This window comes from Triturus cristatus, unplaced genomic scaffold (genome assembly GCF_964204655.1).
Source record: "Triturus cristatus unplaced genomic scaffold, aTriCri1.1 SCAFFOLD_137, whole genome shotgun sequence".
NCBI lineage: Eukaryota > Metazoa > Chordata > Amphibia > Caudata > Salamandridae > Triturus > Triturus cristatus.
Genome location: NW_028187373.1, coordinates 2,119,152 through 2,407,509, shown reverse-complemented (window position 1 = coordinate 2,407,509; position 288,358 = coordinate 2,119,152).

Sequence of the window (288,358 nt, the reverse complement as noted above, 5' to 3'; positions counted from 1 at the left end):
GAAAGTGTTCTTGCTCCCGCGATTCCTGGGAGGATCTGAGTTGCATGTTCTAGGATGTCTAATCATTGGTTGCTTCGCAGTAGTATGGAGAACGAATGAGACACTATAGCTAGTTGGATTGGGGTTTTGGGCACTAAGGTGGGTTTTTGGTACACCACTTCAGACTGAGGTCCTAGTTTCCTGCGCATAGTTCTGTATATGTACAGAATCCCTGCAACAGGACAAAACCTCACTCCTTTTCCACAGAGTATAAACCCATTGTTCCTGGAACCGGGCCTCTACCCGGGGTCTAGTAACAATGTTATGCTGATCCCGTAGCTCTCGTGTATTTCATGGTGATATATGGGGTGGACTTCCGTCATCGGTAATTGGCACACTGTCTTCGGGCTCTTCTCAAGCAGCCTGCCTCGATAAGCAACCAGCGTTGTGACATTATTAAAAACCTCACTAGGTGCCATATCGGCAGCATATACATGGTCCATCATATCATAAATAATCTGGGGTGCTACTTCATTGAAACACTGTTCCCACAGTCCAATCAAAGTAGCTGACCTGTGCTTAAGGGCAGGCTGCTGCACAAATGGCTCATCATTTCTCATCACACTCCACACATCTTCCACACTGTAAATGGGGTGACGAGCCCACTGAGCAGCCTGATTGGCTACCGCTCTTTCCTCTTCATCTCACACATCAGATCGTATCAATATCCATGCCAGTCGCTCCATAGCAGTCACCCAGTCTTGCTCCCCTATTCCGTGTATGGGCATTCCGCTACTCAGTAATGTCGGGGAATGGGGGAACAGGGAAGGAGTAGTAACAGACGAAGCAGGCACCAATGTCGCTAGTGACTGTCATAGGTGTGAGGGCTGGCGAGAGAGATGCGAAACAATGGGCGTAGCAGGGAGACTGGCACTTATAGTAGCCGCAGAAGGTTAAGCCAAAGAAATGGCAGGAGGCGCCGTAGCCAGAACATGTTGATCAATAGTAGAAGAAACAGAGGTAGCAGAGACAGAAGAAACAGATGACTGAGGCTGTGGGATAGCAGGATACATTTTCTGTGGGGCGTATAGGGGTGGAGGTTGAGCATCTAACAATTCCGCCACAAATGTATCAGTTTCTTCTCTGGCAACATAAGACTTTTCACACCGTAATCGAAATTTTCTATCAGCACACTCTGTTCCTTTTTCTATTTTCTCTCTATCCTGTGCTACAGCTTTCTGTGTCACTGTAGGAGAGTAGGATCTGCTTCACATGTATACCCCCACCTTTTGCTGGTGTTTCACTGTTTTTCGACTTTAGTCTGGCTGGGACCCTGCTATTCAGGGCCCCAGCCTAGCTGCATCCTCTCTAAAATGAGTCCATGTATTTTAGGTACATTACAGATTGGATCTGAGGTGCCCTTATAAGTCTCTAGTATATGGTATACTATGTACCCAGGGTATAGGTACCCCAGAGGCGTACTAGGGGCTGAAGCATGTATTATGCCACCCCTGGAAAGCCACCCAAAATGACACCACAGGTCTGCTACTGCAGCCTGGGTAAGGTGGTGCATGCACCCCTTACTGAGATAGGTTCACTATATCTCACCATATACTGCACATACAAACCTGTCAGTCACCCCCATGGCAGGCCTTATCAATCCTGAAGGCAGGCTGCTTGGTTATATGTGAGGGGGTGCCCAGGTATGAGCTGAGCCCCTCTGCAGCCTTCGGAATCTCTTCTCCGGGGTTGTCAGTAGTGCAGCCTGGCCATATACTCTTAAGTGCATTATAAGCAAACGGTAAATGCTAACTTTGGACTGGCTGCACGGAAACATGTGTTTGGTGTCAAACACCTTGGAATCATACCCCCACACCAGCAACTGGTGTGGGAGTATGATCCCACCCTTCTAAAGGAAGAGACCTGACAGTACTGGGTTACCCGGTAGAACCTTAGTAGAGCCCTGGCATCACAAAATGGATGCTGCAGCCACAGACACAAATCTGACCTCCTACTGCTGACCGAAACTCCGACAGGGGAGGCCTGGACAGTAGGTTTCCTGTCACAAGGAGGTGTAACCACCTCCCAGACAGGATTGTGTGTATTGGGGCTGGGTGGGAGCACTCTCGGAGTGCTTTGAAGTCCTGCACTGGGGGCACATTTCGTGTCCCTGTGTATAGTCCAGCCCAAACCGGTTCAGGGGCTACCAGCCCCTGCTCTGGCATGAAACTGGACAAAGGAAATGGGTGTAGCCACCCCTCTTTCCAAACCCTCCCATAGGTGGGTCCCCAGAGCTACTCCAACCCCTTCCTTAGGTATAAGTAAGGAACCTCTGTTTCCAGAACTTTAGATTACCCTGGATGAAACTCTGAAGACAAATCCTGGACCTTCGACGCTCTGCTAAAGATCAGAGGACTGAAGAAATCTCTCTTGGGGTCAAGGAGTGACTCCCCTGCTTGGCAGGCACCAATGAAGCAATTTGCCGGTCTGCATTTCTGAAGCTCCTGCCGGACTCCAAAGTATTTGCAGCCCCGGAAGAGGATTTCCAGACATCTCAGAGGCTGACCCGAGCCCTCGTGAGTAACGTGGAACCGGAACTCCTGCAGGTGCATTGACTTCTCAACGTCTCCTGAAGTTGTGCTTGGGACCACAAGGAACCAAAGCAAACTCACCTGGCGCACACAGCTCAAATGAAGGTATCCTCCACTGCCGACTCTTTGGACCAAATGGTCAGATCTAAGGGTTTCACCGTTCAGGACCCCAGTCGGGATGACCACTGGACGAGGGACCATCCGGTCAGACAGACGGGGCAGCTGCGGATACAAGACTCTCTTGTGTAGGGATCCCTGGTCCGCCCGTCCGACCCGACTTGGCCCGACCTCCTCACCCAGGATGGGCCACCCGATGGAGTCCCTGTTCGTCTGCCAACTGAAGGACGTGACCCGATTAGGGCCATCCGGGTCACTCGTGACAACCTCTCAACCTTCCTAACAAATGAAGTCAGTCAGAGCATACAAACCAAAGTATTTTATTAGTAATACACTCGATTGGAGTCCGGCCTGACCAGCCTCCTTGGATTGCTGCACAGGGACTGACTTCTACCTCCAGGACAACGTATATTGTACATTTTCAGACTCACTAAAGACATGCCCAGACTGGAATTTTGCAGTTGGTAGCTGGTGAACAAAGAAGACACGCAAAGATGAGTTGCAATCCCAGGACCAGGTATGCTATCTCAGCGTCAAGGTTACTCTGCTCGTACCTGCCTCTCTAAGGGTGGAAGCAGGCCTATCTAGTGTGAAAGATATGCGATAGCAAAAACAGTATTCATTAGTACAGCGAAACCCAACCTTATAGAAATACAAACAAGCATTTGCAATGCAATAGGTCTCGCATTAGTTAAATGGTAAGCTATTGGCTTTGCCAATGGGAAAGAAGTGTGGAGTCCGCCTGGCTTTATTTTGTTATTTATTGACTTTTGTTGCAATGGTGGCATGCCTCGCTTTAGACTTAGAGCAGGGTTACTCATAGAACGGCCCGCGGGCCGCCAGCGGCCCGGCAAGCCTTTCTTGGCGGCCCGCGGACCTTGCAGATATCCTACATGTGTTTTAAAAACAACAAAAAATAGTGTTAGCAGCCCGGACTCTGAGACTCTGCTCTGTGGGGGCCGGGGGATTCCAGTGATTGTCAAAGTGGAGATAAAGGGGCCTAAGAGGTGAAATACAACAAAGCTTTATTAACATGTAAATGGTCTTTTAAAGACCTGTGAAGTACTCGGGTGCGGGCTGTGTGTGAGTGCTGGGAAGCTGTCTCAGTGCGGCTGTGTGCGCTCTGGGAAGCTGTCTCAGTTCGGGCTGAGGGCTGACACACACACGGGGTGAGATGACAGAGGGTGACGGAGGGAGGGAGAGGGAGACAGAGGGAGAGGGAGGGAGACAGAGGTTGACAGAGGGTGACAGAGAGGCGCAATCTGGGGGAGACAGAGGGAGGGAGACGGAGGGAGAGGAAGGGAGACCAAGAGAGGCAGAGAGGGAGGCAGAGAGGGAGATGGAGGGAGGGAGACAGAGGGAGGGAGACGGAGGGTGACAGAGGGAGGGAGGGAGAGGGAGACAGAGGGAGAGGGAGGGAGACAGAGGGAGATAGACGGAGGGAGAGAGACAGGGAGAGATAGAGGGAAGGAGACAGAGAGAGGGAGGAAGGGAGATGGAGGGAGGGAGACGGAGGGAGGGAGAGGGAGACGGAGGGAGACAGAGGGAGGGAGACGGAGAGAGGGAGACGGAGAGAGATGGAGGGAGACAGAGGGAGAGAGACAGAGTGAGAGGGAGGGAGACAGGGAGGGAGAAAGAGGGTGAAAGAGGGAGGGAGACAGAGGGAGGGAGAGGGAGACAGAGGGAGAGAGACAGAGGGAGAGAGACAGATGGAGAGAGAGATGGAGGGAGACAGAGGGAGAGAGACAGAGTGAGAGGGAGGGAGACAGGGAGGGAGAAAGAGGGAGAGAGATGGAGGGAGACAGAGGGAGGGAGGGAGAGGGAGGGAGACAGAGGGAGGGAGGGAGGGAGACGGAGGCGTCATCACTGTTGGTGAAGCGGCCTCAGTCAATTCTTTATAATATGCAGTCGGATTCTTCCTAATGTCCGGTAGCTGAGTCTTAAGGAACTGTAGTGAGGATATGGGATTCACTGCGGACATTGCTAAGTTAGCATATGTTAGTACACGCTTGGCTGCTATGTTGCCGCTTTTGCACACGTTTCTACATGACTTTGTCTTTGCAAAACCAGTGCTTGTGCTCGTCAACATGAGAACCGTCTACCTTTCACATTTCTGGCTGTACTCTGTGGGTCTCGTCTGCACATCATGTTCAAGGTCAAAAAACAATGTCTCTCGTTAATCTGCTTTGGTCAGTCCCACCCATGTTAGACATAATACACACACACAGCTGCACTACTGAAAATTGAGTGCTTTTAATAAGGCATTGCATGCGTGTTAGGCACTTCAAGAATACCTTCCCAGAGAGGAGCTGTGCTTGAACAGAGATGTCAACTTTTGCATCTAAACCTAGAGGTATGGGGTGCCCCCTCACAAAAGCCCCTGAGATCTTCTATTTCTATAATAAACTAGTTCCTAGCACGGGGAGGGTGACAAGGCACGGTAGTCCTTTTTCCATTATCTTTGCAGAATGATATCCCTGTTTATATTCTATGGAATTGTAACAATGCTCACTATATTGTGTTTATGCATTTTGCTGCTAGTATTGGCTTGTGTACTGCATTATACAGCACGTTAGTTAAAATAAACATTTTAAACTATACAGTGTCTCTGATTATTCACATTGTGGACAAGTATGAGTGAGTAAGCGAAAGTGTTCTTGCTCCCGCGATTCCTGGGAGGATCTGAGTTGCATGTTCTAGGATGTCTAATCATTGGTTGCTTCGCAGTAGTATGGAGAACGAATGAGACACTATAGCTAGTTGGATTGGGGTTTTGGGCACTAAGGTGGGTTTTTGGTACACCACTTCAGACTGAGGTCCTAGTTTCCTGCGCATAGTTCTGTATATGTACAGAATCCCTGCAACAGGACAAAACCTCACTCCTTTTCCACAGAGTATAAACCCATTGTTCCTGGAACCGGGCCTCTACCCGGGGTCTAGTAACAATGTTATGCTGATCCCGTAGCTCTCGTGTATTTCATGGTGATATATGGGGTGGACTTCCCTCATCGGTAATTGGCACACTGTCTTCGGGCTCTTCTCAAGCAGCCTGCCTCGATAAGCAACCAGCGTTGTGACATTATTAAAAACCTCACTAGGTGCCATATCGGCAGCATATACATGGTCCATCATATCATAAATAATCTGGGGTGCTACTTCATTGAAACACTGTTCCCACAGTCCAATCAAAGTAGCTGACCTGTGCTTAAGGGCAGGCTGCTGCACAAATGGCTCATCATTTCTCATCACACTCCACACATCTTCCACACTGTAAATGGGGTGACGAGCCCACTGAGCAGCCTGATTGGCTACCGCTCTTTCCTCTTCATCTCACACATCAGATCGTATCAATATCCATGCCAGTCGCTCCATAGCAGTCACCCAGTCTTGCTCCCCTATTCCGTGTATGGGCATTCCGCTACTCAGTAATGTCGGGGAATGGGGGAACAGGGAAGGAGTAGTAACAGACGAAGCAGGCACCAATGTCGCTAGTGACTGTCATAGGTGTGAGGGCTGGCGAGAGAGATGCGAAACAATGGGCGTAGCAGGGAGACTGGCACTTATAGTAGCCGCAGAAGGTTAAGCCAAAGAAATGGCAGGAGGCGCCGTAGCCAGAACATGTTGATCAATAGTAGAAGAAACAGAGGTAGCAGAGACAGAAGAAACAGATGACTGAGGCTGTGGGATAGCAGGATACATTTTCTGTGGGGCGTATAGGGGTGGAGGTTGAGCATCTAACAATTCCGCCACAAATGTATCAGTTTCTTCTCTGGCAACATAAGACTTTTCACACCGTAATCGAAATTTTCTATCAGCACACTCTGTTCCTTTTTCTATTTTCTCTCTATCATGTGCTACAGCTTTCTGTGTCACTGTAGGAGAGTAGGATCTGCTTCACATGTATACCCCCACCTTTTGCTGGTGTTTCACTGTTTTTCGACTTTAGTCTGGCTGGGACCCTGCTATTCAGGGCCCCAGCCTAGCTGCATCCTCTCTAAAATGAGTCCATGTATTTTAGGTACATTACAGATTGGATCTGAGGTGCCCTTATAAGTCTCTAGTATATGGTATACTATGTACCCAGGGTATAGGTACCCCAGAGGCGTACTAGGGGCTGAAGCATGTATTATGCCACCCCTGGAAAGCCACCCAAAATGACACCACAGGTCTGCTACTGCAGCCTGGGTAAGGTGGTGCATGCACCCCTTACTGAGATAGGTTCACTATATCTCACCATATACTGCACATACAAACCTGTCAGTCACCCCCATGGCAGGCCTTATCAATCCTGAAGGCAGGCTGCTTGGTTATATGTGAGGGGGTGCCCAGGTATGAGCTGAGCCCCTCTGCAGCCTTCGGAATCTCTTCTCCGGGGTTGTCAGTAGTGCAGCCTGGCCATATACTCTTAAGTGCATTATAAGCAAACGGTAAATGCTAACTTTGGACTGGCTGCACGGAAACATGTGTTTGGTGTCAAACACCTTGGAATCATACCCCCACACCAGCAACTGGTGTGGGAGTATGATCCCACCCTTCTAGAGGAAGAGACCTGACAGTACTGGGTTACCCGGTAGAACCTTAGTAGAGCCCTGGCATCACAAAATGGATGCTGCAGCCACAGACACAAATCTGACCTCCTACTGCTGACCGAAACTCCGACAGGGGAGGCCTGGACAGTAGGTTTCCTGTCACAAGGAGGTGTAACCACCTCCCAGACAGGATTGTGTGTATTGGGGCTGGGTGGGAGCACTCTCGGAGTGCTTTGAAGTCCTGCACTGGGGGCACATTTCGTGTCCCTGTGTATAGTCCAGCCCAAACCGGTTCAGGGGCTACCAGCCCCTGCTCTGGCATGAAACTGGACAAAGGAAATGGGTGTAGCCACCCCTCTTTCCAAACCCTCCCATAGGTGGGTCCCCAGAGCTACTCCAACCCCTTCCTTAGGTATAAGTAAGGAACCTCTGTTTCCAGAACTTTAGATTACCCTGGATGAAACTCTGAAGACAAATCCTGGACCTTCGACGCTCTGCTAAAGATCAGAGGACTGAAGAAATCTCTCTTGGGGTCAAGGAGTGACTCCCCTGCTTGGCAGGCACCAATGAAGCAATTTGCCGGTCTGCATTTCTGAAGCTCCCGCCGGACTCCAAAGTATTTGCAGCCCCGGAAGAGGATTTCCAGACATCTCAGAGGCTGACCCGAGCCCTCGTGAGTAACGTGGAACCGGAACTCCTGCAGGTGCATTGACTTCTCAACGTCTCCTGAAGTTGTGCTTGGGACCACAAGGAACCAAAGCAAACTCACCTGGCGCACACAGCTCAAATGAAGGTATCCTCCACTGCCGACTCTTTGGACCAAATGGTCAGATCTAAGGGTTTCACCGTTCAGGACCCCAGTCGGGATGACCACTGGACGAGGGACCATCCGGTCAGACAGACGGGGCAGCTGCGGATACAAGACTCTCTTGTGTAGGGATCCCTGGTCCGCCCGTCCGACCCGACTTGGCCCGACCTCCTCACCCAGGATGGGCCACCCGATGGAGTCCCTGTTCGTCTGCCAACTGAAGGACGTGACCCGATTAGGGCCATCCGGGTCACTCGTGACAACCTCTCAACCTTCCTAACAAATGAAGTCAGTCAGAGCATACAAACCAAAGTATTTTATTAGTAATACACTCGATTGGAGTCCGGCCTGACCAGCCTCCTTGGATTGCTGCACAGGGACTGACTTCTACCTCCAGGACAACGTATATTGTACATTTTCAGACTCACTAAAGACATGCCCAGACTGGAATTTTGCAGTTGGTAGCTGGTGAACAAAGAAGACACGCAAAGATGAGTTGCAATCCCAGGACCAGGTATGCTATCTCAGCGTCAAGGTTACTCTGCTCGTACCTGCCTCTCTAAGGGTGGAAGCAGGCCTATCTAGTGTGAAAGATATGCGATAGCAAAAACAGTATTCATTAGTACAGCGAAACCCAACCTTAGAGAAATACAAACAAGCATTTGCAATGCAATAGGTCTCGCATTAGTTAAATGGTAAGCTATTGGCTTTGCCAATGGGAAAGAAGTGTGGAGTCCGCCTGGCTTTATTTTGTTATTTATTGACTTTTGTTGCAATGGTGGCATGCCTCGCTTTAGACTTAGAGCAGGGTTACTCATAGAACGGCCCGCGGGCCGCCAGCGGCCCGGCAAGCCTTTCTTGGCGGCCCGCGGACCTTGCAGATATCCTACATGTGTTTTAAAAACAACAAAAAATAGTGTTAGCAGCCCGGACTCTGAGACTCTGCTCTGTGGGGGCCGGGGGATTCCAGTGATTGTCAAAGTGGAGATAAAGGGGCCTAAGAGGTGAAATACAACAAAGCTTTATTAACATGTAAATGGTCTTTTAAAGACCTGTGAAGTACTCGGGTGCGGGCTGTGTGTGAGTGCTGGGAAGCTGTCTCAGTGCGGCTGTGTGCGCTCTGGGAAGCTGTCTCAGTTCGGGCTGAGGGCTGACACACACACGGGGTGAGATGACAGAGGGTGACGGAGGGAGGGAGAGGGAGACAGAGGGAGAGGGAGGGAGACAGAGGTTGACAGAGGGTGACAGAGAGGCGCAATCTGGGGGAGACAGAGGGAGGGAGACGGAGGGAGAGGAAGGGAGACCAAGAGAGGCAGAGAGGGAGGCAGAGAGGGAGATGGAGGGAGGGAGACAGAGGGAGGGAGACGGAGGGTGACAGAGGGAGGGAGGGAGAGGGAGACAGAGGGAGAGGGAGGGAGACAGAGGGAGATAGACGGAGGGAGAGAGACAGGGAGAGATAGAGGGAAGGAGACAGAGAGAGGGAGGAAGGGAGATGGAGGGAGGGAGACGGAGGGAGGGAGAGGGAGACGGAGGGAGACAGAGGGAGGGAGATGGAGAGAGGGAGACGGAGAGAGATGGAGGGAGACAGAGGGAGAGAGACAGAGTGAGAGGGAGGGAGACAGGGAGGGAGAAAGAGGGTGAAAGAGGGAGGGAGACAGAGGGAGGGAGAGGGAGACAGAGGGAGAGAGACAGAGGGAGAGAGACAGATGGAAAGAGAGATGGAGGGAGACAGAGGGAGAGAGACAGAGTGAGAGGGAGGGAGACAGGGAGGGAGAAAGAGGGAGAGAGATGGAGGGAGACAGAGGGAGGGAGGGAGAGGGTGGGAGACAGAGGGAGGGAGGGAGACGGAGGCGTCATCACTGTTGGTGAAGCGGCCTCAGTCAATTCTTTATAATATGCAGTAGGATTCTTCCTAATGTCCGGTAGCTGAGTCTTAAGGAACTGTAGTGAGGATATGGGATTCACTGCGGACATTGCTAAGTTAGCATATGTTAGTACACGCTTGGCTGCTATGTTGCCGCTTTTGCACACGTTTCTACATGACTTTGTCTTTGCAAAACCAGTGCTTGTGCTCGTCAACATGAGAACCGTCTACCTTTCACATTTCTGGCTGTACTCTGTGGGTCTCGTCTGCACATCATGTTCAAGGTCAAAAAACAATGTCTCTCGTTAATCTGCTTTGGTCAGTCCCACCCATGTTAGACATAATACACACACACAGCTGCACTACTGAAAATTGAGTGCTTTTAATAAGGCATTGCATGCGTGTTAGGCACTTCAAGAATACCTTCCCAGAGAGGAGCTGTGATTGAACATGCCAACTTTTGCATCTAAACCTAGAGGTATGGGGTCCCCCCTCACAAAGCCCCTGAGATCTTCTATTTCTATAATAAACTAGTTCCTAGCACGAGGAGGGTGACAAGGCACGGTAGTCCTTTTTCCATTATCTTTGCAGAATGATATCCCTGTTTATATTCTATGGAATTGTAAAAATGCTCACTATATTGTGTTTATGCATTTTGCTGCTAGTATTGGCTCGTGTACTGCATTATACAGCACGTTAGTTAAAATAAACATTTTAAACTATACAGTGTCTCTGATTATTCACGTTGTGGACAAGTATGAGTGAGTAAGCGAAAGTGTTCTTGCTCCCGCGATTCCCGGGAGGATCTGAGTTGCATGTTCTAGGATGTCTAATCATTGGTTGCTTCGCAGTAGTATGGAGAACGAATGAGACACTATAGCTAGTTGGATTGGGGTTTTGGGCACTAAGGTGGGTTTTTGGTACACCACTTCACACTGAGGTCCTAGTTTCCTGCGCATAGTTCTGTATATGTACAGAATTCCTGCAACAGGACAAAACCTCACTCCTTTTCCACAGAGTATAAACCCATTGTTCCTGGAACCGGGCCTCTACCCGGGGTCTAGTAACAATGTTATGCTGATCCCGTAGCTCTCGTGTATTTCATGGTGATATATGGGGTGGACTTCCCTCATCGGTAATTGGCACACTGTCTTCGGGCTCTTCTCAAGCAGCCTGCCTCGATAAGCAACCAGCGTTGTGACATTATTAAAAACCTCACTAGGTGCCATATCGGCAGCATATACATGGTCCATCATATCATAAATAATCTGGGGTGCTACTTCATTGAAACACTGTTCCCACAGTCCAATCAAAGTAGCTGACCTGTGCTTAAGGGCAGGCTGCTGCACAAATGGCTCATCATTTCTCATCACACTCCACACATCTTCCACACTGTAAATGGGGTGACGAGCCCACTGAGCAGCCTGATTGGCTACCGCTCTTTCCTCTTCATCTCACACATCAGATCGTATCAATATCCATGCCAGTCGCTCCATAGCAGTCACCCAGTCTTGCTCCCCTATTCCGTGTATGGGCATTCCGCTACTCAGTAATGTCGGGGAATGGGGGAACAGGGAAGGAGTAGTAACAGACGAAGCAGGCACCAATGTCGCTAGTGACTGTCATAGGTGTGAGGGCTGGCGAGAGAGATGCGAAACAATGGGCGTAGCAGGGAGACTGGCACTTATAGTAGCCGCAGAAGGTTAAGCCAAAGAAATGGCAGGAGGCGCCGTAGCCAGAACATGTTGATCAATAGTAGAAGAAACAGAGGTAGCAGAGACAGAAGAAACAGATGACTGAGGCTGTGGGATAGCAGGATACATTTTCTGTGGGGCGTATAGGGGTGGAGGTTGAGCATCTAACAATTCCGCCACAAATGTATCAGTTTCTTCTCTGGCAACATAAGACTTTTCACACCGTAATCGAAATTTTCTATCAGCACACTCTGTTCCTTTTTCTATTTTCTCTCTATCATGTGCTACAGCTTTCTGTGTCACTGTAGGAGAGTAGGATCTGCTTCACATGTATACCCCCACCTTTTGCTGGTGTTTCACTGTTTTTCGACTTTAGTCTGGCTGGGACCCTGCTATTCAGGGCCCCAGCCTAGCTGCATCCTCTCTAAAATGAGTCCATGTATTTTAGGTACATTACAGATTGGATCTGAGGTGCCCTTATAAGTCTCTAGTATATGGTATACTATGTACCCAGGGTATAGGTACCCCAGAGGCGTACTAGGGGCTGAAGCATGTATTATGCCACCCCTGGAAAGCCACCCAAAATGACACCACAGGTCTGCTACTGCAGCCTGGGTAAGGTGGTGCATGCACCCCTTACTGAGATAGGTTCACTATATCTCACCATATACTGCACATACAAACCTGTCAGTCACCCCCATGGCAGGCCTTATCAATCCTGAAGGCAGGCTGCTTGGTTATATGTGAGGGGGTGCCCAGGTATGAGCTGAGCCCCTCTGCAGCCTTCGGAATCTCTTCTCCGGGGTTGTCAGTAGTGCAGCCTGGCCATATACTCTTAAGTGCATTATAAGCAAACGGTAAATGCTAACTTTGGACTGGCTGCACGGAAACATGTGTTTGGTGTCAAACACCTTGGAATCATACCCCCACACCAGCAACTGGTGTGGGAGTATGATCCCACCCTTCTAGAGGAAGAGACCTGACAGTACTGGGTTACCCGGTAGAACCTTAGTAGAGCCCTGGCATCACAAAATGGATGCTGCAGCCACAGACACAAATCTGACCTCCTACTGCTGACCGAAACTCCGACAGGGGAGGGCTGGACAGTAGGTTTCCTGTCACAAGGAGGTGTAACCACCTCCCAGACAGGATTGTGTGTATTGGGGCTGGGTGGGAGCACTCTCGGAGTGCTTTGAAGTCCTGCACTGGGGGCACATTTCGTGTCCCTGTGTATAGTCCAGCCCAAACCGGTTCAGGGGCTACCAGCCCCTGCTCTGGCATGAAACTGGACAAAAGAAATGGGTGTAGCCACCCCTCTTTCCAAACCCTCCCATAGGTGGGTCCCCAGAGCTACTCCAACCCCTTCCTTAGGTATAAGTAAGGAACCTCTGTTTCCAGAACTTTAGATTACCCTGGATGAAACTCTGAAGACAAATCCTGGACCTTCGGCGCTCTGCTAAAGATCAGAGGACTGAAGAAATCTCTCTTGGGGTCAAGGAGTGACTCCCCTGCTTGGCAGGCACCAATGAAGCAATTTGCCGGTCTGCATTTCTGAAGCTCCTGCCGGACTCCAAAGTATTTGCAGCCCCGGAAGAGGATTTCCAGACATCTCAGAGGCTGACCCGAGCCCTCGTGAGTAACGTGGAACCGGAACTCCTGCAGGTGCATTGACTTCTCAACGTCTCCTGAAGTTGTGCTTGGGCTGATTTGTAGCCCCCACCTCGAGCACTGAATCCACTGAAGATTGTTGGCCTGGTCATTCTGAGTGACCCATGGGCCGCCATTTTGTGTTTCGTCTCGAGGTCCCTTTGCGATCCCTGGTCCGCTGACTGATGGGTCCCTGAGGGGGTAACTTTGAATTTCCTTGAGCTTGACTGGTTGCTCCAGACGTGCCGCGACTCCCTACCAAGTGGTGAGTCCCTCAGACCTTGCTGGTCTGCACCGAAGCATCTTTCTCGTTTCTGCGTGGGTTGTTGTTGCCAAGGCTTGTTGTGTCCAATCCAGGCACCGATGCTGCAGCACTCTACATCCTTCGTGGGACAGCTCGAATCCAGCTCCTGGTTGTCCTCAACGCCTCCTGGTCCTCGTGGCTTAAGAGTTAAGCTTCACCTTTCACCTGAAATCACCCAACATCGGTGGGCATGTGTTCATCACCTTCCTGGTCACTGGCTAGTGACCCAGACTCTGTCCCCTCTGCTTTCAGGTTCTTCTCATCTTCGATCCAGGCTTGGATCCCTTCGGGCACTTCGTTTCTTCACGGCAGATGCACTTCTTCGCCAGCTCCCATTGAAATCGACAATGCGACCCGACACCAAAAGACACCTATGCACCCGGCTTCCCTGGGCGAGGTAACACGAGTACTCTGGTACTCCCGTGGGTGCTAGCCCTAGAACTTCCTAAGTCCAAAAGGGTTTGGTCCTGACTCATTTCTAAGTGTCCCTAATCTTTAAAAACCTAACCGCGACTTTCCCCATAGAAGCTAACAGGAGCTTGCGGTTGTGCTCACACACTGCACACGGCCCCCGTGGGTCCCCTGTGTCACTACCTTGGATGGTTCCTTGGGGTCCCAGCAATTCTACAGGCTCTAGGCCTTGTGTCTAGTTAAGTTGTGGTCCTTATACCACTATTTTAGTATATGGTGTGGCTCGCCCCTAGGGCCTGACGTGTATGTGTGTTATTTTACTGTGATTATTGAAGTGTAACTTATGTGTTTTGACCTCTAGTCTCATAAAGAGACTAGGAGGGTGTGTTTAGTAATAAATACATATATTTTATATATATATATATATATATATATATATATATATATATATATACAACATCTCTTCTGGACGCTATGCAGGAGCTGTGGGATACTGACGGAACAGGTAATCAAATTAACCCCAATTGTCAAGATGGTGTCAATCCATTAGTGCCTACAACTCCTTTCAGACCTAATTCTACGTACAATACTATTATGCCCCGTGATGCCCTCGATATCTTCAATGAGAACGTGACAGCTGAGGTGAAAACTCTACACAAGGAGACTCAGAGGAAACAACGTTGGTACCACCGACAAATCAGCAATACGAACAGCTTATGTCGAAACTCAAGCAGAATAAAAATATCATTATTCGCCAAAGTGACAAGGGAGGTAACATTGTCCTATTGACAAAAGAACAATATGATCAAGAAGCGTATTCTCAATTAAATGATAGAGACTGCTATGCCCGCACTACTACAGCAGCTATTCAAACATCTAACAATGAATTCTATTGCAAATTGGCTGGTTGGAAGAGACAAAAATTAATCTCTGAGGCCGAATATGGTTTTTTGAAGATGGGTAACCCGGTCATTCCCACCTTATATTTTATCCCTAAGGTCCATAAGGATTACAACAGGCCTCCAGGCAGACCAATTATTTCTGCCCGTAATGGGATGTACGAGAAAACATCACAGTACATTGACTTCTTTTTACAGGACTTTGTCAAATCTCTAGACTCTTATGTACAGGATACAGAGGATTTTTTGCGTAAAATTACCAAAACCAAATGGGAAACTGGCTACTGGATGTTGGCACTGGATGTGACGTCATTGTACACTAGTATTAGGCATAGTGACGGCATTCAGGCCACGAAGTATTATCTTTCACTTAAACCAGTACAGTTCAAAGACCACAACGAGATGCTAATTGAGATGTTGGAATATTGTCTTCTCAACAACAATTTTATGTATAATAATCTACTGTATCGCCAGTTGAGAGGCGTAGCTATGGGGGCTAGTTTTTCTCCTAGCTACGCCTGTCTCCATATGGGTTTTTGGGAAGAGAGGGTACTTAAGAATGAGCATGCTAAGTACCTGAAAGAGAATATAGTTCTCTGGTTGCGTTTTATTGACGACTTATTTGTGATATGGAATTGCACATTGGAAGAGGCAACTAATTTTATTGATGTTTTAAATGTAAATAATCTTAACCTTCATTTTACAGCATCATGTAGCCAAACTAATGTCACTTTTTTAGATACAGAAGTCTATATACATGCAGGAAACATTGAGACTAGACTGTATCGCAAACCGACTGCAGGTAACTCTACACTGCATGCAACCAGCGCTCATCCTTCCCACCTCATTAGAAGTATACCCTATGGTGAAATGCTGCGTTTAAGAAGAGTGTGTAGCAATGATATTGACTTAAAAATGGCACAGACCTCGAGTAAACAAAGGTTCAGAGAAAGAGGTTACTCTACTAACATTATCGATAGTGCCATTACAAGAACTAATAATCTCAATCGAGAACAACTACTACAGCCTACCACTAATATATCTAGGACAGCAGCAACACGGGATAACGCAGTTAAAAATGTAAAAAATCCCCCCAACACCTTTAGGATTATCATGGGCTATAGTCGACAACAGGCTGATTTACGCAAAATTATCAATAGGAATTGGCCTATTGTACGCAGCGACCCCATCATTGGTCCAATGCTCCCCCAGCGGGCCTTGATAACTTACAGTAGGGCCCCCACTATGAGGGATGCCTTGGTCAATACGAATCCAGAGATACTTGAAAAAACTTTGTGGTTGCAACTTAATAGTGGCTTCTACAAATGTAAGACCTGCAAAGCCTGTGCCCATGGGATCAACACCAAAACATATACTGATCCTTTTAGCAGTAGACAGCATAAAATCACTAAATTGTTGACGTGTAAAACCGAATATGCTGTCTATGTCCTCACCTGCCCTTGCAATCTCAGTTATGTAGGCAGTACGAAATTAGCTGCACACAAGCGTATACTGCAGCATTTACGTGCAATTTCCAATCAAGACAATACCTACCCTTTTGCCAGGCACTTCAGAGAAACCCACAAAAGTGACATCAGGGGTCTCAGATATTTTGTTATTGATACCATTGTGCCCAGCAGGAGGGGTGGGGACAGAGAATCTAGCTTACGTAGACTGGAAACACGTTACATTTTGCAACTTGATACAAAGTCTCCATCAGGCCTTAACATAACAGAAGACTTATACACGTGTTTAGGCTAATTATATGTCCAAAATACTGTAACAGTTACATTATGTGAAGAACAGTCATATGAGACCCATAATTATATCCTATACATGATTTTATCTATTGTTTTGTAACTAGGTAACAGGGTCAGATGTGTATACAGCAATTTATATTTTTAGACATTGGTCTTAATCTATTTATTCCTCTCTTTTATGGTTATTTATTTGTTATGTAGTTTACTATTTATTACAGATAAATTGTACTGTATGTAGGAAGTTTGCACTTTTGCACATTGGCATCCGCCCTTATACCCTGGATCAGATCTTGATGTATATTGTGATGAATCCGACACCAGCAGCCTAGGAGCTTTCCGAATTTGCCTTCTTTATGATGATTAGTGACTCCCGATTTAACTCTGACTCTATAGACAATATTGTATTTACGAACATGAATGAAATGTTATTGTTTTTAGCAAAATAGATATTTAAGTGATGCACCGGAATACATGATTTTCTTGATGATGCACATTTCTGATACTGTTGTTCTCTCAACCACCAGTACAAGCACTATTACACTTTAAATTGCACGGCAACTCTTTTTATTTCATCAGATAGGGGGAGGACTACTATCACCACTAGTTATTGATTTCATGCTGTGTTCATTTCCATATAGATGGCAGCATCATTAGTCAATGGAAATTAGTTACTGTTCAACAGCAATTAACAAATAAAGTAACTACTGAGGAAGACTTGGACTCTGATATATATGAAACTGGGTTATCTACATCAAGCGAATCTAGTGTTATTACAGATACAAACGAACTGAGCTCCGGAAAAATTGACGATGATTTAGGCTCCTTTGATTCTCGAAAATCTGGTAAAATTGATACAGGCGCAACTCCCAGAAAAAGATTGGGAAAAAAAAGATCAAAACATCAAAAACATAACAAAGCTGTATACGATGAAACTACTGACCCTGGCATCAATACTGACAGTGTCAAAGGAAAAATAGGCTCTATACGGAAAAATCCTTTTCCAAAGAGTATGGACGAAATGGAACAGCAACCCCCAGGCCTGGAAGAGATAAAAGGGGGAAATCTCAACCTGAAAAACTCTGGTCCAACTGCAGAACCATCGCTTAGTGAAATTCTGAGCTCAATTAATAATTTTCATAAGGATGTTAAAAAAGATAGTCAAAGAAATCATGCTGCTATTGCAAAGTTACAAGGTGCAATCAAGAAAGTTGGAAATACATGCACCGAGATTTCAGATAGAATGGCCTCTGTAGAAGCGCGCACAGAAAACTTGGAAATCGATGTTATCGATCTGCGCAAAAGGGAAAAGAAACACGACGGGATCATAAAAGACCTCATGCTTAAAATCGAGGATCATGAAAATAGATCAAGAAGAAACAATTTGCGGTTTCTTGGAATTCCCGAAGGATCAGAAGGAAACGACGCAAGAGGTTTCATGATCAATCTCCTTAAATCTACCTTTCCGGAACTTGAAGGTTGGGATATGGATAAGGAAATACAGAGGGCTCATCGATTCCCCTTGATGTTACCTAAATATTCGCAGAAACCACAGCAATACCCTAGAGCTATGTTAATTAACTTTGGGAACTTCCTCCTCCGTGAATCCATATACAATTTAGCCAGACCAACATCTCAAAGAGAACACAAAAGGTTTAAGTTCTTTGTTCGACCAGATTTCGCACATTCTACCATAGAAAGAAGGTGGAAGATGCGACAATTATTTACACCCTTTGAAAAAATTGGCGCGACTGTCTATCTTCAAAATCCGGCGTGACTGAATATAATATATAATGGCACTACGAGAAGCTTTACAAGTGAGATTCAAGCACAAGAATATTTAAATGAAATATCTGAGTCTGGGCCAAGAAATTCTGGAAACCCAGCTAAAAATACAGATAGGAAATGAACTTTGTGTAATAAAGAACTACAATTTTGAATGCTTAACACAGGGGAGACAATATGAAGGGAAAAAAAAAAATGAAGGGGGAACTGCTATATGCAACAATCTATGAATTTATATTGCAATAGAGCATATCTAGCATATTGATAGAGATGATTAATCATACCTCTTTTAACTCGCATTTCTAGGGATACAGGGGTAGGCCACTAGGGGGCTGAAACGGGTGGAACACTTGGACGCCCACACCTGGGTACTTTGGCACCTAGGATGCCTCACTTGTTGGTTTGGGGGGAGGGGGGAGAAGGTGGAAGAGAGAGGGGGGAGTGGGAACTCACGCAAGGGGGAGGAGAACAGGACTCAATACTACCATAAAGAATTTAGTCAACATATAGAGACCATTAAAAAAGAAAAACTTAGTAAATCTGATTGTGTCGGGAGAATGAAAAATTGTGATGGCTAGACTTAATATATTATCAATAAATATTTGCGGCCTTAACGATACAAAGAAAAGACAGAAAGTTTCGGAGGGTCTTAAAGCTACCGGGGCAGCCATTGTTTGCCTTCAAGAGACACATATCGAGGGGGCTCAGCAATACTTACTCAAAACATTAGGATATCGAATTATCGCCGCCACAACACAGGGGACACGTACCAAGGGGGTCGCTGTTTTATCAAAGGGCGGGGGGGGGTACAATTTCCGCGAGCTATAGCAGACACACTTGGACGATTTGCAATAGTTGAATGTCATTTTAACAACGGGGAAGGAAAACTAACTATATGTATAGTATATGGTAACACTAGTGACGATCCGGAGGTGTTGATTCAGATTTCTAATGAATTAACCCATTGGCCTCTACCTATGATTATTTGTGGAGATTTAAATATCCATTTACCTAACGGATGGCTTACAGATCAAAGGTTTATCTTTCAGGGTAGGAAACGTAAAGTTTTTAATGCTTTAAAAGAAATGTGCATGCTTCATGGCTTAATTGATGGGTGGTCAACAAAATACCCTACAGACCCTGGCTATACTTTTTTTTCATACCCTCATTCAAAACAGGCAAGACTTGATTATATGCTTATGTCCAACTCTATGAGATCAGCTTATCAAATTGATAGATTACCCAGAGTTCTTTCAGATCACAATCCTTTAATGCTTAGCCTTACGAATATTCCAAAGAGATCTAATATCAATATATGGACATTTGAAAGGGCGTTACTCTATAATGATGCATATTGCCAACAAATGAGCACATGGATCCCGGTCTTTTTAGAAGATAATATTGGATCTACTACAATTGACATAGTATGGGATACATTGAAGGCTTGTGTCAGGGGCGAAACTATGAAATTCTCTTTTAAATATAACAAAATTGAAAAACAAAATATGGCATTGTTAGAACAAGATTTACGAAGAGCTGAAGAGGAGCTAACTAAAGCAATACAGGAAGGCAGGGCGACAGATAATGAGATGGGCAAAGTGACAGTAGCTAAAAATTATATCTCCGAAATACTAGTTTGAAAAGCTGTCGCTAGCGCCAATATTGAAAAAATATACGAGTTTAGTGAAACAGTGGGGCACCAACTAGCTGTTAGAACTCGAGAAGAAATCTCATCTGCATTAATTAAAGAAATTAGAGATCCAGATCTGGGTCTAAGATCTGAACCCGCTGAAATAAGAATGGCTTTACAGAAGTTTTATAGGAAACTATACCACGAAGATGACAATGATAGCGGTGACCCTAAAACATATCTGGATCTGTCAACCCCCGAATGCTTGAGATCAGATGACCGGGAATTTTTAGATAGTCCAATTTCTTGGGAGGAAATATTAATGGCAATAAAGGGCTTAACCAAGGGAAAAGCATCGGGTATGGATGGAATTCCTACTGAATTCTATACTACATTTGCTCCACAATTAAGGATTATCTTAACATTACTTTTTCAACATATCTTCCAGGGAGGGAATCCACCAAAGTCTTGGTCATCCGCTAAAATAATTGTGTTCCCGAAGAAAAACAAAGATGTCAAAGAAACGGGCTCTTATCGCCCGATCACTTTGATCAATGGGGACTCAAAAATCTATTCTAAAATCCTAGCAGCTCGACTGGCACCAATTATCCATAAAATTGTTTCGGAACAACAACACGGTTTCATTCCCGGGAGATCTACAACTAATCACATACAAAGAGTTATCTCCCTTTTTGATTACACAGGAGTGACAGGAGACCCTATGTCGCTTATACTGTTGGACGCAGAAAAAGCTTTTGACAGGGTCTCCTGGAAATACCTGTGGGCAGCCATGGCAAATTGTGGGATCAGAGAAAAATATATACAGGCAATAAAACAACTCTACATAAACCCCACCGCCCGTGTTTTGATCAATGGGATCTTGTCTGACAGCTTCACCATCAATAGGGGTACAAGACAGGGATGTCCTTGCTCGCCCCTTCTGTTTGCCATCTATATTGATGTATTTATACAAAGACTAAAAACTAATACCTTAATCCCTCCTATTAAAATACGAGATCTAGAAACAAAATGTCTGGGTTATGCAGATGACATTGCTATTGTTACAGGTGATCCCATTGAAGCGATGAAACATATAGAGAAAGAAGCACGGGATTTTGGTAGAATTTCCGGCTACAAATTGAACTCTAGTAAAACCCAGATAGTTGTAAATTAACATGAACGATATGAGGATTGTTGATAAAGCAATATATTTAGGGGTAAGCATTAGTGCTAAAATCGAAAACATTGTTGATGATAATATTCAGCCCCTATTAATCCAGACCAAGAAAGAACGATTTCGGCTGCACAATTTACATCTAACTATCGGCGGAAGAACCAATGTGGTTAAAATGCTATTCTTTCCTAAATTTTTTTTTTTTTTCGAACTATTTGCCTTGAATTTTCCCCATTAATTTTTAAAAACATTGACACTATGTTTTCACATTTTGTTTGGGGATACAATAAATCACGTAGAGCACTTAGATGGATCACTCTAGAGAACGCGGGGGATGGTCATTACCGAATTTTAAATTATATTACTGGGCTACAGTACTAAAGTATAGCAATAGTCTCTTAATGGAGAATTCAATGGGTCACAATACACCCAGCCCGCAAGAACTTATTCTGGGTGACGGCAGCATTGGATGCCTGTGGCGCCATATGAATGATGATTATTTCAAAAAAGTAAAATTTAAGACTATCTCTAGCATTTTTAAAGTATGGAGCAGCACAAAAAAATTAGTTGGTTTAGGACGATATTCATACTACACCCCCGTATTACAGAATGCGGATCTCCCAGAAATATTCCATGATATATATATACAGAGATGGGTTGAATTAGGGGTTAAACGACTTGGGTGTTTTTTTTCTAGTAGCGGAATAAAATCATTTGATGAACTAAAAATAGAGTTTCACTTGACGAATCGGGATTTCTTTAAATTTCTTCAGGTGAGGGACTTCTTATCAAGGAAAATGGGCGGCCGCATTAAAGTTCAGCCTTGCGATATTATAGACAAATTGAGATTAGTTAAAACTCCGAGAATTGGGGAGATATTTGCAGGGCTAAACGCTTTATTACCCGACGATATGGATAAACATTTGGTGGCATGGCAGACCAGGTTGAGAGTAACCTCTCAAATCTCCTGTGACGCCTATGAAATGTCACTCACTCATCTAATGTCTATGAAACTTCAGGCACAATTCTTTAAAACGTTTTTTTCACTTTATTACACTCCTGAAAAAATGGCAAAATGGGGGACGGGGAATGGAACTTCGTGTCCGCGGTGTGCTCTTCCAGCAGCAGATATAACGCATATGTTTGCCTCGTGCCCCATTTTAGCCAAAGTCCTATCTGAAATCTCCGACTTTCTCTCGAGTATTCTACACAGTAAGGTTAATATTGCGAATGTAGAAGTGCTGTTGGGCATTTCCAATAACACTCGATCTAGTGAAATACAGGGGCTGATCTTTGTTGGTATGGCCATCTTCAGGATGTGCGTCGCCTCAGCATGGATAGATCCAATACCCCCTTCATTTTCTGAATGGAGAGCTCGGCTATTGGCGACTTGCAGTCTAGAGGTTGCCATTTATAAGAGCAAAGGGAGGGATAAGAGGAACAGGGGTATGAAGATGTGGGCGCCTTTGATTGCTTGGACACAAGAAGTTTGATTGTGGAAATTTAATATTTATGTGTCATATACTGTAAATATGATACGTTTTTCATGTCTTCTATGTATAAATAAGTTTTCTGTTAATAAACATGTCAGATACCTGTTCTCCGGGGGAGGGAGAGGGGGGGTGGGGGGCTGATGTGATGTAATGTAAATATTTGGAAAACAAATTAAAAAAATTGTTTAAAAAAAAAAAAGGAAATTAGTTACTGTACATATTGTTATTTTATACTTACTCCATGATGAGTGAATTGGCATTTACGCCACTATTGGATTCCAGTATTGTATATATTGAATATGATTTAACAGTGTGTATTATACTATGTGGGGCCTTTTACGTATTTGTATGGTCCAAATATGTCTACTGTGGTAGTATTTCTTCAGTGGCTACAATGTCTCCCCCATGTGATGCAATTGTTAATCTGCACTGGCACTTTAAATAACAGGCACTTTGTAAATGACGCTGTCATGTGAGCAAGGCTCTGAGGAGGATTAAATTGACTTTGCACTTTAATTGGTTCGTGTACCTGCATTTTGTGAGTGTCCGGAGGATTACCGAGGCTGGCGAATGCGGTAATCAGGATATATATATATATATATTCCTGGTGTGGATATCTTTCATTTAGGCACTCAAGAGATTATAGACTGGTCAAACAAGCTGCTTTACATTCCTTCAAGACTTAGCCTGAAGGCTGCTCTCCATAGCTACCACTAGGATAACTTTCAATAAAGGTTGTCTTTAACCTATAACCAATAAGGGGTTGTTTGGACTGATACAGGGTGCCCACTATAACTAGTGGACAGCATATATCAGGCCAACTTCTCAGTCACTGTCTGCATTCTTCCCTTCAGGGCCTCTTTCTCTCCCTTCATTCGGCTCTGTTTAGCTTCCTTTTGCCATGTTCTGAGGGAATCAAACATCGACTGCCTACTTTTCGCAAACAATTTATACTGTAGAAAATACATTTTCTGTTCATCAAAAGTGCCCGTCAACGGCCACTGCAACTCAGCGTTGTCCCTCATACATTTGTGCCATAACGTACTAAACATAATAGGGCCAAGGCCATGTTTTACATACATGTCAACATTTGGAGTGCCTTCTGGAGACGCTGGCTGACTTTCTTCCTATTGAGCATCAGCAGAACAACGACGGCCCAAACAAAACACCTTAGTAAGACACAACATTTTCTAAGAAAACAAGTTCACTATTTATGCCGAGCAGATATTTGCAAATATCTTTACCAAAATTGGTCCGCCGACCTCATCATGGTACCATGTTCAAAAAACTCAAACAAATGCAAGCGCTTGTCCAAAGATGGTTCTCAGACCATGCCAAATACAAATCAAAATGGCGCCATATCCACAAGGAACCAAAGCAAACTCACCTGGCGCACACAGCTCAAATGAAGGTATTCTCTACTGCCGACTCTTTGGACCAAATGGTCAGATCTAAGGGTTTCACCGTTCAGGACCCCAGTCGGGATGACCACTGGACGAGGGACCATCCGGTCAGACAGACGGGGCAGCTGCGGATACAGGACTCTCTTGTGTAGGGATCCCTGGTCCGCCCGTCCGACCCGACTTGGCCCGACCTCCTCACCCAGGATGGGCCACCCGATGGAGTCCCTGTTCGTCCGCCAATTGAAGGACGTGACCCGATTAGGGCCATCCGGGTCACTCGTGACAACCTCTCAACCTTCCTAACAAATGAAGTAAGTCAGAGCATACAAATAAAAGTATTTTATTAGTAATACACTCGATTGGAGTCCGGCCTGACCAGCCTCCTTGGATTGCTGCAGAGGGACTGACTTCTACCTCCAGGACAACGTATATTGTACATTTTCAGACTCACTAAAGACATGCCCAGACTGGAATTTTGCAGTTGGTAGCTGGTGAACAAAGAAGACACGCAAAGATGAGTTGCAATCCCAGGACCAGGTACATGCTATCTCAGCGTCAAGGTTACTCTGCTCGTACCTGCCGCTCTAAGGGTGGAAGCAGGCCTATCTAGTGTGAAAGATATGCGATGGCAAAAACAGTATTCATTAGTACAGCGAAACCCAACCTTAGAGAAATACAAACAAGCATTTGCAATGCAATAGGTCTCGCATTAGTTAAATGGTAAGCTATTGGCTTTGCCAATGGGAAAGAAGTGTGGAGTCCGCATGGCTTTATTTTGTTATTTATTGACTTTTGTTGCAATGGTGGCATGCCTCGCTTTAGACTTAGAGCAGGGTTACTCATAGTACGGCCCACGGGCCGCCAGCGGCCCGGCAAGCCTTTCTTGGCGGCCCGCGGACCTTGCAGATATCCTACATGTGTTTTAAAAACAACAAAAAAATAGTGTTAGCAGCCCGGACTCTGAGACTCTGCTCTGTGGGGGCCGGGGGATTCCAGTGATTGTCAAAGTGGAGATAAAGGGGCCTAAGAGGTGAAATACAACAAAGCTTTATTAACATGTAAATGGTCTTTTAAAGACCTGTGAAGTACTCGGGTGCGGGCTGTGTGTGAGTGCTGGGAAGCTGTCTCAGTGCGGCTGTGTGCGCTCTGGGAAGCTGTCTCAGTCCGGGCTGAGGGCTGACACACACACGGGGTGAGATGACAGAGGGTGACAGAGGGAGGGAGAGGGAGACAGAGGGAGAGGGAGGGAGATGGAGGTTGACAGAGGGTGACAGAGAGGCGCAGTCTGGGGGAGACAGAGGGAGGGAGACGGAGGGAGAGGAAGGGAGACCAAGGGAGGCAGAGAGGGAGGCAGAGAGGGAGGCAGAGAGGGAGACGGAGGGAGGGAGACAGAGGGAGGGAGACGGAGGGTGACAGAGGGAGGGAGGGAGAGGGAGACAGAGGGAGAGGGAGGGAGACAGAGGGAGATAGACGGAGGGAGAGAGACAGGGAGAGATAGAGGGAAGGAGACAGAGAGAGGGAGGAAGGGAGATGGAGGGAGGGAGACGGAGGGAGGGAGAAGGAGGCGGAGGGAGACAGAGGGAGAGAGACGGAGGGAGAGAAAGGGAGACCAAGGGAGGCAGAGAGGGAGGCAGAGAGGGAGACGGAGGGAGGGAGACAGAGGGAGGGAGACGGAGGGTGACAGAGGGAGGGAGGGAGAGGGAGACAGATGGAGAGGGAGGGAGACAGAGGGAGATAGACGGAGGGAGAGAGACAGGGAGAGATAGAGGGAAGGAGACAGAGAGAGGGAGGAAGGGAGATGGAGGGAGGGAGACGGAGGGAGGGAGAGGGAGGCGGAGGGAGACAGAGGGAGAGAGACGGAGGGAGACAGAGGGAGAGAGACAGAGTGAGAGGGAGGGAGACAGGGAGGGAGACGGAGGGTGACAGAGGGAGGGAGACAGAGGGAGGGAGAGGGAGACAGAGGGAGGGAGACAGAGGGAGAGAGACAGAGGGAGAGAGGCAGAGGGAGAGAGACGGAGGGAGACAGAGGGAGGGAGGGAGAGGGAGGGAGACAGAGGGAGGGAGTGAGACGGAGGGAGGGAGGGAGACAGAGGGAGGGAGGGAGACAGAGGGAGGGAGGGAGACGGAGAGAGACGGAGGGAGGGAGACAGAGGGAGACAGAGGGAGACGGAGGGAGAGAGACAGAGAGGGAGGGTGACAGAGAGAGGGAGGGGGACAGAGGGAGAGGGAGAGAGACAGAAGGAGAGAGACAGAGGGAGAGAGAGAGGGAGAGAGACAGAAGGAGAGAGACAGAGGGAGAGGGAGGGAGACGGAGGGAGGGAGACGGAGGGAGGGCGACAGAGGGAGGGCAACAGAGGGAGGGCGACAGAGGGAGGGCGACAGAGGGAGGGCGACAGAGGGAGGGAGACAGAGGGAGAGAGACAGAGGGAGGGAGACGGAGGGGGACAGAGGGAGAGAGACAGAGGGATACAGAGGGAGGGAGACAGAGGGAGAGGGAGGGAGAGAGACGGAGGGAGAGGGAGGATGAGAGACAGAGGGAGAGGGAGGGAGACAGAGGGAGAGAGAGGTAGGGAGAGAGAGAGACAGGGAGGGAGACGGAGGGAGGGAGACGGAGGGAGGGAGATGGAGGGAGGGAGACGGAGGGAGGGAGGGAGACGGAGGGAGAGGGAAGGAGGGAGAGGAAGGGAGGGAGGGAGATGGAGGGAGGGAGACGGAGGGAGACAGGGATGGAGGGAGGTGGAGGGAGACAGGCAGGGAGGGAGATGGAGGGAGACAGAGAGAGGGAGGGAGATGGAGGGAGACAGAGGGAGGGAGGGAGGGAGACAGAGGGACGGAGGGAGACAGGGAGACGGAGGGAGCGAGGGAGACAGAGGGGGAGGGAGACAGAGGGAGGGAGACAGAGGGGAGACAGAGAGGGAGACATAGAGGGAGACATAGGGAGGAGGGCGACAGAGGGAGGGCGACAGAGGGGGAGGAGGGAGACAGGGAGGAGGGAGACAGAAGGAGAGGAGGGAGACGGAGGGAGGGTGATGGAGGGAGGGCGACGGAGGGAGGGCAACGGGGAGAGAGACAGGGGGAGAGAGACAGGGGGAGAGAGACAGGGGGAGAGAGACAGGGAGAGAGAGAGAGGGAGGGAGGGAGAGGGAGGGGGAGAGAGGGAGAGGGAGGGAGGGGGAGAGAGACAGGGGGAGAGAGACAGGGAGAGAGAGAGAGGGAGGGAGGGGGAGGGGGAGAGAGGGAGAGGGAGGGAGGGGGAGAGAGGGAGAGAGGGAGGGAGAGGGGAAGGAAGGGGGGGAGGGAGGGGGAGGGAGGGGGAGAGGGAGAGAGAGAGAGAGAGAGAGAGAGAGAGAGATCTGTGTATGCTGGGTCTGGTGGCTCAGTGGAAGAAGGAGTCTGTTGCAGGGACCTGTGTTCAACTTCATGGTCACAATTTTTTTTTGCTTTAGCCCCTCCCCTCCCCCTCTGACCCCGCCCCCACCGGTGCGGCCCTCGGCCACAAACCACACTGTAAATTTGGCCCCCGAGAGAAAGTTTGTGAGTACCCATGACTTAGAAGTTTAAAGCTAAAGCGCGGCGTCATTGCTACAAAAGTCAATAAATATAAAGGAAAGTTTGTAGCCGCCATATTTTTTTCGATTTACTATTGTAGCAATCGCGGCACGCCGATCTTTAGCTTAATATGTGCAAAACTAAAGTGCAGTGTGCAGCGATTGCTAGAAAAGCTAACTAATGGAAAAGAAATGCGGTGTCTGCCCGTCTTTGTTTTTTTATTAATTGACTTTTGTAGCTTTAGATGTTGAAAGCTAAAGCGTTAGGTGCGCCATTGCCATAAAAGTCAATAAGTAGAAAACAATAAGCAGTGCAGCGAAAACCAGGAAGGATGGCAGCAATACTGGGAGGGAGGGGGTACGTCTGCAAGTGAGGAGGCAACATATGGCCAGAGATGGCCAACCAAAAGAAACAATCTGTGATGTCCCTGTGGGAGGAAACCAAGCACCCAATATGGGACAGATGGACACTATTGACCAACCACAGTAAAGGAATTTTCAAAAGGCAGACCAACCAACCAACTAGAAGCGCTGATCGGAGCATAAAGCCCATATTCTGAATACAACATGTCTCGAAGAGACAGCGCAAGCGCAGCCTAAGCAAGACCTAAAAAAACGTGGCCATGACAAGAATCAGAGTATGACAAAAACTACTGCTGCGTGAAATCTATTCTACTTTTATAACCCCCCTGGAATTTTCCCTTTAGGACTACCTAGGTTTACAGACTTCTTCTGTGAGTGTCCAACTACCTGAGTGTAGTGTCTGACCACTACCTAAGAATGACTCTCCATTCTAGAGTTATGAATACAGGTTTGTATTTATTGTAGGATTTAAGCAAAGAAGGTGATCCTACCAGCTAGCATTCATGCAGTTCAGCACAAACAGCTAACTGCCTAATCTCCACCAAATTCTAGAACTCGAACGCTGTATGCAAGATGTAAGAATGCCAACACAAGAACATTCTACATTACAAGTCATAACAGGTAAAGCAATGTACACAAGGAGGGCGATCGCATGCGGATACAACACTGACTCTAACCCGGTGTAAGTTCTGTTATAACGGAATGGGAGTGCTTACAGTCAGTGTCCATTTTTAATATAAGGGCGACGATGCGCACCTAGGATAAGCAGCGCTGGGCTTGTTGCATGTGAACGCATGTGCACACTTGTGCGGCCTGAGCATGTGAAACTACAGTATAATTCATCCTGCTGTCTGCACACAAGTAGCTTATCGCAGAAAGGACCCTTCATGGATTGATGCTGACCTGTACAAGCCTTATAATATGAGTGGGCATTAATAGTGCAAGTATGTACATCTCAGTGGTGTTTCACTGAAGTATGTAGAGTGCTTACTGTATATGCACTATGGGCTAATCTGCACAAAGCTACAGTTAAGTCTAAAGACCCTGTTGACATACCAATATTATAATAAATCGGAAACCGAAATGCATTCAGTTCAACATAGCTGCACTCCATGTAGCAGTTCAAAATGTATTATTTCTCGATGACCCAGCTCCGCATGAAATTCAGGTCCTTGAATCACCATGTTCGGCTCAGTTAATTAATCTGCTGTCCCACTGGTGGATGAAAAGCCTACCCATAAAATGGATACATTAGTCAGTAATTAGGTCTGCTCCTGAGAGAGTAAAGTGTGGGGAGAGAATAGCTTTTCACAGTGCACCTGGCCTGGGAAGGCTCAACCCCACAGAAACAAGGCAGGATAGCCAGATCTCTGGATCAAGGCACAGAGGGGCTGTCCTTTGAGGATTTGGAGGGGAGGGACCAGGCTGCTGAGGCACTTAAGGGCAGGACTCAGCCTGTCAGAGAAGGCATTTCGATAGACCACTTGTTGGAGTTGAAGAACCGGGCCTTATGGGCCTGGCGGCGCAGGGCACGCCTTAATCTCCTGAGTTCACCTGCTTTGTTGAACAGAGACACAGGGCATCCTGTTGAGCGTAGAAGATCAGGTTTATTAGCTGCAGCTAAGTACAGTTGTCCCAGAAGTACACTCAGTATGTTCTTAGGAGACTGCCACTTTACTCTGTGGCGCACAATCTTTTATAGCGCATAGATTCACCAAGAACACTCCCAATGCATACATGGTTATCCAATGAGAAGAGTTTGAAAACAAGATATAACCAATGAAAAAAGTTTGAAAACAAGATATCAAGTAACCCAAATAAACCTCCCTTCCAACTGTTTTTGTCACCCCTCCCCACAAGTTAATCAGTGGTAGTGTCTACAACTCAACTTGCAGGTGGCAGGACATATTTGTATGCTTTGGAGGACAGTTGTGAAATGAGAGAATACAAGTAGAGAATAGGGAAGGCCAGAAGATAAGATAAAGTCAGGAAAGAATGGTGTGAACCGACAGACAGTTGAGACAGGGTTTAGTCAAACCAGACGAGGATTAGTGGACTCAGCCAGTCCCTGACATCAGTCTCGTAAACAGAGGCAGACGGTTATTTGACATATTGCAGTAAGATCAGCAGAAAAACTTCGTTCATTGTGCTGCCTGAGTGAGGGCAACACAAAATGGCGGTGGAACACAAAATGGTGGCTGAATACAAGCAAGATCGAAAATCGAATTTCCTCAGACCCTCCTTTTGCCATAACTCAGGCAAAACACAAAGATTCACGTTAATCTGAATCAATGTCAATAGCCATGAGGTCGTCAAACTGTTTCTGCAACATCATTTTAATGTTCTCTGTTTTCTGTGACTCAGGTCTTGGGACACACAGAGTGGCACAAAGACCGCAGATGGCGGGGCCACACTGCATACAGAGACAGCAGGAAAAAATGATGGCCAAAACCACTCCAAGGAAGGTTAGTACCTTCCATCCCCATTTAGATAGTAATCCCCAAAACCATCCTAATAAAGACCAATCTCCTTCGTCTTGATGAATCGATTCGGAGATCATGTGTAATTTGGAGATGGCTTGGTATACCGTAGGGGCGTCGTCAGGTATATAAATACAACAGCTAGATCCGATCAATTTACAGACTCCACCACGATCTGCAAGAATAACATCAAGTGCAATCTGGTTCTGCAAAGTCATGAGACGATCCGCCTGAAGTTCAGCTGTGAGATTACTCAAGGCTCCCACAGTGACATCTATGGTAGTCTCAACAAAACGAACCAGCTGTCTCATGTTTCTGCTGTTGGCCATTGGGCCCCAAAAAGGAAGAAATCCTTTGAGGAAATCACTTCCCTCTTGTCCTGCCGTGTCTTTAGAATCAATAATCCCTCTGCCATAACTGTTTCTATGATGGCCTGAAGCAGGGGCGGCCTTAGGCATGTGCAAGCTGTGCACCTGCACAGGGCCGCCAAACCCCAGGGGCCGCCACGCGGAATCGGATTCTCTAGAATAGATTTGGAGAGAGAAAGGCATAAGTGCATGCATCAGCCTCCACATGTTCACCTTTCTACATTGCGCGAGGTAATCTGCACAATGAGAAGCTAGCTGTCCTGTCAATCAAGTGCGGCGCTTCCTTTGACGACACTCTTGACTCTGCGCACGTCACATCAGTATATCTGCGGTTATCGGGACGCCGCTTACAAATCAGGATGCATCATTCAGGAAATGCAATTGTTTTATGCGCCAGTCCATTGGAAACCCCTAAAATATCCGAGCAAAAACTTCCTGTAGGTCAAAACTAAATGATTCTAACAATGTTTTACATCCGCTTCCACCACTGTAGCCTAAAAATCAGCACATTTCAGGACAGCTTGTGTATGTGTTGTTTCTTGTATTTAATATTAATTTCTGGTCTAAATAAACCAGTCTTACAAGAATAAAAACATTCATCTAAAAAATGTAAGACAGTGTAATGATATTTTACTGAATGATCCAACGTGAAATGTTGGTCTCTTAGGGTTGGAGCAGAGTCTGTTATTAAGCGCAGAGGAGTGTGATGGAACGAGCACTGTGATGGGCAGAGGAGTGTGATGGACAGAGGAGTGTGATAGGCAGAAGAGTGTGATAGGCAGAGGAGCGAGAGGGACAGAGGAGTGTGATGGACAGAGGAGTGTGATGGACGGAGGAGTGTGATGGACGGAGGAGTGTGAAGGACGGAGGAGTGTGATGCACGCAGGAGTGTGATGCACGGAGGAGTGTGATGGACGGAGGAGCGTGATGCACAGAGGAGTGTGATGCACGGAGGAGTGTGATGGACAGAGGAGTGTGATGGACAGAGGAGTGTGATGGACAGAGGAGTCTGATGCACGGAGGAGTGTGATGCATGGAAGAGTGTGATGGACGGAGGAGTGTGATGGACGGAGGAGTGTGATGGATGGAGGAGTGTGATGCACAGAGGAGTGTGATGCACGGAGTAGTGTGATGGACGGAGGAGTGTGATGGACGGAGGAGTGTGATGGACGGAGGAGTGTGATGGGCGGCGGAGTGTGATGGGCGGAGGAGTGTGATGCGCGGAGGAGTGTGATGCGCGGAGGAGTGTGATGTGCGGAGGAGTGTGATGCGCGGAGTGTGATGCGCGGAGGAGTGTGATGCAGAGAAGAGTGTGATGCAGAGAAGAGTGTGATGCAGAGAAGAGTGTGATGCAGAGAAGAGTGTGATGCGCAGAGGAGTGTGGTGCGCGGAGGAGTGTGGTGCGTGGAGGAGTGTGGTGCGCGGAGGAGTGTGGTGCGCGGAGGAGTGTGGTTCACGGAGGAGTGTGGTGTGCGGAGGAGTGTGGTGTGCGGAGGAGTGTGGTGCGCGGAGGAGTGTGGTGCGCGGAGGAGTGTGGTGCGTGGAGGAGTGTGATGGACAGAGGAGCGTGATGGACAGAGGAGCGTGATGGACAGAGGAGCGTGATGGACAGAGGAGCGTGATGGACGGAGGAGCGTGATGGACTGAGGAGCGTGATGGACGGAGGAGCGTGATGGACTGAGGAGCGTGATGGACGGAGGAGCGTGATGCACAGAGGAGCGTTGATGCACAGAGGAGCGTGATGCACAGAAGAGTGTGATGCACACAGGAGTCTGATGGACGGAGGAGCGTGATGCACAGAAGAGTGTGATGCACAGAAGAGTGTGATGCATACAGGAGTCTGATGGACGGAGGAGCGTGATGCACAAAAGAGTGTGATGCACAGAAGAGTGTGATGCACACAATAGTCTGATGGACAGAGGAGTCTGATGGACAGATGGGTCTGATGGACAGAGGAGCGTGATGGACGGAGGAGCGTGATGGATGGAGGAGCGTGATGGACGGAGGAGTGTGATGGACAGAGGAGCGTGATGGACGGAGGAGCGTGATGGACGGAGGAGCGTGATGGAAGGAGGAGCGTGATGGACGGAGGAGCGTGATGCACAGAGGAGCGTGATGCACAGAGGAGCGTGATGCACAGAAGAGTGTGATGCACAGAAGAGTGTGATGCACACAGGAGTCTGATTGACAGAGGAGTCTGATGGACAGAGGAGTCTGATGGACAGAGGAGTCTGATGGACAGAGGAGTCTGATGCACAGAGGAGCGTGATGCACAGAAGAGCGTGATGCACAGAAGAGCGTGATGCACAGAAGAGTCTGATGGACAGAGGAGTCTGATGGACAGAGGAGTCTGATGGACAGAAGAGTCTGATGGACAGAGGAGTGTGATGCACAGAAGAGTGTGATGCACAGAAGAGTGTGATGCACAGAAGAGTGTGATGCACAGAGGAGCGTGATGGACAGAGGAGCGTGAGGGACAGAGGAGCGTGATGGACAGAGGAGCGTGATGGACAGAGGAGCGTGATGGACAGAGGAGCGTGATGGACAGAGGAGCGTGATGGACGGAGGAGTGTGATGCACAGAGGCAAAAGGCAGCGGCAAATTTTGGCAAAAGTTAAACGCTTGTGTCATGAGGCGGCTATGCAGTGTCTGCAACGGACATGGCCATGCGTAAGACACCATATTCGATATGGTATCGATATTACTGTTTCTGGTCAAAGAGCCACATATTCTTTCTCTGTGGGGGGGCTGTGGATCCGGGGCCCCCCTGTCATGGCCCTGCAGCCGTCTGTGCCAGTCCCTCACATCGTGTGTCACAATGCCCTCCTCCTCCTAAATGTTATCGTTCTGAGACGAATTTGGAAGGGTAGGAGCAGCCGCAGGTACTGGTCATCTAACGCCTTTTCTGGATGTTTTATTAAAACACCTTCCTGAGCTCCGCCCCGCCTGGACCCCTCTTCCGGGGCCCCCTACCTACGCTCCCTGCACAGGGCCACCATGAGCCTAGAGCCGCCCCTGCCTGAAGGAGCAGTATATGTAGGAGGGAGAAGAAAAGCTATATAGCATGTTCCTGAAAAATCCGTTGGTAGCCACGTGTAAGCTCTATCGTGGCAGACTAAATATGTGCCCTGGGATGGCACTAACGGCGGTGAATTCTGAGACGTGTAGATGAATGCATGGGAACAAAAGCTTTTTCTTTGTCCAGTGTCAGTAGTCTGGCCATTCATTTGTAAACAGAAATTACCTTGATGAAGGACAGTTCAAATTAGTGGAGATTTTCCCTGTTTAGTTTTATCTGTAAGGCTAGTAATGTAACGAGTCATGTTCCAATTAGTATATGTTTGTCTCTCATCAACAGGAACCTTATTATTCTCCACAATTTTAGTCATAGCCACCATTCCCTTTATCAGAGAATTATGACTAAAATCTGGCTTACTACCATAGGAACCAACTGGACATCTAAATTGGCTCTGATATGCATTTGAAAATATTACAAAATAGGCCCAAGCGGAACCTTCATAAGAAAATGGAAGGACTAAATATGGCATCCCTTTATCTGTGGTATGAGGCATAAGTCCGCACACCCAACAGTCGGTTGTGTTGACTACCAATTGGTGTTGGTGCAACAATTATATAAATGAATTATTAAAATATTCTGTTCTCCTGATTAGTTCATGTTGGGGAAGTGTATATAATTGATGTGGGGAGATAGTAGAATGAAGAGGCAAGGAGATAGAATTAGGGACAACTTTTTGCTGCATAGCATGAATAACCCAACCTACACAAGCCAATAAGATACACAAAAATATAGAAACACACAATGTTACGCCACATCGACTGAACAATATTTTACAATATTTCTTTCTCATCTCTTCCTTATTATCCTTCTTTCCTAATTTAACATCCATCCTCTAAAATTGTTGCTCACGGCAATCTTCCTTACTCACTTGGCTGTGATTATTAGCCGTCCTATGACACTGCAAGTCCTGGGGGCCTAGCCACTATACAGGTCACAAACCAAGACTCCTACCGTGACCCTGCAACCTGGACAGATGATAAATGTAGCAGAAGAGATGGAAATTTCAGGTGTCCTTGACCAATGTAGGTCTTAAATTGTATCTAGTCCTTGTTGGTACAGTTTGGTCTTGAAATAGGGTCTGTGGCTCTGTAGTGTTTAATCGGAGATGGGAAGGTACGGCTTCTTGTAGAATGTCGTCATCTTCTTTATCCGATCGAGTTCCATCCAGCTGTGCACTACTGAAAGGTATGAATCGGGGGACTTTTTATCCTTCAGAATCAACTATACCCTCACAAACCCACTGATCAAAAGGCAAGGGCAAGGGCACTTTCTTGCAGTGCACGCCGTGGATCCAGTTCTTTTTCCCTTCGACTTTTACTGCTGTGCGAGTTGTCAGGAGAACTTGTCGAGGCGCCTTCCAGCGAGGTTTCAAATTCTTTGTCCTCTGAAAATTTTTCACACAGACCCTGTCTCCAGGTTGGATAGAATGACCTGGGTCTGTGGAGGCTTCTGGTAAAGCGTTTTGAACCTGTTGGTGAAGAACACGTAATTTAGTGGTGAGGTCATGTAAATAGTCAATCAGCATTGGATACTGTATATCAGAATACTTTCTAGGGCGAGGGACTCCCCATACATTAGCTGGGTGCCCGAAAACAATCTCGTATGGGCTGAGTCCCAAACGAGAATGTACAGCTGTTCTAGTGGACAGGAGAGCCAAAGGTAAAGCATCGGGCCAATTAAGACCTGTGCTGGCTTGTATTTTTGCAAGCTTAAGTTTGAGAGATTTGTTATAGCACTCTACCAAACCCGCGGACTGAGGATGATTTGCCGCATGAAACTTCTGCCTTATACCAAGACCGGTACACACCTTTTGCAGAATTTGGCCTACAAATTCACTTCCATTGTCACTCCAGACAATGCGCGGCAAACCAAACCTAGGGAAGAACTCTTTTAGAAGAACCTTGGCAGTGGACAAAGCAGTGTTGTCTTTCAGGGGGTAAGCCTCTATCCATCTGGAAAAGGCACATACCACTACCAGAACATATTTAAGATTGTTACATTGATCCATGTGAATGTAGTCGATTTGCAACACCTCAAAAGGATATTTTGGGGGAGCGCAATGACCTGCCGGAGTTGGGGTTCCCTTTCCCGGATTGTACATCAAGCAAATGATACAATGCTTCACCACATTATCTGCACATTTTGGAATCCCTTCGTTCAGCCACACTGGAGCCAGAAGTTTACATATTCCTTTTGCACTGATGTGGGCTGGACCATGCGCCATAGTAACTACAGGCAGTACGTAGGCGTCTGGTAACAGCCAACGCTGGTGTTCTGACAATTCTATCCAACATCCTGTTGCGTCTAACATTCCTGTACTCTCTTTCCACTTTCTCAACTCTTTCTCTGTAGCATCTCCCTGAATCGATCTCACACTTTCTATTGTGTCCTCACACATCCCTCTTTCCCTGACCCAATTCGCAGGGCCCGCAACATACATGCGACTTGTAGCATCTCTGGCTGTCCTTTTTGCTACCTCATCCGCAAAAGCATTTCCGCGACCAACATCATCAGTAATCTTCTTATGCGCACTACATTTCACAATTGCTATCTGGGTAGGCAAAACAAGTGACTCAAGAAGATCAGTTACCAATTGACCATGCTGTATTTTAGTACCGTGGGAGGTAAGGAATCCTCTTTCCTTCCACAAACGACCGAAGCTATGCGCCACACCGAACGCATACTGGCTGTCGGTATACACATTCACTCTCTTTCCTTTAGATAACACACACGCTCTGGTCAAAGCTATCAGTTCAGCTGCCTGAGCTGAATTATGTCTGATGCGTGCTGTCTCCACGATAGTATACAAGGTGGTAACAGCATAAGCTGAAGTTGTCTCACCATTTGGGAGTTTGAAACAAGACACATCCACCCATAGGATCCCATCTGGATCCACTAACGGCGTATCTTTCAAATCAATTCTGCCTTTTGTCTCCTCCTTAGTATGGAGAAAACAATCATGTTGCTTCCGAATATCTTTCTCTTCTGGAAGAGGTAACAGTGTGGCTGGATTTAAAATATTACATCGTTTGATGTGCACATGACTAGCCAAGAGCGTCAGCTCATATCCAGACAATCGAGCACTTGTAAGATGTTGTGTTTTCGTCCTATTTAGCAAGGTATCCACTGCATGTGGTACCATAACAATGAGAGTATTATCTAGCACCACTCCAGCAGACTGACGAATAGAAATCGCTGCTGCTGCTGTAGCTTTAAGACAACTAGGCAATGCCTTGGCTACTGGGTCTAACGTAGCTGAAAAATAGGCACATGGCTGCTGTTTGTCTCAAAATCGTTGTGTTAAGACTGACAACGCACAACCCTCTCTTTCATGGACAAAGAGCGTGAAGGAATTACTGTAATCTGGAGTACCTAACACAGGAGCAGAACACAGAGTAGTACGTAAATCAGAAAAACTCTTCTGACATTCGTCAGTCCAAGGAAGGGGTTGGGGTGTGTCTTTCAAAGTAAGTGCTAACAAAGGTTTGGCCAACAAAGAAAAATTCGGAATCCATTGTCTACAATAAGAAGTGATGCCCAGAAAGGCGCGCACCTCTCTTTGTGTAGATGGCACAGACATTTGCGCAATTGCTTGAATTCGTTCTGGGGTTAATCGCCTTCCCTCCTTTGATAAGAGATGACCCAAATAGGTAACCTCTCGACGGACATATTGTAGTTTAGAAGGCGAAACCTAATGATTAAGATCAGACAAGTGACGTAACAGTGCAACAGTCACATTCTTGCAGACATCCTCTGAATCAGCAGCAATCAACAAATCATCCATATATTGAATAAGAGTAGCACCTGGGGGCAAAGGAAAAACATCGAGCTGACATTTCAGAGCTTCACTTTAAATGGAGGGGCTTTCACAATAGCCTTGGGATGCGCGCTTGAACCGGAAACTTCGGCCTCCTAGAGAGAAACCAAAAATATCCCTACTCTCTTTGGCAATGGGAATGCTGAAGAAAGCATTTTTCAGATCAATAACAGAAAACCAAGCCGCTGAGGCAGGTATCATTGTTAACAGGGCAGTGATATCTGGAACAACAGGAAACTGTGGCACAACAATTTTATTGACCTCCCGAAGATCAATCACAAAACGATAAACAGGAGGCTTAGAAGGATCAGTGCGTTTAAGAACAGGAAGAATAGGACTATTACATACATTTCCTCTCGTTTCCTCAATCACACCCTTCTGAACCAAATCATAAATGACATCCAAAGGCGCTCTTTCACCTTCATTGGAAATTCTGTATTGAGGAATGCGTGGCAATTTAGCATTGGGCTTGAGAGTAACAACATAAGGCGGGATCTCAAGACAACCAACATCATTTGGACCCGTAGCCCAGAGCGTTGCAGGAAGAGAGAGCAATTCAGGTGGGAATTGATCTTTAGACAAATACATTGAAGAAGTCAATATCTGCCCTAAAGTAAGATGCACACCAGAAGGAGAACAATATATCGTTGCATGCATTCTTTTCAATAGATCCAAACCCAACAGATTCTCGCCGCAACCAGTCGTTAAAAGAAGAGGAGCTTCCATATCATAAGGGCCAATTGAAATAGGCAAAGGACAGGAGACCGGGTTACGAACTGGGGCGCCAGAAAATCCTACCGATACATTTGTTAAGCCAGACAAAGGTGCCCCAGGGAGTTTAGAATGAATGATAGAACTTCTCATCGCACCAGTATCTAAAAGAAATGGCTCTGAAACACCCATTGTAGTGACATTGACATAAGGCCCATCCTGATTTACTGGAATCGATACTACTCCCTCACTTTGTCAATGGCTGTCCTAGTTAGCGTGAAGGCTTTCATTTTCACCTTCAACATGATAATCATCATTGTAATACTGTGTAGACTGAGTATTCTGCTGATCGAAGTAGTTCGTAGAATTTGGAGGGGGTAAGGAATGCTGTTCTTGAGGCATCACACCTCGACCCCTACCCCTGTATATTATCTGGAAACCACCACGGCCTCGTGGAGCAGATAGTTCTCCCTTACGTTGCAATAAAACCGGGCAGCTATTCTTAAAATGACCTTCCTCTCTACAATAGGCACATTGGTTCGGACATAAAAAAGGTCGCGGAATAAAGGGCTCAGGCTTTTGATACACCCTCTGAAACTGTGGAGGCTGTTGAAACTGGCGCTGAGTATAACGAGGAGGATAAGCTTGTTGCAGAAGAACCTTCGTTTTTAATTCTTTTGTCTTCTTCTCTTGCTTATCTTTCTCCTCTTTATCCCTGTTCTAATAATATTGAGCAGTAGCCAATATCTGGGCAGAAGAAGAAACAGCCCATGAACTCTCGGAGTCTTTCAACTTATGTGACAGTTCGGGAAGCAAATTAAATACAAATTTATCTACCAATAATCGCTGTCCACACTCCGTAGTCATATCCTGACCACTGTGATCAATAAACGTCTCCTCAAAACGAGTGAAGAAATCAGAGACCCTCTCATCTTTCTTCTGCTTACACGCAGCTAATTTATCCCAATTAACTCGCAAGGGGAGCATCATCGTTTTCATTAAAGTAATAATCCTACCAGGGAGTTCTGAAATCAGAACATCAGGCTTAGCACCACCCACTTGGGCTGCATCCGCGGCAGTTATAGCAGCCCAATCGCCACCCAATGCTTGGGCGTGATCCTCTCTACGAATCCGAGCCCATAATGCTTGTGGGACTACATTTCCCATCAACATATCAATATCGGCTAAATTCATAATACAGGCATCAACAGTCTGGGACAACTCCTTATAATAGCCAGCAGGGTTTTTACGGGGATCCGGTAGAGACTGTTTAAGAGCCAAAACTTCAGATCTCTTCCAGGGGACATGTACCCATATACACTGGAAGTGCGCGGGAACAGCTGGATTAGCACCTGCTTGTGCAACCTCTTCTCTCCACACTGGAGGAACCTCTCTCATGGGATAATGTTTGGATGTCAGCCTAACAGCAGGATCGGAATCAAAAAAAGTCTGTGAGGAAAATAAGGACCTAAAAGTGACAAGTGTCCTTACGGCATCCTCAACCTTAGAACCCACAATGAGTCCCTTATCGAAATTAGCCTGAACATCTAACAAACCCTGAGGAAGTAAACCCAAATCCATATCCTCCCATTCTTTAGGGAGAGTGTCACACATAACATTAAATACATATCTCTGCGTGGGCGCCTCCCGCTGATGAAAGGTGGTCATGATGTCTTTCACACTATACTGAGGACCCTTCTCAATCCATTTGCGAGCGAGAGAGTCCAATACCACCCGTTCGTCGGAACCTGGGAGTTGACTACGAGACTGTCTTCGAGAAAAAGCCGGAGACATATTCAAAGTCTCAAAGAAAGGAGACAGAAACCCAGAGACAGTATCTGTGATTCGTTCGCGCACAGTAGGAGAATTAGACATAAGAACAGGGGACAAGGTATTAGGGGAACTAACAGAAGAATTAACAGTTATAAGGGGAGCCGAAGGCAAAGGAGATTGATGTTCAGGAAACAGAGGCAAAGAAATCGGTGGCGGAAGAGGTAGGGGTGGCACTACCGGAAGGGGCAAATGCGGAAGAGCCGGAGCAGGCGGAGGCGCAACTAATGGCTGAACTGGTTGTAACAATGGGGGTGCATTAGCACCTTGTACATAGGGAGGAGGCAATCTCAATAAGTGAGACATCAAAGGGTCTTCCTCCGGATCCTTACTTTTATCAGAAGGGGAAATAGGCAACACCGGATAGCATTTATCTATCGCCATACGATGCTGTCTCTCTGAAATTTCCATTTCATGATTAATCTCATTATCTTTAAACTGCTGGGCAGCCTGTATAATCGTCATACTTTGTGTTTTCTTATCTCGTTTAGCCTGTTTAATTTCTCTCTGTTTGGCTTCCTTACGCCAGAGGCGGAAAGAGTCAAACATTGCCGGCCGGGCTTTTCTTTTTAACAAAATTGCTTCCAAATTATCTAATATGTCAGGCTCAAAGCTACCATTCTGTGGCCACTGTAGAACACCATCGTTCTTCGTGTATCGGATCCATGCCTCATTAAAGGCAATGGGGCCAACACCATGTTTAGAATTAAGCTCATAAGTGGGAGTTCCAACCGGAGGAATTGGACAAGAGTCCTCCAGCCAGGAATCCCTATCACAACCAAAACAACAAAACTTTCTAAACTTACTCAGACCAGGCATCGTTATTTCACTGGACTGTTCACAAACATCAAGGGGTTAAATCAAATAATATAGCACAAACGTACTCACCCCTCGGCTTCGGCTTTTGCAATAGCCGAATCAAAGACCCAAATCAAAACAAAAATAGTGGGAGCTACCCAACAATACTTAACTAAGTGTCTTCTTACGCCAACAGAGGCCCGTCTAACGTCTCGCGATACCATACATCACCAAAAAGGGGCCAAAGCAAGGCGGCAGTCAGGGCAGCAGTCGTCATCAGCCGTCAGGAAGGAGAAACCGCTCTGAAAAAGACCTTCGGACCACTTCGACTTACAGGGGTCGCTTGACGTGGTTCGCGATTCCTCCAGAATTTTCTTGCGGGGTTCCTCACGACCCTCAGGCAAAATCGCTACCTCTGAAGCCGCCTCACAGAGGGCACCAATTGAAGAACCAGGGCCTTATGGGCCTGGCGGCGCAGGGCACGCCTTAATCTCCTGAGTTCACCTGCTTTGTTGAACAGAGACACAGGACATTCTGTTGAGCGTAGAAGATCAGGTTTATTAGCTGCAGCTAAGTACAGTTGTCCCAGAAGTACACTCAATATGTTCTTAGGAGACTGCCACTTTACTCCGTGGCGCACAATCTTTTATAGCGCATAGATTCACCAAGAACACTCCCAATGCATACATGGTTATCCAATGAGAAGAGTTTGAAAACAAGATATAACCAGTGAGAAAAGTTTGAAAACAAGATATCAAGTAACCCAAATAAACCTCTCTTCCAACTGTTTTTGTCACCTCTCCCCACAAGTTAATCAGTGGTAGTGTCTACAACTCAACTTGCAAGTGGCAGGACATATTTGTATGCTTTGGAGGACAGTTGTGAAATGAGAGAATACAAGTAGAGAATAGCGAAGGCCAGAAGATAAGATAAAGTCAGGAAAGAATGGTGTGAACCGACAGACAGTTGAGACAGGCTTTAGTCAAACCAGACGAGGATTAGTGGACTCAGCCAGTCCCTGACATCAGTCTCGTAAACAGAGGCAGAAGGTTATTTGACACGTAGCAGTAAGATCAGCAGAAAAACTTTGTTCATTGTGCTGCCTGAGTGAGGGCAACACAAAATGGCGGTGGAACACAAAATGGTGGCTGAATACAAGCGAGATCGAAAATCGAATTTCCTCAGAGTCTCCTTGTAAATTCCCAAAAAGATGTGGAGAATTGGGAGAGGGCTGGAGTGATGAGGTGTCATCCTAAGATTAGGCAGAGGAGATTAACTTCTGGAATTTTCCACCCCAACTTAAAAACCCCTGCAAAGGGGAGAGACTTTTTAAGAACAGTCTGGATATGGTGAAAGCGACACCAGAAGAATGTCCTGTGTGTGTAGTGGAGAGAAGACCCCTGACTCCTACAGATTCCAAGACATCTGGACTTCAGCTGGCACCCAGGGGCTAGGATTTGTTTCTCCAGGGCCACTGACATAGACCCCACTAGACCCTGGAGTACAGTAGAGGGATGAAACTGCTAATGGGGAACCTGAAGGGTTCCCCTGGATCTTCAGTCAACTGGCCCTGCACAAGTGTGATCTCCAGAAGGAGGGGACCCCTGACTTCCGCCAACTCGACTGCTCTGCAAGTGGCAATAGGAGGCCATGGGACCTAGAAGATGCAGGCAGGGAGGGCCCTGCTGAAGAAACCACTCCTGATGGCTGGATTTCACCACTAAACCGCAACAAAACCAACTTTCCTCATTCAGTGAATAGTTACAGGGATTAATGAATATCATTGTGAAAGAACCATCATTAGTGAATTTAATACTGTTGCATTGATTTATTATGAAATATTCTGCTTAGTAATGCAGTGACATCCAGACAAAGGCAGTTGGACTGCCTTTTGAAAACTACTACCATTCTATAATGTCTAGTATATGTTTAAGTGTGTAGGGGATATTGTGGTTATAGGGTTCAAGGCTCACTAGGCATGTAAAAAATCAGGAGGATGTCTCCATAGAATCGATATTTCCATCTGCCATCATGTACGTATTTGCAAATTAATGCACAGTATTGAGGAGACTAGTAATAATAAAAAAGTAGAAGTACTGAGCGGACAATGGATTATTGTGTGTGTATGCATGCCTGCAGACTGAGGTACAAGTCCACACCACCTCATCATAGTAGATCTTAGACTGCTCTGCCTCGCTATGCTGAGATAGTAAAGTGCAAGAAAAGTGTACTTGATTCTCAGTAGGCAGAGCATTTCAGAATTATTAACTGAGAAGGACTCACATCCCTCTCCAAATAGCAACCTACTTTCTTACAACTACATTAAATCAAATTGTCCCATTAGAAAGCTTACGAGCACTGGAGTTACAGGTGATTAAACAGAATAGAAGACAGGAGCACAAGAACACACAATTTGTCAGAGGGATAACGGCATGACAAGATTATGCAGTTCAGAAACCATATCATCCAACACAGCTGTAGATTTTCAGCAGTAGTTTACTACAGTGACCGTTAATGGAGTGTCTGCAGCAAGATCACTTTACCTTACTGCCATGTTCTGGAAAAATGGCCCATGTCCGCAATACCTGGGAAGACTGTACCACAGGAGGAGTTGAGAAAGCTAGCGAGTGAGAAACAATGAGCGAGAGACACATACAAACCTACGTCTTGAGTTTGTAGCCTCTGGCGCTACAGCTCTGACAGACACACCCATGCCTCCATTTTGGTGCTCATGCTGCAAGTAACAATTAACAAGAAGTGCCACGGACCGGACGCAGAAGGGGAGGGAACGGGACGCGCATAGTGCACTTAAAATGAGCGTGCACATCGGCTGTCTGAAAGATGCCGTGAGCGTGCACATGGGCTGTCCGGGCGCCGTGAGCGTGCACATCCCTGTCCCCCTTCGGCTACCAAACCGACTATAGGTCTAGCCAAGGCGAGCAGCGCATGCGCTGCGTCGCTAGGCGAGACTTAAAAAAATTTTGCAGCTGCTTTCTGCTGAGGCGGACAGAGTGAGACAAATTAGCTTTAATCATGTCTCAAAATGGCGGCTGAATACAAAATGGGGCAGCGAATGCTATCTTTACATACACTGGCAGAGTGAATGCATAACATTTACATTTCAACAAATGAACGGGTTCAAAACAAAGGGTTCTCACCAGTGGTGGCGTCTGCCACCCCCGGCTTCAGCAGTGACCTGAACTTGTCTCTGTCCCTGTGAAGCACCTCCATCACACAATGAAGACATTCTTGATTGGTCTCTCACCCTTGCGACCCCCCATGTGGATGTGATGGGACTGGTACTTGGTTTCTACAGGGGGCAGATTGTCTGCAAGGAGAGCTGCAAACCTGGCCGCGGCTGTGTCCTTAGCACAGTCACCTAAGGAGTCTACATACAGTTTAAGCTCCCCAGGATCCGTAAAGTCCCTCATCGCTACGTCGACCGTCAACATCATGCTCGCTTGTTCCATAAGGCCATATTTTTCTGCCATGGAGCTGCAAGCGGGGATGGAGATCAAGGAAACACCGGCGTTTGGAGTTGGTGACAGCAGAGGAGTATGCGGTTAATAAAATATGGTTGGCATCAATAGGGAAGGCCATCATGCAGCCCCGGGCAGCAGAGAGAAAGACCCTTGTGTGTTGATGGTGGAGGGCACAGGCAATGATGGGGCTCAGGGAGTTGTGCTCCATGGTCCGGCTGGAGCATACCCAGTGCACCCTCTGCAGTTCCAGTGGGCCCTGCAACTGGAGATGTAGCAGGTCAGGCAACAGCAACGTAAGGTAGCCAAGCATATCATCCTTCTCTGACCCATCAGGCACACCATTATTCCGAACGTTGTCCCTCAGGGACTGATGCTCCAGGTTCGTCATCATGTGGAACAAGAATTGATTGTCCCTGCCCCAACCCGGCAAACTACCTTACCGGCCCTCCACATCATACAGTCGATGGTCTACAGTTTCCACGCAGGCATGAAGGGCAGACACCTCCTGGCGGACTGAATGGACCTTTTCCATAAAGGCAGACATCTTGGTATCAAGGGCAGTGAGGGTAGAGCCGATGGCCGAGATCTCCTTGAGGAGGGCCTCCATGCCAGCATTGGGAGTAGCCCCTGGAGAGGGTGCAGTGTCACAATTCGCTCCCTGTGCTCTTGTGACCACCACCAGGGGGCCGACTTGTGGGACTTTCCAGTGCTCTAATAGGCTACCAGACCCTCCCCTTCATGCATATACTGACTTCCAGTTATTTGGACACTACTTGGAAAATGCCATCCATTCCCAATCCATGCTGGGTTTTGTGGAAGCTGGCCTGCTCATGCCTGAAACTCCATTACCTATAATGCACTCCTCACTGCTTCGTCTCCACCCCTGCAGGCCAAGGATGGGTGGAGGAATTCAGCTCACCTGTGGATGGCTGCTGCAAGCCTGCTCACACCTGATGCATGTGTTTATTGTGAGCTCTTTCAAGCCCCAGCTTCTTTCAGTCTAGTGTTGGTCATTGTAGCTGTGTTCCGGTGAGACCGATCCTTGTTTCCTGAACTTTTGATATTCCTTCATTGCTGGGCTATAGTTATTTCTTGTTCCTGAGTTGCAGCTATTCCTTGTTCCTGATTAGCACTGCGTGCAGGGCTCTCGATTCCTGAGCTATAGCTATCTTTGTTCTTGAACTAGCACTGCTAGCAGGGCTCTTGATCCCTGAGCTATAGCTATCCTTGTTCCTGAACTAGCAATACCTTCAGTGTGTCCAATTCCTTTTCCTGAGCTATAGCATTTCTTGTTCCTGAATTAGCACTGTCTTCAGTGCTACCTTGACTCCTGATCTTAGCTATTCCTTGTTTCCTAGATGCCTGAACTAATACTATTTAATGCACCATTGAATCCGCTCTCCTGTATTTCCTTAGTCTCAGACAGTTCCTGCTTTTCTTTCCATTACCTCTGTTTCAGCCCCTAGTTTGCTGTCTTGCTGTTCTGTCTAGCTTCTGGTTTCCTTGTATGCTTTATTACTTGCTTTCTGCCAAGTGTGTCCTTGTTTTCCTTCTTTCCTGTTAAGCACTCCTCCTTGCTAGCTCCTTGTCTATTGTGGCTGTGTTTAGTTCTAACCCCTTGCTGTTACTGCCTTGCGTGTTCCTGTTTGAGCGCCAGGATCCGTGGGCACAGCTGACAACCTAGGTGGTGTTTCTGGTCTACTGTGACTATTGTCTTTGAGTTACATGTATAACATCACCATAGGTATCAGCTCCACAGACCCTACCCTGCATGTATATCCTATATGTGGGTATTAGCAGTCAGTATCTTTAATAGCAATTGTGGGTGAGGAACTTACAGAGCTACAGTCGTATTGTGTGGAGCTCCTGAGTGCTTTACCCTACATTCCCTTTATTGTTAATATATATATTCACTGAAAAAACCACAAGTTTCAGGGACGTTATAGATAGTTGGACATTTCACTCGTACAGAACCAGAGTTAGTTCAGCTAACTATCTTGCGCCCCCGCAATGCACTGCTAATGACGTCACATATTACATCATTCATGACATGGTCAGTGACATCACTGATGACATCTCAAATGACATCACTGATGACATCATCCAGTGACTGTGTTTCTGTAAAGTTTAAATATGTTTTATATATAGGCCAGGGAGTATTGAAGAATGAGTGGGTGTATAAGTGTCTAAATGGATGAATTAGTAGGTGCGTGACTGACTGTATGATTAAATGTGTCTTACTGAATGCATGGGTTAGTGACTGATATAGACATTCACACAGTTTAGTTTGTCAGTTGGTGTGTAAGCGGTTGCATGTGTTGGTGAGTAGCTAAATGAGGGTCTATATGGGTTATTGATTGGTTGTCTGAGTATCTGTATGGGTGCCTGAGTGTCTGTGTGGGTGGGTGTGACTCTGTGCATAGATGCGAGTGGGTGATTCACTGGGTGTATGGGTTCAAGAGTGCATCTGTGAAGGGCTGTATGGGTAGGTGAGTGTGTGTATGGGAGTGTTGGTGAGTGAATGCATGCCTCAGTGGTACATGGGTGAGTAACTGCATATGTGAAAGGCAGTATATGTAAGTGTTGGAGTATATAAATGACTATATGTGAGTGAGTGATTGTGAGAGTGGCTGTATGGATGAGTGTGTGTGTGTATTAGTTATTGTATAAGAAGGAAGCATGCGTTAGTATATGTTTGAATAAATGAGGTGGAGTGTTTATAACTGTATAGGTGAATAAATGGGAGTGTGATTGATTCTTTGCATGACTGACTAGGTATATGAGTAAATCTATGGATGGGTGGCAGTGTGAGAGTGTCTGTATAGATATGTGAGTGCATATGATAGCGCCGTATTGATGGTTAACTGCATGTATGAGTGACTGCATGGGTGAATGAGTGGGTATGTGTAGACCTAGGAATAAGTGAGTGGGTATGCACTAACTGGTATTGGTGTGTCTATGGTTTCGAAAATGGTAGTCTGTATTTTAGAGTGGGTGTATCAAAGGTTATATTAGGGTATGAGGAGGTGCATCAGATTATCACATGGATGATGTCATTTGAGATGTCATCAGTGATGTCACTGACCATGTCATGAATGATGTAATATGTGATGTCATCAACAGGCCATTACGGGTGCGCGAGTTATAGTTAGCTGGACTAACTATAACGGCCAAATTTCTCTGGTTTTGTACGAGTGAAATGCCCAACTAACATTCCTGAAACCTGTGTTTTTCTCAGTGAATTTCTAAGATTTTTTTAAATGCTAATTTCTAACTATAACGTCCCTGAAACCTATGGTTTTTTCAGTGAATTTCAAATGATTTTTAAATGCTATTTTTTAACTATGCCTACAAAGGTAGGACATGTGCAGAAAGAGGAAGAAAGGCGCAGAAAGAAGCAAGAGAAATGCAGAAAGGGGCAACGGAAGTCCAGAAAGACAAAGAAAGGTGCAGAAAAAACCAAGAGATGTGCACAAAGAACCAACAGAGGAGCAGAAAGAGGCCTTGTTGCAAAGTAATCCTGTGCTCAAAAAAAATTTCTGACGGGTACTGGTGGTAACAAACTCTGACTAACCAGGCCTGGAGCCAGTGTTATGTGAAAGACACTTCGAATACAGTGAAACACCTACAAACACTAGGGTACAGTATCGGTTGGGGTACCCCTGTGATTGGCATGACCTCCCCTGTATGGCCCTAGAAAGTAATAGGGCAGGGGGATTAAAACTACCTCTAACTAAGAGGTGCAGAATGAGGCAAGAGAAGTGCAGAAAGAAGCAACACAGGTTCTGAAAGAGGCAAGAGAGGTGCAGAAAAAAGCAAGAGAAGTGCAGAAAGAACAAACAAAGGTGTAAAAAGAGGCAAAAGGGGTGCAGAAAGGGGTAGGAGAGGTGCACAAAGAGGCAAGAGAGCTACAGAAAGAGGCAGGAAAAGTGCAGAAAGATGCAAGGGAATTGCTGAAAGAAGCAACAGAGGTTTAGAAAGAAGCAAGAGAAGTGCAGAAAGAAGCAAGTAAGGACCAGATAGAAGCAAGAGCAGTGCATAAAGAACCAACAGAGGTGCAGAAAGAGGGAAGACGAGTGCAGAAAGAGAACAGGGGTGCAGAAAGAAGCAAATGAGGTACAGAAAGAGGCAACAGACGAGCGGAAACGGGGAAGAGAGGTGCAGACAAAGGCAAGAAAAGTGCAGAAAGAGGCAAAAGAGGTACATAAGAGACAACAGGGGTGCAGAAAGAAGCAAGACAGGTGCAGAAAGAAGCATGGAAAGTACAGAATAAAGCAACAGGGGTGCAGAAAGAGGCAAGAGAAGTACAGAAACAGGCAAGAGATGTGCAGGAAAAAGGCAAGAAAAGTGCAGAAAGAGGCAAAAGAGGTACATAAAGAGACAAAAGGGGTGCAGAAAGAGGCAAGAAGTGTAGAAAGGAGCAAGTGAGGTACAGAAAGAGGCAAGAGAGGTGTAAAAAGAGGCAAAAGGTGAAGAAACAGGCAAGAGGTGCACAAAGAGGCAAGAGATTTGCTGAAAGAAGCAACAGAGGTGTAGTAAGAAGCAAGAAAAGTGCAGAAAGAGGCAAGTGCGATGCAAAAACAGGCAGGAAAGGTACAGATAGAAGGGAGATGAGTGCAGAAAGAGAAAACAGGGGTGCAGAAAGAGGGAAGAGGTGCAGAAAGAGGGAAGAGGTGCAGAAAGAGGGAAGAGATGTACAGAAAGAGGGAAGAGAGGTGCAGAAAGAGGGAAGAGAGGTACAGAAAGAGGGAAGAGGTACAGGAAGAGGGACGAGAGGTGCAGAAAGAGGGAAGAGGTGCAGAAAGAGGGAAGAGGTGCAGAAAGAGGGAAGAAAAATGCAGAAAGAAGTAAGAGGTAAAAAAGACAACAGGGATGCAGAAAGAAGCAAGACAGGTGCAGAAAGTAGCATGAAAAGTGCAGAATGAAGCAACAGGGGTGCAGAAAGAGGCAAGAGAAGTGTAGAAAGGAGCAAGTGAGGTGCATAAAGAGCCAACAGACGGGCAGAAAGAGGGAAGAGGTGCAGAAAAAGGCAAGAAAAGTGCAGAAAGAGACAAAAGAGGTACATAGAGAACACTGGTTCAGAAAGAAGCAAGACAGGTGCAGAAAGAAGCATGGAAAGTGCAGAAAGAGGCAACAGGGGTGCAGAAAGAGGTAGGAAAAGTGTAGAAAGGAGCAAGTGAGGTGCAGAGAGAGCCAACAGATGTGTAAAAAGAGGCAATAGAGATGCAGAAATAGGCAAGGGAAGTGCACAAAGAGGCAAGAGAATTACTGAAAGAAGCAACCGAGGTGTAGAAAGAAGCAAGAAAAGTGCAGAAAGAGGCAAGTAAGGTGCAGAAAGAAGCAAGAGTAGTGCAGAAAGAACCAACAGAGGTGCGGAGAGAGAGGCAAGGGGGGTACAGCAAAAGGTAGCATGGGTGCACAAAGAGGCAAGAGAGGCACAGAAAGAGGCAGGAGGGGTGCAGAAAGAATCAAGACAGGTGCAGAAAGAAGCATGGAAAGTGCAGAATAAAGCAACAGGGGTGCAGAAAGAGGCAAGAGAAGTGCAGAAAGAGGCAAGTGAGATGCAGAAACAGGCAGGAAAGGGGCAGAAAGAGGGAAGACGAGTGCAGAAAGACAACAGGGGTGCAGAAAGAAGCGAATGAGGTACAGAAAGAGGCAACAGACGTGCAGAAAGAGGGAAGAGAGGTACAGAAAAAGGCAAGAAAGGTACATAAAGAGGCAAAAGAGGTACATAAAGAGACAACAGGGGTGCAGAAAGAAGCAAGACAGGTGCAGAAAGAAGCATGGATAGTGCAGAATGAAGCAACAGGGGTGCAGAAAGAGGCAAGAGAAGTGTAGAAAGGAGCAAGTGAGGTGCAGAAAGAGCCAACAGAGGTGCAGAAACAGGCAAGAGAAGTACAGAGGCAAGAGTTTTGCTGAAAGAAGCAACAGAGGTGTGGAAAGAAGCAAGACAAGTGCAGAAAGAGGCAAGTGAGATACAAAAAAAAGACGGGTGCAGAAAGAAGCATGGAAAGTGCAGAATGAAGCAAGAGGGGTGCAGAATGAAGCAAGATGGCTGCAGAAAGAGGCACGAGAAGTGTAGAAAGAGGCAAAAGAGGTATATAAAGAGACAACAGGGGTTCAGAAAAAAGCAAGACAGGTGCAAAAAGAAGCATAGAAAGTGCAGAATGAAGCAACGGGGTGCAGAAAGAGGCAAGAGAAGTGCAGGAAGAAGCAACAGAGATGCAAAAAGAGGCAAAAGAGGTACAGAAAAAGGCAAGAGAAGTGCACAAAGAGGCAAGAGAATTGCTGAAAGAAGCAACAGGTGTAGAAAGAAGCAAGACAAGTGCAGAAAGAGGCAAGTGAGATGCAAAAACAGGCAGGAAAGGTACAGAAAGAGGGAAGACGAGTGCAGAAAGACAACAGAGGTGCTTAAAGAAGCAAATGAGGTGCAGAAAGAGGCAACAGAGGTGCAGAAAGAGGGAAGAGGTGCAGAGGGAAGCAAGAGTGGCTTGCACACGTTAGTACCAATTTAACACCCACATTTAGCAATAAGTAACAGGTGACCACTCTAGGTTTGCAAAGGGCCTTCCACCACGCTGTAACACTTGTCGCTGCATTTTTGGTAACGTTTGACCAGTTTCAGCTAGAAACAAGGTTTTTTTTGTTCAAATCTGCAGATTAGGGTGCAGATGATGAATTATGTGGCTAATGCAGAAAATGTATAATTGTGCGAAAGTCGGTGCAGCCAAACAGTCACATAATTCCAGTGGCCCTGCTGATATCTCTGACTAGGTCCACAAGTGCTCCTCAGTGATTCCATCTTTTTTTCTCACTGAGTTCATAGTTGAGCTTCTATGGAAACGAAGACTAAACCTGAGGTTACCACTCCACAACACAGACTACCATACCACATATTTGCTCTCCATAACACATAATCCCACTCTACATAATTCCTATACGCACACTAAATACCACATACTTTCTATTCACATAATTTCACTGCACAACATATCACATAATTCCACTACACACAACGTACATCCACTCCAAAAAACATTAGTAAAACTTTTGCATTTACAACGCCAATAGCTCTAATTCTCACAAATGCAAAACCTATTACATTGCAAACACTTTTTTAACTAGTGTTCACGTTTAGAGCGGTAGAGAAAGGGTGCTGGGCCTCCAACAGCGCTCAGGAATTCTGGCTTACAGGAGGTACCAGTAGGGCTTCTTGGCCCCAAAGTCCCTCAGGAGTAAATTGGACTTCATCCCCCATCCCGTAGTCTGCCAGGAGGCGCGTTTGCAGAATGGTGGAGAAAGGGGGGCACTGTGTGGGACTAACTGGAGGTAATAAGAGGGGTAGTTGGCCCCCAAGGACTATTACCTCCAGTAAGTCCCACACAGCAGCATTGCTAAGTTTGAAGAGCAGGCCACACCCCCTCTTCCCACCACTCTACAAACGCGCTCCCTGGTACGCTCTTGGATGGGGATTGAATTCCCCTTGCTGCTGGGGATCCTTTAAGGGCCAACTAGCCTACCTCTTACCTCCAGTGAGCCCCACACAGTGGGATTGCTGTGAGGTGGACAAAGGCCATGTCCTCTTTCTTCACCACTCTGCAAATGCTCCCCTGGCGCATTCTAAGTTAGGGGATTAAGTCCCCTTGAATACTGAGGGTCCCTGGGGGCCAACTAGCCCACCAGGTACCTCCAGTAAGCACCACACAGCTGAATTGCAGAGAGGTGGTCCAAGGCCACGCTCCCTTTTTACACCACGCTGCAAACTCTGCTTCTGGCACACTGCTGCTCGGAGGATGAAGTCCACTTGTGTCCTTACGTCTTCAGGACACAAGAGGACCTCATCGCCCCACCAGCAGTGCACCAGAAGCCACGTTTGCAGAGTGATGGAAAAAGGGGCGTGGCCTCGGACCACCTCTCTGCAATGCAGCTCTGTGGCGCTTACTGGAGGTACCTGGTGAGCTAGTTGTTATATTTGGCCCTGCCCCCCTCCTTGCACCACTGTGCAAACGCACCCCCTGGCACGTTGTAACTTGGGGGATTAAGTCCCCTTGAATCTTAAGGGTCCCTGAGGGCCAACTAGCCCACCAGGTACCTCCAGTAAGCCCCACAGAGCAGCTCTGTGGCGCTTACTGGAGGTACCTGGTGGGCTAGTTGGGCCCCAGGAACCCTCAGGATTAAAGGTGACTTAATCCCCCAATCTACAACGTGCCAGGGGGCGTGTTTGCATACTTATGTCAGGCCCCGCCCCCTCCCTGCCCCACTGTGGAAACGCCCCCCTGGCACATGTAATTTGGGGGATTAAGTCCCCTTGAATCCTGAGGGTCCCTGGGGGCCAACTAGCCCACCACGTACCTCCAGTAAGTGCCACAGAGCTGCGTTGCAGGGAGGTGGTCCGAGGCCACGCCCCGTTTTACACCTCTCTGCAACACAACTCTGTTGCTGCGGTCAATAGGGTTGGGGCAGACGCTATTGCTGTTAGTCTTTTTCTCGATTCTGTCCTTACTACAAACAGCGCTTTGCGCTTTTAAAACTGTTAACTGCTTTTAAACTGATCTTAAAAGCGTGTTTTAACTTACCCCTGCTGCTAAAATATTTGTATTTTCTTGTGTGCCTTTGTTGCGGCATCGCTGCGTGTTGCAGAATGCTATAAACTCCTTTTCTTTTCTTTTCATCGGCCTACTTAGTGCCATCTTCCTCCAGGGTTTGGGCTTTTCACGGGTGCCATTTTGGTTGGCACTCTAGTCACGCAACTGATCTGGTTTTCTCCCCTATTTATAGCCACTGCTACGCGGACGCGCGCTGCTGGCGCGCCTAAGGCAAGCCCGTCTGCGTCCGGACTGCGGCCAGCGCCAGCCATGCTGCCCCACCCGGTCCCTGTTTAAGAACTACTTGGACTAGTAAGCAGCTAATGGATCTGAATGCAATGCGCTGTACCAATCCCATTTGCCCTGACTTCCGCTTGGTAAACTGGGATCAGGCTTACCAATGCAAGCCCTGTCCCTATGAGTTTGGAGGGTTGGAGGTGACACAGGGTGCAGAGGCAGTTGGTGCCAAGTCATCATTTCCTGGTATTGGCGATAAGCCTCTTATCAGAGCCTGCTTGGTAAATTGCAGATCGCTCCCCAAACATTCGGAAGACATCTGGCTCTCTTTTGAGTCCAATCTCTGGGACCTTGTTTCTAACAGAGACCTGGCTAACAGACATCTTACCCTTAAATTTTGCTTGCGCTACCTGCAGGTTTTAAGATCTCCATGGTCAACCATGCGGATAATAGGCGGGGAGGAGGCCTAGCAATTATCTTGAAAGACAAGTGGGAGATTTCAAGTAAAACAAGCATTTGCAATGCAATAGGTCTCGCATTTACACCAGTTTAAGCTATTGACATTGTAAATGACAATGCCTTTTAATTTATTTTTCGTTTTTAAAACATAAATCAAAGGCATTGTCATTTACAATGTCAATAGCTTAAACTGTCATATACCAAACACGTAGGTATTCTATATATCTGCAGTGATGGTGATCTCACACCTATATCTGCAGTAATGATGATCTTACACCTAAATCTGCAGTGATAGTTATCTCACACCTATATCTGCAGGGATAGTGATCTCACACCAATATCTGCAGTTACAGGGAAAACCAACACCCCTGCCTCAAAAAAAAAATCGCAAAAGATGCACAGGCGCTCACCTACTATTTAGCTGTTCTCTCTTGTGTACGCAGAGATGTTCCATAGCATATTTTGCACACAAATACATACTGTTCTACATTGCACCAATTGGTGGACAAGCTGTATGGTTTTTTTTGTTGTAATCCAATTCACAGACGGTGTTACCGAGTTTAAAAATGGCGAACTAATGAAGTAATACTATTACAAAATATGCTGCAGAACTTGCATTTTTTTGCTGCATAATTTACTCAACCTTGCCACATAATTTGTCCCTCTCCTGCCGCATAATTCCAGTGGACATGATCATAGGGTAGATTAATCTCGTCATCTTATCCACTGTACCAAAGCTAAGCAACAAAGAGCATCTGCTTCGGGTTTGTTGGAATAAAAGTCAGAGCCTTCCAGAAAATAAGTGAACATTAGCCGCAAACACATAACAGAAAAATACGAGACTGTAGTAGAACAAGACGCCAAATACCAAGTGATATGCAACACAAGTCAACAAAGTCCAGGGAAACGCAGAAATACTGAAAAAAACTATATTTCACAACATCTGGACACTTAACCATGCCCATAAAGCATTACTGTCTTTTAATATAATGGGTGGGTGGGCCACTGATAAGGGGAACAGGAGGGTTGTACCTTCGAACGGAGTCCGGTTTTCACCTTCCCCAAGGAGAGATGTACCCGTTACACCGTTTCCTGCAAGGCTGCAACACATGATTCTTTACAATGCAAGGCGCACTCTCCATTTGTTCAGGTGTACCCTCTCTCAACAATGTTGTGTGTATATTGGTACAAGAAGCAGATGCTCCTAACGCTATGCTTCCGTACATGCAATGTGCATGAGCGAATGATGAGCACCTCTGATAACTGTGCCAGTCATAAACAGAGGACAGCGGGCTCCTCCTGCCACTGGGCTCGGTGACAGACCAGTATGTGTCCGAGGCCAGTACAGGATTCCCGAGGTCCATAACCCAGCAACGGGCTGCCACGCAATGCTCACTGGGCAAACAGAGGCCTGGCTCTCCCGGGAGGAAGGAGGGGCATTTCCATGTGCCTAGGAGCTGCCATCCCATAATGGCTTTACGTTAATGCACCAGCATGGCAAAGGTTCACGAACGCAGGCTCGGATTCTAATGAGCCATGTTTGGGGAGATTACCGATCCCTTTAATCTGTTTGCCTTCTGATGACTAATCCATATTTACTCCGCACAAACCAAAGGAAATGATGGACCGAGTGTTGGCAGGGTATGCTCAGACGTGAGTCCCTTGCTCACTTTGCCACTGGATTCAAGCAAGCCTGGCTGAAGACGGCTGAAATGTCAGAAACCGGTCATAGGAAGCTTGTTTCCCGTCCAGGGAAGGCAGGGCTTGGCAGTTCGGGCTGGACTGTTCCCATGAGGCACAGGGTCAGACTGATTTCCATATGGCCATGTCTGAACTGGGGTGGCAGAGTGGGCTAAAGAATGGTGATGGATCAAACCCAGATCTGTTGACTGGGTGTGGGTGTTTGATTGGTTTTTATGCTCCGTCCATCACCACCCCCTTTTGTACTGCTTTGTTCGCCATAAGTTGGCAGGGTATGCTCAGACGTGAGTCCCTTGCTCACTTTGCCACTGGATTCAAGCAAGCCTGGCTGAAGACGGCTGAAATGCCAGAAACCGGTCCTAGGAAGCTTGTTTCCGGTCCAGGGAAGGCATGGCTTGGCAGTTCGCGCTGGACTGTTCCCATGAGGCACAGGGTCAGACTGATTTGCATATGGCCATGTCTGAACTGGGGTGGCAGAGTGGGCTAAAGAACGGTGATGGATTAAACCCAGATCAGTTGACTGGGGGTGAGTGCTTGCAATGTTCAACACTCCGTCCATCATTTCCTTTGGTTTTTGCCTAATCCATATTTACTATCATAGATAGGGTAGAACAAGCCATCACTAATAAACAGCGTTTGTGTGAATGTGCACTGATCTAGGGGGAGAGGGGGGGCAGAAAACAGGGGACGCTCCTCATAATCCAAATCCACTAGGCAGAACAAATATCCACCAATCGTCTCCTTAAAATGCGTGCAGCGAACAGGAAGGGGTGGGCAGTACCCGTCGGCTTATCTTTCTCCACAGAAGGGTGGATTGCCTCATGTCAGTGGTGCGCTCGCAATTTAGCATTTTATGCACCACAAGCTGAATATACTGCGTACTGTCCTGTGCGAGAGGCTGTGTCTATGCCTCCCACAGCCAGGGGCGGCCTTAGGCATGTGCAAGCTGTGCACCTGCACAGGGCCGCCAAACCCCAGGGGCCGCCACGCGGAATCGGATTCTCTAGAATAGATTTGAAGAGAGAAAGGCATAAGTGCATGCATCAGCCTCCACATGTTCACCTTTCTACATTGCGCGAGGTAATCTGCACAATGAGAAGCTAGCTGTCCTGTCAATCAAGTGCGGCGCTTCCTTTGACGACACTCTTGACTCTGCGCACGTCACATCAGTATATCTGCGGTTATCGGGACGCCGCTTACAAATCAGGATGCATCATTCAGGAAATGCAATTGATTTATGCGCCAGTCCATTGGAAACCCCTAAAATATCCGAGCAAAAACTTCCTGTAGGCCAAAACTAAATGATTCTAACAATGTTTTACATCCGCTTCCACCACTGTAGCCTAAAAATCAGCACATTTTAGGACAGCTTGTGTATGTGTTGTTTCTTGTATTTAATATTAATTTCTGGTCTAAATAAACCAGTCTTACAAGAATAAAAACATTCATCTAAAAAATGTAAGACAGTGTAATGATATTTTACTGAATGATCCAACGTGAAATGTTGGTCTCTTAGGGTTGGAGCAGAGTCTGTTATTAAGTGCAGAGGAGTGTGATGGACAGAGCACTGTGATGGGCAGAGGAGTGTGATGGACAGAGGAGTGTGATAGGCAGAAGAGTGTGATAGGCAGAGGAGCGAGAGGGACAGAGGAGTGTGATGGACAGAGGAGTGTGATGGACGGAGGAGTGTGATGGACGGAGGAGTGTGAAGGACGGAGGAGTGTGATGCACGCAGGAGTGTGATGCACGGAGGAGCGTGATGGACGGAGGAGCGTGATGCACAGAGGAGTGTGATGCACGGAGGAGTGTGATGGACAGAGGAGTGTGATGGACAGAGGAGTGTGATGGACAGAGGAGTCTGATGCACGGAGGAGTGTGATGCATGGAAGAGTGTGATGGACGGAGGAGTGTGATGGACGGAGGAGTGTGATGGATGGAGGAGTGTGATGCACAGAGGAGTGTGATGCACGGAGGAGTGTGATGGACGGAGGAGTGTGATGGACGGAGGAGTGTGATGGACGGAGGAGTGTGATGGGCGGCGGAGTGTGATGGGCGGAGGAGTGTGATGCGCGGAGGAGTGTGATGCGCGGAGGAGTGTGATGTGCGGAGGAGTGTGATGCGCGGAGGAGTGTGATGCGCGGAGGAGTGTGATGCAGAGAAGAGTGTGATGCAGAGAAGAGTGTGATGCAGAGAAGAGTGTGATGCAGAGAAGAGTGTGATGCACAGAGGAGTGTGGTGCGCGGAGGAGTGTGGTGCGTGGAGGAGTGTGGTGCGCGGAGGAGTGTGGTGCACGGAGGAGTGTGGTGCACGGAGGAGTGTGGTGTGCGGAGGAGTGTGGTGTGCAGAGGAGTGTGGTGCGTGGAGGAGTGTGGTGCGCGGAGGAGTGTGGTGCGCGGAGGAGTGTGATGGACAGAGGAGCGTGATGGACAGAGGAGCGTGATGGACAGAGGAGCGTGATGGACGGAGGAGCGTGATGGACTGAGGAGCGTGATGGACGGAGGAGCGTGATGGACTGAGGAGCGTGATGGACGGAGGAGCGTGATGCACAGAGGAGCGTGATGCACAGAGGAGTGTGATGCACAGAAGAGTGTGATGCACACAGGAGTCTGATGGACGGAGGAGCGTGATGCACAGAAGAGTGTGATGCACAGAAGAGTGTGATGCACACAGGAGTCTGATGTACGGAGGAGCGTGATGCACAGAAGAGTGTGATGCACAGAAGAGTGTGATGCACACAAGAGTCTGATGGACAGAGGAGTCTGATGGACAGATGAGTCTGATGGACAGAGGAGCGTGATGGACGGAGGAGCGTGATGGATGGAGGAGCGTGATGGACGGAGGAGCGTGATGGACGGAGGAGCGTGATGGACCGAGGAGCGTGATGGACGGAGGAGCGTGATGGACGGAGGAGCGTGATGGACGGAGGAGCGTGATGCACAGAGGAGCGTGATGCACAGAGGAGCGTGATGCACAGAAGAGTGTGATGCACAGAAGAGTGTGATGCACACAGGAGTCTGATTGACAGAGGAGTCTGATGGACAGAGGAGTCTGATGGACAGAGGAGTCTGATGGACAGAGGAGTCTGATGCACAGAGGAGCGTGATGCACAGAAGAGCGTGATGCACAGAAGAGCGTGATGCACAGAAGAGTCTGATGGACAGAGGAGTCTGATGGACAGAGGAGTCTGATGGACAGAAGAGTCTGATGGACAGAGGAGTGTGATGCACAGAAGAGTGTGATGCACAGAAGAGTGTGATGCACAGAAGAGTGTGATGCACAGAGGAGCGTGATGGACAGAGGAGCGTGAGGGACAGAGGAGCGTGATGGACAGAGGAGCGTGATGGACAGAGGAGCGTGATGGACAGAGGAGCGTGATGGACGGAGGAGTGTGATGCACAGAGGCAAAAGGCAGCGGCAAATTTTGGCAAAAGTTAAACGCTTGTGTCATGAGGCGGCTATGCAGTGTCTGCAACGGACATGGCCATGCGTAAGACACCATATTCGATATGGTATCGATATTACTGTTTCCGGTCAAAGAGCCACATATTCTTTCTCTGTGGGGGGGCTGTGGATCCGGGGCCCCCCTGTCATGGCCCTGCAGCCGTCTGTGCCAGTCCCTCACGTCGTGTGTCACAATGCCCTCCTCCTCCTAAATGTTATCGTTCTGAGACGAATTCGGAAGGGTAGGAGCAGCCGCAGGTACTGGTCATCTAACGCCTTTTCTGGATGTTTTATTAAAACACCTTCCTGAGCTCCGCCCCGCCTGGACCCCTCTTCCGGGGCCCCCTACCTACGCTCCCTGCACAGGGCCACCATGAGCCTAGAGCCGCCCCTGCCCACACTCAAGCAGCCAAGAAGAATTCACTGCTTCCAAGTAGACATAACGTACCAAGTCTGTCTTTCTCTTCGCTCGTTAAACAAAGAATGCAAAGAATGTTGTTTTCATGAGGCACTTTTCGTGCCCGTTTCCTTGCTGCTGCCCTACGCCTCCTCCTCTTCCTCCTCCTCCTCCTCTTTAGAGTGCAGAGCCTGTGACTGTCAGCAGCGGCTCTTCTACAATCTCCCAGCTGCATGTACAGTATGCACAGAGCCTGCCAGCCCTCTTCCTTCTTCTGGGGGGGCCCTGACTCCACCTCAAGGGCACCTCCCCCTGCTCCATTTTGCGAGATGTCTCTGCTGGGCGCCTACTGAACAGTAAGTATTTGGTGGGGGATGCTGGAGGGGAGGGTCAGGCTGGGAGGGGGGTCAGCAAAGTATCTGCTGTCAATATGATGCTCTAAGGGAGTCTGGCGTGGGTTCTCTTTTTTAAGTACATATGAAGAGTGTGTGTTTTTCAAAACTGAATATTAGGCAGTGTGTATTGAGATGGGTGTGTGCAGGCGGTCTACAAGGCATGCACTGCCACCATAATTTTTCTGAAATGCGGGACAGCTGCAGTGCTGCTTTTCCTAAGGAAATGTAAAGGAAGGGAGGGTTTGTTTATCAACACGAAATAATAAAAGGCAGGGGATAGAAGTCGTGCTCTTTTATGTGTCAAAGTAAATTTGAAAACCTGGACGCCCTCACATTTGAGACCAGTTTATGGAAGCGGTGTTTGTTTTTTTCTCTATAGCCTGTGCGCCGTGGCTGTCTGGTTCACAGCCCTCGTGAAGACTTTTCTTATCTGCTTGTTAAATAAACAAGCAGATAAGAAAAGTCTTCACAACAGCTGTGAAGCACAAAGAGAAAAAAAAATGCTCACCATCTGTTTTCATTCAGCCGCTTGAATTTGCGTCTGGGCTGAGTGAAAACAGATGCGCTTGTCACGATGGGCGGCATCACAAAACTGCAAGGGTGTTAACACAAATGATGTCCAGCAAATCGAAAGTGAGAAAATAACATAAATCATGTCCCCTTCATACTGTTTACTATAGCTCTTGCAGGCAAGGAGCGCATGCGCAATACGCCAGGCGAGACCTAAAAATTGAGAACATGGGGTTAATTGAGGCCATGTCTTTTTCCATTAAAATATCTCCAGGGTATACCCTTGCGGGTATCTTGGTCTATCGACCCCCAGACTTTGCACACTTGTCACATCTGGCCCGCCCCCTCCCTTCACAACTGTGGAATCGCGCACCGTGGCGCGTTTTAAGTTGGGGGATTAAGTCCCCATGAATCCGGAGGGTCCCAGGGGTCCAACTAGCCCACCAGGTACCTCCAGTAAGCATTGCAGAGAGGTGTAAAAAGGGACGTGGCCTCGGACCACCTCTCTGCAACGCAGCCCTGTGGCCTTACTGGAGGTACCTGGTGGGCTAATTGGCCCCCAGGGACCCTCAGGAGTGAAGGGGAATTAATTCCCCAACTTAAAACGTGCCACGTGGCACGGTTCCATAGTGGTGAAGGGAGGGGGCGGGGCCTCCGGCGAGTTGTCGGTTTTTTTTTTTTTGGGAGGAGGGGGATGTGTGCCCCCCCTTCCCTGGGCCACTATTGGCCCTGGGAACCCCATCTCCCGGGGCCTGGCAGCCTTTTTTTCTTTTAATTATGCAGAGGGGACCCAGGGCCATCAAGGGCTCCAGGACGGGGGCCGCGCAGCCTCCCTCCCAACGAGTGCAAAGCCCAGGGGAGGTGGGGATCCCCGGTTCGTGTGGGGGGCTCGAGCCCCCCACACAAGTTTTTTTAAACACATGAGAGCCCCGGGGAGGTGGTGGTCCCCGGGGCTCCGGGGGGGGCTGCGTGCCCCCGCAAATAATTTAAAAAGCCCCAGGGAGGCGGCGGTCACCAGGGCTGTGAGGGCCCCCGCAGGGCCCCGCTATACAATTTAGCATTGCCCCCGGGACCTGGCCCACCCAAGGGCTTAAAAATAACGACGCGCGGAAGCCCGCGCTTCGTTTTTTTAAATTTTCTCAGCCAGATTTGCAACCCCAGCGCGAATTCGCCCGATTGTCCTTGAGCAGGCCTAGGGGGTCAGGGTGTTTCTACCCTGCCCCCTTGTCCTGTTTTTCAACCTCTTTTCACTGTTTTCTTGTGACTTGGTTCTACCGAGTCACAAGATAGCTGCCAACACTTCCTGGAATGGAGTGTTGGCAGCCAATCAGAGTGAAGCTCGTGCCCAGGAGGGTTCGCGAACCCTCCTCGGTGCTCAGATATATACATTTTTTCTTTCTTTAATTTCTCAGCACTACTGAACGGATTTACACCATTTAACAAAAAGGGCTCTTTCTGAACCAAGGGCTACCTTTTTGCAAAATTTGGTGTAATTCCGTTCAGCAGTTCGGACTGTAGCTTTGGCTAAAGTTTCCTAAGGAAATTAACATGGGGAAAACGCGTTTTGGGACCCCCTTTTTTTCTGCCCCCGCTTGATGAATCACACAGACAGGAGCTGACCGGAGAAGGCCACTAGTTTTGAAAATGTTACGAAGATTCATCGAACGACGCCAAAATTATTGGGAAAACAAAAAACACTTTTTTAATAGAAACAAGGTCCTAACTATAACTACCTACTGGCGACCTTCAGTAGGTAATGTACATATGTATATATGTTCCAAAAGGGGAGGTTGCCCTCAAAATGAAGTTGCACTCCACAGCAGTTGATTTCTTCTGAATCATTTATTTACTTAAAAGCAAAAACCCGCAACTGCAGTTCGATATTTTCTCTTTCCTGACGTGTTTCGAAGCTCCCCATTCTCCTTGTTCACAGGTTTAAATGAAACTTTGCAGGTCGCTCAAAACACCTTCTGCATGCTTAATTAGTTATGCTGCCCTCCAGTGGGCCTCTCAGGTGAGTGAAACAGTGCATTGCATGCTGGAACTTGCGGTGCTCATAAGTAAAATTCTTACCCTCCGGTGGGTGCTGCTACGTATCATTTCATTTGGTTATTGTTCATGACCCTTCAGTGGGCTTCAGAAAACAATTGCACAGTTAATTTTCGATTTTCACTGCTTTAACTGCTGTTTCCACATGGCAGGCTCTGAGCAGTACCAAGCCCAGTGGCCCCACATGTCGTTTTCGTAGTGGCGCAATCTTCTCGGCAGGTCTGCCGAAAACATGGTCCAAAAGGGGAGGTTGCCCTCGAAATGAAGTTGCACTCCACAGCAGCTGTGTATATATATATATGTATATATATATGTGTATATGTATATATATATACATATGTATTACCTACTGGCAGTCGCCAGTAGGTAGTTATAGTCAGGACCTATTTTCCATAGGAAATCCGCAACATTCTATTTGGAATAACGTTGGCGCCGATTGACAATTCTTCGCAAAATTTTCCAAACTTATGGCCAGCTCCGGTCCGCTTCTCTCCTGAAAATTTCACGGTGAATCGTCAAGCGGGGGCCGAGAAAAAAGGGGGGTCCCAAAACGCATTTTCCCCATGCATTTTCCCAAAGGACCTGTTGATGCAGCTACAGTCCGAACTGCTGAATGGAATTACACCAAATTTTGCAAAGAGGTAGTCCTCAGTTCAGACTCGTGCCTTTTGCTTAAATGGTGTAAATCTGTTCAGTAGTTCCTGAGAAAATTTGAGTTAAAAAGATAGATATATCTGGGCGGAGCCTAACCACACATCTCATCGTGAGATCTGATTGGCTGTCAGTACTTCACCCAAGAAGTGTTGGCAGCCATCTTGGGACCAATATTCATGATAGCACCTCATTAAAAAGCATTGCAGTTAATAGAAGGTTTTAAGACTTTAGTTACATTATAAATCATTTGTTGATGGTACCATACTCATTTTAGGAATTGTGGTGTGTTCTAAGGTTATTTTACCATGTGAAAAAGCCTTCTGCTGTGATATCATGAATCATGTTTGAGAGAAAACTATTTTCTCATGCTTTTCCCACAGAGGTTTGGAAGGTGATCTATAAGCTAAACTGAGAGCATATTTTCTGTAAATTCACATTATCTTTCTCAGTCATGTGAGAATGAAGTCGGAAATTCTCAGTAAAACATGTACATCCAACAAGGGCAGAGACTGTCAGTTGATTCCTTTGTGTTCTACTGCAGCTTCCCAGAGTGTTCTAAAGAACAACTAGAGCGCTAACAGTCCTACTTATGACAAACGTATTGCACACCTGAAGCCATCTTGATTGGAAAAAAGTGGTAACTCTTAAAACATTTACAACAAAATGAGGGGGTTCATATTGCCATAGAAAGTATGATTAGTGCTGCAGAAAGAAAAATTAGGGCACATTTTGAGTGACTTGTCAAATCCTCTTCTATTTCATTAAAAAATTCTGACATGCAGACTGAAACATGCACTTTCAATACCAGCAGCAGACTTCCCTGGTGAGCAGTAAATTTACTACAGTGATCTAATAAGTAACTAGAGTGCTAACATTCTGAATTTATGGCAAATGTGTGACACATCTGAATGCCTTCTTGATGGAATTAAAGTGAAAAACTGAAAGTATTTCCTACTGATGAGACTGTAGTAAATGAGGAAATTAGGAAACTTCATAACAAATAAGTCTCCCAAAATGGCCACCAGAGACAAAAGAGCCCAAATGTAGCACAAAGATCACCCAGCTGTAGCTCATGTATAGCCCAATGACAGAATGTCCCAGAGTGTTCTAATGAACAACTAGAGCGCTAACAGTCTTACTTATGACAAACGTATGGCACACCTGAAGCCATCCTGATTGGAATAAACTGGTAACACTTAAAACATTTAATTTAAAAAGGAACACAATGAGGGGGTTCATTTTGCCATAGAAATTATGACTAGTGATGAAGAAAGAAAAATTAGTGCACATTTTGAGTGACTTCTCAAATCCTCTTCTATTTCATTAAAAAATTCTGATATGCAGACTGAAACATGCACTTTTAATACCAGCAGCAGACTTCCGTGGTGAGCAGTAGCTTTACTACAGTGATCTAATGAGCAAATAGAGTGCTAACATTCAGAATTTATGGCAAATGTGTGCCATATCTGAATACCTTCTTGATGGAATCACAGTAAAAAACTGAAAGCATTTCCTTCTGAGGAGACTGCAGTAAATGAGGAAATTAGGAAACTTCATAACAAATAAATCTCCCAAGATGGCCACCAGAGACAAAAGAGCCCAAATGCAGCACAAATATCACCCTGATGTAGCCCAAGTATAGCCCAATGACAGAATGTCCCATAGTGTTCTTAAGAACAACTAGAGCGCTGACAGTCTTACTTATGACAGAAGTATGGCACACTTGAAGCCATCTTGATTGGAATAAAGTGGTAACACTTAAAACATTTAATTTACAAAGGAACAAAATGAGGGGGTTCATTTTGCCATAGAAATTATGATTAGTGCTGCAGAAAGAAAAATTAGGGCACATTTTGACTTCTCAAATCCTCTTCTATTTCATAAAAAAATTCTGACATGCAGACTGAAACATGCACTTTGAATACCAGCAGCAGACTTCCCTGGTGAGCAGTAGCTTTACTACAGTGATCTAATGAGCAACTAGAGTGCTAACATTCAGAATTTATGGCAAATGTGTGACACATCTGAATGCCTTCTTGATGTCACCAAAGTAAAAAACTGAAAGTATTTCCTACTGAGGAGACTGCAGTAAATGAGGAAATTAGGAAACTTCATATCAAATAAATCTCCCAAGATGGCCACCAGAGACAAAAGAGCCCAAATGTAGCCCAAATATCACCCAGATGCAGCCCAAGTATAGCCCAATGACAAAATGTCCCAGAGTGTTCTTAAGAACAACTAGAGCGCTTACTGTCTTACTTATGACAAAAGTATGGCACACCTGAAGCCATCTTGATTGGAATAAACTGGTAACACTTAAAACATTTAATTTAAAAAGGAACACAATGAGGGGGTTCATTTTGCCATAGAAATTATGATTAGTGCTGAAGAAAGAAAAATTAGGGCACATTTTGAGTGACTTCTCAAATCCTCTTCTATTTCATTAAAATATTCTGATATGCAGACTGAAACATGCACTTTTAATACCAGCAGCAGACTTCCGTGGTGAGCAGTAGCTTTACTACAGTGATCTAATGAGCAACTAGAGTGCTAACATTCAGAATTTATGGCAAATGTGTGACATATCTGAATACCTTCTTGATGGAATCAAAGTAAAAACTGAAAGCATTTCCTTCTGAGGAGACTGCAGTAAATGAGGAAATTAGGAAACTTCATAACAAATAAATCTCCCAAGATGGCCACCAGAGACAAAAGAGCCCAAATGCAGCACAAATATCACCCAGATGTAGCCCATGTATAGCCCAATGACAGAAAGTCCCAGAGTGTTCTAACGAACAACTAGAGCGCTAACAGTCTTACTTATGACAAAAGTATGGCACACCTGAAGCCATCTTGATTGGAATAAAGTGGTAACACTTAAAACATTTAATTTACAAAGGAACAAAATGAGGGGGTTCATTTTGCCATAGAAATTATGATTAGTGCTGCAGAAAGAAAAATTAGGGCACAATTTGACTTCTCAAATCCTCTTCTATTTCATAAAAACATTCTGACATGCAGACTGAAACATGCACTTTGAATACCAGTAGCAGACTTCCCTGGTGAGCAGTAGCTTTACTACAGTGATCTAATGAGCAACTAGAGTGCTAACATTCAGAATTTATGGCAAATGTGTGACATATCTAAATACCTTCTTGATAGAATCAAAGTAAAAAACTGAAAGCATTTTCTTCTGAGGAGACTGCAGTAAATGAGGAAATTAGGAAACTTCATAACAAATAAATCTCCCAAGTTGGCCACCAGAAACAAAAGAGCCCAAATGCAGCACAAATATCACCCAGATGTAGCCCAATGACAGAAGTGTGCAAAACACTTATTTTTCATGTATTTGCAGTTTTATATAGTGCAGACTTGTCAGGTATTGGAGTGCTTTACATGAGCATTGGTTACATCACACAAGATCAAATTCATTTTGGTTGTAGACATGGGGAGATTAAGTGATTTTACCAGAACCACAGAATGTTCAGCTGAAGCAGAAACTCCAACCTGGTTCCCCAGTTGCAAAGTCTGCAGCTCTGGAAGTAACACCACATCCTCTCCCCTACGTGCAACATTTAATCAAGTGGTCAACTGGATAAAAAAACATAAAGATTACAAATAATTTAAAAGTTCTTTGTCGCTATTTGAAAACTCAGAAAATATGTCCTCATTTTAGTTTTTTTGAGCACTAACCATAATTTTGATGCAAATAAGACCCTCTAATATATGTAATTTCTAAAGGAAATGCTCTAGGTATTACAGTTTTGATTACATCAAGATGACGTCAGGCGTTCCACACTTTTGTAATAAATATAGAATGTTAGCAATCTAGTTGCTCATTGGGATACTGTTGAGAGGCAGAGGCCTGGGGCACTGACTCTGAAAATTGAAGGCAGGTAGGAGAGTGCAGAGGCAACAATTTGACCACACTGGGCAGGCAGGAAGGGCAGTGGCAGCACAACAGACTATGGAGGGCAGTGGAAAGGGGGGCAGGGGCAACAAACCAACAATACAGGACTGGCAAGAGAGGCTGTGGCAATATAATAGACCATTGTGGGCAGAAGGAAGAGGCAGTGGTAGTACAACCATACATGCCAACAGAACGTTTTCAGCCAGGAAACATCCAATGTTTTTAAGCTCAAATGGGTTTTATTTGATTTGTCTCCTGTCTACAATCTCCTCTTTTTCAAAGTAACTCAAAGGGGAAAATCAATGCCCCAGTTTTTTTCAAAATCTCCCTCTTACCAAGTTCAAAATGTTCGCAAGTATGGCATATTGGATCATGGTAGGCAGGAGGAATTGGGGTAGGGACATGGACTCAGATAACAGAGGACAGGAGGGACATGGAGAAGTGCACCAAACTGACCCTACAGGGCAGGCATCAGGGTTTGCAGCAACACAACACACCATACAGGGCATGCAGGATGGGAGTGCAGCACAACAACCCATAGAAAGCAATAGGGAGGGGACAGGACCATGCACATGGACAACAGAGAACAGAGGGGAAAGAGGCAATGGTAGCTAGCTGACCATAATGGACAGACAGGAGAGAAAGCTGCAGCATCATAACAGACCATAAAGGGCAGGAGGGACGGATCAGGGGCATTACAATGGAACAGACAAGCCAAGAGGGAGGGAATAGGGGTCTGCACATGGAAACAGAAAGCTGGGGGAAAGGGGGCAGGGCAGGAGCAGCAAGATGACCATGGAGGTCAGGCAGGATGGGCACTAGAAACAAGACACACCATGGAGAGTGTAGGAGAGTAGGATCTGCACTTGTGTTGCCCCCACTTTTTTTCTGATGTATACACTGGTTTCTGGCTATAGTCTGGCTGGGTCCCTGCTAATCAGGGTCCCAGTCTAACTGATCTCTCTAAACAACGTGGTGTGCATATTAGATGCACTAGTTATTGGATACTGTGGTACCTTATGAGCCCCTAGTATATGGTACCTTAGGTACCTAGGGCATTGGTACTTCACAGGCCTACCAGGGGCTGCAGCATGTATTATGCCACCCCTGGGAAGCACTCACAATCTGACACCACAGGCCTGCTACTGCAGCCTGTGTGAGGTAGTGTTAGCACTCCTCACTGTGGTATAGGTTCCTATATCTCACCATACACACACATATAAACCTATCAGTCACCCCTATGGTAGGCCCTATCAATCCCAAGAGCAGGGTGCATGGTTTACTATGTGAGGGGGTGCTTCTGCCTGAGCAGGACCCCTCTGCAGCTGGCAGAGTCTATTCTCTGTTGCTGTTTGTGGATGCGGTTAAACCATATATTCTTAAGTGCATTATAACCTCGCGGTAAATGCTAACTTTGGAATGACTGCATCAAAACATGTCGTGTTTGGTGTCAAACGACTTGGAATCCTACCCCCACACCAGTAACTGGTGTGGGAGTAGGATCCCACCCTTCTAGAGGGGACGACATGTACCCACTGTACTACACGGTAGAAATCTTTCAGAGCCCTGGCATCACAAAATGGATGCCACCAGCACAGACACCGGGCTGCACTCCTGCTGCTGACCGAAACTCGCAGTGGAGGGAGCCCAACAAAGGCTTTCCTGTCACAGGGAGGTGTCACCACCTCCCAGACAGGATTTAGTGTATTGGAGCTGGGTGGGTGCACTCTTAGAGTGCTTTGAAGTCCTGCACTGGGGGAGCAGTAGGCTCCTCTGTGCATATGCCAGCTCAAACCGGTTCAGGGGCTACCTGCCCCTGCTCTGCCGCGAAACTGGACAAAGGGAAGTGGGTGTAACCACCCACTACCCTGACCCTCCTAGAGGAGTGGTCATAGAGCTAGTCCCTCCCATCTTTTCACTATAAGATACCACACATTGCCAATGCAATTTAGATTACACCTGGACGACGCTCTACGAAGAAGAATCCTGGCCCTTCAACTTTCTACTATCTCTAGAAGACCGACGGATCTCCCTTGGAGTCAAGGAGTGACTCCCCTGCTTGGCAGGCACCAAAACTATTGAACTACGGTTGCAAACTTTACCGCTCCCGCCGGAGCCCGAAGTCCCTGCGTCCCCTGAAGTGGATTTCCTGACTTCTCGATGGCCATTTTGAGTCCCCACTGAAGCTGTGGCATCTGGACCCCACGAGTGACGAGGAACAGCAATACAAGGGAACCGTGCACTGATTTCGAGTGCAAGCCCTAAACTACGGCCAACGAAGTTGTGCTTTGGACCACTTGTTGTCCAAGTCTCGAGCAGCTCTAGTACCGAAGATCAGCGGCCTACCTCGTCCCGAGTGACCATGGGCTGTTGGTGAACTTTTCTTGCAAAGGCGTCTTCGCGGTTCCTTGCCCGTTGGCTAGTGACTCTCCAGAAGACTTCCACATCACCTTCAAGGGCTCGCCTGGTTGCTCTGGGCCTGCCCTCACTTACCCTTGCTGGGTAAGTCCATCAGACCTTGCTGGTCTGCTCCATCGACAATCTTTTATCCACACGAGACTTGCAGTTGCCAAGGCTTGTTGGCTCCAAACCGAGTGCCGACACCGTCAACAGCTGCAGACGTCATGGGACCCTCTGAATCCAGCTGCTGGTCTTCATCGATCTCTCCTGGTCCTCGTGAGCGAAGAGACAAAACGATATCAGCGACCTGAAGAGACGCGACAGCTGTGGTCATCCATCTTGCTGGCCACCGGTCACTGGCAAGTGACTTTGAACTCTGTCCCCTCAATTTCTAGGTCTTCTGCAACTCCAATCCATCTTCGGATTCCAGCGGACACTTCTTTCGACGACACAAGCAGCAAGTCTTCTGCGATCTCCATTGAAAACAGCATCGCGACCCGACACCAAAGGACACGTATGCACCCGGCTTCCCTGGGTGAGGTAACTCTTGCATTACGGTGCCCAAGTGTGCATTGGCTCTCGAAGTACTTACCCTGTAAGTTGTTTGCTTGTTGTCCACTCCGAAGTGCCCTAGAACTGTAAAATACAAATCGCGACATTTGCCATTGAAACGCATTGAAAACCCGCGTGTGTGTTTAGACACTGCACGCGTCTCCTGTGGGCTGATTACTTACCTGCTAACACTGCAGAAGTGAAGCCCCAGCGATTCCCAAGGCCCTAGGCCTCTTCATATTGCAAGTCGAGTTTGTTAAACCACTATTTTAGTATATGGTCTGGTATGCCCCTAGGGCTACAGCCATATTTGTGCCTAATTTATTGAGAACTGTTGATCTTTTGAATGTTTACCTGGCTTTAATCTCATAAAGAGATTAGTAGAGTATATTTAGAAATAAATACATATATATTTGATATATATACCTGTGTGGTGTCTTTTCATTTGGTAATTCAAGAGATTATAAGGTAAAACAAGCTGCTTTACATTCCTCAGAGACTTAGCCTGAAGGCTGCTCTCCACAGCTACCACTAGGATAGCTTTCTTTAAAAGGTTGTCTTTAAACCTATCTACCAAGAGTCGAATTGGACTGGTGCAAGGTGGCCACTATAACTAGTGACCAGCATATGCCAGGCCAACTTCTCACATTGGTGGGCAGCGTGTGGGATTCCAGCTTGCCATTGTTTTACCAGAAAATCTCTATTTGAATTACTAACTGAAAACCACTTAAGGTACTCAAGGTACATATAAAGTCAAGCTAGTATCAATAAGTTCTACTGAACTTAGAGCTGTTTGTGAAGGGACAAGCACACCCTTGCTACAGCTCAAGCTAGGTCCAGTAGGCCTCAACTAGTGTAGGTAGTACAACACTGCACAACACTAGTATGTCTCACCATGGTGGAGCCAGTGGGTCCACCCCATCTCAGTACAAAGATATAGCCTACACTGAACTGAAGGCCTTATGCTTTGAAAGAAATCTGAGGGTGGGCAGGAGTCCCTCATCACAACACCTGATAGATCTGTTAGTAGCAGATGACCTGAGACAAGCTCTAGGAGCTAGTGGGTCTGCATCAGGGGGTGGGTCACACATAGTCTCTGGGTCTGATGATGACAATCAAGATGACCTGGACTCTGTGGGTGAAGGGCCAGACCCAGAAGGGTCTGAAGAGAATAGAGGAAATCTCCCTAAGAGAGCTGACAGAGTGGGAGACAGGCCTAGGTCCCTCTCAAGGGACTCTGACAGGTCATATCACTCTGGAAGAGAATCTATTCCACAGAGGAACTCCAACTTTCCCAGGGAGACCTCCTCTGAAAGAAGGTTCAAGATGCTCCAGTATGAGGAAGCTAGGCTTGCCCTCAGAACCAAGCAATTGGCCTTAGATAGGGAAGCCTTCGAGCTCCAAAGAGCTTCAAAGAAGGAGGGGTTAGATGTCCCTGGTGGCAGCAACAGTGTCCCTAGAGGCAGAGATTACATGCCAGATCATAGGAACCTGTCCAAGGTTGTTCCTCCCTACCAGAGTGGGGATGATATCCACAAATGGATAACTGCTATGGAGAGGGCCTGTAAAGTTCAACAGGTCCCCCAGAAACAGTGGGCAGCAATCTTCTGGCTCTCCTTTTCAGACAAAGGGAGAGACAAGCTCCTCACTGTTAGAGAAGAGGATGCTAATGATTATGAAGCCCCGAAGAGTGCTTTGATAGATGGGTTTGGCTTAACCACTGAACAGTACAGGTTGAAGTTCAGAGACACCCAGAAAGCACAGACTCAGGATTGGACTGACTTTGTTGATTGTGCAACCAAGGCTCTAGAAGGTTGGCTGGTGGGTAGTAGAGTAACTGATTTTAAGGGATTGTATAATCTTATAATGAGAGAACAGATCCTTAATAATTGCCAGAACCAGTTGTTGCATCAGTACCTGGTGGACTCTGATCTGACCTCTCCCCAAGAATTGGGAAAGAAGGCAGACAAATGGGTCAGAACCAGGGTGAGGCAGAAAAACCAGAACCAAGGTGGTGACACTAAGAAGCAAGATCCTAAAGGCTCAGATAAGGGTGGGGATAAATCTAAAGATCAGAAGTCTTCACAAGGGCCCCAAAAATCTGCATCTGGTGGGGAGTCACAATCTGCAAAGGGAAAAGGCCAAAAGATGCCCTGGTGCAAATTCTGTAAACAGAAAGGGTACTGGACTTCTGACTGTACAAAGTCCAAAGACCAAACCACCACCACTCCCGCCCCTAAGGCAACTGTTCCCCCTAGTACAGCAAGTGGTGGAGGTAATACTCAGAATAAGGGTGTAGTAGGGTTGACCCTGGGTTCTGATGTGGACTCTGGCCTAGTCAGAGTACCAACACAGGCAATGCTAGTTTGTGAGGGAGACCTTGATATGTCCTTCCTAGTGAGCCCCAGTAATCTGGGCAAATACAAACAGCAGCCTATCATAAATGGCAAACAGGCTTTGGCTTTTAGGGACACAGGTGCTAGTGTCACCATGGTGGCAGAGGACCTAGTAGACCCTACACAGATCATCCTGTGTGAAATGTACCAGGTAACCAATGCAAGCAACACCAGGACCAACCATAGTCTGGCTGTTGTGAATTTCTCCTGGGGAGGGGTAACTGCCCTCAAAAAGGTAGTAGTCAGTGCAAACCTCCCTGTCGAATGTTTGTTGGGCAATGATCTAGAGACTTCAGCCTGGTCTGAAGTAGAATTATGGACTCATGCTGAGATGTTGGGCATACCTGCAGAGGTATTTGCTGTGACCAGGTCACAAGCCAAAATGCATAAAGCTGAACCAGCTCTGGATCCTGAAACTATGGACCAGGTGCTACCCAAGAGGAAGAGCAGTAGGGTTAAGGCTGGGCCTTCCCCTCTGTCTCAGATCTCAGATTCCCCTCCTGAGGGAGGAGAAGCAGAGCCTGTAGAAGGAACTGCCCCAGAGGAACTTGAGCCTGGTCAGGTTGAGTTCTTAGGGGCAGGGGGGCCCTTCCAAGGAAGATCTGAGCAAAGAGCAACAGTGCTGCTCCACTCTTGAACCCCTCAGACAGCTGGCTGCTGCTGAGGCTGCTGGGATTGCTAGTGGGTCCCATAAGGTTTATTGGGATGAGGGGCTCCTATATTCTGAGGCTAGAGATCCTACCCCTGGAGCCACCAGGAGGCTGGTAATTCCTCAGAAGTTTAGGGGGTTCCTCTTGACCCTAGCACATGATATCCCATTGGCAGGTCACTTGGGCCAAAACAAGACCTGGGACAGGCTTGTACCACATTTTCATTGGCCACACATGTCTGAAGACACAAAGGAGTTTTGTCGCTCCTGTGTCACTTGTCAAGCCAGTGGCAAGACAGGTGGCACCACAAAGGCCCCCCTGATACCACTACCTGTGGTGGGGGTTCCCTTTGAAAGGGTAGGGATTGACATTGTTGGTCCCCTTGACCCACCAACAGCATCTGGGCACAGATTTATACTAGTGGTAGTGGATCATGCCACCAGGTATCCAGAAGCTATACCCCTATGGACTACCACAGCTCCTGTGGTAGCAAGAGCCCTCATTGGAGTCTTCTCCAGGGTGGGTTTTCCAAAGGAGGTCATCTCTGACAGAGGTTCTAACTTTATGTCAGGATATCTAACTGCAATGTGGAAGGAATGTGGTGTAAACTACAAATTCACTACTCCCTATCACCCACAATGCAATGGGTTAGTTGAGAGATTCAACAAAACCCTAAAGGGAATGATTAAAGGACTCACAGAGAAGCTTAGGCGAAAATGGGACCTTTTACTTGCCTGCCTTCTGTTTGCATACAGGGAGGTTCCTCAGAAGGGGGTTGGCTACAGCCCTTTTGAACTTCTGTTTTGGCACCATGTTAGAGGCCCATTATGTCTGGTGAAAGAGGGATGGGAGTTACCTCTCAAACCTCCCAAACAAGATGTAGTGGACTATGTACTTGGTCTCCGCTCCAGGATGGCTGAGTACATGAAGAAGGCCAGTAAAAGCCTTGAGGCAAGCCAAGAACTCCAAAAAGCTTGGCATGACCAAAAGGCTGTCTTGACTGTTTACCAGCCAGGCCAGAAAGTGTGGGTGTTGGAGCCTGTGGCCCCAGCAGCTCTCCAGGACAAATGGAGTGGCCCCCATACAATTGTTGAAAAGAAGGGAGAGGTCACCTACTTGGTAGATCTTGGCACTCCCAGGAGCCCCCTTAGGGTGCTCCATGTCAACAGACTCAAAGCATATGTGGACAGGGCTGACATGAGCTTGCTCATGGCAACTAATGAGGACCAGGAGGAGGAGAGTGACCCTCTCCCTGACCTGCTCTCACAGAACCCTGAAGATGGGTCAGTTGATGGTGTTGCTTTGGCAAGCAGCCTCACTGAACATCAACAAACTGAATGTAGACAAGTGCTACAGCAGTTTAGACATATGTTTAGCCTGACCCCAAGTCAGACTTCCTGGTGCACCCATGAGGTGGACACTGGAGACAGTCTGCCTGTAAAGAGTAAAATCTACAGGCAACCTGACCATGTCAGGAACTGTATCAGGACTGAAGTCCAGAAAATGTTGGAGCTAGGTGTTATTGAGCCCTCGGATAGCCCTTGGGCTAGCCCAGTAGTACGTGTCCCAAAACCTCACACCCAGGGCGGTAAGAAAGAGATGAGGTTTTGTGTTGACTACAGGGGCCTCAATGCAGTCACCAGGACTGATGCCTACCCAATCCCAAGGGCAGATGAACTAATAGACACTTTGGCCTCAGCCAAGTATCTCAGTACATTTGACCTTACAGCAGGCTATTGGCAAATCAAGTTAGCTGATGATGCCAAGGCAAAAACAGCATTTTCGACCCCTGGTGGGCACTATCACTTTGTGGTAATGCCCTTTGGTTTGAACAATGCACCTGCCACATTTCAGAGGTGGTGAATAAAGTTCTGACTGGTATGGAAACCTATTGCTCAGCATATCTTGATGATATTGCTGTCTATAGTTCCACCTGGCAGGATCACCTGGTCCACCTCAGGAATGTACTGGAGGCCCTGCAGAAAGCAGGCCTCACTATCAAGGCCACTAAGTGCCAGATAGGGCAGAGTCAGGTTGTGTACCTGGGCCACCTTGTAGGTGGGGGCCAGGTTCAACCATTGCAGAGCAAGATCCAGACCATAATGGACTGGGTAGCTCCAACCACCCAGACACAGGTGAGAGCCTTCTTGGGCCTGACTGGGTATTACAGGAGGTTAGTTAAGGGATATGGATCTATAGTGACCCCCTTAAATGATCTTACCTCCAAGAAAATGCCAAAAAAGGTTCAGTGGACAGCTAGCTGTCAAAAGGCATTTGATGACCTCAAGCAGGCAATCTGCACTGCCCCCATCTTACAGAGTCCACATTACAAAAAGAAGTTCATTGTCCAAACAGATGCTTCAGAGCTGGGTGTGGGAGCTGTACTGTCTCAACTTAATAATGAAAGTCAAGACCAGCCAGTAGCTTTTATAAGCAGACGGCTGACCCCTAGAGAGAAACGTTGGTCAGCTAGTGAGAGGGAGGCCTTTGCTGTGGTTTGGGCCCTGAAGAAGCTGAGGCCATACTTGTTTGGCACTCACTTCATAGTTCAGACTGACCATAAGCCCCTCCTATGGCTTAAACAGATGAAAGGTGAAAATCCTAAACTGCTCAGGTGGTCCATTTCCCTACAGGGGATGGACTATACAGTGGAACATAGACCTGGGACCCAACATGCCAATGCAGATGGACTCTCAAGGTATTTCCACTTAGAACATGAAGACTCAACTAGTCAAGGTTAGTTTAATGTCCCTGCGTTTGGGGGGGGAGGGGGTTGTGTAGGAGAGTAGGATCTGCACTTCTGTTGCCCCCACTTTTTTTCTTTTTTTTTTTTTTTTTTAGTGGAGATCATGGGTACAAACAAAAAAAGAGACATAACCCAACATTCAGTTAATTATGCCGTACGAGAACAATTCGAAGAGTTTGACTTACAATAATATAAGATAGATTTCAAACTAAAAGAGACCTTACACTATAAACACATAGAATAATTCTTTATGTCGTTCGTTACAAACAATGTCAAAGAAAGCAAAAAAACCACCTCGATTATATCCTATATAATATAAGATGGGTAATAGGTACGCTAATCCGCTTAAGACCTGGATCCTACATATCCATAAATACACTCACGGCGCCCCATATTAGCTGCCCCAATGCCTTTTTCCGCCTCCCCTTGAGGATATACAGATTGTGTTCCATATTATACGTGAACAAAAAACGAGTTCTCCACGTCTCAAATGTGGGAGCCTCAGTTTGTAACCACGCTGATGCGATGAACATCCTGAGCACTGCTGCTGCCATGAATATCAGATACCTAACTTCATTACTAAGGTCTGTGCGCCCACCTCCAGCGTCTATGCCCAGCAAAATCTCACTGACTGATAATTGTATAAGAGCACCAAGAATCTCAGATAAAAACCTGTTTATATGTCTAAGCAATTCTGATAATTTAACGCAAAAACCAAAAATATGTGCTACATCAGCATGTAGAGTATTACATCTGAAACACTTTCCATCTAGATCTCCTCCCCACTTTGCAATTTTATCAGGCGTGCGATAAAGATAGAACAAAGTCTTATAATGTTGTGCCTTGAGATTGGCAGACATAATAAATAAACGGCTAGCCAATTCAATCGAGAGTTCCAACGGTACTTCCGGGGACCCCAATCTTTCTCCCCATCTCGTGCAATGAACTTCCAAGTCATTAGACATTGTCTCAATAATTATATAATATAATACCCCTATACGAGCGCGCTGTTTATTTGCCTCAATAAGGGGATTAGACACATTCATAATGTTCAATTTAAGAAACTGCTCACGTATCTGCAAATACTTAAAGAAATGCGAGTTAGTTAGCTGATATTGTTTCTTCAATTGGGAGAAAGATTTTAGGCCGTCTGATGTATATACATCGCCCACTGTTATTAGACCTCTTAAACGCCAATTAACCACTATATGATCCCAGCATATACTGGGATGCAGTAACGGTGCAGTTAAAGGGGTATAAATAGACACATTTCGAATATTATATTGTTTCCTTATTGCCTTCCAGACCTTATACGCAGCAGCAATCACCTTAAACCTAGTGCGTTTGTAATAGTTCCAATCTATGTCAATGAAAAGACGGTTCCTAGCTTCGGTCCCCAATAGCAGAGAATATATGGAAGGTTGCAGTGCTGGCTCCGTAGGTCCCTGACCGGTTAATAAAATATTCATTCGCTGCAGCATACATACATAATAGTACAAAAGGAAATCAGGGACTGCCCAGCCACCCACTGCCCTAGGCAGCATCATATACTTCTTGGCCTGGCGCTCCTTCCCCTGGGACCACATGAACCTCATACATATTGCTTGCAATTGTGAAATAAGTATGGAGGTAATCTCTAATGGTAGGCATCGGTAAAGATACAACACCTTAGGTAGTACCATCATTTTCAAGATGTTGCATCTACCAACCAATGTCAAATGTAAACATTCTAGTTGATCCAATTGTTTACGGACCCCATGCATCAGCTTCTGCCAGTTGACCTCTACTGTAGTGGAGGCTCCAGCACAAATCTGCACTCCCAGATAAGTAACCTCGTCTAAGACTCGTGGATCATCATAAGACTTAATATTAATACACAATATTTGAGTCTTAGCGGTGTTTAATTTGTATCCCGATACCGCTCCATATGTCCTTGCCAGATTTTCAATTTCGGGCATAGCCATAGATGGTCTTGGTGAAAGCACGGCTACATCGGCAGCGTACGCCAATACACGGTACTGCTGTGATTGTATCCTGGCTGGAGGTACCCTGCTACTCCGCTCAATCGTTTTTAAAAAGGGATCTATATATAAAGCGAACAGCAGTGGAGAGCATGGGCATCCCTGCCTGGTCCCGCGTTGTATTGGTACCGCTGCAGATTGAAGCCCCATTACGTTAATCCGTGCACTAGGTTGTTGATAAAGCACCTGTATCGATTTGATAAAATTTGGCCCAAATCCCTGAAATTTCAACAGATCCCATAGGAAGGCCCACGATACTTGGTCGAAGGCCTTCTCTGCGTCTAATAATATGAGACTCAGTGGACTCCCCGACGCATTTGCATGGTCAATTAGAGTGATCACCCGATTAACATGATCGGTTGTGCCACGCTTTGGGATGAACCCATGCTGAAAGATAGAAACCAGAGGGGTTATCACTTCTGATAATCTGCTAGCTAGGATCTTAGAGTATACTTTCCCATCTGTGTTTAATAATGATATAGGCCGATATGAGCCTGGTAGATCCGGCGGTTTTCCCTTTTTTCTAAACACTGCTATACTCGCTTCACCCCATGTTATAGGATACTCCCCTTTCTGAGCCGTTCGAAATGTAGCTAACATGTCCTGTTTTAAGACTTGAAAAAAGAATTTATATATTTCAAGCGGAAGCTTATCAGGACCCGAAGCCTTTCCTGCTGGTAAAGCTTTAATAGCCGCTTCTAATTCAAACATCTCTATAGGGGCCTCCAATATATCTGCCAGTCCATGATCTAATTTTTGCCCGACATTTTGCCCAAGAAAGGATAGAGCACTATTACTGTCGTATTCTTCTGCTGTATATAAACGGGAATAAAAACTTCTAAAGACTTCTAACATTCCACTCTCAGTTTCTTCATATTGCCCAGCCTCATTTTTCATACTTTTAATTCGCTGAGCAGCTTCCCTAGTCCTCACTCTTTGAGCTAAACACCTCCCACTTGCCTCCCCATACTCATATAACATCTGTCTCTTAATTTCATAAGTCTTAGCTGCTTCCTTACTCCAATGGTTATTAACCCTGGCCTTTAATCGCGTCACCACGATTGAAGTGTCATAAGTATCCCTGTTATGAGCAATATCTTGAATCAACAGCTCCTCGGCCTTGCCTAGATCCTGGTACAACTCCTGTAGCTTTTTTCGCATCTGTTTTTGAGCATACAGTCCATAGCTAAGCACCTCACCCCTAAAAGCGGCTTTAAACGTATCCCATACTATCCCATCCCTTGCGCTTCCCCTATTTGAATTAAAGAACTCTCGAGTCCACTCACTCATATATTCTTGAAATTTAACATCCAGCAGTAACTTACGATCAAAAGAGAATTCACGGGGTTTGCAGGGTGGGTATGCGATCCGAATTGACAGCACTACTGGCCCGTGATCAGACGTCACTCGGGGATAAACCTGTATTTGTGCTTCACAAAGCAATTTATGTGTAACTAGAAAGTAATCTAGGCGATATAGTTTTTTGTGCGGAGCTGAAAAAAACGTATATCCGGGATCAGTCTTCCTAAGATAGGGCCAAGCATCTGTTAACCCATGTGCTTTCACCAAGGATCTTAACGCCCTGTATACCTTTGGTTTCCTACCTACATATCTGTATTGCTCACTGCCTAATGCTCCAGAATAAAGATTAATGTTCAGGTCCCCACAAAGAATTACGGGAGCGGTCCAAGTTGCTAACTCAACATTCAGGTATTCCAGGACTTCTGCCTCGTCAAAATTAGATCCATAGATGGAGCAGACCGTGTATTAAGAAGTTCCTACATTACATTCCGTGATAGCCCACCTACCAGCACTATCCTCTAAAACTCGTCCACAGTCAACCAGATTTCTCCTTGCTAGTATAGCCACTCCACGGGTTGTACTAGACTGTCTGGTGCACACCAACATGTTATACCCTAGATCACTTAAATACTTTCGTTTAGACCATGCTAAATGTGTCTCTTGAAGAGCAATAATATCACAGTTAAGCCACTGCAATTTCCGTGCAACTCGTTGCCTTTTATTTAAAGCATTCAATCCTCTCACATTTAGCGTACCTATTCTTAACATTCTAGCTGCCATCTACTTTAGCTCTAAAAGAAGTAGAAGCACTCTGCCCCCTGCCCTGCATTACTGCCATATAATCAGCAAAAATTATACCCATGATTATTATACCCATGATCTCTGTTTTTCCCTTTTTAACCGACCAAAAAACGAGTTCTCCACGTCTCAAATGTGGGAGCCTCAGTTTGTAACCACGCTGATGCGATGAACATCCTGAGCACTGCTGCTGCCATGAATATCAGATACCTAACTTCATTACTAAGGTCTGTGCGCCCACCTCCAGCGTCTATGCCCAGCAAAATCTCAATGACTGATAATTGTATAAGAGCACCAAGAATCTCAGATAAAAACCTGTTTATATGTCTAAGCAATTCTGATAATTTAACGCAAAAACCAAAAATATGTGCTACATCAGCATGTAGAGTATTACATCTGAAACACTTTCCATCTAGATCTCCTCCCCACTTTGCAATTTTATCAGGCGTGCGATAAAGATAGAACAAAGTCTTATAATGTTGTGCCTTGAGATTGGCAGACATAATAAATAAACGGCTAGCCAATTCAATCGAGAGTTCCAACGGTACTTCCGGGGACCCCAATCTTTCTCCCCATCTCGTGCAATGAACTTCCAAGTCATTAGACATTGTCTCAATAATTATATTATATAATACCCCTATACGAGCGCGCTGTTTATTTGCCTCAATAAGGGGATTAGACACATTCATAATGTTCAATTTAAGAAACTGCTCACGTATCTGCAAATACTTAAAGAAATGCGAGTTAGTTAGCTGATATTGTTTCTTCAATTGGGAGAAAGATTTTAGGCCGTCTGATGTATATACATCGCCCACTGTTATTAGACCTCTTAAACGCCAATTAACCACTATATGATCCCAGCATATACTGGGATGCAGTAACGGTGCAGTTAAAGGGGTATAAATAGACACATTTCGAATATTATATTGTTTCCTTATTGCCTTCCAGACCTTATACGCAGCAGCAATCACCTTAAACCTAGTGCGTTTGTAATAGTTCCAATCTATGTCAATGAAAAGACGGTTCCTAGCTTCGGTCCCCAATAGCAGAGAATATATGGAAGGTTGCAGTGCTGGCTCCGTAGGTCCCTGACCGGTTAATAAAATATTCATTCGCTGCAGCATACATACATAATAGTACAAAAGGAAATCAGGGACTGCCCAGCCACCCACTGCCCTAGGCAGCATCATATACTTCTTGGCCCGGCGCTCCTTCCCCTGGGACCACATGAACCTCATACATATTGCTTGCAATTGTGAAATAAGTATGGAGGTAATCTCTAATGGTAGGCATCGGTAAAGATACAACACCTTAGGTAGTACCATCATTTTCAAGATGTTGCATCTACCAACCAATGTCAAATGTAAACATTCTAGTTGATCCAATTGTTTACGGACCCCATGCATCAGCTTCTGCCAGTTGACCTCTACTGTAGTGGAGGCTCCAGCACAAATCTGCACTCCCAGATAAGTAACCTCGTCTAAGACTCGTGGATCATCATAAGACTTAATATTAATACACAATATTTGAGTCTTAGCGGTGTTTAATTTGTATCCCGATACCGCTCCATATGTCCTTGCCAGATTTTCAATTTCGGGCAAAGCCATAGATGGTCTTGGTGAAAGCACGGCTACATCGGCAGCGTACGCCAATACACGGTACTGCTGTGATTGTATCCTGGCTGGAGGTACCCTGCTACTCCGCTCAATCGTTTTTAAAAAGGGATCTATATACAAAGCGAACAGCAGTGGAGAGCATGGGCATCCCTGCCTGGTCCCGCGTTGTATTGGTACCGCTGCAGATTGAAGCCCCATTACGTTAATCCGTGCACTAGGTTGTTGATAAAGCACCTGTATCGATTTGATAAAATTTGGCCCAAATCCCTGAAATTTCAACAGATCCCATAGGAAGGCCCACGATACTTGGTCGAAGGCCTTCTCTGCGTCTAATAATATGAGACTCAGTGGACTCCCCGACGCATTTGCATGGTCAATTAGAGTGATCACCCGATTAACATGATCGGTTGTGCCACGCTTTGGGATGAACCCATGCTGAAAGATAGAAACCAGAGGGGTTATCACTTCTGATAATCTGCTAGCTAGGATCTTAGAGTATACTTTCCCATCTGTGTTTAATAATGATATAGGCCGATATGAGCCTGGTAGATCCGGCGGTTTTCCCTTTTTTCTAAACACTGCTATACTCGCTTCACCCCATGTTATAGGATACTCCCCTTTCTGAGCCGTTCGAAATGTAGCTAACATGTCCTGTTTTAAGACTTGAAAAAAGAATTTATATATTTCAAGCGGAAGCTTATCAGGACCCGAAGCCTTTCCTGCTGGTAAAGCTTTAATAGCCGCTTCTAATTCAAACATCTCTATAGGGGCCTCCAATATATCTGCCAGTCCATGATCTAATTTTTGCCCGACATTTTGCCCAAGAACGGGAATAAAAACTTCTAAAGACTTCTAACATTCCACTCTCAGTTTCATCATATTGCCCAGCCTCATTTTTCATACTTTTAATTCGCTGAGCAGCTTCCCTAGTCCTCACTCTTTGAGCTAAACACCTCCCACTTGCCTCCCCATACTCATATAACATCTGTCTCTTAATTTCATAAGTCTTAGCTGCTTCCTTACTCCAATGGTTATTAACCCTGGCCTTTAATCGCGTCACCACGATTGAAGTGTCATAAGTATCCCTGTTATGAGCAATATCTTGAATCAACAGCTCCTCGGCCTTGCCTAGATCCTGGTACAACTCCTGTAGCTTTTTTCGCATCTGTTTTTGAGCATACAGTCCATAGCTAAGCACCTCACCCCTAAAAGCGGCTTTAAACGTATCCCATACTATCCCATCCCTTGCGCTTCCCCTATTTGAATTAAAGAACTCTCGAGTCCACTCACTAATATATTCTTGAAATTTAACATCCAGCAGTAACTTACGATCAAAAGAGAATTCACGGGGTTTGCAGGGTGGGTATGCGATCCGAATTGACAGCACTACTGGCCCGTGATCAGACGTCACTCGGGGATAAACCTGTATTTGTGCTTCACAAAGCAATTTATGTGTAACTAGAAAGTAATCTAGGCGATATAGTTTTTTGTGCGGAGCTGAAAAAAACGTATATCCGGGATCAGTCTTCCTAAGATAGGGCCAAGCATCTGTTAACCCATGTGCTTTCACCAAGGATCTTAACGCCCTGTATACCTTTGGTTTCCTACCTACATATCTGTATTGCTCACTGCCTAATGCTCCAGAATAAAGATTAATGTTCAGGTCCCCACAAAGAATTACGGGAGCGGTCCAAGTTGCTAACTCAACATTCAGGTATTCCAGGACTTCTGCCTCGTCAAAATTAGATCCATAGATGGAGCAGACCGTGTATTTAGAAGTTCCTACATTACATTCCGTGATAGCCCACCTACCAGCACTATCCTCTAAAACTCGTCCACAGTCAACCAGATTTCTCCTTGCTAGTATAGCCACTCCACGGGTTGTACTAGACTGTCTGGTGCACACCAACATGTTATACCCTAGATCACTTAAATACTTTCGTTTAGACCATGCTAAATGTGTCTCTTGAAGAGCAATAATATCACAGTTAAGCCACTGCAATTCCCGTGCAACTCGTTGCCTTTTATTTAAAGCATTCAATCCTCTCACATTTAGCGTACCTATTCTTAACATTCTAGCTGCCATCTACTTTAGCTCTAAAAGAAGTAGAAGCACTCTGCCCCCTGCCCTGCATTACTGCCATATAATCAGCAAAAATTATACCCATGATTATTATACCCATGATCTCTGTTTTTCCCTTTTTAACCGACCCCCCCTGGCCCGCCCGCCCCCTCTGACCCCACATCGAGGCCACCCTCCCTTTCACCCTCCCCCTCCCCTCTCCAGCCACCCCTTGTGAGCAAAAGGACATAGTCCTTAATGATGCGAGTGTGCGAGATCCACCTCAGCAGAGGATCTACCAGGACAGTTGCCCTATCATGTATTTATCTGTGGTCTGTTTTTACCCAAGCGACATATTTCTGATCATATTATCTAACCTTCTACATCAACATCCCATACTTAATCAAACTCGAATATTGCTTTTTAAACAATCAAGCTTTTCTGCATTCAATAAAAAAAAAAAAAAGAAGGAGGAAGAAGAAAAAAAAAAAAAAAAAAGCAGATCACAAATACTCCAACATCATTGCAAGACCATAAATATGGAATTGGTGCAGGCTGCCGCTCCTCCCTCTATTATCAAATTCACCTCTAGTATGCAATAAAAGTGGAATAATATATAACCAACTATGGATTTTCTTTTTTTTTCCCTTTCCCTTTCCTCTCCCCTTCCCTCTCCCCCCTTTTCTTCTCCTCTCCTCCTCTCCCTTCCCTCTCCCTTTCCCTTCTACACACCTTTCTCCTTTCCCTTTTTCCCCCTTTTTTCCCCCTATTTCCCCCTTTTTTCACCTTCAGGGTGATCCAACTTTAGTGTCAATAGACTTCAGATATGCTTGCGCCTGAGATTCCGTGGTGAAATATTTAGATTGGTTCTTATAGATCACCTTAAGTTTAGCAGGATTCAGAAGGAATACCTGCGCACCCTTGGCTTGAAATGGCTGAAATAGTTGTCGAAATTGCCATCTTAAGGACACAGTTGCTGAGCAATAATCCGGCCTAACAAAAAAATCACACCCAGAGCCCTTACGTCGCTTATCAGGGCGAGCGAGATCATTAATGCTTCCCTCAGAACAAAATTATTTACACAGATTAATATCGCTCGTGGAAAAGCTTTAGAGCCTGCCAGGGCATTTGACTCTCCATAAGTCTTGCGCAGTGCAAATGGATATCTATGCGCTCTGATGATCTCTTTCTCCCATTGCCATTCAGCTAGCTCTGGGATTGCTTCTGCAAAAGTCTCGATTATAAACTTTCGAGCGTCTTTCCCTTCTTTCAGCTCTGGAATTCCAAGAACACGCAGATTGTTACGCCGTGCGCGGTTTTTCAAATCCGTCATTTTCCACTCCATGTCCTCTCTAGTGGCCTGTAGAGTCTCTATCGCAGTTTGATGTTTAGTAAGTACATCTTCAGTACTCGATATACGTTCCTCTGTGTCTGTCACCCGCTTGGTAAGTTCGTTAACAGACTTAACCATCCGCCGCATGGTGTTCTGTAATTTCCGAACTGCGCCCTGAGTACGGTTACTTTCAGCCTTAGTTTCAGCTCGATGAGCCATAATGCTCTTATATATTAGATCCAACGTTACTCCATTAACACCTTGATCTTGGTCCTGCTCATGCTCCTGCGGCAGAGATTCCTGCGGCAGAGACGCCTTTTCTCCTGACTCCCAGAGAGGTTGTAAAAGAGGAGTCTTGTCCTGTGAGGCCCCTTCGGTTTCAGGATTTCGCCGGGCCGTGTCCTGATGATCTGCCAATTCCTCTATCAGATCTTCCTCATCTGTGAGTGCTACTTCATCATCACCCCACTCACCTTGCAGACTGCTACCGTCGTCCTCCGATACAACGGATAGATCTGGCATTGAATAAAACTTGCCTTCAGACAATGCAGAATCTGTGTCTGCCAGGTCCACTGTGGTTGTACATTGCCCATTCATGCCCCCTTCTCCTTTCCGGATACTGCGCTCAGAGGGGGCCAAGCCGTTGACATCAGCCCTGCCATCGCTTGTCGCTCCTGGAGTGGATCTTATACTAATAGCAGCACTTTTTTTTTTCATAAAGATCGCGTGTAGCACCGGTGTTTTGGCGGCATCCAAATTGCCAGGCGTTATAGAAGTAATTTGAGTGTTGTTGCCAGCAGACTGTACACCAATATCGCTATTACCTCTGACCAGGCCGGTCTCAACGCTGCTCAGTACTGTAAGTGCCGTATCAGTTAACTTAGAGGAGAGAGCCGCGCCCCCAGATGAATTTACATTACTACTGCTAGTACTGACCTTAGTAGTAGCCGTGGCGCTAGCGATAGTTGCATTATTTATGTTAACACTGCCTGCATTATTTGTAGTAGCACTAGTACTATTCACATTATTAGCGACATTTTTCCGTGCGCCTCTGCCTTTCGGCGCCATGCCTGCTTACTTGTTATTTTGTTGTTTTGAGATTTGTTCTGGGGCTCCGGGCGTTTTTCATTTTTTTTCCCAGACTCTCGTCCTCACGTCCTCACAACCTCTTGACCCGGCTTACAACTTGCCGTCAGGAGTCTCGCTGCGAGCTTGTGGCACTGTGTCTCAGAAAGAGCTTCCACAGTCCGGCGAGATAGGGCCGCTGTTGCAACAGTTACAACTTTCCCTGATCAACGATCGTTCCCCCGTCTCCAAGATGAATGACTCCTCCGCTTTAGCTCTCGCCGCTTTAGCTCTCGCCGCTACTCCAGCTCATCCCGCCAGGTGTCTGTGATCCAGTGCTAGATTGAATCTTTTCCCGCGTGCGCCTCCGCCTCCACCGCCACCTCCGTCTCGGGGCCGAGTCCACCACCTCCGTCTGCCGCTTCGACTGCTACCTTCTCCCGAATTTCACCAATTTCACCAATATCTCAGCAATTGCGGGGGTGCATCCGGTATGATCGATAAAAACTCTCCAGTATACGCCAGAAAAGCAGGCAGCACCATTCCCCGCCAGACAACGGACAACACACCCTTCAGACACTGTAGTCCCGGCGTCTCTCTTCTGCTGAGGCACGGAGCTGCTCACTCACACGGCCGTGGCCGCCATCTTGCTCGGCTCCCCCACTTTTTTTCTGATGTATACACTGGTTTCTGGCTATAGTCTGGCTGGGTCCCTGCTAATCAGGGCCCCAGTCTAACTGATCTCTCTAAACAACTTGGTGTGCATATTAGATGAACTAGTGATTGGAAACTGTGGTACCTTATGAGCCCCTAGTATATGGTACCTTAGGTACCTAGGGCATTGGTACTTCACAGGCCTACCAGGGGCTGCAGCATGTATTATGCCACCCCTGGGAAGCACTCACAATCTGACACCACAGGCCTGCTACTGCAGCCTGTGTGAGGTAGTGTTAGCACTCCTCACTGAGTTATAGGTTTCTATATCTCACCATACACACACATATAAACCGATCAGTCACCCCTATGGTAGGCCCTATCAATCCCAAGGGCAGGGTGCATGGTTTACTATGTGAGGGGGTGCTTCTGCCTGAGCAGGACCCCTCTGCAGCTGGCAGAGTCTATTCTCTGCTGCTGTTTGTGGATGCGGTTAAACCATATACTCTTAAGTGCATTATAACCTCGCGGTAAATGCTAACTTTGGAATGACTGCATCAAAACATGTCGTGTTTGGTGTCAAACAACTTGGAATCCTACCCCCAGACCAGTAACTGGTGTGGGAGTAGGATCCCACCCTTCTAGAGGGGACGACATGTACCCACTGTACTACACGGTAGAAATCTTTCAGAGCCCTGGCATCACAAAATGGATGCCACCAGCACAGACACCGGGCTGCCCTCCTGCTGCTGACCGAAACTCGCAGTGGAGGGAGCCCAACAAAGGCTTTCCTGTCACAGGGAGGTGTCACCACCCCCCAGACAGGATTTAGTGTATTGGAGCTGGGTGGGTGCACTCTTAGAGTGCTTTGAAGTCCTGCACTGGGGGAGCAGTAGGCTCCTCTGTGCATATGCCAGCTCAAACCGGTTCAGGGGCTACCTGCCCCTGCTCTGGCGCGAAACTGGACAAAGGGAAGTGGGTGTAACCACCCACTACCCTGACCCTCCTAGAGGAGTGGTCATAGAGCTAGTCCCTCCCATCTTTTCACTATAAGATACCACACATTGCCAATGCAATTTAGATTACACCTGGACGATGCTCTACGAAGAAGAATCCTGGCCCTTCAACTTTCTACTATCTCTAGAAGACCGAAGGATCTCCCTTGGAGTCAAGGAGTGACTCCCCTGCTTGGCAGGCACCAAAACTATTGAACTACGGTTGCAAACTTTACCGCTCCCGCCGGAGCCCGAAGTCCCTGCGTCCCCTGAAGCGGATTTCCTGACCTCTCGACGGCCATTTTGAGTCCCCAGCGAAGCTGTGGCATCTGGACCCCACGAGTGACGAGGAACAGCAATACCAGGGAACCGTGCACTGATTTCGAGTGCAAGCCCTAAACTACGGCCAACGAAGTTGTGCTTTGGACCACTTGTTGTCCAAGTCTCGAGCAGGTCTAGTACCGAAGATCAGCGGCCTACCTCGTCCCGAGTGACCATTGGGCTGTTGGTGAACTTTTCCTGCAAAGGCGTCTTCGCGGTTACTTGCCCGTTGGCTAGTGACTCTCCAGAGGACTTCCACATCACCTTCAAGGGCTCACCTGGTTGCTCTGGGCCTGCCCTCACTTACCCTTGCTGGGTAAGTCCATCAGACCTTGCTGGTCTGCTCCATCGACAATCATCCATCCACACAAGACTTGCAGTTGCCAAGGCTTGTTGGCTTCAAACCGAGTGCCGACACCGTCAACAGCTGCAGACGTCGTGGGACCTTCCGAATCCAGCTGCTGGTCTTCATCGATCCCTCCTGGTCCTCGTGAGCGAAGAGAAAAAACGACATCAGCGACCTGAAGAGACGCGACAGCTGTGGTCATCCATCTTGCTGGCCACCGGTCACTGGCAAGTGACTTTGAACTCTGTCCCCTCAATTTCTAGGTCTTCTGCAACTCCAATCCATCTTCGGATTCCAGCGGACACTTCTCTCGACGACACAAGCAGCAAGTCTTCTGCGATCTCCATTGAAAACAGCATCGCGACCCGACACCAAAGGACACGTATGCACTCGGCTTCCCTGGGTGAGGTAACTCTTGCATTACGGTGCCCAAGTGTGCATTGGCTCTCGAAGTACTTACCCTGTAAGTTGTTTGCTTGTTGTCCACTCCGAAGTGCCCTAGAACTGTAAAATACAAATCGCGACATTTGCCATTGAAACGCATTGAAAACCCGCGTGTGTGTTTAGACACTGCACGCATCTCCTGTGGGCTGATTACTTACCTTCTAACACTGCAGAAGTGAAGCCCCAGCGATTCCCAAGGCCCTAGGCCTCTTCATATTGCAAGTCGAGTTTGTTAAACCACTATTTTAGTATATGGTCTGGTATGCCCCTAGGGCTACAGCCATATTTGTGCCTAATTTATTGAGAACTGTTGATCTTTTGAATGTTTACCTGACTTTAATCTCATAAAGAGATTAGTAGAGTATATTTAGAAATAAATACATATATATTTGATATATATACCTGTGTGGTGTCTTTTCATTTGGTAATTCAAGAGATTATAAGGTAAAACAAGCTGCTTTACATTCCTCAGAGACTTAGCCTGAAGGCTGCTCTCCACAGCTACCACTAGGATAGCTTTCTTTAAAAGGTTGTCTTTAAACCTATCTACCAAGAGTCGAATTGGACTGGTGCAAGGTGGCCACTATAACTAGTGACCAGCATATGCCAGGCCAACTTCTCACATTGGTGGGCAGCGTGTGGGATTCCAGCTTGCCATTGTTTTACCAGAAAATCTCTATTTGAATTACTAACTGAAAACCACTTAAGGTACTCAAGGTACATATAAAGTCAAGCTAGTATCAATAAGTTCTACTGAACTTAGAGCTGTTTGTGAAGGGACAAGCACACCCTTGCTACAGCTCAAGCTAGGTCCAGTAGGCCTCAACTAGTGTAGGTAGTACAACACTGCACAACACTAGTATGTCTCACCATGGTGGAGCCAGTGGGTCCACCCCATCTCAGTACAAAGATATAGCCTACACTGAACTGAAGGCCTTATGCTTTGAAAGAAATCTGAGGGTGGGCAGGAGTCCCTCATCACAACACCTGATAGATCTGTTAGTAGCAGATGACCTGAGACAAGCTCTAGGAGCTAGTGGGTCTGCATCAGGGGGTGGGTCACACATAGTCTCTGGGTCTGATGATGACAATCAAGATGACCTGGACTCTGTGGGTGAAGGGCCAGACCCAGAAGGGTCTGAAGAGAATAGAGGAAATCTCCCTAAGAGAGCTGACAGAGTGGGAGACAGGCCTAGGTCCCTCTCAAGGGACTCTGACAGGTCATATCACTCTGGAAGAGAATCTATTCCACAGAGGAACTCCAACTTTCCCAGGGAGACCTCCTCTGAAAGAAGGTTCAAGATGCTCCAGTATGAGGAAGCTAGGCTTGCCCTCAGAACCAAGCAATTGGCCTTAGATAGGGAAGCCTTCGAGCTCCAAAGAGCTTCAAAGAAGGAGGGGTTAGATGTCCCTGGTGGCAGCAACAGTGTCCCTAGAGGCAGAGATTACATGCCAGATCATAGGAACCTGTCCAAGGTTGTTCCTCCCTACCAGAGTGGGGATGATATCCACAAATGGATAACTGCTATGGAGAGGGCCTGTAAAGTTCAACAGGTCCCCCAGAAACAGTGGGCAGCAATCTTCTGGCTCTCCTTTTCAGACAAAGGGAGAGACAAGCTCCTCACTGTTAGAGAAGAGGATGCTAATGATTATGAAGCCCCGAAGAGTGCTTTGATAGATGGGTTTGGCTTAACCACTGAACAGTACAGGTTGAAGTTCAGAGACACCCAGAAAGCACAGACTCAGGATTGGACTGACTTTGTTGATTGTGCAACCAAGGCTCTAGAAGGTTGGCTGGTGGGTAGTAGAGTAACTGATTTTAAGGGATTGTATAATCTTATAATGAGAGAACAGATCCTTAATAATTGCCAGAACCAGTTGTTGCATCAGTACCTGGTGGACTCTGATCTGACCTCTCCCCAAGAATTGGGAAAGAAGGCAGACAAATGGGTCAGAACCAGGGTGAGGCAGAAAAACCAGAACCAAGGTGGTGACACTAAGAAGCAAGATCCTAAAGGCTCAGATAAGGGTGGGGATAAATCTAAAGATCAGAAGTCTTCACAAGGGCCCCAAAAATCTGCATCTGGTGGGGAGTCACAATCTGCAAAGGGAAAAGGCCAAAAGATGCCCTGGTGCAAATTCTGTAAACAGAAAGGGTACTGGACTTCTGACTGTACAAAGTCCAAAGACCAAACCACCACCACTCCCGCCCCTAAGGCAACTGTTCCCCCTAGTACAGCAAGTGGTGGAGGTAATACTCAGAATAAGGGTGTAGTAGGGTTGACCCTGGGTTCTGATGTGGACTCTGGCCTAGTCAGAGTACCAACACAGGCAATGCTAGTTTGTGAGGGAGACCTTGATATGTCCTTCCTAGTGAGCCCCAGTAATCTGGGCAAATACAAACAGCAGCCTATCATAAATGGCAAACAGGCTTTGGCTTTTAGGGACACAGGTGCTAGTGTCACCATGGTGGCAGAGGACCTAGTAGACCCTACACAGATCATCCTGTGTGAAATGTACCAGGTAACCAATGCAAGCAACACCAGGACCAACCATAGTCTGGCTGTTGTGAATTTCTCCTGGGGAGGGGTAACTGCCCTCAAAAAGGTAGTAGTCAGTGCAGACCTCCCTGTCGAATGTTTGTTGGGCAATGATCTAGAGACTTCAGCCTGGTCTGAAGTAGAATTATGGACTCATGCTGAGATGTTGGGCATACCTGCAGAGGTATTTGCTGTGACCAGGTCACAAGCCAAAATGCATAAAGCTGAACCAGCTCTGGATCCTGAAACTATGGACCAGGTGCTACCCAAGAGGAAGAGCAGTAGGGTTAAGGCTGGGCCTTCCCCTCTGTCTCAGATCTCAGATTCCCCTCCTGAGGGAGGAGAAGCAGAGCCTGTAGAAGGAACTGCCCCAGAGGAACTTGAGCCTGGTCAGGTTGAGTTCTTAGGGGCAGGGGGGCCCTTCCAATGAAGATCTGAGCAAAGAGCAACAGTGCTGCTCCACTCTTGAACCCCTCAGACAGCTGGCTGCTGCTGAGGCTGCTGGGAGTGCTAGTGGGTCCCATAAGGTTTATTGGGATGAGGGGCTCCTATATTCTGAGGCTAGAGATCCTACCCCTGGAGCCACCAGGAGGCTGGTAATTCCTCAGAAGTTTAGGGGGTTCCTCTTGACCCTAGCACATGATATCCCATTGGCAGGTCACTTGGGCCAAAACAAGACCTGGGACAGGCTTGTACCACATTTTCATTGGCCACACATGTCTGAAGACACAAAGGAGTTTTGTCGCTCCTGTGTCACTTGTCAAGCCAGTGGCAAGACAGGTGGCACCACAAAGGCCCCCCTGATACCACTACCTGTGGTGGGGGTTCCCTTTGAAAGGGTAGGGATTGACATTGTTGGTCCCCTTGACCCACCAACAGCATCTGGGCACAGATTTATACTAGTGGTAGTGGATCATGCCACCAGGTATCCAGAAGCTATACCCCTATGGACTACCACAGCTCCTGTGGTAGCAAGAGCCCTCATTGGAGTCTTCTCCAGGGTGGGTTTTCCAAAGGAGGTCATCTCTGACAGAGGTTCTAACTTTATGTCAGGATATCTAACTGCAATGTGGAAGGAATGTGGTGTAAACTACAAATTCACTACTCCCTATCACCCACAATGCAATGGGTTAGTTGAGAGATTCAACAAAACCCTAAAGGGAATGATTAAAGGACTCACAGAGAAGCTTAGGCGAAAATGGGACCTTTTACTTGCCTGCCTTCTGTTTGCATACAGGGAGGTTCCTCAGAAGGGGGTTGGCTACAGCCCTTTTGAACTTCTGTTTGGGCACCATGTTAGAGGCCCATTATGTCTGGTGAAAGAGGGATGGGAGTTACCTCTCAAACCTCCCAAACAAGATGTAGTGGACTATGTACTTGGTCTCCGCTCCAGGATGGCTGAGTACATGAAGAAGGCCAGTAAAAGCCTTGAGGCAAGCCAAGAACTCCAAAAAGCTTGGCATGACCAAAAGGCTGTCTTGACTGTTTACCAGCCAGGCCAGAAAGTGTGGGTGTTGGAGCCTGTGGCCCCAGCAGCTCTCCAGGACAAATGGAGTGGCCCCCATACAATTGTTGAAAAGAAGGGAGAGGTCACCTACTTGGTAGATCTTGGCACTCCCAGGAGCCCCCTTAGGGTGCTCCATGTCAACAGACTCAAAGCATATGTGGACAGGGCTGACATGAGCTTGCTCATGGCAACTAATGAGGACCAGGAGGAGGAGAGTGACCCTCTCCCTGACCTGCTCTCACAGAACCCTGAAGATGGGTCAGTTGATGGTGTTGCTTTGGCAAGCAGCCTCACTGAACATCAACAAACTGAATGTAGACAAGTGCTACAGCAGTTTAGACATATGTTTAGCCTGACCCCAAGTCAGACTTCCTGGTGCACCCATGAGGTGGACACTGGAGACAGTCTGCCTGTAAAGAGTAAAATCTACAGGCAACCTGACCATGTCAGGAACTGTATCAGGACTGAAGTCCAGAAAATGTTGGAGCTAGGTGTTATTGAGCCCTCTGATAGCCCTTGGGCTAGCCCAGTAGTACGTGTCCCAAAACCTCACACCCAGGGCGGTAAGAAAGAGATGAGGTTTTGTGTTGACTACAGGGGCCTCAATGCAGTCACCAGGACTGATGCCTACCCAATCCCAAGGGCAGATGAACTAATAGACACTTTGGCCTCAGCCAAGTATCTCAGTACATTTGACCTTACAGCAGGCTATTGGCAAATCAAGTTAGCTGATGATGCCAAGGCAAAAACAGCATTTTCGACCCCTGGTGGGCACTATCACTTTGTGGTAATGCCCTTTGGTTTGAACAATGCACCTGCCACATTTCAGAGGTTGGTGAATAAAGTTCTGACTGGTATGGAAACCTATTGCTCAGCATATCTTGATGATATTGCTGTCTATAGTTCCACCTGGCAGGATCACCTGGTCCACCTCAGGAATGTACTGGAGGCCCTGCAGAAAGCAGGCCTCACTATCAAGGCCACTAAGTGCCAGATAGGGCAGAGTCAGGTTGTGTACCTGGGCCACCTTGTAGGTGGGGGCCAGGTTCAACCATTGCAGAGCAAGATCCAGACCATAATGGACTGGGTAGCTCCAACCACCCAGACACAGGTGAGAGCCTTCTTGGGCCTGACTGGGTATTACAGGAGGTTAGTTAAGGGATATGGATCTATAGTGACCCCCTTAAATGATCTTACCTCCAAGAAAATGCCAAAAAAGGTTCAGTGGACAGCTAGCTGTCAAAAGGCATTTGATGACCTCAAGCAGGCAATCTGCACTGCCCCCATCTTACAGAGTCCACATTACAAAAAGAAGTTCATTGTCCAAACAGATGCTTCAGAGCTGGGTGTGGGAGCTGTACTGTCTCAACTTAATAATGAAAGTCAAGACCAGCCAGTAGCTTTTATAAGCAGACGGCTGACCCCTAGAGAGAAACGTTGGTCAGCTAGTGAGAGGGAGGCCTTTGCTGTGGTTTGGGCCCTGAAGAAGCTGAGGCCATACTTGTTTGGCACTCACTTCATAGTTCAGACTGACCATAAGCCCCTCCTATGGCTTAAACAGATGAAAGGTGAAAATCCTAAACTGCTCAGGTGGTCCATTTCCCTACAGGGGATGGACTATACAGTGGAACATAGACCTGGGACCCAACATGCCAATGCAGATGGACTCTCAAGGTATTTCCACTTAGAACATGAAGACTCAACTAGTCAAGGTTAGTTTAATGTCCCTGCGTTTGGGGGGGGAGGGGGTTGTGTAGGAGAGTAGGATCTGCACTTCTGTTGCCCCCACTTTTTTTCTTTTTTTTTTTTTTTTTTAGTGGAGATCATGGGTACAAACAAAAAAAGAGACATAACCCAACATTCAGTTAATTATGCCGTACGAGAACAATTCGAAGAGTTTGACTTACAATAATATAAGATAGATTTCAAACTAAAAGAGACCTTACACTATAAACACATAGAATAATTCTTTATGTCGTTCGTTACAAACAATGTCAAAGAAAGCAAAAAAACCACCTCGATTATATCCTATATAATATAAGATGGGTAATAGGTACGCTAATCCGCTTAAGACCTGGATCCTACATATCCATAAATACACTCACGGCGCCCCATATTAGCTGCCCCAATGCCTTTTTCCGCCTCCCCTTGAGGATATACAGATTGTGTTCCATATTATACGTGAACAAAAAACGAGTTCTCCACGTCTCAAATGTGGGAGCCTCAGTTTGTAACCACGCTGATGCGATGAACATCCTGAGCACTGCTGCTGCCATGAATATCAGATACCTAACTTCATTACTAAGGTCTGTGCGCCCACCTCCAGCGTCTATGCCCAGCAAAATCTCACTGACTGATAATTGTATAAGAGCACCAAGAATCTCAGATAAAAACCTGTTTATATGTCTAAGCAATTCTGATAATTTAACGCAAAAACCAAAAATATGTGCTACATCAGCATGTAGAGTATTACATCTGAAACACTTTCCATCTAGATCTCCTCCCCACTTTGCAATTTTATCAGGCGTGCGATAAAGATAGAACAAAGTCTTATAATGTTGTGCCTTGAGATTGGCAGACATAATAAATAAACGGCTAGCCAATTCAATCGAGAGTTCCAACGGTACTTCCGGGGACCCCAATCTTTCTCCCCATCTCGTGCAATGAACTTCCAAGTCATTAGACATTGTCTCAATAATTATATAATATAATACCCCTATACGAGCGCGCTGTTTATTTGCCTCAATAAGGGGATTAGACACATTCATAATGTTCAATTTAAGAAACTGCTCACGTATCTGCAAATACTTAAAGAAATGCGAGTTAGTTAGCTGATATTGTTTCTTCAATTGGGAGAAAGATTTTAGGCCGTCTGATGTATATACATCGCCCACTGTTATTAGACCTCTTAAACGCCAATTAACCACTATATGATCCCAGCATATACTGGGATGCAGTAACGGTGCAGTTAAAGGGGTATAAATAGACACATTTCGAATATTATATTGTTTCCTTATTGCCTTCCAGACCTTATACGCAGCAGCAATCACCTTAAACCTAGTGCGTTTGTAATAGTTCCAATCTATGTCAATGAAAAGACGGTTCCTAGCTTCGGTCCCCAATAGCAGAGAATATATGGAAGGTTGCAGTGCTGGCTCCGTAGGTCCCTGACCGGTTAATAAAATATTCATTCGCTGCAGCATACATACATAATAGTACAAAAGGAAATCAGGGACTGCCCAGCCACCCACTGCTCTAGGCAGCATCATATACTTCTTGGCCCGGCGCTCCTTCCCCTGGGACCACATGAACCTCATACATATTGCTTGCAATTGTGAAATAAGTATGGAGGTAATCTCTAATGGTAGGCATCGGTAAAGATACAACACCTTAGGTAGTACCATCATTTTCAAGATGTTGCATCTACCAACCAATGTCAAATGTAAACATTCTAGTTGATCCAATTGTTTACGGACCCCATGCATCAGCTTCTGCCAGTTGACCTCTACTGTAGTGGAGGCTCCAGCACAAATCTGCACTCCCAGATAAGTAACCTCGTCTAAGACTCGTGGATCATCATAAGACTTAATATTAATACACAATATTTGAGTCTTAGCGGTGTTTAATTTGTATCCCGATACCGCTCCATATGTCCTTGCCAGATTTTCAATTTCGGGCATAGCCATAGATGGTCTTGGTGAAAGCACGGCTACATCGGCAGCGTACGCCAATACACGGTACTGCTGTGATTGTATCCTGGCTGGAGGTACCCTGCTACTCCGCTCAATCGTTTTTAAAAAGGGATCTATATATAAAGCGAACAGCAGTGGAGAGCATGGGCATCCCTGCCTGGTCCCGCGTTGTATTGGTACCGCTGCAGATTGAAGCCCCATTACGTTAATCCGTGCACTAGGTTGTTGATAAAGCACCTGTATCGATTTGATAAAATTTGGCCCAAATCCCTGAAATTTCAACAGATCCCATAGGAAGGCCCACGATACTTGGTCGAAGGCCTTCTCTGCGTCTAATAATATGAGACTCAGTGGACTCCCCGACGCATTTGCATGGTCAATTAGAGTGATCACCCGATTAACATGATCGGTTGTGCCACGCTTTGGGATGAACCCATGCTGAAAGATAGAAACCAGAGGGGTTATCACTTCTGATAATCTGCTAGCTAGGATCTTAGAGTATACTTTCCCATCTGTGTTTAATAATGATATAGGCCGATATGAGCCTGGTAGATCCGGCGGTTTTCCCTTTTTTCTAAACACTGCTATACTCGCTTCACCCCATGTTATAGGATACTCCCCTTTCTGAGCCGTTCGAAATGTAGCTAACATGTCCTGTTTTAAGACTTGAAAAAAGAATTTATATATTTCAAGCGGAAGCTTATCAGGACCCGAAGCCTTTCCTGCTGGTAAAGCTTTAATGGCCGCTTCTAATTCAAACATCTCTATAGGGGCCTCCAATATATCTGCCAGTCCATGATCTAATTTTTGCCCGACATTTTGCCCAAGAAAGGATAGAGCACTATTACTGTCGTATTCTTCTGCTGTATATAAACGGGAATAAAAACTTCTAAAGACTTCTAACATTCCACTCTCAGTTTCTTCATATTGCCCAGCCTCATTTTTCATACTTTTAATTCGCTGAGCAGCTTCCCTAGTCCTCACTCTTTGAGCTAAACACCTCCCACTTGCCTCCCCATACTCATATAACATCTGTCTCTTAATTTCATAAGTCTTAGCTGCTTCCTTACTCCAATGGTTATTAACCCTGGCCTTTAATCGCGTCACCACGATTGAAGTGTCATAAGTATCCCTGTTATGAGCAATATCTTGAATCAACAGCTCCTCGGCCTTGCCTAGATCCTGGTACAACTCCTGTAGCTTTTTTCGCATCTGTTTTTGAGCATACAGTCCATAGCTAAGCACCTCACCCCTAAAAGCGGCTTTAAACGTATCCCATACTATCCCATCCCTTGCGCTTCCCCTATTTGAATTAAAGAACTCTCGAGTCCACTCACTCATATATTCTTGAAATTTAACATCCAGCAGTAACTTACGATCAAAAGAGAATTCACGGGGTTTGCAGGGTGGGTATGCGATCCGAATTGACAGCACTACTGGCCCGTGATCAGACGTCACTCGGGGATAAACCTGTATTTGTGCTTCACAAAGCAATTTATGTGTAACTAGAAAGTAATCTAGGCGATATAGTTTTTTGTGCGGAGCTGAAAAAAACGTATATCCGGGATCAGTCTTCCTAAGATAGGGCCAAGCATCTGTTAACCCATGTGCTTTCACCAAGGATCTTAACGCCCTGTATACCTTTGGTTTCCTACCTACATATCTGTATTGCTCACTGCCTAATGCTCCAGAATAAAGATTAATGTTCAGGTCCCCACAAAGAATTACGGGAGCGGTCCAAGTTGCTAACTCAACATTCAGGTATTCCAGGACTTCTGCCTCGTCAAAATTAGATCCATAGATGGAGCAGACCGTGTATTAAGAAGTTCCTACATTACATTCCGTGATAGCCCACCTACCAGCACTATCCTCTAAAACTCGTCCACAGTCAACCAGATTTCTCCTTGCTAGTATAGCCACTCCACGGGTTGTACTAGACTGTCTGGTGCACACCAACATGTTATACCCTAGATCACTTAAATACTTTCGTTTAGACCATGCTAAATGTGTCTCTTGAAGAGCAATAATATCACAGTTAAGCCACTGCAATTTCCGTGCAACTCGTTGCCTTTTATTTAAAGCATTCAATCCTCTCACATTTAGCGTACCTATTCTTAACATTCTAGCTGCCATCTACTTTAGCTCTAAAAGAAGTAGAAGCACTCTGCCCCCTGCCCTGCATTACTGCCATATAATCAGCAACAATTATACCCATGATTATTATACCCATGATCTCTGTTTTTCCCTTTTTAACCGACCAAAAAACGAGTTCTCCACGTCTCAAATGTGGGAGCCTCAGTTTGTAACCACGCTGATGCGATGAACATCCTGAGCACTGCTGCTGCCATGAATATCAGATACCTAACTTCATTACTAAGGTCTGTGCGCCCACCTCCAGCGTCTATGCCCAGCAAAATCTCAATGACTGATAATTGTATAAGAGCACCAAGAATCTCAGATAAAAACCTGTTTATATGTCTAAGCAATTCTGATAATTTAACGCAAAAACCAAAAATATGTGCTACATCAGCATGTAGAGTATTACATCTGAAACACTTTCCATCTAGATCTCCTCCCCACTTTGCAATTTTATCAGGCGTGCGATAAAGATAGAACAAAGTCTTATAATGTTGTGCCTTGAGATTGGCAGACATAATAAATAAACGGCTAGCCAATTCAATCGAGAGTTCCAACGGTACTTCCGGGGACCCCAATCTTTCTCCCCATCTCGTGCAATGAACTTCCAAGTCATTAGACATTGTCTCAATAATTATATTATATAATACCCCTATACGAGCGCGCTGTTTATTTGCCTCAATAAGGGGATTAGACACATTCATAATGTTCAATTTAAGAAACTGCTCACGTATCTGCAAATACTTAAAGAAATGCGAGTTAGTTAGCTGATATTGTTTCTTCAATTGGGAGAAAGATTTTAGGCCGTCTGATGTATATACATCGCCCACTGTTATTAGACCTCTTAAACGCCAATTAACCACTATATGATCCCAGCATATACTGGGATGCAGTAACGGTGCAGTTAAAGGGGTATAAATAGACACATTTCGAATATTATATTGTTTCCTTATTGCCTTCCAGACCTTATACGCAGCAGCAATCACCTTAAACCTAGTGCGTTTGTAATAGTTCCAATCTATGTCAATGAAAAGACGGTTCCTAGCTTCGGTCCCCAATAGCAGAGAATATATGGAAGGTTGCAGTGCTGGCTCCGTAGGTCCCTGACCGGTTAATAAAATATTCATTCGCTGCAGCATACATACATAATAGTACAAAAGGAAATCAGGGACTGCCCAGCCACCCACTGCCCTAGGCAGCATCATATACTTCTTGGCCCGGCGCTCCTTCCCCTGGGACCACATGAACCTCATACATATTGCTTGCAATTGTGAAATAAGTATGGAGGTAATCTCTAATGGGAGGCATCGGTAAAGATACAACACCTTAGGTAGTACCATCATTTTCAAGATGTTGCATCTACCAACCAATGTCAAATGTAAACATTCTAGTTGATCCAATTGTTTACGGACCCCATGCATCAGCTTCTGCCAGTTGACCTCTACTGTAGTGGAGGCTCCAGCACAAATCTGCACTCCCAGATAAGTAACCTCGTCTAAGACTCGTGGATCATCATAAGACTTAATATTAATACACAATATTTGAGTCTTAGCGGTGTTTAATTTGTATCCCGATACCGCTCCATATGTCCTTGCCAGATTTTCAATTTCGGGCAAAGCCATAGATGGTCTTGGTGAAAGCACGGCTACATCGGCAGCGTACGCCAATACACGGTACTGCTGTGATTGTATCCTGGCTGGAGGTACCCTGCTACTCCGCTCAATCGTTTTTAAAAAGGGATCTATATACAAAGCGAACAGCAGTGGAGAGCATGGGCATCCCTGCCTGGTCCCGCGTTGTATTGGTACCGCTGCAGATTGAAGCCCCATTACGTTAATCCGTGCACTAGGTTGTTGATAAAGCACCTGTATCGATTTGATAAAATTTGGCCCAAATCCCTGAAATTTCAACAGATCCCATAGGAAGGCCCACGATACTTGGTCGAAGGCCTTCTCTGCGTCTAATAATATGAGACTCAGTGGACTCCCCGACGCATTTGCATGGTCAATTAGAGTGATCACCCGATTAACATGATCGGTTGTGCCACGCTTTGGGATGAACCCATGCTGAAAGATAGAAACCAGAGGGGTTATCACTTCTGATAATCTGCTAGCTAGGATCTTAGAGTATACTTTCCCATCTGTGTTTAATAATGATATAGGCCGATATGAGCCTGGTAGATCCGGCGGTTTTCCCTTTTTTCTAAACACTGCTATACTCGCTTCACCCCATGTTATAGGATACTCCCCTTTCTGAGCCGTTCGAAATGTAGCTAACATGTCCTGTTTTAAGACTTGAAAAAAGAATTTATATATTTCAAGCGGAAGCTTATCAGGACCCGAAGCCTTTCCTGCTGGTAAAGCTTTAATAGCCGCTTCTAATTCAAACATCTCTATAGGGGCCTCCAATATATCTGCCAGTCCATGATCTAATTTTTGCCCGACATTTTGCCCAAGAACGGGAATAAAAACTTCTAAAGACTTCTAACATTCCACTCTCAGTTTCATCATATTGCCCAGCCTCATTTTTCATACTTTTAATTCGCTGAGCAGCTTCCCTAGTCCTCACTCTTTGAGCTAAACACCTCCCACTTGCCTCCCCATACTCATATAACATCTGTCTCTTAATTTCATAAGTCTTAGCTGCTTCCTTACTCACAATGGTTTTAACCCTGGCCTTTAATCGCGTCACCACGATTGAAGTGTCATAAGTATCCCTGTTATGAGCAATATCTTGAATCAACAGCTCCTCGGCCTTGCCTAGATCCTGGTACAACTCCTGTAGCTTTTTTCGCATCTGTTTTTGAGCATACAGTCCATAGCTAAGCACCTCACCCCTAAAAGCGGCTTTAAACGTATCCCATACTATCCCATCCCTTGCGCTTCCCCTATTTGAATTAAAGAACTCTCGAGTCCACTCACTAATATATTCTTGAAATTTAACATCCAGCAGTAACTTACGATCAAAAGAGAATTCACGGGGTTTGCAGGGTGGGTATGCGATCCGAATTGACAGCACTACTGGCCCGTGATCAGACGTCACTCGGGGATAAACCTGTATTTGTGCTTCACAAAGCAATTTATGTGTAACTAGAAAGTAATCTAGGCGATATAGTTTTTTGTGCGGAGCTGAAAAAAACGTATATCCGGGATCAGTCTTCCTAAGATAGGGCCAAGCATCTGTTAACCCATGTGCTTTCACCAAGGATCTTAACGCCCTGTATACCTTTGGTTTCCTACCTACATATCTGTATTGCTCACTGCCTAATGCTCCAGAATAAAGATTAATGTTCAGGTCCCCACAAAGAATTACGGGAGCGGTCCAAGTTGCTAACTCAACATTCAGGTATTCCAGGACTTCTGCCTCGTCAAAATTAGATCCATAGATGGAGCAGACCGTGTATTTAGAAGTTCCTACATTACATTCCGTGATAGCCCACCTACCAGCACTATCCTCTAAAACTCGTCCACAGTCAACCAGATTTCTCCTTGCTAGTATAGCCACTCCACGGGTTGTACTAGACTGTCTGGTGCACACCAACATGTTATACCCTAGATCACTTAAATACTTTCGTTTAGACCATGCTAAATGTGTCTCTTGAAGAGCAATAATATCACAGTTAAGCCACTGCAATTCCCGTGCAACTCGTTGCCTTTTATTTAAAGCATTCAATCCTCTCACATTTAGCGTACCTATTCTTAACATTCTAGCTGCCATCTACTTTAGCTCTAAAAGAAGTAGAAGCACTCTGCCCCCTGCCCTGCATTACTGCCATATAATCAGCAAAAATTATACCCATGATTATTATACCCATGATCTCTGTTTTTCCCTTTTTAACCGACCCCCCCTGGCCCGCCCGCCCCCTCTGACCCCACATCGAGGCCACCCTCCCTTTCACCCTCCCCCTCCCCTCTCCAGCCACCCCTTGTGAGCAAAAGGACATAGTCCTTAATGATGCGAGTGTGCGAGATCCACCTCAGCAGAGGATCTACCAGGACAGTTGCCCTATCATGTATTTATCTGTGGTCTGTTTTTACCCAAGCGACATATTTCTGATCATATTATCTAACCTTCTACATCAACATCCCATACTTAATCAAACTCGAATATTGCTTTTTAAACAATCAAGCTTTTCTGCATTCAATAAAAAAAAAAAAAAGAAGGAGGAAGAAGAAAAAAAAAAAAAAAAAAGCAGATCACAAATACTCCAACATCATTGCAAGACCATAAATATGGAATTGGTGCAGGCTGCCGCTCCTCCCTCTATTATCAAATTCACCTCTAGTATGCAATAAAAGTGGAATAATATATAACCAACTATGGATTTTCTTTTTTTTTCCCTTTCCCTTTCCTCTCCCCTTCCCTCTCCCCCCTTTTCTTCTCCTCTCCTCCTCTCCCTTCCCTCTCCCTTTCCCTTCTACACACCTTTCTCCTTTCCCTTTTTCCCCCTTTTTTCCCCCTATTTCCCCCTTTTTTCACCTTCAGGGTGATCCAACTTTAGTGTCAATAGACTTCAGATATGCTTGCGCCTGAGATTCCGTGGTGAAATATTTAGATTGGTTCTTATAGATCACCTTAAGTTTAGCAGGATTCAGAAGGAATACCTGCGCACCCTTGGCTTGAAATGGCTGAAATAGTTGTCGAAATTGCCATCTTAAGGACACAGTTGCTGAGCAATAATCCGGCCTAACAAAAAAATCACACCCAGAGCCCTTACGTCGCTTATCAGGGCGAGCGAGATCATTAATGCTTCCCTCAGAACAAAATTATTTACACAGATTAATATCGCTCGTGGAAAAGCTTTAGAGCCTGCCAGGGCATTTGACTCTCCATAAGTCTTGCGCAGTGCAAATGGATATCTATGCGCTCTGATGATCTCTTTCTCCCATTGCCATTCAGCTAGCTCTGGGATTGCTTCTGCAAAAGTCTCGATTATAAACTTTCGAGCGTCTTTCCCTTCTTTCAGCTCTGGAATTCCAAGAACACGCAGATTGTTACGCCGTGCGCGGTTTTTCAAATCCGTCATTTTCCACTCCATGTCCTCTCTAGTGGCCTGTAGAGTCTCTATCGCAGTTTGATGTTTAGTAAGTACATCTTCAGTACTCGATATACGTTCCTCTGTGTCTGTCACCCGCTTGGTAAGTTCGTTAACAGACTTAACCATCCGCCGCATGGTGTTCTGTAATTTCCGAACTGCGCCCTGAGTACGGTTACTTTCAGCCTTAGTTTCAGCTCGATGAGCCATAATGCTCTTATATATTAGATCCAACGTTACTCCATTAACACCTTGATCTTGGTCCTGCTCATGCTCCTGCGGCAGAGATTCCTGCGGCAGAGACGCCTTTTCTCCTGACTCCCAGAGAGGTTGTAAAAGAGGAGTCTTGTCCTGTGAGGCCCCTTCGGTTTCAGGATTTCGCCGGGCCGTGTCCTGATGATCTGCCAATTCCTCTATCAGATCTTCCTCATCTGTGAGTGCTACTTCATCATCACCCCACTCACCTTGCAGACTGCTACCGTCGTCCTCCGATACAACGGATAGATCTGGCATTGAATAAAACTTGCCTTCAGACAATGCAGAATCTGTGTCTGCCAGGTCCACTGTGGTTGTACATTGCCCATTCATGCCCCCTTCTCCTTTCCGGATACTGCGCTCAGAGGGGGCCAAGCCGTTGACATCAGCCCTGCCATCGCTTGTCGCTCCTGGAGTGGATCTTATACTAATAGCAGCACTTTTTTTTTTCATAAAGATCGCGTGTAGCACCGGTGTTTTGGCGGCATCCAAATTGCCAGGCGTTATAGAAGTAATTTGAGTGTTGTTGCCAGCAGACTGTACACCAATATCGCTATTACCTCTGACCAGGCCGGTCTCAACGCTGCTCAGTACTGTAAGTGCCGTATCAGTTAACTTAGAGGAGAGAGCCGCGCCCCCAGATGAATTTACATTACTACTGCTAGTACTGACCTTAGTAGTAGCCGTGGCGCTAGCGATAGTTGCATTATTTATGTTAACACTGCCTGCATTATTTGTAGTAGCACTAGTACTATTCACATTATTAGCGACATTTTTCCGTGCGCCTCTGCCTTTCGGCGCCATGCCTGCTTACTTGTTATTTTGTTGTTTTGAGATTTGTTCTGGGGCTCCGGGCGTTTTTCATTTTTTTTCCCAGACTCTCGTCCTCACGTCCTCACAACCTCTTGACCCGGCTTACAACTTGCCGTCAGGAGTCTCGCTGCGAGCTTGTGGCACTGTGTCTCAGAAAGAGCTTCCACAGTCCGGCGAGATAGGGCCGCTGTTGCAACAGTTACAACTTTCCCTGATCAACGATCGTTCCCCCGTCTCCAAGATGAATGACTCCTCCGCTTTAGCTCTCGCCGCTTTAGCTCTCGCCGCTACTCCAGCTCATCCCGCCAGGTGTCTGTGATCCAGTGCTAGATTGAATCTTTTCCCGCGTGCGCCTCCGCCTCCACCGCCACCTCCGTCTCGGGGCCGAGTCCACCACCTCCGTCTGCCGCTTCGACTGCTACCTTCTCCCGAATTTCACCAATTTCACCAATATCTCAGCAATTGCGGGGGTGCATCCGGTATGATCGATAAAAACTCTCCAGTATACGCCAGAAAAGCAGGCAGCACCATTCCCCGCCAGACAACGGACAACACACCCTTCAGACACTGTAGTCCCGGCGTCTCTCTTCTGCTGAGGCACGGAGCTGCTCACTCACACGGCCGTGGCCGCCATCTTGCTCGGCTCCCCCACTTTTTTTCTGATGTATACACTGGTTTCTGGCTATAGTCTGGCTGGGTCCCTGCTAATCAGGGCCCCAGTCTAACTGATCTCTCTAAACAACTTGGTGTGCATATTAGATGAACTAGTGATTGGAAACTGTGGTACCTTATGAGCCCCTAGTATATGGTACCTTAGGTACCTAGGGCATTGGTACTTCACAGGCCTACCAGGGGCTGCAGCATGTATTATGCCACCCCTGGGAAGCACTCACAATCTGACACCACAGGCCTGCTACTGCAGCCTGTGTGAGGTAGTGTTAGCACTCCTCACTGAGTTATAGGTTTCTATATCTCACCATACACACACATATAAACCGATCAGTCACCCCTATGGTAGGCCCTATCAATCCCAAGGGCAGGGTGCATGGTTTACTATGTGAGGGGGTGCTTCTGCCTGAGCAGGACCCCTCTGCAGCTGGCAGAGTCTATTCTCTGCTGCTGTTTGTGGATGCGGTTAAACCATATACTCTTAAGTGCATTATAACCTCGCGGTAAATGCTAACTTTGGAATGACTGCATCAAAACATGTCGTGTTTGGTGTCAAACAACTTGGAATCCTACCCCCAGACCAGTAACTGGTGTGGGAGTAGGATCCCACCCTTCTAGAGGGGACGACATGTACCCACTGTACTACACGGTAGAAATCTTTCAGAGCCCTGGCATCACAAAATGGATGCCACCAGCACAGACACCGGGCTGCCCTCCTGCTGCTGACCGAAACTCGCAGTGGAGGGAGCCCAACAAAGGCTTTCCTGTCACAGGGAGGTGTCACCACCCCCCAGACAGGATTTAGTGTATTGGAGCTGGGTGGGTGCACTCTTAGAGTGCTTTGAAGTCCTGCACTGGGGGAGCAGTAGGCTCCTCTGTGCATATGCCAGCTCAAACCGGTTCAGGGGCTACCTGCCCCTGCTCTGGCGCGAAACTGGACAAAGGGAAGTGGGTGTAACCACCCACTACCCTGACCCTCCTAGAGGAGTGGTCATAGAGCTAGTCCCTCCCATCTTTTCACTATAAGATACCACACATTGCCAATGCAATTTAGATTACACCTGGACGATGCTCTACGAAGAAGAATCCTGGCCCTTCAACTTTCTACTATCTCTAGAAGACCGAAGGATCTCCCTTGGAGTCAAGGAGTGACTCCCCTGCTTGGCAGGCACCAAAACTATTGAACTACGGTTGCAAACTTTACCGCTCCCGCCGGAGCCCGAAGTCCCTGCGTCCCCTGAAGCGGATTTCCTGACCTCTCGACGGCCATTTTGAGTCCCCAGCGAAGCTGTGGCATCTGGACCCCACGAGTGACGAGGAACAGCAATACCAGGGAACCGTGCACTGATTTCGAGTGCAAGCCCTAAACTACGGCCAACGAAGTTGTGCTTTGGACCACTTGTTGTCCAAGTCTCGAGCAGGTCTAGTACCGAAGATCAGCGGCCTACCTCGTCCCGAGTGACCATTGGGCTGTTGGTGAACTTTTCCTGCAAAGGCGTCTTCGCGGTTACTTGCCCGTTGGCTAGTGACTCTCCAGAGGACTTCCACATCACCTTCAAGGGCTCACCTGGTTGCTCTGGGCCTGCCCTCACTTACCCTTGCTGGGTAAGTCCATCAGACCTTGCTGGTCTGCTCCATCGACAATCATCCATCCACACAAGACTTGCAGTTGCCAAGGCTTGTTGGCTTCAAACCGAGTGCCGACACCGTCAACAGCTGCAGACGTCGTGGGACCTTCCGAATCCAGCTGCTGGTCTTCATCGATCCCTCCTGGTCCTCGTGAGCGAAGAGAAAAAACGACATCAGCGACCTGAAGAGACGCGACAGCTGTGGTCATCCATCTTGCTGGCCACCGGTCACTGGCAAGTGACTTTGAACTCTGTCCCCTCAATTTCTAGGTCTTCTGCAACTCCAATCCATCTTCGGATTCCAGCGGACACTTCTCTCGACGACACAAGCAGCAAGTCTTCTGCGATCTCCATTGAAAACAGCATCGCGACCCGACACCAAAGGACACGTATGCACTCGGCTTCCCTGGGTGAGGTAACTCTTGCATTACGGTGCCCAAGTGTGCATTGGCTCTCGAAGTACTTACCCTGTAAGTTGTTTGCTTGTTGTCCACTCCGAAGTGCCCTAGAACTGTAAAATACAAATCGCGACATTTGCCATTGAAACGCATTGAAAACCCGCGTGTGTGTTTAGACACTGCACGCGTCTCCTGTGGGCTGATTACTTACCTTCTAACACTGCAGAAGTGAAGCCCCAGCGATTCCCAAGGCCCTAGGCCTCTTCATATTGCAAGTCGAGTTTGTTAAACCACTATTTTAGTATATGGTCTGGTATGCCCCTAGGGCTACAGCCATATTTGTGCCTAATTTATTGAGAACTGTTGATCTTTTGAATGTTTACCTGACTTTAATCTCATAAAGAGATTAGTAGAGTATATTTAGAAATAAATACATATATATTTGATATATATACCTGTGTGGTGTCTTTTCATTTGGTAATTCAAGAGATTATAAGGTAAAACAAGCTGCTTTACATTCCTCAGAGACTTAGCCTGAAGGCTGCTCTCCACAGCTACCACTAGGATAGCTTTCTTTAAAAGGTTGTCTTTAAACCTATCTACCAAGAGTCGAATTGGACTGGTGCAAGGTGGCCACTATAACTAGTGACCAGCATATGCCAGGCCAACTTCTCACATTGGTGGGCAGCGTGTGGGATTCCAGCTTGCCATTGTTTTACCAGAAAATTTCTATTTGAATTACTAACTGAAAACCACTTAAGGTACTCAAGGTACATATAAAGTCAAGCTAGTATCAATAAGTTCTACTGAACTTAGAGCTGTTTGTGAAGGGACAAGCACACCCTTGCTACAGCTCAAGCTAGGTCCAGTAGGCCTCAACTAGTGTAGGTAGTACAACACTGCACAACACTAGTATGTCTCACCATGGTGGAGCCAGTGGGTCCACCCCATCTCAGTACAAAGATATAGCCTACACTGAACTGAAGGCCTTATGCTTTGAAAGAAATCTGAGGGTGGGCAGGAGTCCCTCATCACAACACCTGATAGATCTGTTAGTAGCAGATGACCTGAGACAAGCTCTAGGAGCTAGTGGGTCTGCATCAGGGGGTGGGTCACACATAGTCTCTGGGTCTGATGATGACAATCAAGATGACCTGGACTCTGTGGGTGAAGGGCCAGACCCAGAAGGGTCTGAAGAGAATAGAGGAAATCTCCCTAAGAGAGCTGACAGAGTGGGAGACAGGCCTAGGTCCCTCTCAAGGGACTCTGACAGGTCATATCACTCTGGAAGAGAATCTATTCCACAGAGGAACTCCAACTTTCCCAGGGAGACCTCCTCTGAAAGAAGGTTCAAGATGCTCCAGTATGAGGAAGCTAGGCTTGCCCTCAGAACCAAGCAATTGGCCTTAGATAGGGAAGCCTTCGAGCTCCAAAGAGCTTCAAAGAAGGAGGGGTTAGATGTCCCTGGTGGCAGCAACAGTGTCCCTAGAGGCAGAGATTACATGCCAGATCATAGGAACCTGTCCAAGGTTGTTCCTCCCTACCAGAGTGGGGATGATATCCACAAATGGATAACTGCTATGGAGAGGGCCTGTAAAGTTCAACAGGTCCCCCAGAAACAGTGGGCAGCAATCTTCTGGCTCTCCTTTTCAGACAAAGGGAGAGACAAGCTCCTCACTGTTAGAGAAGAGGATGCTAATGATTATGAAGCCCCGAAGAGTGCTTTGATAGATGGGTTTGGCTTAACCACTGAACAGTACAGGTTGAAGTTCAGAGACACCCAGAAAGCACAGACTCAGGATTGGACTGACTTTGTTGATTGTGCAACCAAGGCTCTAGAAGGTTGGCTGGTGGGTAGTAGAGTAACTGATTTTAAGGGATTGTATAATCTTATAATGAGAGAACAGATCCTTAATAATTGCCAGAACCAGTTGTTGCATCAGTACCTGGTGGACTCTGATCTGACCTCTCCCCAAGAATTGGGAAAGAAGGCAGACAAATGGGTCAGAACCAGGGTGAGGCAGAAAAACCAGAACCAAGGTGGTGACACTAAGAAGCAAGATCCTAAAGGCTCAGATAAGGGTGGGGATAAATCTAAAGATCAGAAGTCTTCACAAGGGCCCCAAAAATCTGCATCTGGTGGGGAGTCACAATCTGCAAAGGGAAAAGGCCAAAAGATGCCCTGGTGCAAATTCTGTAAACAGAAAGGGTACTGGACTTCTGACTGTACAAAGTCCAAAGACCAAACCACCACCACTCCCGCCCCTAAGGCAACTGTTCCCCCTAGTACAGCAAGTGGTGGAGGTAATACTCAGAATAAGGGTGTAGTAGGGTTGACCCTGGGTTCTGATGTGGACTCTGGCCTAGTCAGAGTACCAACACAGGCAATGCTAGTTTGTGAGGGAGACCTTGATATGTCCTTCCTAGTGAGCCCCAGTAATCTGGGCAAATACAAACAGCAGCCTATCATAAATGGCAAACAGGCTTTGGCTTTTAGGGACACAGGTGCTAGTGTCACCATGGTGGCAGAGGACCTAGTAGACCCTACACAGATCATCCTGTGTGAAATGTACCAGGTAACCAATGCAAGCAACACCAGGACCAACCATAGTCTGGCTGTTGTGAATTTCTCCTGGGGAGGGGTAACTGCCCTCAAAAAGGTAGTAGTCAGTGCAGACCTCCCTGTCGAATGTTTGTTGGGCAATGATCTAGAGACTTCAGCCTGGTCTGAAGTAGAATTATGGACTCATGCTGAGATGTTGGGCATACCTGCAGAGGTATTTGCTGTGACCAGGTCACAAGCCAAAATGCATAAAGCTGAACCAGCTCTGGATCCTGAAACTATGGACCAGGTGCTACCCAAGAGGAAGAGCAGTAGGGTTAAGGCTGGGCCTTCCCCTCTGTCTCAGATCTCAGATTCCCCTCCTGAGGGAGGAGAAGCAGAGCCTGTAGAAGGAACTGCCCCAGAGGAACTTGAGCCTGGTCAGGTTGAGTTCTTAGGGGCAGGGGGGCCCTTCCAATGAAGATCTGAGCAAAGAGCAACAGTGCTGCTCCACTCTTGAACCCCTCAGACAGCTGGCTGCTGCTGAGGCTGCTGGGAGTGCTAGTGGGTCCCATAAGGTTTATTGGGATGAGGGGCTCCTATATTCTGAGGCTAGAGATCCTACCCCTGGAGCCACCAGGAGGCTGGTAATTCCTCAGAAGTTTAGGGGGTTCCTCTTGACCCTAGCACATGATATCCCATTGGCAGGTCACTTGGGCCAAAACAAGACCTGGGACAGGCTTGTACCACATTTTCATTGGCCACACATGTCTGAAGACACAAAGGAGTTTTGTCGCTCCTGTGTCACTTGTCAAGCCAGTGGCAAGACAGGTGGCACCACAAAGGCCCCCCTGATACCACTACCTGTGGTGGGGGTTCCCTTTGAAAGGGTAGGGATTGACATTGTTGGTCCCCTTGACCCACCAACAGCATCTGGGCACAGATTTATACTAGTGGTAGTGGATCATGCCACCAGGTATCCAGAAGCTATACCCCTATGGACTACCACAGCTCCTGTGGTAGCAAGAGCCCTCATTGGAGTCTTCTCCAGGGTGGGTTTTCCAAAGGAGGTCATCTCTGACAGAGGTTCTAACTTTATGTCAGGATATCTAACTGCAATGTGGAAGGAATGTGGTGTAAACTACAAATTCACTACTCCCTATCACCCACAATGCAATGGGTTAGTTGAGAGATTCAACAAAACCCTAAAGGGAATGATTAAAGGACTCACAGAGAAGCTTAGGCGAAAATGGGACCTTTTACTTGCCTGCCTTCTGTTTGCATACAGGGAGGTTCCTCAGAAGGGGGTTGGCTACAGCCCTTTTGAACTTCTGTTTGGGCACCATGTTAGAGGCCCATTATGTCTGGTGAAAGAGGGATGGGAGTTACCTCTCAAACCTCCCAAACAAGATGTAGTGGACTATGTACTTGGTCTCCGCTCCAGGATGGCTGAGTACATGAAGAAGGCCAGTAAAAGCCTTGAGGCAAGCCAAGAACTCCAAAAAGCTTGGCATGACCAAAAGGCTGTCTTGACTGTTTACCAGCCAGGCCAGAAAGTGTGGGTGTTGGAGCCTGTGGCCCCAGCAGCTCTCCAGGACAAATGGAGTGGCCCCCATACAATTGTTGAAAAGAAGGGAGAGGTCACCTACTTGGTAGATCTTGGCACTCCCAGGAGCCCCCTTAGGGTGCTCCATGTCAACAGACTCAAAGCATATGTGGACAGGGCTGACATGAGCTTGCTCATGGCAACTAATGAGGACCAGGAGGAGGAGAGTGACCCTCTCCCTGACCTGCTCTCACAGAACCCTGAAGATGGGTCAGTTGATGGTGTTGCTTTGGCAAGCAGCCTCACTGAACATCAACAAACTGAATGTAGACAAGTGCTACAGCAGTTTAGACATATGTTTAGCCTGACCCCAAGTCAGACTTCCTGGTGCACCCATGAGGTGGACACTGGAGACAGTCTGCCTGTAAAGAGTAAAATCTACAGGCAACCTGACCATGTCAGGAACTGTATCAGGACTGAAGTCCAGAAAATGTTGGAGCTAGGTGTTATTGAGCCCTCTGATAGCCCTTGGGCTAGCCCAGTAGTACGTGTCCCAAAACCTCACACCCAGGGCGGTAAGAAAGAGATGAGGTTTTGTGTTGACTACAGGGGCCTCAATGCAGTCACCAGGACTGATGCCTACCCAATCCCAAGGGCAGATGAACTAATAGACACTTTGGCCTCAGCCAAGTATCTCAGTACATTTGACCTTACAGCAGGCTATTGGCAAATCAAGTTAGCTGATGATGCCAAGGCAAAAACAGCATTTTCGACCCCTGGTGGGCACTATCACTTTGTGGTAATGCCCTTTGGTTTGAACAATGCACCTGCCACATTTCAGAGGTTGGTGAATAAAGTTCTGACTGGTATGGAAACCTATTGCTCAGCATATCTTGATGATATTGCTGTCTATAGTTCCACCTGGCAGGATCACCTGGTCCACCTCAGGAATGTACTGGAGGCCCTGCAGAAAGCAGGCCTCACTATCAAGGCCACTAAGTGCCAGATAGGGCAGAGTCAGGTTGTGTACCTGGGCCACCTTGTAGGTGGGGGCCAGGTTCAACCATTGCAGAGCAAGATCCAGACCATAATGGACTGGGTAGCTCCAACCACCCAGACACAGGTGAGAGCCTTCTTGGGCCTGACTGGGTATTACAGGAGGTTAGTTAAGGGATATGGATCTATAGTGACCCCCTTAAATGATCTTACCTCCAAGAAAATGCCAAAAAAGGTTCAGTGGACAGCTAGCTGTCAAAAGGCATTTGATGACCTCAAGCAGGCAATCTGCACTGCCCCCATCTTACAGAGTCCACATTACAAAAAGAAGTTCATTGTCCAAACAGATGCTTCAGAGCTGGGTGTGGGAGCTGTACTGTCTCAACTTAATAATGAAAGTCAAGACCAGCCAGTAGCTTTTATAAGCAGACGGCTGACCCCTAGAGAGAAACGTTGGTCAGCTAGTGAGAGGGAGGCCTTTGCTGTGGTTTGGGCCCTGAAGAAGCTGAGGCCATACTTGTTTGGCACTCACTTCATAGTTCAGACTGACCATAAGCCCCTCCTATGGCTTAAACAGATGAAAGGTGAAAATCCTAAACTGCTCAGGTGGTCCATTTCCCTACAGGGGATGGACTATACAGTGGAACATAGACCTGGGACCCAACATGCCAATGCAGATGGACTCTCAAGGTATTTCCACTTAGAACATGAAGACTCAACTAGTCAAGGTTAGTTTAATGTCCCTGCGTTTGGGGGGGGAGGGGGTTGTGTAGGAGAGTAGGATCTGCACTTCTGTTGCCCCCACTTTTTTTCTTTTTTTTTTTTTTTTTTAGTGGAGATCATGGGTACAAACAAAAAAAGAGACATAACCCAACATTCAGTTAATTATGCCGTACGAGAACAATTCGAAGAGTTTGACTTACAATAATATAAGATAGATTTCAAACTAAAAGAGACCTTACACTATAAACACATAGAATAATTCTTTATGTCGTTCGTTACAAACAATGTCAAAGAAAGCAAAAAAACCACCTCGATTATATCCTATATAATATAAGATGGGTAATAGGTACGCTAATCCGCTTAAGACCTGGATCCTACATATCCATAAATACACTCACGGCGCCCCATATTAGCTGCCCCAATGCCTTTTTCCGCCTCCCCTTGAGGATATACAGATTGTGTTCCATATTATACGTGAACAAAAAACGAGTTCTCCACGTCTCAAATGTGGGAGCCTCAGTTTGTAACCACGCTGATGCGATGAACATCCTGAGCACTGCTGCTGCCATGAATATCAGATACCTAACTTCATTACTAAGGTCTGTGCGCCCACCTCCAGCGTCTATGCCCAGCAAAATCTCACTGACTGATAATTGTATAAGAGCACCAAGAATCTCAGATAAAAACCTGTTTATATGTCTAAGCAATTCTGATAATTTAACGCAAAAACCAAAAATATGTGCTACATCAGCATGTAGAGTATTACATCTGAAACACTTTCCATCTAGATCTCCTCCCCACTTTGCAATTTTATCAGGCGTGCGATAAAGATAGAACAAAGTCTTATAATGTTGTGCCTTGAGATTGGCAGACATAATAAATAAACGGCTAGCCAATTCAATCGAGAGTTCCAACGGTACTTCCGGGGACCCCAATCTTTCTCCCCATCTCGTGCAATGAACTTCCAAGTCATTAGACATTGTCTCAATAATTATATAATATAATACCCCTATACGAGCGCGCTGTTTATTTGCCTCAATAAGGGGATTAGACACATTCATAATGTTCAATTTAAGAAACTGCTCACGTATCTGCAAATACTTAAAGAAATGCGAGTTAGTTAGCTGATATTGTTTCTTCAATTGGGAGAAAGATTTTAGGCCGTCTGATGTATATACATCGCCCACTGTTATTAGACCTCTTAAACGCCAATTAACCACTATATGATCCCAGCATATACTGGGATGCAGTAACGGTGCAGTTAAAGGGGTATAAATAGACACATTTCGAATATTATATTGTTTCCTTATTGCCTTCCAGACCTTATACGCAGCAGCAATCACCTTAAACCTAGTGCGTTTGTAATAGTTCCAATCTATGTCAATGAAAAGACGGTTCCTAGCTTCGGTCCCCAATAGCAGAGAATATATGGAAGGTTGCAGTGCTGGCTCCGTAGGTCCCTGACCGGTTAATAAAATATTCATTCGCTGCAGCATACATACATAATAGTACAAAAGGAAATCAGGGACTGCCCAGCCACCCACTGCTCTAGGCAGCATCATATACTTCTTGGCCCGGCGCTCCTTCCCCTGGGACCACATGAACCTCATACATATTGCTTGCAATTGTGAAATAAGTATGGAGGTAATCTCTAATGGTAGGCATCGGTAAAGATACAACACCTTAGGTAGTACCATCATTTTCAAGATGTTGCATCTACCAACCAATGTCAAATGTAAACATTCTAGTTGATCCAATTGTTTACGGACCCCATGCATCAGCTTCTGCCAGTTGACCTCTACTGTAGTGGAGGCTCCAGCACAAATCTGCACTCCCAGATAAGTAACCTCGTCTAAGACTCGTGGATCATCATAAGACTTAATATTAATACACAATATTTGAGTCTTAGCGGTGTTTAATTTGTATCCCGATACCGCTCCATATGTCCTTGCCAGATTTTCAATTTCGGGCATAGCCATAGATGGTCTTGGTGAAAGCACGGCTACATCGGCAGCGTACGCCAATACACGGTACTGCTGTGATTGTATCCTGGCTGGAGGTACCCTGCTACTCCGCTCAATCGTTTTTAAAAAGGGATCTATATATAAAGCGAACAGCAGTGGAGAGCATGGGCATCCCTGCCTGGTCCCGCGTTGTATTGGTACCGCTGCAGATTGAAGCCCCATTACGTTAATCCGTGCACTAGGTTGTTGATAAAGCACCTGTATCGATTTGATAAAATTTGGCCCAAATCCCTGAAATTTCAACAGATCCCATAGGAAGGCCCACGATACTTGGTCGAAGGCCTTCTCTGCGTCTAATAATATGAGACTCAGTGGACTCCCCGACGCATTTGCATGGTCAATTAGAGTGATCACCCGATTAACATGATCGGTTGTGCCACGCTTTGGGATGAACCCATGCTGAAATATAGAAACCAGAGGGGTTATCACTTCTGATAATCTGCTAGCTAGGATCTTAGAGTATACTTTCCCATCTGTGTTTAATAATGATATAGGCCGATATGAGCCTGGTAGATCCGGCGGTTTTCCCTTTTTTCTAAACACTGCTATACTCGCTTCACCCCATGTTATAGGATACTCCCCTTTCTGAGCCGTTCGAAATGTAGCTAACATGTCCTGTTTTAAGACTTGAAAAAAGAATTTATATATTTCAAGCGGAAGCTTATCAGGACCCGAAGCCTTTCCTGCTGGTAAAGCTTTAATAGCCGCTTCTAATTCAAACATCTCTATAGGGGCCTCCAATATATCTGCCAGTCCATGATCTAATTTTTGCCCGACATTTTGCCCAAGAAAGGATAGAGCACTATTACTGTCGTATTCTTCTGCTGTATATAAACGGGAATAAAAACTTCTAAAGACTTCTAACATTCCACTCTCAGTTTCTTCATATTGCCCAGCCTCATTTTTCATACTTTTAATTCGCTGAGCAGCTTCCCTAGTCCTCACTCTTTGAGCTAAACACCTCCCACTTGCCTCCCCATACTCATATAACATCTGTCTCTTAATTTCATAAGTCTTAGCTGCTTCCTTACTCCAATGGTTATTAACCCTGGCCTTTAATCGCGTCACCACGATTGAAGTGTCATAAGTATCCCTGTTATGAGCAATATCTTGAATCAACAGCTCCTCGGCCTTGCCTAGATCCTGGTACAACTCCTGTAGCTTTTTTCGCATCTGTTTTTGAGCATACAGTCCATAGCTAAGCACCTCACCCCTAAAAGCGGCTTTAAACGTATCCCATACTATCCCATCCCTTGCGCTTCCCCTATTTGAATTAAAGAACTCTCGAGTCCACTCACTCATATATTCTTGAAATTTAACATCCAGCAGTAACTTACGATCAAAAGAGAATTCACGGGGTTTGCAGGGTGGGTATGCGATCCGAATTGACAGCACTACTGGCCCGTGATCAGACGTCACTCGGGGATAAACCTGTATTTGTGCTTCACAAAGCAATTTATGTGTAACTAGAAAGTAATCTAGGCGATATAGTTTTTTGTGCGGAGCTGAAAAAAACGTATATCCGGGATCAGTCTTCCTAAGATAGGGCCAAGCATCTGTTAACCCATGTGCTTTCACCAAGGATCTTAACGCCCTGTATACCTTTGGTTTCCTACCTACATATCTGTATTGCTCACTGCCTAATGCTCCAGAATAAAGATTAATGTTCAGGTCCCCACAAAGAATTACGGGAGCGGTCCAAGTTGCTAACTCAACATTCAGGTATTCCAGGACTTCTGCCTCGTCAAAATTAGATCCATAGATGGAGCAGACCGTGTATTAAGAAGTTCCTACATTACATTCCGTGATAGCCCACCTACCAGCACTATCCTCTAAAACTCGTCCACAGTCAACCAGATTTCTCCTTGCTAGTATAGCCACTCCACGGGTTGTACTAGACTGTCTGGTGCACACCAACATGTTATACCCTAGATCACTTAAATACTTTCGTTTAGACCATGCTAAATGTGTCTCTTGAAGAGCAATAATATCACAGTTAAGCCACTGCAATTTCCGTGCAACTCGTTGCCTTTTATTTAAAGCATTCAATCCTCTCACATTTAGCGTACCTATTCTTGACATTCTAGCGGCCATCTACTTTAGCTCTAAAAGAAGTAGAAGCACTCTGCCCCCTGCCCTGCATTACTGCCATATAATCAGCAAAAATTATACCCATGATTATTATACCCATGATCTCTGTTTTTCCCTTTTTAACCGACCAAAAAACGAGTTCTCCACGTCTCAAATGTGGGAGCCTCAGTTTGTAACCACGCTGATGCGATGAACATCCTGAGCACTGCTGCTGCCATGAATATCAGATACCTAACTTCATTACTAAGGTCTGTGCGCCCACCTCCAGCGTCTATGCCCAGCAAAATCTCAATGACTGATAATTGTATAAGAGCACCAAGAATCTCAGATAAAAACCTGTTTATATGTCTAAGCAATTCTGATAATTTAACGCAAAAACCAAAAATATGTGCTACATCAGCATGTAGAGTATTACATCTGAAACACTTTCCATCTAGATCTCCTCCCCACTTTGCAATTTTACCAGGCGTGCGATAAAGATAGAACAAAGTCTTATAATGTTGTGCCTTGAGATTGGCAGACATAATAAATAAACGGCTAGCCAATTCAATCGAGAGTTCCAACGGTACTTCCGGGGACCCCAATCTTTCTCCCCATCTCGTGCAATGAACTTCCAAGTCATTAGACATTGTCTCAATAATTATATTATATAATACCCCTATACGAGCGCGCTGTTTATTTGCCTCAATAAGGGGATTAGACACATTCATAATGTTCAATTTAAGAAACTGCTCACGTATCTGCAAATACTTAAAGAAATGCGAGTTAGTTAGCTGATATTGTTTCTTCAATTGGGAGAAAGATTTTAGGCCGTCTGATGTATATACATCGCCCACTGTTATTAGACCTCTTAAACGCCAATTAACCACTATATGATCCCAGCATATACTGGGATGCAGTAACGGTGCAGTTAAAGGGGTATAAATAGACACATTTCGAATATTATATTGTTTCCTTATTGCCTTCCAGACCTTATACGCAGCAGCAATCACCTTAAACCTAGTGCGTTTGTAATAGTTCCAATCTATGTCAATGAAAAGACGGTTCCTAGCTTCGGTCCCCAATAGCAGAGAATATATGGAAGGTTGCAGTGCTGGCTCCGTAGGTCCCTGACCGGTTAATAAAATATTCATTCGCTGCAGCATACATACATAATAGTACAAAAGGAAATCAGGGACTGCCCAGCCACCCACTGCCCTAGGCAGCATCATATACTTCTTGGCCCGGCGCTCCTTCCCCTGGGACCACATGAACCTCATACATATTGCTTGCAATTGTGAAATAAGTATGGAGGTAATCTCTAATGGGAGGCATCGGTAAAGATACAACACCTTAGGTAGTACCATCATTTTCAAGATGTTGCATCTACCAACCAATGTCAAATGTAAACATTCTAGTTGATCCAATTGTTTACGGACCCCATGCATCAGCTTCTGCCAGTTGACCTCTACTGTAGTGGAGGCTCCAGCACAAATCTGCACTCCCAGATAAGTAACCTCGTCTAAGACTCGTGGATCATCATAAGACTTAATATTAATACACAATATTTGAGTCTTAGCGGTGTTTAATTTGTATCCCGATACCGCTCCATATGTCCTTGCCAGATTTTCAATTTCGGGCAAAGCCATAGATGGTCTTGGTGAAAGCACGGCTACATCGGCAGCGTACGCCAATACACGGTACTGCTGTGATTGTATCCTGGCTGGAGGTACCCTGCTACTCCGCTCAATCGTTTTTAAAAAGGGATCTATATACAAAGCGAACAGCAGTGGAGAGCATGGGCATCCCTGCCTGGTCCCGCGTTGTATTGGTACCGCTGCAGATTGAAGCCCCATTACGTTAATCCGTGCACTAGGTTGTTGATAAAGCACCTGTATCGATTTGATAAAATTTGGCCCAAATCCCTGAAATTTCAACAGATCCCATAGGAAGGCCCACGATACTTGGTCGAAGGCCTTCTCTGCGTCTAATAATATGAGACTCAGTGGACTCCCCGACGCATTTGCATGGTCAATTAGAGTGATCACCCGATTAACATGATCGGTTGTGCCACGCTTTGGGATGAACCCATGCTGAAAGATAGAAACCAGAGGGGTTATCACTTCTGATAATCTGCTAGCTAGGATCTTAGAGTATACTTTCCCATCTGTGTTTAATAATGATATAGGCCGATATGAGCCTGGTAGATCCGGCGGTTTTCCCTTTTTTCTAAACACTGCTATACTCGCTTCACCCCATGTTATAGGATACTCCCCTTTCTGAGCCGTTCGAAATGTAGCTAACATGTCCTGTTTTAAGACTTGAAAAAAGAATTTATATATTTCAAGCGGAAGCTTATCAGGACCCGAAGCCTTTCCTGCTGGTAAAGCTTTAATAGCCGCTTCTAATTCAAACATCTCTATAGGGGCCTCCAATATATCTGCCAGTCCATGATCTAATTTTTGCCCGACATTTTGCCCAAGAACGGGAATAAAAACTTCTAAAGACTTCTAACATTCCACTCTCAGTTTCATCATATTGCCCAGCCTCATTTTTCATACTTTTAATTCGCTGAGCAGCTTCCCTAGTCCTCACTCTTTGAGCTAAACACCTCCCACTTGCCTCCCCATACTCATATAACATCTGTCTCTTAATTTCATAAGTCTTAGCTGCTTCCTTACTCCAATGGTTATTAACCCTGGCCTTTAATCGCGTCACCACGATTGAAGTGTCATAAGTATCCCTGTTATGAGCAATATCTTGAATCAACAGCTCCTCGGCCTTGCCTAGATCCTGGTACAACTCCTGTAGCTTTTTTCGCATCTGTTTTTGAGCATACAGTCCATAGCTAAGCACCTCACCCCTAAAAGCGGCTTTAAACGTATCCCATACTATCCCATCCCTTGCGCTTCCCCTATTTGAATTAAAGAACTCTCGAGTCCACTCACTAATATATTCTTGAAATTTAACATCCAGCAGTAACTTACGATCAAAAGAGAATTCACGGGGTTTGCAGGGTGGGTATGCGATCCGAATTGACAGCACTACTGGCCCGTGATCAGACGTCACTCGGGGATAAACCTGTATTTGTGCTTCACAAAGCAATTTATGTGTAACTAGAAAGTAATCTAGGCGATATAGTTTTTTGTGCGGAGCTGAAAAAAACGTATATCCGGGATCAGTCTTCCTAAGATAGGGCCAAGCATCTGTTAACCCATGTGCTTTCACCAAGGATCTTAACGCCCTGTATACCTTTGGTTTCCTACCTACATATCTGTATTGCTCACTGCCTAATGCTCCAGAATAAAGATTAATGTTCAGGTCCCCACAAAGAATTACGGGAGCGGTCCAAGTTGCTAACTCAACATTCAGGTATTCCAGGACTTCTGCCTCGTCAAAATTAGATCCATAGATGGAGCAGACCGTGTATTTAGAAGTTCCTACATTACATTCCGTGATAGCCCACCTACCAGCACTATCCTCTAAAACTCGTCCACAGTCAACCAGATTTCTCCTTGCTAGTATAGCCACTCCACGGGTTGTACTAGACTGTCTGGTGCACACCAACATGTTATACCCTAGATCACTTAAATACTTTCGTTTAGACCATGCTAAATGTGTCTCTTGAAGAGCAATAATATCACAGTTAAGCCACTGCAATTCCCGTGCAACTCGTTGCCTTTTATTTAAAGCATTCAATCCTCTCACATTTAGCGTACCTATTCTTAACATTCTAGCTGCCATCTACTTTAGCTCTAAAAGAAGTAGAAGCACTCTGCCCCCTGCCCTGCATTACTGCCATATAATCAGCAAAAATTATACCCATGATTATTATACCCATGATCTCTGTTTTTCCCTTTTTAACCGACCCCCCCTGGCCCGCCCGCCCCCTCTGACCCCACATCGAGGCCACCCTCCCTTTCACCCTCCCCCTCCCCTCTCCAGCCACCCCTTGTGAGCAAAAGGACATAGTCCTTAATGATGCGAGTGTGCGAGATCCACCTCAGCAGAGGATCTACCAGGACAGTTGCCCTATCATGTATTTATCTGTGGTCTGTTTTTACCCAAGCGACATATTTCTGATCATATTATCTAACCTTCTACATCAACATCCCATACTTAATCAAACTCGAATATTGCTTTTTAAACAATCAAGCTTTTCTGCATTCAATAAAAAAAAAAAAAAAGAAGGAGGAAGAAGAAAAAAAAAAAAAAAAAAGCAGATCACAAATACTCCAACATCATTGCAAGACCATAAATATGGAATTGGTGCAGGCTGCCGCTCCTCCCTCTATTATCAAATTCACCTCTAGTATGCAATAAAAGTGGAATAATATATAACCAACTATGGATTTTCTTTTTTTTTCCCTTTCCCTTTCCTCTCCCCTTCCCTCTCCCCCCTTTTCTTCTCCTCTCCTCCTCTCCCTTCCCTCTCCCTTTCCCTTCTACACACCTTTCTCCTTTCCCTTTTTCCCCCTTTTTTCCCCCTATTTCCCCCTTTTTTCACCTTCAGGGTGATCCAACTTTAGTGTCAATAGACTTCAGATATGCTTGCGCCTGAGATTCCGTGGTGAAATATTTAGATTGGTTCTTATAGATCACCTTAAGTTTAGCAGGATTCAGAAGGAATACCTGCGCACCCTTGGCTTGAAATGGCTGAAATAGTTGTCGAAATTGCCATCTTAAGGACACAGTTGCTGAGCAATAATCCGGCCTAACAAAAAAATCACACCCAGAGCCCTTACGTCGCTTATCAGGGCGAGCGAGATCATTAATGCTTCCCTCAGAACAAAATTATTTACACAGATTAATATCGCTCGTGGAAAAGCTTTAGAGCCTGCCAGGGCATTTGACTCTCCATAAGTCTTGCGCAGTGCAAATGGATATCTATGCGCTCTGATGATCTCTTTCTCCCATTGCCATTCAGCTAGCTCTGGGATTGCTTCTGCAAAAGTCTCGATTATAAACTTTCGAGCGTCTTTCCCTTCTTTCAGCTCTGGAATTCCAAGAACACGCAGATTGTTACGCCGTGCGCGGTTTTTCAAATCCGTCATTTTCCACTCCATGTCCTCTCTAGTGGCCTGTAGAGTCTCTATCGCAGTTTGATGTTTAGTAAGTACATCTTCAGTACTCGATATACGTTCCTCTGTGTCTGTCACCCGCTTGGTAAGTTCGTTAACAGACTTAACCATCCGCCGCATGGTGTTCTGTAATTTCCGAACTGCGCCCTGAGTACGGTTACTTTCAGCCTTAGTTTCAGCTCGATGAGCCATAATGCTCTTATATATTAGATCCAACGTTACTCCATTAACACCTTGATCTTGGTCCTGCTCATGCTCCTGCGGCAGAGATTCCTGCGGCAGAGACGCCTTTTCTCCTGACTCCCAGAGAGGTTGTAAAAGAGGAGTCTTGTCCTGTGAGGCCCCTTCGGTTTCAGGATTTCGCCGGGCCGTGTCCTGATGATCTGCCAATTCCTCTATCAGATCTTCCTCATCTGTGAGTGCTACTTCATCATCACCCCACTCACCTTGCAGACTGCTACCGTCGTCCTCCGATACAACGGATAGATCTGGCATTGAATAAAACTTGCCTTCAGACAATGCAGAATCTGTGTCTGCCAGGTCCACTGTGGTTGTACATTGCCCATTCATGCCCCCTTCTCCTTTCCGGATACTGCGCTCAGAGGGGGCCAAGCCGTTGACATCAGCCCTGCCATCGCTTGTCGCTCCTGGAGTGGATCTTATACTAATAGCAGCACTTTTTTTTTTCATAAAGATCGCGTGTAGCACCGGTGTTTTGGCGGCATCCAAATTGCCAGGCGTTATAGAAGTAATTTGAGTGTTGTTGCCAGCAGACTGTACACCAATATCGCTATTACCTCTGACCAGGCCGGTCTCAACGCTGCTCAGTACTGTAAGTGCCGTATCAGTTAACTTAGAGGAGAGAGCCGCGCCCCCAGATGAATTTACATTACTACTGCTAGTACTGACCTTAGTAGTAGCCGTGGCGCTAGCGATAGTTGCATTATTTATGTTAACACTGCCTGCATTATTTGTAGTAGCACTAGTACTATTCACATTATTAGCGACATTTTTCCGTGCGCCTCTGCCTTTCGGCGCCATGCCTGCTTACTTGTTATTTTGTTGTTTTGAGATTTGTTCTGGGGCTCCGGGCGTTTTTCATTTTTTTTCCCAGACTCTCGTCCTCACGTCCTCACAACCTCTTGACCCGGCTTACAACTTGCCGTCAGGAGTCTCGCTGCGAGCTTGTGGCACTGTGTCTCAGAAAGAGCTTCCACAGTCCGGCGAGATAGGGCCGCTGTTGCAACAGTTACAACTTTCCCTGATCAACGATCGTTCCCCCGTCTCCAAGATGAATGACTCCTCCGCTTTAGCTCTCGCCGCTTTAGCTCTCGCCGCTAATCCAGCTCATCCCGCCAGGTGTCTGTGATCCAGTGCTAGATTGAATCTTTTCCCGCGTGCGCCTCCGCCTCCACCGCCACCTCCGTCTCGGGGCCGAGTCCACCACCTCCGTCTGCCGCTTCGACTGCTACCTTCTCCCGAATTTCACCAATTTCACCAATCTCTCAGCAATTGCGGGGGTGCATCCGGTATGATCGATAAAAACTCTCCAGTATACGCCAGAAAAGCAGGCAGCACCATTCCCCGCCAGACAACGGACAACACACCCTTCAGACACTGTAGTCCCGGCGTCTCTCTTCTGCTGAGGCACGGAGCTGCTCACTCACACGGCCGTGGCCGCCATCTTGCTCGGCTCCCCCACTTTTTTTCTGATGTATACACTGGTTTCTGGCTATAGTCTGGCTGGGTCCCTGCTAATCAGGGCCCCAGTCTAACTGATCTCTCTAAACAACTTGGTGTGCATATTAGATGAACTAGTGATTGGAAACTGTGGTACCTTATGAGCCCCTAGTATATGGTACCTTAGGTACCTAGGGCATTGGTACTTCACAGGCCTACCAGGGGCTGCAGCATGTATTATGCCACCCCTGGGAAGCACTCACAATCTGACACCACAGGCCTGCTACTGCAGCCTGTGTGAGGTAGTGTTAGCACTCCTCACTGAGTTATAGGTTTCTATATCTCACCATACACACACATATAAACCGATCAGTCACCCCTATGGTAGGCCCTATCAATCCCAAGGGCAGGGTGCATGGTTTACTATGTGAGGGGGTGCTTCTGCCTGAGCAGGACCCCTCTGCAGCTGGCAGAGTCTATTCTCTGCTGCTGTTTGTGGATGCGGTTAAACCATATACTCTTAAGTGCATTATAACCTCGCGGTAAATGCTAACTTTGGAATGACTGCATCAAAACATGTCGTGTTTGGTGTCAAACAACTTGGAATCCTACCCCCAGACCAGTAACTGGTGTGGGAGTAGGATCCCACCCTTCTAGAGGGGACGACATGTACCCACTGTACTACACGGTAGAAATCTTTCAGAGCCCTGGCATCACAAAATGGATGCCACCAGCACAGACACCGGGCTGCCCTCCTGCTGCTGACCGAAACTCGCAGTGGAGGGAGCCCAACAAAGGCTTTCCTGTCACAGGGAAGTGTCACCACCCCCCAGACAGGATTTAGTGTATTGGAGCTGGGTGGGTGCACTCTTAGAGTGCTTTGAAGTCCTGCACTGGGGGAGCAGTAGGCTCCTCTGTGCATATGCCAGCTCAAACCGGTTCAGGGGCTACCTGCCCCTGCTCTGGCGCGAAACTGGACAAAGGGAAGTGGGTGTAACCACCCACTACCCTGACCCTCCTAGAGGAGTGGTCATAGAGCTAGTCCCTCCCATCTTTTCACTATAAGATACCACACATTGCCAATGCAATTTAGATTACACCTGGACGATGCTCTACGAAGAAGAATCCTGGCCCTTCAACTTTCTACTATCTCTAGAAGACCGAAGGATCTCCCTTGGAGTCAAGGAGTGACTCCCCTGCTTGGCAGGCACCAAAACTATTGAACTACGGTTGCAAACTTTACCGCTCCCGCCGGAGCCCGAAGTCCCTGCGTCCCCTGAAGCGGATTTCCTGACCTCTCGACGGCCATTTTGAGTCCCCAGCGAAGCTGTGGCATCTGGACCCCACGAGTGACGAGGAACAGCAATACCAGGGAACCGTGCACTGATTTCGAGTGCAAGCCCTAAACTACGGCCAACGAAGTTGTGCTTTGGACCACTTGTTGTCCAAGTCTCGAGCAGGTCTAGTACCGAAGATCAGCGGCCTACCTCGTCCCGAGTGACCATTGGGCTGTTGGTGAACTTTTCCTGCAAAGGCGTCTTCGCGGTTACTTGCCCGTTGGCTAGTGACTCTCCAGAGGACTTCCACATCACCTTCAAGGGCTCACCTGGTTGCTCTGGGCCTGCCCTCACTTACCCTTGCTGGGTAAGTCCATCAGACCTTGCTGGTCTGCTCCATCGACAATCATCCATCCACACAAGACTTGCAGTTGCCAAGGCTTGTTGGCTCCAAACCGAGTGCCGACACCGTCAACAGCTGCAGACGTCGTGGGACCTTCCGAATCCAGCTGCTGGTCTTCATCGATCCCTCCTGGTCCTCGTGAGCGAAGAGAAAAAACGACATCAGCGACCTGAAGAGACGCGACAGCTGTGGTCATCCATCTTGCTGGCCACCGGTCACTGGCAAGTGACTTTGAACTCTGTCCCCTCAATTTCTAGGTCTTCTGCAACTCCAATCCATCTTCGGATTCCAGCGGACACTTCTCTCGACGACACAAGCAGCAAGTCTTCTGCGATCTCCATTGAAAACAGCATCGCGACCCGACACCAAAGGACACGTATGCACCCGGCTTCCCTGGGTGAGGTAACTCTTGCATTACGGTGCCCAAGTGTGCATTGGCTCTCGAAGTACTTACCCTGTAAGTTGTTTGCTTGTTGTCCACTCCGAAGTGCCCTAGAACTGTAAAATACAAATCGCGACATTTGCCATTGAAACGCATTGAAAACCCGCGTGTGTGTTTAGACACTGCACGCGTCTCCTGTGGGCTGATTACTTACCTGCTAACACTGCAGAAGTGAAGCTCCAGCGATTCCCAAGGCCCTAGGCCTCTTCATATTGCAAGTCGAGTTTGTTAAACCACTATTTTAGTATATGGTCTGGTATGCCCCTAGGGCTACAGCCATATTTGTGCCTAATTTATTGAGAACTGTTGATCTTTTGAATGTTTACCTGACTTTAATCTCATAAAGAGATTAGTAGAGTATATTTAGAAATAAATACATATATATTTGATATATATACCTGTGTGGTGTCTTTTCATTTGGTAATTCAAGAGATTATAAGGTAAAACAAGCTGCTTTACATTCCTCAGAGACTTAGCCTGAAGGCTGCTCTCCACAGCTACCACTAGGATAGCTTTCTTTAAAAGGTTGTCTTTAAACCTATCTACCAAGAGTCGAATTGGACTGGTGCAAGGTGGCCACTATAACTAATGACCAGCATATGCCAGGCCAACTTCTCACAGAGAGCAACAGTGAGAGTATGATGGCATACACACAGACCATGGAGGGAAGGTGGGAGGGGGTCAGGGGCAGCTAGCTGACCACACAGGGAAGGTGGGAGGGGCCATGGCAGCACAGAAGACCATGCATGGCAAGCGGGAGGGTTAGTGGCAGCACAATGGCTATGATGGGCAAGAAGGAGGGTGCAGGGGCATGCACAAAGGACCATGGAGGATAGAAGGGAGGGTCAGGACCTGGGCACAGACAAGAGAGTTCAGGGGAAGGGGCCTCACAACAGACCACACGGGGCAGGCAGGAGGAGCAGTTGCAGCACAACAGACCAGGGAGGGCAGAAGGGTGTGGCTGTAAAATGGACCATGGAGGACAGGAGGAATGGGATAGGGGCATGGCATGTGGACAGGCAGGGTGAGGGTGGCAGGGACAGGTTACAGTCATCTGACAATGCTAGGCAGGTGGGAGAGGAGTGTCAGCTCAACAGAACACTCAGAGTAGATAGGAGTGGCAGGTCCATGGAACATGGTGGGCAAAAAGGATGGAGCAGGGGCATGCACAAAGACATCGGAGAGCAGGGGTAAGGAGAATAGGGGCAGCAAGCTAAGCACAGAGGCTAAGCAGGAGGTCAATGATGGGCCATAGAATTGGGCAATGGAGGGCAGGAGGAGTGGACTGGTACATCATGCTAAATGGAGGGCAGTGGCAGCACATCAGACCATGCATGGCAGGAGGGAGGAGGCTAGTCCATGGATTCAGACAACAAAGGATAGGGAGGAGGTGGATGGGGTAGCAAGCTAACTGTTCAGAGAAGGTGGGTATTAGGAACTTTATTGTTTTTTAAATGTGTGTCTGTGCGAACTACTTAAAATATGAACAAGTATGCAGCATAATCTCACTTTTATTCAGGAAGAAGAAGACGTTTGTGACTGTGACTCCGGGCTCACTTGGCAGAAACACCCACTGACCCTCCACCCCCCATCGCAAAATGTAATGCCCGTGAAAAGGGTAGGTGGACGCAGTGTTATATAGAACATAGTCCTGAGAGCACGATTGAAAATGAAAACTAGATATAGTATATGGTATAAACTATGCACCAAAAAGTGTGATATAAGATGAACCGGGGCGTGAAATATAATATGCAATACATTGTGCGCAATGACAGATTCATTGGAGAGCGTAAGATAGCACAGGCACTAGCGCGTGGTATGCAATATGCGCCTTGGAGTGTAATATGGACAGGGCAGTGTTGTGTAACCTAACTAGTCTCTAAAGTTGTAATATAAAATATGTGCTGGGGAGTGTAACATTTCATATGCACTGTGACAAAGATATGGATCCCAGATTGTAATATGTATGGCATAGCGCTGTGCGTTTTAACATAGGCATGGAGGAAGGCACGTTAGATGGGGCAATATAACCCGTGCGAAGGCAAGTGTGGCATGACATATTCACGGGGTGGTGTTACAGTGCCCATGGGCTAGAGAGTGTCATAGCATACGCACTAGCTGGTGGAATACAACACAGAAGTGTGTGGCACTCGGCAGGCACTGGTGGGTGTAACACAGCATTGGGCTCAGCCAGGAGCACGCTGTGACTCTCAAGTGAGGTTCGTCTCCTTTCCAGAGAGTAAAATAAAAAGTATTACACATCCGACGGTGGATGTGTGTTTTATTAACCGTGAGGGGGTTTCTTGCATAGTTTGGTCGAATTTTTGTCGAATCCCCTTTGAATGGCTTGGGGTGCGTGTGTATTAAATGTGCCCGTCAATAGCTACCCATGTTTGTATAAATAAACGACAAGGGTGTCTACTTGGAGAGTACCCACCGGCGGGGGCGCCGGGATTAGGCATGGTAGGGCGTCAGACACGTCAGAGCCTTACTAGCGGTGTAAATACATTCCACGTGGATTCATTGTATGTATAGTCGCCGTTTAATGAATATCACGCAAATCGTCATGGTGATAGGTACATACGGTTTGTCCAGCATGTCCTAGGTGTTTCTATAAATATATATTTTTTTTAAATAATAAAAAACAAAAACCGGCCCTGGGGGATGGGGTCCCTGGGGCCATAAGTGGCCTGAGGAGGGGGGCAACGCAGCCCCCCTCCTAAATAATTTTTTTTAAAAAGGCCATGACCCGGGGGTTGGGGTCCCCGGGGCCGATTAAGGCCTTGGGAGGAGGGCCACGCAGACCCCTTTCTAATTTATTTTTTTCCACATAAATAATTAGGGTGCAGGCCGTGGGGGTGGGGTCCCCAGGGCCAATAAATTAGAAAAAGAAGGGGGGCCACACAGCCCTTCTTCTTAAAAAAATAAAATAAATAAAAGACCGGCATCGCGCCGGAGGCCACGCCCCCTCCTTGCAGCACTCTGCAAACGCGCCCCCTGGCCAGTTGTAAGTTGGGGAATTAATTCCCCTTCAATACTGAGGGTCCCTGAGGGCCAACTAGCCCAACAGGTATCGCCAGTATGCGCCAGGGAGCTGCGTTGCAGACAGGTGTTCTGAGGCCACGCCCCTTTTTACACCTCTAAGCAACGCAGCTCTGTGGTGCTTACTGGAGGTACCTGGTGGGCTAGTTTGACCCTAGGGACCCTTAGGATTCAAGGGGACTTAATCTCTCAACTTAGAACGGCCACAGGGCACGTTTACACAGTGGTGAAGGGAGGGGACGTGGCCTGAGGTGGCGTGTGCAAACATGCCCTGTGGCGCGTTTTAATTTGGGGAAATAATTCCCTTTCAATCCGGAGGGACCCTGGGGCCAACTAGCCCATCAGGTACTTCTAGTAAGCGCAACTGCTCTGCGTTGCAGAGAGGTGGTGCAGGCCGTGCCCCTTTTTACATCTCTCTGCAATGGCGCTTACTGGACGTACCTAGTGGGCTATTTTGCCCCTAGGGACCCACCGGATTCAAGGGGACTTAATCGCACAACTTAAAACGGCCACAGGGCGTGTTTACACAGTGGGGAAGGGAGGGGACGGGGCCTGAGGTGACGTGTGCAAACACGCCCTATGGTGCATTTTAAGTTGGGGAAATAATTCCCCTACAATCCTGAGGGCCCCTGGGGGCTAACTAGCCCACCAGGTGCTTCCAGTAAGCGCCACTGAGCTGTGTTGCAGAGAGGTGGTCTAGGCCGTGCCACTTTTTACACCTCTCTGCAACGCAACTCTGTGGCGCTTACTGGAGGTACCTAGTGGGCTAGTTGGACCCTAGGGACCCTCAGGATTCAAATTAACTTAATCTCCCAACTAAAAATGGCCACAGGGCGTGTTTACACAGTGGTGAAGGGAGGGGACGGGGCCTGAGTTAACGTGTGCAAACACGCCCTGTGGCGCGTTTTAAGTTGGGGAAAAAATTCCCCTTCAAACCTTGAGGGACCCTGGGGGCCAACTAGCCCACCAGGTGCTTCCAGTAAGAGCCACTGCTCTGCGTTGCAGAGAGGTGGTCTAGGCCGTGCCCCTTTTTACATCTCTCTGCAACGCAGCTCTGTGGCGCTTACTGGAGGTACCTAGTGGTCTAGTTGGACCCTAGGGACCCTCAGGATTCAAGGGGACTTAATCTCCCAACTTAAAACGGCCACAGGGCGTGTTTACACAGTGGGGAAGGGAGGGGACGGGGCCTGAGGTGACGTGTGCAAACATGCCCTGTGACGGGTTATAAGAGGTAGTTTTAATCCCCTGCCCTATTATATACTAGGGGCTTACAGAGGAGGTCATGCTAATCACAGGGGGACCCCAACACATAGTGTCCCCTAGTGTATGTAGGTGTTTTTTTACTGTATTCTGAGTGTCTTTTAACATAGCACTGGCTCTAAGCTCTGGCTCTAGGACTGGTTAGTCAGACTCAGTTACCACCAGTATCCGTCTGAAAAAGTTGAGGGATGATTTTGCAACAAGGCTTCTTTCTGCTCCTCTGTTTGTTCTTTCTGTACGTTATCCTTCTTCCTGCACTTTTCTTCGTCTTTGAGGACTTCTGTTGCTTCTTTCTGCATTTCTTTTTTTTCTTTCTGTGCTTTTTTTCTTCTTTCTTCACATGTCCTATCTCTGTAGGCATAGTTAGAAATTAGCATTTAAAAAACCTTTGAAATTCACTGAAAAAACCATAGGTTTCAGGCACGTTATAGTTAGGAATTAGCATTTAAAAAACCTTACAAATTCACTGAAAAAACCATAGGTTTCAGGGGCGTTATAGTTAGCTGGACTTTTCACTCATACAAAACCATTGAAATTCCCCTGTTATAGTTAGTTCAGCTAACTATAACTCGCGCGCCCGCAATGCACTGCTGATGACGTCACATATTACATCACTCATGACATGGTCAGTGACATCACTCATGATATCACTGATGACATCTCAAATGAGATCACTGATGACATCACTGATGACATCATCCTTGTGATAGAGTGGCAAACCTCCTCTCCCCCTAATATAACCTTTGATACACACATTCAAAAATAGAAACTAACATTTTCAAAACAATGGACATACCAATACCAGTTACAACAACCTATTCAGTAATTCTAAGATCCACATACACATCCACTCATTCACCAACAGTCCTATACAGTCACTCATACATGTACTCACTCATCTTATGTACTCATACACCTATACATCCTGTTACACAACGCCACTCATCCATAGAGTTACTCACACACATAGTCACTCATGCTAATAAAGAATCAAACATCCATTTACTTGCATAGACAGTTATACACACACCACCACACTTACTTCTTCAGAAACTTACAAATACTTAGTCTTTTAACAATCACTTATAGAAACACATACTTATTCATACAGGAACTCTTCCAATCTCTCACTCTCACATATACTCACTTATATACACCAATAGTCACATATACTAGTTTAAAACATATGTAGTTACTCATAAAGACACTATTGAGACAGTCATTCACTCACTAACACACCCATGCACACACTCATCCACCCATACAGTCCTGCACACATGCCGTCTTCAACACATACAAACAGTGAGTCACTCATTCATGCACCTATGAACTACGTAATACCCCCCACCGAACCATACAGACACTCACACTCATACTGATACTCAAAAAACCAACTAATAACCTATATAGACACTCATGTAGCTACTCACCAACCCATGCAGTCACTTATACACAAGATGAGAGACTGATACAGATATTTACATATTTAAACATTACTCACTAAGCCATGCATTCACTAAGATACACTTAATCTGTCAGATATACATTCAATTTTTCAAAAACAAATCATCCATTTTGATACTTATATACCCATTCATTCTTCCATCGACCTTGAGATATACATATATAAAACATATGTAATTTTCAGAAAAACACACATTCACTGGATGATGTCATCAGTGATGTCATCAGTGATGTCATTTGAGATGTCATCAGTGATGTCATGAGTGATGTCACTGACTATGTCATGAGTGATGTAATATGTGACGTCATCAGCAGTGCATTGCGGGCGCGCGAGTTATAGTTAGCTGAACTAACTATAACAGGGGAATTTCAATGGTTTTGTACGAGTGAAAAGTCCAGCTAACTATAATGCCCCTGAAACCTATGGTTTTTTCAGGGAATTTTTAAGGTTTCTTAAATGCTAATTCCTAACTATAACGTGCCTGAAACCTATGGTTTTTTCAGTGAATATATATATATGTATATATATATAAATATTACCTACTGGCGGTCGCCAGTAGGTAGTTATAGTTAGGACCCCTTTTCCATAGGAAATCCGCAACATTCTATTTTGAATAACTTTGGCGCCGGTCGACAAATCCTCGCGAATTTCTCAAAATAGGTGGGGCGCTACGCTCCGCTCCTACCCTGAAAGTCTCGGGGGGATTCGTCAAGCGGGGGCTGAGATAAAAGGGGGGTCCCAAAACGCGTTTTTCCCATGCATTTTTCCATAGGACCTTTAGACAGGGCTACAGCCCGAACGGCTGAACAGAATTACTAGAAATTTGGCAGAGAGGTAGTCCTCAGGTCAAGGAAGTGCCTTTTGTAGGTTTGGTGTAAATCTGTTCAGTAGATTCTGAGAAAATAGCCTTTAAATCAATATATATATCTGAGCCAGCTTACGGTACGCTTACCGTAAGCTTACCGTACGCGTACGGTGGCGTGCGTGAGCGCGATTCTGATTGGCTCTTAGATCTTAGTAAACATTCGAAACAGCCGAAACCAGGAAGCGGCGGCCACCATTTTCTCTCTCGCACTGAGAGCTATGTTGTTAAATCAAACCAATAAACATATAAAGGGGCTGTTTAGACAGCTCCCACACACAAACCCATGTTGAGGGAGTCCCCAAAGACCCCCCAAGGCCAAAAATGCAATTTTTATTTTTTCGCTAATTTCGCCGATTACGCTTACCGTACGCGTACGGTAAAAAATGTAAAAAAAAAAAAACACTATCCACACTCTCCCCACCCCCTGTGTTTTTGGTCGCCGCAGGCCACCAAATGTGCAGGGCCTATTTGAAATGTGAAAACCACAATATTTTAAACAAAAATAATAAAAGAAAAAATTAACAACACTCTCTCCACCCCGTGTGCAAATGATGTCCGAAGGGCACCATTTGTGCATGGCTTATAAAAATTACGAAAAAATAAAATATTACCTTTCAAAACGAAGTGCATCATATGTCCTCCATGTGCGCAAAGCGCATCTTGCGTACATGGCCCATCTAGCGTAACGTGGGCACACGGTGCGCGTAGCGCACCGCGTGCCCACCGTGCGTGCACGGCACTAACTGCGTAAAGTGGGCGCGCGGTGCGCGAAGCGCACCGCGTGCTTACTGTGCGCGCACGGTGCGCGAAGCGCACCGTGCGCGCACGGAACGAACTGCGTTAAGTGGGCGCGCACGCCACGAATGGCGTAAAGTAACTTAGCATTTAAAAAACCGTACAAATTCACTGAAAAAACCATAGGTTTCACACACGTCATAGTTAGGAATTAGCATTTAAAAAAACTTGCAAATTCACTGAAAAAACCATAGGTTTCACACATGTTATAGTTAGCGGAAATTTTACTGATAAAAAACCAGTGAAATTCCCCCGTTATAGTTAGTGTAGGCAACTATAACTCACGCGACCGCAATCTTCTGCTGATGACATATGTGTCTTTATGAAAAAAAAATATTTGAAATATATGTATAGCTAAAAATGTATGGAAGAAGACATGGGCAAATAAGTGTCTAAATACAGTATTAGCATCAGCAGAGGATTGCGGTCGCGTGAGTTATAGTTGCCTACACTAACTATAACGGGGGAATTTCACTGGTTTTTTATCAGTAAAATTTCCGCTAACTATAACATGTGTGAAACCTATGGTTTTTTCAGTGAATATATATATATATACATATCTCTTGCACGTCTGTTCTGGGCGTTGTTATTCTGAATGCTAAATTGCCTCATGAATGCCTATCTAGCAGGGCCGGACTGGCCGTAGTGGGCACCGGGCAAACCCCCGGTGCGCCGCAGGTGTGGGGGCCGGTTTTGGGCCCCTGAGGGCCATTTTTGTTACAGGGCTGTTTTTGCAGCAGGGGAGGGGGGGCGGCCGAGCACTTTGCCAGGGCTGGTTTTGGTTCCCAGTCCGGCCCTGCTATCTAGCCATCTTGTTCCGTTGTGCAGGCCTCACCTTTGGATCCCTTTTCTCCTCTGACTTCCTGTGTGACCCTGGGCATTGCTGTAATTTTCTTTCTGCTTACGTTTTCTACCTAGTCACCAGTCCTTGCCTAAGTCCCTGACTGTGTCCCAGACATAGTCCCAGACAGTCCCTGACATGTAGAAGATGGAGCACAGGGCACTGCCTCAGCAAGTAGGAGTTGGTGGGTCTCCGGCTGGTGAGGTCCTCATGTGCCTGACTGCACCAAAGGTTGTGCGGGCCCCCCAGCTCCAAACGCTGACCGGTGATGTCCTTGCGGTCCCTCCACCCCTCAGGCCCGGGCATGGGGCTGCAATAAAGAGGAAGCATGGCAAAGGCCACACTGCGGGTTTGGCAGCTAGGGGACGCCTGCCCTCTATTCGGACCAAACTGATGGGTGGAGGTCGCAGTGTACTGGGCAATGGATGCAGCTGGCCCACCAGGCTAGGGTAAGCAGAGGTGCAACAGCGCACCACACAGATAGTTAGCAGGGAGTGGCCATCTCTGTCGCCTCCAAGCCCTGCCTCCCAAGGATATTCAATTTCAATGACTGAGTTACCTCTCTAATGCCACTCCCACCCCGGACACAGTAGTTTCCCTGCCTGCGGTAACACGGCCAGGGAAAGCAAGTGTGCTCCCACCCGGCGGGAGCTTTGAAAATGCTCCCGCTCGGTGGATGGGTGCATGCAGGGAGCCGCAGGGGCTGCAGAGTTCCTCACATGGCCCTTAACATACTGTTTAGTTAATGCCCTGAGTGGGCACCGGGGCACCCACCCAGGAACACCTAAGGACCCTAGGGATGGTGTCCCCACGGTCACTAAAAGCTCACCCAGGGGGGCAGCGTGCCCCCCTCCCCTATATAAAAATAAGAAGGCCCTGGGGGATAGGGCACCCAGGGCCCATAGTGGCTCAGGGAGGGGGAGCTATGCACCCCCCCCCCTTCCTTAATAAAAAATTAAGACCCTGGGGGATTTAGTCCCCCTCCCGTCCCCCAATAGCCCATAGTGGCTTGGGGAGGGAGGGACCACATGCCCACCCTCCCCTCTACATATGTTTTGGCCCCAGGGCATTGGATCAAGGTCTGTAAAGGCCCAGGAAAGGGGCTACATACCCTCTCCCCCTATAAAATAAAACGTCCTTGGGGGATGGAGTCCCTGAGATACCAAGAGGCTCAGGAGGGGGGCCACATGCTCCCGTCCCCTCAAAAAAATAAAGGCCCCGGGGTTTGGATCTCCGGGACCTGCAACGACTCAGGTAGGGTGCCCGAGTGCCCTCTTCTCCTTTTTTTGACAAATTGGACCAAGGATGGGGTCTGCCTGTGTGTGGCCAGGCCCTGCAGCCAACCCCATGCCGTACACAGCCGAAGGCCGTGCACAGTGCAAGGCTGGCTGCCCGCAGGAGTAACTATAACTTGTGCGTGCCCTAAGGTAACTATAACTCGCACTCTCGCCATGCACGCCTTATTACCCCACATATTAAATCACTCATGACATGTCCTATAACATTACATATATTTGACATCACTTCAACATTTGAAATGATATAATTGATGACAAGACTGTGCATGGCGGGGGTGCAAGTTATGTTACCTTAGGGTACGAGTTATATTTGCTAGATATAACTAACCAGTGAATTGTAGTGGTCTTTATAGTTTTAAACATTATATTGTCACTGAAATGTTCACATAACTATAACATATATATATTTATGTGTGTATGTGTAAAACTGTGTTAATGTCAAAAATGTATAATCTACATTAAAATTAAAAAATTAATGAACTTATTTTTATTTATCTTTAAAATATACTAAATAACAATGAAATATTAGCAGGTTTGTCATTGTGGGATTGTATTTTAAGTTTGTTTAAATATATTTATGCTTTAAACTAATATATTTGAATTATTAAATTATTTACCAAACATTTAATTTGATAAGCTATTGTGTTGGGTTGTATGATAGAGGCATGCAAGGCTCAACCACGCATGCCTCTACCACGCAGCCCGAACCACGAATGCAACTTAACCCCGCATTCCTTTACAACGCTTGCCTTTACCACGCAATTTTGTGGTAAAGGCATGAATGGTGAGGGTGAATGCGTGGCTAAATTCGCCACTCCTCCGACCCCCCGCCCTGAGACCTAAATTACTAACCCTCTACCTGCCCCCCGCCCTGAGACCTAAATTACTAACCCTCTACATGCCCCCTGCCCTGAGACCTAGATTACAAAACTCCCAACCCGCCCTAAGCCCTAAATTACAAACCCTCTACATGCCCCTCACCCTAAGCCCTAAATTACAAACTCCCTACCTGCCCCCTTCCTTAAGCCCTACATTACAAACCCTCTACCTGCCCCCCTGCCCTGAGCCTTAAATTACTCACGCTCTACCTGCCTCACCAGCCCTGAGCCTAAATTACTAACCCTCTACATGCCCTACTGCCCTAAGCCTTAAATTACAAACTCCCTACCTGTCCCCCGCCCTAAGCCCTAAATTAAAAATCCCCTACCTGTCCTCCCGACCTGAGCTCTAAAAACTCCCCATTCCTTTAATACACCCCCAAACCCATCCTTTAAGCTACCCCAAACTCCTCCTCCTGCTCTGAGACCTAAAAACGTGCCTCCTTCTTAAAAGTACCTTTGACCCTCTCCCCCTCCCTGAGCCCTAAAAACTTGCCACTGACCCTCCCCTTCCCCCGAGGCGAGACCCGAACCCAGCCCCACTTATCTGTCCTTGTCCACTACCCGTTCCGACGCTCCTGTTCCTGTTTCCAGTCCCCGCCTATCCCGAACACTAGAGTGCATTTGTCTTAACCGCACATGTGCATGGTTTTGGCAAATGCGTTGTTCGGGCAAGGCTAGTTACGCTTGCGGACTTCCGGAACACGTGGCTCTGGCCGAGCATTCCACATATTTCCCATTGTGTTGTACCTTTTTTATATGTTCCAGGCTAATCATAACTATTTTAATTGAATCTACATTTGTATTTTAAATTACATTTTTAAAACATTTGTTTTAAGAATTAGTATAGCATACGGAGCACTCTGCCTCAGTACAGGAGATCGCTGCCTACGAGTGCAAAGTTGCTAGTAATAACAAACTCTAAATTCAGTGTTAGATGGGTCCACCCCGTTCTCAGCGGAGAAGACCTGTCTGATATGCTTAGGAGTGAATCCACACTTAGAAATGGTGATTAGCAAAAAAGTATAGATTTAAACCATAGTTCAATAGAATTAAAAAATGCGGTAAATTTAAATCAAAGTCCAATTAAATAGCAAAATCATGTAAATTTAAACCAAAGTGCAATAGTACATTTACAAATGAGTAAACCTACACGTGTAAATGTATCTTTGTGGCATGGGCTCTGCGGTTTCTTAGGGCTATCTCAGCATTTGTTTTGTTTTACTAGAAGAAAATTCAAAAGCCCAAAGAACATCTGTAAAGCATCTCCATATGTGGATTTGGGTTCTAAAGGGCATTCAAGTCATTGTAGGTGGAAGCATTTTCAAAAGAAGCTACAATGAAATTAGCTAGATGTGGCGCCCATAAGTGCCCATAGTAGTCCTCATGTTTTGCGTATAGAAATCATTTCCGAATATGAAACAATTCCTTGTCCATGCAAGTCTGGAACAAAAAATTCAGTGGGCGCTTGTGTTTCTGTCCTCCACAAATAATTACAAAGCCTTACCTTGTAGATCATCCCTATCAACTGATTCTATCGCGAATGTTACTAATTAATTACATTCAATATCAACGTCAAAGTCATCTACTATATTGATAAGTGCTGAGTTGTCCATGGTGAATGCTTCTGTGTGGGCGGCAGAGGGATTCATGCAGTTACCAACATAGTGGTACAGGTGCATAACTACCACTTTCAACAAAAAGTCACCCAAGTGTGTGCTTCCAAGTATTATGGCTGTGTGGATATCTGTCTGTCTGTCTGTCTGTCATAGGGAAAAAAAAAATCAGTGCGAGCTCCTGCGCTGAATATGCTAATTTTCCCCCGGGGGGCAAAATCCTGGGGGCATATTGAAAAATTAAGTGGGGGGTCCCAATCCCCCCCACACTGCCCCGGGGACCGCCACCCCCGGGGCTCTAACATAATATTGGTGGGGGGCTCATGGCCCCCCCCGCAGCCCCGGGGACCGCCACCCCGGGGCTTCAATACATTTGGGGTGGGGGGGCTCTCAAAAAAAAAAAAATGGCCAGCCCTGGGGGATGGGGTCCCTGGGGCCTTGAAGTGGCCTGAGGAGGGGGGCTATGCAGCCCCCCTCCAGAAAAATGTAAAAAAATTGGCCATGCCCCGGGTGATGGGGTCCCAGGGGCACGGAATTGGCCACTGGAGGGGGGCCACGCGGCCCCTTCCTGATTTTTCTTTTTTTTGTTTTAAACCAAAAAACAAACAAATTGGGTGCAGGCCATGCCGGATGGGGTCCCCAGGGCCAATAAATTAGAAAAAGAAGGGGGACTACACAGCCCCCTTCTAAAAAAATTAAAAATACGGGATCGGGCTGGAGGCCACGCCCCCTCCTTGCACCACTCTGCAAACGCGCCCCCTGGCGCGTTTGCAGAGGGGGAACTAATTCCACTTGAATACTGGGGGTCCCAGAGGGCCAACTAGCCCATCAGGAACCTCCAGTATGCACCAGGGGGCTGCGTTGCAGAGAGGTGCAATGAGGCCACGCCCCTTTTTACACCTCTCTGCAACACAGCTCCGTGGTGCTTACTGGAGGTACCTGGTGGGCTAGTTGGCCGTCAGGGGACCTCAGGATTCAAGGGGACTTAATCTCCCAACTTAAAACGCGCCACGGGGTGCGTTTGCACAGTGGTGAAGGTAGGGGGCGGGGCCTGGGATGATGTGTGCAAACACGCCCTGTGGCGCGTTTTAAGTTGGGGAATTAATTCCTCTTCAATCCAGAGGCCCCCTAGGGGCCAACTAGCCCACCTGGTACCTCCAGTAAGCACCACGAAGCTGCGTTGCAGAGTGTTGTAAAAAGGGGCGTGGCCTATGAACACCTCTCTGCAACGCAGCTCCCTGGCGCATACTGGAGGTACCTGGTGGGCTAGTTGGCCCCCAGGGGACCGCAGGATTGAAGAGGAATTAATTTCCCAACTTAAAACGCGCCACAGGGCATGTTTGCACACGTCACCTCAGGCCCCGCCCCCTTCCTTCACCATTGTACAGATATTCCTCTAAAATCAGACGAACTACGAATTCTGATTTACTCACCTGTTATCAGGAGAGAACCCAGTGCTGCATCTTTTAGCCCAGCACTGACCCTGAAAAGTAATTTTAAGCATACTTACCAGTAACTTGTATTTCCTTCCATAGGAATCCATTGTGTGGTTTTCACCAGAAAGGTTTCTAAGTGTCTATTTTCACAAAATAAAAATATTCCTAAAAAATCGTCTGTATGAGTTAAACACATTCTTTCAACTGTTTACAGGAGATTCACCAGTGCTGGATCCAGGATCCACCACTGAGTAAGAAAAAGTAACAATAACACTACTTACCTGCTAAGTGAATTTTCTGCCATAGGATAACATTGGTGATTTATGTGAAAAATTTTCAAAGTGTCAACTTTTAAAATACAATAATATTCCTTACAAATCACTACTGTAACCAAAAAGGCTTTTACTCAACTGTTTACAGGAGATGTCCAAGGACTGAATCTAGCCTCCAGTCCTGTGGTTAGAAAAGTAATCCATAAAGTAACTAATTGCATTTGACTAGAAATTCACATTGAGCTCAATGTTGCATTGTGTTTGAAATTGTGTTGCCCATTGCAACAACTGTAACTACTGTACTTAAGTCTATTGCCTATTTGCAAAGTATTTAAACTAAAGTAATTCATTCTGAGAAAGTATATTTTGTATTGTAATGTATAATGTAATTATATTGTAATTAAAAAAAAAATCTAAAAATAAATAGTTTAAAAAAATGTAGTAAATCAGTATAAAAAAAATCCTTGCCCCAGCCCTGCTCTCTATACCTGCTGCAATGCAGCCTGAGCAGTTAGAACTGCTTGAGTTCACTTAAGGGAGGGAAGGAAGGAAGGAAGGAAGGAAGGGAAGGAAGAGGTGTGGCGCATCGGCCAGGGTGCCTGACTCCGGACCACAGAGTTCATGGTTCGATCCCCAGTTCCAGTGGCAGGTTAGCCCAGCACCATGTGACTCTGGGCAATAGCTAGCTTAATCTTCCTGACGGCCCCCCGCGCCAGGATACCTCTCCGGAGGTAGCTGTGTGCTTTAGAAAATCCTGGTATTACATTACCAGCACTCTAGGGCAGTAGGGACGAGATAAGAAACTGGTTCTGAGCTTGCCTTTTTTTGTGACATGGGGCTAAAAAGGAACGGATTAGACAAAGCATCAGGTAAACTTTCTTGCACGGTTATGTGGCTAGAAACACCCAATCACTTCTGCGAAAGAGCTCCTAAGTGGCGGACTCCTGCATAGAGGGCCTAGAGCAGGGTTTTACTTCTTGTCAGCTCCGCATGCATTCTGTGCTTTGTTCACTGTAACCAGCCTAGGGCGCTAAAAGACATGGAGGAACTGGACCTCTCTGCTTGTCCGCTAAGGTCCTGTGTTAATATTTAAAGAGCAGTGTAAGGGGGTGAACCTAGTCTTAAGCGTCAAAGATAACGTATAAATATTGAATTTTCTTTTAAGCAGTGACATTTGTGGGATTTGTAAGGTTCAAAGTAAGTGCCTCATTGTTGTGTCATGTAGATGCCCCTTTCTCCTTTCACTGTAGTTTTATGGAATTACTGTATATGTTTATCAGTCTGCAGGGATACAGGGGGTTTGCAGTTCACCAGAGAGCCTGCCTGGGCTCTACCAAAGACGCTGTGGAAGGGGTGTGCAGTTTGAGAGGGGATGCGTCATTATGGGTGCCAACAGTCCCTTGTTACGAGAGACTCTTTCAGACTGCCCTGGCTTTAAGCCAACAGGCCTCTGCAGCCGTGGACTAGCAATATCTGGTTTCCTATCACAGGTTTATATGTACGCAGTGCAGGGTCCAGGCAAACCAATACGCAACAACCCTACAGGAGAAGGGGATGTGTGTAACCTGACTACTAGATAAACGGAGCGCTCAGCGTCTCTCAATAACAACGCAAATATGACAGGCAGGGAATGGGGCTGCGGTGGGCTCAAACACCTGAAAGAAACAAGAAAATGGCAGAATACAGTATACCTAGTAAATAAATATATATATTTTATTCAAATTCAAATAATAGAGGAGTATTTTAAAGACTCAATAAGAATATACAAACTGGGTAATAAAGCAAATCAAATTAAATAATCCTGTACATATTTTTTCATGTTCGCACCCACAAGATACAGTGATGTGATTCATAGGACGTCCCCCAGTCACAGTAACTCACGGCAAAGAAAAATCAAAAAAATCACCCTATCAATAATATGTACAACATTCTTCTATCAACTCAATCATACCATACTAATATCCATACATCTGTCATACTCAACATACCAATAATAACATTTTAACATAAAGACAGAAACCTCGCATGAAATAGGGAACCACAAATGCACTGCAAGTATGACTAGATGGACTAGTTATCAACAGATAGCTATATACTTATTTTGTTAGCTCTGTCTTACTAGTACAATAAGCATTGCTTTATGTATGTCCCTGGAGAGAGAGAGAATAATAGATCCAGCACTTTTGAACCATGTAGTCTTCTATCTTTTCATTACATTTATCGCTGCGAGGTTACTGTCGAAGCAAAGTGCCGATGTGCGTTTCGGTGAAGGGCTAAAGTGTAGCCGCCACCTTCTTCAGGGCACAAGCGAGTAGATATCCAGGAATGTGCTGCGGGAAGGAAATGGAGGAAACTGGTGGGTGCAGCGTCAATACAGAAAATCTGAACATGCAGTCCACAAGAGTTATCACTAGGTATCGATGCGCGGTCTTGATGAACGAAGGAAGTAGGCATCTAGAGTGGAATAGGGCCAGAAGTTAAATAACTGGAGCCACAATGATAGAGAAGGGAATAAGACCCTTATGGGCGGGATATTGAGTCACCAGCTATCGGCTGGAAGGATGTTGGCTCAACAGCAAAAAGTTACAAGATGAAAAGGAGTACGCTGGCACCAGGATAACAGCGCTGGTCACTCCGAATGATGCCGACGCTGGTAGTGGTGGGTCCGTCCAAGGTTGGAGGGACCCTTCTCTGACTGACGTGAGTTCCTAATGCAGTCCAGGTGTCAGAGGAATAAGGCTGTTGGGGGAAAGAACCTCCTCACAGGCATCCGCAAGTCTCACCGGCTTCGGAAAGAGCAATATCCAGACGGTTGTCCCTTTGCAGCCTTTGACTTGCAATATCTGGTTTCCTATCAATGGTTTATATGTACGCACTGCAGGGTCCAGACAAACCAATGTTATGCACCATGCTCATGTTACATCAGCCTAGTATTGGACATCCACAAAAATGTGATGGGATTTCCTCACACACCACCAGGTGTCATGCTTCATCACCTAACTCCCCTCGCTCTTCAAAGAACCTGGTTGATGAAGAGTGGGCCAACATCCTGGAGTCAGGGAGGCACTTCTATCTAACTATAGCCAAAACTAACTAACCAACTTGTAGCCAAAAGCCAGGGCTGGCTACAAGTGCCACGCATGGCACAGGGGCACTTGGCACTAAACGCCTGGGCTTAAAAGACTGCCTGTACAGGTTCAGATCAGACGTATTGAGGAGGTTGTTATGAGGGACGTTTTCGAATCTGAATGAATGGACAGGAGCCTTGTACTCAGACACATGAGATGTATCCAGGAGAAAAAAACACAGCAGTGTAATTGCCAGTGATGACGTGTCCCACTTAAGAAATGAAAATGTCACACAGAGGTATACTCAAATGTGGAAATGTCACACACACTTGGCAGTTCTGACATACTTTTAGACCTACCACACATAAGACGTGTGGCAGGCCTTTTAAAAGAAGTCTATCCTTCGGGCATCTTCTACGGACATAACATACTCCTGCCAAACCACTCAACTCCCCCTGTACAGGAGACGACCGCCAGAGTATCTAAGGTCTCAAATCTGAACATTATTCTCGCTGCACAACTCATGCGAACAAAGGTTTACATTTAAAAAGTTTATTACGTTTTTTAACCAGAAACGCCGCTATTTCACATCTCTTTATAGATAGGCACAGGTGTTCCGTGACAGAAGTGCAACGCCAGACTCTCTCACACGGGGGCAACCCTACTAGTGACGCACAAGCAATCGGTTACACCAGGCAGGGACTCATAGGCGCACACGGAACGCTTCCAAGGACTAAACCAGGCCGGACGGGTCCCCACAGGGCTCATTTCGCGTGTCCTACAGCGCTCACCTTTCCATCAATGCCGCTGTGACTGTCCTCGTTTTTCCAATTAAATGAGCAGGAGAGCGGACCGCAGGGGCGGCTCTAGGCTCATGGTGGCCCTGTGCAGGGAGCGTAGGTAGGGGGCCCCGGAAGAGGGGTCCAGGCGGGGCGGAGCTCAGGAAGGTGTTTTAATAAAACATCCAGAAAAGGCGTTAGATGACCAGTACCTGCGGCTGCTCCTACCCTTCCGAATTCGTCTCAGAACAATAACATTTAGGAGGAGGAGGGCATTGTGACACATGACGTGAGGGACTGGCACAGACGGCTGCAGGGCCATGACAGGGGGGCCCCGGACCCACAGCCCCCCCACAGAGAAAGAATATGTGGCTCTTTGCCCGGAAACAGTAATATCGATACCATATCGAATATGGTGTCTTACGCATGGCCATGTCCGTTGCAGACACTGCATAGCCGCCTCATGACACAAGCGTTTAACTTTTGCCAAAATTTGCCGCTGCGTTTTGCCTCTGTGCATCACACTCCTCCGTCCATCACGCTCCTCTGTCCATCACGCTCCTCTGTCCATCACGCTCCTCTGTCCATCACGCTCCTCTGTCCATCACGCTCCTCTGTGCATCACACTCTTCTGTGCATCACACTCTTCTGTGCATCACACTCTTCTGTGCATCACACTCCTCTGTCCATCAGACTCTTCTGTCCATCAGACTCCTCTGTCCATCAGACTCCTCTGTCCATCAGACTCCTCTGTCCATCAGACTCTTCTGTGCATCACGCTCTTCTGTGCATCACGCTCTTCTGTGCATCACGCTCCTCTGTGCATCACGCTCCTCCGTCCATCACGCTCCTCCGTCCATCACGCTCCTCCATCCATCACGCTCCTCCGTCCATCATGCTCCTCTGTCCATCAGACTCCTCTGTCCATCAGACTCCTCTGTCCATCAGACTCTTGTGTGCATCACACTCTTCTGTGCATCACACTCTTCTGTGCATCACGCTCCTCCGTCCATCAGACTCCTGTGTGCATCACACTCTTCTGTGCATCACACTCTTCTGTGCATCACGCTCCTCCGTCCATCAGACTCCTGTGTGCATCACACTCTTCTGTGCATCACGCTCCTCTGTGCATCATGCTCCTCTGTGCATCACGCTCCTCCGTCCATCACGCACATCAGTCCATCACGCTCCTCCGTCCATCACGCTCCTCAGTCCATCACGCTCCTCCGTCCATCAGGCTCCTACGTCCATCACGCTCCTCTGTCCATCACGCTCCTCTGTCCATCACGCTCCTCTGTCCATCACACTCCTCCGCGCACCACACTCCTCCGCGCACCACACTCCTCCGCACACCACACTCCTCCGCACACCACACTCCTCCGTGCACCACACTCCTCCGTGCACCACACTCCTCCGCGCACCACACTCCTCCGCGCACCACACTCCTCCGCGCACCACACTCCTCCGCGCACCACACTCCTCCGCGCACCACACTCCTCTGCGCATCACACTCTTCTCTGCATCACACTCTTCTCTGCATCACACTCTTCTCTGCATCACACTCTTCTCTGCATCACACTCCTCCACGCATCACACTCCTCCGCGCATCACACTCCTCCGCACATCACACTCCTCCATGCATCACACTCCTCCGCGCATCACACTCCTCCGCCCATCACACTCTGCCGCCCATCACACTCCTCCGTCCATCACACTCCTCCGTCCATCACACTCCTCCGTCCATCACACTCCTCCGTGCATCACACTCCTCGGTGCATCACACTCCTCCGTGCATCACACTCCTCTGTGCATCACACTCCTCCATCCATCACACTCCTCCGTCCATCACACTCCTCCGTCCATCACACTCCTCCGTGCATCACACTCCTCCGTGCATCAGACTCCTCTGTCCATCACACTCCTCTGTCCATCACACTCCTCCGTCCATCACACTCCTCCGTCCATCACACTCCTCCGTCCATCACACTCCTCTGTCCATCACACTCCTCTGTCCCTCTCGCTCCTCTGCCTATCACACTCTTCTGCCTATCACACTCCTCTGTCCGTCAAACTCCTCTGCCAATCACAGTGCTCTGTCCATCACACTCCTCTGCGCTTAATAACAGACTCTGCTCCAACCCTAAGAGACCAACATTTCACGTTGGATCATTCAGTAAAATATCATTACACTGTCTTACATTTTTTAGATGAATGTTTTTATTCTTGTAAGACTGGTTTATTTAGACCAGAAATTAATATTAAATACAAGAAATAACACATACACAAGCTGTCCTGAAATGTGCTGATTTTTAGGCTACAGTGGTGGAAGCGGATGTAAAACATTGTTAGAATCATTTAGTTTTGGCCTACAGGAAGTTTTTGCTCGGATATTTTAGGGGTTTCCAATGGACTGGCGCATAAAACAATTGCATTTCCTGAATGATGCATCCTGATTTGTAAGCGGCGTCCCGATAACCGCAGATATACTGATGTGACGTGCGCAGAGTCAAGAGTGTCGTCAAAGGAAGCGCCGCACTTGATTGACAGACCAGCTAGCTTCTCATTGTGCAGATTACCTCGCGCAATGTAGAAAGGTGAACATGTGAAGGCTGATGCATGCACTTATGCCTTTCTCTCTTCAAATCTATTCTAGAGAATCCGATTCCGCGTGGCGGCCCCTGGGGTTTGGCGGCCCTGTGCAGGTGCACAACTTGCACATGCCTAAGGCCGCCCCTGCGGACCGTTCCAGAAGGCCTTGGAGGCAGGCTGTACTCCGGCCCCCGCTACAGCTGGGAGGCCGCCGCAGGGCCAGAGCTCCGGATCCGCCTAATCGGACCGACGAGGCCCCGATGGTCGCAGAAATGTTCATGCCAACACCGAGCGTGCTGCGAGACGTCACAGGTCTTCATCAGTTTGACAGGGATGCGCTACCCTCCCCCACCCCACCACTGCTCAATGTTGGTATTTAACAGGGGAAACTGACAGTCAGCAGGGGAAACTAACAGTCTGCAGGGGAGACGGACAGTCAGCAGGCGAGACGGACAGTCAGCAGGGGAGACTGACACTCATCCAAGCGAGGCCGACATATAATCAGGGGCTGACATCCAATCGGGGAGGCTGATATCCACCCGAGGAAACTGACCACTAACAAGGGAGACCGACGAACAGGCCAGGCTCTAGGAATTTTTATTTGGGTTGGCCAAGGGTGCATTTGGGTGGGCCACTGCGGGCTCGATTTGTCGCATATATGTCTGGGCAGGCCTGCTTCAGGGCCCGCCTTTATCTCTTCTTAGTCTTACAAGGCACAGTAAACCGCACTCTTTTCCAAATCTCTTTCTAAATATTATCACTCTCAAAAAGTGTTTTTTCCATGTAATGTTCCTTTGATGGGAAGAGGAGGTTTCTGAGGAGGGAGTATCAGGCAAGTGACACTTCTCGGGCTCCCTCTGTGCGAGCCTTTAGGGAGAATCCCTCTTCATTACTTCCTCCACCTGATCCCGGACTCTGCAACACATTCCCTTACAGGCTTGATTATCCACTACTCCTCTCCAGTGCACCTTATCTCACAGCTGACCTTGGGCCCCAGCCCCATATCAGGCACCATCGGGCTCCACTTTCCTTTTTTCCGGTAAAAACATTAGTAAAATCACCTTCAAACTTAAAACATTGAATATAGCAGTACATATAATTAGCACGCACTTTAAAGTATGTTCCACAGTTGCCCTTATGACCCGACTGCTAATTAAATAAACAAAAATAGAAAGGCCATGACAGCGCCGGCTTTAGCGCTGATGCGAAAGTCTTTTTTGGCACCACACTAATAACCTCTTTCTACTGCCTCACGCCACAAGTGCCCCTCATCTCCCCATAGCCCCTCCCCCTCATGACCTCCTCCTCAGACTCCCTCACTACCACCCTCCACCAGTGTCCCTCATCTCTCCCTAGCTCCCCCTCCACCCCTTGACCTCTTCCTCGGATTCCCTCACTGTCACCCAGGGCACAAGTCCTAAAAAAAGAAGTGGGGGGGATGCTGACGTCACAACAGGAAGTGACGTCGCGAAAGGTGGCTTGCACCATCAGACTCATTGCCTCCCCTCGCTCACCCCTTAGATGCCATTGCATCAGAGAAGCCAGCGCGTGAGCAGCATTCTGAATGAGCTCCGATCTTGCCCCAGAGAGGCCAAAGAGTGAATGTGTGGCTCCATTTCCTCCAGTTATCGATCTCCCGGTAAAATAAGTGGGCGGACGCCGTCCACCCGCGTGGGACCCCGACTCGAGCCCTGCTGTCACCCTCCACCAGTGCCCCTCATTGCTCCACACCCCCTCCCACTACCTCCTCAGATTCCCTCACTGCCACCCTCCACCAGTGCCCCTCATCACTCCGTAGCCCCTCTCTCATATGTATTTCATTTGTTGTATAGCGCTACTCATATCAGTGTAGTGTGTGTCAGTACTTTACACCACGCACACATTATACAGAGACAATGAATCATACAAGTATGTAAATCAGTCTACAGGGAATGTCACATAAGCCAATGAGGATTAAAAGCTGTATGAATCACATGTCATCCATACTGGTGGGCAGTATATTTTGAGAGGGTTTGGTCTGGGGAAACACAACCTTAGGAGTATTCCATGGGGTACAGCTTTACTGATAAAAAATGTATCTCTGCCCAAACATACTCATTTTAGCAACATTAGAATGATGAAAGACTGAGGAAGTTCTAACTATATCACAAAAAAAGAAAGCAAAGTTCTAACTATACCATTCATGTTTGTCTGCAGCTCTTTGATGACAGTTCATTGGTCACTGTCCTATTTTAGGACTGTAACTTCTGAACTGCAAGTAACACAAGGATCTCTGTGACCAAGGCAGTAACCCACTGAGCTTCCACATAAAATACAGTTCATCTGCATTTAAAAAGTACTAACAGACAAATGATTGCTTACCAGTGGATCATTAATCACCAGCGTTATTGGGGCATTTTTTATTGTCTTATTGTTGTCCTGCATCGGCCATGATAAAAACTGTTTAAATGAAGAGCACACGAAGTATGTGTCCTGCTGGGCCTGTGCAGATTTTTAAAAGAAAAATTAATAGTCACACATTCTCTTACCTACTACTCCATTAGTCAAACTTTGTGTCACAGCCTGATGTCATAAGCTGTTGCAGGGGTCAGGAAAAGTGAATGGGAATAAACAAACTTCTTTTCTCCTGCGCTGCATAGAAAAAGAAATATCCACGCAGCAGAACAGTAGGCAAAGGTTACCCTTGTCAAAGAAAGGATTTGTCGCCTTTCGCCATGTGGAGATGAAGGGGTGAAAAAATAAGCAAAGCCTCATTAACATGTAAATGGTCTTTTAAAGACCTGTGAAGTACTCGGGTGCGGCTGCGATAACCTCAAAAACTGTCTGTGTGTGCGCGCCCGGGAAGCTGTCTCAGCCCAGGCACACACACACACACACACACACACAGACAGCCCTTTGAGCCCAATGCCGTTGCGCGCCTGGCTTCAAGCCCTCACTGCGAGGGCCAAGGCTCATGTTTGGGTGGGCCTGGCACATGTTTGGGTGGGCCAGGCACATGTTTGGGTGGGCCTGGCCCACCCGGCCCACCCGCTAGAACCGGGCCTGCCGACGAATGGCCATGAACACTGAGACCCCATCAGGTACATTGCCGCACAAGTAGGCAAACTGACACTCAACTGGGCAGACAGGCATCTGACCAGAAAGACTGATATCCAGCGGGGAGGGGGAGAGGGGCTGAATTTAGACTTCTGATCAGGGACATTGACACTCAAGCTTGCAGGGAGGCACCCAACCAAGGAGACTGACACCCAACCAAGGGAGGCCAACATTTACTCAATGACGCCCACTTGTGAAGACTGGCACCGAATCAGGGACTCAGACAAGCAACTGGGGAGACAGACACCCACACTGGGAGACCCAACTGGTAGTCAATCCCTCAGCGCGAACGGGCTAGTGGGGCTAAGGCCCAACACCCATCCGGGCGGCTGACACCCAGCTTATGGAACTGACACCCAGCCAGGGAGACTTACACCTAATGTGAGAAAATTCACACCCACCAGAGGTGACTGACACCGAGACCGGAAAACTCACACAAATGGGGAAGTGACATCCAACCACTCAACTGGGAGACTGACACACCACTGGGACGACGGATTCAACTTAGGGAACAAACATCTAACCAGGCAGACACCCAACCCACTTCCTCAGTGGTACCCTGCAGACCTCTCACTGCATATCAGTGCGACAATCAGTGAGAGTACTGAAAGCCACACTCAATGTTGTGACACTGACACCCTGAGAGGTGAGATTGAAATTATGCAGGTAGGTGTGTTGAGAAATAGAGTTGACACTTAGCTGGCGCCTTTGAAATATTGGAATATTTGTACTACTGGTTACGTGAAAAGAATGGGATTTATTGTTCGCTTGAAAACCAATATGGCTGATTTTACAGATGAATTAAATTAGAAAGGCCCATAGGGCTGAGACCGAGTCAGTCATACATCAGGTGAGCAGACCTGCGTTTGCAAAAGGCCAAATCGGCAGCCATTTTACATTTTATTTTCGCACATAATGTGGTTGAGGCCTGAAATCCAGCCAGTTCTCTCTTTCAGGTTTCCTTTTAAGATATTTCAACTATAATAAAATAGAATTTTGCTCCTGAAACTGGTGCCAAACTAAATGCAGGAAGGAGAAGGCAAAGACTGCAAGCCCTCTTCCAGCCTCACCTAGATCCAGCAAAATACCCCTTACCCTGATCCAGTAAGATCCATGAGACCTAGATCCAGAAAGATCCCTGATACTAAGATCCAGCAAGATCCCGACACCTATATCCAGAAAGATCCCTGATACTAAGATCCAGCAAGATCCCGACACCTATATCCAGAAAGATCCCTGATACTAAGATCCAGCAAGATCCCTGACACCTAGATCCAGCAAGATCCCCGAGATCTGCTGTTCAGCAACTAACTGAAGCCCCTCCTCTTTAAGCATTTCCTTATTCACCTGTAGCCTTGTGGATGATGGACCTTACCTGGTCATCCCCCTTGACATCCTCGTCTTCAGCCTCTCCTGTGCCCCCACCTTCGTACAGCGCTCTGTTGCTTTGTCGCTAGCTTTGCACTATTTAAAACCTTATAAATGCATACACAGAGCATTCGCACTTATTTTTCATTTTGCATTAAGATCTAGAAGATTGAATTTTTCCTTAGACTGTTCCATGTCACTCTTCTGTTTAGACAAAATGTAGGCTGAACCCTAATGCAAAGGCTGCCCATCCTGGGGCAAGAGGCAATGGCTCATTAGACTTTTGCAAGAAGAGCATCTTGTCTCTTGTCTACCCACGATGTAAAGAACTGCAACATATTCAAAGCTTTCTCTAGCAGAAGTTTGCTGCTTTTTGTCAGGCAATGCAGTTGTTACTTTTAATAAAGAGTTAGGACCCTCCTACTATTTGAGGACCCGAAAACCATCAGAAACATCTCGTTGCCACAAGCAAGAAGTAATGCACTATTGAATAGCTTTCAAACTGGGGTTGCATAGTGAGCAAAAGAACGATGGATTAAACCCAGATCTGTGACTGAGGGTGAGTGGTTGAAAAGTGTCAGAGCTCCATCCATCATCTTGTTGTGTTTTCTATGCTCACCCTAAGTGGCCAAGGGTATGCCCAGAAGTGGGTTCCTTGCTCGCTGTGCTACTGGATTCAAGTTAGCCTGGCTGATGTGGGGTGAAACCCTAAAACGGGTCCTAGGATGCTTGTTTCCCATCCAGGGAGGACCTGGACTGGCAGTACAGGTTGGATTGTTCCCATGAGGAGCAGGGTCAAGACTGATTGGCATATGGCTGGGTCGAAACTGGGGTGGCATGGTGAGCAAAAGAATGATGGATTAAATACAGACCTGTGACTGGGGCTGAGTGGTTGAAAAGTTTCAGCTCTCTATCTATCTTGTTGTGTTTGCATAGTTGAATTATGGACTGCAGACCGATTTCTAGTGCCCATAGATGATGAAGAAATCCCAGGTTATATTTTATTCATAAAACCCTAAAGTGTTGTCGTAGCACCCTTCTTACACTGCACAGTGTAAGGGAATTTTTCTCCATATTGTGCATATTGGTTGACTGGTATCCTGTGATATTTTAATTCTGAAAACACAAAGGGAAATTGAAGTAGGCATATACAAAATGATTTTATAGCGAACATTGTTTGTGCAGGGGTGGGTGTTTTTTTTGTCAGCAAAGTCTGCATTATTTATGTTACATGCACTTGTTAAAGGCTTTGAACGTTAGAGGCACAAACCTTTGCTCGCGCCTCGCAGGAGACTGATTTGAAAGAAATAATTTCACGGGCTACATTTTCTTTCAAGCTGATCATCTGCCAGTATTTCATGTGACTTTTGAACATCTGGGGGCAAATTAATAGACAGCACGAAAATGTGGTTCTCGTGAGCTGTAATCAGTTGATCGATGAGAAGTCTAGTGTTGAGAAACTCTGGTTGAGACAGAACTTTACTTACCCCATGGATACAGCCGCAGATGAAGATGTTGGCAAACGTTGGGGCTTATAACTCTCAGTAACTCTCTCTGTCAGGCCTCGCTGCCCCATGTCTTTTCAACCCTTGCTCGCCTCATGCACAATGTGCTGGGCATGAAGAAGGACACTAGATCTACAACAAGGGACAAAAGATGGCCAATCACTGCATGGCTTCAAATAAAACCAAGCCGTGTTTGGCCACGTTCTTTAAACTCAAACCTCACGCATGCACGGCTAAGACTCCTAGAAGCAGGCCTACTGATGTCCTTGAGCCAATCCAGATGCTTCTCCTTTGCAGTTTTTATCAACAAACAGCATTGTTTTGATTTGATTAGTGTATTTGTACAGCACACGAATGCCCAGGGGCATCTTGGCGCTAGGACCGATTGGTAGGACGGATGCTGTACTGAGCGAGTTAGTTGGATAAGAGCCAGGTTTTCAGCGCCTTTCTAAAAGAAAGAAGTGACGTGCTGCTCTTTATGGCAATTAGAAGTAGGGTCCAGGTCTTGACTGTTCCTAGCAGGAAGCTTCTTCCGCCCCCGCGAGCCTTTTTAAACATGGGTGTTTGCAGAAGTTTAGTGTATGCAGATCTTAGACTTCTTGAGGGCACATACCATTTCAAATGAGTCCTCAGAAATTGAGGCCCTACACAATGAAGTGCTTTAAAGGTCAGGAATTGGGATTTAAACATAATACTCTTGTCCACTGGGGGCCAGTGGAGGGCTCTTAAACCTTGGGAGACTGGCTCAAACCTAGGGATAGCCAATACTAATCTGGCTGCCGCATTTTGAATGCGCTACAGCCTTAGCAGATACGGAGACTGGCTACCCATGTAAAGGGTGTTACCATAATCCAATCTGGACACTGCTAATGCTGTAACCAATGTTTTTAGGGCATCGGGAGGGATGAATGGATGAATTTTCCTAATAATTTTTAAAAAGTTGTGGAAAGGGTGTTAATCTGACTATTAAATGTCAATTTATTATCAAAGATGAATCCTAGATTTTTAACCTTAGGCATTGGAGCTGGGCGCCACCATCTGGGTGACCAGAAGGATGAATCAGAACCCAGCATCATGACTTCAGTCTTTGCACCGTTCAGTTTTAGGCAGTTGGACTGCATCCACTGGTTAACCTGTGTCATGCAGCAGTTGAAACGGTCAGTTGTCTCCTCCACGTTGCTTGAGACTGACGCCACCAGCTGGGTGTCATCAGCATAAGAGACCACTGAGAACCCATACTGCCTAATGATTGAAGCCAAAGGGGCCACATATACATTAACGAGTGTGGGGCTCAGACAATCCCTGAGGCACACCACAAAGCAGTTTAAAAGACTCGGATGAAAAGGCTCCAATTTCTACGGAAAAGGTGCTATTGATTAAAAAAGATGACAATAGTGCAAGGGCAGTCTCTCTAATCCCCGGCTCCGATAGCCTACTGGCTAGTATTTTGTGGTTCACCGTGTCGAAGGCCGCCAATAGGTCAAGCAAAATCAAGGCAGCCTTGCACCCAAATCTAGATTTGCCCTTAGTTCTTCTGCGGCCATGACCAAAGCTGTCTCCGTTCCATGTCCCTCCCGGAACTCGTACTGTGATGAATTGAGGAGGTTCCTGGAGGTAATAAATGCAGTAAGCTGTGCATTTAATATTTACTCCAGCACTTTGGCTGGAAATGGATGTCTGGAGATAGGTTGATAACTGCTGGGATCCTTAGGGCCATGATTAGTTTTTTCAGAAGAGGCAGCATTGAGGCTGTTTTTCAGGCATCTGGAAAAATGCCTGAGGAAATTACCTCATTGAAAACTAACCCTAGTTGTTCGCTTAATATTTCTGGAAACAGGTGCAATACTTGGGGAGGACAAGGGTCGGCTGGGGCCCCTGATTTAGATGTTTTCACCACCTTAATGATCTGTTCTAATGTCGAGCGGAAAAAAGCAAAAGCCGAATTGGTGGAAATAGGATACGACACTGCCGTAATGTTCTTAAGGACGGAGTCAGCACTATCCCTAAAGGATTTATACACCTTCTCAACTTTATTCTTGTTTGACTTTCCCAGTATATTGCAGAATTCGGTACTGCTTTACATCCAAGGCATAGCAGGTAGTTTCACTAGTTTTTTTTACTGTTGAGAAGAGATCCTTGCAGGAGTTCCTTGCCTGGAGGATTTTCTCTAAGAAGTATTTACTTTTTTCATCTAAGATCAATTTCTTATAGTCTGCCAACGATTGAGCATACTTAGTTTATTCTATCGGGTTGTACTTTGCTCTCCACTTTCTTGCTGCCCTTCTACAGGTTCCTTTTTAAGCTCTGAGTTTATCAGAGAACCATGGTTCTGATGGGGTTTTTCGCCTAGAGGAAGCTCTTCATAGGGGCTAGGAGATCTACTGCTGTTTTGATCCATGTGGATAGCTTATGAACAGAGGAGTTGAAGTCCATAGTAAGATCTGGTATTGTGCAGAGTAGGGATGCCTATAGTGTAAGAGGATTAATATTGGCCCAATCCCGACGGGTGACTAAGACTGGTGGGTTTGTGTGTCTTGGAAGGTGCTGATCAGTGCTTAAAGTAAACATTATGGCTTTATGGTCTGACCAAGGGACCGGTATTACTTCTGAGACTTTAAGCAATGGGTTTGAAGTAAAAATACCATCTAGGGTATGCCCGGCAACATGCGTATTGTATTTGACGATGTGTGTCAGTGAGAAACTAGCCATAGTATCAACTAGTGAGGCTGTATCATGATCTACCTGTTTTTCCAAGTGATAATTGAAGTCTCCTAATATAGTGAAATTGGACTCGTCCAGACTGGATTTTTAAAAGGGGCAATGGCATTCAGAAAAGAGGTTTGTGCCCTTGAAGGCCGATCAATCAATCAAAAATACTTGTAAAGCGCTCTACTTACCTGGGAGGGTCTCAAGGCACTGAGGGGAGGGGGTGCCGCTACTGCTCGAAGAGCCAGGTCTTGAGGAGTCTTCTGAAGGTGAGCAGGTCTTGGGTATGCCGTAGGTGGGTGGGGAGGGAGTTCCAGGTCTTGGCGGTGAGGAAGGAGAAGGATCTGCCGCCGGAGGTCGTTCGTTGGATGCGGGGGATAGCGGCGAGGGCGAGGCCGGCAGAGCGGAGCTGGCGGGTGGGGGTGTAAAAGCTGAGTCTGCTGTGCAGGTAGCCGGTGTTGTGGACTGCTTTGTGTGCGTGGGTGAGGAGCTTGAAGATGATCCTCTTGTCGACGGGGAGCCAGTGTAGGTCTCTCAGGTGGGGGTGATATGGTTGCGGCGGGGGACGTTGAGGGTCAGTCGGGCGGAGGTGTTTTGGATGCGTTGGAGTCGTAGGTGTTTGGCCGGGATTCCTGCATAGAGTGCATTGCCGAAGTCCAGCCAGCTGCTGACGAGGGCCTGTGTCACTGTTTTTCTTGTTTCGGTCGGGATCCACTTGTAGATCCTGCGAAGCATGTGGAGGGTGTTGTAGCAGGAGGAGGAGATGGCGTTGACCTGCTTTGACATGGAGAGGGAGGAGTCGAGGATGAATCCTAGGTTGCGTGCGTGGTCCGTGGGTGTCGGTGCTGCTCCCAGCGTGGTCGGCCACCAGGAGTCGTCCCAGGCGGAGGGAGTGGGTCCAAGGATGAGGACCTCCGTCTTGTCCGAGTTCAGCCTCAGACGGCTGCTCCCCATCCAATCGGCGATGGCCTTCATTCCCTTGTGGAGGTTGGTTTTGGCGGTGTGCGGGTCCTTGGTGAGGGAGAGGATGAGCTGGGTGTCGGCGTAGGAGATGTTGAGGTCGTGCAGGCAGGCCACTTGTGCGAGGGGGGCCATGTAGATGTTGAACAGCGTCGGGCTGAGGGATGATCCCTGGGGTACGCCGCAGATGATGTTGGTGGCTTCGGATCGGAAGGGCGGGAGGTGGACGCTCTGGGTTCTCCAGGAGAGGAAGGACGTGGTCCAGTCGAGGGCCTTCTCTTGGATTCCGGCTTCTTAGAGGCGTGTCATTAGTGTGCGGTGGCAGACCGTGTCGAAGGCGGCTGACAGGTCCAGGAGGATGAGGGCTGATGTTTCGCAGTTGTCTAGCTGGTGCCTGATGTCGTCTGTGGCGGCGATGAGGGCTGTCTCAGTGCTGTGGTTTCGTCTGAATCCGGACTGGGTCTAAGATGTTGTTGTCCTCGAGGTGGCGGGCCAGTTGTGTGTTGACTATTTTCTCGATGACCTTCGCCGGGAACGGGAGCAGGGAGATGGGCTGGAAGTTTTTGAGGTCCGTGGGGTCCTTGGGCTTCTTGAGGAGGGCACTGATCTCGGCGTGCTTCCAGTTTTTCTGGAATGTCGCTGTCTCGAAGGAGATGTTGATGACCTTCTGTAGTTGGGGTGCGATGGCTGCATCTGCTTTGTTGAATACGTGATGTGGGCAGGGGTCTGACGGTGATCCAGAGTGGATGGAGTTCATGATCTTGCGTGTCTCGTCGTCGTTGACGATGGACTGGGAGGTCAGGTGGTTGATGCGGGTGGTGTTCGCACGGGGGGTGGTGTCTGGCATAGTCGAGGCAGTTGTGGTGTTGAGGCTGTCGTGGATGTCAGCGATCTTGCGGTGGAAGAAGGTGGCCAGTGAGTCGCACAGTTCTTGTGAGGGCGGGATGTCGTTGGCGCTGGTTTTGGAGAGTTCCTTCACGATGCTGAAGAGCTCTTTGCTGCCGTGTGCGTTGCTGTCCAGGCGGTCTTTGAAGGAAGATCTCTTGGCTAATCTGATGAGGTGGTGATGTCTGCGGGTGGTGTCCTTGTGGGCTGCGAAGCTGTCCGGTGTGCATTCATGGAGCCAGTTCTCCAGTTTCCGGCATTCACGTTTGGAGGAATGGAGCTCTTCGGTGAACCAGGTGGCTTTCTTGCTGGTGTGGTTGTTGGAGGGTTGCTTGAGTGGGGCGACGGTGTTGGCGCAGTCGTTGATCCACTGTCTGAGGTTGAGGGCGGCAGCGTCTGGTTCGGTGGGGTCGGTCAGTGGGCGGGCTCTGCACGAGGGTGGCGGTCAGCTGATCTTCGGTGACTTTGCTCCAGCAGCGACAGGGCAGCTGTTGGGTGCGGTGGTGCATGGCAGGTTTCTTAAAGGTGAAATGGATGCAGTGGTGGTCGGTCCAGTGGAGTTTGGTGGTGTGGTTGAAGGTGACGTGGGTGCTTGTGGAGAAGACTGGGTGGAGCGTGTGGCCGGCGGCATGGGTGGGAGCAATGACGAGTTGTCTGACGCCGAGGTTGGCGAGGTTGTCGATCAGGGTGCCGTAGTTGGCGTCGTTGTTGTTCTCTAGTTGGAAGTTCAGGTCCCCGAGGAGGATGTAGTCCGTGGAGGCGAGTGCGTGGGTGCTGGAGAGGTCAGCGATGAAGTCTGTGAACTGTACCCTGGGTCCGGGGAGGGTATGTAGACGAGGGTTCCTCTGAGGGTGGTTTTGGGGTCGGTGTGGATCTAGAAGTGCAGGTGTTCGGCGGTGTTGAGGGTGTCGTCTGCGTGGGCGGAGACATTGAGGGTGGACTTGTGGGCGATGGCTATTCCTTCTCCAACTCCGTTGGTGCGATCCCTGCCAGTGATCTTGTAGCCGTCCAGGATGGCTATGGCGATGTCGGGTGCAAAGGAGTCGTTAGGTCTTGGTCAGGAAGGCAACGTCTGGGGCGGAGGTGTCGAGCAGGTCCCAGAGCTCAACGGAGTGTTTGCTTGCCGAGCGGGCATTGAGGAGTATGCAGCGAAGGTGGTTGGGTCCAGTCCTTGGAGCCCTATATAGGAAAAGGCCTTGTAGTGTGTAATTATTACAAAGTGTGATCTTAAAGAAGAGTGTTTCACAATCGGGAGCTTCCAGCCACGTGCATGAAAGCAGCACTAGGATAGGCTGAATGAGGCACAACCAGCGCTCCGTAGGAGACCAAGGTGGATGCAGCTGTGATCGCCGGCTTGCTAAGTTGTGCATGTAGGAGAGGTCTCCAGAGCGCATGTCCAGCTGGAGTGCACAGGAGAGCGTAGACCTAGCCTACTGTGCAGCCAATAATGAAGGCCCGCCCACACTCATAATGATTCTGCACCAGCAGCCTGTCTACAGTGTGCACCATGACTCGACCCGGCTGACCCGTGGCTGAACTGAAAGTACCATGGCCAGAACACAACAAAAACAAAACTTTCAAAGTTATTAACATTATTTAATATTTTTCATTATATTTTTAATATTGGGGCTAGGAGGGGCAATGAATACAGGGGGGCAGTGCCCCAACGCCCCCATTGAGGAACCACCCCTGGTGACAAGTACAAAAGCATTGATTTACACCTAGGTGCAGGAGTAAATTCACACATGGGTAAAATTACCTTTGTGAATAGGCCTTAAGCTGCTTTCCCACAAAGTTGGAGGAAACTGCAAAACTGATTCCCAGCCAAGACCAGATTTGGGAATTCTAAATGCACTCTTATCAACTCCATCCATGAATATAAAACTTGATAAAAATCAAGAATGTCAGTAATGGGAACTGGACAACAGTCACGTTCAGAATCTTTTCTGCAATCCCTTCTATTGGACTCCTTCTGTAAGGAGAGAGCATGTACAATGCCAGAATCTTCTTTGATGTCCTTCTGACTCATCCTCCTTTTCCTCTGATTTCTCATCTCATACACAGGATGAAGAGCTCCAGTTCCAGCTGGTGTTAATAAGACTGTAAAGCGTAGGCCATGTAAGGTTGTTCATGCATCTTCTCCAGCTGACAGTGCACATAACAAAGTATTGTAATATTACCGCTTTTTCCTTTGAGAGGGAAATGGGAGGCATACTGTAGGAAATGGTTTGGGGCGTCCCATGGTATTCTGGGGACTTGGGCTTCAACTGTGTCAACCATAGCCTTTTACTTTGTTTGTAGCCACCATACTGCTGAACCCAAAATGGAGCACCAAGTGCCCCCCTTTAGCACTTAAACCGCAAGGTAACAAGGAACAGGGGTCCAAGCCTTCCTCTATCACTCTACACTGGCACGTGGGTGCGAGTAAAGCTCACATGCGCAACTGCCAAGATCTTCACAAACAGGGGGCTAAAACAGGGCTGCGTGATCGCCCCCACACCGTTTAATTTATACACTGCTGACCTGGGAGAAGCACTGTTATAAACTAACATCTTTCCTCCAAAATTGGGCCATCTCAGACTGCCAATTATGCAGTATGCGGACGATCTCGTCCTGTTGGATCATACAAGAATTGGCATGAAAAGAGCATTAGAGATGCTACATAATTACAACATGGAAAACAAGCTCGCAGCTAATGCATCTAAGACTAAAGTGCTGATCTTTGGTCACAAGCCAAAAAAGCAAATACTGGCATGGCAGCTGGGCCCTCTAAGGATAAGCACGACCAACAAGTACACCTACCTAGGAGTACAATTTACAGACACCTGCAGACCAGCCCTGCAGGTTAAAGTACTGGAGGCAAAAGCAGCAAAGCTAACATATGGCTTGTGCAAATTACACCACAAGCTTGTAAGCCACTCGACGGAGGGGATCCGACGAGTTAAGCAAGCCAAGCTAATGCCAACACTCAGCTATGGCCACCTTGTCTACCCAGGTCTGTTGAACAAAAAATTGGAGGGTTTATACACAATGGCGTATAGAAAAGTCGTCAAGCTCCCCTACACGACCAGGCGTTCCCTGATCCGATTAGAGTTCAACATCACAACAATGGACATTGAATGTAAAAAAGACATAGTCAAACTCCAACACAACGTGACCGTTGCAAGCCCGGGCACATTCAGGGCAGCGCTACAGGTGGTCTTTACAGATAAAAACAGTCGTTGGGCGAGGTATCTCTTGATTGCCAAACAAACATTGGGACCATCAATCAAACCTTTTACAGACATACCATTAACAAAGTGTAGATTAATGATCCTGCTAAAAAAGTGTGGCAAGAACATCTCGAGGCAACAAGACCTTGAACGGATCAGATTAGTCCTGGGTGCAGAAGGCCTTGTTAACTCACATGAAAACACTAAATGCCAGCCCTACTTAAAAGCAGGTCTTGGAAGGCAAGCCCTACAAAATGTCATGAGAGTGAGGCTCTTAACCTTGCCTATACAAGACTATAGAGCCCACTGGAAAAACTGGTCATCAAGTGGCTCCAGCTGTTGTCTGTCAACATCACACAGAATCTGAGGAGCAAGTTATTTGCTGCTGCCCAGCCTTGCTTTCCCCAAGGTGCTTGTATTTAAGAACCATGCTTATACATCACGGCGTTAGATCATGTAAGGAGGCCTTAAGGCTTATCTACACCATCACAGTCCCGATGGAGTTGGCACTAATTGGGAAGTTTTATGCGGCTGCTGGAATGCTCATACGATCAGCCAGCGAAGAGACAGTTGAATAAACTATGCTTCAAGTACCACTGACACTTGTAATTGCTTATCACTGCATATTTAATAATATACATGTCTATACTAATTTTTGGTAGGAACAGGATACCCCCAGCAGTTTTGCACATCCCCCGCATGTCAAATTCTGCATGCGTGGTCTCTAAATGGACTGCTTTTTTTCTACCCTTTTTCTCTTTGGTACTAAGTCATGTGTGTTTAGTTATTTTATAGCATCTTTGCATTTTAAACATGTTGTTTGTCTTAGATTTTATGTATTTTATTACCTTTTCTAAACTTGCACTTTCTGCCGTTTTTGTAAAAGATTTTAAATAATCATACAATAAAGTTGATGGTGATACTCCAAAAGCCTTCCTCAGAGAAATGGCGCAGGCTTGGAACCCAGTTCTCAGCAGATACAAAAGCACTTTTCGCCTCATTTATGAGGTTGTGCGATAGGGCAGCGCCGCAGCCCTTCCTGCTGTGCGAGGAATGCGACGTATCTATATGATGCGGCACACTCCTGTCCTTTTATCCTGTGCACAATGGGCTGCAGTGCGCCAACGCACCTTTCACCATGGTGCAAGGATGCCTGCATTGCAGGGATGATTATTTTTGTGCAGGAAGGGAAGCCTTCCTGCACAAAACAATCACAAGAGGCGTTTTCCTCTTTCTAGGTGTGCTGCATAATGCAGCACACATAGAAAAAGGAAAAAGTAGGAGAAATAAATATATTTCTCCTCCTTGTACCTCCCTTACGCCTACCTTGTCGCTGCTTCAGATTTTACGACTTCTCATAAATCTGGGGCAGTGTCAAAAAGCCATGGGTGTTGCTTGGAATGCCCCCAGTAATATCCATGGCATGCCCCTTTAACGTAGAAAACTGCATTAAAGGGACCGATATTTACGAGGCAACATTAAGCCAAAAAAAGTGGCTTAGTGCTGCCTCGTCAATATGGAGCAGGTTCCTGCGCCATGGAACGTTACAAAAATTGATGTTTCGGCAGGGCAAGGGGACTCATAAATGAGGCCCTTTATTCTATTCATAGTCCAATACTACACATCAGTTGAGTAACAAAACTTGAAGCCCCCCCTTCAAAGTACATGAAGGGGGTGTTGTTAAAAAAGACTCATTTATCAGAAATGACGAGTGACAGCGAAGTTCAGCCGGAGCAGAGGTTTATTCACCTTCCAAGTTTCCAGTACAAAACATGAATGCCCAACGTTTCCCCCAACGCTCACCGCCACCCGAGTCTCCCTGTTCGAAACACAACACTCCGCGTGGTTTCCACGAGCAAGATGCAAGTTTGCTCGTGGACACCACGCGCCATGAACGAATATGTATACAACACATCTCCCCCCTTTATTATTTATTCATTTTTTTTTTTTTTTTTTTTTTTACACATTATTATTCGTTAAACTAAACCATAATATAATCTTTAAACCTTCCCGGGCAATGGTGTTCACGTTTTCTTCCAGAAAAATCTCTTCTCCAATGAGAACACCCTGGTTGTTGATCATACCTCATTTCATTGTGCACATTCTCCAATCGTGTGTCATTTTTAACATTTCTAAATGGAATGTCATTGCTTACATCATCTAAACACATGTCATTGGATACATTCCCGGATGGTTGTGTAGAACCCTTAAATACAGAAACTCTGCTCAGATTCCAAACACTTCCACCCTCTATTCTCACCGCATTGTTGAAAACTTGTACAACCCTCTTTGGATCTGACCAGCTTTGGGAACCCTTAAGGACATTCTCTTTCCTCTTTATGCGAACCAGATCACCCACTCCAATTTTTTGTATGCTCACTGGACCTCGCTTCTGGTCCATAGTTTCTTTCATTTTTTTTTTATACTCACTGACCCTTTGTCTAACTACATTGTAATCAACAGCAACCAACTTCTTATCATCCATACCCTTCTTTAACCACCATGGAACCAAACAAGTACTGGGCTTCCGTCCTCTCAAAAGCTCGAATGGGCTGATTAAGGTTACTGAATTAGGAGATGTCCTATATGCTAGTAGCATGGACTGTAGAGCATTGCTCCAATTGAGTCCACCCTTAATGGCAAGTTGAATCGCTTCCTTCACCACGCGATTAAAGCGTTCCACCTGACCATTTGACTCCGGATGGAAAACTGAAATTCTCCTATGAGTTATGCCACATTTTTTAAAAAATGACTCCATTTCTCTACTAATGAACTGGGGACCATTGTCTGTGACAATCTCCTGAGGAATACCTTCCCTACAAAATATACCATCAAGAAATTCAATGACACTTTGTGACGTAACTTCCTTAACCATCTTGATTTCAGGCCATTTTGAAAAATAATCAATTAGAACGATCCCAAAGCACTTATCCTTGGACAAAACATGAAATGGACCAATGATGTCGAGCCCTAGTTTCCTCCATGGCCCAACAGGATACTCCACAGGACACGACTCAACTCTTAGAGGCACCGCAGATTTGTCACTATTCGAACATTTGTTACATTTGCGTACAAAATGTTCCACAGCGGAATCAATGCCAGGCCACCAAAATGCTTCCCTTATTCGCCTCCTAGTGAATGAAACTCCCAAGTGTCCCTCATGGCCAATTTCCATAATGGTTTCTCTAAGAGAAAAAGGAGGAATTATTCTGTCCATCCTCAATCGCGTGGTGAAGGAAGCGATTCAACTTGCCATTAAGGGTGGACTCAATTGGAGCAATGCTCTACAGTCCATGCTACTAGCATATAGGACATCTCCTAATTCAGTAACCTTAATCATCCCATCCTCGTCGCCAATGTTAAAAAAGACTCATTTATCAGAAATGACGAGTGACAGCGAAGTTCAGCCGGAGCAGAGGTTTATTCACCTTCCAAGTTTCCAGTACAAAACATGAATGCCCAACGTTTCCCCCAACGCTCACCGCCACCCGAGTCTCCCTGTTCGAAACACAACACTCCGCGTGGTTTCCACGAGCAAGATGCAAGTTTGCTCGTGGACACCACGCGCCATGAACGAATATGTATACAACAGGTGTGGTATTCTTAGTATTAGTATATTCTTAGTAAGCCTAGAATATAGAACTTAGAATATGGTAAGGTTGCCTAGAGATGTTTAGAACACTGAAAGATGTGGAGAGGATATTCAAATAGGAGAGAAGCTGTTACTCTTGATGCTGTTGGATGAGGTTTCTTCATTTGCTTGTACCTAATAAAACCTCAATGAACTACTTCTGATCTTCGTGTACTTGATGAAGAGGCTACACTTCCACATTTTGGCGACGATTACCTACGCAAATCAAGAAGAAATCTCAACAGAGCACATCTTGAAAGCTTTGACTCTTCTGAAATGTTCCTGTAACAAGAGAGCTTGATGCTACAAACAACGGTAGGATCTTCCATGTTACCTTTTAAGACCGTCAGCTGCTAGCGGCATAGGTAATTCAAGGCCTCTATTTAATGAGACTCTGCATACGCGTCTTGCCTGACCTTAAAGGCCTGTGCCTGACGCCTTTGGCCTAGTTACTACCACACACAAGGAAAAGGCCTGAAACCATTATGATGTAATCACGTTCCAGGAAGAGTTCACTCACCATTATGATTTAATTATATTCCTGGAAGAGTTGTCTCACATGCATTGCCTGACCTAGGAGGCTTTTGCCTGACGCTTTGGGCCTACATAATTATTCTCGCTACTTTTTGTTAGAGATAAGTGTAACCTCATCGCGCAACAAAATTTACATTGACAAGGAAACTCCGCATCATAACAATAGTGACTGTGGATATATATATATATTTATTTATTCATGTATTTTGAGAAATTCATCAACACAATATAAATTTATCTAAATTACAGAATTTTGTATTTAAGATATAGAAGACCACAAGATTATTTAAAAATATATAATCTTGAAATCCTTCGCATCCAATATGCAAAACGTCACAACTCCTCCATTTTTCTTGACGTCACCAGAAGATCCTCCAATTCCATGGCAGAAGTGGAAGAAGGTTTTCAGTCACTATGCTAGAGTTTGTGGCACTTCCTTAAGTGCAGAAAGGAAAACTTCCTTACTCATGCATTGTCTAGGTTCGGAAGGACAGGAGGTTTTCGAACATCTTCCAGAACTGTCAGATCAAGAAAGAAATTCTTTAAATGAATATGAGATATGTATAAAGAAATTAGATCTTCACTATCTTCCTAAAATAAGCACTGTACTGGAGAGATACCATTTTGGTAGGCGCATGGAAAGACAAGAAGAGTCGGTACAACAATACATTACTGTTCTTCGGAAACTAGCATCTACATGCAATTTCGGTAACACACTGGATGAACGTCTAAGAAATCAATTCATGTTAGGTTGTGTACAAGAAAAAACAAGAGATGCGTTGTGGCAAAAAGACAATCCTTCCTTGGATGAAGTCATTGTCATTGCAAAGAGCAATGAACACAGTAAAGCTTATGTTGACGTTCTTAAAAAAAATGACTCGGGTGAAAAATCAAACTGTACTGAGGTAAAGATCGTAAAACATGATGAGAAAGTAGTCAAATCCAAAACTTCTCAAACATCTGTACCCCAAAAATCGGTCAATGAGAAAAAATTTGAAGGAAAATGTTATAGATGCGGCGACAACGGACATTTGGCTAATTATAAGGATTGTCCGGGTTGGAAAACAATTTGTAAAGTTTGTGGGAAAAGAGGACATCTTTCTAAATGCTGTAAAACCGGCAAACCTAAAAAGAAAATAAGAGAAGTAGAGGTAGATCTATTTGAAGATGATCTAGATGAAATTGTTGTTTCACAAGTACATGAAAATCACTCCGAGGGGCCGTGTGAAGAAGTTTTAGTAAATGATGCCCCAGTAAAGATGCTATTTGATTCAGGAGCAAAAATTACACTGATTCCAAAGTCCTTTTATGAAAACAAACTCAAAGATAAAGTCACTCTGTATAAACCGCATGTGAGACCCAAAGGGTATGGAGGGACTACCATTGATCTTCTAGGATATTTCGTAGGGACCATAGACTTGAAAGGAAGAATTATTCCTGGGAAGATTTATGTTTCTATGAAAGGAGACTCTCTTATCAGCTGGATACATCAAAAGGAATTAAATGTTTTTCTTGATCCAAATGAAAATCCCTCTGTGTGTTTGAAAGAAATTCCTCAGGTATCCTTAGTTAAAAACAAATCAAGTGAATGGATCAAAAAATACCCTATTCTTTTTGGAAATGATTTAGGTTGTTTAAAAAAATATGTTCATCAAATTGTTCTGAAAAAGGATGCTATTCCGAAAATAGCAAAAGTCAGAAATGTTCCTTTGCTCGTTAGAGAACAAATGAAAAATGAACTAGACAAACTGATTGTGAAGGGAATCATACAGGAGGTAGAAGCAACTGAATGGGTTTCTCCGGTGGTGATGGCCCGCAAGGCCAATGGAGAGGCCCGTCTCTGCATTGATCTAAGAGAACTAAACAAAGCTGTTGTTGTCGATCACTATCCCTTACCCAATATTAGTGAAATGCTGTGTTCTCTCAATGAAGCTAAGCATTTTACTTCGCTGGACCTAACGTCTGCATATCACCAAGTCAAACTCCATAAACTTTCTCAAGATCTTACAGCGTTTGTCACACCCTTTGGCACATTCAAGTTTGTAAGGATGCCCTTTGGATTGATATCTGCAGCTTCTGTGTTCCAAAGGGTGATGGAAAGTGTTTTGTATAATGTCAAAGGTGTAAAAATATATCAAGATAACATATTAATATATGGTAAAGATGTCTTGGAACATGATACTAGGGTAACAGATGTTTTACAGAAATTGCAATCAGCTGGTTTAACACTTCGTGGAGACAAATGTAACTTTAATGTAAAAGAAATAGAATATCTAGGACATTTGGTCTCACAAGATGGTATCAAACCAAAACCTTCTCTAGTGAACTCCATCTTAAATCTAAGATCCCCTTCTAAAAAAAACGAGCTGGTAAAATTCTTTGGCATGGCTGAATTTTACCATAAATTTGTACCAAATTTTGCTGAAAAAACTCTCACTCCGTACTCTTATGAAGAAAGGTAATGAATTCTTATGGTGTAAAAAATGTGAAGAAGAATTTAATTGTATAAAAAATGATTTACATAATGCTCATAGTTTAGACAGTTTTGATCCTTCTAAAATGTTGTTTCTCTTAACTGATGCCAGTGCAACCGGCATTGGAGCTGTATTGAAACGAAAGGTAAATGGAAAAGATAACACTATACTTTTCATTTCCAGACCATTAAGAGGGGCAGAATTACAGTACTCTGTAATTGAGAAAGAAGCTTTAGCAGTTTTTTGGGCTATACGGAAATTAAGGAAATTTTTGTGGGGGAAGGAGATTAAGGTTTTCACAGATCATAAACCCCTTAAGGAAGTTTACTCCAATAAGGGTATAGATTTTGTTTCACACAGAATTAGAAAATGGGTTGTGGCTCTACAAGAGTTTGAGTTTGAAATTTTCCATGTTCCAGGCTCAAACAATATCCTTGCAGACTGCCTTTCGAGACTGGGAGATAAGAACGATGAAGAGGTCAATGATACTGACCTGTTTGGTGGAGAGAGTTTTGATGAAGAAATCAATGTATGTTTAGTTAGTGAGGGAATGATCACAGAAGATGAATGGAGAGAAAATCTTACTAAAGCTTCCATTTTACAAAAAGTAATTCATATGGTCAACAATGGTTGGTGTCACAAAAATGTGTGTGATGAAACCGTGAGAGGTTTCTTTCATGTAAAAGATTAAATGGCTGTTTTGGATAACCTTCTCTCACGTGGCAGTAAACTAGTACCTCCTAACCCTTTTAGAGATAAACTGGTGAGTAATGCACACTCTTCACACATGGGAATTGCAAAAACAAAGGAAAGGCTAAGAGAAGCATCCTGGTGGCCTGCTATGGACACGCATGTAGAAAGGGCAGTACGTGATTGTGTTGATTGTTGCAACTCTGACAAATTGCGATTCTCCTATTAACATGACCAGAGAATCTGGATTTCATTAAAGACACGGAGGCTATCATTATGCATTAATCCTTTAATGCAGTCACAAGCAGCCGCACTACATCATAAACAAAGAAAAGTTCTAGAATGTAGAGAGTAGGGTACAAATGGCATGAGGCACAAACAGACTGCCTCTTTTAAATGCAAACAAGTAGATAAAGTCCAGAGATGAGATCCAGGATGAACTAGAAGTTGACGGTAACGAGAGGTCCGAAGTGAAGAAGGCTGGAGATAGGTGATTATCCAGAATTATCTGAAAAAGAGAAGAAATGTAAAGACGAAATAAAGAATAAACGTATATTGAAGACATGAGCTGATATCAACATATCAAAATGCAGATTATAAACATACAAATTTCTAAATAAACCACCAAGGGTGTGGCTAAGGGCGGGATAATGATAGCCTCCGTGTCTTTAATGAAATCCAGATTCTCTGGTCATGTTAATAGGAGAATCGCAAATTCATTACAAGACCTTGGTCTGACATCTCCATTGATATCTTAGGACCAATAAAATTAAAATCACAAGATCAATACATTATAGTATGCATTGACTTGTATTCTAGGTGGCCAGAATTCAAAATTGTTAATTCTATTGAATCTGGTATTGTAATTAAATTTTTAAGTGAACTATTTGAACATGAAGGGTATCCAAAGACAATCCTGTCAGATAATGGAGTACAATTCATATCTAATAGCATGCAATCTTTCCTAAAAGAGAGGGGAATTACACACAAGAGAGCTGCGCTCTATCTTCCACAATGTAATGGTGTTGTGGAGAGGTTCATAAAAGTAATTAAAGAAACAATTCGGCAAGCTCGGTCTTGTGGTGACTCTTGGGGACTTGCAATAAAAAAAAAAGCAAGGGAATATAGGTTTTCACCTCACTCTTCCACAGGTGTCAGTCCCTTTCGTTTGTTTAAAGGGAGAATAGAAAATGTTTCTTTGCTTCCGTGTTGGGTTAGTGACAAAAGATTTTTGGCAGGTAACAACACTGATCCCATACCTGACTGGAAAGAAAAGGAAAAGAAGAAAATGCTTGAACGTAAATCTCGCTATGATGTGAGAAAAGCTGTTAAGAAAACGATTGTACATGTAGGTGATTGGGTAAAGATAAAATCTCCAAGGAAATCTAGTTGTAATTCTAAATTTAGTAAACCTTTTCAAATTATTAAATTATTTGATAACGCCGTTAAAACCAGTGATCACAAAATCTGGAATCTAAGCAGGATTGCTGTTTTGCCTTCCAACATCTCTAAAGAAGGACATGTCACAAGTAAATTTGATGAAGAAATTGTGTCTAACTCTGTTTTACCGAAAGATATTGTTTGTGATAGACCTAAACGTGTAAAAAAAGATTCCTCTTCGTCTACATGATTGTGTGCCTTCGTTTTTCTGTATCTTTTATTACTTTGTATTCTTTAATGTGTTTATTCGGGGGGAGATGATGTGGTATTCTTAGTATTAGTGTGTTCTTAGTAAGCTTAGAATATAGAACTTAGAATATGGTAAGGTTGCCTAGAGATGTTTAGAACACTGAAAGATGTGGAGAGGATATTCAAATAGGAGAGAAGTTGTTACTCTTGATGCTGTTTGATGAGGTTTCTACATTTGCTTGTACCTAATAAAACCTCAATGAACTACTTCTGATCTTCGTGTACTTGATGAAGAGGCTACACTTCCACAGGGGGCCCCCATGCTCCGGACCCAGTCAGGAGCTCTCAGGCCAGGGGCCCGCTGCCCAGTCTCCTCCCCCCCTCCCCCCACACACACACCACGGGGCTGCAGGAGCTATTGTAACACCACTGCTACACATGAAATACACATGAACCCGGAGCAAAGTAGGCCATGCAATAAATGCTCGATATAATAAAGTTCCTGTATCTACAGGCTTTAAAAATGGATTTGTATACTTTATTAGCTCGTGTCTATGGGTTTTGAAATGTATTGTCACAATGCAGCACTGCCTATGGGCTTTCACAACATGTTTTGATATCAATACACCCCTGCCCAATGGCTTTAAAAGCCGGTTTTCACAATAAACCAGCCCTGTCTACAGACTTTGACAGAGTGTTTTCCACAAGCAAGAAGCGAATGCCTTTTGGCTTTATCAAAGGGTTCTAAGCAATCAGTCACCCACTGCCTATGGGTTTTGACAAAAGGGTGTGGTACACTGGCAAGTAAGGAACGCAGGGATGCTGTTTGGCCGGTTTCAGGCTGCTGTACCCACAGTAAATCTAGCTATGAGTGTCTAACATGAATGGGGAATATTATGCAGCACCAGAATTGTGAGCTGGTGGAAAAAAGAAGAAGGGGCGGGTGCAGGATGGAGACGGGCAGCTTGGGTGGGGTGGCATCAGTGGACAGCAGAGGCCGTCAATCTAAAGGGGGGGTGAATGGCATTCCATGTTCCCCAATGCCATGGCATGTGGTCAACTCAGTGCCGCAGGCCAAGGCCAAGGCCATGCTGCCCTTATGGTTGCACCGATCAGGTATCCGGGCAGTAACATCAGGTCGGTGTTCCTGACTCAGGGAATCGGGGTTTGTCATCAAAACGCCAGTTACAATGGGGCAGAGCAGTATCCTACCCAGAAATAAAGCTGCGCCCAACTTGTCATAGTGTCTTATGTTTTCTTTACCGAAATGCTGCTCACTAGCAGGTAATCAAAGGATCTCTTACAGCCAGGTTTTAGCTCCAAGTATCTCCCCCACTGCTAGGTGATTTCGGATGCATTTTTAAACTTGCAGTCTTGCTGAGGGACTCCATTTGTAGGTCTTTCCTTTTATTTTCGAGACAGTAGGCTTAGGGGCCGCTAATTGCTTACCATTGGTTAGCTTTATTTGCTTGCTTTTGATTGGACAGCTGCCATAGGCTTTCTTCCTTTTCCTGTGTTTGTCCCTTCTCTGGAGTCGAGTGGGGCAGAGTGGAGTCTATTATGGGGGTGGAGTAGAGTGGGGCAGAGTGGAGTCTATTATGGGGGTGGAGTGGAGCGGGGCGGAGTGGAGTCTATTATGGGGTGGAGTGGAGCGGGGCGGAGTGGAGTGGGGCAGAGTGGAGTCTATTATGGGGGTGGAGTGGAGTGTGGCGGATTGGAGTGGATTAGGGTGTATGTACTCCATGATTAATTGCTAAAGCATCATTTCAGAAATTACACATAAGAAACAATGCTGCTTTTCAATAAAATAGTCCTCATCTTTTGAGAACAGTACCCAAAACAAAAGAAAATATGAGTGCAAGTGAGAAAAAAATACTTGGCAAAATAAAAGAAAGTTAAATGTAGAAAATACATCTTTGCAATTTTGTTTGACCTGCTTGGCATGTTTTTGCCAGTCACACGCCTATTTGCAGTGCACTAAAAGTTAAACAGAACAAAATAGTACCTCAATCATGTCGGAAGCAGCAGACGGGCACTAATTAAGTTGAATCAACAGTGCTTGGTCCCTGCTCTACAGAGGAATGGAAATGTTAGGCCTACCTTGACAAATTACAAGGCTGTAAAAAAGAATGCCATGCGAGCCAATAAATGGTAAGCAACGGGCAGGCTCCAAGCCATTTTTTGTTAACATTGTCGCTCAAGCGAGACACATGCACTAGCACATGCCCTCGCAGGCTCGACCCTAAAAAGCTCTATGACATGACCACGTTGCCCGTATCATAGCCAATAGCTCTCGTCTCATATGCGAGACTCTCTGGCTTTTTCAATACTTGTTGCATTTGCAGAGGTTGGGCTACTCTTGAGCCTTTTACTTCTCTTCTGGTTTTGACAGCCCTTAATCTCCTTAAGCAGTTTGTTCACCACCCCTGCCTTTTCCTGCACTCATTTCTTTTCGTGCTTCCCACCTGTGTTCCCTCCTCTCCATCCCGTCACCTTTCCTATTCTTTCTTGCACATCTTCCTCTTTTGCTCTTCTTTCTTGCTTGCTTGATCCTCCTCCAGGCTTCCCACTATGATCCTCCTCTCTATGTTGGTAAGAGATGACATCATTACAATCAATGGCTCATACTTTAAATACATTTGTAGCGTGCTACGTCGTAAACCATCTAGTTTGTGATACCTGAAACCGTCAAATGTAGCACCCTGCAGACTTCTGCCACATCTAAACTCTAACAGACGTTTCTATTAGACCAGTTTAAAATGTGATTACACTCAATTTAACTACCTCTGAAGGATAAAAGGCTGTATTAATCTAACCTACAGATCACAGCAGATGTCAGCAGTAAAAGTATATCTCACAGGGGTATTTTACTGGTTATGCACAAATATACTGATGCCTTCAACTGTAATGAATAATGATGTGCTTCCCTGTTATGGTTAGTTCTAGGGCAACTGTGTGTGTAAGATGGAATAAACATGCTTGGAAGTTGCTGGCCCATTTCTATTCTGTAACCCCGAGTGTGGGTGTAGGTAAAGCTGGTACCACTGCCAGATAGGAGGCATAGCCAGCCTTGAGGAGATGGTGGCCAACCCCCCTTCTCCCCTGGCGAATCAGCAATCAGAGGGGACAGGGAGCTCCCAGGGCAGGAAAAAGCCCGCCAAAAGAGGAAGGGAGCGAGTGGTCACTTGGTGACCGGGACATGAAGGCTTTGAATGGTTGAATCACAAGGGGAGGGGCGTGGCCATATGTGGGGACAAAAGGTGACCAGGGCAAGTGTGCCCACTACACAGTCATCACGGGACATTGCAGACTTCCAGCCCGAAAAGTTGAGAAGCTCAGGTAGGACATCAAGAACCTCTTGGTCAAGAAAAAGGCAACACTTAGCAAGCTCAGTAATTGTTGGGGAAGCTCAACTTTGCTGCCAGAGTAATCCCAGCATGGCGCACATTTGTGATGCACCTTGCATGACTGATAAAAAGGATTACACAGAAGCACCACAGGATCAGGTTGAAAGAGGGTGTCAAGGCCAATCTATGTCAGTGGAGTAGCTTCTTGGAGAACTTCAATGGGTTCCTAGTGTGGCGCGAGCCATGTGACCGCCTAGCAACTATGCCTGTACACTGATGATGCAGGAAGCAAGGGATTTAGAGCCATATTGGGCTCAGCATGATGCGCTGCCAAGTAGCCCACCGGCTGGCATGAGAAGGGACGAACTAGGAACGTAGCACTATTGGATATATTACCAATAGTTTGGGCGTTCACATTATGGAGAGCGCAGTTGGCAAACAAGCAGGTGACACAGTGGTCTGATAACCATGCAGTAGTACAGGCAATAAACCTGGGGACAGCACGCCGCAAAATTAGCATGATCAGTGAAAAGTGAAAAGCTTAACCTTGTCCCTCTTTCATTCATGCTGAAAACGAGTCTCCTCCTTAGTATGAAATTTCTATCTCAAGTTTTTCTCCTATTTCAAAGGAAGATTGCTTTCACTTTTTTCATCAAACATCCCCTCTGGCTCTTTCCTCTGTCTACCATTCTGACTGCAATCTCTACCCGGATGAACCAAGACTACTTGAAATTAAACCCAATCAAATCAAAAAAATTTCCCATATCCAACAACGTCAATTGTTGGAAAAATACTCTATGGCCTAGCCAGCTAGGGAACTGTCCAACTCCAGTTTCATTTATCAGAAGCTTGGGTGCCATACTAGACTCAGAGTTGAATCTGGGTCAATTAAACTTATTTCCATCAATTGCGAGTATTATGAAGCATTCTACCCTTCATATGTTGTACTCACAAGATAATAGTGGCAAAAGCATTTGTTCACTCACATTTGACTTACATTAACTTTGTCTGAATAGGTCTCCCATCCAAGTCAATGACCACTTACAAAAAATGTTAAATGCCCTGGGGAGATCGATTCCTTATTCTCAAAAAATTGATTAGATCTCTGGCTACCTCGAACAACTCCATTGGCTGCCAGTGAAGAAGACAATTTTCTACAAAAGATCATGTATGAGGTTTAAAATCTGCCATGGTTCTGCTCCCAGTTTCATTTCAAGATTTGTTTTTAAAAATGAACACCTGCTCAGAATCTTAGATCCTCCAACAAAGCCCAAATTTGTGATCCCCACATCTCAATCACAAGAAATAGAGCGGCAGAGGACTTGGGATACAGGGGGCCACAATATGGAACTCGGTCCCACTCGCGATACACTCCCAGGCTGCCCTACTAGAGTTCAGGAAAGTGTTAAAGACCTGGATCTACACCCTTAACATCTACATATCAGATGCCTAACAGGCTTAGCAGTTCCCTCTTTCTAAGCTGTTTAGCAGCAAGAGAATCATTCGGGAGAGATGCCCTTTACAAAACACCAGAAGTAAATTAATAAAGTTACTGCTTGGGTGGAATGGCAGGTAGAGTGGACAAGGGAGCTCCTGGTATGGGAAGAGGAAGGTGCAGGGAGATAGGCTGTGCAAAGAAAGTAAGCTGCAGCAGGATCAGGGAAATGTGGGAGGGACAGCTACTGCACTAGATGATGGAGGAAAGAGACTGTGGGTAGAGATCTGAGAAGGAGAAGCGGACTGCAGCAGGAGGAGAGAGAGGGACCACAGTGAGAGATGTGTTAAAAGAAGTGAAAGACAATAGAACGCAGGTAGAAGGGTGAAAGGAGGGCTGAAAGGGGAGAGGGTATAAGAGAGCTGTAGGTGTGAGGAAGAAAGAAGTTACCAGAGGAGGGGGGACTGGAAGAGCTGCGGGAAGAGTGGGGAGAACTCTGAGCTGCAGAGGTGAGCAGGAGAGGGAGGTTTGTAGGCAGAGACGTTTGAGGAAGAAATTGTGAAAACAAGAGATCTGAGAGTGAGCTACGAGAGAAGAAATGAGGTGTCAGAGAGAAAGATTCAAGAGATGTGAAGAGGGGAGCAGTGCTTAATTTGAGCCGTGGTTTCTCCTGTGTGTAACTGGCACTTAATTGTCACCACCGACTCTTATGACAGTCTGCCCACACGGCGGTGCTGTAAATCTAATTTAGAGAACAGCACAGTAGCTGTTGATTAATAACTCAATATACAATAAAGATGGCTAACACATGTCGCCCAAGCAATTCGTATAGCTTTGGGGCCTGGAACAGTCTAAAATGTTACACTTGTAGGAGTGTGATGGTTAGTAGTGTTAATACTGTAATTGGCAGCACTGGCGGGGGGGAAATGAGCGGTGCAAGCTGGTGTGGCCTTCTGACGAGGGCCCGGCACTTTATTTACAAACTAAGCACTGGAGGGGAGACACCGATTGTGAGTCAGAGAATTTTGAAGCTGTAGGATGGCTGCTGATGTGGACTGAAAGAACACTGAGTGGTGAGCAGGGGGCAGGGCGAAAGATCTGACAGAGGAGAGTTTACATAGAAAGGAAAAAGCTGACAGGGTGCAGGTGATCAGGAGATGGGGAAGCTGCAGAACAGCCAAGAGAAGGGAGTGAACTGCAGATGGAGAAATGAAGTGACAGAAGGACACCGAGAGGTCTTGAAGTGTCTCAAGTTTGCGATTATTACGATGCATAGAGGAGTGTGATGGGACCACGGAGACTACAAATGATTGGACGCTGTCACTGTGTGGTATTGGAACGTGCTACTGAGGGAGGTGTTGGAGGGCTCTTGCTAATTACTAACAGGAGGAGTTAACTGAAGACACTGGAGGAGCCGTGCAAGGGTAGTTTGTATGACGTGCCTAGGTCGCCTCAGCAAGTGGTAAAATCCCACTCTTCATGCCAGGGGGCACTGGAATACCACCGCAGCGGTAATAATCCTTACACGGGTTTTACTTGAGACTTTGCTATTTGCAGCCCTACACATTAAGATGAGTGTCTTCAAGAGCCCATTCCATGAAAAAACACGATTGTCATTACCAGGCCCTGCATCTTAAACAATCACCAATATCAGGCGATCTAGAGTGTTTGTTTTATGTCAGCTGGGCTCTATTGTGACATTCACTGGATGACCCTTTAAATGAGGTTTGAAATGTCATCTGCCTAAGCAGCAAATTAGAGAAACTGCTGTTTCCCTCTGCCATTCATTTTTATTTTGCACACCTTGTCACCTCAGTTTGGACCCAGGTATATGCAAATCAGTCTTGACCCTGGTCCAGTTGGAACAGTCCTGCCAGAACTGCAAAACCAGGTCCTCCCTGAAATGGAAAACAAGCACCCCAGGAGTGGTTTCACCCTAGTTATGGGCTCATCAGCCGGGTACGGTTTGGTTCCAGGGACAAAGTATGCACGGGACCCACGTATGTGCCACCATCTCCAATCTGTTTGCATGTTGTCTTGGCAAACAGATTGGAGATGGGATGCCCAAGTCATAATGCCGCGTGATTATCCCGATCCAGATTTTATTCTTGCCAGGTGTACCTCTGAATAAAGGAAATCTTTGGGTTTACAGCTGGGCTGTTTTAATATCATTCAACGGAAAAAAACTTACAAACTCCCTCCACAATGAGGTTGAGACCATGTTGGTATCATCCTAACATGGTGGGTTGGAATGGCTGATGATGAAGCATGCCACAATAGAGTGGGTGAGGCCTAGCCGACTATTATCTTGAATGCTCTACTCAGACCAGTATCCAGTAAGGTAGCAAACCTTTTTGGTTTCCTGGGAGTGTACAGGAATGCTTGTCCCTGCCACATCAATTGTGTGTTATTATTGATGTGTAGAGGACGTGTGGCAGGTTTTTCCTCTAACTCTTCCTTGGTGAAAAACAGGAAATTAATGTAAGCATTCCATCCATCACCTTGTTGATGCAGCTGACATAGAACACAGCAACACATCATATTTGCTGACAGATCTCTGTACACCAACTATATAACAAAAAACAATTGTTCTCCTGTGCTTAGGCGGAGTATGAGTATCGTTTGCCCTACACAGGCCACCGCGCAATTCAACACATTTCCCACCCAAGCCCTCTCCAAGCTGTTTCAGCAGGCTGTCCACCCACTTTGCACCTTGTCAGTGCTGTGAAACACTTTATAAATGTGGTACGTTTCGGGTAGACGATTCTCTTACTGCAATGTGCAATGCCCTACCTAGCGGCACTGTATGGCAGCGACGAGCATCCTTGGCACTGAAGCCGAGGATGGAATGGGGACAAGTCAAGGTTAGGAATCTCGAGGGACTGAGCCATAGTGTCACAAATTCCGCAAGAACGCCGAGTCCTCCAGATGGATTTGATTGCCCCTTTAAAGGAACCGATGCGGCTCCTTATGCTTCGAGGCCGGCTTCAGTTTCGCTTAATCGAGTGCAGAACACTTCATGGCTTACTTTATTGGACTTAAACCGAAAGTATGGTTTTATAGCGCATAAGATTTTTAAGTCGCATAACTTGCACACACGCACACTACTCCAAGCGCAGCAAAATACGATAGTGGCACTCAAGGAAACAATGAGGGAATGTTTACTGCAACAATTACTATCCTGGGTGTCGTGCAGTGGACAGAAGACATGTGCTTTGAAACTTGAAATTGTGCTGTCACATACGTACTGTGAAGGCCCAGGACACAAGTCGAAAGACAGCCACACATAGGTGTGCAGCAATGGCAGAGTGATGTGTATCAGGGGACCACAGCTTCATGTGCAGAAGGTAATGTGTATCAGGGGACCGCGGCATCACATGCACAAGAGACACAAAGTGTTGTGCATCAGGGGATGGCGGCTTCATGTGCAGCAGGGGCACAGAGTGATATGTATCAAGGGATGGCGGCTTCATGTGCAGCAGGGGCTCAGGGTGATGTGTATCAAGGAACCACAGCTTCATGTGCAGCAAGGGCTCAGGGTGATGTGTATCAGGGTACAACGGCTTCATGTGCAGCAGGGGCTCAGGGTGATGTGTATCAAGGGATGGCGGCTTCATGTGCAGCAGGGGCTCAGGGTGATGTGTATCAGGGTACCACGGCTTCATGTGCAGCAAGGGCTCAGGGTGATGTGTATCAGGGGACCGCGGCGTCACATGCACAAGAGACTCAAAGTGTTGTGCATCAGGGGATCGCGGCTTCATGTGCAGCAGGGGCTCAGGGTGATGTGTATCAAGGGATGGCGGCTTCATGTGCAGCAGGGGCTCAGGGTGATGTGTATCAGGGTACCACGGCTTCATGTGTAGCAGAGGCTCAGGGTGATGTGTATCAGGGGACCGCGGCGTCACATGCACAAGAGACACAAAGTGTTGTGCATCAGGGGATCGCGGCTTCATGTGCAGCAGGGGCACAGAGTGATATGTATCAAGGGATGGCGGCTTCATGTGCAGCAGGGGCTCAGGATGATCTGTATCAGGGAACCACGGCTTCATGTGCAGCAAGGGCTCAGGGTGATGTGTATCAGGGGACCGCGGCGTCACATGCACAAGAGACACAAAGTGTTGTGCATCAGGGGATCGCGTCTTCATGTGCAGCAGGGGCTCAGGGTGATGTGTATCAGGGTACCACGGCTTCATGTGCAGCAGGGGCTCAGGGTGATGTGTATCAGGGTACCACAGCTTCATGTGCAGCAGGGGCTCAGGGTGATGTGTATCAGGGTACCACGGCTTCATGTGCAGCAGGGGCTCAGGGTGATGCTTATCAGGGTACCACGGCTTCATGTGCAGCAGGGGCTCAGGGTGATGTGCATCAGGGTACCACGGCTTCATGTGCAGCAGGGGCTCAGGGTGATGTGTATCAGGGTACAACGGCTTCATGTGCAGCAGGGGCTCAGGGTGATGTGTATCAAGGGATGGCGGCTTCATGTGCAGCAGGGGCTCAGGGTGATGTGTATCAGGGTACCACGGCTTCATGTGCAGCAGGGGCTCAGGGTGATGTGTATCAGGGTACCACGGCTTCATGTGCAGCAGGGGCTCAGGGTGATGTGTATCAGGGTACCACGGCTTCATGTGCAGCAGGGGCTCAGGGTGATGTGCATCAGGGTACCACGGCTTCATGTGCAACAGGGGCACAGGGTGATGTGTATCAGGGTACCACGGCTTCATGTGCAGCAGGGGCTCAGGGTGATGTGTATCAAGAGATGGCGGCATCATGTGCAGCAGGGGCTCAGGGTGATGTGTATCAGGGTACCACGGCTTCATGTGCAGCAGAGGCTCAGGGTGATGTGTATCAGGGGACCGCGGCGTCACATGCACAAGAGAGACAAAGTGTTGTGCATCAGGGGATGGCGGCTTCATGTGCAGCAGGGGCACAGAGTGATATGTATCAATGGATGGCGGCTTCATGTGCAGCAGGGGCTCAGGGTGATGTGTATCAGGGTACAACGGCTTCATGTGCAGCAGGGGCTCAGGGTGATGTGTATCAAGGGATGGCGGCTTCATGTGCAGCAGGGGCTCAGGGTGATGTGTATCAGGGTACCACGGCTTCATGTGCAGCAAGGGCTCAGGGTGATGTGTATCAGGGGACCGCGGTGTCACATGCACAAGAGACTCAAAGTGTTGTGCATCAGGGGATCGCGGCTTCATGTGCAGCAGGGGCTCAGGGTGATGTGTATCAAGGGATGGCGGATTCATGTGCAGCAGGGGCTCAGGGTGATGTGTATCAGGGTACCACGGCTTCACGTGCAGCAGAGGCTCAGGGTGATGTGTATCAGGGGACCGCGGCGTCACATGCACAAGAGACACAAAGTGTTGTGCATCAGGGGATCGCGGCTTCATGTGCAGCAGGGGCACAGAGTGATATGTATCAAGGGATGGCGGCTTCATGTGCAGCAGGGGCTCAGGGTGATGTGTATCAAGGAACCACAGCTTCATGTGCAGCATGGGCTCAGGGTGATGTGTATCAGGGTACAACGGCTTCATGTGCAGCAGGGGCTCAGGGTGATGTGTATCAAGGGATGGCGGCTTCATGTGCAGCAGGGGCTCAGGGTGATGTGTATCAGGGTACCACGGCTTCATGTGCAGCAGGGGCTAAGGGTGATGTGTATCAGTGTACCACGGCTTCATGTGCAGCAGGGGCTCAGGGTGATGTGTATCAGGGTACCACGGCTTCATGTGCAGCAGGGGCTCAGGGTGATGTGTATCAGGGGACCACGGCTTCATGTGCAGCAGGGGCTCAGGGTGATGTGCATCAGGGTACCACGGCTTCATGTGCAACAGGGGCACAGGGTGATGTGTATCAGGGTACCACGGCTTCATGTGCAGCAGGGGCTCAGGGTGATGTGTATCAAGGGATGGCGGCTTCATGTGCAGCAGGGGCTCAGGGTGATGTGTATCAGGGTACCACAGCTTCATGTGCAGAAGGTAATGTGTATCAGGGGACCGCGGCATCACATGCACAAGAGACACAAAGTGTTGTGCATCAGGGGATGGCGGCTTCATGTGCAGCAGGGGCACAGAGTGATATGTATCAAGGGATGGCTGCTTCATGTGCAGCAGGGGCTCAGGATGATGTGTATCAGGGTACAACGGCTTCATGTGCAGCAGGGGCTCAGGGTGATGTGTATCAAGGGATGGCGGCTTCATGTGCAGCAGGGGCTCAGGGTGATGTGTATCAGGGTACCACAGCTTCATGTGCAGCAGGGGCTCAGGGTGATGTGTATCAGGGTACCACAGCTTCATGTGCAGCAGGGGCTCAGGGTGATGTGTATCAGGGTACCACGGCTTCATGTGCAGCAGGGGCTCAGGGTGATATGCATCAGGGTACCACGGCTTCATGTGCCACAGGGGCACAGGGTGATGTGTATCAGGGTACCACGGCTTCATGTGCAGCAGGGGCTCAGGGTGATGTGTATCAAGAGATAGCGGCATCATGTGCAGCAGGCGCTCAGGGTGATGTGTATCAGGGTACCACGGCTTCATGTGCAGCAGAGGCTCAGGGTGATGTGTATCAGGGGACCGCAGCGTCACATGCACAAGAGAGACAAAGTGTTGTGCATCAGGGGATGGCGGCTTCATGTGCAGCAGGGGCACAGAGTGATATGTATCAAGGGATGGCGGCTTCATGTGCAGCAGGGGCTCAGGGTGATGTGTATCAGGGTACAACGGCTTCATGTGCAGCAGGGGCTCAGGGTGATGTGTATCAAGGGATGGCGGCTTCATGTGCAGCAGGGGCTCAGGGTGATGTGTATCAGGGTACCACGGCTTCATGTGCAGCAGAGGCTCAGGGTGATGTGTATCAGGGGACCACGGCGTCACATGCACAAGAGACACAAAGTGTTGTGCATCAGGGGATCGCGGCTTCATGTGCAGCAGGGGCACAGAGTGATATGTATCAAGGGATGGCGACTTCATGTGCAGCAGGGGCTCAGGGTGATCTGTATCAGGGAACCACGGCTTCATGTGCAGCAAGGGCTCAGGGTGATGTGTATCAGGGGACCGCGGCGTCACATGCACAAGAGACACAAAGTGTTGTGCATCAGGGGATCGCGTCTTCATGTGCAGCAGGGGCTCAGGGTGATGTGTATCAGGGTACCACGGCTTCATGTGCAGCAGGGGCTCAGGGTGATGTGTATCAGGGTACCACAGCTTCATGTGCAGCAGGGGCTCAGGGTGATGTGTATCAGGGTACCACGGCTTCATGTGCAGCAGGGGCTCAGGGTGATGCTTATCAGGGTACCACGGCTTCATGTGCAGCAGGGGCTCAGGGTGATGTGCATCAGGGTACCACGGCTTCATGTGCAGCAGGGGCTCAGGGTGATGTGTATCAGGGTACCACGGCTTCATGTGCAGCAAAGGCTCAGGGTGATGTGTATCAGGGGACCGCGGTGTCACATGTACAAGAGACACAAAGTGTTGTGCATCAGGTGATCGCAGCTTCATGTGCAGCAGGGGCACAGAGTGATATGTATCAAGGGATGGCGGCTTCATGTGCAGCAGGGGCTCAGGGTGATGTGTTTCAGGGAACCACGGCTTCATGTGCAGCAAGGGCTCAGGGTGATGTGTATCAGGGGACCGCGGCGTCACATGCACAAGAGACACAAAGTGTTGTGCATCAGGGGATCGCGGCTTCATATGCAGCAGGGGCTCAGGGTGATGTGTATGAGGGTACCACGGCTTCATGTGCAGCAGGGGCTCAGGGTGATGTGTATCAGGGTACCACGGCTTCATGTGCAGCAGGGGCTCAGGGTGATGTGTATCAGGGTACCACGGCTTCATTTGCAGCAGGGGCTCAGGGTGATGTGTATCAGGGTACCACGGCTTCATGTGCAGCAGGGGCTCAGGGTGATGTGTATCAGGGTACCACGGCTTCATGTGCAGCAGGGGCTCAGGGTGATGTGCATCAGGGTACCACGGCTTCATGTGCAACAGGGGCACAGGGTGATGTGTATCAGGGTACCACGGCTTCATGTGCAGCAGGGGCTCCGGTTGATGTGTATCAAGGGATGGCGGCTTCATGTGCAGCAGGGGCTCAGGGTGATGTGTATCATGGTACCACGGCTTCATGTGCAGCAGAGGCTCAGGGTGATGTGTATCAGGGGACCGCGGTGTCACATGCACAAGAGACACAAAGTGTTGTGCATCAGGGGATGGCGGCTTCATGTGCAGCAGGGGCACAGAGTGATATGTATCAAGGGATGGCGGCTTCATGTGCAGAAGGGGCTCAGGGTGATGTGTATCAGGGTACAACGGCTTCATGTGCAGCAGGGGCTCAGGGTGATGTGTATCAAGGGATGGCGGCTTCATGTGCAGCAGGGGCTCAGGGTGATGTGTATCAGGGTACCACGGCTTCATGTGCAGCAAGGGCTCAGGGTGATGTGTATCAGGGGACCGCGGCGTCACGTGCACAAGAGACACAAAGTGTTGTGCATCAGGGGATCGCGGCTTCATGTGCAGCAGGGGCTCAGGGTGATGTGTATCAAGGGATGGCGGCATCATGTGCAGCAGGGGCACAGGGTGATGTGTATCAGGGTACCACGGCTTCATGTGCAGCAGAGGCTCAGGGTGATGTGTATCAGGGGACTGCGGCATCACATGCACAAGAGACACAAACTGTTGTGCATCAGGGGATCGCGGCTTCATGTGCAGCAGGGGCACAGAGTGATATGTATCAAGGGATGGCGGCTTCATGTGCAGCAGGGGCTCAGGGTGATGTGTATCAGGGAACCACGGCTTCATGTGCAGCAAGGGCTCAGGGTGATGTGTATCAGGGGACCGCGTTGTCACATGCACAAGAGACACAAAGTGTTGTGCATCAGGGGATCGCGGCTTCATGTGCAGCAGAGGCTCAGGGTGATGTGTATCAGGGTACCACGGCTTCATGTGCAGCAGGGGCTCAGGGTGATGTGTATCAGGGTACCACGGCTTCATCTGCAGCAGGGGCTCAGGGTGATGTGTATCAGGGTACCACGGCTTCATGTGCAGCAGGGGCTCAGGGTGATGTGTATCAGGGTACCACGGCTTCATGTGCAGCAGGGGCTCAGGGTGATGTGTATCAGGGTACCACGGCTTCATGTGCAGCAGGGGCTCAGGGTGATGTGCATCAGGGTACCAAGGCTTCATGTGCAGCAGGGGCTCAGTGTGATGTGTATCAGGGAACCACGGCTTCATGTGCAGCAAGGGCTCAGGGTGATGTGTATCAGGGGACTGCAGCGTCACATGCACAAGAGACACAAAGTGTTGTGCATCAGGGGATCGTGGCTTCATGTGCAGCAGGGGCACAGGGTGATGTGTATCAGGGTACCACGGCTTCATGTGCAGCAGGGACTCAGGGTGATGTGTATCAGGGTACCACGGCTTCATGTGCAGCAGGGGCTCAGGGTGATGTGTATCAGGGTACCACGGCTTCATGTGCAGCAGGGGCTCAGGGTGATGTGTATCAGGGTACCACGGCTTCATGTGCAGCAGGGGCTCAGGGTGATGTGTATCAGGGTACCACGGCTTCATGTGCAGCAGGGGCTCAGGGTGATGTGCATCACGGTACCACGGCTTCATGTGCAACAGGGGCACAGGGTGATGTGTATCAGGGTACCACGGCTTCATGTGCAGCAGGGGCTCAGGGTGATGTGTATCAAGGGATGGCGGCTTCATGTGCAGCAGGGGCTCAGGGTGATGTGTATCAGAGTACCACGGTGTTGGACAGGCCACCCAGAGGGCTTGCTCCCCCCCCGCACGACAGGGCCCGAGCTCCGGCCCACCCGGCATACCCCCGTGACAAGCCCCTGTACTCCGTCTCCCGACGGACCCTCTGCCCTCGGACCCCTACTCATCACGGGGTCCAGCCCCACCGGCTTCCCCGGCCGGGTCAAGCCGCCATCTTGGGCCCTGCACCACGCGGCCGCGTGGCCTCACCTCGACCCTAACCCCGGGCCTGGCCGGCCCCGACATCCCGGCACCACCATCCACCCAGGAGGTGAGCGGACCACTTGGCAGGACAATGGGAGAACGAAGCGTCAAGAGCTCTTCCCCCGCCAGGTGCCGATCGCCTCCAGCAGCCCCCAGGCGCTGGCTCCACCCCCTGCTGGGTGTCTGGACACCTTCATCCCGGACCCTCCGACCTCCAAGCGCGAGGGTCCGGACATCAAAGGGCACCAGCCCTATAACTAAGACAGCTCCGGAGCAGGAAGGCAGTTGTATCCTGGAGTCGAGAGACACCGAGTGAACTCAACCCTGACGGTCTACTGGCGCTGCCGTAGCCCGCTCTTGTGAACCATCGTCCTGCCTGCTGGCGCTGCCGCGGCCTTCTGCTACCTTCATCTTCCTGGGACCTGCTGGCGCTGCCGCGGCCCGTTGTAACGACCATCCTCACCGGGACCTGCTGGCGCTGCCGCGGACCGTCATCTTCCTGGGACCTGCTGGCGCTGCCGCGGCCCGTTGTAACGACCATCCTCACCGGGACCTGCTGGCGCTGCCGCGGACCGTACATCTTCCGGGGACCTGCTGGCGCTGCCGCTGCCCGTTGTATCAACCATCCTTACCGGGACCTGCTGGCGCTGCCGCGGACCGTACCACCTAAACACCAAGCTCGAGGATTGTGAGCTCATCATCATCTCATCCGAACTACCTGATTGGTAAATAGACTGACCCGCTACCCCCTTCCCTACCTTACGAGACTCTAATCGAGGGGACCCCGGCGTCCAGACCTCCTTGTACCATTCTACCGTATCATAACTAAGTACCTATAAAGAACACTGAACCTTATCCGTGTGTGATTCCTGTCTGTGGGGGGGGGAAGTTACTTGTCTGTACGATCGCTGGAGACGGCTCTCCCCGGAGACCTCTCCCCCTGACCCCGGCCGGCCCTCCCGGTCCGTCTACCTTTTCTAACACACGGCTTCATGTGCAGCAGGGGCTCAGGGTGCTGTGTATCAGGGTACCACGGCTTCATGTGCAGCAGGGGCTCAGGGTGATGTGTATCAGGGTACCACAGCTTCATGTGCAGCAGGGGCTCAGGGTGATGTGCATCAGGGTACCACGGCTTCATGTGCAACAGGGGCACAGGGTGATGTGTATCAGGGTACCACGGCTTTATGTGCAGCAGGGGCTCAGGGTGATGTGTATCAAGGGATGGCGGCTTCATGTGCAGCAGGGGCTCAGGGTGATGTGTATCAGGGTACCACGGCTTCATGTGCAGCAGAGGCTCAGGGTGATGTGTATCAGGGGACCGCGGCGTCACATGCACAAGAGACACAAAGTGTTGTGCATCAGGGGATCGCGGCTTCATGTGCAGCAGGGGCACAGAGTGATATGTATCAAGGGATGGCGGCTTCATGTGCAGCAGGGGCTCAGGGTGAAATGTATCAGGGAACCACGGCTTCATGTGCAGCAAGGGCTCAGGGTGATGTGTATCAGGGGACCGCGGCGTCACATGCACAAGAGACACTGCATCAGGGGATCGCGGCTTCATGTGCAGCAGGGGCTCAGGGTGATGTGTATCAGGGTACCACGGCTTCATGTGCAGCAGGGGCTCAGGGTGATGTGTATCAGGGTACCACGGCTTCATGTGCAGCAGGGGCTCAGGGTGATGTGTATCAGGGTACCACGGCTTCATGTGCAGCAGGGGCTCAGGGTGATGTGCATCAGGGTACCACGGCTTCATGTGCAACAGGGGCACAGGGTGATGTGCATCAGGGTACCACGGCTTCATGTGCAGCAGGGGCTCAGGGTGATGTGTATCAGGGGACCGCGGCGTCACATGCACAAGAGACACAAAGTGTTGTGCATCAGGGGATCGCGGCTTCATGTGCAGCAGGGGCACAGAGTGATATGTATCAAGGGATGGCGGCTTCATCTGCAGCAGGGGCTCAGGGTGATGTGTATCAGGGGACCGCGGCGTCACATGCACAAGAGACACAAAGTGTTGTGCATCAGGGGATCGCGGCTTCATGTGCAGCAGGGGCACAGAGTGATATGTATCAAGGGATGGCGGCTTCATGTGCAGCAGGGGCTCAGGGTGATGTGTATCAGGGAACCACGGCTTCATGTGCAGCAAGGGCTCAGGGTGATGTGTATCAGGGGACCGCAGCGTCACATGCACAAGAGACACAAAGTGTTGTGCATCAGGGGATCGCGGCTTCATGTGCAGCAGGGGCTCAGGGTGATGTGTATCAGGGTACCACGGCTTCATGTGCAGCAGGGACTCAGGGTGATGTGTATCAGGGTACCACGGCTTCATGTGCAGCAGGGGCTCAGGGTGATGTGTATCAGGGTACCACGGCTTCATGTGCAGCAGGGGCTCAGGGTGATGTGTATCAGGGTACCACGGCTTCATGTGCAGCAGGGGCTCAGGGTGATGTGTATCAGGGTACCACGGCTTCATGTGCAGCAGGGGCTCAGGGTGATGTGCATCAGGGTACCACGGCTTCATGTGCAACAGGGGCACAGGGTGATGTGTATCAGGGTACCACTGCTTCATGTGCAGCAGGGGCTCAGGGTGATGTGTATCAAGGGATGGCGGCTTCATGTGCAGCAGGGGCTCAGGGTGATGTGTATCAGGGTACCACGGCTTCATGTGCAGCAGGGGCTCAGGATGATGTGTATCAGGGTACCACGGCTTCATGTGCAGCAGGGGCTCAGGGTGATGTGTATCAGGGTACCATAGCTTCATGTGCAGCAGGGGCTCAGGGTGATGTGCATCAGGGTACCACGGCTTCATGTGCAACAGGGGCACAGGGTGATGTGTATCAGGGTACCACGGCTTTATGTGCAGCAGTGGCTCAGGGTGATGTGTATCAAGGGATGGCGGCTTCATGTGCAGCAGGGGCTCAGGGTGATGTGTATCAGGGTACCACGGCTTCATGTGCAGCAGAGGCTCAGGGTGATGTGTATCAGGGGACCGCGGCGTCACATGCACAAGAGACACAAAGTGTTGTGCATCAGGGGATCGCGGCTTCATGTGCAGCAGGGGCACAGAGTGATATGTATCAAGGGATGGCGTCTTCATGTGCAGCAGGGGCTCAGGGTGAAATGTATCAGGGAACCACGGCTTCATGTGCAGCAAGGGCTCAGGGTGATGTGTATCAGGGGATCGCGGCGTCACATGCACAAGAGACACTGCATCAGGGGATCGCGGCTTCATGTGCAGCAGGGGCTCAGGGTGATGTGTATCAGGGTACCACGGCTTCATGTGCAGCAGGGGCTCAGGGTGATGTGTATCAGGGTACCACGGCTTCATGTGCAGCAGGGGCTTAGGGTGATGTGTATCAGGGTACCACGGCTTCATGTGCAGCAGGGGCTCAGGGTGATGTGTATCAGGGTACCACGGCTTTATGTGCAGCAGGGGCTCCGGGTGATGTGCATCAGGGTACCACGGCTTCATGTGCAACAGGGGCACAGGGTGATGTGCATCAGGGTACCATGGCTTCATGTGCAGCAGAGGCTGAGGGTGATGTGTATCAGGTGACCACGGCGTCACATGCACAAGAGACACAAAGTGTTGTGCATCAGGGGATCGCGGCTTCATGTGCAGCAGGGGCACAGAGTGATATGTATCAAGGGATGGCGGCTTCATGTGCAGCAGGGGCTCAGGGTGATGTGTATCAAGGAACCACAGCTTCATGTGCAGCAAGGGCTCAGGGTGATGTGTATCAGGGGACCGCGGCATCACATGCACAAGAGACGCAAAGTGTTGTGCATCAGGGGATCGCGGCTTCATGTGCAGCAGGGGCTCAGGGTGATGTGTATCAGGGTACCACGGCTTCATGTGCAGCAGTGGCTCAGGGTGATGTGTATCAGGGTACCACGGCTTCATGTGCAGCAGGGGCTCAGGGTGATGTGTATCAGGGTACCACGGCTTCATGTGCAGCAGGGGCTCAGGGTGATGTGTATCAGGGTAACACGGCTTCATGTGCAGCAGGGGCTCAGGGTGATGTGCATCAGGGTACCATGGCTTCATGTGCAACAGGGGCACAGGGTGATGTGCATCAGGGTACCACGGCTTCATGTGCAGCAGGGGCTCAGGGTAATGTGTATCAAGGGATGGCTGCTTCATGTGCAGCAGGGGCTCAGAGTGATGTGTATCAGGGTACCACGGCTTCATGTGCAGCAGGGGCTCAGGGTGATGTGTATCAGGGGACCGCAGCGTCACATGCACAAGAGACACAAAGTGTTGTGCATCAGGGGATCGCGGCTTCATGTGCAGCAGGGGCACAGAGTGATATGTATCAAGGGATGGCGGCTTCATGTGCAGCAGGGGCTCAGGGTGATGTGTATCAGGGAACCACGGCTTCATGTGCAGCAGGGGCTCAGGGTGATGTGTATCAGGGGACCGCGGCGTCACATGCACAAGAGACACAAAGTGTTGTGCATCAGGGGATCGCGGCTTCTTGTGCAGCAGGGGCTCAGGGTGATGTGTATCAGGGTACCATGGCTTCATGTGCAGCAGGGGCTCAGGGTGATGTGTATCAGGGTACCACAGCTTCATGCGCAGCAGGGGCTCAGGGTGATGTGAATCAGGTTACCACGGCTTCGTGTGCAGCAGGGGCTCAGGGTGATGTGTATCAGGGTACCACGGCTTCATGTGCAGCAGGGGCTCAAGGTGATGTGTATCAGGGTACCACGGCTTCATGTGCAGCAGGGGCTCTGGGTGATGTGTATCAGGGTACCACGGCTTCATGTGCAGCAGGGGCTCAGGGTGATGTGTATCAGGTTACCACGGCTTCGTGTGCAGCAGGGGCTCAGGGTGATGTGTATCAGGGTACCACGGCTTCATGTGGAGCAGGGGCTCAGGGTGATGTGTATCAGGGTAACACGGCTTCATGTGCAGCAGGGGCTCAGGGTGATGTGTATCAGGGTACCACGGCTTCATGTGGAGCAGGGGCTCAGGGTGATGTGTATCAGGGTACCACAGCTTCATGTGCAGCAGGGGCTCAGGGTGATGTGTATCAGGTTACCACGGCTTCGTGTGCAGCAGGGGCTCAGGGTGATGTGTATCAGGGTACCACGGCTTCATGTGCAGCAGGGGCTCAGGGTGATGTGTATCAGGGTACCACGGCTTCATGTGCAGCAGTGGCTCAGGGTGATGTGTATCAGGGTACCACGGCTTCATGTGCAGCAGGGGCTCAGGGTGATGTGTATCAGGGTACCACGGCTTCATGTGCAGCAGGGGCTCAGGGTGATGTGTATGAGGGTAACACGGCTTCATGTGCAGCAGGGGCTCAGGGTGATGTGCATCAGGGTACCATGGCTTCTTGTGCAACAGGGGCACAGGGTGATGTGCATCAGGGTACCACGGCTTCATGTGCAGCAGGGGCTCAGGGTAATGTGTATCAAGGGATGGCTGCTTCATGTGCAGCAGGGGCTCAGAGTGATGTGTATCAGGGTACCACGGCTTCATGTGCAGCAGGGGCTCAGGGTGATGTGTATCAGGGGACCGCAGCGTCACATGCACAAGAGACACAAAGTGTTGTGCATCAGGGGATCGCGGCTTCATGTGCAGCAGGGGCACAGAGTGATATGTATCAAGGGATGGCGGCTTCATGTGCAGCAGGGGCTCAGGGTGATGTGTATCAGGGAACCACGGCTTCATGTGCAGCAGGGGCTCAGGGTGATGTGTATCAGGGGACCGCGGCGTCACATGCACAAGAGACACAAAGTGTTGTGCATCAGGGGATCGCGGCTTCTTGTGCAGCAGGGGCTCAGGGTGATGTGTATCAGGGTACCATGGCTTCATGTGCAGCAGGGGCTCAGGGTGATGTGTATCAGGGTACCACGGCTTCATGTGCAGCAGGGGCTCAGGGTGATGTGTATCAGGGTACCACGGCTTCATGTGCAGCAGGGGCTCAGGGTGATGTGCATCAGGGTACCACGGCTTCATGTGCAACAGGGGCACAGGGTGATGTGTATCAGGGTACCACGGCTTCATGTGCAGCAGGGGCTCAGGTTGATGTGTATCAAGGGATGGCGGCTTCATGTGCAGCAGGGGCTCAGGGTGATGTGTATCATGGTACCACGGCTTCATGTGCAGCAGAGGCTCAGGGTGATGTGTATCAGGGGACCGCGGTGTCACATGCACAAGAGACACAAAGTGTTGTGCATCAGGGGATGGCGGCTTCATGTGCAGCAGGGGCACAGAGTGATATGTATCAAGGGATGGCGGCTTCATGTGCAGCAGGGGCTCAGGGTGATGTGTATCAGGGTACAACGGCTTCATGTGCAGCAGGGGCTCAGGGTGATGTGTATCAAGGGATGGCGGCTTCATGTGCAGCAGGGGCTCAGGGTGATGTGTATCAGGATACCACGGCTTCATGTGCAGCAAGGGCTCAGGGTGATGTGTATCAGGGGACCGCGGCGTCACGTGCACAAGAGACACAAAGTGTTGTGCATCAGGGGATCGCGGCTTCATGTGCAGCAGGGGCTCAGGGTGATGTGTATCAAGGGATGGCGGCATCATGTGCAGCAGGGGCACAGGGTGATGTGTATCAGGGTACCACGGCTTCATGTGCAGCAGAGGCTCAGGGTGATGTGTATCAGGGGACTGCGGCATCACATGCACAAGAGACACAAACTGTTGTGCATCAGGGGATCGCGGCTTCATGTGCAGCAGGGGCACAGAGTGATATGTATCAAGGGATGGCGGCTTCATGTGCAGCAGGGGCTCAGGGTGATGTGTATCAGGGAACCACGGCTTCATGTGCAGCAAGGGCTCAGGGTGATGTGTATCAGGGGACCGCGTTGTCACATGCACAAGAGACACAAAGTGTTGTGCATCAGGGGATCGCGGCTTCATGTGCAGCAGGGGCTCAGGGTGATGTGTATCAGGGTACCACGGCTTCATGTGCAGCAGGGGCTCAGGGTGATGTGTATCAGGGTACCACGGCTTCATCTGCAGCAGGGGCTCAGGGTGATGTGTATCAGGGTACCACGGCTTCATGTGCAGCAGGGGCTCAGGGTGATGTGTATCAGGGTACCACGGCTTCATGTGCAGCAGGGGCTCAGGGTGATGTGTATCAGGGTACCACGGCTTCATGTGCAGCAGGGGCTCAGGGTGATGTGCATCAGGGTACCAAGCCTTCATGTGCAGCAGGGGCTCAGTGTGATGTGTATCAGGGAACCACTTCTTCATGTGCAGCAAGGGCTCAGGGTGATGTGTATCAGGGGACTGCAGCGTCACATGCACAAGAGACACAAAGTGTTGTGCATCAGGGGATCGTGGCTTCATGTGCAGCAGGGGCACAGGGTGATGTGTATCAGGGTACCACGGCTTCATGTGCAGCAGGGACTCAGGGTGATGTGTATCAGGGTACCACGGCTTCATGTGCAGCAGGGGCTCAGGGTGATGTGTATCAGGGTACCACGGCTTCATGTGCAGCAGGGGCTCAGGGTGATGTGTATCAGGGTACCACGGCTTCATGTGCAGCAGGGGCTCAGGGTGATGTGTATCAGGGTACCACGGCTTCATGTGCAGCAGGGGCTCAGGGTGATGTGCATCACGGTACCACGGCTTCATGTGCAACAGGGGCACAGGGTGATGTGTATCAGGGTACCACGGCTTCATGTGCAGCAGGGGCTCAGGGTGATGTGTATCAAGGGATGGCGGCTTCATGTGCAGCAGTGGCTCAGGGTGATGTGTATCAGAGTACCACGGCTTCATGTGCAGCAGGGGCTCAGGGTGATGTGTATCAGGGTACCACAGCTTCATGTGCAGCAGGGGCTCAGGGTGATGTGCATCAGGGTACCACGGCTTCATGTGCAACAGGGGCACAGGGTGATGTGTATCAGGGTACCACGGCTTTATGTGCAGCAGGGGCTCAGGGTGATGTGTATCAAGGGATGGCGGCTTCATGTGCAGCAGGGGCTCAGGGTGATGTGTATCAGGGTACCACGGCTTCATGTGCAGCAGAGGCTCAGGGTGATGTGTATCAGGGGACCGCGGCGTCACATGCACAAGAGACACAAAGTGTTGTGCATCAGGGGATCGCGGCTTCATGTGCAGCAGGGGCACAGAGTGATATGTATCAAGGGATGGCGGCTTCATGTGCAGCAGGGGCTCAGGGTGAAATGTATCAGGGAACCACGGCTTCATGTGCAGCAAGGGCTCAGGGTGATGTGTATCAGGGGACCGCGGCGTCACATGCACAAGAGACACTGCATCAGGGGATCGCGGCTTCATGTGCAGCAGGGGCTCAGGGTGATGTGTATCAGGGTACCACGGCTTCATGTGCAGCAGGGGCTCAGGGTGATGTGTATCAGGGTACCACGGCTTCATGTGCAGCAGGGGCTCAGGGTGATGTGTATCAGGGTACCACGGCTTCATGTGCAGCAGGGGCTCAGGGTGATGTGCATCAGGGTACCACGGCTTCATGTGCAACAGGGGCACAGGGTGATGTGCATCAGGGTACCACGGCTTCATGTGCAGCAGGGGCTCAGGGTGATGTGTATCAGGGGACCGCGGCGTCACATGCACAAGAGACACAAAGTGTTGTGCATCAGGGGATCGCGGCTTCATGTGCAGCAGGGGCACAGAGTGATATGTATCAAGGGATGGCGGCTTCATCTGCAGCAGGGGCTCAGGGTGATGTGTATCAGGGGACCGCGGCATCACATGCACAAGAGACACAAAGTGTTGTGCATCAGGGGATCGCGGCTTCATGTGCAGCAGGGGCACAGAGTGATATGTATCAAGGGATGGGGGCTTCATGTGCAGCAGGGGCTCAGGGTGATGTGTATCAGGGAACCACGGCTTCATGTGCAGCAAGGGCTCAGGGTGATGTGTATCAGGGGACCGCAGCGTCACATGCACAAGAGACACAAAGTGTTGTGCATCAGGGGATCGCGGCTTCATGTGCAGCAGGGGCTCAGGGTGATGTGTATCAGGGTACCACGGCTTCATGTGCAGCAGGGACTCAGGGTGATGTGTATCAGGGTACCACGGCTTCATGTGCAGCAGGGGCTCAGGGTGATGTGTATCAGGGTACCACGGCTTCATGTGCAGCAGGGGCTCAGGGTGATGTGTATCAGGGTACCACGGCTTCATGTGCAGCAGGGGCTCAGGGTGATGTGTATCAGGGTACCACGGCTTCATGTGCAGCAGGGGCTCAGGGTGATGTGCATCAGGGTACCACGGCTTCATGTGCAACAGGGGCACAGGGTGATGTGTATCAGGGTACCACTGCTTCATGTGCAGCAGGGGCTCAGGGTGATGTGTATCAAGGGATGGCGGCTTCATGTGCAGCAGGGGCTCAGGGTGATGTGTATCAGGGTACCACGGCTTCATGTGCAGCAGGGGCTCAGGATGATGTGTATCAGGGTACCACGGCTTCATGTGCAGCAGGGGCTCAGGGTGATGTGTATCAGGGTACCATAGCTTCATGTGCAGCAGGGGCTCAGGGTGATGTGCATCAGGGTACCACGGCTTCATGTGCAACAGGGGCACAGGGTGATGTGTATCAGGGTACCACGGCTTTATGTGCAGCAGTGGCTCAGGGTGATGTGTATCAAGGGATGGCGGCTTCATGTGCAGCAGGGGCTCAGGGTGATGTGTATCAGGGTACCACGGCTTCATGTGCAGCAGAGGCTCAGGGTGATGTGTATCAGGGGACCGCGGCGTCACATGCACAAGAGACACAAAGTGTTGTGCATCAGGGGATCGCGGCTTCATGTGCAGCAGGGGCACAGAGTGATATGTATCAAGGGATGGCGTCTTCATGTGCAGCAGGGGCTCAGGGTGAAATGTATCAGGGAACCACGGCTTCATGTGCAGCAAGGGCTCAGGGTGATGTGTATCAGGGGATCGCGGCGTCACATGCACAAGAGACACTGCATCAGGGGATCGCGGCTTCATGTGCAGCAGGGGCTCAGGGTGATGTGTATCAGGGTACCACGGCTTCATGTGCAGCAGGGGCTCAGGGTGATGTGTATCAGGGTACCACGGCTTCATGTGCAGCAGGGGCTTAGGGTGATGTGTATCAGGGTACCACGGCTTCATGTGCAGCAGGGGCTCAGGGTGATGTGTATCAGGGTACCACGGCTTTATGTGCAGCAGGGGCTCCGGGTGATGTGCATCAGGGTACCACGGCTTCATGTGCAACAGGGGCACAGGGTGATGTGCATCAGGGTACCATGGCTTCATGTGCAGCAGAGGCTGAGGGTGATGTGTATCAGGTGACCACGGCGTCACATGCACAAGAGACACAAAGTGTTGTGCATCAGGGGATCGCGGCTTCATGTGCAGCAGGGGCACAGAGTGATATGTATCAAGGGATGGCGGCTTCATGTGCAGCAGGGGCTCAGGGTGATGTGTATCAAGGAACCACAGCTTCATGTGCAGCAAGGGCTCAGGGTGATGTGTATCAGGGGACCGCGGCATCACATGCACAAGAGACGCAAAGTGTTGTGCATCAGGGGATCGCGGCTTCATGTGCAGCAGGGGCTCAGGGTGATGTGTATCAGGGTACCACGGCTTCATGTGCAGCAGTGGCTCAGGGTGATGTGTATCAGGGTACCACGGCTTCATGTGCAGCAGGGGCTCAGGGTGATGTGTATCAGGGTACCACGGCTTCATGTGCAGCAGGGGCTCAGGGTGATGTGTATGAGGGTAACACGGCTTCATGTGCAGCAGGGGCTCAGGGTGATGTGCATCAGGGTACCATGGCTTCATGTGCAACAGGGGCACAGGGTGATGTGCATCAGGGTACCACGGCTTCATGTGCAGCAGGGGCTCAGGGTAATGTGTATCAAGGGATGGCTGCTTCATGTGCAGCAGGGGCTCAGAGTGATGTGTATCAGGGTACCACGGCTTCATGTGCAGCAGGGGCTCAGGGTGATGTGTATCAGGGGACCGCAGCGTCACATGCACAAGAGACACAAAGTGTTGTGCATCAGGGGATCGCGGCTTCATGTGCAGCAGGGGCACAGAGTGATATGTATCAAGGGATGGCGGCTTCATGTGCAGCAGGGGCTCAGGGTGATGTGTATCAGGGAACCACGGCTTCATGTGCAGCAGGGGCTCAGGGTGATGTGTATCAGGGGACCGCGGCGTCACATGCACAAGAGACACAAAGTGTTGTGCATCAGGGGATCGCGGCTTCTTGTGCAGCAGGGGCTCAGGGTGATGTGTATCAGGGTACCATGGCTTCATGTGCAGCAGGGGCTCAGGGTGATGTGTATCAGGGTACCACAGCTTCATGTGCAGCAGGGGCTCAGGGTGATGTGAATCAGGTTACCACGGCTTCGTGTGCAGCAGGGGCTCAGGGTGATGTGTATCAGGGTACCACGGCTTCATGTGCAGCAGGGGCTCAAGGTGATGTGTATCAGGGTACCACGGCTTCATGTGCAGCAGGGGCTCTGGGTGATGTGTATCAGGGTACCACGGCTTCATGTGCAGCAGGGGCTCAGGGTGATGTGTATCAGGTTACCACGGCTTCGTGTGCAGCAGGGGCTCAGGGTGATGTGTATCAGGGTACCACGGCTTCATGTGGAGCAGGGGCTCAGGGTGATGTGTATCAGGGTAACACGGCTTCATGTGCAGCAGGGGCTCAGGGTGATGTGTATCAGGGTACCACGGCTTCATGTGGAGCAGGGGCTCAGGGTGATGTGTATCAGGGTACCACAGCTTCATGTGCAGCAGGGGCTCAGGGTGATGTGTATCAGGTTACCACGGCTTCGTGTGCAGCAGGGGCTCAGGGTGATGTGTATCAGGGTACCACGGCTTCATGTGCAGCAGGGGCTCAGGGTGATGTGTATCAGGGTACCACGGCTTCATGTGCAGCAGTGGCTCAGGGTGATGTGTATCAGGGTACCACGGCTTCATGTGCAGCAGGGGCTCAGGGTGATGTGTATCAGGGTACCACGGCTTCATGTGCAGCAGGGGCTCAGGGTGATGTGTATCAGGGTAACACGGCTTCATGTGCAGCAGGGGCTCAGGGTGATGTGCATCAGGGTACCATGGCTTCTTGTGCAACAGGGGCACAGGGTGATGTGCATCAGGGTACCACGGCTTCATGTGCAGCAGGGGCTCAGGGTAATGTGTATCAAGGGATGGCTGCTTCATGTGCAGCAGGGGCTCAGAGTGATGTGTATCAGGGTACCACGGCTTCATGTGCAGCAGGGGCTCAGGGTGATGTGTATCAGGGGACCGCAGCGTCACATGCACAAGAGACACAAAGTGTTGTGCATCAGGGGATCGCGGCTTCATGTGCAGCAGGGGCACAGAGTGATATGTATCAAGGGATGGCGGCTTCATGTGCAGCAGGGGCTCAGGGTGATGTGTATCAGGGAACCACGGCTTCATGTGCAGCAGGGGCTCAGGGTGATGTGTATCAGGGGACCGCGGCGTCACATGCACAAGAGACACAAAGTGTTGTGCATCAGGGGATCGCGGCTTCTTGTGCAGCAGGGGCTCAGGGTGATGTGTATCAGGGTACCATGGCTTCATGTGCAGCAGGGGCTCAGGGTGATGTGTATCAGGGTACCACGGCTTCATGTGCAGCAGGGGCTCAGGGTGATGTGTATCAGGGTACCACGGCTTCATGTGCAGCAGGGGCTCAGGGTGATGTGCATCAGGGTACCACGGCTTCATGTGCAGCAGGGGCTCAGGTTGATGTGTATCAAGGGATGGCGGCTTCATGTGCAGCAGGGGCTCAGGGTGATGTGTATCATGGTACCACGGCTTCATGTGCAGCAGAGGCTCAGGGTGATGTGTATCAGGGGACCGCGGTGTCACATGCACAAGAGACACAAAGTGTTGTGCATCAGGGGATGGCGGCTTCATGTGCAGCAGGGGCACAGAGTGATATGTATCAAGGGATGGCGGCTTCATGTGCAGCAGGGGCTCAGGGTGATGTGTATCAGGGTACAACGGCTTCATGTGCAGCAGGGGCTCAGGGTGATGTGTATCAAGGGATGGCGGCTTCATGTGCAGCAGGGGCTCAGGGTGATGTGTATCAGGGTACCACGGCTTCATGTGCAGCAAGGGCTCAGGGTGATGTGTATCAGGGGACCGCGGCGTCACGTGCACAAGAGACACAAAGTGTTGTGCATCAGGGGATCGCGGCTTCATGTGCAGCAGGGGCTCAGGGTGATGTGTATCAAGGGATGGCGGCATCATGTGCAGCAGGGGCACAGGGTGATGTGTATCAGGGTACCACGGCTTCATGTGCAGCAGAGGCTCAGGGTGATGTGTATCAGGGGACTGCGGCATCACATGCACAAGAGACACAAACTGTTGTGCATCAGGGGATCGCGGCTTCATGTGCAGCAGGGGCACAGAGTGATATGTATCAAGGGATGGCGGCTTCATGTGCAGCAGGGGCTCAGGGTGATGTGTATCAGGGAACCACGGCTTCATGTGCAGCAAGGGCTCAGGGTGATGTGTATCAGGGGACCGCGTTGTCACATGCACAAGAGACACAAAGTGTTGTGCATCAGGGGATCGCGGCTTCATGTGCAGCAGGGGCTCAGGGTGATGTGTATCAGGGTACCACGGCTTCATGTGCAGCAGGGGCTCAGGGTGATGTGTATCAGGGTACCACGGCTTCATCTGCAGCAGGGGCTCAGGGTGATGTGTATCAGGGTACCACGGCTTCATGTGCAGCAGGGGCTCAGGGTGATGTGTATCAGGGTACCACGGCTTCATGTGCAGCAGGGGCTCAGGGTGATGTGTATCAGGGTACCACGGCTTCATGTGCAGCAGGGGCTCAGGGTGATGTGCATCAGGGTACCAAGGCTTCATGTGCAGCAGGGGCTCAGTGTGATGTGTATCAGGGAACCACGGCTTCATGTGCAGCAAGGGCTCAGGGTGATGTGTATCAGGGGACTGCAGCGTCACATGCACAAGAGACACAAAGTGTTGTGCATCAGGGGATCGTGGCTTCATGTGCAGCAGGGGCACAGGGTGATGTGTATCAGGGTACCACGGCTTCATGTGCAGCAGGGACTCAGGGTGATGTGTATCAGGGTACCACAGCTTCATGTGCAGCAGGGGCTCAGGGTGATGTGTATCAGGGTACCACGGCTTCATGTGCAGCAGGGGCTCAGGGTGATGTGTATCAGGGTACCACGGCTTCATGTGCAGCAGGGGCTCAGGGTGATGTGTATCAGGGTACCACGGCTTCATGTGCAGCAGGGGCTCAGGGTGATGTGCATCACGGTACCACGGCTTCATGTGCAACAGGGGCACAGGGTGATGTGTATCAGGGTACCACGGCTTCATGTGCAGCAGGGGCTCAGGGTGATGTGTATCAAGGGATGGCGGCTTCATGTGCAGCAGGGGCTCAGGGTGATGTGTATCAGAGTACCACGGCTTCATGTGCAGCAGGGGCTCAGGGTGCTGTGTGTCAGGGTACCACGGCTTCATGTGCAGCAGGGGCTCAGGGTGATGTGTATCAGGGTACCACAGCTTCATGTGCAGCAGGGGCTCAGGGTGATGTGCATCAGGGTACCACGGCTTCATGTGCAACAGGGGCACAGGGTGATGTGTATCAGGGTACCACGGCTTTATGTGCAGCAGGGGCTCAGGGTGATGTGTATCAAGGGATGGCGGCTTCATGTGCAGCAGGGGCTCAGGGTGATGTGTATCAGGGTACCACGGCTTCATGTGCAGCAGAGGCTCAGGGTGATGTGTATCAGGGGACCGCGGCGTCACATGCACAAGAGACACAAAGTGTTGTGCATCAGGGGATCGCGGCTTCATGTGCAGCAGGGGCACAGAGTGATATGTATCAAGGGATGGCGGCTTCATGTGCAGCAGGGGCTCAGGGTGAAATGTATCAGGGAACCACGGCTTCATGTGCAGCAAGGGCTCAGGGTGATGTGTATCAGGGGACCGCGGCGTCACATGCACAAGAGACACTGCATCAGGGGATCGCGGCTTCATGTGCAGCAGGGGCTCAGGGTGATGTGTATCAGGGTACCACGGCTTCATGTGCAGCAGGGGCTCAGGGTGATGTGTATCAGGGTACCACGGCTTCATGTGCAGCAGGGGCTCAGGGTGATGTGTATCAGGGTACCACGGCTTCATGTGCAGCAGGGGCTCAGGGTGATGTGCATCAGGGTACCACGGCTTCATGTGCAACAGGGGCACAGGGTGATGTGCATCAGGGTACCACGGCTTCATGTGCAGCAGGGGCTCAGGGTGATGTGTATCAGGGGACCGCGGCGTCACATGCACAAGAGACACAAAGTGTTGTGCATCAGGGGATCGCGGCTTCATGTGCAGCAGGGGCACAGAGTGATATGTATCAAGGGATGGCGGCTTCATCTGCAGCAGGGGCTCAGGGTGATGTGTATCAGGGGACCGCGGCGTCACATGCACAAGAGACACAAAGTGTTGTGCATCAGGGGATCGCGGCTTCATGTGCAGCAGGGGCACAGAGTGATATGTATCAAGGGATGGCGGCTTCATGTGCAGCAGGGGCTCAGGGTGATGTGTATCAGGGAACCACGGCTTCATGTGCAGCAAGGGCTCAGGGTGATGTGTATCAGGGGACCGCAGCGTCACATGCACAAGAGACACAAAGTGTTGTGCATCAGGGGATCGCGGCTTCATGTGCAGCAGGGGCTCAGGGTGATGTGTATCAGGGTACCACGGCTTCATGTGCAGCAGGGGCTCAGGGTGATGTGTATCAGGGTACCACGGCTTCATGTGCAGCAGGGGCTCAGGGTGATGTGTATCAGGGTACCACGGCTTCATGTGCAGCAGGGGCTCAGGGTGATGTGTATCAGGGTACCACGGCTTCATGTGCAGCAGGGGCTCAGGGTGATGTGCATCAGGGTACCACGGCTTCATGTGCAACAGGGGCACAGGGTGATGTGTATCAGGGTACCACTGCTTCATGTGCAGCAGGGGCTCAGGGTGATGTGTATCAAGGGATGGCGGCTTCATGTGCAGCAGGGGCTCAGGGTGATGTGTATCAGGGTACCACGGCTTCATGTGCAGCAGGGGCTCAGGATGATGTGTATCAGGGTACCACGGCTTCATGTGCAGCAGGGGCTCAGGGTGATGTGTATCAGGGTACCACAGCTTCATGTGCAGCAGGGGCTCAGGGTGATGTGCATCAGGGTACCACGGCTTCATGTGCAACAGGGGCACAGGGTGATGTGTATCAGGGTACCACGGCTTTATGTGCAGCAGTGGCTCAGGGTGATGTGTATCAAGGGATGGCGGCTTCATGTGCAGCAGGGGCTCAGGGTGATGTGTATCAGGGTACCACGGCTTCATGTGCAGCAGAGGCTCAGGGTGATGTGTATCAGGGGACCGCGGCGTCACATGCACAAGAGACACAAAGTGTTGTGCATCAGGGGATCGCGGCTTCATGTGCAGCAGGGGCACAGAGTGATATGTATCAAGGGATGGCGTCTTCATGTGCAGCAGGGGCTCAGGGTGAAATGTATCAGGGAACCACGGCTTCATGTGCAGCAAGGGCTCAGGGTGATGTGTATCAGGGGATCGCGGCGTCACATGCACAAGAGACACTGCATCAGGGGATCGCGGCTTCATGTGCAGCAGGGGCTCAGGGTGATGTGTATCAGGGTACCACGGCTTCATGTGCAGCAGGGGCTCAGGGTGATGTGTATCAGGGTACCACGGCTTCATGTGCAGCAGGGGCTTAGGGTGATGTGTATCAGGGTACCACAGCTTCATGTGCAGCAGGGGCTCAGGGTGATGTGTATCAGGGTACCACGGCTTTATGTGCAGCAGGGGCTCAGGGTGATGTGCATCAGGGTACCACGGCTTCATGTGCAACAGGGGCACAGGGTGATGTGCATCAGGGTACCATGGCTTCATGTGCAGCAGGGGCTCAGGGTGATGTGTATCAGGGGACCGCGGCGTCACATGCACAAGAGACACAAAGTGTTGTGCATCAGGGGATCGCGGCTTCATGTGCAGCAGGGGCACAGAGTGATATGTATCAAGGGATGGCGGCTTCATCTGCAGCAGGGGCTCAGGGTGATGTGTATCAGGGAACCATGGCTTCATGTGCAGCAAGGGCTCAGGGTGATGTGTATCAGGGGACCGCGGCGTCACATGCACAAAAGACACAAAGTGTTGTGCATCAGGGGATCGCGGCTTAATGTGCAGCAGGGGCTCAGGGTGATGTGTATCAGGGTACCACGGCTTCATGTGCAGCAGGGGCTCAGGGTGATGTGTATCAGGGTACCACGGCTTCATGTGCAGCAGGGGCTCAGGGTGATGTGTATCAGGGTACCACGGCTTCATGTGCAGCAGGGGCTCAGGGTGATGTGTATCAGGGTACCACGGCTTCATGTGCAGCAGGGGCTCAGGGTGATGTGCATCAGGGTACCACGGCTTCATGTGCAACAGGGGCACAGGGTGATGTGTATCAGGGTACCACGGCTTCATGTGCAGCAGGGGCTCAGGGTGATGTGTATCAAGGGATGGCGGCTTCATGTGCAGCAGGGGCTCAGGGTGATGTGTATCAAGATACCATGGCTTCATGTGCAGCAGAGGCTGAGGGTGATGTGTATCAGGTGACCACGGCGTCACATGCACAAGAGACACAAAGTGTTGTGCATCAGGGGATCGCGGCTTCATGTGCAGCAGGGGCACAGAGTGATATGTATCAAGGGATGGCGGCTTCATGTGCAGCAGGGGCTCAGGGTGATGTGTATCAAGGAACCACAGCTTCATGTGCAGCAAGGGCTCAGGGTGATGTGTATCAGGGGACCGCGGCATCACATGCACAAGAGACGCAAAGTGTTGTGCATCAGGGGATCGCGGCTTCATGTGCAGCAGGGGCTCAGGGTGATGTGTATCAGGGTACCACGGCTTCATGTGCAGCAGTGGCTCAGGGTGATGTGTATCAGGGTACCACGGCTTCATGTGCAGCAGGGGCTCAGGGTGATGTGTATCAGGGTACCACGGCTTCATGTGCAGCAGGGGCTCAGGGTGATGTGTATCAGGGTAACACGGCTTCATGTGCAGCAGGGGCTCAGGGTGATGTGCATCAGGGTACCATGGCTTCATGTGCAACAGGGGCACAGGGTGATGTGCATCAGGGTACCACGGCTTCATGTGCAGCAGGGGCTCAGGGTAATGTGTATCAAGGGATGGCTGCTTCATGTGCAGCAGGGGCTCAGAGTGATGTGTATCAGGGTACCACGGCTTCATGTGCAGCAGGGGCTCAGGGTGATGTGTATCAGGGGACCGCAGCATCACATGCACAAGAGACACAAAGTGTTGTGCATCAGGGGATCGCGGCTTCATGTGCAGCAGGGGCACAGAGTGATATGTATCAAGGGATGGCGGCTTCATGTGCAGCAGGGGCTCAGGGTGATGTGTATCAGGGAACCACGGCTTCATGTGCAGCAGGGGCTCAGGGTGATGTGTATCAGGGGACCGCGGCGTCACATGCACAAGAGACACAAAGTGTTGTGCATCAGGGGATCGCGGCTTCTTGTGCAGCAGGGGCTCAGGGTGATGTGTATCAGGGTACCATGGCTTCATGTGCAGCAGGGGCTCAGGGTGATGTGTATCAGGGTACCACAGCTTCATGTGCAGCAGGGGCTCAGGGTGATGTGTATCAGGTTACCACGGCTTCGTGTGCAGCAGGGGCTCAGGGTGATGTGTATCAGGGTACCACGGCTTCATGTGCAGCAGGGGCTCAAGGTGATGTGTATCAGGGTACCACGGCTTCATGTGCAGCAGGGGCTCTGGGTGATGTGTATCAGGGTACCACGGCTTCATGTGCAGCAGGGGCTCAGGGTGATGTGTATCAGGTTACCACGGCTTCGTGTGCAGCAGGGGCTCAGGGTGATGTGTATCAGGGTACCACGGCTTCATGTGGAGCAGGGGCTCAGGGTGATGTGTATCAGGGTAACACGGCTTCATGTGCAGCAGGGGCTCAGGGTGATGTGTATCAGGGTACCACGGCTTCATGTGGAGCAGGGGCTCAGGTTGATGTGTATCAGGGTACCACAGCTTCATGTGCAGCAGGGGCTCAGGGTGATGTGTATCAGGTTACCACGGCTTCGTGTGCAGCAGGGGCTCAGGGTGATGTGTATCAGGGTACCACGGCTTCATGTGCAGCAGGGGCTCAGGGTGATGTGTATCAGGGTACCACGGCTTCATGTGCAGCAGTGGCTCAGGGTGATGTGTATCAGGGTACCACGGCTTCATGTGCAGCAGGGGCTCGGGGTGATGTGTATCAGGGTACCACGGCTTCATGTGCAGCAGGGGCTCAGGGTGATGTGTATCAGGGTAACACGGCTTCATGTGCAGCAGGGGCTCAGGGTGATGTGCATCAGGGTACCATGGCTTCATGTGCAACAGGGGCACAGGGTGATGTGCATCAGGGTACCACGGCTTCATGTGCAGCAGGGGCTCAGGGTAATGTGTATCAAGGGATGGCTGCTTCATGTGCAGCAGGGGCTCAGAGTGATGTGTATCAGGGTACCACGGCTTCATGTGCAGCAGGGGCTCAGGGTGATGTGTATCAGGGGACCGCAGCGTCACATGCACAAGAGACACAAAGTGTTGTGCATCAGGGGATCGCAGCTTCATGTGCAGCAGGGGCACAGAGTGATATGTATCAAGGGATGGCGGCTTCATGTGCAGCAGGGGCTCAGGGTGATGTGTATCAGGGAACCACGGCTTCATGTGCAGCAGGGGCTCAGGGTGATGTGTATCAGGGGACCGCGGCGTCACATGCACAAGAGACACAAAGTGTTGTGCATCAGGGGATCGCGGCTTCTTGTGCAGCAGGGGCTCAGGGTGATGTGTATCAGGGTACCATGGCTTCATGTGCAGCAGGGGCTCAGGGTGATGTGTATCAGGGTACCACAGCTTCATGTGCAGCAGGGGCGCAGGGTGATGTGTATCAGGTTACCACGGCTTCGTGTGCAGCAGGGGCTCAGGGTGATGTGTATCAGGGTACCACGGCTTCATGTGCAGCAGGGGCTCAAGGTGATGTGTATCAGGGTACCACGGCTTCATGTGCAGCAGGGGCTCTGGGCGATGTGTATCAGGGTACCACAGCTTCATGTGCAGCAGGGGCTCAGGGTGATGTGTATCAGGTTACCACGGCTTCGTGTGCAGCAGGGGCTCAGGGTGATGTGTATCAGGGTACCACGGCTTCATGTGGAGCAGGGGCTCAGGGTGATGTGTATCAGGGTAACACGGCTTCATGTGCAGCAGGGGCTCAGGGTGATGTGTATCAGGGTACCACGGCTTCATGTGGAGCAGGGGCTCAGGGTGATGTGTATCAGGGTACCACAGCTTCATGTGCAGCAGGGGCTCAGGGTGATGTGTATCAGGTTACCACGGCTTCGTGTGCAGCAGGGGCTCAGGGTGATGTGTATCAGGGTACCCAGCTTCATGTGCAGCAGGGGCTCAAGGTGATGTGTGTCAGGGTACCACGGCTTCATGTGCAGCAGGGGCTCTGGGTGATGTGTATCAGGGTACCACGGCTTCATGTGCAGCAGGGGCTCAGGGTGATGTGTATCAGGGTACCATGGCTTCATGTGCAGCAGGGGCTCACGGTGATGTGTATCAGGGTACCACGGCTTCATGTGCAGCAGGGGCTCAGGGTGATGTGTATCAGGGTACCACGGCTTCATGTGCAGCAGGGGCTCAGGGTGATGTGCATCAGGGTACCACGGCTTCATGTGCAACAGGGGCACAGTGTGATGTGTATCAGGGTACCACGGCTTCATGTGCAGCAGGGGCTCAGGGTGATGTGCATAAGGGTACCACGGCTTCATGTGCAGCAGGGGCTCAGGGTGATGTGTATCAGGGTACCACGGCTTCATGTGCAGCAGGGGCTCTGGGTGATGTGTATCAGGGTACCACGGCTTCATGTACAGCAGGGGCTCTGGGTGATGTGTATCAGGGTACCACGGCTTCATGTGCAGCAGGGGCTTAGGGTGATGTGTATCAGGGTACCACGGCTTCATGTGCAGCAGAGGCTCAGGGTGATGTGTATCAGGGTACCACGGCTTCATGTGCAGCAGGGGCTCAGGGTGATGTGTATCAGGGTACCACGGCTTCATGTGCAGCAGGGGCTCAGGGTGATGTGTATCAGGGTACCACGGCTTCATGTGCAGCAGGGGCTCAGGGTGATGTGCATCAGGGTACCACGGCTTCATGTGCAACAGGGGCACAGGGTGATGTGTATCAGGGTACAACAGCTTCATGTGCAGCAGGGGCTCAGGGTGATGTGTATCAGGTTACCACGGCTTCGTGTGCAGCAGGGGCTCAGGGTGATGTGTATCAGGGTACCACGGCTTCATGTGCAGCAGGGGCTCAGGGTGATGTGTATCAGGGTACCACGGCTTCATGTGCAGCAGGGGCTCACGGTGATGTGTATCAGGGTACCACGGCTTCATGTGCAGCAGGGGCTCAGGGTGATGTGTATCAGGGTACCACGGCTTCATGTGCAGCAGGGGCTCAGGGTGATGTGCATCAGGGTACCACGGCTTCATGTGCAACAGGGGCACAGTGTGATGTGTATCAGGGTACCACGGCTTCATGTGCAGCAGGGGCTCAGGGTGATGTGCATAAGGGTACCACGGCTTCATGTGCAGCAGGGGCTCAGGGTGATGTGTATCAGGGTACCACGGCTTCATGTGCAGCAGGGGCTCTGGGTGATGTGTATCAGGGTACCACAGCTTCATGTGCAGCAGGGGCTCTGGGTGATGTGTATCAGGGTACCACGGCTTCATCTGCAGCAGGGGCTTAGGGTGATGTGTATCGGGGTACCACGGCTTCATGTGCAGCAGGGGCTCAGGGTGATGTGTATCAGGGTACCACGGCTTCATGTGCAGCAGGGGCTCAGGGTGATGTGTATCAGGGTAACACGGCTTCATGTGAAGCAGGGGCTCAGGGTGATGTGCATCAGGGTACCACGGCTTCATGTGCAACAGGGGCACAGGGTGATGTGTATCAGGGTACCACGGCTTCATGTGCAGCAGGGGCTCAGGGTGATGTGCATCAGGGTACCACGGCTTCATGTGCAACAGGGGCACAGGGTGATGTGTATCAGGGTACCACGGCTTCACGTGCAGCAGGGGCACAGGGTGATGCGTATCAAGGAACCATGGCTTCATATTCAGCAGATGGCACAGAGTGATATGTGTCAGAGAACTGCAGCTTCAGGTGGCACAGGGTGATGTTGATCAGTATTGTAATGTGTACCTAGCTACTACTAGGAGTTGTTCCTAGTGACAGCACTGCATGCTGTGCAAGGGGGTGTAGTGAGTGTTGTGCCCCAAGAAGATGCATGTGTATGTGCCCCTGGAGAGCTGTGAGTGTGTGCCACAGGGGAGCACTAGGTGTTGCGCATGAAAAGTGCTCCTGGTGTTCACGAGGATAGCACTGGGCGCTGTGCAAGGGGGATGGACTGGGTATTCTGCCCCAGGGAAGTCCTAGGTGTTGCGCATGAAAAGTGGTCTTGGTGTTTCCATGAGAGGTAGAACTGGACTGTTGTGCCCCAGGGAGGCACTAGGGGTTGCATATTGTTAGAGTCGGGGATCTCTGGTTGGCGCAAGGTTGCCCTTGTGTCAAGCAGGAACCCTTTCCTCCACGTCAGGGCGCAGGATAACCCCTCGCGAATGACCCTTGCTCACCCTCTAGGTGCGTGGCGTGAGCAGCCAAGGCGATTCCTCAGGCGTTGTTGGTTAAGCACTTACAATCATACACACAGTAAATACATCAATCCCCCCAGAAACGGACACCAGCCTTGGATATATATAAAAATACGATTCTTTATGTAAAAATAAGGTATATATATCTCAGCAGACTTATCACAAGACCAATAACGTTTTCGCTAGGCCACCAGGTTATACAGCAGGCAAATGTTCTTGGTTCGTAGTTTCAAATGGATAGTTTGTAGTCTCTTGCAAATGTTTACTTGTGGTTCCAGTACTCACAGAGATCGGCTCCTGCGAACGGGGAAATAAGGCGTTGCGGGCCCCGAGCCCGATACTGGAACTTCTTTCGTGATGTGGAGAGTCGGTACAGGTCGGTGCGACTCTCAGCTTGGGACGTGTTCTTGGGTCCTCAATCAGCAGATGTGGGCAAGTAGGCAGGCGCGGCCCGCGACTCTTTAGCACGGCGGTGCAGGAGGGTCTCCACAGCGGGGGCGGCGCGGCCTGAGGTGTCCGGGGATAGCGAAGCGGGGTCGCAGGGCACGGTCAGTGCAGCTGGATGACCCGGCGTAGATCACAGTCGTCGGACGGCTTCCGGCAGGAGGGGTGATAGCGCGTTCAGCGCACTCCAATGGCAGGCGGTGACAGGGATGCAGGCGGCCTGGCCCGGGAACAGAGAGCGGCTCGGGACGGAGCGGGGCTCTCACGGGTTGGAGGCAGGCGAGCTTCTGAGTGTCACGGCCCTAGGAGGGGCGATGAGGGGCGCAGTCTCTTTCCAGCGGGATGCACACACGGCTCGAATTGGAGGATGAGCAAGAAGCACAGAGAACCCACTGGTCCTGGGGTTCAGTTCAGGGGGCAAGCTCAGATCAAGCCCTTGGAGAATGTTCAAGCACAAAGTAGCAAAGTCTTTTCAGTAAGTCTCTTCCTCTCCTTTCTCAGCAAGGCAAGCAGCAGGCCAGCTCCTCCAGCGTCTTCTTCTCCTTCTAGTCGGGCAGAGGTTCTTTGTGGTAAACAGGATTCTGATTTCTTAGGAGCCAGGCTCCTACTTTTATACCATGATTCTTTTGTTCTTTAGCGCCAGGGGGCCTAGGCCTGGCTCAGTCCAGTTCTGGAGCACTTGGTTATGGTGACTCTGCTCTTTCCTTTCAGCAGCAGGGCAGAGACATCAGCCGCCCCACAGGGGGTGGCGCCGGCTTTGTGGTGGCAGAGCACAGGTCTATTCAAGAGTCAAGGTGTACTCCTCCCACCCATCCAGGTGTAATCTCTCTGCCCACCACCTGGCAGCCAACCTGTCTCTGGGGATTCCCCAACCCTGCTCCTTACTGTTGCTGGGCAGAACACACACACATACAGCAGAGGCGGACTGAGATGGTCAGGTCAGTAAATACTAACTTCCTAAAAGTAGTATTTACAAACCCAGGATATTAAAACAAACTTGACTACAAGAAGTATTTTATCATCCTGAGCTCAGGCATACTAAACTTGACACTTCTACCATGCTCTCTGAGTCCACTGGGGTCACAGCGTTGGCGTGATCCCGGCAGCCCATTCTGGCCTATGGAGAGCAGGTAGCCTTCAATAGTGAAAGACGACAAGGGCTGTAATTCACTACTAAGACATGCCACACACACAGGGCATGTCCTACCTTATGCCTACAATGCACCCTGCCCTTGGGCCTACCAGAGGGGTGGCTAATATGTAGGTAAGGGAAGGTTTAGGGACTGGCAAGTGGGGGCACTTGCGCAGTCAGCGCGACGGTCGCGGACCGCGCACAGGGTCTGCGGTGGCAGGCCCTAGACACACTTTACAAGGCCGCTTCCGTGGGTGGCGCAACCAGCGCTGCAAGCCCACCAGCAGCATTGGCATTCACAAGCCCTGGCACCCTCGGTGCACTTTACTGGGGACTGACAGTGAATCCAATAAACCAATCATGGACATCAATTACAGGTACATTTTACTTTGGGAGCACTTGCACTGCGGCACGGATTAGCCGTGGCGCAGTGCCCTGAGCGGACAACACCAGCAAAACAGTCGAGGCACACCATCAAAAAGTGGAAGGGAAACTCACGCCAAGGTGCCAGGTCTAACACGTGTCCCCTCCAGCTGAAATGTGGGGAGAACTACCCTTGCCCAGGGGGTTCCTCGTCACTAAGGCGGAAATACCTGGACAGACCGTCAGCGTTGGCGTGATCTGTACCAGGACGGTGTTCCACCGTAAAGTCCATACCCTGTAGGGAGATGGACCACCTCAACAGCTTCGGGTTTTCACCCCTCATTTGCATCAACCATCTGAGGGGCCTGTGGTCCGTCTGAACCCGGAAGTGAGACCCAAACAAGTAGGGTCTTAGCTTCTTCAGCGCCCAGACCACAGCAAATGCTTCTCGCTCAATTGCACTCCACCTACTTTCCCGTGGAAGTAACCTCCTACTGATGAAGGCTACGGGTTGGTCCCAGCCCTCCTCAGCCATCTGTGAGAGAACAGCCCCTACACCATGCTCTGAAGCGTCTGTCTGTACTAGGAATTCCTTGGAGAAGTCAGGGGCCAAGAGCACGGGCGCCGTGCACATGGCAGTCTTCAGGGTGTCGAAAGCTTTCTGACAGGTGTCAGTCCAAATCACGTTCCTGGGCTGCTTCTTCGAAGTCAGCTCTGTCAAGGGGGCAACGATCGTTCCATAGCCCTTGACAAACCTCCTGTAGTACCCAGTGAGCCCCAGGAAGGCCCTCACTGCGGTCTGCGTCTTGGGGGGTTCCCAAGCCAGGATGGTCTCAATTTTGGGTTGCAAGGGTGCCACCTTGCCACTCCCCACTTGGTGTCCCAAGTACACCACGGAACCCTGCCCGATCTGGCACTTGCTTGCCTTGATCGTGAGGCCTGCTCGGCGCAGCGCCATCAACACTTCCCAGAGGTGGCGCAGGTGTTCAGGCCAGGTGGCACTGAACACTGCGATGTCATCCAGGTAGGCGGCACTGAACGCATCCAGCCCAACCAGTACCTGGTTGACCAACCTCTGAAAGGTGGCAGGGGCATTCTTCATCCCAAATGGCATGACTCGGAACTGGAAGTGCCCATCTGGTGTAGAGAATGCGGACCTCTCTTTGGCCCCATCGGTCAAGGCGATCTGCCAGTACCCAGACGTTAAATCAAACGTACTGAGGAACCGGGCAGCCCCTAACCGATCGATGAGCTCGTCAGCTCTGGGGATGGGGTGCGCGTCAGTCTTCGTGTCTGAATTGAGTCCTCTGTAGTCCACACAGAACCGGAGTTCAGGTGTGGCTCCCGGCGCAGCAGCCTTTGGGACCAAGACCACGGGGCTGGACCAAGGACTGCTGGAGGACTCAACCACCCCTAGCGCAAGCATTTTGGAGACCTCCTCCTTAATGCAAGCTCTGACCCTGTCAGTTACCCTGTAAGCCTTGTGCTTTACAGGTAAGCTGTCTCCTGTGTCCACATCATGGACGCACCAATCTGTGACACCAGGAACCAGGGAGAATCGGTCGGAAAACTGTCCCAGCAAGTGGCGGCAGTCTTCCTGTTGTTCGGGCGTCAGGGTGGGTGAGAGGTTAACTCCATCCACTGACCCATCTTTCTCAGAGGCCACTAAGAGGTCAGGAAGAGGCTCGGTCTCCTCTTCCATTCCATCATCAGTGGCCAGCAGCATGCCCACTTCGGTCCTCTCTAAGTGGGGCTTAAGGCGGTTAACATGTAGGACCCTCAAAGGGTTCCTGGGAGTCTGCATGTCCACCAAGTAGGTGATAGGACTTTTGCGCTCCACAACCTCAAATGGACCTGTCCACTTATCCTGAAGTGCACACGGCTCCACTGGGGCCAAGACCCACACCTTTTGTCCAGGTTGAAGCTCTACCAGAGTGGCATTCCGGTCGTACCACCGCTTCATCTCCTCCTGGCTGGCTTCCAGATTTGCCTCAGCAAGTTGCCTGAAACGCCGAGTCTGGTTTCGGAAGGCCAGCATGTAACTATATACATTCTGGGGAGGTTTCCTGGGAGATTGCTCCCAGCCTTCCTTTACCAAACTCAGAGGTCCTCTTACCGGGTGACCATACAGAAGCTCAAAGGGGCTGAACCCTAGAGACTTCTGTGGCACCTCGCGGTAAGCGAAGAGCAGGCATGGCAAGAGGACGTCCCACTTACGCCTCATTGGACCATCCAGGCCCATGATCATGCCTTTGAGGGTTCGGTTGAATCTCTCAACCAACCCATTTCCTTGGGGATGGTAAGGAGTGGTGAACTTGTAAGTTACCCCACACTCCTTCCACAGGGATTTCATATATGTGGATATGAAATTGGTCCCCCTGTCGCTCACCACCTCTAGAGGGAATCCCACTCGGGAGAAAATTCCCATCAGTGCCCGTCCCACCACGGGGGCCGTCACTGTCCTCAGAGGGATGGCTTCAGGGTACCGGGTGGCATGGTCCACCAAGACCAGGATGAACCTGTTGCCCAGGGCTGTCTTGGGGTCCAGAGGCCCCACAATGTCAATACCCACTCGTTGGAATGGCGTACCGACCACAGGGAAAGGTTGCAGAGGAGCCTTGTGCTTCCCTCCGCTCTTACCACTTGCCTGGCAAGTCTGACAGGTTCTGCAGTAGGAATCTGAATTCTTGTGCATTTGGGGCCAGTAAAAGTGGGTGACAAGCCTGTCATAGGTCTTGTCCATCCCCAAATGTCCTGCTAAAGGCACATCATGAGCCAGCCCCAGTAGGAAGGTTCTGAACTTCTGGGGTACCACCAGCACACGGGCTGACCCAGGTTCAGCAGCCTTAGGCTCGGAATACAGGAGGTCACTCTCCCAGTACACGTAGTGTGTTTTGGCCTGAACACCATTGGCCTGGTCTGCAGCCTGTTGCCGCATACCCACGAGAGAAGGGCATTCTTTCTGCTCCCTGCAGAATTCCTCCCTGGAGGGACCTCCTTCTTGCTGCCAATGGGTCAGCTCAGGCAAGTCTCCCAGTTCGGCAATCTGTTCCCCGGTGGGCTCCAGAGCATCCCCCTCAGGGTCTACTTCCTCCTGGGCCGTGGGAACTTCGGGGGCCGGTTTCCCGCGCCTCCTGCGCCTTCTCCCTAAGGTCGGTTCCTGGACCTCTCCCTCAGGCTCCAGGACCCTCTCAACACCCCTACTGGCTGCCATGGACCGGGTGGTCACGCACGCCCAGTCGGGTAGACCCACCATCCTCAGATGCGTGGTCTTCTCCACCTTTTCCCAAGGGGAACTCTCCAGGTCGTTCCCTAGCAGACAGTCTACAGGCATGTCAGTTCTCACAGCGACTTGTAGAGTACCAGAGACCTCCCCCCACTCAAAGGGAACTTGAGCCATTGGACAACGACTCTCTACGTTGTCAGCATTGACAACCCTACAGTAGGCATTGGGTACAATTGGCTCTTGAGACACCAGGTGTTGCCTCACCGAGGTCACGCTGGCTCCTGTATCTCTAAGAGCCTCCACCTTCCTTCCATTGATGGTCACCACCTGCCCATATTTCTTAGTGTTAGAGGGCAGGTAGGTTACAGGGACCATCTCACTGTCTCCTAGCGAGACTAGGGTCATCTGCCCGGGACCCCCACCCTCCTGGACTGCTACTTCCTCCCCAAAGTTAACACTAGCTACTTGCCGGGGGGGAGCACCAGTGGGTGCGGTCTTGCCAAACAGGCGACACTTAGGATCAGAGGCAATGTGACCCGGATCACCACACTTATAACAATTGAAGGGCCCCTTTGGAACAGGTCTACCTGTCGGGGCCCCGTTCTGCTGCGGGGGTGGGGGAGGCTGAGAACCCTTCTGCTGGTTCCCTTGGGAATTACTTTGGGGGCCTTTTTGGAACCCCTTCTGTTTACCCTTGTCCCCCCCACTCTTCTGCTGGGGACCCTGCCCACCTTTGGCGGAGTCTCCCACTTGACCCTTGTGGACCCTGGTGCTGAGCCAGCGGTCCGCCTCCTCAGCAAGCTTCCTCGGGTTGGACAGCTTGCTATCAATCAGGTGCTGGCGTAGCTCAGGAAAACATTGACTGGACAAGTGCTCCCATGCAATTAAATCAAGCAGCCCTTGATAATCATTCACTTTGCTACCCTTCACCCAACCATCCAGCGCTCTGCAGAAAAAGGTCACATATTCCACATACGTACTCTCAGGGATCTTCTTGGTCTCCCTGAACCTCTGTCTATATAGCTCAGGAGTTAACCCATACCTGGTCATTAAAGCTTCCTTCATATGGGGGTATGAGGTTTGGAGATCTAAGGGTAAATCTAACAGTGTGTCACGCCCTTCAGCAAGGAACCTTCCCCACAACCCCGCTCCCCAGTCTTTCTCAGGGACCCGGTGTGAGGACATGGCCACCTCGTAGGCCCTAAACCACTGCCCTATGTCATCCTTTCTGAAATACTCCTTTACTACATCTTTGGGGATGTACACCTTGGACTCTACCTGCGCTGGTGGCGTGCTGCCACCAGAAGGAGCGGTGTCCAAACTTTTCGCCTTCAGCTCCAACTCCTTCAATCTGATATCATGATCCATTTGGCGTTGTTGTGCCTCCAGGGCCAACTTCTGCTTTTCCATTTCCATTTGTCCTGCCAACTTTGCCATCTCCATTGCATGCGCCCTGTCTGCTGCCCTGTCTGCCAGCTCCTCTGGCGACCGGACTCTGCTGGGCTCCTCAAGGTTGTCGGGTGGAACGATGTCCCCCGCATTCCGTAGGTCTCGTGACTCCTTCCAGGCTCTCAACGCCTTGGTGTACTGGGGCTTCCTCTTGCATCCAGCATGGGGGACTCTGAATTTTACACTGTAGCCTTTCAATTGCTCCATCGTGTAGCCTTCCAGTCTCTCCCAATCCACCTCATCTATTCCAGAAATCACAGAGAGCGCTCTTCCAGCAGAGAGTGAGCCAGGCATGGTTGCAGTAATGGCAGATGTTTCAACAAAGTTCAACAATTACAAACCTGTGGCCGCGTTATTTGGTCTGCTCTCACTATCTGGTGATTAATAATTCACTGTATGCAAATTACAAGTGCAAATCCGAAATCCCAACCGCTGCCAACAATGTTAGAGTCGGGGATCTCTGGTTGGCGCAAGGTTGCCCTTGTGTCAAGCAGGAACCCTTTCCTCCACGTCAGGGCGCAGGATAACCCCTCGCGAATGACCCTTGCTCACCCTCTAGGTGCGTGGCGTGAGCAGCCAAGGCGATTCCTCAGGCGTTGTTGGTTAAGCACTTACAATCATACACACAGTAAATACATCAATCCCCCCAGAAACGGACACCAGCCTTGGATATATATAAAAATACGATTCTTTATGTAAAAATAAGGTATATATATCTCAGCAGACTTATCACAAGACCAATAACGTTTTCGCTAGGCCACCAGGTTATACAGCAGGCAAATGTTCTTGGTTCGTAGTTTCAAATGGATAGTTTGTAGTCTCTTGCAAATGTTTACTTGTGGTTCCAGTACTCACAGAGATCGGCTCCTGCGAACGGGGAAATAAGGCGTTGCGGGCCCCGAGCCCGATACTGGAACTTCTTTCGTGATGTGGAGAGTCGGTACAGGTCGGTGCGACTCTCAGCTTGGGACGTGTTCTTGGGTCCTCAATCAGCAGATGTGGGCAAGTAGGCAGGCGCGGCCCGCGACTCTTTAGCACGGCGGTGCAGGAGGGTCTCCACAGCGGGGGCGGCGCGGCCTGAGGTGTCCGGGGATAGCGAAGCGGGGTCGCAGGGCACGGTCAGTGCAGCTGGATGACCCGGCGTAGATCACAGTCGTCGGACGGCTTCCGGCAGGAGGGGTGATAGCGCGTTCAGCGCACTCCAATGGCAGGCGGTGACAGGGATGCAGGCGGCCTGGCCCGGGAACAGAGAGCGGCTCGGGACGGAGCGGGGCTCTCACGGGTTGGAGGCAGGCGAGCTTCTGAGTGTCACGGCCCTAGGAGGGGCGATGAGGGGCGCAGTCTCTTTCCAGCGGGATGCACACACGGCTCGAATTGGAGGATGAGCAAGAAGCACAGAGAACCCACTGGTCCTGGGGTTCAGTTCAGGGGGCAAGCTCAGATCAAGCCCTTGGAGAATGTTCAAGCACAAAGTAGCAAAGTCTTTTCAGTAAGTCTCTTCCTCTCCTTTCTCAGCAAGGCAAGCAGCAGGCCAGCTCCTCCAGCGTCTTCTTCTCCTTCTAGTCGGGCAGAGGTTCTTTGTGGTAAACAGGATTCTGATTTCTTAGGAGCCAGGCTCCTACTTTTATACCATGATTCTTTTGTTCTTTAGCGCCAGGGGGCCTAGGCCTGGCTCAGTCCAGTTCTGGAGCACTTGGTTATGGTGACTCTGCTCTTTCCTTTCAGCAGCAGGGCAGAGACATCAGCCGCCCCACAGGGGGTGGCGCCGGCTTTGTGGTGGCAGAGCACAGGTCTATTCAAGAGTCAAGGTGTACTCCTCCCACCCATCCAGGTGTAATCTCTCTGCCCACCACCTGGCAGCCAACCTGTCTCTGGGGATTCCCCAACCCTGCTCCTTACTGTTGCTGGGCAGAACACACACACATACAGCAGAGGCGGACTGAGATGGTCAGGTCAGTAAATACTAACTTCCTAAAAGTAGTATTTACAAACCCAGGATATTAAAACAAACTTGACTACAAGAAGTATTTTATCATCCTGAGCTCAGGCATACTAAACTTGACACTTCTACCATGCTCTCTGAGTCCACTGGGGTCACAGCGTTGGCGTGATCCCGGCAGCCCATTCTGGCCTATGGAGAGCAGGTAGCCTTCAATAGTGAAAGACGACAAGGGCTGTAATTCACTACTAAGACATGCCACACACACAGGGCATGTCCTACCTTATGCCTACAATGCACCCTGCCCTTGGGCCTACCAGAGGGGTGGCTAATATGTAGGTAAGGGAAGGTTTAGGGACTGGCAAGTGGGGGCACTTGCGCAGTCAGCGCGACGGTCGCGGACCGCGCACAGGGTCTGCGGTGGCAGGCCCTAGACACACTTTACAAGGCCGCTTCCGTGGGTGGCGCAACCAGCGCTGCAAGCCCACCAGCAGCATTGGCATTCACAAGCCCTGGCACCCTCGGTGCACTTTACTGGGGACTGACAGTGAATCCAATAAACCAATCATGGACATCAATTACAGGTACATTTTACTTTGGGAGCACTTGCACTGCGGCACGGATTAGCCGTGGCGCAGTGCCCTGAGCGGACAACACCAGCAAAACAGTCGAGGCACACCATCAAAAAGTGGAAGGGAAACTCACGCCAAGGTGCCAGGTCTAACACATATGAAAAGTGTTTGTGGTGTTGCGCATGAGAAGTAGACCTGGGTGATGTGCAAGGGGGATGAAATGGGTGTTTTGCCCTAGGGAGGCAATAGGTGTTGCGCATGAAAAGTGGTTGTGGTGTTTGCATGAGAGGTACAACTGGGCGCTGTGCAAGGGGGATGAACTGGGTGTTGTGCCTCATGAAGCACTAGGTGTATGTGCACCCATAGAGCTCTGAATGATGTGCCACAGTGAAGCACTAGGTGTTGCGCATGGAAAGTGGTTGTGGTGTTGTGCATGAGGGGTAGTCCTGGGCGATGTGCAAGGTGGATTAACTGGGTGTTGTGCCACAGGGAGGCACTGGGTGTTGTGCATTAAAAGTGGTTGTGGTGTGTGCATGAGAGGTATAACTGTGTGCTGTGCAAAGGGTATTGACTGGGTATTGTGCCCCAGGGAGACACTAGGTGTTGCTCCATGAAAAGTAGTTGTGGAGTTTCCATGGGAGGTAGAACTGGGCGCTGTGCAAGGGGGATGAGCTGGGTGTTGTTCCCCAGCAAGGCACTGGGTGTTGCGCATGAAAAGTGGTTGTGGTGTTGTGCATGAGGGGTAGACCTGGGCGCTGTGTAAGGGGGTGTAGTGTAGTTCCTATATTCATGATAGGCTTTGCGCATTGAAATAATATACACTATAGTTTTGACATAGGACTGAGGTCCGTATGTCTCTATCGAGTACATTAAACTCAATTACTTGTGTGCACCAGCTAACTCAGAGGTCACTAGAATCATCTCGAACAAACAAGAAGGAATTAGTTTCTGACAACCGCATAAATATGACAACTTTGTTTCCCTTGGAATCGGAACAATCTTAGAATCGTGGAAACAATAGATAATAGTTTCACTCAGTCAATCGTGCATGCTTCGTTTTTACAGACTTACCTAGAAATAGATAGACGGGTGTTTCAATAAAAAGGGTTTATTGAACAGTCTTATTTCTCGTGCAAGAGATATGAACTGCTACAATTGTAAGACAGAATGCGAAGTATAATATGTACAGCGTTAGCAGTAAGAACATAATACTGCAATAGCATGGTTTATAGATATGCCAGATATTCATAAAAATACATACATAAATAACAGGCTAATGTTAATACTCATCTGATTCTTCTAGCTAGTTCTACCCCAGTGTACTTAACCTAAGTGTAGTATGAGGTAAGAAGTAGGCGCTGTTTGTCTATAGTCTAGTTTAGCTATAGTTGCCAAGATTAGCCAAAAGTTCCTCTAGGTTCTAGTCCGCTCCATACCTTAGAATGAGTGAGGTTGTGATCTCTTTTAGAGTCTCAATCTCTAACACCCCGCAAGGGGAGTCAGAAACACTGGAGCTGGATTCTCTGCATGGAGGATGACAGCGTCTGGTCAGCGCGTGAGGCGGGGACTTGACTTCCTTCAGAACTTGCCGTGGTGAGCCGCGTCGTGCAAGTAGGCAGCCGATCCGTGGTTTGCCATGGTAAGTGAAGGTATATTTATACCTTGAAGGTGTTTAGGAATGCCATTAATGATTTAAAAGTCAGACAGAAGAAAGTCATGAATGAACCCCTAAGGAATAGATGTTCATGCATAATAAATGAGTTCTTGGAGATATCATTATCCAAGCAAGGGGAAGTCCTAAAAGGCTTAAGAGTCTGGTTTTCCAAGAACTCGTGACGTAGATGAACGGCTGTAGGTGGCCATGCCTGTATTTGATTAGCATGGATAATGCCTAAATAAGGGTAGGATTTCTATGCCTAAATATGGGCAATGCAAATTGTGCCTATATACGGTATCTAAATCGACACACAACACCCACTCCACTTTCGTATGAACGACATTACTAAATCCTAAACATGCTAAACATATTTAAAATATAGCTACATATGGATGGCTAAGAACATGTCCAAAAATACATTGTAAAATGCATAAAAACTGTTGGCATGCATAAAAATGCATTGGTGCTGCACATATTAAAGCAATGTTTCATTCTAAGCATATATTTACATTGAATTCTAAAAGAATGAACATACATACATATATATACACATTAAGAAATGGCTCGTAAATACAGAAGAAAAAAGGCCGAAACCATTTCATGTCAAGTTACGTAAATCAACTGTTATTGACAAGGTGACATATTGTCTCTGAAAGCGTATCAAAGAATTCTGTTCTCTATGACTAGTTCTACTAGAGCATATTACTGTGCCATAAAAACAAAAATTCAAATTGGGGGAAAAAAATAATAATCATAGGAAAAAGTTCCAAGTTTAGTCTTTGTTTTGAAAAATGAAGGCCAAATTCAGAGTCTTCCCGGTACACTGTGTGCTGAATCAAGCAAATGTATGGGGATGGAGAAAACATGAAATCTTCTAATCCTATAGACAAGTCGTCCACCACTGTAGGTGAAAATTTGATTACCTCGTTTAGAAGACTAACCGCACATCGATGAGCAGCATCGCCGTCAGCATTGGTCGCATCAGCAATGTTCGTATCGGATGTTACCTGCATGCCTGTTTCCTCTCGTACTTCAGCAGTAGCAATTTGCGTCTGTGAGATCTCAATGAATGCCGTAATCAGGATTGGTAGCCGCTGAGGACAACGCACAGCAGAGTATCGATATCCGTAGGCATGCCTGATGAGAGTGTTAGACATATGTCTAGCACGCATTCTTCACTGCAAAACAGGCAGCATAGAACAGGTAAGATGTAATCTTGCCAGATTGGTCTGAATGATAGAAACCATATGGTATTTAATTCTCGTAGACTAGGTAAACCTAAAATTTGGACAATGCGCTCACGACACCTTATCTCCAATAGAGCTCTCTATGGTACTTGGAGTGACGTCGGTGATTTGGCTTGCCATATCGGTGCAGTAGGAGCAAAAATAAGATCCCTGCAACGAGTCCAAAAAGTAGTGGCAGTCCGCCAAACACAGAGTGCACGAAGTTGGGAACTATTCCGAGGACTGCTTGAAAAGGTGCTAACAGTCCTGAACACACGGTCTTAAATACATGTACAATACCGCTCGTATCAGACATGTTTAAGATACGTTCTAACATTTGAGAAATGTATAGGGCACTTTGTATTCAAAAGGGCATGTATCTCGGCAGAAGTCCTTGCGACTTGTAGATCATAGGTTTCTTTGGCCGAGGTCAGTGTCACAGTTTGTTGTAAAAGAATGGCTTTCATCCTGCTTAGAGTATCAATTTGTATAGAAGAGATGTTCAGTGAAGGCCATAGAGGAGACTCCCTGACTGTCTGTATTTGTGGAAACAAGACTTGCATATAGCAAGTGACCCTGGATGTAACCGTTACTAGATATGGGATAACTGGCAACATGCCACAGCAGCTGTGATCATTCAACATGAGGTAACTTCCATTTGAAAGTAGTCCAACAATTGGATTAATCACTGCAGCTGGTGAGCCTTGCAGGTGACAGGATAAGTTTGTAGTTGAACCATCGCAGGACCCGTGTAAATTAATACCCTGACAAAGGAGAGAACCGCTTAGTGCGTTTTGACAGTTTGTACCGCTAAGAAACACTTCACGCCCCCCACTCCAACATCCATGTGTGTAAGGTAAATTCCATGATGTCTTGATGTATCCTTTACCCAACCTTTCATATTTGCCTGCTGGTATATGTTTTAGACAATACTGAAAATGTAAAGTTGTAACAGGCAGAGTAATTTTACCATGTATGATCCACTCAGTAGCTGGTTTTTCTGTCACCATGAATGGTAATTTCTCCAGTTTTTCAATGCTCAGCACCGTATAGTCTGCTCCCCTTTGTGCCAGTTTGATCTGTTTATCAGTGAGATTGAATTCTGAAAACCGTGACGTAGTGTTGATTAATTGCCAAGGCACATAGCCTGAACGCACGTTTTGGAGCATCCAGCCTAATAGCATTATAGAACGCAATTGAGACTGACCATGTTGCAGCATGACCAAGTCCTGTTCCATGATGTCTATGGCAGAAGAAACAATGCTGTCCATTGAATATATCCTGGACGACAGTCGTTAACCCATTGTCTACCACAGAGAGAGATTTCTCTAAATAATACAATCAATTTCTCGTATTCGTTCTGCAGTCTCTGCTTGGGTAATCTTCCATATTTCATTATAAGCAGCGTAGATACCGGCATATAAAACGTTTTTGACGCGGTTTTCTTGGCCCTAGCAAGAATTCCCTAAGGTCTGCGCCTTTAAGTAAAGATAAGTGTTGTTTTACATCCTGCAGTGTAGCTTTCTGTAGCCAATCAAGGAAGAGTTTCCCTACACTGTATGTTACTACCCCTGGATGCTGTCTTTGAACATAGTGTGGGTCTGGCCTATTGATAGTGAAACCCTGTGTTTTGTTCAGGAATTGATCTTGACAGTTGTTGGTATCTGTGGGCCAGAGCAACCATTTTTTCCATTCTGGATCTGATCTGTTGTGATGCAATATATTATGTACGTCGACCTCCCCCGTGTAGTGCTATTACTTGCAGGTATCGGTATGGTCGGTGTGTTCATGTCTTTGATCTTAGCAAACCCATGGCATGACATTTGTTGGACAGTGTCATTCAAAAACATAATTTGCTCAGGGATGATACAGGCTCTAAACACAGCTTCTACCCCCTGCACTTGCTAATCTTTTGTACCCCAGACTGATTTTATCTCAATGTTGTTTTTCCAAAAGTCGAAACCCTGTCTAGACAGTTGGGCAATAAAGGCTGCAGAATAAATCTGTTTCATATTGGTTAACATTTTTCGTTCCTGTCATTCATATTCTTAAAATAAAATGATTCCGGATTTGATAAGTTGAACCCTGAAAAATATGTAAATTTCCATTACAAAAGTTTTTGAGCTACCCTTTGGAGGTGTAGGACAATGTTCCCATTGGTTATACATAAATACATTTCTAGGTGATGCAGTTTTATGCAAGAAATGATGACCATAGTGGTTATAACAATACACTTGTTCGTAGTCTGATGAACCCTCTAAATATTCATGATTTGTGAATACTGTAGACATTTCTAGATTAGACATCATGTTAACAGTCTCGAAGTCCCAATCATCAGAAAAGGTACTAGAGGCAATTAAGTCACTTAATGAAATTTTGAATAAGTGTGGAACCTTCAAATGTTCCGACAGGCCAAAAATGTCATTCAGTTCTGTCCCAAACTATACCATCATGTATAGGAACGGCTGTGATGTTCACTGCTGACAAGTCTCTTGCTTCACGATGGGATGATTTGTGTGGCTGGAGAAGTAAGTTCACTCTTTTACTTGCTGTATCCATTTGAATATAACTTCCATTTATCAGCATACCCAGAGTTATTACCAGAGCTAACCAAAGTAGAAAGAAAAATATTCCCAAAACAATCCATAGTTCAATCCATGGTGAAACCAGATAAGACTTTTTCAGGAGATGAAAAAAGTCTGTTGCTTGTTGTTTGAAAGTTCTTTGTGCTGGCGTCGTTTCAGGTTCGCTGGGATCCTCCGAAAATGTATCAAAGTTGATGAAATAGCCAGAGGCAGTTCTGTCAATGGTTTGAATTTATCAGGATTTGTTGAAATCGCTGGAACCAGTTGATCACTTGTTATTTCGTTGTAGACATGTGTATCAGGACGAACTGTTATTTGGGTCTCAAGAGGGACGAGTTCCATAGCTTTGTTGCTTAGTCTTTCATTTCTCACTGTAGAATCTTCAAAGGTGATGAGTCTCTCAGTCTGAACCTCTTGGATTGTAGCTAGCAGAGTGTGTCTACCACATTGTCGGAGTCCACTTGGCCTACTGCTTAGTATCGGCCACATAGTGTAGTTTGATCAGGTCGATGGACCCAAATCTTTTCTCCTTTTTACCAGCAAGGGGCGGCAGTAGTACTGTTCTCGATCCGTGGATTGCTAGGACAGGTACTGGTTGTCTGTAAGAAGGCCCAAATTCCTTCTTGTCCGCAATCTTTTCTCTGACTAGATCACCCAGCTTTGGGATCCAGACAGGCCTTGCTGGGACGGTTGGTTTTTCCCCAGTGGTGGTTGGCTTCAGGAACACGTTGCTTTGTTTCGATCTTAGTTCATTTAAGTCCTGTAAAACAGCCAAACGATCTGTGCCTTTCATGTCAAGGTCCGTAATCAACATTCTAGTTCCAAATAGGACTTCATATGGAGTGACACCCCCTAGAGAACTTCTTGGCAAATTGTTTAATGAGCGTTGGACCCCATAAAGATGTTTGACCCACTCATCACCCAAACCTAATACCCTAGCTGTTATAGACTGCTTTATGACCCGTTTTTTTCTTTCCACAGCAGAATTTCCCTCAGGATGGAATGGAGAAGAATACCGCAATGCTACGCCCAAACTGGCCATGGCTTCTTTGTAAGCTTGAGAGCTAAACGCAGGACCCTGGTCAGAATGTAGTGTGCCAATTGCGTATGTGCCGATAAAGACTTGCAACTCTTTAAGAACAGTTCGAGCGTCAGCCGAGCGCTGAGGCCACATCCAAAGGAACCTTGATTTAGTGTTTGTGGGACTGCATTCGTCCACAGGGATGGCTGCATGTAGATAGACTAATGCTGTCTAACAATGGTGTCTGTACTGGGCTGGCTACGTTGTAGACAGGTGCCTGGTGGCGTTCAGGAATTGATCTTTTTTGCAGTCTATGTATTCATTGATAAAAGTGTTAATCAGTGTATTCATTCCTGGCCACCAGTACATCTCTTTTAGTTTTAAAATTGTTTGAGATCCCCTGGTGTGTCAGACCCTCTCCCAGATGTGCTTCTTAAATCAAAGCTGCTCTTCGTTCCATGTTTGGTATTACCCTATCCCCCACTTTAGGGATTCGAGCAAACGGAACATTGTTTGCATCAATTATATAGGAGTATTTGAGTGGAAACCTTTTAGGTAACACTGCACCGCTGCCTTTGCTTGAAGCATTGACAGCCAGTATTATTTCACTGTCTATTTTTGTTTTTGAATAAGTGATTGCAGCTACGGAAGCCGTTTGCACAGCCCCTTTCGCGGCTTCATCAGCCAATGAATTCCCTTCAACGTGAACGCCATCACGTTGATGACTCAGCGTGTGTATCACATGAGTGTTTTGTAGTCCGTTTCGCAACTGAACTACTTGTTCCCAAAGCTTTTTATGCTTGATTGTGCCACCCTTTGCATCTGTGAAACCATTTTGAAGCCAATTCTGTAAATATTCATTGTATGATTGAACGCAATAAAAATAATCGCACACTGAGTGTGGGGAATTCGCGATCCGTATTTTCAAGTGCCATTTTAAATGCTTGTAGTTCAGCTCGCTGAGCTGTACAATCTCCTAGAGATTGGGTTTTTATGACCATTGGTCTAAATTTGCCATCGAGCATACGACCTTTAACGATCGCGCATGCTGCACTATAAGCTTGCTTACGCCTCGTAGCGGGTTGTGCAGATCCGCAAGTATAAATTCGTACTGGTCAAGAAGAAGAATTTCAGTAGGCAGAGGAAAATCGTGTTCGTATTGCAGGAATGCTTGTGTTTTTAAATAAGGATCAAAAACATATTCAACATCAGCTGCAGCAAGAGAATTAACCCATTGTATCCATCTTGGATGTAAAGCTTTTGCATTCGGAATACTCGCTTTTGTAACTGCCTCTAAGGCTGGTACAGGGGTTACGACCATAATGCGTTTCCCCTGAGCTAGGGCTCTTTCTTTTGCTACAGCAGTTTGAACTGCTGTCAGAATTTTTTCCGTCGATGTAAATTTCATTTCTGCTTGCGTATACAAATGTGATTTGTATGCAGTTGGTACATTTTCACCTTCGTTAAAAGTTAAGTAGGTGAATCCGCATTGACCCGGAATGATTCGGATCACTAAGTACGTTTACGCGTGTTTGTAACTGTGTCTTGTTGCTAACATGTCAGCTTGAAGTGAACGCAGGATATCTGTGTGTTCCTGCGTCCAATGTGTGATCAGGTTTGATTAATTTGTAGAGAGGTTTAACCCTTTTTGCGTAGTTTAGAATGTATGTTCTTCCAAAATTTAGGAAACCTAAAATGGACTAAGTTTTTCATTGTCTTTGGAGGTTGAAGCAGCGCACACTTTTCTAAAAAGTTGGCTGCCAGGCTTTTGCCTTCACTTGACAGTTCATATCCTAGGAAAAGGACGTTGAGATGGGCAATTCTTGATTTTTTTTATTTTTATTTTTTATTTTTTTTTAAACTGAATTTATAACCCTCAGAGGTGAAGCCCAGTATAATGGTATTCACCCTGTTCAAGTGCCTGTTCAGGTCATCATCTGTCAGAAATCATCGAAATGACAATGCCTCGTCGTCATAAATTTGTAGTAACTCCATTACCCTTGCTGAGAATTACCCTGGACTATTCTTGAATCCCTGAGGGAGACGACACAATTGACGCTGGGCCCCCATTATTGAGAAAGCTGTCAAATACCTACTTTCAGGTGCTAGGTTTTGACAAAAGAAACCGTTAGAAATATCTAATGTGGTTTTATATTTTTTATGCACAATGTTATTCATTAATGCTGTACTATGTGCATTTTGCCCTGCAAATGTTTTACAACAAGAGTTTAAGTGTCTGTAATCCAAAACTAGACGATATGTATTGTCTGGTTTGGAAACAGGAAACAAAGGATTGTTCATTGAGGTGCATGTTTCAATCACCCTTTGGTATTCAAGTTGATCTAAGATCTCCCTGAACTGTTTTTTAGCTTCTTGCTTAATTGAATACTGCCTTTGTGCAGTTGGTTAATTTTTTTAACTCGATCTTATGGTGAGGTGGGTCCTTATCACATCCTACATGATTTTTGTATAATGCTGGGGCTTGGGCCACTGCCCATTTCCTGGCATAAGTATATTTTAAATGTACTGAAACATGGTTAGAGAAGGCTGGCATAATGATGTCTTCGCCATGTGGGCACTCTGACAAATTATGGTGGCCAGTCCCGTTCTGCTAGAAGTATATCATAACCCCTTGAAAGATGCTCCCAAAAGAGTGCTTTCACTTTTCTTGGTATGTCTCCCTCCATCCGGAGTGTTATTTCATATAGCCTATGTGTCTACAGTCTCAACTTGAATGTCCTCATTCAATTCCACTGTCTCCAGAAGTCCCTTCAGGTTCTGGCGAGCTATTGTTACTTCTGCTGCACTGTCCAACATTGTCTGAGCCCATTCTCCGTTCTTGAGTTGTGTTCTCAGAATCCTCGGCATGTCTGATCTTCAGACCGGCTACTTTCTTCTTGGAGAATGGAGGTTTTGGTTTGTTTTTCTGAACGTGTTGATAGTCTTTGGAATTCATGCGTTCTTTTTGATCTGACCATCCTCTTCTTTCGCTTGTCTGTGACGATATCTGAAAGGTACGAGAGGAACGTGTATCAGTATCTTGATACCTGTCAGGTTTTCTCAAATTATCCCTATTCCTGAGGTTATACCTCCTTTCAGAGGGCTGCTTTTGAGGAGACCTACCTCGGGATTGAGAATCTTTCTCTTTTGAATGTTGTTTGTTGTTTTCCCACTTCTTTTTAGAAGAGGTAGGATTGTTTTTAGTAAAGGACTTTTCAGGACTTTCAGACAGTTGTGGTTTTATTGGTTTCTATCCCAAACTGTCTCGGCCTAATTCTTCATAGGATTTTTCAATTATTCTGGCTAGTTCTTGTGGCTGTTCTGTTACATCAAATTCCCTTAATTTCTGGCGGATCGCCACTGATGCTGCTTCTCCTTTAATATTAGATAATATTATTGTTGAGACCTGGTCGAAATTTTATAGTAACTTCATACCTAAATTCAGAGCAGGCTCTGCCCCGTATTCGTTTTGAATTTGTTTCAGGACAGCAGGTATTACCGCCATAGACGGAACACCATGTGTTTTAGTGTAGATAGCAGCAAAGACTGTGCCCCAAGTGGTGCAGTCTTCCAGATGTAGTGTTATCCCCATTGGTAAACAGATTGTTAAAATTCTATGTTTCTCATAAGGGCTGGTATTAGGAAATACCGCTTCGATTTGAGTAATATTTTGAGCTATCCAGAACGGAATTTGTTCACGTTTTGTGGGCATTTTACCCATGACTGCATATAAAGTCTGTGGTGTGATTTTTAGCGCATTCCCCTGGTGAGATGTTTGTCTTGGAATGGCTATTGTTGGACTGTGAAAGTCTGCATGGCATATTGAACCAATTGTCTAACTCCTTGAGTTGAGAAAGTAATTCTTTATTCGACATTTCTTCAATGTCCGGATGAGGTGTGTAGCCGGATAAAATCGGCCATGTTGCTCCTGGTCTACCTAGTGGACCGAGCCTGGTAATGTGATTGTAATGTTTTAGGGCGCCTTTAAACAAGAAATCATGCTCCTGGTATGTGAGTGGAATTTCAATTTCCTCAAAAGGAATATATTCCTCAGGTGGTTCATCTTCTTTGTAGAAGTGAAACGTTTTAGTTACTGGATTTGATTCTGGGAATACTATCTGTTGGAAATGGCCCTTTTTGCAGGGTTATCCCTAAACTTTTAGCTTTTTCCTCCTATTTTTTCCTGACCTGTGTGTTGGTTTTAGGACTCTGGCACTTCACCACTGCTGATCAGTGCTAAAGTGCATATGCTCTCTGTGTAAACTGTGTTTTGATTGGTGTTTCCATGATTGGCTATTTGATTTATGTGTCAGTCCCTAGTAAAGTGCACTGCGAGTGCCAGGGCCTATAAATCAAATGCTGTTGGTGAGCTGCAGCACTGGATTGTGCCACCCACGCAAACGCCCTGTAAAGTGTCTAAGGCCTGCCATTGCAGAGTATGTGCGCAGCCTGGGGCTGCCATGTCGACTTGGCAAGTGCACACACTTGCAAGTCCCTAAACCTTCTCTTTCCTACATGTTAGTCACCCCTAAAGTAGGCCCAGGGTACCCCTGTGGGCAGGGTGCATTGTATATGAAAGGTAGGACATGCCCTGGTGTGTGTGGCATGTCCTAATAGTGAATTACAGCCATTTTCGTTTTTCACTATTGCAAGGCTACCTGTTCTCCATAGGCCAGAACGGACAGTTTGATTATTACATCTTATAATCCTAACTGACTCAGGGAACATGGTAGAAATTTGAATTTAGTATGCCTGAACTCAGAATGATAAAATACATCTTTTAGTAAAGTTGGTTTTAACATTCTGTGTTTGAAAATACCACTTTTAGAAAGTAGGTATTTTCTTGTCTAACTATACAAACCTGCCTCTACTAGGTTGTGTATTCCTTGTCTGTAGTTCGAGTGACAGGGGCTGGGGAATTCCAGGGGGCTGGGGAATTCCCGGAGACAGGGTCAGTCAGCACAGGGCTGAATAGAGAGATCTCCATGTAGATGGGTGGGAGGAGTTGCACCTGGGACCTGAATTGGGCTGTGCTTTGCCTCCCCAATGCTGGCTCCACCTCCTGCGGTGCATCTGATGTCTCTACCCTGCATTGTGAAAGGAAAGGAGTCATGTAAACAGAGTGCTCCAGGACTGACCAGAACTGGTTTGGACTAGGCAAAGGCCTCTCTGCCTTCAGAGAACAAAGAGAAACTTGGTATAAATATTGGGACCGCAACCCAAGAACTTTAGATCTTGCTGGAAGCAAGGAACCTGCCAAGACGAAGAGCTGGAAGAGCTGCCAGGAGGAGTACTGCCCCTTTGCTGTGTTGTTGCTTTGTTGGGTTGGCCTGCAGCTGCCGCTTCTGCCTTGGGCAGTGACAGGACTGGACTGAACTTTCTCTACTTGTACTGAGTATCTCCAAGGGCCTGAACCGAGCTGGCCTCCTGTTAAGAAGTCTCAGGGACTGCAAAGACTTCACCTACCTCTGGGTACCGCTCCTGGAACCGCTGTTTCAGTTGCCACAGAGAAGAGGGAACCGTGACCTACTGTCAACCGACTCAGTCGCTGGCCTTGTGTCCTGAAGGCACCGCAAGCTGCACCGACTCGCCCTGCACCGTAAGCCTTGGTCTCACCGACTCCGTCACCGAGCCGCTGCCTGCACCGCATCGAGAGACACCGCAACCTGCATCGCCTCGCTTCACTTCGCCGGCCTGGGCTCACCGACACGATCGCAGCTGGCTCGACACCCGTGACCGACTCATCACGTACAGCTGTCCGACTCGGCCAGTGTCACTTCCCGCCAACCGGCTCTGTCACTCGCTTCGTAACTTGCCAGCACCGCATCGAGCACCGCCACGCCCTGCACCGCCCGCCTTGGTCTCACCAACGCCGTCAGGACGATCATCACCGAGCCGTTGCTCGCACCGCATCGAGAGGCACTGCACCGTGCACCGCTCCCACTTTGCATCGCAACCGCGACGGACGCCAAGACCGACTCGCACCGCCCTGTGGGTCACACTAAGAAAGGTACTGGGCCGCTGTTGCTTGCCCATACTGACGTGGTCAGCTGGAACTGCGAGACTCTGTTGTTTTCAGCATCGCGGTAGGCTCGGACCAAGCTACCGACTCGTATGAACTGTGTTTTTCAAAGTATTTTGCAACTTAAAGACATTTTGAGAAGTAACTATTTCTGAAGTACTGTATTGTGGATATTTATCGTATTTGGTCTTGTTTATATAAAAATATTGGATATTTTTCTAAAACTGGTGGGGTGTCCATTTGTAGTGCTTACATTGTATTACTGTTGGTTTTGTGCAAATGCTTTTCTTACTGCCTCTAAGATAAGCCTGACTGCTCGTGCCAAGCTACCAAGGGGGTGAGCAGGGGTTATTTTAGGAGTGTAACTCCCTCGTCCTGACTAGAGTGGTGGTTTCTGCCTGGCTTGGGTGCAAACCTTAGCCAACCAGAAATCCAATTTCTAACACTATCCATGAATAGAATACCTCTTTCTGGTGAGATTCATGTGCTTTTATCACAAAAACTGCTCTACCACCTCTTGGTGTTAGGCCATGTTTTATAAGTTTTAGAGTGATGGCTTTCCTTAAATTTGGAGCGATGATTTTTGCATTTTCATCGGTTTCATTAAAATCTGTATAATCAAAAGCTGCTGCGACAAAGTCGGGTACAGCTCCACCAGTTTTGGTGTTATTATCCTCGTTTAGGCACATTTGTTTAATGAAAATTGCAGAGCAAGTTTCAAGGGAACAAAGATAAGGTGCACAATATTTTGGAACACTGTATCCTTCAACGTTGAACAAACCAAAAAGCTAATACATAGGATTTTTGTCCTACTCAGCTATGGCGGATATTATCCCTACCCACTCCAGACGTCTTATGGAGTATTATGAGTAGGGGTCTCAGAGAAAAGCACGACTGAGTTACTTCAGTATCCAGCGTTAAATTAGTGCCTCACCAAACCATTGGGCGCCATGTAGTGTAGTTCCTATATTCCTGATAGGCTCTGCGCATTGCAATAATATGCACTATAGTTTTGACATAGGACTGAGGTCTGTATGTCTCTGTCGAGTACATTAAACTTAATTACTTTTGTGTGCCAGCTAACTCAGAGGTCACTAGAAATTTCTAGAATAAACAAGAAGGAATTCGTTTCTGACAACCGCATAAACATGACAACTTTCTTTCCCTTAGAATCGGAAAAGTCTCAGAATCGTGGAAACAATAGATAACAGTTTCACTCAGTCAATCGTGCATGCTTCGTTTCTACAGAGTTACACAGAAATAGATAGGCGGGCGTTTCAATAAAAAGGGTTTATTGAACAGTCTTATTTCTCGTGCAAGAGATATGAACTGCTACAATCGTAAGACAGAATGCGAAGTATAATACGTACAGCGTTAGCAGGAAGATAAAATAATACTGCAATAGCAAGGGTTATAGCTATGACAGATATTCATAAAAATACATACATAAATAACAGGCTAAAATGTTAATACTCATCTGATGCTTCTAGCTAGTTCTACCCCAGTGTACCTACCCTAAGTGTAGTACGAGGTAAGAATTAGGTGCTGTTTGTCTATAGTCTAGTTTAGCTATAGTTGCCAAGATTTGCCAAAGTCCCTCAAGGTTCTAGTCCGCTCAATACCTTAGAATGAGTGAGGTTGTAATCTCTTTCCGAGTCTCGATCTCTAACACCCCACAAGGGGAGTCAGAAACACTGGAGCTGGATTCTCTGCACGGAGTATGACAGCATCTGGTCAGTGCGTCAAGCGGGGACTTGACTTCCTTCAAAACTTGCCGTGCGAGCCGCGTCGTGCAAGTAGGCAGCCGAACAGTGGTTTGCCATGGTAAGTGAAGGTACATTTAAACCTTGAAGGTGTTTAGGAATGCCAGTATTGACGTAAAAGTCGGGCAGAAGAACGTCATGAATGAATTCCTAAAGAAAAGATGTTCATGCATAATAAATGAGTTCTTGGAGAAATCCAAGCAAAGGGAAGTCCTAAAAGGCTTAAGAGTCTGGTTTTCCAAGAACTCGTTGTGACGTAGATGAACGGATGTAGGTGGCCATGCCTGTATAAGGTTAGCATGGATAATGCCTAAATAAGAGTAGGATTTCTATGCCTAAATATGGGCAATGCGAATTGTGCCTATATAAGGACATAAAAAGGGAACCCTATATACAATATCTAAATCGACACACAACAGGGGATGAATTGGGTGTTGTGCCCCAGAGAAGTACTAGGTGTTGCGCATGAAAAGTGGTTGTGGTGTCGGCATGAGAGGTGGAACTGGGCGCTGTGCAAGGGGGATGAACTGGGTGTTGGGCCCCAGGGGATCACTAGGTGCTGCGCATGAAAAGTGGTTGTGGTGTTTGCATGAGAGGTTGAACTGGGCACTGAGCAAGGGGGTGGAACTGAGTGTTGTGCCCCAGGGAGGCACTGGGTGTTGTGCATGAAAAGTGGTTGTGGTGTTTGCATGAGAGGTAAAACTGGGCGTTGGGGAAAGGGGATGAACTGGGTGTTGTGCCACTGGGAGGCACTAGGTGTTGCGCATGAAAAGTGATTGTGGTGTTGCGCATGAGGGGGGTAGACCTGGGCGATGTGCAAGGGGATGAACTGGGTGTTCTGCCCTAGGGAGGCAGTAGATGTTGCTCATGAAAAGTGGTTGTGGTGTTGTGCATGAGGGGTAGACCTTGTTGGTGTGCATTGGGGATGAACTGGGTGTTGTGCCCCAGGGAGGCACTGGGTGTTATGCATGAAAGTGGTTGTAGTGTTTGCATGAGTGGTAGAACTGGGCGCTGTGCAAGGGGGATGAAGTGGGTGCTGTGCCCCATGAAGCACTAGGTGTATGTGCACCCAGAGAGCTCTGAATAATGTGCCACAGGGAATCATTAGGTGGTGCGGATGAAAAGTGGTTGTGGTGTTGCGCATGAGGGGTAGACCTTGGCGATGTGCAAGGAGGATGAACTGGGTGTTGTGCCTCAGGGAGGCACTAGGTGTTGCACAGGAAAAGTGGTTGTGGTGTTTGCATGAGAGGTAGAACTGGGTGCTGCGCAAGGGGGATGAACTGGCTGTTGTGCCCCAGGGAGGCATGGGGTGTTGCGCATGAAATGTGGTAGTGGTGTTGCGCATGAGGGGGTAGACCTGGGTGATGTGTAAGGGGGATGAACTCTGTGTTGTGCCCCCGGGAGGCACTGGGTGTTGCAAATGGAAAGTGATTGTGGTGTTTGCATGACAGGTAGAACTGGGCTCTGTGCAAGGGGATGAACAGGGTGTTGTGCCCCAGGGAGGCACTAGGTGTATGTGCACCTAGAGAGCTCTGAATGATGTTCTACAGGGAAGCACTAGGTATTGCGCATGAAATGTGGTTGTGGTGTTGTGCATGAGGGGTAGAACTGGGCGCTGTGCAAGGGGATGGAATGGGTGTTGTGCTCCAGGGTAGCACTGAGTTGCGTAGGAAAAGTGGTTGTGGTGTTGTGCATGAGGGGTAGAACTGGGCGCTGTGCAAGGGGATGAACAGGGTGTTGTGCAACAGGGAAGCACTAGGTGTTGTGGATGATAAGTGGTTGTGGTGTTGCGCATGAGGGGTAGACCTGGGCGATGTGCAAGGGGGATAAACTGGGTGTTGGGCCCAAGGGATGCACTAGGTGTTGCGCATGAAAAGTGGATGTGGTGTTTGCATGAGATGTAAAACTGGGCACTGTGCAAGGGGGATGAACTGGGTGTTGTGCCCCAGGGAGGCACTAGGTGTTGCGCATGAAAAGTGGTTGGGGTATTGCGCATGAGGAGTGGACCTGGGTGATGTGCAAGGGGGATGAACTGGTGTTGTGCCCAGGGGAGGAACTGGGTGTTGCGCAGGAAAAGTGGTTGTGGTGTTTGCATGAGAGGTAGAACTGGGCACTGTGCAAGGGGATGAACTAGGTGTTCTGCCCTAGGGAGGTAGTAGATGTTGTTCATGAAAAATGGTTGTGGTGATTGCATTAGGGGTAGACCTGGGCTCTGTGCAAATGGTATTGACTGCGTGTTGTGCCCCAGGAAGACACTAGGTGTTGCGCATGAAAAGTAGGTGTGGTGTTGCACATGAGGAGTAGACCTGGGTCATGTGCAAGGGGGATGAACTGGGTGTTGTGCCCCAGTGAGGCACTGGGTGTTGCGCAATGGAAAGTGGTTGTGGGGCTGCGCATGAGGTGTTGACCTGGGTGATATGCACAGGGATGAACTGGGTGTTGTGCCCCAGGAAGGCACTGGGTGATGAGCATGAAAAGTGGCTGTGGTGTTTGCATGAGAGGTAGAATTGGGCGCTGTGCAAGGGGATGAACTGGGTGTTGTGCACCAGGGAGGCACTGGGTGTGGCGCATGAAAAGTGGTTGTGGTGTTGTCCATGAGGGGGAGACCTTGGTGATGTGTAAGGATGACGAACTGGGTGTGGTGCCCCAGGGAGGCACTACGTGTTGCGCATGAAAAATGGTTGTGGTGTTGGGCATGAGGGGTAGACCTGGGTGATGTGCAAGGGGGACGAACTGGGTGTGGTGCCCCAGGGAGGCACTACGTGTTGCGCATGAAAAGTGGTTGTGGTGCTTGCATGAGAGGTAGAACTGGGCGTTGGGGAAGGGGGATGAACTGGGTGTTGTGCCACTGGGAGGCACTAGGTGTTGCGCATGAAAAGTGATTGTGGTGTTGCGCATGAGGGGTATACCTGGGCGATGTGCAAGGGGATGAACTGGGTGTTCTGCCCTAGGGAGGCAGTAGATGTTGCTCATGAAAAGTGGTTGTGGTATTTGCATGAGTGGTAGACCTTGTTGGTGTGCATGGGGGATGAACTGGATGTTGTGCCCCAGGGAGACACTGGGTGTTGCGCATGAAAAGTGGTTGTGTTGTGCAGGAGGGGTAGACCTGGGTGACGTGCAAGGGGGATGAACTGGGTGTTGTGACCCAGGGAGGCACTAGGTGTTGCGCATGAAAAGTGGTTGTGTTGTGCATGAGGGGTAGACCTGGGTGACGTGCAAGGGGGATGAACTGGGTGTTATGACCCAGGGAGGCACTAGGTGTTGCGCATGAAATGTTGTTGTGGTTTTTGCATGAGAGGTAGAACTGGGTGCTGTGCAAGGGGAATGAACAGGGTGTTGTGCCCCAGGGAGGCACTGGGTGTTGTGCCCCAGGGAGGCACTGGGTGTTGTGCCCCAGGGAGGCACTGGGTGTTGTGCCCCAGGGAAGCACTAGGTGTTGCACATTAAAAGTGGTTGTGGTGTTGTGCATGAGTGGTAGAACTGGGCGCTGTGCAAGGGAGATGAACTGGGTGTTGTGCCCCAAGGAGGCACTGGGTGTTGCGCATGAAAAGTGGTTGTGGTGTTCGCATGAGGGGTTGACCTGGGCGCTGTGCAAGGGAGATGAACTGGGTGTTGCGCCCCAAGGAGGCACTGGGTGTTTCGCATGAAAAGTGGTTGTGGTGTTCGCATGAGAGGTAGAACTGGGTGCTGTGCAAGGGGGAAGAATTGGGTGTTGTGTCCCAGGGATGCACTGGGTGTTGCACATGAAATGTGGTTGTGGTGTTGCACATGAGGGGTAAACCTGGGTGCTGTGCAAAGTGTGAAGTGAGTGTTGTGCCCCATGGAAGCACACGTTTATGTGCCCCTGGAGAGCTGTGAGTGTGGGCCACAGGGAAGCACTGGGTGTTACGCATGATAAGTCCTCTTGGTGTTGTGCATGAAGGTGAGAACTGGGTGCTGTGCAAGGATGGTGGACTGGGTGTTGTGCCCCATGGAAGCACACGTTTATGTGCCCCTGGAGAGCTCTGGCTGATGGTCCTCACCACCCATAGGATTTCATGCAAAGCCAGATCACCGGAGAGAGCCTGGATTCTAATGCAAATAAAACCAAACCCGATAGGCTGTTAAATATATGTGGTTTAACCTGGGCGGTTATACTCAGGATTACATTTGTAAGGTTAACTTCAAGGACACATCTCATGCACAGCGCTGCATGGTTGCCTTTGCGCCACAGCACTGCCAATCACAGGGGTGGCCCGTATTAACCCAACAGAACCTGGGCCGGACATCATACTTAAATAAAGGGTTCTCTGTTGGGATAAATTGGCCAAATACTTGCAATCACAATGCTATTGTTGTATTGGACCCACATGTTTTTTGCTCGGAACAATATTTTACCGTAATACCACACATACACCCTTCCCTCAACCCACATAACTCAATAAATGTTAGAAACAATATTGTTTGTTGTATTGCATTCACATTTTTTAATACTTCATCCTCTCAAATCATGAGTACATTATTTCAAAAGTCCTAAGCACCCTCTCCTTGTTGCATCATATACGATGGTGTCCACTTTGTGCCATAGCACAGAGTTGTGCTAAACTGGCTTCCCTGCTGCTCAGTTGGGTATTATTTGCGAAGTCCCGCGCTGTTGATCTTCATACAACACTGAGCGGTGTGAATGGTGGAATATCTGGGGCTCTAAGCGAGAGGACCATCAGCGGACTCGCGTCAGATGTCTACCTGGAGCCCCATATGGCTAGGAGGGATGTGGATTTTAGGGAAATCTAATCATTTTCGGATTTCTCTTCTTCCAGGCTTCTCCAGACTATGCGGACGGTGGTGGCCCAAACCAAAGGGACTATTCGTCCAGCAAGCAGACATGTCCGCTGTTTTGTGGGACCTGACGAATATTCCTGTCCGCTAGCCGGAGAACAGTCAGTCCTGTATCAGTGGGGGGAGCTGTGCTGGGTTGGTGGACGCAGTTCAAAGAGCTGAATCGTTTTCCAGGTACAGGTCATTAGGTCTCGCCTAGTGTTGCAGTGCATGCGCTGCTCGCTCGGCGACACCTAAAGTGAGAGAGGAGATTTCAGAAGGGGACTTGAAGCCACGCCCATCATTTTCATTGGGTCACGTCAGCATTTATGCTAAACGCTGTCTTCCCATTGAAAAGGTTGCTTTTGGGCCACTGCCCTTTCTCCCTTTTGGACACCCCATCCGGACTGGGCCATCTGCTTCACGGCTGTCGTGAAGGTATTTCTTATCTCAAGGGGGCGTGTAGTAGTAACAGATCATGTTTCCGAAGTCTTGTTTATACTGATGTTTTTATTTTCATTAGTAAAGCACTCATGTAGACATATTTTACAATTGCGACGAAAGTGATTAGTCTCCCGTTCTGTTTTGAGTTCTCACGATCTAAGCTTTTGGAGGCAGTCTTGGCAGAGACTCGCGCTGCAGCCGCTGCAGCGACTGCAGGGCTGAGCCTGGCACAGTCGTCTCAGCAGACAAACGGGGCACAAGCGGCACCTTTCTGGGAAGGGGCAAAGGGGCAGCTTCGCCATTTTACTCGGCTTATATGAGCGCACCGACCCTGCGGAGGCACTACTTCAGGTACATGTAATCTTTTCTGTTACATACTAAGCGCTTGCGGTCGGCCGATAGCCCATTTTGGCACTGCAGAGCGCAGCACCGTCACCCCCTCGGACCATAAAAATAATGCTAGGTTAGAGTTCAGCTGCCCACACAGCAAGGCGGTCTTCTTATGTCTGAAGCGCATGCCAGCCCCTCTTCAATGTCTCAGCTCGGCGATGAACTCGGTCTGGAAACTTTACGCACACATCTTAACGGAGCTTTTTCTGATATTTTTTTTTATTCAGAACCCCACATCCTTCATTAGATTAAGTGCTGAGCTGTTACATGCAGCCGAGGGTTTCGAAAGTGCCTCTGGCACCAGGGGTGGGTAGAGGGCGCAGGGGGCTTTTTTTCTGCACCAAAACTGTTGTGTCAGGTACTGTTTCTGGTGGGGGGTGGGGAGGGACTTGTGAAGGATAATAAAAAGAAACACGACTCGAGGGTGTAGCGAGTAGACATGCATTTTGAAAGAGCAGGGTCATTTTATGGAGCAGAAAAATCGCCTTGGCTATGTCTTTGAACATACACAACGCCACGGTAACTTCTTCGCAAATACGAAACAGCACGGCCATTTCCTTGAGCAACAGACAAAACGCCGTGGTCATCATATCTCACGCAGGCCTTTGCGTGTTTCAACTTCTAAACTTAACTGGAAGGGTTTCAATAAAAGCGCAGCATTCCAGGTGAATTCCACCGCGCTGACCCAGAATAGAAGCAGGTCAACCTGCTGCGGAGCCGGCCTGTTAATTGGAGACTGTCCAGTCCTGCCCTGTCCCCTCGCTTAACGATTCACGGCGTGAGTGTGTTTGGGGGGGGGGGGGGAGACACGCAGGTACCCCAATATTCACACAGGAGCGCAGAGCTGTGCGCAAGCCGGTGTGCCTACTGCTAAGAGCACGGGCTTCTGTGGGCTATCAATCTGGTCACCAGCGGGCTCTGGCTGGGTGGATTCCTTCACATTCCAAGGCAACGCGTCATTGAAAAGGGAGGATGACCGTCCAGGGAACACAGACCGCAGTGAAACTATTCAGCCGCCATGTTTTATTTGTGTTTATATGACCCAAACTGCGCGTGGTCTTCAGAGCAGTGCACGCACTTCCATGCCCAGTCTGAATGGCGGAGCCGAGCAGGGTACATTCTATGTCCTGGTAAAATTCAATGGAAGACTTTTTTTTTTTGTACAAGTTTGGAAGTCAAAAGGCCTTTTTTGTTCCAAAAATAAAGAACAGCCCTAGAAATTCAGGGCAATTGTTCGACTTACTTTGAACAAATAAAGACAATTTAAAAAACATAATAACACAGGTGCACACCCGAGCTAAACGCACTGTAATGAGGAAAGCATGTCAAGCAAGCTCTTGTTGCCTATTGCTATTATCATGATTCTTATTATTACTAATATTAAATTCGTGTAGTTTCAGTTGTGACAATTATTTTAATATTGCAGTTTCAGTTGTAACAATTGCGTTCTGGAATGAAAGAACTACAAATAGACTAACGGTAAAAAAAAAAAAAACATTTTAATGTGTTCTGCAGTCATCTTCATCAAAGATCTTTATTCGGTCCAATATTGGGCCATAAAAGCACATTTTTAAAACAACCCGCAGTCATTTAGTGAATATAAACTACAAGCCAAGTTGGAATGGCATTTTACAAGTGGATTCCCCATAATCTTCCTGGGACCAATATGCTTTTGGACGCTGAGTTATGCGCAGCAGGTGGGAACAAACATCAGGGAAAATTCGCTACTCAAATAAAAACACCAAAGACGGACCAAAGACCTCACTGGGCAGCAAGAACCAGTCACACGAAACCACCGGAATCGACTGGAATTTTTCTACGGGACATTTCATCGAAGTTCAAAATTACATATGTCCTTACCTTAATCCAGCAGATTCCATTCGAAACTTGTCCAAAGGAATTTGTAACTGGGCGCAGAACCATGGGAGGAGGTTTCACGAGCATGGCCGTTTGGGGCATATCACCAAATACATGATGCATGTTCGAAGTTTACACCCGTTGCAATGCTGCGTGTTACAGACTATTCTCGGGTGAATCACTGACGGGAAACTGGGTGGCTGGTTGATGCATATGTATTCAGCTATAACATGCGTGTATTCAAAGACCCACGTACACACATTCCTGCCTACATGCATGCAGTAAACGCGTGTACAAACAAACGCCTGCATACTTGTATTTTTAAAAATCTGAAAATGACTGCCTAAATCTCCAGTAACGCCGTTTACATCTCAAGAAATAACGTTGGCAAAACACGTGCACCTTTCCGTGTCGACAGTTACACTAAAATTGCATAAACTAAGCCAACAATACTTAGATTAACCGAACTGTTTATAAAGACTAAAACCAAGTTGCACTCTTGACTGACACCGTGAAACCCTTCCCACTAACCTTCTTTATACGTCAAACGCATCCAAAAACCTCAATTGAGTTAAACTTCTAGGCATACCTATGCCATCCTCAGTGCAGGATTCCCTATATTCACTGTAATGTGATCGACCAACTAAAACTGCTCTTCCGCCATTTACTTCAAATGGATTGATAACTCGCTTAACTCACAGGAATTCCGTTCGACTGTGAAGGGAGGGAGGGGTGGTATGTAAAGAAATGTTTGTAGCAGAGGATGTGGCGTTACGCTAAAACTGCCGACCCTGGAACTCGTCGGCTCAACAGTTTAACCTATTGGCATTGTAAATGACAATGCCTTTTATGTTTTAAAAACCAACACGTAAATAAAAGGCTTTGCCATTTATAATACCTCAAAAGCGTGTGAATGTGAGACCTATTGCATTGCAAATGCTTGTGTTTGATGATCCCTTCGGGGAGCTGATGCAGAAGACATTAAAAAACCAGACACATGACTGCTTCAAGCCCAGGCACTGGCACACCACAACAAGTTTCTGTTCTCACCAACAAACATCGCACTGTATACTTCAGTCGAACAGAGAGCGAAATCACCCTTCAGAGTGCTTGTTGGGCGACCCCAGAGGCGTAGCGAGAGCTTGTGGCGCCTAGGGCTATCCCTCAGATTGCCGCCCCTGGGGAGGAGGGGGTTGCTGGGGAAAAAGGACGGCGAGCACTTGAAAGAGGTCCGAGAGACACGTAGTATCGCCACTAATAGTTTCCTCGATGATGCAAGTTACATGCACATACATGACACGGTCCACGGCTACACAGTTGAATACACCGGTGACTGGCAGTGACTGGCAGTACAAAAGAGAACACACAGACTGCATGATCTATCTGGGTACTCAGAAAAACTGCATGTGACATCCATCAGAGAGCTGCGTGAATAATTACCTGGTAATCCCCTCAGCACAATGCAAACATGCACATATATGACACTGTTCAGGGATCCATCATCTACAGCTGACATTAAATGACCATTCATCATGGTCCCCCCATTAAAGCAGTGCACTTTGTGATCTGCATGGTACATGTTCTTTCCAGCAGGCACATTAACCCTCTGTGCTACCTTTCCAGGAGTCAACCCTTCCACTAGACAAAACTCTGATCTCTCTCTAGGAAGAACATTAATCACCTAAGTTATCATTACATTTTTATTGTTTCTGAAAATTGCTGGAGGCCAGGAAGGAGGCAGCAAGTTATTTTTAAACCATAATATACTTGCAAACACTACGCACCCACCGAAATAAGTACCCAGTGCGGTCACACCGTTCGCATCGCCCTAACCTGCTCAAGGTTCATGCGACCTCAGTGACAGAGTCACAGAAACTAGATCACTGTTGCTCTAGGGTGTGCTGCTTCGTAGGCCTGCCTGCAAAACTGGAGATGAACTTCAGTATGGATTGTGGTGGATAGGCCTTCAAGGTTAACTCACAATTGACACCACTAGGGTACACCTGCTTGTGCTAAGAAATCAAGCCTTCTAAGGTCTAGTGGGGCCTTGTAAGGTCTAGCATGGGAATGTGCTCCCTCAGGAGAGTGGTCTGGTGGACTGGTCATGAAGGCTGAACCCAGTTCCCCAGTTCCAAATTCGACAGCTCTGGCCATAGTGCCACATCCTCTCCCCCACTGAACAGCATACTGCCCCACCGAGAGAAACTCGCACCGCCTTCAGCTATAACCTAATTGTGCCCGCTATAAACACTTGGATGTGGCTCAATTCAAATTATGCACTTGATAAGAGTAAGATGCTGCCTAAAAAAAAGTAAAAGCAACCACTCATAGGGAATGCAAGATCAAGTAAAGCATGTGAAATGTAAGCAGAAACAACATGGTTACCTTAACGATCTCTCACTCACTATTCAGAAATCAGCGAGTGGTTTTACCTGAAAAGTTAAGGACATGACTAGAGAGCCCTGAAGGGAACAGTTTCAATGTCCATTGCTTATATCCTTACAAAACGTAAGCAGTATGGTTTAAAAAGACCACATCCATAAACACAGAGCCATGGTACACATTTTGTTTCCCAATCCACCCATCAACCAGGTATTGCAGTACCCCCAAGAATGGTACACTTTCCCACCTGGGAACAACAATGCTGTTCAAAGAAAGACGAGAAAACAAAAGTAGCACTTCACTGGCAAACTCTGTAAAGTGATGCTGATGTATTTGGATGTAAATAAAACCAATCTGGCCACTTTGCAACCACTCTGTCTTGCTTTATTTAGTTATGTATTTATTTTTCATATTTAAAACCTTCTATTTCTCTCCATCCCGCTGCACTTTGGAATAGAAAAATGTCAGAAAAAGGGCATTTCTCGCAAGAGTGTTTTTCTTTTTTGGATCCATTTCACAGGGAAGCAACTAAATGAAAGAAGGAAAGATAGGTTGTGAACCGTTTCTTCAAGTCACGGTTTTCAGTAAGTGAGGAGCAAGACAGAAAGAGAGGGAATAATAGGAAGAGTGGGGGGGGGACAGCTGCGAGCACAAAAAAGAAGAGGACATTGCCCGAGACCCATTCCTTCTCTGCCCATACCCGAACGTCCACGAAAGCAAGCCGAGCCTTATCTGAATGCCTTTGTCCTCCCCCAAAATAGTGCCGCCTGGGGCGGACCGCCCCCACCGCCCCACCCTAGCTACGCCACTGGGCGACCCTTCACCCTTTATGGTCAGTCTCAGCAGCAGTCGGGACTATGCCCCTCTCCTGGCTCTGGACTGACCACCAGAGGAAGGTGACATCATTTCATCTCACGAGGAGTGAATAATGATAATCTTTTGGAGGTTGTCCCTAAATGGTATGCATTAGAAAATGAGGTGCTCCTACAAGATGTCATTCTTGACCTCATGCATCACTTTCAAAGTATTAGAAGCAACGTATTAGAAATTAGCCAACTCCGATGCTCTGTTTGGAGAGTTTTGGATGCCTTGTGTTCCTGGGGTACCAGCCCATGTGGTGATTAGCAGCTACCTGTGTGTGTGGACTTCCTATTGGGTGTTGGAACTATTTTAAAGCGAGCAATAACTCCTAGTTAATGTATCAGCCTCACCCCTAGCTAAGCTGTACAGGTCAAATTATAAGAACACAAAACTCAGTAGGCACTATCATCTTCTGAGACAGACATATGGTCACAAACGCATACACAGTACTCACTCTGTAAGACACTCTGTAAGACTGCAATACAATAACACAAGGTACTTTTGACGAGGTTACTGTATGGGGAAAGGTTTAGGTGTCCTATCAAACTTTGGACACTCTTATTTTTAACATGGGCTCGGTTTACTGCAAATCAGTTTTGACACAGAGCCCAGACATTAATTCATTAAAATGACAAAATGCCATGGTTAGCAGCAGTACTGTCAAACAATGGGAAGCAGAGTTGCAAAGCCTGATAGCAAGCAACTCATGGGCATATTTATGACTTTTGTGGTGCAGTGCAGCGAGTCACCTTGCTGCGTTGCCCAGCATCACAGGGAAAGGGCAGGAATGTACCGTATTTATCCAATATGGCTTATTCCGGTCCTTTTCTCTTACGCTGGCACCGTTTTAGCAGCCTAGCGCCAACACAGGCACCCTTGCACACTGGTACAAAAGGTGCCTGTGTTGTAGGCAGGATTGTTTTTGTGGAGGAAGGGGGGGACCTTCCTGCCCAAAAAGAATCCTGAGTGGCTTTTTTCTCTTTCTATGGGTGAGTGCAAGTTGATGTCACAGAACTCACTTGTTTTGAAACGGTCAGTGAATTATCAAAAGTCAGTACCAAATTCCTAGCTGATTTCACTGGAGTAGGAATCATGCCCGGTCTTCAGGTAATATTCATGTAAAGCCTCCCGAGGTACCTTATTGTGCCTCTAGGCCTGAAGTTGGAACTCCGTATATCAAAATCCCTCCAGCAGCCAGTGCATGTGTTTACACCTGTCCAATACCAGTGTCTTGTACACATTTCTTATACCTGACCCTCTATAAAGCGAGGAAATGTCATTTCATTCTCTGCTCCTGTTTTGTTAGACAGGGCAGTAAACAATAGGGGGCCGATTCCAATCCTGGAAAAAGGCTGTACGAATCGTTGTACGGAGCGTTTTCTCCGTACGACTTGTACCCGGTAAACTTTCCATACAACCTAGGAAGTATGATTCGTACAGAAAGCCTATTTCCGTACGAATCGTACAAAAGACCGTACGGGTAAAAAAAACCAACGAATCGGATCCGGAACAGCCTGTATGCGACGTCCGGACGTATTTAAGCAGCGGTTTCCGGCCCAGCAAGTACGATTCGTCCCTACGGCACTCCGTACGGCTCTTTTCTTACGGGAGCCAAAAACAGCCGTAAAAGCAGAGTCCTACAAACAGAACCCCGGTACGCGATGTACACGCCATGAACCCCATCGTACGTGTCATCCCGGTCCTCTTAGCCTACGACCTGGTGCACCGAAACCGACGCACACGCCTCAGAAGGTGAGAACAACACCCAGGGGCCAGGGTGGGGGTGAGGGGCAGGAAACATACCCCATACCCAAAGCCAAACCTATAATATGGAGCCCATACATTACCACCAGGGTCTGGTCACTCGGGGGGGCATGTCCAGCAACCCCTGCGTACCGCAACAACGGAAGTGGATGTGTACAGTGCGTTGCACACGTACCCGTACGGCACCAGTACAATAGTGATACAAGGCGTACACACGCAATGAATGCGGGGATACGATGCGTTTCACACGTACAGGTACGGCACCAGTACAATAGTGATACGGGGCGTACACACGCAATGAATGCGGGGGTACGGTGCGTTTCAACACGTACAGGTACGGCACCAGTACAATAGTGATACGGGGCGTACACACGCAATGAATGCGGGGGTACGGTGCGTTTCACACGTACAGGTACGGCACCAGTACAATAGTGATACGGGGCGTACACACGCAATGAATGCGGGGGTACAGTGCGTTTCACACGCTTACAATGGTGATACGAGGCGTACACACGCCAGGAATGGTCTGGCCCTGCATGTTACCTTCATATTGGTGTGTGTGTAGGTCCAGGCCAGCAGTGTACTGCTCCAAGGGGGTGGGTGGGTGGTTGCAGAGGATTCCCAGCAGTGGCCAGCCATATGGGGGTGGCTGCAGATCAATACCAGCAGTGTCCAGACATGTAGGGGTGGCTGTAGAGGACTCCCAGCAGTGGTCAGCCATATAGGGGTGGCTGCAGATGAATACCAGCAGTGGACAAACATATAGGGGTGGGTGCAGATGAATATCAGCAGTGTCCAGACATATGGGGGTGGCTGCAGAGGACTCCCAGCAGTGTCCAGACATATGGGGGTGGGTGCAGAGGACTCCCAGCAGTGGACAGAGACATGGGGGTGGGTGCATATGACTACCAGCAGTGGACAGAGATATGGGAGGTGTACATCATTATCAGATGACCACACCTACATGGTGGTATGGATGCACCCCTAACTTTGGACTATGATGATAGTGCTATAACAACACATCACTGACAGCAGTGTCCCACTCCCAGAAGGATGGATGTCTTTCACCCACTGCATGACACACCACATGTGGGTGTGAGGACTAGGGGTGGGCGGAATTGGCGGAAGGCACTTCCGCCAATTCTCGCGAGAATGCCCGCAATTTCCGCGATCACGCGATATTTCCGTGATCGCGGAAATTGGTGCTTCCGGCCTGCCGCTGCCGTTACAGTGACCATGTGTGTCTGTAACGTTGACACGGCGCCGACGTTCCTGGGGTCCCTCGAGTCAGCTGTCCATCAGTGGGGGAAAGGGCGGAAGACGTTGCCCACCGCTGGTGTGTGGGGCGGGGCTTCCATGCAGTTCACATGCCTTCTGTTTATGGGCCAGAGACCGAGCAGAGCAGCAGATGAGGAGACTGAACCTCCTGGAGACTACGCGGGGATTGCGCTCGAGTCGGAATCACGGATCGGGTAAGTGACGACGACCTGGGGGAAAAGCACACCTGCCCAGCCTCGACCTAGCTCCCTAAAGTTTTGTGCTGATAAAGCGTTACTGAATTTGAGCTTCCACTCGGGCCCCTGCTTTATTTATATCTGTAAGTGCTTCCTGTTGTGGTTGGCCAGGCAACAATTTCCGTTCCCTCCCGGAAATTGCGACAATTCGGCATTTCCGCGTTCCGGTCGGAACGCGGAAATGTCGAATTGTCGCAATTTCCGGGAGCGGAACGGAAATTGTCGCCCACCCCTAGTGAGGACAAATAACACATGCATACCCACCCATGGTGGATGCAGCACAATACACACCCTGATATCATGCCACAAGACTGCATAGTCATGTAACTGCCTACAAAACTAAGATAGCCAAAGGGAACACACACTGTCACGCACATCCCAGGAGTGATAGGAATGTCCAGGTGCTGGTCCAGCCACCAAGATGTTGTCTCTCAGGGAAGGAATAGGGTGGAATTCCCCTAGATACAATGCCCACAATTGTGAGTCAGGTGCCCAAATACCCTGCATAACAAGTACCATTTGTGTGGTAGGCCGTGATTACACACATGCATAGTGCTGAAAAGGGTGAATTTGTCCCTGAAGGCATTTCTACATACTCAAAACACAAATACAGTGACTAGCAAGGATGGCACAGACGATTCAGCAGGAGACATCGGTGAGCAGGCATGGCCATTGTTGAAGGGATCCGTCACCAACAAAGGAAATGTTGACACAGGTCAGCACAACAATTGTGCAACTGTTTGCAGGGAAGATGTCAGGTGCCACAGAGGAAGGAACACTCCTTGGGACAATGTCTCAAAACAAAATGAACACACACTACCAATGATTCTTTGCAGAGACATTGTAATGGCACACAGATACCATGGTCCACCTCATGACCATCATACAAAAACATTTCTCAGAACCCTAATACATTACCAGAACACCAACTCCAGGAGCCTCATCACCAACATCAAGTACCTGAAATACAATAGCGTTGAAAGTAAAACAAAAGGCTTTATTCAGCACAAAAAAAACAATTCAACAAATAGACTATTTACACAGGCCAATGGCCAGTCCATATGTAAAGTCCAAGGGGGGACGTAGGGGACCGCGTCTACCCCTAGCTTGCCTGCACAAATGAACCTCCAGGTTCGTCGAACGGGGTTGGGCATCATCTGGGGCAGTACCAGGCACCGCAGGGACAGGAGGGGGAAGGGTAGGTGTGGTAGGTGCAGGGGTGGACGTCTCCACCACAGGGGGTGGGTCAGCGCCGAAGGTGGAGGCGAGCTCGGCGCTGCACACCGCTGCAAGTACGTCCAGCACAACCCTTGCACCTGAGGATTCCCCAGGGTCAATGGAGGGTGTGGTGGGCGAGGGATGGGGTGCATCGCTCTTGGGGGAGGGGGTCGACGTGGTGGGGGACTCAACTCCCGTGCCCGGGGACTTCCTCTCCTGCTTGTGGGGTGGTGGCTCAGCGGGGGCGAGGTCAAGCTCAGCCAGAAAGAGCTGCTTGGGTGAGCGTTTGGCAGGGGAGCCAAGGGGAGTGGTTTTGGAGGGACAGGGTTGTGAGGACTGCGGACTGCGACTGTGGCTGCGTGTATGTCGTCTGTCCCCAGACCCTGTGGGTGTGCCTACATCCCCCTGAGTGTGCGTGCCAGGAGGTGTGCGCTTCGCCTTACTTGGGGGTGTGCTGCCTGTGTCTGGTGGGGTGCGTGCTCGTGACTGTCTTGGTGTGCGTTGGACAGGTATGGGAGAGGGAAATGTGGATGGGTCTGGGGTAGGGGGGGGACGGAGCACTGCAGGAGAGTAACTGCTGCCGTCAGGGAAGAGTCCATGGACCGCAGAATCTTGCGTTGGTCACACATCGTTGCTGACATGCCCTCCATGAACGACACCATCTGCGTGAGCAGTTTAATGTGACCATGGAGGACAGTCAGCACCGATGCCTGCCCAACCTGCAACTGCCGCAGTATGTCCACAGACTCTTCACTGAGGGCAGCAGGGGTGACAGGGGCAGGGGGTGCGGTGCCTGGGCTGAAGGAGACATGGTGGGCCTCTGCACGGACAGAAGGGACGGGTGCAACTGGGAGGGCGGAGATGGTAACGGAGGAGGCGGGGACAGATGTGGGGCTGCTGCCAGGTGGTGTAGCGGCCTCCGCCTCCTCGAGGAAGTCAGCGTCGGACCCGTCGGCGTCGTAGGTGGCATCGCCTCCAGACAGGTCCTTGGACTGACTCCACTCACCCTCCATGCCACTGGCTCCCTCGGACTCGACAGCAATGGTGGCACTGTCGCTGGGTCCCTCCTCCAGGTCCGTGCAGGTGTCTCCATCTGTTTGGGATGATGATGCTGTGGGCAAGGAGAAGAAACCGAAATGCATCAGTCACCTGTATACATCTGACACATGAGCACAAAAACAATAAGTCACAGTGCATATCAGGCAATGCATCATGAGTAACAGCTAGATTACTCCGCACATATGTAAGCCCTGTACTGCCCAGTTGGTAGACCCACTATGCCACTTGGACACAAGGAAAAAAAGAACACACCAGGCCACAACTTGAATGAGAAATACACTGAGAAGCTAGTGTCTGTGAACAGGTGAGCACAGCAATACAATGAAATCATGCCACCTCTAGTTTACCCTGAAAGAAACAGTAGTGGTGCACCCAAGGTAAACTAACACACCTCAATACTCAAGGTGTTACCACACTCAGAGACCTGTAAGTACTTTGGAACACAAAACGAAAAAATGTTGGTACCTTGGGACTCACAATACTTTACACAATCGACATGTATTGAATGTGGCAATTCGCCATTTCGTGAAAAGAACACTCATGTGCCTGCATGAAAGATGTCTCCCAAGGAAGTGCACACAAAACTACATTTACACTGTCATTGAAGAAGCTGGCACCTTTTTCAAAGAAGCCACTTTTCCACTTTCATGGAACACGTTGGCACCTTTTCAAAGAAGCCACTGTTAGAAATAAATGGTGTTGCAGAAAGTACATCTACATTGGCCCACGGAGGTCTTGATGTCTTGACACTCGTTAGTTTGTATCACCAACAACAAAGGAGTTGCACAAAAGCAAGACCACTGTGGGAACATGTATATGGAGAATCTGCAACACCATTTAATTCTAACAGTGGCTTCTTTGAAAAGGTGCCAACGTGTTCCATGAAAGTGGAAATGTCGTTTGGTGTGCACTTCCTTGGGAGACATCTTTCATGCAGGCACATTAGTGTTCTTAACACAAATCGTCAACTTACAACATTTAAAACATGAAGAACTGTTGATAAGTGCTGTGAGTGCCAAGGTAAAATATTTTTTGACTAACAACTTGAACTATGTCAGTTGTCACATGGCCATCCATTACCTGATGACACAGTTGGCTACACATATGACCTACTGCCTGTCATGTGGAGTGGCACACATGTCCAAACCCAGGACAATGCATAAGCTAATGGGCCTGCAATTGGGTTGTAAAAAAGCATAGCTGTACTGTGGAGACACCCTCATGGCAAGCCAGAATTTCCACACAGATGTCAGCACACAAAGACCAAACTGCGTTGCATCTGAACCACACACAGGTGCCAAAAATGTATGAGCAGGAATCATGTTTTTAATGACACAGGCTGCAAAGCACGAATATTAAGCACTGGCCACCATCACAGGGGCACTGCACGTTGATTCTTTGTACAGCCAATTCTCACACACAGGTCAGACCTGGCAAGGAAAAATCAGGGGTGCCCATGTAGGCCTCTCCCGCACACCCCTCCATACCTGAGTCAATGTGATTGATACAGATCAAGAAGTGTCACCTCTTAATCAGGGTTACAAAAACTGTGCAGCAACAATTGCTACATTGATACAACATCACCTCATGGGGCTGACAACACATATTTGTGACAAACAACCATCAACAGATTGTTGTGAATAGCCACACAGGCACTGCCCAGTGTGAGTATGCACAAGCCAAATGGTCTATCCCTGTCCAGTGGACACATGTAGCACACATTGGAAAAATACAAACTAGGCCAGGGAACAATTCCACAGAGGCAGACCTATGCTGAACCCACAAAGAATGTGCACAGTGTTGGATGACACACATGATTAGGAGGCCAGGGTGTCTCAGGGGACTGTAGTGAGCACACTGCTCCGTGTTCCTGGAATGAGCTGACTGTACCATGAGCAACCGTCATGGCACTATGCATATCTCCCACTCATGCACATCATGTCTGAGGCCACAACATTGGTCATGCATGGTGCAAAGGTGTTCAGTTGAAACCTCACACTCCTATGTTGAGACTCATCATCAGTGCCAACAAATATGGACCCCAACATAGTGAACAGGTCATGGCACAGGCAAGGTACCAACACATGTCACAGACCACCCTCCCACATGATGTGGAAAGCAATGTGCACTTTGATTTTCTGGCACCCTAGATGACCATGTGCAAATGTGATTACACACAGACCAGGGGACACATGTCAAGGAGGGGAAGGGATGAAAAAGAGCACCAGGTGACATTGCGGAACAGAAAATGCACTGCACATATAAACTTTGGGAGTGTATCCAGGCTACAGAGCACTTCCAAAAGCTGGTGACACATAACACAACAAACAGCCATGTACCTACCCCCTCCTTGCTGCAGTCTCTCCTGTAACTGCCTATCGAGGTCGGGGAAAACCACCGCCAGGACACGGGTCATGTGGGGGGTCAGGCGTCGGCGCCCGCCGTGGCGGTGAGGAGGGTCGATCCCCAGCTGGACCCGATCGATCCGCCGGGTCCAGCACCGGATATCCTGTCACCTTTTTCTGACCTGTGGTAGGCGCCGACTACGATCCCCCGCAGATCTCACGGCCCTGATGATGTCCCGCCAGATCAACATCTTCTCATAGGCAGTTACCTGTCAAGATGACAAAGTGAGACAACATCACTACACCTGCTCCATGTCCCAGAGACACACATTTGAACATCTTTGATATGTTGAACAGGGCATAGGATGCTGACAGGAATTGCTTCATTCTCAATGAGAAATTGGCCTGTGTTCAAGCCCCAATGCACTACATGGCATTGAAAGTCAACAGGTGGCATAAGGGGTGCGACACACTCACTGATCATGGCACACACTGTGCAGCACATGCAACAGCAGGCTGATGGACAGCACATGCCAAGCAGTCACATGTCCCACTCCACTGACGCACCCTCAGCAGACTAAACAGACACACCCAGGCACAGATCACTCGCCTGTCAGTCACAACAGCGGATACAACCCTCACTCTGCACATGTGCCACTTGCCTGTGGGGTGTCACAGGTGTCGTGCTAGCTCTGCAAGTCAAACACACAGCACGGCTTACTTGTCACATCAGATGGGTTGAAATGTTGCCTCCGCCATGCAGATGTGGTGCAACACTTCACATAGACACTCACCCACATGACAAGGAACATTCACACACATCAATGTCCAGGAGGTCGTACACATCATTTGGACACTCTCACCACAGGTCCACTCAACTCATACACATCTGTGGGTACAGTCACCTGTCACACCGGGGGGACCACTGAATCACCTCAGGACAATAGGAAAAAAAGCTACCAAGGATTTGCCAGGCTGAATGTGTCATGCACTATGCAGTGAATGTCACAGTAAGCACAATGCAAGTGAGGAGTGCACACAGGAACTACATCATGCTCTGCATGAGAGACATAAGCATGTCCCCCCCCGGGACCCACTCTAGACAACATTGCATGTCTGTCACACCTGGACACAATGCCAGAAGTGACAGTCACACAACTGGTGCACAGTCAAAGGTAGTGTTTTACACCGCTTATGGCAACATTACAACAGTGATACGATTCTAACCGACACCATGGGTACGATGCGTACACACGCAATGAATGCAGGTGTATGCTTCATTTCACATAGCATGTCTGTCCCACCTGGACACAATATTGACAGTCACACCACAGGTGGATAGGCAAAGGTAGTGGAGTCAGCACTCACCTGCTCCCCTGGTCTCCCATACAGCTTGGGGTACTGTGGGAGGAGGCAGTCCAGCAATGCCTCATTCTCCTCTAGGGTGAATGGCTGGGCCCTCTCCACAGTAGGTGACATGGTTCAGAGGAAGCAGAGACAGCACCAGTGTGGTCGACTCGAAAGTTGTGCAGGCAAGTGCCCTCTCATGGGTTCTGGCTGCCTTATATCTGTCTTGCTGAGGGGCTTTCATTTAGAGGAGTACATCGTGATTGGTCAGACTCATTCGCATCGTACATTTACTCCAATCCCTTTAAACATACACCAATGACACGCATTCGCATCGTTCAAATTTTGAGCATCATGTCAAGTCAACAACCACTTTGCAACATTGTATTTTTTTGCCAACTGACTGTTCCAGGACACCTGATGGACACATTGCAACTGAAAACTCTGTATCCACGACAACCAGCATGCATTTTGGGCCTAATACTTGTCCCCTATGTGTCCCCTATGTAATTTTGAAATCCACACACATGTACGGTGCGTTTCACACGTACCCGTACAGCACCAGTACAATAGTGATACGGGGCGTACACACGCAATAAATGCGGGGGTACGGTGCGTTTCACACATACAGGTACGGCACCAGTACAATAGTGATATGGGGCGTACACAGGCAATGAATGCGGGGGTACGTTGCGTTTCACACATACAGGTACGGCACCAGTACAATAGTGATACGGGGCATACACACGCAATGAATGCGGGGTTACGGTGCATTTCACACGTACCCGTACGGCACCAGTACAATAGTGATACGGGGCGTACACACGCAATGAACGCGGGGGTACGGTGCGTTTCACACGTACAGGTACGGCACCAGTACAATAGTGATACGGGGCATACACACGCAATGAATGCGGGGGTACGTGCGTTTCACACGTACCCGTATGGCACCAGTACAATAGTGATACGGGGCGTACACATGCAATGGATGCGGGAGTACGGTGCGTTTCACACGTACAGGTACAGCACCAGTACAATAGTGATACGGGGCATACACACGCAATGAATGCGGGGGTACAGTGTGTTTCACACGTACCCGTACGGCACCAGTACAATAGTGATACGGGGCGTACACACACAATGAATGCGGGGGTACGGTGCGTTTCACACGTACAGGTACGGCACCAGTACAATAGTGATACGGGGCGTATACACGCAATGAATGCGGGGGTACGGTGCGTTTCACACGTACAGGTACGGCACCAGTACAATAGTGATACGGGGCGTACACACGCAATGAATGCGGGGTACGGTGCGTTTCACACGCTTACAATGGTGATACGAGGCGTACACACGCCAGGAATGGAGGGCTACGAGTCGCACAAGGATGTCCATCAAGTACTTGTCATTGCATACTTTCATGTGCGGGCCCTAGGTGTGGCAGCCAGAGATATTGCACAGGTCATCTCATCTAGTTGCACAATTGATGTGTGATGACCTGTGGACACATGTCATGTGTGATGGGGAACTATGTGGCACACATCACCTTGACACTTGCCACTTGTGTGTCTGTACTCTGTAGTCCAACTGTGTCATGCACAGCAGCAGTGGGATGGCACAGTCATCAACACCTGCACCTGTCTCCTGATGCCAGGGACACTCTATCAACTGACATGTCACGATCAGCATGCCCCTATGTGACTATGTCAGGTGTGTGTCATGTGTTCCCATCAGCTTACTGTTAGTGTTCCGTCAACTACATCTGCTGTTGGTGCATCTAACATGGGTCTGTGTGGAGATGGGCATGGCACACATCTACGCACACCATGCCACATGTGGATTCCCACGGCTGTAGGGTCTGTGTGCATCGGACATCATATTTTCCCAGGCATACATGTCTGCGTCGTCTCAATCGCTGTGTTTTTTTGTTGTCACGTGTACCCCTTCATCGCAATGTGTTTGGTTTGTACATTTGACATTCCATGTGACCTGTGCGTGTGCCTTGCAGTCAGCTGTCTGGATGAGATGACATCCTTTCAATGCAGCTATGTGGATGTGTGTCACTCCGGTGATATCTCTGGCTGTTCACTCAGACTGGCACCCAGCACATTTCAGGGCATGTCATGTAGACTTGACAATCAACAGGTGTATCTGGCTTTTCGTAGGAGTGCCAGCAAGCTGGCATATGTGTCCTGGAGGTATTGCACACACCGGACTCCATAGTTACCTGATGTTTAGTAGCAGTTTAGCATATGCTATGTTCATTGACATTTATGTTGGCAGACTCTCAATCTTCATTATTCCAAACAATGTCCTGCAGGGCACCGCCTGTCCCAAGACCAATGCCAGACTTGGCTGCCATGAGGGAATGTGCCTGCATCTGACATTACAGATTCACTCGACAGTTGATTGAGGACTTGACTAACAAGCTGGCACCACACCTCCAACCGCGACACAGTTATCCTACTGCGCTGACCCCCAAGATGAAGGTGATGGCAGCCCTACATTTTTTTGCCACAGGTACGTTTCAATTGATCATAGCTGGTGTTGGTGGGATGTCACAGACAATGTTCAGCCGTGTCCTGCGTGATGTTTTGGCAGCCATGTTGGAGCACCTTGATGAATTCATCAAATTTCCTACTCCTGAGGAGTTGACAGATGTCAAGGGTGATTTCTATGCCCTGGGAAGGATGCCCCATGTCATTGGGTCCATTAATGGGACACATGTGGCTTTGGTACCACCACAGGCACAGGAGCAAGCCTATCACAACCGAAAACATTACCACTCAATAAATGCCCTTGTGGTGTGTCTTGCTAACATGCTGATTTCCCATGTCTGTGCACGTTTTCCAGGATCAGCACACGATGCCTACATCATGAGGCGTAGCAGGGTGCCACAAATGATGCTGCGGCTGCACAACGAACGAGCATGTCTTGTTGGTGGATATACTCTGTTTGTCCTGTGTGTTGCGGTATGTTTGGCTTTTACGGCATCTCCTGACCCACTTATTTACATGATGTTTCCATGTAGGGGACTCTGGATATTCCAACATACCAGGGCTACTGACACCACTCCGCAACCCAAGAACAGCTGCAGATCACCGGTACAACAATGCACACGGGCAGACCAGGCGAGTGATTGAGAGGACGTTTGGCCTCCTGAAGAGCGGATTTCGGTGACTTGACAAGCCAGGCGGGTCCCTTCCATATGCACCGGAGAAGGTCTGCAAAATTTTCATCGTGTGCTGCATGCTCCACAACATGGCAGTTGAGAAGGCAGTGCCACTCATCCTGGATCCGGATGAGCAGGAACATCCACCCGTGGAGGATCAAGGGATTGGTCACGAGGCAAGTGATGAGGAGGAGGAGGAGGATGATATCCGGAGTCAGCTCATACGCAACTTCTTCTCATAATGGTGAGTCACTGGGTATGAGTGTGCAAGCTTGTAGCATTGAGTGGCATGTGTTGCAATGTGTGTGTCCAGCTGACTGAATGCAAAGTGACTTTGATGTGTGTTCTGATGTGTCACGCGAGTGATGATGTCATGCCACACAGTTTTGCGGAGAGACTTTCTTTGAAATTTGCATGTGTCCAACATTGTTCATGTTTCGTAACTGACCATGTGTGCGGCGAGAATTGTTTTAGGTGACTTCTTGTGTGTCTGTCATTCCCAGGTTTTTGCGCCTGTTGTCTGCTCGTGTCATCTTTGTCCTCCTGCTATTCCTCATGAGGATTGCAACGTGTGCTGAATCAGCGTTCCATGCACGGACATGTGGAAATGTCAGTTTGGGTAAGGATTGCAGCAAGGCTTTTTGGTGGTGGTACGGGTTGGGAATGTGTGGGGACTGCTTCTGTGCATGTTGTGGTACCATGCATACATGTCTTCTCACCATGGAGCATATAACATGTAGCATCACTCCCATGACATGATAGTCACCCTTCTTGACAGTCATCTGTAGTGGAGTGTGGAGTCTGATGAAGGCATCAATGTGTGTAAACCTTGCCTCTTAAACATTGCGGATGCTACGGGTGGACATAGTGTGGGACATCACAACAACAGGCTCTATGGGGCATTGCAGCCTCTCCGTGTGCAGCAGGATGTGTTTGGCTCATCCCCTTAACTTGTGTGCCAGTTCATTGGGATTTACAACATCCGTGTTGTGAAGGGGGGGTCCAGCGTATGTCCCACATGTTATGTCAACTGACCTGTGAGTCTGTTCATATGGATGCATTTCCCTTTGTGTGAGTTTGTGTAATAAAGGTGTTCACCACAATCCAAAGTGCCTCATCTCTGTCACTGCAGATCTCTTGCCAGTTTGCATGCGTCATCTATGGCATAATTGTCAAAGATTGAGTGTATGTGTACTTCGGCAATATGCATGCAGTTCTTCATGGCTAATAATCTCTATTGTGCATGAAGTACCTGGTTGTGTATGTATTTGTGCAGGGTGCTCCCCACAACGGGACGTCAACGCCTGCTGACGGTGTGTCTCCTGTGCACAGCACCACATTTTGTTGCCTGATCCTGGGCCGTCATTTTTGGTGATTGTTCATACATTTTCTCGGAGTGACCCATGAGTAACCTGACACTCCTTCCTTTACATACACTTGTTGCACTGTGCCTTTCTGACCTCCTTGTCTTTGTGTACTACTTTTTGCCTAGTTTCTCACCCCTTCCACCTGCTGCTGTCTCACCTGCGGCACCGCCCCACCGAGTGCTCTGATTCTGCAACCCACACGCCTCCAAAATGCTCCTCCCTTCCCCCCTCCACCCATTCTTAATGCAGCCAGCAGCTTGTCTGTGCCACTGTTGCGCCAAAGTCGTGCCAAAGGCAGGACCGCCTGCGCCTGCAACGTGCACAGTGCATGACCCTCTGGTCCTTGCATGACTCACGTCACACAACAGGCTCATGCTGCAGCCACCCTCCAAGCAATGTCCACCAGACAATCAACCGCCTGCTATCAGGCAACCCCTAAGCGCACACACGACACCTTTGCGTGCTGAGTGTGCAACTCCAACTGCCTACACAGCGCTGCCCCGCCTACCAGACCCTGTCAAAACAACCAGGTCATGTGGCTCCTACTCCACACCCGCTCCGTCCACCAGCACGCCATTGGACTCTGTTACCTCCTCAACACAACAGCCCCACACATCACCTTCATGACAGTAACCTGGATAAAAGCATCCTCAGCACACAACTTCTTCATTGCCATCTCTGACGGATACAAGGGACGGCACCAACAATCCCGGAGGATGAATTGCAATTTATTCACAAGTACACCCTCAGAGTCACAAATCCGGTTTCGCACCAACCCCCTGGCAACCCTCAGAGTAACACTCATCTACAGATCTCCAGGCCTACATCCACAATTCCGCAAAGCCATCAACACGTACATCTGCACGCACGCCCTCACCTCCACAGGCTACATGTGGCTGGGGGCCAATAACTTCTTGCTGGAGGAGAACCACACCACCATCCATCATTGGTCCATCAACATTTGCATCCACGTCTCCGACAAGCAACACACTGCCCCACACCCCGCTACCGATCCCCCAAAGATGCTTGATGCAAGTCACCACAGACAAGCTGTGTGGGACACTCGAACCAGCACCGCCGCCACACCCTGCGACCTCACACACTGGATCAGCAACTGATCCAACAATCTTGCCACATTGACGGACTTTCCTGTGAAGCACAACAACAGTTAAGCCACCTGGGACAAGGCAGACCTACTGGACTCATACAGATCTAGCCGGACTCTTGTGCAAACCTTGCAACACAAAGAACCATCAGTTACCTTACAGCCCTGGGAAACGCCACATACAGCCATCACCATATCATCAGCAAGGACAAGTGGAGATACTTCAGATAGGGCCGAAGCACCAAAACACATGACATCAAGGAGCTCATCAGCATTGTGAGTGAACTGACAGCAGCTCTCCATCCAAAAGACACCCCACCCTTGCAAGGCAGGTGTAATAATCAAAGATGTCTCGTAGACAGGTGGCTTAGAACAGATTGTAGGTTTATTGGTTAGCCATAAAGTCCATGTAGATCTCATGTAAGGCCTCAGCTAGGCCCCAGAAAAGTCCCTGTAAAGCCCCACCAGGAGCAGCCTCCCTGCTGCTCAGCCCATCTCCTCCAACTGCCAACTCCTCCAGTCCCCCACACTCAACATTCCAAGTGACATCACTCAATGGCTGAGCAGCAAGGAACAGGACAGCAATGAGGAAGATGTACAAACAACAACAATAGATTATAGCACATCTCCCTTCCTTAGAAAAACTAAGCAAAAGATATAAATGCATTGAATCAAGATAGCACAAAATACCTTTGCCTAAATAAAGTAGAAATAAAAAGAAAGTACATTATGCAAATAATTATACATCAAATCAGCAAACAGTCACAAGAAAATATCTAAAACAAAATAATAATGAACCCCAATCCCCCTCCCTAGAGAAACTAATTAGATGGGTACACACTAGAACATAGAACACAGAAATAGGGAAACGCACCTCCCTATGAAACTCCAATACTGTAATAGGGGAAAACACCTCCCTATAGGGGAAAACACCTCCCTTAGACACATAGAACATTGAAATAGGGAAACGCACCTCCCTATGAAACTCCAATACTGTAATAGGGGAAAACACCTCCCTATAGGGGAAAACACCTCCCTTAGACACATAGAACATTGAAATAGGGAAACGCACCTCCCTATGAAACTCCAAATCCTGTAATAGGGGAAAACACCTCCCTATAGGGGAAAACACCTCCCTAGACTGAGAAATAGGGGAACAACGTCACCCTATAGGGGAAAAACACCTCCCTTAGACGTCACCTCCCTTAGACTCTCCGAACTTGCAATAGGGAAAAATACACCTCCCTATGATACACTGACCACTGTAATAAGGAAGAAAACACTTCCCAAAACACACAGAACACACTGTGATAGGGAAAAACGTCACCCTATACACCACCTTTAGAAACCCAAACACTATATTATGTTAGGAGATCGTACGTTAAACATTTCGAGCATAAGTATTAACACTGCTAAAAGAGAGAAAAAATAAAAAACAAAGAACACAAAAGCAAGAGATGAACACCGGTGAGCGAACTCTCACCCGAGGTCTTGACACGGAAAGAACTGCATGCAACTGCCACCCTCCGATTTGCTGCAATTGTGCACTATGTACCCAAAAGCTCAGAAGCTGAGAAGAACAAAGAACCATGTCTGTTTGCATTATCACCGCATTTTACTCCTCTCGTGCACAGTGCAGAAAACGAAAATAAATAATTCCTTATGAAGAATGTGCCACATCAGTAGACCTGTGGGTACATCGCGTCTCAAATGCGCTACCACGAACACGCAACGAGAATGCAAGAGATCCTTCTGAAATCTCCCAACCCAAAATGGATGCCAAAAGTACGCGAGAGTTGACGCGTGAGCTGACGTCTCGCAGATCAACATGAAGCTGACGAAAGTAGAACAGTGTAGCGCGCACCATGCGCATCGCATCACGTCCCGGCCGCCGAGTCAGGAAGAGGATTCCATTGCGTCATCATTCCCAGGATGGCAACGAAGAAGGAACATCTCTCGCACCAACGAACACCTCCTGCACCAACGGCCCCGTCACAGCGTGGCAACAGACAAAGGTAAGCGACGTGGCTTCATGCTTCAAGCTTCATGCTGAAGAGCGTGTAACAGGCTAGTTGCTAGTTTTTTTATTTTCCTTTTCCGCAAGATTAATCACCAATATACGTTGAAGCTCAAACTCTGCCAAAACTTGAGAGATTTACCACTGTAGTTCACAGAATCCGAGTCCACTTGTAAAAACGTGAGCTGTGCTCATCTGTTTACTAGAAAGCGCTACACAGTAAATTCAGGTGAGACTGCGCGCGCTGATTGTATACGCGCCTCATTGTTTTAAACTGCAAAACGGCAGTTGTCGAACGGACACAGTCTTACAGTACAATTCTACTTTCCTTTACATGAAATTCACCTTGTCAGTCAGTGCCTCACGAAATACAAACGTGCCAAGCATTGTACACAGGGAAGTCAGACTTGAACTAAAGTTCGTTTTTAGTGTAAATTTCTTTAGATCGCGTCGCTCCTTTTCCACTCGAGCACCAAGGCTCACATTCACAGCACTTCACCAGTCTTGTGTAACATCACATGGGATGTCCATCGCCTCTCACAAAACAGATAGCTGGGGCAAAGTACCTTCATAATAAATGGATGTCAGCAATTTCCACAGTACCTTTCCGCTCTTCGCTGACTAGTAAAAGAAGGTGTATTCACAACCAACCCTTCTCAACATGCAGAGTTACAAAATGAACTGGCACTCACTTATTAGGGCGACCGATGGAGTGGTCACTGGTGGGGCTCTTGAGTGTCAGCTTCCACAAAACACGCAATTTCTCTTGAAGTTCCTTTAAGCTTCATAAAGCATAATCCAGCACACGCGTTAGTTCCTCCAAATCGTCGCCAGTGTAATAATGAAGGATGTTTCGTAGACAGGCCGCTTAGAACAAGTCGTAGGTTTATTTAATAAGTAACAAAGTCAATATAAAGTTCATAAGTAAAGCCTCAGATCTCCTGTAGAGCCCCACCAGGAGCAGCCTCCCTGCTGCTCAGCCCATCTCTTTCAACTGCCAACTCCTCCAGTCCCACACACTCAACATTCTAAGTGACATCACTCATGGCTGAGCAGCAAGGGACAGAATATTAATAAGGAAGATGCACCACAACAACAATAGATTATAGCAGCAGGTCAAATCCCTTGCAACTTTCTACCACTGCAAGCTCATGAACATACACGACAGCCTTGGCACACAGAGGTAGACAGCACTATTATCCGCGGGACAAACCCCCCTCAGGTTCTGGACTTCTGTCAGCAGCAAATACACCACCTGGCTCATGTGCACCATCCACTCTGGCTCTCCATCAGGCCCCTTCCCACACAACATCTCAACCACATCATTCCCCATCCTTGAAGCCCACGTCCAGCACGTCATGAATGTCTCCTTTGAGTTTGCCACATTCCATGGGAGCTGGAGGCATGTAGAGACCCAGGCCCTTCTTAAACAACGGACGGCAGTACCGCAGGACCTCCTGGAACATCACCCTGCTTCCCTACCCAGCAAATGTCATCAGGAAGACACTCAACGAGCAACTGACAAACTTCCTCCACGCAAACAGCTCCAGGCAACCGGCACCAGACCATCTTCCACAGTAATCACACCACTGCAACCATCATAATTGCCACCACCAACAACAACTTTGCCCTGCTCAACAATGGTGAGACCACCCCCCTTGACCTCTCAACGGCATTCTACACCATGTGCTACCACACTGTCAGCTCACACATCTCCAACACTGGTATCCAGAGGAGGGCCCAGGATTAAATCAACAAGTAGCTCACCAGCAAGGCCCAGGGAGTTGGCCTCCACCCTTCAGCATGTAGTACACTGGGGTCATCTGGCCCATGCCCCAGGGCTCATCTCTCAGCGTGATGATCTTCAATGTCTCCATGACCCCCCTCTCCACCATCATATGCGCACACGACCTCATCATCATCTCGTATGCCATTGCCACCCAGCTGCTCCTCACCCTCACCAAAGACCCAGCCATTGCCAGATCCAACCTTCAAGAAGGCATGAGATCCGTTGACGAATGGCTGAACATCAGCCACCTGAGGCTGGACTTGGACAGGACTGAGGTCATCATCTGAGGATTGTCCCCTTACGGCTGGGTCAATTCCTTGTGTCCCACTGGCCTGGGCACCGCACCAGCACCCAGTGGCCACGCACGTAAGCTGATGTTCATCATGGACTTATCACTGACAATTACCATGCAACTCAACACCATCTGTACCTCATGCTGCAACACCCTCCGCATGCTGCAAATGATCCACAGATAGATCCACTCCAAGGCAAGACAGACCGTCCCCCAGGTCCATGACACCAGCCGGGTCAACTACAGCACCGCCCTCTACGGAGGAACAACAGCAAAACTGCTGGAGAACTTGTGGATCCAAGGTGCATCCGCACACCTCATCTTCAACATCCCCCGCCCCAGCCACATCCTTGTCCACCTGAGATAGCTACAATGGCTCACTGTCTGCTGCAGGATCACCTTCAGACTCCTCAACCACACTCAGGAGGCAGTCCACAACCCCAGACCAAAAACCGACCTTGGACGTCTGTCATCCAACACCCCGTTGGCCCAACTCCGTGCAGCCAACCTTGCCCAGGCCACCATTCATCACATCCACAGAACAACTGCATGCAGGAGATAGTTCTCCCACCTCACCAAACAGACCTGGGACTCCCTCCCCGGGCACCTCCATATGACCCATGACCTCTACGCCTTCATGATACTCTTCCAAATTGGTCTGTCCGAGCAGTATTGCAAGCCCCCCCTCAGCAGCTTGAGGCCATCACGGGTGAGTATTGGGCTCCATGTCTGTATTTGATGATACATTGTGACCCATGTGTGTCCTCGACCGGACTCAGATCCCAGTGTATGGATGGCTGGAGTTAGTTCCACACTCAGGCATACTTTGACATATCCCCACACGTATGTTGTGGACTCATGCTAAATGACTGCAACATAAAATTTCAATTATTCTTTTTTGTATTATAGGTCTGGGGCGTGATTTGTGCAAAGAAAAAGGTGCAATACAGGGACCATAGAATCCAAAGTTCACAGGGGGAGATGGGATCCTTGGCATTTGAAGTCAGCAGAGTCCAGACCACAGTGTTTGGCATCATTGGTCAGACTGTGACCAGCAAGTCCATGTGGCAGATAATGTCAGTCAAAGAGGTGATGCTGTCGCACATGAAGGCCAGGTGCCAGGCCAGGTGACCTGGGAGATGTGGATGGGCCGCTGCCTCTCACGGTCTTTTCCGTGGACGACCCACCTTCCTCGGGGGACCCTCAGATGCAGGCCTTGACGATGCTTGGGACGCTCCGTCGGACGAATCCTCCTCCTCCTCCCTCCCTGTGGCTGGTGGTGGTCTTCGCCTGGTGGCACAGGGAGGGTTGCCCATGTTGTCGGCGGTCCGACGGAGTGAATGGCTTATGTCCCTTTGCACCGCCAGGAGCTCAACCAGTCTTGCCTCCATCCGTCCTTGGTGTTCTTGTTGACTGGCGTGTTGCTCGGCCTGCTGGTTCTTCATCTCTGTGATGGTCCCCTTTATCTCTGTGAGGGTCCCCACTACCTGGCTGAACTCCCTGGTGTCACGCCGGTATGCGTCCATGATGTTGTGTATGTGTGACATACCGGTCCCTTCAGCTGGCTGGTCAGGTTCTCGCCTCCGCCTGCCTACACTCCCACCACCCCTGCCCACACGAGCCTGGGCTGCCGTTGTGGGCACATCGGGTCTACGGGACCCCTGAGGGGTGGCGGTGTTGTCTGCCTCCTCCTGGGTGCCCGGCGCACCTTGTCCCTCCTGGTCAGACTGGCTCAGTTGTTCACTGCGGGCACGGCTCCTCGGTGTCTCCTGGGATGTGGCAGGAATGGGGGTTGTCGTTGGCACAGATGTTCCTGAACCAGGTGCTGCAGGGGCTTGGACACCAGAGGGTCCAGGTCGGTCGGGGTCATCCGCGGAGTGTTGAGAGGCGTCGCTGCCGGTGGGATCAGGTTCCTCCCGAGCCTGGGACTGTGATTCTTCACCCCCATTGTTGGGGGGAGATTCATCACGTTGCCCTGTGTGTGAGAGACAAACAATGTTAATGCTGTTTCATGCAACATCCATGTTTCATACACATTCAAGTTGGCACTGTTCCTCCAGGTAGTTGTATGTGCCTAGCATTCTCCTCAATGTTCACTTGTGGATGGGTATGTTGCGGGGGACAGATTGATATGTTCTCCCGAGTCTTTGACATGTAGATTTGTGGCTTGGATGCTTCTTCGGCTATGTATTGGTCTTGTTGTGTTACATGTCCATTGTGACAGTGGGTAAATCCATTGCCTGTCCCGGGAGTGTCTGCTTGTGTAAGGGGTGTGTGTGACAGGGCCTGCTGGTGGGTGTAGTGTGATTTGGCACTGGGGCTCCCAGGTGATGTAGCTGTCCCCCCATGAGCATGCTGCCATGACAGTGAGTGTGAGTTCCTGTCCTAGATATCTGACCTTGTTGTCTTGGTGTTTGTGTTTGCACTGGTCACAGGAGGGCCTTGTGCTGCCTACACCCAGGCTGAGTGTGAGCTATCTTGTCAGTACTTTCCCAGTCCCTGTGCATTGCGCATGGTGCATGGGTATGTACCTGGGCCATATGGGATGAGGGAAATTGTGTCTGATTTGGAGTTCAACAATGCGTTTTGTGACACCCACCCTCCCAGCATACCGGACATCCATTCTTGGGTTAGTGCTTCGTGTAGCATGGGACATAGCATGGCCTTGCTTTCTCAATGGGGCATACACATGTTAGTGGCATTAGCGTTGTTTTTGACTGTGGTTCTGGCTGGTGAGGGCTTGGGGGTAGTTGCGTGCATTTTGTGTAGTTGGGGTGTGGATGCCATTACCCCATGTTACATAAGTTTTTTGTGTACTCACCAGGCTCTGGAAGTCCTTGAAGTCCATGTACTCCCACCGGCGGAAGCAGGGCCATCACCTTCTCCTCCCAGGGATGGAAATGTACTGGTCTGCGGGGCCAGTGATGTTGCTCTGGGCGTAGTCGTCATTCATTTTTCGCTTGACTGACCTCCGTAGATCGTACCACCTGGCTTGGCATTCAGTCCTGGTCCTTCTGATGGGTGCAACAGCATTCACCCTATCGACGATCCTCTGCCACAGGCGTGATTTTTCGCCGATGCTGGTCTGTCTGACCAATGTTCCAAACAGCTGTGGCTCGACTCTGATGACTTCATTGACAAGGATCTCCAGCTCCTCCCTTGTGAACTTTGGATTCTTGTCTGTGGGCATGGTGTGGGGTGAGGGTGTGGATGGTTGTGGGTGTGTGGGTCTGAATGTGAAGGTGTGGGTCGGAATGTGAAGAGGGGGTATGTGTGAAGGAGGTTGTGTGAAGGTGTATATGTTAAGGTGGATGGGTGCAGTTGTTGGTGTGTGCTCTCTAGCTGCAGTGAGTCTGTTGCAAAGGCTCATGGTTTGTGTGTGTGGGCCCTTTTTATTGGTCCATTTGTGGGTGGGCCTCAGTTTGAATTTTTGGTGGGTGTGTTATAAGGGGTGGTTGTGAATTTGCCCCTCTGTTTGCCTGTTTGGATGAGGCCAGGTCAGTCATTTCCATGTTTTGTGCACTGTAGACGTGTTTTGTGGTGTTGTGCGAGTCAAATAGACCCTCCTTGTGATGTTTTACAATGTCCGTGGTTCAGTATGACTCGTTTCGTTGTATTTGTTTCTGTTTTTTTGTGTGTCCGACTCGGTCATACGCGACGTTCTCCGCGGTACGAGTCGTACTCCGACACGTTCCCAGGGGTGCGAGTCGTACAGGGGTACGAGTCGTACAGGCATACACCCCCATGTGTTGTGTATGTACGGTGCATACCCCAACATTGCGTATGTACGGTGCGAACATACTCGATGTTGTTGTAAGGTGCGTACATACGCGATGTTGGGGTACGCACCGTACATACGCGATGTTGTTGTAAGGTGCGTACATACGCGATGTTGGGGTACGCACCGTACATACGCGATGTTGTTGTAAGGTGCGTACATACGCGATGTTGTTGTAAGGTGCGTACATATGCATGGGGGGGCCTGTACGACTTGTTCCCCTGTACAACTCGCACCCCGGGAACAACTTTTCCCGGGATACAAGTCGTACAAAGTTCGCTTCGTAGCGGGTAAATTCATTACCCGTGTACGGGACTTTTTCTGTACGATTCGTAAATCAGCATGCCCGTCTGATCGTACTTGTACGGTCGGACTGTATTTTTACGATTTGTACGGAAAAGTGTCCGGGTCCATCTCGTACAACTTTTCCCGATCCGATTTGTACGGATCGGGCCGATCCGTATGTATTTTTCCCGTACGAATCGTACTTCACGGGTCGGACGGGACTTGCACGATTCGTAAGGAAAAAATTACGGATATGAGTCGTACGGAATAAAAAAATACAGGATCGGAATCGACCCCTAGGTGTTCAAACTATATGAAGTGCACAGAATCTTACTGCTACTTTTCTACCTCCTTCCTACAAGACATAAATTGCAGGGTTATTTTTCCTTGTTGCCACATTTCACTTGCTGTATTTATGAAAGAGGACAAAAGAATGGAACATTTCCTTCTTTGTCCTGCTAACTTGAGCCTTAGAAAAATATGGAAACCAAGCACACGCTTTATTAGTTGCATAATTTAAACAGCTCTTTGTTAGAAATGAGAAGGACCATTTTCTAGGCCCTTTACTTTCATTGCATACTCTAATGCAGTCAACGCACTGTGTCCATGCTAGCAAACAGTATAGCTTTGGTTGTATGTAACATCTATGAATACATATAAAACCCATACTGCGCATGCCCACCGGCCCTCCACCTACCACACCCTGTTTAGCAGCCTACTCACATCGTGCAGGGCCTAGCTCCCTCATCTACATTCTGTCCGGTTGCAACCCTCCCATCCTATGCATTACAGCGGAAGGGCCAGCCTTCTCACGCACAGCAAGATGTCTCTCTAAGCAACACCCTGCACCCGGAAAATGAGCACAGGGTGGTAGGTTTTACTATGCTTTGTAAAATTGTCATGTAAAATTGGTAACGATTTACCTATAGGCTGAAATATTCCAATTTTGCCGAACTATATGGGCATGTAAAAATGATATACATCAATAATCACACTGCATGGTCTCCATTGACACCACAGCTTTGATTACTTCTCCGATTCTTACAACTAGAGTCCAATATGCTGCTTGGGGGAAAGGAAAAGTAATGGAGTGGAAAGTATATGAAGGAAATGGGATTGAAAAGCTTGTTTATTATTCTGTTTCTCCTCCCAATTTGTGACCCTTGAAACCATGAATAGGAAGAGGTTATAAAAGTAAACCTGTAGAAATGAGGTGCTACCTGTGACTAGAATCCAAAGTTCCAAGTAACCAAGCACACAAGGCCTAAAATGAATTGGGATCCCATCCAAAGTCCAAAATACAAATGTGGGGCGCTTATAGGCTAGTTCACACAATGCTGGTGTTCATCCATTAATCACGTTGGGGGGGGGGGGGGGGGGGAGGCAGTTGAGGTCTAGAGTTATAGTTCAACGCATAGGGACGCCTAGTGCTAAAGTTGTGCTACCGCCCAAAGTACATCCACACGAGATATCAAAACTTAGAGTCCATATCTCAGACCAGTGGTAGTGGGCCCTTGCAGACTGGAGAGCAACATCTTGATGCTTTATGTCTAATTAAAGATGGCTGCTTGATTTTGGAGTTCCTTAGTGCCTGTTTCCCCGGTTGCTGAAATAAAGCACCGTCCTTGAACTGTAGAGCATGTATGGACCTGCTTCTATACAGAGTAAAATCCTTCAAAAAGACCGGTCTGCATGCCCTACAAGAGACCATGGAGCTGTGTGAGTGAGGAACAGTAGACACATGACAGAGGTGCACTGGCTGACCAGGACACCAATGAGAAGTTCAGGTGAACGCCGTGAGCAATTATTCTGCCTCGTGGCGTAGTCACTTGCACCAATGAGCTTTACATTGCCCTCATGAGCCTTCCTTTCTCCGGACTGCAGCAAGTCAAGGAGCCTTTGAACTCAGCTCAAGACCTTTCATTGGTGTGTTCTTTGTCAGCAGATACTGGGTGTCTCCCTCTAACTTCAGCCTAAAGTCGTATTGTGGTTCACCCACTGGCAGCCCATCTACTGCAGCCCTTATCATGAAAATGGACGGGACTTTATGGAAAACGTAGACTGCTCCAGTTCTTGTACCTCCTTATCCCTATCCAGGATGGGAACCTGGAAATTATGGACCATCCAGGTAAAGAAAATATTCACTATTATCAAAAGATTAAGATACCAGCCTTTTAAAGTTTTTTCAGAATCTCAACTATAAGGTGGCAGGGACTTAAGCCACCTTTGTGGCACCAACAATCCAGAACACTACCATTCAGTATTACCCATTAACCTATTACCGGTCCAGTGTGCTCTAATTATGACCAAGAGTTGCTGGGATCCCAAGACATGCAAAAGGCACCAGAAAAGCTCAACTATGACATGTAGTTTTGTCGATACCAGACCATTTGTCTCCCCTGGTAACCAGATGCAAGTGGGCTCCTGGTAGGAATCCAACAACTTTAACCAAAACATATAAACATTGAAGTGCTATCAAGAAGATTATTTTTATTGTAGGAACTATGATTTACTTTGCCAACACACAATAGCAGACCACATGTGCTGCTCCAAGAAATCATGGAGGACGTCTATGGAATTGTAGTTCAGCCCGTGAGATATGTGCCAGAGAAAGCCTGCCACGAAGCACCACTTTCTGCTTTCCACTGTCAAGCAGTGGCCCATTGATCCTCTAGTTGTAAACTCAAGACAGCTTTCTACCTACCTGTACACCTGAGATTGTGACCCTAGTGCTTTGTAGGATTTGGCAAAGCCATATGTATGTGTTTATATGTGGCATTTGTATAGTGAGAACCTAGTCAAAAGGCATGGAGAGCTGTACAGGGTCAAAGAGAAAGACAGTCAATAAGTGATTAGAGTGGTATGTGTGCTGACTGCTATAACCCCTTTCTTTGAATTGCTGGTAGCCACCGAGATTATGTTGTGATCAGGGCTCCTGGTGTTATGGTATTTTTTTTTTTTTTTAACATTACCATCAGTGTTTATCCATATTAATTTTTTGGCCAGCTTTATCCGTATTTATTTCGTTGTTTTGTGAATAAATTAAAATTGTGACTCGTATAGTTCCACATATATTTATTGTTATATATTAACGAAATAATACACCCACATGAAAATATTAGCATTATACTACAAATATAAGTAGAAACATGCGATTATTTAAGGAAATCTCATCTCGTTTTTATCTCTCCAGGCTGTCAGTCTGCTCACCTGTTGGCCTCGAATTCATGAATGACAGCATAGAGGATCAGTTAAAAGAAGCCCATTTTCTGTATATTTCCGCTTTTAAAAATAAATTCAGACTGGAAAAAGGTTGTTTTCTGTCATTATTTATCTGTAAAAACAGAAAACTGGGAGGGAGCCTCAGTTGAAATATGATTTGGTGAAACTCTTTGGCATCATATATCAGGAACCATCCGAGCGAGAGGGTTCAGGTTGCACTGTTCCTTCTTTTTCCATTAACAATGCAGCTGTCCTTTTACCTTTAACCCCAAACCTGTTCCCTGGTTCTCTTCATCGAGGACGTTCTGAAGCCAAGCTGGATCTCTTCTCTCTAGGAGGGGCCTACTACCCTCACCAACTCATTAAACAAGGAAAAGGGTACCACCCTCTTCCATATAACAGTGGTTGCAGGAAACATGCAAGATGCCTTTTGCCACTGGTTTGGCTTTGTCTTATTAGGCTTGTCATCTATTGAAGGTAAGGTCCAACCTGCTCCTGAACAGAGGAGAGTCACACATTTCCTGCATCCAGTTCTTAGAGGAGCGAACCACACGCTTCCTCCTATTGGTACTTGTCCAGGGACTGCTTTAAAGGGGAAACAACCTTTACAACGCAACTATTACATCGCACTACACTTACAACGCAGGCATTACAACGCAACATCCTTTACAACGCATGACACTACAACGCATACCATTACAACGCATCTCATTACAACGCAGACACTACATCGCATGTCACTACAACGCAGGCATTACAACGCATACCATTACAACGCATACCATTACAATGCATACCATCCAACACTTACCCTACTGTTGCACCCCCTGGAGTTAGAATAGTAATTTTTACCCCTATACTATCCAACACTTACCTTAAATGCAATTTAACATTATGCGTTGTAATGGTATGCGTTGTAAAGGTAGTATGCGATGTAATGGAATGCGTTGTAAAGGTAGTTTTTAAAAATGCGTTGTAGTGTCATGCGATGTAATGGAATGCGTTGTAGTGGATGTTGCGTTGTAAAAGTATGCGTTGTAACGTCATACATCCGCTTTAAAGGGCTCTGACCAATCGTGCCCTCTCAGAATTTCCTTTGAAAGATATCCTTCGCTCTAATCCCAGCTTTCTCTTCAGATTCCTTAAAATTTTCTGTTCTATCAAAGCCTTCTTTTTTGCTACATTCCCTGTACTGACACTTCAGACAATCATATGTAACCCGGTAGCTGCTGTCTACTTAAAACCCGTATACCATCGTCCCACTGCTTAGGAAGTTATAGAGTCGTAACTCCTCTGGGAAGGTGAGGGAGATCGATTCGAACATGTGTACGGGTCCGTCTATATGCCTGAAGAGATGTTGGGTTAGATCACCACCGCCAATTGCTACTGGAGTTTTTTCTTCGGTTTTGTAATTTGTTTCTCTCCTTTTTGCTACCTTTAACATTGTTCGAGTTATGGGATAGTGCAGTATGTTTGATATGAGGAAATGTTTAATATGATGGTGACCAAGGGCCTAGCCCCCGGCTGCTCTTGGGTTGGACTGAATATGACACACCATGCAATTTGTATTGTTTATTGTAACTCTAATGCTGGCCTGATACTTCGTAATTGCAATACGTGTATATTTGCCAAGAATGTGATGACATCTATTATAATTACAGTATGTTCACCTGGAAGAGTGCCCTGGACAACTGCTGTACAAGTATTTGCGTAACTGTCCCTTTGAATAAATCCTAATAAAAATATTTTTTTATAAGCCCATTTCAATGGTAAAGTTAGATATTTTTTTTTTAACCGCAATTTTGAAAATACTACTTTTAGAAAGTTTGCATTTTCTTTTCCTAGCCATTTGCTGTTTGCAGGCTGATCCCGGGTCACATGACCAGGTGTAGTTCCTGTTGGTTATTTGGGTATTGCTCCCCAACAGTGAAACAAAAGGTGTTGGCAGGATGGGCCACTCGAAGGAGCTGTCATCTACCACACTTGCACATCACAAAGGCTCTGCCTGAGCACTCTCACAAAGGCTCTCACTAGTCTTTTGTGATCCCTAGACAAGCTGGGGCCAGGACAGCGATGAACAGGATGCCTGATACCTCAGGGGGTAATAACCTCTACACACCTCCTTCATTACAAAGTGGGCATCATGTATAAATGTTGGCCCCTTAGACCCCGCACTACAGTACACTTCTGGACCTGTGTACCCTGCCAAGAAGGACTGTTGTGCTGCAGAAAGGACTGCCACTCTGCTGGACTGATGCTCTGAAGGACAGCTGTCTGGCCTTGCAGTGGCATAACAAAGGTCACGCAGCCCCCGCAGTGCGGGCTCCTGAGTTCCAGGGGGCCCCCTCAGTGCAGTACCCTGGCCTGAGAGGTCTGGAGTAAGTCTGGAAGAGGGCCCCTCTATGCATTTGCAGGGGGGCCCTCTCACGTTTTGTTACACCACTGCAGCTTTGCTGGCCTGTTGCCTTCCTGCCTGGGTGAGAAAGACTGGACCTGCATGTCTAAACCCAAGACCCCAGAGTGACTCCAAGGGCTAGTTGGCTGGCCTCCTGATCAGAAGCCTCAGGGACATAACAGGCTTCCAATAACCTTGAACCCAGCACCTGGATCCTGCCACTTGTGAGTCCTAACCTACCAAGTGGTGCCAGGTGCCACGCCAGTTATAGACCCTTGGAAATGTGCTTGAATGTGGTCTGCCAGCCCAACTGTGGACTCAGCAGAACCAATGCATCTCCTCTGCTGATTGGTGTAACCCCGAGCAGAACCAACGCATTGCCTCTGCTGCTTGGACTTTTCAGGTGCAAGAACTTTGCATTACAAGCACTAGCCCATCCCTCATACTGCAAGCCTCTTGTCGATGATGATGCAGGGCTCTGCAGCTTCTTGGACCTAGCTGGACCACAGCTCATCTTAGAAGCAGAACTTCACATCGCATGCCCCCTCGTCAACAGTTTTCCCGACAACGATGCAAGACCTCGCATCACAGCCTTGCAGCTCCTCAGAGATGACACTGCACAATACATATCTGAAAAGGCCCTCATATCGCCTCAGCAGCGCAACGCATCCTCGACATGGGACTCCACAACTCTTCACAACCAGAGTTTAAGGTACTCTTGTTCAGTAGGTCTAACTGGGTCCCTATATCTGACCTATGCTCCATCGCGATCGTCCTGACTTTGTTCTGGTCTAGCGCAATCATACCCACAGTTGGCGCTTTTTGCTTTTGTTACTATTTTCACTTACATTTTTTAAATTGCATATCTCCAGTTCTGCCAAAAGTATTTTTGTTGTGTTGGTCTTGATTAATTTATTTAAATGTACTCTATTTTTCTAAATTGATGTGGGATTTTTCTTGTGTTGTCTTTACACTTTATAACTGTTTGAAGTGTTGCAGGAGTACTTTACACATTGCCGAGGTACCAGAGAGTTGAGCACAGGTTAATTTGGGGTTTGCTTGTGCCTCACACTGACCAGGATTGTGGTTCCTGCTAGAGTAGGGTTTCCCCCACTCAACCAGTAATCTAATTTCTTACAAAAATGCTATTCACAAACATACGTGCTGAGGTTTCACCGCTGCCTGTCCTAATTTTTTCTGTGCTGAGAACTCTGCCATGACTTTGGACTCTTTGCACACACAAGTATATCTCTTAATAGTAAATGTGAGTGGGGCATTGGGAAATAGCTTGAAAATAGGTAATACTTACTACTAATGGCGAGGGGAGCAGAAAGGAGTAAAGAAGTGTTAAGGGAGAGTTAGGAAGAGAGTTTTTATGGAGCGATGTGCACCCACTCACAAAAAAGTACGCCCATTCCTATTAACAAACTTCAGTTCTAAATATACCTCTGCCAAAAAGGGACCCATATAGTTCTAATTTACTCCAGCTCAGAGCTGAAGTAAGTCCATGTTAGAAATGGGATTTCTGGTTGGCTAGGGCTTGCGCCAAAGCCAGGCAGAAACCACCACTCTAGTCAGGGCAAGGAAGTTACACGCCAAAGACAACCCCTGCTCACCCCCTTGGTAGCTTGGCACGAGCAGACAGGCTTATCCCTGAGGCGATGTGTAAAGCGTTTGCGCACGCACCCAGCAACAACACCCAAGGCCCACCACAAAGGAAACTCCACACAAGGTATTATATAAAAATAACCTTTGTATTATACACAACACATTAGATAAAAACACACACTTTACAATGTGCCAACAGGCACGGGCAGAATTTACAAGGGATTATATATACAGGGGACAGGGCCACATGGACCACTGTCAGGAATTAGCACTTTTTAGAAATAGCACTTAAAACATAGGAATAAAACTTTAGAACATAGCACATACAATCACTGTAGCACTAAAAATAGAACATGTAGCACACAACCAGTAACTACTGGTATCAGAAAGTACCACCTACGCAACCCTAACCACCTTTAGGAATATCACGCAGGGAACTAGGACCTCACTAGTACCACCTGTACTAGGGAGAAAACAACCACCTAAGTATCACAATACCTGTAGGGGTCTAAGCACATAAACACATGATGCATAAAATACATTCAGAGGTGTAAAGCAAAGCACATGACGCATAAACACATTCAGAGGTGCAGGAAAGGTACAATGGCGCAAAAACTCACATTAGCCACTATCTGTGGCAATCCCTGGGCCAACTGGCCTTGTCGGGGCGAGGACGCCCTGCGTCCCAGCAAAGTCAGGGGCAAGACTGCGCAGGAGGCGCAGTCCAAAACTCAGAGTCAGGGCAAAGCGCCACGGGCCCCAACCTAAACGTTGCAGCTGCCCACTAAGTGCTGGGCAGCTGTGGACAATGAGCGTGGGCACCACTGTGCCTTTAGAACAGTTATGGCCTCCTGAGCCCCTCTGGGCTCTACAACAAGGAATGCCCCCTAGATAACATAGGAGCAGCCCGCTGCCTTCCGGGGCCGCTCTGTGCATACACGAAATGCCCCCGTCGTTGGAGCTTTGACGGGGCTCTGAAGAACAAGACTGTCCCCCGACGTTGGAGCCTCGATGGGCTCGTGCACAAATGTGGGGGGTAACGTTGGAGCGGCCCGCTGCCTTCCGGGGCCGCTCTGCGCATCAAAAGAACTGCCCCCGTATGCGGTGGAGCCTCGTGGGCTCCCAGGTAAAGAATGCTGCCCCTAACGTTGGAGTCCCGGCGGACTCTAATCCCAGCAATGCGCCAATGCCCCCGTGGTTGGAGCGCACCCCCCCGTTCACCGGCCATCCAGGAGCCCCCTCCACTCACCGGGACTGCTGCTCCGGTCTCGGTGGCGCGGCTCTTCCTTTCGCCCGGGCCCCCTCCTGGGACCCGGGACTTGGTGAGCGGAGCCTGCCGGGCTCCGAGCTTCCGGATTCCTCTCTCCTCTGGCCAGTGCAGGAGCGCGAGGTGGGCTCTCGTCGCTTCCTGCTTCAAAGTCCCGCCCACGTCCCAGTCAGCGTTGCCTGACTTCCTGGGCTGCGGCGGTGAGTTGCGATTGCGGTGACGCGGGGTGGGCACCCGCGAGGGGGGGTGAAATTCAATACGGCAAGGTCCCTGGCGGGGTGGGCACCCGCTAGGGATATTAATTTACCGGTAAGCGGGGTAGGCTCCCGCAAGCACCACAATGCGGGGTGGGCACCCGCGTTTGAAGATGGCGAAAATAGCAGGGAATCCCTACGTCGGGGTTCCCTCGCTGATCATTGCAGCGCCGCGCTGCTTGGCCACAAATAAAGCGCTCCCAGCGCTAGAGGTGAAACACAGAGCGCTTCCAGGCGCGCAGGAGAAAGAAAAGCGCTTCCAGGCGCTTAGGGGTGCCAGTAAACACATATATCCAGCAAAGTCCTTAGGAAGGTGGGCAGGGGGCAAGGCTGGGCCAGGGGCCAGCTCACTGGGCCCTCCAGGCAGGGAGGCAGTCCAAAGTGGCGGTTCCTCCTGGCCTCCAGCAGCAGCAGCCCCCCTCAGGATCCTGGAAGAGAACAGTTTCTGTGGGGACACAGCCCCATTTTTATACAGCAAACCCCTTTGTTCTGGGTTCAGGGTGAGGGGGAAAACCAGTCGCAGCTGGTTGGGGAGCACCCTTGATGTGCTCAGCCCCTCACTCTATTCACTGGCAGGGCTAGGGTCGTCAGTCGCACCACAGGGGGCGGAGCCAGCATTGTGTGTGGAAAACCCTGCCCTATTCAGGACCCAGGTGTACTCCTCCCACCCATCTAGCTGCTGATCTCCCCATGTACCACTGGGTGACTCATCCTGACTCTGGGGAATCCCTAGCCCGTCACATGACATGACCAGCCAATCACGCGACAGACACACTGCACACAGAAGTGCCCACTTCTAGAAGTGGCACTTCCACACTAGGTACATGCACGCCGCACACATCATCGCGCAGCATTCACTCCCACGAGTCCGCACATACCAAACTCGGGCCTGCACACCCCACGCATCAGGAACTACTAGGGACACATACACTCCCCATGCATTCCTATGGGAGGGCAGGCCTATCTCACCACATGCACTCAGAGCACGCACGCACTTTACCCTGGGACACAGGGAAAGTGCGCAGAAACCAAAAAATTACCACACCAAGTCACCAGTAAAAAGCAAAAAAAGTTCAGGGGTGAACCTGCCAGAAGGGCCAAGTCCAAAACAACCCCCTTCCAGCCAAAACGCAGGGCAGACCAATCACCACCGTGATGGACTTCCCTGCTTGGGGCGATAGAACACGGACGCGGGCCCGCAACTGCAGGGACACCCTCCGGTTCTACGCCACGGTGAACCCATGGAATTCTTTCTAACACTACTGTCTGGACCAACTGGGCTACCCCACTGGTACTCCCAAGCTGTCCGCGGCCAAGACCAGGCCCTAGGCCACCCAGGTGCCACCGGTCTTTGCCTAATCACAGAGTGGGGGGTAGTAACCCCTGGCACATAGCGGCCATTCTCCACTCTTCCTCTCTGCAAGACAGGACTAGACTGCCACTGGTTCCCCAGCCTAGGGTCTACACCCTCAGGCGGACCAGGAGTCTCAGGGAAGGCTCTCCTCCCCCTACCTCTTCTCCTAGGGTTCCTCCTCCTCTGGCGAGGGGTACACCTAGAACGCCATTCCAACCCAGGGTTTAACCCCTCAGGTTGTACCGGGGCCAGAGGTGGGCTCTCCCACCCTCTGCACCCCCTTCCAGAGCCCTGCTCCCTACCAACTGGGACGGTACCTCTGGAAGAAGAACCGGTCGGGACTCTGGTTACAGACGTCCCACCCTTCAGGTCAGGCTGATCCTGAACCTGGCCTTCCAACCTCCGGCCTAGAACCTTTGGTGGAATAATTGCCTGGCACTCCAGGGCTTCTGAGGATTTCCACTCCATCCCCCTGAGGCTATCAAATGACAAATATGTCGAGCGACTGTCTGTCTGGCGCTGATCTCCCGTCCCCTGTCCACCTGACAGTGCGCGGAGATCCCCCAGAACAGAAGTGGTGCCACCCTGGTCACTACACGGGATCCTAGCCCAACTGGGTAGTCCCTGACCCACAGGCTCTTCCACTGGGGAACTCATACCCCAATCACTCCTCACACTGGACTCCTGTACCCTCCCTACCGGAGCGGTACTGCCAGACTCTAGAACCACAGGAGCCCTGGTTACAGGTGCTCCACGTCCTCTACTCACTAAGAGATCTTCCTCAAGTGGAATAACAGGACAGCCTAGGTCCCCAACTTGGTGTTCCCTCAAGAAACCATCCAAGTCCTGAGGCAGGGTTTCGTGCGTCTGGGGACCCTCGGTCACCCTCTCACTCCTGCTCCACTGAGCCAGGCAGTGAGCCCCTACACCCTCCTCGCTATCCTGGGACCTAGCTGGGCTACACTGAGCCTCCTCCACCACGCTGGGCTGGAGGATCTCTGAACCACTACTGTTGGAATTACTCTCTAATGACACTAGAGGACCTCTAGCACTTTCCCAGTGCTCTGCTTCCTCTGCAAGCTCCCAAGGACAAAAAGAGTCGTACCTCTGCAGGTGTTGGCGCAACCCTGGAGAACAACTACTGAGCATCTGCTCTTTGATAATCATTTTGATCACTGCCTTCAAATCCTCTTCCGGGTTAACCATCAGCCATTCCACCAGTGCATCCTGACAGTCATCCACAAACTCCTCCCAAGACTGGTGAGACAGCTTCCTACTGCCCCTGAATTTCAACCTTAACTCCTCCTCCTGGGAAACAGGTACCAGACTGGGGGAACTGGGACTGGGATTTCCTACACTGGAATCTATCTGGCTGCTACCACTGGACTCAACCCTCCCTGAGGAGTCCAGAAAACCACAACAGCGCTCAGGGGATAACCTACCCTCCAGAGCTAGTTTCTCTCTGGCAAAGGCCCTCTCAGCCTCCGCCATCTGTCTTTTGACCTCCAGCTGCGCCATAGCCTGGGCATGCTGCAACCTGAGCTTTTCTAACGTCAGCTGGTGCTCCCTTTCTTTCCTCCTATCTTCCCACTCCTCTGGGGACAGGGAAAGGGATGAGGCGCTGCCTCCTACGCTGGACCCAGCAAGGGACTCCCTACCTATGGGGTCTTCACTCTCTACTGGCGTCCAGGTATTGTCATCCTCTACCTCCTCTTCTGACTCTTCAGGGCTCCCCACAGACCCACCACCCTCCAGGTGTGAGGCCCGGGCCCTTTCCATACTGTGCTCAAGATCCCATGGACCCTTTTGCCATAGGACCAGGTGGTCCTGAAGTTCGTACAGAGTATCGGACTCTCTCCCTGTACAGGACCTTTCTAACTCCTGCCTCTGGCGCCAAGCTAGCTCATAGGGATCACAAGCATGCTCCATTCTGGCGGACGTTATGGTAAAAAGATTCTACAGGGAACCTAGGGGTCTGAGCCTAACAGGAGCACACGATTCACAAAAAGATTCAGCAAGCTCTCTAACCCAGAGAACTCACACTCACTTGCCTAGTGCCACACACCATTCATCCACACACACAACCCTCCCCTCGGACTGGTAAGGCAGTTTCTACCACCCCTGATTCCTCAACCTGACCACCACGTGACACAGGTACCAACTCTGGGCGCAGGGCGGGGGACAAATGTACAGGACACTATTACGCTGCCACCACTGGATCCCACCCTCTGGTGAATCCAGAAACACAATGCACTAAGGGGGATGATCTACCCTCACGAGCTAGGGACACCTAACTCACAGTGCACAAAAACACATTTCCAAAGAAATGACAATTAAAAACAATTTTAAAACAATAATCCCTATACCATGTGATTTATCTAAATGCAGAGTTTTGTAGTGCGGCCAGTTGCCGCTGCGGTACAGCGCAAACGCAAGTCCAAATCCCACCGCTGCCACCAATGTTAGAAATGGGATTTCTGGTTGGATAGGGCTTGCGCCAAAGCCAGGCAGAAACCACCACTCTAGTCAGGGCAAGGAAGTTACACACCAAAGACAACCCCTGCTCACCCCCTTGGTAGCTTGGCACGAGCAGACAGGCTTATCCCTGAGGCGATGTGTAAAGCGTTTGCGCACGCACCCAGCAACAACACCCAAGGCCCACCACAAAGGAAACTCCACACAAGGTATTATATAAAAATAACCTTTGTATTATACACAACACATTAGATAAAAACACACACTTTACAATGTGCCAACAGGCACGGGCAGAATTTACAAGGGATTATATATACAGGGGACAGGGCCACATGGACCACTGTCAGGAATTAGCACTTTTTAGAAATAGCACTTAAAACATAGGAATAAAACTTTAGAACATAGCACATACAATCACTGTAGCACTAAAAATAGAACATGTAGCACACAACCAGTAACTACTGGTATCAGAAAGTACCACCTACGCAACCCTAACCACCTTTAGGAATATCACGCAGGGAACTAGGACCTCACTAGTACCACCTGTACTAGGGAGAAAACAACCACCTAAGTATCACAATACCTGTAGGGGTCTAAGCACATAAACACATGATGCATAAAATACATTCAGAGGTGTAAAGCAAAGCACATGACGCATAAACACATTCAGAGGTGCAGGAAAGGTACAATGGCGCAAAAACTCACATTAGCCACTATCTGTGGCAATCCCTGGGCCAACTGGCCTTGTCGGGGCGAGGCCCTGCGTCCCAGCAAAGTCAGGGGCAAGACTGCGCAGGAGGCGCAGTCCAAAACTCAGAGTCAGGGCAAGACTGCGCATGCAGTCAGGGCAAAGCGCCACGGGCCCCAACCTAAACGTTGCAGCTGCCCACTAAGTGCTGGGCAGCTGTGGACAATGAGCGTGGGCACCACTGTGCCTTTAGAACAGTTATGGCCTCCTGAGCCCCTCTGGGCTCTACAACAAGGAATGCCCCCTAGATAACGTAGGAGCAGCCCGCTGCCTTCCGGGGCCGCTCTGTGCATACACGAAATTCCCCCGTCGTTGGAGCTTTGACGGGGCTCTGAAGAACGAGACTGTCCCCCGACGTTGGAGCCTCGATGGGCTCGTGCACAAATGTGGGGGGGTAACGTTGGAGCGGCCCGCTGCCTTCCAGGGCCGCTCTGCGCATCAAAAGAACTGCCCCCGTATGCGGTGGAGCCTCGTGGGCTCCCAGGTAAAGAATGCTGCCCCTAACGTTGGAGTCCCGGCGGACTCTAATCCCAGCAATGCGCCAATGCCCCCGTGGTTGGAGCGCACCCCCCCGTTCACCGGCCAGCCAGGAGCCCCCTCCACTCACCGGGACTGCTGCTCCGGTCTCGGTGGCGCGGCTCTTCCTTTCGCCCGGGCCCCCTCCTGGGACCCGGGACTTGGTGAGCGGAGCCTGCCGGGCTCCGAGCTTCCGGATTCCTCTCTCCTCTGGCCAGTGCAGGAGCGCGAGGTGGGCTCTCGTCGCTTCCTGCTTCAAAGTCCCGCCCACGTCCCAGTCAGCGTTGCCTGACTTCCTGGGCTGCGGCGGTGAGTTGCGATTGCGGTGACGCGGGGTGGGCACCCGCGAGGGGGGTGAAATTCAATACGGCAAGGTCCCTGGCGGGGTGGGCACCCGCTAGGGATATTAATTTACCGGTAAGCGGGGTAGGCTCCCGCAAGCACCACAATGCGGGGTGGGCACCCGCGTTTGAAGATGGCGAAAATAGCAGGGAATCCCTACGTCGGGGTTCCCTCGCTGATCATTGCAGCGCCGCGCTGCTTGGCCACAAATAAAGCGCTCCCAGCGCTAGAGGTGAAACACAGAGCGCTTCCAGGCGCGCAGGAGAAAGAAAAGCGCTTCCAGGCGCTTAGGGGTGCCAGTAAACACATATATCCAGCAAAGTCCTTAGGAAGGTGGGCAGGGGGCAAGGCTGGGCCAGGGGCCAGCTCACTGGGCCCTCCAGGCAGGGAGGCAGTCCAAAGTGGCGGTTCCTCCTGGCCTCCAGCAGCAGCAGCCCCCCTCAGGATCCTGGAAGAGAACAGTTTCTGTGGGGACACAGCCCCATTTTTATACAGCAAACCCCTTTGTTCTGGGTTCAGGGTGAGGGGGAAAACCAGTCGCAGCTGGTTGGGGAGCACCCTTGATGTGCTCAGCCCCTCACTCTATTCACTGGCAGGGCTAGGGTCGTCAGTCGCACCACAGGGGGTGGAGCCAGCATTGTGTGTGGAAAACCCTGCCCTATTCAGGACCCAGGTGTACTCCTCCCACCCATCTAGCTGCTGATCTCCCCATTCACCACTGGGTGACTCATCCTGACTCTGGGGAATCCCTAGCCCGTCACATGACATGACCAGCCAATCACGCGACAGACACACTGCACACAGAAGTGCCCACTTCTAGAAGTGGCACTTCCACACTAGGTACATGCACGCCGCACACATCATCGCGCAGCATTCACTCCCACGAGTCCGCACATACCAAACTCGGGCCTGCACACCCCACGCATCAGGAACTACTTGGGACACATACACTCCCCATGCATTCCTATGGGAGGGCAGGCCTATCTCACCACATGCACTCAGAGCACGCACGCACTTTACCCTGGGACACAGGGAAAGTGCGCAGAAACCAAAAAATTACCACACCAAGTCACCAGTAAAAAGCAAAAAAAGTTCAGGGGTGAACCTGCCAGAAGGGCCAAGTCCAACAGTCCAGCACCACACATGGCGAACTAATGGTACTGCAACATCCTCTCATAGAAAATAATGGAGGTAGGGACTTAAAATAAAACGCCATGGGAAATAATGTTAAATTAATATAATTATTTAAAATAATTATATATAAATAGAATTTAATGTTAAAACAATATCTAAAACTGATAATTATTTTTTGATAACCTTTCAATCTTTCTTAATTTAAAAAAATATAATTAAATTGCCTTTAATGAATTCTGTACATAACTTTTAATAGTTACTCATGCATAATAAGTTACATTTGTTTTACTTTAGGTGGGATTACTTTTTAATTTAAGCTTCAAACTTTAATATATTAAAAGGAATTAAATATTAAATTCAAAATTTTAATATTGCTGTTACCTTATTTGCTTTTATTCTACATGTACAATATATAGAATTAATACCATTTGTCATCTGGGTTCTACAACTTTGTTACCATGACTGTTAAATAAGAACATTATGAATACAGACTTTCAATCTCCATTTTAATATCCTTTAATTGAGTACAGCTTATTTTTTTGAACCTCTGGCTGACCCCTTCTCTCTGTTCCTTTCCTCTCTTCACCAATGAAACTTTTTTGTATCCGCTCTTCATGTATCCAAGCACGATACAGTATACTGAGCATACATTATTATTTATTTACTCACTTGAATTGCGCAAAACAAATCATCCCCAAGGGGATCTCTCGGCGCATGAGAGAGGAGCACTCAGTATTAAAAAGACGGGCACTTAAAATACCCAAGTTTTAAGAAGCTTCCTAAAGCTACAGTGATTCGTACAAGCACGAAGCTCGTCTGGCAGGGAGTTCCAGTGTGTAGGGGCGAGATAGGAGAAAGCTCTGCCTCCCATCCTGACCTTCCTGATTCTCGAAACGCAAAGCAGATTTTTGTTGCTTGATCTCAGCAATCGAGTGGGATGGTACCAGTTGAGCTTCTTGGCCAGGTAGGAGGGACCCAGCCCATGAAGAGACTTATGGACCAGGTATAATAATTTTAAAATGGATCTCTTTTTCATAGAAAGCCAGTGAAGTTGGTGCAGAAGAGGTGATGAGGGGGTCCGGGCCGGTTTATTGAGAATAAGGCGAGCCGCCGTGTTCTGGACCACCTGTAATTTGGTGGCCAGATCCTCTCTCAGCCCGACCAGCAATGAGTTCCTATAGTCCAGTCGACTGATCAAAAGTGACTGGACAAGGGTCTGCCTGGCCGTGAACGGGATCCAGGGGAAAATCTTACTAAGCATTTGCATGGTTCCGAAGCAGGCCCCGGCCACAGATTTTACCTGCTCATCCATAGCAAGATTGTTGTCGATTTTTATGCCCAAATTCTTCGCCCATGCTGTGGAGGAGGGGGCATCTCCCAGTTCAGATGGCCACCAATCCGGGGTCCATAACTCCTTTGCCTTCCCATATAGAATAATCTCAGTCTTTGAGGAATTAAGTTGAAGAAAATTCTTCCTCATCCACTCTGCTATGGTGATCATGCATTTACGAAATTTTAACCTGGTTACAGCAGGGCTCTCTTCGATGGGGACTATTATCTGGGTGTCATCTGCATACGATATGCATTCGAACCCAGACTCGCGTATAATGGCGGCCAGGGGGGCTACATATAGGTTAAACAAAGTAGGGCTCAAAACTGAGCCCTGCGGTACCCCCTTGTCAACATTACATTTTTCCTTCAAGGCTGTTATAGCATGCCCTTTACAGCACCGAGCATTAAACCTGCTCATTACACCCTCAATCCTTTATTTGTTTGCTTTCTATTTATATTACTTTTATTAGTTCTTTTGCCTTGATCAATATTGCTTTTATCTTACTCAATATGTCATCTCAATATGTTAATTCTTAAATACTGCTGCCTTATTCAATTTATTTTTCTCTGCAAATAAAATTGGTGTTAAATAAATATATTCATTCTTGAATACTGATGCATTAATCAATATTGTTTTCTTAATTTGTTTTTTCAATAGGTTATCTCAATTCTTTAATACTGAGTTTTATTCACTAATGTTTTGTATGTTATCTTACTCAGTATGTTACCTTGGTATGTTATCAATTATCTTCCTACCGTTTCATGGGTTGTTGCCCTTCTGTAAACTTATTTTCCCATCCTCCAATCTATATAGATATGTGCTTGAGTGTTCCAAATATTATCATAAAATGGCTTGTATTAGTTGTATATCACTGTGATGCCCTTACTTGGGATGAAATATTTGCTATATTAAAACCTAAGTGAAGAAAAAATAGAAAATAAAATTGCGGACGGTCTCAGGTGGTAGCTGAAATTAGCACCTTCACACCAAGGGATGCCCTCCACCTCCCTTCACCCACTGGTGAGCATCACATATGCCGGTGGTGTAAGTCAGTGCCAATACTGGAGGTCAAGGCGATTCCAGGCCTGTGTTGTGAGGCGCATAACATACTTTTTTTTTAATTAGAAGGCGTACACTGCAGGGAATTGTGCTGGATTCGAGCAGGAAGCAGTCTTGATTCCAAATGAGAAAGCAAAGTAGCAATGGCATGAGTCACCAAGGGGAGGTGGTTTCGGTCACTGGGTTCAATTGCTCTTTCATAAAGTCTATGTGCAAAGAGACAGGTTTTCTGTATCACATCAGTACACATCACAGGAGCAAGCAATTATAGAGCAGACAAACCGAGAAGAACCTTTATTGTCTCCCTGTACCTTGCCTTTTCACCAAAGTTCTTAGAGGGGCCCCATGCAAGTGGTTCTGGACTTCGCTTTTGGATGTTACTGCTTTAAAAAAGAATGCTCATCTTCCACTCTTCTACTCCCGGTTCCTAATGCCTGAGGCCTGAGGCCTGAGGATGGCTCCATTGTCTCTCTGCAGTCTCAGGGATTGGTTTTACAGTCAAAAAAGAAAGTCTTATAAAAAAAGAGTTGTGACACCAAAAACGTTCTTTTGCATATTAAAACATTAAAAAGTGTATTATAAAATATTTTCAAGAAAAACTGTATAAAAGTTGTGGGGTAGGGTAAGGGTAGTAACTGGGATATGATAAACGTTGTAGGAATGACTAGAGTTAAGGTTAGAATTGGGTTATGGATTAGGGCTATGGTAAAGGAAAGACTTGGGGCCTTATTTCGATGTCCAGCGGGTTGTGGATGTGGGTCCAACCGACCTCCGGTCGACAGTCCCACCCACTAAATTTTGATGCGACCGCCTATATTAATGTCTCAAGCTCCCATACAGAAAAGGGAGTTTGTGTTTATCCCTCACGGTGCCTGCCACACGGTGCAGGGATTACCAGATGAGCACCATAGGTGCCCCCTTTGCTCCCAACCAGAGACTGCTGCTGAAGGGGGCCCAGCTGATGGCCCCCAAAGTCACTTGCCGACAGGGAAACTGACATTGTTATCCAGATGGCATAAAATGCCATCCATAGGGATTACGTGCCATTTCCAACTGGTAGATGGGCTCCTTGAGCCCGTCGGAAGCTAGCCAGAATGTCTGGCTGGTTTCAAAACCGACAGCCTTCTTTATAATGAGGCGGTCAGTTTTGTGTTCAGAGGCTTTCCGAGCCTCATCGTAATGAGGCCCTAAGTGTTAGGATAAAGGAAGGGCTAAGTGTAAAGATAAGGCCAGAATAGGATTAGGTGTATGGAATAAGTTGGGGGTGAGACAGCATTAGGGATAGTTTAGTTTACGAGGTTGGGTTAAAACAAGGGTTAGAGTAAACGAACATAAGGGTTGGTTAAGACTATTATACTTAGAGTATGGGATGGAGTTGGGGTTAAAGTAAGGGTAAAAAGGGTGCCCTTTCACCATAACATTTGTACATTCCACACAGACCAACATCAATCATAATTTTTTACACCATTTACCTCCTTTTTTATGTCCATATATTTAATTGGAGACTTATTTGTGTGGCCTCTGGGGTCCTTTCTTCCTAGATTAATTGACTCAGATACATCAGGAGCAGGCGAAGGCAGTCCATGCTCACACGTGGGCTAGGAGACAAAGGTTTGCAGAAGCTCACTTTACTTATCAAGTCTAATTACACAGGCCGCATCCAGTGTTTTCACAGTGGTATTTTAAGAGACCTACAAGGTGAACGACACATTATATGCAGTCCTTGATAAAGTGGATAATGAGATCCAGTGGCAGAAGTTGGAAAAGCTTTCTATTCCTCTGAACCTGCTCTTCTTCATGAAATTGTTGCATCCAAAAAGCTGGGACCAGAGTAAGTTACATAATAAAGGCACACTGTCCAGACAGATTAGTCACCTTTGCCTCGACGCAGGATCATTCTGTGACTTTTGCTGCCTTTCCTGTTCAAGCTTCTCGCCGGACCCGCTGCGCGGGTCCCGCAGCGCCCACTGAACACCGTAAGGGCGGTTTGGAACGGGGTTGTCTCAACCGGGGTGAGCGTCATTGGACAGGGCTGCGAGCAGCAGGGGACTCCATTGTCCAGGAGTCCCTGCGAGCCCAATAGACTACACCTGGGCTGCTCTCCCTGGACGACACGCCCCCCTGCCTACGTACTTCTCTGTCATAAGAAGCCTCGATTCCGCTGCGCGGGAGCGCGCGGGAGCGCGCGGGAGCGCCCGGGGATAAGCCCGGGCAAAGGGCGGGCCGTTTGAGGCCGTTCGAGTACGGGAGAGGCAGGGACAGGGCCAATCTCCTATGCTGGACAGAAATTACAAGGGATTGGTCTGAGGAGTGAAGCACGGAACATGTCTGCAAGAGAAACCCGGAGTAAAACTGCGCAGGCTGCAGGAAAGCCCACAGGTACTTTGGACATGTATTTTGCCAAGGCTGGCTCTTTGCTGATCGACAAAATAACAACTCTAGAGAGGCGTATTTCCCAGGAAATCGACTGGGTCAGAAAATCGTCATTGGGTCCCCTTGCACATGCTATCTCCCCAGCAAAACTGCCAGAAAGTACTACTACCGACGGCGGGGGGGGGGACTGGGTATTTCGGCGGCATTTGAGCCTATTATTTTGTCTCCATCCACTATAGATTGTGACATCTCTGCTGATCTCAGCATACTACCCTTTCCATCACTTAGGCTTCCCCCTGCTCAAACTATTTGCAAAGCAGGTATTTCTACTGATGTTCCTTCCACCGATAGAACCAACCCAACTACGCTGCCAATGCAGGGGGACCGGGGGGGAGCAATTCCTAAAAGAAAAAGAAGGGCTCAAACTGCAGGGGGGCGCAGGCCTAAGACCCCAAAGCACAACCCGAGGGGTGAAGCCAACCAACATGGTGCGGTTTGTATGGGGCCAGATACACCTCTAATCCAGGACCACAGATTATCTAGCCTCATCTCTACACCACGTGTGGGAGATTTTTCTCTTTCAGATATAAAATCTATTTTGAAGGAAATGCTTACTCCACTAGTGGATCGCCTCGCAAACCTGGAATTACGCCTAACGAATCTTCAAAAGGGAATTGACCAACTAGTGGATGCCTCTAAAACAGCCAGTGCAAACCTGACCCCTACGACAGCACCCCCAGCTAAGGAAGGTAGTTGCCTACAAAAGTTTGCACATCCACACCTCCCCAGACAATCCATTCCTCAATCACCTAGGCCCCCGATTCCACCTTGCATACCAACTCTTAGCCCGCATAATACGACAACACCATCTGCAGTACGGATACAGGGCCAAGTCAGCAGACATAGGATAGTCAATTTACCGCCGGAGGCAGCTCCCTACACAGTCATTTTAGCTGGTATCCCCGAACTTAAATCATCTAATAGAGAACCAGTCGAGGCTCTAAAAAACAAGGTCATCCACTGGCTCTCTAAAAATAGGCCTCTCCCTTCAGGTATAAATAGTGAGGTCCTTATGGTGAGGAGACTTCCGTGGCTTGGAAACACCAAAAAAACTATTCTGGGTGACTGCGTATTGATTAATTTCAGGGACCCCCGCACAGCATCATACATATGCAGCTGGTCGCATATTACATCAGGATCTTCTATCCAACCCCTCCCTCTATCATTCTTTTATCCGCCTACAAGTATTGAACAGGATGAGGAAGGCTGGGACTTGGTAGATAGGAGAAGAGGTAGAAGGGGCCCAGGGGTTAGCAGGGACTACATGACTACAGGTTGTTCAAGATCCGATCATTTTCCAATTTATAATAGATTCAGTACTTTAGACATGGTGGATTGACCGTCTGTCCTGGAGGGTGGTGATGTGATGACCCACAATAAGAACAAAACACCCAACAATCAATCAGTACTTCCTAAGGAGGAGTATTCTGCGTACACTCAAGCTAACGGTGAGGGAGGCTGTAGGATCATTTGTTGTACACCTGGTATGCCACCCGAGTGGACTATCCACGGAAATAATTCTGGGTCAAGTCTTCTCCGGGGGATGGATTCGGGCGAAGCCGCACACCCAGATCCACCCCCCACGTCAAATAACTCTTCCCCCCTCGGGATTGTATCCTGGAACATGGCGGGCCTAGCTAATAAACTGAACAACCCGGCCTGGAGTTCCTTTATGGAGAAAAAAGATATTGGTCTCTTTCAAGAGACATGGGCAAGAGAAGACATCACCCACAGTGGCTTTGCAACATTTTCAACATGCGCAACATGGGGAGGTAGAGGGCGCCCTTCGGGCGGCCTTGCTATATGGGTGGCCATTGACCTGGGTTGTAGGGCTGCTGTCCTTCCAACGAATACGGCAGATAGTCTCGCTGTATTGCTAGAATGGCCAAATGCCCAAAGCCTCCTGCTGATAAATATCTATTCTAGGCCAACTAATATCAAACAGGAGTCGCCTACTTTTACGGAGCTTGCCCTTGCCTTGAATGATATTAGGGAGGGCACCCCCTATCTCATAGGAGGAGATTTTAATCGTCACTATGAGCCCCTCTTAGGCACTATGGAAGGCCTGGCTCTGGAGGAGGACCTTTTGTGGCATATACCGCCCTCACAGGCCCCGGCCCCAAGAACATGGTCCCCCCTGGCCCTACAAATTACCTCCCTAACCCTAAAATACGGCCTCCGGGCCTGCAATGGAAGGTTTAAATCCGACATTCCGGCAAGATGCACTTTTAATAGAGTTGGCAGCGAGTCTCGGCTTGATTATGTCCTCGTTCCCCTGTCCTCTTGGTCGCATGACAGAGATTTCTGGGTCACTACCAGGGAAGACAGCGACCACAATGCCTTAGAATTAATATACAATCATCCTGGGCCCATGTCCAAGGGGAAATATAGAGAGGCAACCATGGAGAGTCTGGTCCTCGAGAGCAACAGGCGCAGAGTGAAGTGGGAGCAAATAGCTTCCCACCCAGGGAAGATATCTAAGCTATATGCGCAGGCAGTCCCCCTACTAGAAAAGGTTGAGGCGCTTATGACGAAAGGCACCACCGAGGACGTACATCTGCAATTGGGCCAGTTACATGCTGCCCTTGCTAAATCACTCTCTGAATCCCTAACTAAAAAATTAACTAGGCCTATTAAAAAATCAGCTGGCCCCCCCTGGTACAACGGGGCTTGCCGCAAGGCAAAAACCGATCTCATTATTTCAATTAAAGAAGGAAAGGGCAGTGCGGAAATCAGGGCAAAGCGACTAGCCTATAAGCTTTTGATCTCTAATGCAAAATGCGAATGGGAACATGATAAATGGATCAAACTTACCAATTCCCTGGCCTGTGCGGACTCGAGCAAGTTTTGGCGCTGTGTCAATACAGGCTCGGAGGAATTGATATCCGCCATAGAACCTAATATTTCAGCTAAGGCATGGCAGGACCATTTCCAGTCCCTTTATAAATTGCCTGAGGATGACAGGGTAAATTCGAGCCAACCCCACCGCCCTGTTGGGATAGGTGAGCTGTTCACAACCAAGGAGGTGCGCGCAGCTGTCATTGGCTTGGCATCAGGAAAGGCACCAGGGTTGGATGGGTTGCCGGGCGACTTATTTAAGCAGGAACCGGACGTCTGGTCGCCTTATCTCGCGATTCTCTTCAATGCCATCCTGGGAGGCATGGCTATGCCGGGTACTTGGCTGGGTGCAGAGATCGTCCCAATCTTTAAAAAAGGCGCGCCTCTGCTCCCCGCCAACTACAGACCTATTAGCCTTATAGATGTGCCACAGAAGATCTTTGGCAGACTCATACTAAATCGCCTCCAGGATTGGATTGAAGATACCGCGATCATGAGTCCATACCAAGCGGGGTTCCGAAGAGGCATTTCTACCACCGACCAAATCTTCCGTTTGAATCTTCTATACTGGAAGACAGTGCTGATCGAGGGCGGCCACCCTTTATACGGTTTTGGTGGACCTGCGTGCCGCCTTCGATTTGGTGCCTAGGGACAAATTATGGGCGGTGTTAACGGAACTCGAGGTTCCCGCAGACATACTCTCAATTCTGAGAAGATTGCACCAGGGAAATTTCGCCAAGGTAAGATACGGCAGAGGAGGTAGTCTCTCGGACGCTTTCCCCGTTGACAGGGGGGTCAGACAGGGCTGTGTCCTTGCTCCGACCCTTTTCTGCCTCTTTGTCAACGGGGTTATAAACCATCTTAGCGCCCTGAGTAACATCGACGCCCCCAAGCTGGATGGCAGCAGGGTCCCTGCAATTATGTTTGCGGATGATACCCTGCTCCTCTCCAAATCTCCTACGGGCTTACAACGGGTGCTGGACGGGTTCGCGAGTTTTTGTGCGGATCGCGGTTTGGAGATCAATGCTGCCAAAACCAAGTATATGGTCTTCAATCCGCCCCCCACAACGCGCGCGAGCCCCTCTATAGGGACCTGCAGATTGGAGAGGGTCTACACTTTTGAATACTTGGGAATAGTTATCAACCAATCCATGACCTGGGATTCCCATAAAATAAAGGCAAACATGAAATTGTCCCAGATGGTGGGTGGAATTGCTAGGATGACCAAAGGACTGACTTACAGGCCCTTTGGTCCACGCATACAAATTTACAAAGTTCAGGCCAGAGGGGCCGTTACTTATGGAGCAGAAATATGGGGCCATACATCAACGCAGAAGCTCCAGGTAACGGAGAATAATTTTCTCAGACAGTTGGCAGCCCTGCCGATAAGCACACCTCTTTTGCCACTTAGATTAGATCTGGGGCTAAGACCAATCTCAGAGGAGCTGGGCCTTAAACCCCTTACATTTTGGTGCAAAATATGGTCCTCGCCAGAACTTTCCAATTACAGAGCGGAGCTGTCAGAGATTTTGCGCCTTTACGAAAACACGCAAATTCCATGGCTAAGTTACATAAAGCATATCTGCGAGTTATTGGGCAGACCAGACCTGTGGCGTGACCCAGAGTCGGCATGCCCCAGGGTCTCACGCAAACTTATCGCGAAGGCATATTATGAGCATAATTTACGAGTTGCCATCATGAGTGTGCGGGAGGGGTCCCATATCGCCCACTTTCTGGCCTTTAAAGACTCGTACCTCCTAGAGCAGATCTTTAATGATATGAGCCCGTCACTTACAAGGAAGCTCTACATGCAA